The 288,358-nt window shown below is 45.0% G+C and overlaps 2 protein-coding genes and 1 long non-coding RNA gene across 3 annotated transcripts in view; 1 reads left to right on the top strand and 2 right to left on the bottom strand.

The window, feature by feature from the left end:
• The window catches only part of LOC141976721 (uncharacterized), a 119,884-nt gene extending 30,004 nt beyond the window's left edge, over positions 1-89,880 (top strand). Inside the window, exons 6-27 of the mRNA XM_074937849.1 lie at positions 4,903-4,944; positions 7,543-7,623; positions 27,165-27,197; positions 34,752-34,772; positions 44,598-44,618; positions 46,533-46,553; positions 48,104-48,124; positions 54,054-54,074; positions 56,285-56,305; positions 60,945-60,965; positions 61,386-61,406; positions 62,915-62,935; positions 63,801-63,821; positions 64,242-64,262; positions 65,755-65,775; positions 66,641-66,661; positions 67,082-67,102; positions 80,721-80,741; positions 82,495-82,515; positions 83,452-83,472; positions 87,382-87,408; positions 88,510-89,880. Of these exons, the coding sequence (XP_074793950.1) occupies positions 4,903-4,944; positions 7,543-7,623; positions 27,165-27,197; positions 34,752-34,772; positions 44,598-44,618; positions 46,533-46,553; positions 48,104-48,124; positions 54,054-54,074; positions 56,285-56,305; positions 60,945-60,965; positions 61,386-61,406; positions 62,915-62,935; positions 63,801-63,821; positions 64,242-64,262; positions 65,755-65,775; positions 66,641-66,661; positions 67,082-67,102; positions 80,721-80,741; positions 82,495-82,515; positions 83,452-83,472; positions 87,382-87,408; positions 88,510-89,039 (1,070 nt within the window). The 3' untranslated portion in view covers positions 89,040-89,880. The remainder of the gene's footprint in view (positions 1-4,902; positions 4,945-7,542; positions 7,624-27,164; positions 27,198-34,751; positions 34,773-44,597; positions 44,619-46,532; positions 46,554-48,103; positions 48,125-54,053; positions 54,075-56,284; positions 56,306-60,944; positions 60,966-61,385; positions 61,407-62,914; positions 62,936-63,800; positions 63,822-64,241; positions 64,263-65,754; positions 65,776-66,640; positions 66,662-67,081; positions 67,103-80,720; positions 80,742-82,494; positions 82,516-83,451; positions 83,473-87,381; positions 87,409-88,509) is intronic.
• Positions 89,881-126,580: 36,700 nt separating this feature from the next.
• On the bottom strand, positions 126,581-244,500 carry LOC141976806 (uncharacterized). Its single transcript, XM_074937970.1, has 17 exons — positions 244,389-244,500; positions 240,404-240,439; positions 231,846-231,887; positions 230,033-230,068; positions 218,166-218,279; positions 202,024-202,137; positions 189,564-189,662; positions 186,132-186,155; positions 170,694-170,792; positions 165,286-165,387; positions 155,940-155,960; positions 151,795-151,815; positions 150,244-150,267; positions 149,597-149,623; positions 133,353-133,379; positions 128,109-128,132; positions 126,581-126,699 (listed from the first exon to the last, which is right to left on the bottom strand). Exons 2-17 carry the CDS (start codon positions 240,414-240,416, stop codon positions 126,581-126,583), a joined length of 906 nt encoding a protein of 301 aa, XP_074794071.1. The 5' UTR covers positions 240,417-240,439; positions 244,389-244,500.
• Positions 244,501-267,793: 23,293 nt separating this feature from the next.
• Positions 267,794-273,281, bottom strand: LOC141976537 (uncharacterized). Its single transcript, XR_012636121.1, has 3 exons — positions 273,260-273,281; positions 270,554-270,580; positions 267,794-268,007 (listed from the first exon to the last, which is right to left on the bottom strand). It is a non-coding gene; the product is annotated as an uncharacterized LOC141976537 (long non-coding RNA).
• Between the last annotated feature and the right edge of the window lie 15,077 nt (positions 273,282-288,358).

The following is a 288,358-nucleotide window of genomic DNA, read 5'->3' as shown; positions in this document are numbered from 1 at the left end:
ACTTAACATAACAAAACACTCCTAATGGGGCCTGTTTAGCTTTATCTTTGAACAGTGGGGAAGGAACAGGTTAAACTAGACTGGGGACCCTTAGGCAAAGTCCACATCTCCTGGCTGAGGTACCTGTCCCCACCCCTCTTACTTTCACAGGGCTCTGGCATTTGAGCCCTTGGTTTAATGAGTCCCTTTCCACTGATTGAGGGGCTCACCCTCAGGACAGGCTAAGCACAGTTCGGCTGCCCTTTACTCATACAATAAACATAACAACATTGATAACAGCATTTCACTACCCCTGCATTCAGTACTAAGTGATTTGTAACCCAACACCAATCAAAGCTGATCACTTTAAGCTACATAACTCCTGTCTGCTGGATACCTATGCAGAGTAGGTGTGTTCACGTAAATACAGTTTGCTCCTGAAGTCTCTCCCCATCCCAAACTAGCTGTCAGGGGAGAGTTCATTCAGACCCTGCTTACAATAGTGTAAATGCAACATAATTAATGTATCTGCATTCTAACAAACAAAAAAACCCTCCAGTCTAATCAACATCATATGCATAGCTGGAGAATTTCAAAGACACAAAAGACAGTTAAAGCACCCAATTCTCATTGACTTTCAGTGGGAGTTGGGAGCCTAAAGTCCTTTGGTGCTTTTGAAAATCTCCTCCAAAATGAACAAGAGTGTTAATCAAAGTACTGGTGGTGGGAGGAAGAGGTCAGAGACCACAAGCACAGTTATGAACCTGTGCAGAAGATAAGAGGACAGTCCTAACATTTGCACACTCAGCATAACATTGTCCCCCCAGCAATGTTTTCACCAAGATGCTTGGGATCATAGGCGCCGACTTCCCCTTTGCCCTGTGGGTGCTTGACCCCCCCACTGGCTCCGCCCCTGCCTCACCCTCACCCCACCTCAATTTCACCCCCTTCCCCCAAGGCCCCACCCCTGCCCTGCCTCTTTACTGCCTCCTCCCCGGAGTGCGCCACATCCCCACTCCTTCCCCTCCCTCTGGGAAAGTCCTAAGTGCTGCCAAACAGCTGTTAGGCAGCAGGCGGGAAGTGCTGGGAGGGGGAGGAGCAGGGACGCGGAGCGCTTGAGGAGACAAGGAGGGGGTGGGGGTGGGGGTAGCTTGGCTGCCAGTGGGTGCAGAGCACCAGCTAATTTTTCCCCGTGGGTGCTCCAGCCCCACAGCACCCATGGAGTCGGCGCCTACGCTTGGGATTAAATGGAAGAATAGAGGATGGGGGAAGAACATAATGACAGTCCTTTCACTCTTATTATTATTCCTTTTAATTTTTCTTTAACTAGCTTTCTCCTTCTTGACTAGTTCTCCTTCTTGAAGTTAAATGCTACTGGGGTGGGCTTCTTTGGTATTTTCCTCTCCACAAGGATATTAAATGTAGTTACATTATGGCCGCTATTACTAAGCAGTACAGCTATATTCACCTTTTGGACCGAATCCTGTGCTCCACTTAGTACTAAATCAAGAATTCTCTCTCCCCTTGTGGGTTCTAGGACTAGCTGCTCCAAAACCCAATCATTTATGGTGTCTAGAGATTTTATTCCTGCATCCTGTCCTGAGGTGACCTGTACACAGGCCGTATGGAGATAGTTGAAATCCCCCATTATTATTGGGTTTTCTGTTTTTTTTTGTAGCCTCTCTAATCTCCTGGAACATTTCACAATCACTACCTTGGTCAGGTGGTAGGTAATAAAATCCTACAGCTATGCTCTTTTTATTGAAGCATGGAATTACTATCCATAGAGAAATTTGATTTCTCTGTTGGATTCATTTAAGATATTTACTGTTTGATTCATTTAAAGTATTTACTGTACTTTATGCTTTTCTGCACATATAGTGCCACTCGCCCACCAGTGCAACCTATTCTATCATTCCTGTATATTTTGTATCCTGGTATTAATACTGGGCACTCAAGTTCACTCACTTTAATATTTAGATTTTCAGCATTTGTATACAAACACTTATCAAATCTGTCAATGTTTACTTGTCTGCCTACATAAGAGCATAAGAACGGCCACACTGGGTCAGACCAAAGGTCCATCTAGCCCAATATCCTATCTTGTGACAGTGGCAAATGCCAGGTGCCCCAGAGGGAATAAACAGAACAGGTCATAATCAAGTCATCCATCCCCTGTCACCCATTTCCAGCTTCTGGCAAACAGAGGCGAGGGGCAGGCACCATCCCTGCCCATCCTGGCTAATAGCCATTGATGGACCTATCTTCCATGAACTTATCTAGTTCTTTCTCTTTTCATGTCATGAAATTCAGTGGGACTCTTTTTTGTTTGACTGCCAGATGTGGCATTGGTGACAAAGTAGGAGCTGCATCACCCACTGATATTTCCGCAGTGTGGTGCTCCAGGACGCTGTGTGTATGAAGCAGGGTGTGTGGGGAATAAGAGTTGTTTTCCCACCTGCCTCAGCAGTGATCCCACTGTTCAAAGGAGGCACAATGGGGTGCCATATGGCGTCAGAGCCCACCTGTCAGATTTGGTGTGACATGGAGCCTGCAATTGCTCACTGGACTAGTAACCTAGGATCCTTTTTGTAAGAGTCGGTCTCTTAACCGCATCATTCCATGTGATTTTAGACTTTTTAACCCTTGAACCTCTAACAAGGCAACCGCGGACAAGATGCCAAGTTGAGCTCTTGGGTAATTTTTTCTTTTCACATCCTATGTGGCACTTAGTATGCCACTCAGAGGCACTACATTCTTCGGCATTGGTAGCAATTGGATGCACAGGAATCTCTCTGAGTATTTAACGAGTGGGATGTTTGTGTCTTTCCCCATTAAAGAAGTGGCTCCAATTCGACTGGTGAATGGCTCAAGTCACTGCGCTGGGAGAATCGAGATGCTTCATAACCAGCAGTGGGGAACTGTGTGTGATGGCAGCTGGGACTTACATGATCCTGAAGTCATTTGCAGGCAGCTGGGCTGTGGGACGGTGCTATCAGCCCCAGGCAGAGCTCGATTTGGGCAAGGATCTGATCCCATCTGGCTGGATGAGGTCAACTGCACAGGAATGGAACTTTCCCTTTCTGAATGCAGGGCTAGACCTTGGGGAGACTATAACTGTAACCATGGGAAAGGTGCTGGTGTTGTGTGCTCAGGTAACCTTCATCCATGTCAACTCCTACATAGCACCACAGGGCGGTGTGCTGCAGGGAGCGGTGTTGGTGTTGTCACAGGTCAGGGCAGTTGCACCTGTATTCACCCTGTGTGGTCCAGAAAGGGCCCCCACTCTCAGGTTTCTGACTCCACTGCCGTCACCGGTCTTGGGCACAGAGCCACCTTTCTCTCCCTTCTCACTGAGGTGTTTCAAGGCTGCATAATCTCTCTTCATACCATGATTTTCCCCAGCAAGACAGACTGGCTAAACAGAGCTGCTTGTTTTCTCTTCAGAGACTAATAGTAGCATCACTACCCATAGTTAAGTTATCCCACAGCTCTTTCTGACCAAGCACATTTATTCTTAAGGTGAGAACATTACAGATAAAACATATTAAAAACAACAAAAGAACCTACAAGTGTGCTAATCAGCCTATTGGACATCACCCTGTCTGCAACATGGGCTGTGGCAGGAGTTCTCCTTCACCACACCCAGGGGTTTTCCAGTGGTTTCAAGTTGTCGCACTCTGCCCCGAACAAGAATTCAGTCCTATGGGACCACAGGAGGCCAAGCACTTCCAAGCCTTCCCTAAGCATTGGGGCCCTCCATGCACTTGAAGTCCTGTGCATTTGGTGGGTTGGGAAGAAGGTCCTGAGTCAGTTTCAACACAGGTTATTTATCCCCAAATCCTTTCTTGTCTGCTGGTCTCAAGAGAATCCAGTTTCACCCTTTTAAAAGACTATGGATGGGTGATCAGCCACCCAGTGTGTTCCCTCCCCATGGCCAAGCTTCAATGGGCCTAGAACCAGAGGGATCAAATTAGCTTCCCCCCTCCCGCTAGAGAAGTTACAAACAATCTCACAATCCTTGAGGAGAGGGAGAGTAAGATGACCCAACAGGAGAATGACTTAACTTCTCATGAGCAGGCCTTCTTCAGCTGCATGAAGGGAGTTAAGGGTGCCCCTTCCCTTCCTGAACCTGTTCTTTTGAAAATAATAATAATAATAAACAGCTAAGTTAAGAGGGTTCCTTGGGGCAGTGTGCCAGGGGAGGGATTTGTCCAACCCTGTGTCTCCCTACCCATGTTTTGTCCATGGGTAGTTGGGGAGCCTGAGAGCACTGCATTTATGTGAGCTCTAAAACAATACACACAACATCTCTTTCCCCAGCCCTCTCCTCTTTGGGCCACTGTTGGGGGGCCTTCTCCAAGCCCAGGCTCTGTTGGTGGCCCTTCCTGTGGCTACTACTTCCTCCACCTCATTGGCCTCCTCCATTTCTTTTTTTTTTCTTAGGGTCACACAGTACCAAAGGCAAGTAAAATCCAAAATAAAGTAAAGACGCTAAGCATGGAACAGACAGTTCTAAAGCACAGGTGTAGTCAAAGTGGCATGACAGATCTAGGCCTGGATCTCACTTCTGCTTTGTGGTCCAGAGATGGGCCAGAGACTATCCCGGTTTGCATTAAAACAGTGTATTACTGATGGCCTGGCAGCAGCCCTGGAAAGGAGACAACCCTCCTTTAGATACGTTGTAAATTCTGTGCAATTGTGGTGTCTATCCGTGTAAATGCTAAATATTGAAGTTTAATTTCTATGGTAAACCCATATTCACAGTATAAAATACAAATATGGTCTGCTATAAATGATCAATTGTAATATCACTCACCCATCAAAGCGACAGGAGAATCCATCAACAACTGTAAAAGATTAGTGTAAAACAATACACATCATTTACATTTTGCTCAACTTCTTAATCCATTTGTTTTCCAGATCCTCTTCCCCATCCTACAAATGCAAATTGCAATGCTAATGGTAAGTGAAACTACAATCTGTGAAAAATATCATGGTTTGTGCCACAAGTATCAGAACTTGGAGGGTTTGAATAGAGATATAATTAATACATTTCCTATTACAACAGGCAAATTCACACATTGTATTCATACTGCATAACAATCACTAAAATCTTTGGCAAAATTAAAAATCTTTATTTTTTTCGTACCAGTCTACTTTCTCATTTTTCATCCCCTCCCCTCACGGCTAAAACTACTTTAAAATCAGAAAGTTCCACTCTGGAATGGAAGAAGAAACCGAGAATATGATATTTTAAAAAATCTGATAGTGGGATAATTTGGAGTGGAAGAGAGGTGGAGTACTGAGGCAGAGAGATGAGAGATAGTGTATCTGGAAGGGATTGGGAGGAAATACAAAGATATTTGGAGGATGATGAAGAGGGGTGAGGGAAGAAGAAGGACGAAAAGGGGATGTTACTGCATTGCACATCTCCAATTCTTGGAGGTGGCAGGTGCAATTGTTTCCTTATATGGCACCTTTTCCATATGGAGGTCTGCAGAGTTTATTATGATGGATTATATGCAACATGCAGCTACCACATGATATACTAACACCCTGAGCACCGTGCCTGAGTTGGGGATAAAGGCCAATTTCTGCTGGAGGAGGAACAATGTCAGGCACTGCACTGGAGTGGAGATGGCAAATACCAACAGCTCCCCCAGGAGAAGCAGAGGCAGGAGTGGGTGTGCTTAGCAGAGACCCCTTCTCTTTTAATGGGAACATGTATTCTCTACCATGCAGCACCAGAGGGTCCATGCCTCAGTCCATAGCTGTGTGATGAGGGGGAGAGGAATGCCCTCTAGGGGGAAAGGAGAGCCCTAGAGAAGGGAGTGGCTGTCCTTGAGGGTAGAGAGAAGTTTTTTGTTACTGTCCTCAGACTGATGAGATCTGTAGCTCCGTATGTTCCAAATCTGACCTTGTCACATGTGGGATAGTTTGTCATTTTAGTGTCTGAGAAAAAGGACTGTCTGTCAAACGTGATCTGGAAGGGGACACAGCTAAGCTTATTTCCTTTTCAGCTTTTTCATAATGGAGAAAGTAGGTTTGAAATGGTTTGTTTTCTTCTTCTTTTCTTTTTTTGCTTATACTCTTACATTAAATCCTCTTCCAGCCATGGCAGGACACTCTGTGTTGTATCGGGAACAGGTGAAATAACTACATCAAAAAAGCTAAGAAAGCAAACACTGAGTTGTTGAAAAGGAAAATAGATTTTTTTATTTTGAATGTTTAAAACTTATTTGTTTTTTTAAACAGCTCTTTAAGTTAAATGACTAGGCAAACTTTGGGAGAAAGAAAATCTTAGTAAAAGGGTTTAGAAGCTCATTAAATGCATCCTATGAGATCACGGGTAAATACATTAGCAAACACAAGGGAGGCCAGAGATGACTTGATGATTTATTATTATTTCATATTACTCATGTTTAGTGTGGTCATGCCTAATGGCCAGCCAAGAATGAGGCCTCATTGTTCTCCACAATGGACAAACACAGAGCAGCAGATGTTACTTGCCCCAAGGAACCGACAATCTAACTAGTCCAGACAAACACATGGACGGGAAAGGGCTATTACAAACAACAGTGTGATGGCAACAAATGGCATGTTAGCTTTCCTTTGTTTTCCTTTTCTTTTTCTCTTTTTAGGACGCGATTAGCTAAAAGTAAAGGGATGGGGGAATGTTAAAAGAAGGGGATTGAGGGAGACAAGGCAGGAGAGTAGAAGAGGATAAAGGTGGACACAAGGTCAGTGAGTCTGAAGGGCAGAAGATGTGAGGGAGGGGACAGAAGGGGGTTGAAATGAACAGCCAGTCAGCACAAGACACATCGTCGTCTTCCTCCTCCTCCTCTCCCTTCTGGTGTAGAATTAGGCAGCCTTTGAGAACACCTTCACATTGGACCCACAGAACATTAGGCAGAGCAATATCTTGTCCATGGCTTGCTTTGGGGTTTAGGAAGGAGGAAGGCATCTGGGAACATCAAGTGAGGCAGCCATGCACACATCCAGAGGCAGAAACAAAAACGTCTGGGGAACTTTTGCAGCAATAATATGAGTATTGGGTGAATTTAGACACCTACAGGGTTCAGCAGCAGCCAAACAGTAAGTTCATGGATCGCAGTGTCCCCTGAGAGCAGACTTAGGCACCTCTAGGTGCCTACGTCCAGTACTGGCAAAACATGTTCGTTAGTACATTAGCTAGCATATTTTAAGAAACACTTTTAAATCTGGTGAACACACATTTTTAGGCAAATATGAAAATATCAACTGTCATTCTAAAGCTCCTGGTCCTGCGAGCAGATGATTAACTTTATTACCCTGTGTGCTCCCATTGAAGTTAAGCATACGCATAAGTGTTTGCAGGATTGAGACCTTACACAGATAAAATAGGGGTTGTTTTTTTATGTTTGTGTTGCTCCATAAAGTGATATTACAGCTTCTTGTCTGATATAAATCTAATGTGAGCTGCTTGAGCAATGTTTTTTATCTGAAATGGTATTATATTTCTTACAATATTGAATAATCACCGATGTTTGTAATATTTCTTGGATGATTCTTCTACCACAGACTGGATTCAGATATTTATTCTGATAGTAGTTGTCCTGATCTTCTTCATCTCTGCCATCAACCTGTTCATCAGTTATAAACGTGAGTATTGTGATAAGAATTTGCACCTTAAACTATTGATTGGTATAATATATTTTGAATATATTTAGGAAACAATCGAAAATTTTATCTTAAAATTGTTACTGTTGCTGGGATCACACATTCCTATAATGACAAATGGATTTTGATTGGTATTTAGTAATGACATGGCTTTGACAGTCATTCTTCTTCAAGTGGCCTCTACATATTCCCACTCATACGATCAAGGCACCTGTGCCGGGAGCTACCGTAATGTTCCAGAAGGCAGAATCTGTTGGGGTTACTCACACTTCTCTCCCCTTACCTTTCAGTGGTGTAAAAGGGGATCAGCCCCAACCACCCTTCAGCTCCTTCCTACCATGTAAAGTGCAGCAACCTCCGATCAATCACACACAGGATCTTCCATGCTGCTCTCGTCGAGTTTCTTTCTTTCTGCCCTTCGGAGGCAAATGTCATTTACAGTAGATCAATTGTCACTTGGTCTGATTTCCTGTAGAAAAAGAAGAGAAAAGCAGATGTCCATCCAGGATGGGTTTTGTCTGGATCCTTGGAAGTGGGAGGGCTACCTTGCACACCCCTCAGGTCCAGTCCATTGAAGTCTGGTCATCTGTAAATCCAGCATCCATATAAGGATCCACTCACCAGCAAGGTCCCTGGGTTGCTCCAGCTTGACCCAGCAGGCCTGGCTGTGAGGCAAACTCTCAGCCGATCTAGGGCTGCTCACTCAGCTGTTGTTCTGACTCTGCAATCAGCAGGGCTGGCAGTGAATCACCCCTCAGGTATGCGGCAGCAACCTATCACAAAGCAAAGACTGGGTCAGATGACCCCAGGCTCAATTATTTCCACAATGCCAGCAAAGCTGCAGATGAGTCTGAGCATCAGCACTACCCAGCCAGGGACCCTCCTGCTGCCTCGCAGTGCAACAGACTACAGCAACTCCCAACCCTTGCGCCTGCCCCTGCCCCTGCTCCTGCCACAGAGTTGCTTCAGCCCTGGCCTTGCCCTGGACTAGCCTTATTCCAGTCTCACCACTGACCTGCTCCAGCCTGGCCTCTGTCTTCTTATCCCCTCTAAACCCTGACATCTGGCTCTGGTCCTGACACTCATTTGGCTGCAGACTCTGATCTCGGTTTTGACCCTTGTCCTACCCTATATCATGATTCCAGTACAACCCCTAGCCCTGGCCTAACATTAAACCGAGCTGTGACTCATGATCCAACCACTAGGTAAGATTGCTGGAGGCAAGGCCTGATATACCAGTCTAGCGTCTCATTTTTCATTCCCTCCCCTTGCAGCTAAAACTGAATTTTCCTCTTTAAAATCAGAAAACTCCATTCTGGAATGGAAGCAGAAACAGAGAATATGATATTTAAAATTTTGGATAGTGGGAGAATTTGGAGTGGAGGAGAGGTGGAGTACAGAGGCAAGGAGAGGAGAGATGGTGTCTCTGGAAGGGATAGGAAGAAAATACACTGATATTTGGAGGACGATGAAGAGGGGATGAGAGAAGAAGGAGGAGGAGGCAAAAGAGATAAATTGGAATTATCTGGATTTATCACCTGTCAATTCATGGAGGTGGCAGGTGCAAATATTTTTATCAGGCCCCTTTTCCATATGTAGGTGTGCTGAGGTTTCATGATGGATTATATGCCACATGCAGCTACCACATAATATAGTAACACCCTGAGCACCCCTGTGTGGGGAGAGAGGCAATCATCTGCTGAAGGAGGAACAATGGTAGGTATTGGACTGGGGTGGAGATGGCAAATACTAACAGCTCTCCCAGCAGAAGCAGAGGATGGAGTGGGTGTGCCTTCTCTTTGATTGGGAGCACGTATTCTATAGTATGCAGTACTGCAGGGTCCATGCCTCAGCCCATGTCTTTGTGATGAGGGGGAGAGGGATGCCCTCTAAGGGCACAGGATGGCTTTGGAAGAAGGAGACGGTGTCCTTATGGATAGAGAAGGTTTTTTTTATTTCCTGTTCTAAGGCTGCTGAGAGCTGTCGCTCCATCTCTTTCAAATCTGACCTTGTCACATATAGAATCATAGAAGGTTAGGGTTGGAAGAGACCTCAGGAGGTCATCTAGTCCAACCCCCTGCTCAAAGCAGGACCAGCACCAACTAAATCATGAGATACTTTGTCATTTTAGTATCTGAAAAAAAGGACTGCCTGTTAAAAGTGACATACAAAGAGATATATCATAGAATTATAGAGTCAAAGGATTGGAAGGGACCTCGAGAGGTCATTCAGTTCCCAGCCCTAATGGCTGGACTAAGCAGTAATTAGACCATCCCTGACAGGTGTTTGTCTAACCAGCTCTGACAAATCTCAAATGATGGAGATCCCACAACCTCTATGAACAATTTATTCCAATGCTAAACTACCCTGACAATTAGGAAGATTTTCCTAATGTCCAACCTAAACTGCTCTATCAAGGTTCCTTCCCTACTATGAACTATAGGGTACAGATGTGGGGACCTGCATGAAAACCTCCTAAACTTACTTTTTCCAGCTTAGGTTAAAACATCCCGAAGGTACAAACTATTTTACCCTTTGCCCTTGGACTTCCACTGCCACCACCAAACTTTATCTGCGTTCCTGAAAAAACGGAGTTTGGAAACATCTTTCCCCCCAAAATCCTCCCAACCCTTGTGTCAAGGTTCCTCCCCCACTCTGAACTCTAGGGTACAGATGTGGGGACCTGCATGAAAAACCTCCTAAGCTTATCTTTACCAGCTTAGGTCAAAACTTCCCCAAGGTACAAAATATTCCACCCTTTGTCCTTGGATTGGCCGCTACCACCACCAAAGAAATACTGGTTACTGGGGAAGAGCTGTTTGGACACGTCTTTCCCTCCAAAATACTTCCCAAAACCTTGCACCCCACTTTCTGGACAAGGTTTGGTAAAAAGCCTCACCAATTTGCCTAGGTGACTACAGACCCAGACCCTTGGATCCTAAGAACAATGAACAATCCTCCCAACCCTTGCACCCCCCCTTTTCAGAGAAATGTTGGATAAAAAGCCTCACCAATTTGCATAGGTGACCACAGACCCAAACCCTTAGATCTGAGAACAATAAAAAAAAACATTCAGTTTTCTTACAAGAAGACTTTTAATAGAAATAGAAGTAAATAGAAATAAAAAAAAAATCCCCCCTGTAAAATCAGGATGGTAGATACCTTACAGGGTACTTAGATTCAAAACATAGAGAACCCCTCTAGGCAAAACCTTAAGTTACAAAAAAGATACACAGACAGAAATAGTTATTCTATTCAGCACAATTCTTTTCTCAATCATTTAAAGAAATCATAATCTAACACGTACCTAGCTAGATTACTTACTAAAAGTTCTAAGACTCCATTCCTGGTCTATCCCCGGCAAAGACAGAATATAGACAGACACACAGACCCTTTGTTTCCCTCCCTCCTCCCAGCTTTTGAAAGTATCTTGTCTCCTCATTGGTCATTTTGGTCAGGTGCCAGCGAGGTTACCTTTAGCTTCTTAACCCTTTAGAGGTGAGAGGATTTTTCCTCTGGCCAGGAGGGATTTTAAAGGGGTTTACCCTTCCCTTTATATTTATGACACATCCCAAAAATCTCAGCTAGGGTGAAACGCTGGCTGGGATTTCTTCCTGGAGCTCTAGGAAAAACAGAGTTAATAAGACACATGCACCTCTAAATATACTACCAAGTACATGAAGACTAACAATATTTTCCAAATCTCAAGGATGATTTTAACCAGCTGATTCTGGGAAACTTTCACGGGAGAGTGCATCAGCCACTTTGTTAGAAGCTCCTGAGATGTGTTGGATGTCGAAATCAAAATCTTGGAGAGCTAAACTCCACCAAATAAGTTTTTTGTTATTTCCCATGGCAGTATGAAGCCACTGTAGCGCAGCATGGTCGGTTTGTAGGTGGAAATGCCGTCCCCAAACATATGGGCATAGCTTTTCCAGGGTGTAGGCAATGGCGTAACATACTTTTTCACTGACTGACCAGTTGCTTTCCCTCTCAGACAGTTGTTTTTTGCTGAGAAACGCTACAGGGTGGAATTCTTGATCAGGTCCTTTCTGCATTAAAACTGCTCTGACACCATGCTTGGACGCATCTGTGGTTACACGGAATGGTTTGTCAAAGTCTGGGGCCCTTAGTACAGGGTCAGACATGAGTGTCGCTTTAAGCTGGTTAAAGGCCTTCTGACACTTTTCGGTCCACTGAACGGCATTTGGCTGTTTCTTTTTGGTTAGGTCTGTCAGTGGGGCGGCAATTTGGCTGTATTGCGGTACAAATCGTCTGTAATAACTGGCCAAGCCTAAGAAGGATTGAACCTGTTTCTTTGACTTTGGGACAGGCCACTTTTGGATGGCCTCCACTTTGGCCTGTAGGGGGCTGATAGTTCCTTGACCCTCCTGGTGTCCAAGGTAAGTCACTCTGTTTAGGCCGATTTGACACTTCTTAGCCTTAACAGTTAGTCCTGCCTCCCTTATGCGCTCAAAGACTTTTTGTAGATGTTCCATGTGTTCTGCCCAGGAATCCGAAAATATGGCCACATCGTCCAGATAGGCAACTGCATATTCTCCTAATCCCGCTAGGAGACCATCTACAAGTCTTTGGAAGGTGGCGGGTGCATTTCGCAGCCCGAAAGGGAGTACATTAAATTCATACAGCTCGACATGTGTGGTGAAGGCTGACCTTTCCTTCTTGTGGGGACCTGCATGAAAACCTCCTAAGCTTACTTTTCCATAATTAATGGCTCCTAGGCACTCCTGGACCGTGAATGGCCCTTCCCATGATGCTTCCATTTTATGGGCCTGGAGCGCCTTTAAGACCATGACCTGGTCCCCTATTTTGAAGGAACGCTCTCTCCTATGTTTATCATACCAGGCTTTTTGCTCTTTTTGAGCATCCTGTAAATTTTCTTTAGCAAGGGCTAAAGAGGTTCGGAGGGTGTTTTCTAGGTTGGTTACAAAGTCCAGAAAGTCCAGGAGTGGCATGTGGAGGAGGAGAAGGAAAAAGAGAGGAAACGTGGAGGAGGAGAAGAAAAAAGAGAGGAAGCATGAACTGGAGATGGAGAAGGTAAAGGCTCAGCAGAATATACCAACAAACCCTAGCAATCCTTCTCCAGGTACCACTTCCCATCCCAGAAAGTTCCCCACCTACAAGGCAAGCGATGATACGGAGGCCTTCTTAGAAAACTTCAAAAGGGCCTGCCTTGGGTACAGCATCTCTACCAACCAATTCATGGTAGAGCTGAGGCCGCAGCTCAGAGGACCTTTAGCTGAGGTGGCGGCTGAAATGCCTAAAGAACACATGAACAAATATGAACTGTTTAAATTGAAGGCGAGAGTCAGAATGGGGATAACACCCGAACATTCTCGTTGGAGGTTCAGAGCCCTAAGGTGGAAACCAGACGTGTCATTTACCCGACATGCCTATCACATTGTGAAACATTGGGATGCCTGGATATCAGGAGCAAGTGTTGAATCTCCAGTAAATTTGCCCTTCCTAATGCAAATGGAACAATTCTTAGAGGGTGTTCCTGAGGAAATAGAAAGATACGTCGTAGATGGGAAGCCCAAAACTGTAATCGAGGCAGGAGAGATTGGAGCCAGATGGGTAGAGGTGGCAGAGAAGACGAAAACTGGTCACAGTTGAGGCGGAGACCAGAAGGGACAGCCCCAGACCACACCCTATTACCGGGGGCCGCCCAAGGCCCCACCTACCTCCCAAAGAACCCTCCAGACACTTTATCGTCCCACCACCCCGTTCTCCAGCAACCCGCCTCGCCCCAGTGACCCGTCAGCTAAACGATGTTTTAAATGTAACGAGCTGGGGCATATAAAGGCCAACTGCCCCAAGAACCTCAACAGATTACACTTCATTGCACCGGAATCACACCAAAGATCCGCAGGCCCAGATAGCTCCCAGATACCCTTGGAGCAGAGGGAAACTGTGAGTGTGGGCGGGAAGAAGGTCACCGCGTGGAGGGACACCGGAGCACAAGTGTCAGCTATCCATGCTTCCTTAGTGGACCCCAATTTAATCAACCCGGAGAGCCAAGTGACGATTCAACCCTTCAAGTCCAACTCTTTCAATTTGCCTACAGCCAAGTTGCCTGTCCAGTACCAGGGCTGGTCACGAACATGGGCTTTTGCAGTCTATGATGATTATCTCATCCCCATGCTGTTGGGGGAAGACTTGGACAATCATGTGAAGCGGGCCAAGAGGGTTGGAATGGTCACCCGCAGCCAGGCTAAACAAGCTGTGAGGCCTAGCTCTGTTCCGGAAACTTCTATCAGGACCCGGTCAGAGGTGATGGACCCGGACCCCAGGCCAATGTCTGCAACAGCAGTAGTGGATCCAGTCCCAGAGACCCAGGTGGAACCAGTCCCAGAAACGGAACCAGAGGAAAAACCAGCACCAGACCCATTGCCAGCACTGAATCCAGTACTTGCAACCTCAAAACCAGAGGGCCCCACTGAACCTGAACCGGCAGCAGCCCATAACCCTACACAAGAGGCTCAGCCGGAGCCTGAACCCCAACATAGTTTCCCAGCGGAGAGCGGTTCACAGTCAACGGAAACAGCCCCATCCCCTACATCGCTTCCAGAGGGACCAAGCATAGGTCCACAATCCAATGAGGAACTGATCTCTCCAGCATCAAGAGAACAGTTCCAGATAGAACAGGAAGCAGATGAAAGCCTCCAGAGAGCTTGGACGGTGGCACGGAGCAACCCGCCGCCCCTCTGCTCTTCTAATCGATCCAAGTTTGTTGTAGAAAAAGGACTTTTATACAAGGAAACTCTTTCTGGTGCACACCAGGAAGACTGGTTTCAGAGTAACAGCCGTGTTAGTCTGTATTCGCAAAAAGAAAAGGAGTACTTGTGGCACCTTAGAGACTAACCAATTTATTTGAGCATAAGCTTTCGTGAGCTACAGCTCACTTCATCAGACGCATAGTGTGGAAAGTACAAAAGATCTTTTTATACACACAAACCATGAAAAAATGGGTGTTTACCACTACAAAAGATTTTCTCTCCCCCCACCCCACTCTCCTGCTGGTAATAGCTTATCAAAAGTGATCACTCTCCTTACAATGTGTATGATAATCAAGTTGGGCCATTTCCAGCACAAATCCAGGATTTAACAAGAACATCTGAGGGCGGGGGGTAGGAAAAAACAAGGGGAAATAGGTTACCTTGCATAATGACTTAGCCACTCCCAGTCTCTATTCAAGCCTAAGTTAATTGTATCCAATTTGCAAATGAATTCCAATTCAACATTCTCTCGCTGGAGTCTGGTTTTGAAGTTTTTCTGTTGTAATATCACAACTTTCATGTCTGTAATCGCGTGACCAGAGAGATTGAAGTGTTCTCTGACTGGTTTATGAATGTTATAATTCTTAACATCTGATTTGTGTCCATTTATTCTTTTACGTAGAGACTGTCCAGTTTGACCAATGTGCATGGCAGAAGGGCATTGCTGGCACATGATGGCATATATCACATTGGTGGATGTGCAGGTGAACGAGCCTCTGATAGTGTGGCTGATGTGATTAGGCCCTGTGATGGTGTCCCCTGAATAGATATGTGGGCACAGTTGGCAACAGGCTTTGTTGCAAGGATAGGTTCCTGGGTTAGTGGTTCTGTTGTGTGGTATGTGGTTGTTGGTGAGTATTTGCTTCAGGTTGGGGGGCTGTCTGTAGGCAAGGACTGGCCTGTCTCCCAAGATTTGTGAGAGTGTTGGGTCATCCCTCAGGATAGGTTGTAGATCCTTAATAATGTGTTGGAGGGGTTTTAGTTGGGGGCTGAAGGTGACAGCTAGTGGCGTTCTGTTATTTTCTTTGTTAGGCCTGTCCTGTAGTAGGTGACTTCTGGGAACTCTTCTGGCTCTATCAATCTGTTTCTTCACTTCCGCAGGTGGGTAGTGTAGTTGTAAGAATGCTTGATAGAGATCTTGTAGGTGTTTGTCTCTGTCTGAGGGGTTGGAGCAAATGCGGTTGTATCGTAGAGCTTGGCTGTAGACAATGGATCGTGTGGTGTGGTCAGGGTGAAAGCTGGAGGCATGTAGGTAGGAATAGCGGTCAGTAGGTTTCCGGTATAGGGTGGTGTTTATGTGACCATTGTCACATAAACTAGGGGGGGCGCTTTTCTTGACCTGCTGCTCACAAACCGGGTAGAATTAGTGGGGGAAGCAAAAGTGGATGGGAATCTGGGAGGCAGTGACCATGAGTTGGTCGAGTTCAGGATCCTGACACAGGGAAGAAAGGTAAGCAGCAGGATACGGACCCTGGACTTCAGGAAAGCAGACTTCGACTCCCTCAGGGAACGGATGGGTAGGATCCCCTGGGGGACTATCATGAAGGGGAAGGGAGTCCAGGAGAGCTGGCTGTATTTCAAGGAATCCCTGTTGAGGTTACAGGGACAAACCATCCCGATGAGTCGAAAGAATAGTAAACATGGCAAGCGACCAGCTTGGCTTAATGGTGAAATCCTAGCGGATCTTAAACATAAAAAAGAAGCTTACAAGAAGTGGAAGGTTGGACATATGACCAGGGAAGAGTATAAAAATATTGCTCGGGCATGTAGGAAAGATATCAGGAGGGCCAAATCGCACCTGGAGCTGCAGCTAGCAAGAGATGTCAAGAGTAACAAGAAGGGTTTCTTCAGGTATGTTGGCAACAAGAAGAAAGCCAAGGAAAGTGTGGGCCCCTTACTGAATGAGGGAGGCAACTTAGTGACAGAGGATGTGGAAAAAGCTAATGTACTCAATGCTTTTTTTGCCTCTGTTTTCACTAACAAGGTCAGCTCCCAGACTGCTGCGCTGGGCAGCACAGAATGGGGAAGAGATGGCCAGCCCCCTGTGGAGATAGAGGTGGTTAGGGACTATTTAGAAAAGCTGGACGTGCACAAGTCCATGGGGCCGGACGAGTTACATCCGAGAGTGCTGAAGGAATTGGCGGCTGTGATTGCAGAGCCCTTGGCCATTATCTTTGAAAACTCGTGGCGAACGGGGGAAGTCCCAAATGACTGGAAAAAGGCTAATGTAGTGCCAATCTTTAAAAAAGGGAAGAAGGAGGATCCTGGGAACTACAGGCCAGTCAGCCTCACCTCAGTCCCTGGAAAAATCATGGAGCAGGTCCTCAAAGAATCAATCCTGAAGCACTTACATGAGAGGAAAGTGATCAGGAACAGTCAGCATGGATTCACCAAGGGAAGGTCATGCCTGACTAATCTAATCGCCTTCTATGATGAGATTACTGGTTCTGTGGATGAAGGGAAAGCAGTGGATGTATTGTTTCTTGACTTTAGCAAAGCTTTTGACACGGTCTCCCACAGTATTCTTGTCAGCAAGTTAAGGAAGTATGGGCTAGATGCATGCACTATAAGGTGGGTAGAAAGCTGGCTAGATTGTCGGGCTCAACGGGTAGTGATAAATGGCTCCATGTCTAGTTGGCAGCCGGTGTCAAGTGGAGTGCCCCAGGGGTCGGTCCTGGGGCCGGTTTTGTTCAATATCTTCATAAATGATCTGGAGGATGGTGTGGATTGCACTCTCAGCAAATTTGCAGATGATACTAAACTGGGAGGAGTGGTAGATACGCTGGAGGGGAGGGATAGGATAGGATACAGAAGGACCTAGACAAATTGGAGGATTGGGCCAAAAGAAATCTGATGAGGTTCAATAAGGATAAGTGCAGGGTCCTGCACTTAGGATGGAAGAACCCAATGCACAGCTACAGACTAGGGACCGAATGGCTAGGCAGCAGTTCTGCGGAAAAGGACCTAGGGGTGACAGTGGACGAGAAGCTGGATATGAGTCAACAGTGTGCCCTTGTTGCCAAGAAGGCCAATGGCATTTTGGGATGTATAAGTAGGGGCATAGCGAGCAGATCGAGGGACGTGATGGTTCCCCTCTATTCGACACTGGTGAGGCCTCATCTGGAGTACTGTGTCCAGTTTTGGGCCCCACACTACAAGAAGGATGTGGATAAATTGGAGAGAGTCCAGGGAAGGGCAACAAAAATGATTAGGGGTCTAGAGCACATGACTTATGAGGAGAGGCTGAGGGAGCTGGGATTGTTTAGTCTGCAGAAGAGAAGAATGATGGGGGATTTGATAGCTGCTTTCAACTACCTGAAAGGGGGTTCCAAAGAGGATGGCTCTAGACTGTTCTCAATGGTAGCAGATGACAGAACGAGGAGTAATGGTCTCAAGTTGCAGTGGGGGAGGTTTAGATTGGATATTAGGAAAAACTTTTTCACTAAGAGGGTGGTGAAACACTGGAATGCGTTACCTAGGGAGGTGGTAGAATCTCCTTCCTTAGAGGTTTTTAAGGTCAGGCTTGAAAAAGCCCTGGCTGGGATGATTTAACTGGGAATTGGTCCTGCTTCAAGCAGGGGGTTGGACTAGATGACCTTCTGGGGTCCCTTCCAACCCTGATATTCTATGATTCTATGATTCTATTAGCACTGTAGTGTCCAGGAAGTGGATCTCTTGTGTGGACTGGACCAGGCTGAGGTTGATGGTGGGATGGAAATTGTTGAAATCATGGTGGAATGCCTCAAGGGCTTCTTTTCCATGGCTCCAGATGATGAAGACGTCATCAATATAGCGCAAGTAGAGTTGGGGTGTTTGGGGACGAGAGCTGAGGAAGTGTTGTTCTAAGTCAGCCATAAAAATGTTGGCATACTGTGGGGCCATGCGGTTACCCATAGCAGTGCCGCTGATTTGAAGGTATACATTGTCCCCAAATGTAAAATAGTTATGGGTAAGGACAAAGTCACAAAGTTCAGCCACCAGGTTAGCCGTGACATTATCAGGGATAGTGTTCTTGATGGCTTGTAGTCCATCTTTGTGTGGAATGTTGGTGTAGAGGGCTTCTACATCCATAGTGGCCAGGATGGTGTTATCAGGAAGATCACTGATGGATTGTAGTTTCCTCAGGAAGTCAGTGGTGTCTCGAAGGTAGCTGGAAGTGCTGGTAGCATAGGGCCTGAGGAGGGAGTCTACATAGCCAGACAATCCTGCTGTCAGGGTGCCAATGCCTGAGATGATGGGGCGCCCAGGATTTCCAGGTTTATGGATCTTGGGTAATAGATAGAATACCCCAGGTCGGGGTTCCAGGAGTGTGTCTGTGCGGATTTGATCTTTTGCTTTTTCAGGGAGTCTTTTGAGCAAATGCTGTAGTTTCTTTTGGTAACTCTCAGTGGGATCAGAGGGTAGAGGCTTGTAGAAAGTGGTGTTGGAGAGCTGCCGAGCAGCCTCTTGTTCATATTCTGACCTATTCATGATGACAACAGCACCTCCTTTGTCAGCCTTTTTGATTATGATGTCAGAGTTGTTTCTGAGGCTATGGATGGCATTGTGTTCTGCACGGCTGAGGTTGTGGGGCAAGTGATGCTGCTTTTCCACAATTTTAGCCCGTGCATGTCGGCGGAAGCACTCTATGTAGAAGTCCAGTCTGCTGTCTCGACCTTCAGAAGGAGTCCACCTAGAATCCTTCTTTTTGTAGTGTAGGTAGGGAGGTCTCTGTGGATTAGTATGTTGTTCAGAGGTTTGTTGGAAATATTCCTTTAGTCGGAGACGTCGAAAATAGGATTCTAGGTCACCACAGAACTGTATCATATTCATGGGGTGGAGGGGCAGAAGGAGAGGCCTCGAGATAGCCCAGCAGAAGCAGCTGTCCTAAGAGTATAGTTGGATAGGTTAACAATATTGCTGGGTGGGTTGAGGGAACCATTGCTGTGGCCCCTTGTGGCGTGTAGTAGTTTAGAAAGTTTAGTGTCCTTTTTCTTTTGTAGAGAAGCAAAGTGTGTTTTGTAAATGGCTTGTCTAGTTTTAGTAGAGTCCAGCCACGAGGAAGTTTGTGTGGAAGGTTGGTTTTTTATGAGAGTATCCATTTTTGAGAGCTCATTCTTTATCTTTCCCTGTTTGCTATAGAGGATGTTGATCAGGTGGTTCCGCAGTTTCCTTGAGAGCGTGTGGCACAAGCTGTCAGCATAGTCTGTGTGGTATGTAGATTGTAATGGATTTTTTACCTTCAGTCCTTTTGGTACGATGCCCATCTGTTTGCATTTGGAAAGGAAGATGATGTCTGTCTGTATCTGTACAAGTTTTTACATGCAGTTGATAGATTTCCACTCCATACGGCTAAATGCAGTGCCTTGCATAATGACAGGTTTCAGAGTAGCAGCCGTGTTCGTCTGTATTCGCAAAAAGAAAAGGAGTACTTGTGGCACCTTAGAGACTAACCAATTTATCTGAGCATAACCTTTCGTGAGCTACAGCTCACTTCATCGGATGCATACTTTCCACAGTATGCACCAGGAAGACTGGCATCCTCAGAGGCAGTTGGTAGTTCCAACTAAATACCGGGCCAAGCTCTTCAGCTTAGGCCACGATCATCCTAGTGGCCATGCTGGGGTGAACAGGACCAAAGACCATTTGGGGGGGTCATTCCACTGGGAGGGAATGGGCAAGGATGTTTCTACCTATGTCCGGTCTTGTGAAGTATGCCAAAGAGTGGGAAAACCCCAAGACCAGGTCAGAGCCCCTCTCCAGCCACTCCCCATCATTGAAGTTCCATTTCAGCGAGTAGCTGTGGATATTCTGGATCCTTTTCCAAAAAAGACACCCAGAGGAAAGCAGTACATACTGACTTTCATGGATTTTGCCACCCGATGGCTGGAAGCAGTAGCTCTAAGCAACACCAAGGCTAAAAGTGTGTGTCAGGCACTAGCAGACATTTTTGGCAGGGTAGGTTGGCCCTCCGACATCCTCACAGATGCAGGGACTAATTTCCTGGCAGGAACTATGGAAAACCTTTGGGAAGCTCATGGGGTAAATCACTTGGTTGCCACTCCTTACCACCATCAAACAAATGGCATGGTGGAGAAGTTTAATGGGACTTTGGGGGCCATGATACATAAATTTGTAAATGAGCACTCCAATGATTGGGACCTAGTGTTGCAGCAGTTGCTCTTTGCCTACAGAGCTGTACCACATCCCAGTTTAGGGTTTTCACCATTTGAACTTGTATATGGCCGTGAGTTTAAGGGGCCATTACAGTTGGTGAAGCAGGAATGGGAGGGAGTTACACCTTCTCCAGGAACTAACATTCTGGACTTTGTAACCAACCTAGAAAACACCCTCCGAACCTCTGTAGCCCTTGCTAAAGAAAACTTACAGGATGCTCAAAAAGAGCAAAAGGCCTGGTATGATAAACATGCCAGAGAGCGTTCCTTCAAAGTAGGGGACCAGGTCATGGTCTTAAAGGCGCTCCAGGCCCATAAAATGGAAGCATCGTGGGAAGGGCCATTCACGGTCCAGGAGCGCCGTGTTAATTATCTCATAGCATTCCCCACCTCCAACCGAAAGCCAAGGTGTACCATATTAATTCTCTAAAGCCCTTTTATTCCAGAGAATTAAAGGTTTGTCAGTTTACAGCCCAGGGAGGAGACGACGCTGAGTGGCCTGAAGGTGTCTACTATGAAGGGGAAAGTGCTGGTGGTGTGGAAGAGGTGAATCTCTCCATGACCCTTGGGCGTATGCAGCGACAGCAGATCAAGGAGCTGTGCACTAGCTATGCGCCAACGTTCTCAGCCACCCCAGGACTGACTGAACGGGCACACCACTCTATTGACACAGGTAATGGTCACCCAATTAAAGTCCAACCTTACCGGGTGTCTCCTCAAGCTAAAACTGCTAAGGACCAGGAGATCCAGGATATGTTACAGATGGGTGTAATCTGCCCCTTTGGAAGTGCATGGGCATCTCCAGTGGTTCTAGTTCCCAAATCAGATGGGGAGATACATTTTTGTATGGACTACCGTGAGCTAAATGCTGTAACTCGCCCAGACAACTATCCAATGCCACGCACAGATGAACTCTTGGAGAAACTGGGAAGGGCCCAGTTCATCTCTACCTTGGACTTAACCAACGGGTAATGGCATGTACCGCTAGATGAATCCACCAAGGAAAGGGGAGCCTTCGTCACATGTGTCGGGCTGTATGAATTTAACGTGCTCCCTTTCGGGCTGCGGAATGCACCTGCCACCTTCCAAAAACTTGTAGATGGTCTCCTAGAGGGATTGGGAGAATATGCAGTTGCCTACCTTTACAATTTGGCCATATTATCCGATTTCTGGGCAGAACACATGGAACATCTACAAAAAGTCTTTGAGCGCATAAGGGAGGCAGGACTAACTGTTAAGGCTAAGAAGTGTCAAATTGGCCTAAACAGAGTGACTTACCTTGGACACCAGGTGGGTCAAGGAACTATCAGCCCCCTACAGGCCAAAGTGGATGCTATCCAAAAGTGGCCTGTCCCAAAGTCAAAGAAACAGGTTCAATCCTTCTTAGGCTTGGCCAGTTATTACAGACGATTTGTACCGCAATACAGCCAAATTGCCGCCCCACTGACAGACCTAACCAAAAAGAAACAGCCAAATGCAGTTCAGTGGACCGAAAAGTGTCAGAAGGCCTTTAACCAGCTTAAAGCGACACTCATGTCTGACCCTGTACTAAGGGCCCCAGACTTTGACAAACCGTTCCTAGTAACCATAGATGCGTCCGAGCGTGGTGTGGGAGCAGTTTTAATGCAGAAAGGACCTGATCAAGAATTCCACCCTGTAGTGTTTCTCAGCAAAAAACTGTCTGAGAGGGAAAGCAACTGGTCAGTCACTGAAAAAGAATGTTATGCCATTGCCTATGCCCTGGAAAAGCTACACCCATATGTTTGGGGACGGCATTTCCACCTACAAACCGACCATGCTGCGCTACAGTGGCTTCATACTGCCATGGGAAATAACAAAAAACTTATTTGGTGGAGTTTAGCTCTCCAAGATTTTGATTTCGACATCCAACACATCTCAGGAGCTTCTAACAAAGTGGCTGATGCACTCTCCCGTGAAAGTTTCCCATAATCAACTGGTTAAAATCATCCTTGAGATGTGGAAAATATTGTTAGTCTTTATATACTTGGTAGTATATTTAGAGGTGCATGTGTCTTATTAACTCTGTTTTTCCTAGAGCTCCAGGAAGAAATCCCAGCCAGCATTTCACCCTAGCTGAGATTTGGGGGGCGTGTCATAAATATAAAGGGAAGGGTAAACCCCTTTAAAATCCCTCCTGGCCAGAGGAAAAATCCTCTCACCTCTAAAGGGTTAAGAAGCTAAAGGTAACCTCGCTGGCACCTGACCAAAATGACCAATGAGGAGACAAGATACTTTCAAAAGCTGGGAGGAGGGAGAAAAACAAAGGTCTGGTCTGTCTGTATGCTGCTTTTGCCGGGGACAGAACAGGAATGGAGTCTTAGAACTTTTAGTAAGTAATCTAGCTAGGTATGTGTTAGATTATGATTTCTTTACATGGCTGAGAAAAGAACTGTGCTGAATAGAATGACTATTCCTGTCTATGTGTCTTTTTTGTAACTTAAGGTTTTGCCTAGAGGGATTCTCCATGTTTTGAATCTAATTACTCTGTAAGGTATCTACCATCCTGATTTTACAGAGGTGATTCCTTTACTTCTATTAAAAGTCTTCTTGTAAGAAAACTGAATGCTTTTTCATTGTTCTAAGATCCAAGGGTTGGGTCTGTTGTCACCTATGCAAATTGGTGAGGATTTTTACCAAACCTTCCCAAGAAGTGGGGTGCAAGGGTTGGGAGGACTTTGGGGGGAAAGACGTGTCCAAACTACATTTCCCAGTAAACCCAGATAAAGTTTGGTGGTGGCAGTGGAAATCCAAGGGCAAAGGGTAAACTTAATTTGTACCTTGGGGAAGTTTTAACCTAAGCTGGTAAAAGTAAGCTTAGGAGGTTTTCATGCAGGTCCCCACATCTGTACCCTAGAGTTCAGAGTGGGGAAGGAACCTTGACACGCTCTCTGTCTGGGAGGGAGGCCACGCACTTGCTAGAAGTCCTCTGGAAGGGGACAGTTCAGGGGGGAATTAGCACTGGGACTCCTGCCATTCGTCAAGATAGCACAATACTGTGTCTAGGGGCCCTGGTCCTCCAACCAGGCGGGGCACCAAACAGTTAGAGGGTTCTAGCCTGCAATCAGGGTAGAGCAGCACTGTCTATAAGACCCAGCCCTCAGGAAGGGTCAGGCTGCAAACAGTTAGAAGGCTCTGGCTGGTATTCAGAACAGAACAGTAACATGTCTATTAGCCCAGGCCCTCAAACAGTGTGGGGCAGCAAAGTCTAGGAGGCCAGTCCCTTGACAGGGCAGGGCAGAGAAGTCAGGATTCTCTGGCCTGTAGTCAGGACAGGGCAGTAGTGAGTCTATACACCAGGCCCTCAAACAGGGCAGGGCAGCAAACAATTGGGGGTCCTGGCTATGGCAGACCACCGACAAACACAGGTCTCTTGGCCTCTGGTAAAGAGGCAACCACTCCGAGGCCCCTGGTCTGGGACGTGGTGGAGTTGGGTGGGCCCATGTCCTCTTACCTCTGCCACTCCACCACGTCCCAGCCCAAGGCCCTAACAGTGGTGGAGTGGTCCGCTACTGGGTCAGCGGGGAAATCCAGCCACAACACGCTGGCCAGCGGTCAGTCAGCAATACAACCAAACTATATTAGGCTCCCCTAAGCTACTTCCTATGCCGTGGACTACTTCCTACACTCCTGTTCGAGAGGGGTACCTGGAGTCATCGTCCATCTTGCTGAGATAAACAGCTAATGGCAGCCACAGCAAATCCTACATGTCTCTGGCGATAAGCAAATCTAGCAGTCCCTCCAAATCTTGGGTGCTGCAGCAGTTGCTGTAAGGTTCAAGCTCCAGCGGTGGGGAAGAGACATCCTTCTCCTCCAGTGGCTCCTCTCCGACTGAGCTGGAGGGCCTTCCCTTTATACTTCTTGTTCCTATCCCACCCCTCTGCTTCCGGTGGGGAAGGCACTGGTGTCCCAGCTCTGCCCACCGGGGGTGGTTGCCCCTGTCCTTTGGTCCATCTGGGAAGGAGGCAATGCCCGCTCGCTCCTGTTGTGCTCCAAGATGAGCCTCTGCATATTCACACTCTCCTACCACCTTCCCAAATTCTTTGGAGTCTCTGTTTAGGAATTCTCAAGTTAGAGGAAGGCACTGAAGGGAAGTTGGGGCTATTTCCCCTTTGACACCATCAGAACCCTCCAGAATGGGAGGAAGAGATGAGGGCGAGTAACCCCAATGGATGCCACTCTCCAGAATATCCTGGTGGCTCATGATGTACATGTCTTGATGAGTGTAAATATGCAGAGGCTCACTGCAAAGTACTCCAGTTATAAGTAAGTAACCCTAGTTCCTGAAATGCCATATTTTAATGCTTAAATTTAAAAATTTGAGTGATGATAAAACAGTGCAACTTCTCAGTGTCCCATGCTACATTACCCAATGGAGTGCTTGGGATGCAGGACGAATGCAACACCAGTCCATGAGGTTCGGTACACTCCTCCACTGCATCAGTCCCACTCACAGGCTGGTGAGGGGTGAGGTAGGAGGGGGGAGATGGCCCAAAGCCTGAAGTTGTGTCTGGTCCTTATAATATGGTGCAAGGGAGATGATTTCATAGAATATCAGGGTTGGAAGGGACCTCAGGAGGTCATCTAGTCCAACCCCCTGCTCAAAGCAGGACCAATCCCCAACTAAATCATCCCACCCAGGGCTTTGTCAAGCCTGACCTTACAAACCTCTAAGGAAGGAGATTCCACCAACTCCCTAGGTAACCCATTCCAGTGCTTCACCACCTTCCTAGTGAAAAAGTTTTTCCTAATATCCAACCTAAACCTCCCCCACTGCAACTTTAGACCATTACTTCTTGTTCTGTCATCTGCTACCACTGAGAACAGTCTAGATCCATCCTCTTTGAAACCCCTTTTCAGGTAGTCGAAAGCAGCTATCAAATCCCCCATCATTCTTCTCTTCTGCAGACTAAATAATCCCAGTTCCCTCAGCCTCTCCTCATAAATCATGTGCTCCAGCCCCCTAATCATGCTCCAGATGAGGCCTCACCAATGTCGAATAGAGGGGAACGATCACGTCCCTCGATCTGCTGGCAATGCTCCTACTTATACACCCCAAAATGCCATTGGCCTTCTTGGCAACAAGAGCACACTATTGACTCATATCCAGCTTCTTGTCCACTATAACCCCTAGGTCCTTTTCTTCAGAACTGCTGCCTTGCCACTCGGTCCCTAGTCTGTAGCAGTGCATGGGATTCTTCCATCCTAAGTGCAGGACTCTGCACTTGTCCTTGTTGAACCTCATCAGATTTCTTTTGGCCCAGTCCTCTAATTTGTCTAGGTCCCTCTGTATCCTATCCCTACCCGCCAGCTTATCTACCACTCCTCCCAGTGTAGTGTCATCTTCAAACTTGCTGAGGGTGCAATCCATGCCATCCTCCAGAGCATTAATGAAGATATTGAACAAAACTGGCCCCAGGATCGACCCTTGGGGCACTCCGCTTGATACTGGCTGCCAGCTAGACATGGAGCCATTGATCACTACCCGATGATCTAGCCAACTTTCTATCCACCTTATAATCCATTCATCCAGCCCATACTTCTTAAACTTTCTGGAAAGAATACTGTGGGAGACCGTATCAAAAGCTTTGCTAAAGTCAAGGAATAACACGTCCACTGCTTTCCCCTCATCCACAGAGCCATTTATCTCATCATAGAAGGAAGTTAGGTTAGTCAGGAATGACTTGCCCTTGGCGAATCCATGCTGGACTGTTCCTGATCACTTTCCTCTCCTCTAAGTGCTTCAAAATGGATTTGTTGAACCATTTATGCCCACATAGGGGTGAGGCACAATGTGGCCTTTATTTTGTTTTGTAGAGTGGGTGGTTGGGTGTGTGCCCAGGGGGCAGGGCTGGAGATTAAAGGAAGAGGGAGGAAGAGACATCTTGCCAGACATTGTCAGTTTCAGCTGGGAAAAGTTGGCAAGATGCTAAGCAAAGCAGATTCTGAATTCAGTAAAGACAAGTGCAAAGTACTAGACTTAGGAAGGAAAAATCAAATGTGCAACTACAAAATGGGGAATAACTGGCCAGGTGGTAGTGCTGCTGAAAAGGATCTGAGGGTTATAATGGATGACAGATTGAATATGAGTCAATAATGTGGTGATGCTATGAGGCTAATATCAATTTGGAGTGCATTAGCAGCAGTGTTATATGTAAGACATGGGAAGTGATTGTTCCACTCTACTCGGCACACAGTGCTTTACTTAAGCAAGATAATAGTGCCCAGTGTCTTGAAAGATTGAGTTCTTAGTGACTTGCATGACATTCCAAAGAACACTGAAACTATCACTTTGGGGGTGACAAACTGGATCTTTAAGAGGAGTATGACACTGCCATGAAATGTGGTGTGTTCTTGTTATGGACTGTAGAAGTTATTTTAGGTTGAAGAAAAAGGGAAACCTTTACTGAATGGAAGATTACGCTCTTTTTCTGAATCTTGTGTTTGGTAACTTGGATAAGAAGATCCTATATGGTACATGTGCTGAACAGTAACTGGAAAATTATCTGCATGCCTAGATTAAATACCTTATATCTTTTTTCTATTTCAGTAAATCACAGGGAACAGCATGATCCTGAAGGAGGTAAAAACATTGTAGGCTAATCTAAAATATTAGCAAGTGTTAACTGCCATGCCATGCATAATATTTTTGTTTGATGATACAGTGTGTATTGTCAAGAAAGGGTAAGTCTAATGACACAGGTCTGCCCAGACTGACGCCCCCTGCAATATAATTGGCCACTGTCAGCAGACAGGATACTGGGATAGATGTGGACAAATTGGAGAAAGTCCACAGAAGAGCAACAAAAATGATTCAGGGTCTAGAAAACATGACCTATGAGAGAAGACTGAAAAAAATTGGGTTTGTTTAGTCTGGAGAAGAGAAGACTGAGAGGGTACATGATGACAATTTTCAAGTATATAAAAGGTTGTTAAAAGGAGGGAGAAAATTTGTTCTCCTTAACCCCTGAGGACAGGACAAGAAGCAATGGGCTTAAATTGCAGCAAGGACGGTTTAGGTTGGACATTAGGAAAAAAATTCCTAACTGTCAGCGTGGTTAAACACTGGAATAAATTGCCTAGAGAGGTTGTGGAATCTCCATCATTGGAGATTTTTAAGAGCATGTTAGACAGACACCTGTCGTGGTGGTCTAGATAATACTTAGTCCTGCCTTGAGTGTAGGGGACTGGGACGAAATGACCTCTCGAGGTCCCTTCCAGTCCTATGATTCTATTCTATTAGATGGACCATTGATCTGATCCAGTGGCCATTTTTATGTTCTTAACTGGAGTTATATATATTGAGGTCAACTGGATTGCACAGGGAGTAAGTCAGGGGAGAATTTATACATAAACATTGAAATCAATGGGATTATTCATGTTCTTAAAGTTTAGCCTGTGCTTAAATACCTTGCTGAAATTGGGGTCCTAAGTCTAAACACCCTTGAACTTTGGTTGGACAGAGAGTGCAAAGTATTAAATGTATTTAAACAATACTGGAAAGTACATATAAAAAGCTATGTTAAAAGGAAGTTATTTAGGTTGCAAAGTCAAACAGTTGAAAGTTAGACAATGCTAGATATACAATTGCCAGAGCAACCTTAATTCTGTCCACACATGCATCCATCCTGTGCACTGAATGACACAGGTGATCATATAATTAAAGACTATATCATAATACGTGAAAGTGACAGACTCAAAAAACTCAATCTATTTAGCTTTACGAAGGGAAAGTTAAGAGGTAACTTGATCAGAATCTATACGTATCAATATGGGGAACAAATACTTAAGAATGGGTTCTTCAGTGCAGCAAAGAAACTATAACACAATCCAATTGCTGAAAGTTGAGGCTAGACAAATGGAGAGTGGAAATAAGGTGTAATTTTTTACCGGTGAGGGTAATTAACCAATAATAAAATATAATAAAAATTGTAATTAACCATTGGAACAATTTACTAGATTCATGGTGGAATCTCCACCACTGACAATTTTTAAATAAAGGTTGATTTTTTTTCAAACAGATCTGCTCTAGGAACTATTTTGGGGCAGTTCTCCAGCGTGCGGTACACAGGAGGTCAGACTAGATGATCACAATGGTCCCTTTTGGCCTTGAAATTGATGCATCTGTGTCTGCACAGGCAACTGCAAATCTGGTATTTCCTAACTTTCAACTGCTTGATTTTGGCACTTAAATAACATTAATTTAATGTAGAGTTTTTGTGTATATAATTTCCTAAGCTTGTTTTAAAGAAAACAAGTTCCAGCAATTTCAGTGATGTGGTAGTGTAACAACTCCTCCACGATCAGCAACGTTTGAATCCTGAATCTTCAGCACCACAGCAGACTAACTCTGTTAGTTGGCAGTGGGAGAAGGATGTTATTTCAGAGGGCGGAGTGTAGGGGGGGGATCAATGGTGGGTCTGGGGTGTCAATGGAGTGTAAGGCCAGCCCTGCAGCATCCCACTCATTCACAAGCTGGAACATGTGGTAGTTCCTGCCTCATATGCTGCTCCCAGATGGAATCTGGGCCACTAGGGACACATCCTGGGTCAGGGTGGGGACAGGCCTGCCCAGGTCACTCTGACCATAGCTAGATCTGCTCTGACAGCTCCCAGCTATACCCAGTGTTGGGTGTGGTGCTGCCGATTTGGCAGCAGCATGATTTTGGCCTTAAAATGTATCTTGTTAGTAATTATTTTGGGGTCTGGCAATATTTTCCTGAAGAACAAATGTGAAAGAAAAGTAAATGGGGATTTTTGACAGTTTTGTTGCATGTTTAATTTTTTAATAATAATAATGAGATGTCAAATATTAGGGTCACATGGAATTTGTTTAGTCAAATAATCCAACTGTGCACTTGCAGAGTTCCACCAAGACTGTGGGCGCTGAGTTAGATCCAAAAGGGGACTTAGACTCAGCAGTGCAATGCCTCATTTTAAGCACCCTGTTGCTTAGTGCAATTCACAGTCACAATGTAGGTGCTCAGGCTCCTTGTACAATGCACAGGAAGAGGTGGGTGCCTAAAAAGGGATTCACAGAAGTCAACATGCCGTGCTGCCTAAAGCAACCAGTAGGAATTGCTGATGAAACATGCATGGCCTAAGCTTAACCCTCAAAGAGAACTGGCTACTTAAGTCAGGTCAACTGCAGAAAAGGTTCCTTTTTAGTCTATATATCAGTAGTTATATACAGTATTTAGTCTATATATCAGTAGTAGAGCATTCACCCAGGATGTGAGAGACGTGGCTTCAAATCCCAACTCCACCTGACATGGAGCAGTGATTTGACTCCATGTTTCCTTCCTCCCCTGAGAACTGTTATGAGGGGCCTCTTAGTGTCTACTATTAAAAGTATTCCACTATGTATGAAGTACTTAGTCATTGGATCAGGGACTGGAAATTGGGCCACCCACTTCCCAGGTCAGTGCCCCAACCACCGGGCTCTAGAGTCTCACTCACTCCTTGCTGCAGTGACTATTCAAGTATTTCATATAAAGTCAAACAGGTTGAAGAGGACAGATTGAGAGAAGAACCGCCAACATAATACCCTATAGCCCAGTGGTTCAGGCATTTACCTGGGAGGTGAAAGACCTATGATCAAATCCCTGCTCCAAATGGGGTACTGTGGCATTTAAACCCAGATGTCCCACATCTTGGGTGAGTGCGCTAACTACTCCTGAGGGGCCTAATCTGGTAAGCCTGCTCTTGGACAGCCTCTGAGATGGCCTACCTGTTCTGGCCCCACAGGAAAGATAGTGGGGGATCCCCTAGCTTGAGCATCCTGCTAGGGCTTTGCTTTGAACTAGGCAACAGGTCTTAAGCTGCTTTGCACAGGCCCAGCAGCCAAATTTTAGGCACCTACAGGTTTAGGCACAGGGTGTAAAATTGTGTGTGTGTGTGTGTGCGCGCGCACGGGGTGGGGGGGGGAAGGAGGCGTGTGGGGGCGTTGTGCCAGCATACAGAACATTGTATGTGATTATATTATATCCTGGAAAATCTAGGGAGGGTAAAAAGTGAAAGACAGACTGGGGCATAAGGACCTGCAGCACCTGGGCAGGGACAAGCCAAAGTCTTGGGGAGCACAATTGCCCCTTTATGCCATAGCAAATGAGGCCCCGGGTTAGACAGCAGCTAAGTAAAGGTTTTGAGGATCCAAATCTTGGAGTGAGGTATCAAAATGGGCAGTTAGGCACCTAAATCCCTTTGTGGACCTAGCCTCTGGACTTGTTTTTCAACCTCTTTGGGGACAACCTGACAGCAAAGAACCACAGGTGTAGGCAAAGAGAATTTCTTAACCACGGTTGACTTTACTCTTAAAGGCAGCCTTAGAGTTACAGATTTTTTAAAAATAACAAACACCTGAAATTCAATCCTCAGAACAGTCCTCACTACCCTGGGTGTCCTGGGGTTTGGGAAGTGTCCCTAGGGGAGTCCACTTATTTCCTACCTCCACTCTCTTCAGCTAGGTGTTCTGTTCCTGGCTACAAAAAAGCCCCTGAGCTTAGAGACCATTCAGCTTTTAAAACAGCTTCTGACACCTTTTTCCACTTCTACCAGGGAATTTCCAGGCTCCACCCTTTATAAGCAGAGTAATTTAAAGTCACTGGGCTTGCTTCCAGCAGAACCATTGTCCCACTGGGATAAAGCCCTTCAACACTGATGACTACTGCTTGCTCTGTCACAGCTTCCAGATATAGTGCTTCCACTATGTGTTAAATCTCTGATACATAAGGGCTACTCTAATCCAAAATTAATATAATCATAAATGGTCTTCACAAAACAAAATGGAGTTCATCAGTTGACAAAGACATTCAAAGTAGAGCTGGCTGGGAATTTTGTACAAATCATTTTTTTTTCATAGAAAGATGCCAATTTGTTGAAACTGAAACGTTTATGAAACAGGTTTGTATTCAATGACGCTCCAGGTTTGAAAAAAAGTTTCAAAGTTGTCACAACATTCTGACATTTTCAAAACAAAATATCCCAATACAAATGATTTTTATTCAAAATATAATCTAAATATACTAAAAAGGGGGCTAAAAAAAAGAAAACGTCAACATTGAAATGCAACATTTCAATATTATTGAAACAAAATATTTCAGTTGGCCTGACCTGAATTTTTGTTTAGATTTTGACTTTTTGGTTTGTGAATATTTGAGATTTTGACTTTGTCCCCATTTAAGGTGGGAAAAAGACAAAGTCTTGAAAGTATTCCAGGGATGGAAAATCTATTTTCCACCCAACTCTCATTCAAAGCCCTGGATTGATACATGAAGCTAATTCTTTGAACATTCTAGCCACATCTTAAACCCTTACATAATAACAGCCTCTGATCCACACATAACTCTTGAGTAGGTTCCCTATATAAAGACTGTCTAGTTAGTGACCGAATTTCCGCAGATCATATCATGAGTGTGAAGAGCCAGCACAAGAAGCATTTTGCCACTGTCCCTCCTCAGCACTGGAAGCCTCCACTCTTGGGCGACATTCAATACAAAATGTCATAGTTGCAGTGCAGCCAACCAGTACAATGAACTGTAAAAGGAATATGTGGTGTAGGGGCCTCTGCAACAGATACAATCTGGTGTAGCTGGCTCTAAGCCCTCTTCAGAAGTCCCTAGCACAGGGGTTATGCTGCTGCAGGGCAGCTGGGGCCATACTGGGGCATTTCTATGAGCTGGCTAGTGTCAGATAGTGCAACCATACATAGGGTCTGTTACAGTTCAGGGTGCAAGTTAGAGCAGCTCTCAAGCCTGCTCTAACCTGCATCAAGGAGTGAACCAGCAGCCCTGCAATAGGTGAGGACACGGTCAAGTTTCAACCCCACTGTTCCTGTGCCTGTCTCCACATTGCTCCAGGCTGAAATAATAAAGTTCTCACTTTTCAGGGTAATTCAAAGTATTACATAAACTGAAGAGGCTGAATTATGTTGTGAGTGAAGCAGTATTAAAACCTGATTTTGTTTGTGTACAGACAAACATAACGTTACATAGGGTGATAGTTTAAAATGATCAAGGAGGAGTTAGGCACCCAACTTCCAATGACTTTTAGTGAGAGTTGGGCACCTACCTTCCCTCTGTGCCTTTGAAAATGTCCCTAGATTTTTATTGTATTTAATCGCCTTTAGCTAATTCGGTCAATTTCATGCTCTTCAGGGCAATTCAAAGTACTACATTCACTTAAGAGCCTGAATCATGCTTGTGAGTGAGGGACAGATTTAAATCCTCATTTTTTTGGTGCACAAACTAAAACATAATATGGCATAGTAGAGGTGATATTTTAAAAGGCACAAATAGGAGTTAGGCACCCAACTTCCAATGGGAGTTGGGCACCCACCTGCCCTTTTTACCTTTAAACATCTCCCCCTAATTTTAATTTTATGTAATTGCCCTCAAGTAATTTGATCAATTGCAGGTTGTTAGAGACCTGATTTTGTATATCCATTCATGCTTTTGTATCAGAATTTTGTAACATCATCTCCAGATGATTTAAATTGATTAAAGGTTTTCTGATTTTTGTAGTACTACTCATGGAGGAACATAGTAAGTGTGTTTGCTTCTGAAAATCTGAGAACAGCTCTACAATCAGGGGGATTTTGGGAAATGTTTTTCATTCTTTATCTTTCATTACAATGTGTCTGACCAATTCACAAACCTCTGCACAGGGTAGGAAGATACATTTTAAGGCTCCATCTCCTGAGATGTGTGTCTCCTCAGTTCCCACTGATTTCAGCGAGAGATGTGGGTATCCCACACATCACAGTATTAATGCTTTGAGCCCAGTTTGCTCTCCTTAATCACATGAGTACTCTTTAGAGTGGGTTGAAAAGTCAAGGTTCCCCCCCACCCCTCAAAAAAAATATTCCAGCTGAAATGAGTTTTCATTTCAAAATGTAAGATAAATATACTAAAAATGGGCTAAAAAGGAAGAAAAGGTCAAAATTGAAATGAAACATTTCAAAATTATTGAAACAAAGTGTTTTAGTTGACCCGAGCTGAATATTTTGGTTTGTTTTTGTTTTTTTGTTATGTAAATATTTTCAAGATTTTGTCCCCATTGCGGTGGGAAAAAAATCAAACTCTTGAAAATATTCCAGGATTGTGAAAAATATGTTCCACCCAACTCTAATTCAAAACCTTGCACTGATATGTGAAGAGTAACTCTTTGAACTCTCAAGACACATCCTAAACCCCTACATAATAACAGCCTCTGATCCACACATAATCCTTGAGAAGGATTGTATAAAACCTGCCTACTTAGGGGCATAATTTCTCCAGACCCTATCTTGAGTGTGGAGGGATGGCACAAGAGGCCTTTTACCACTGTCCCTTCTCAGCACCAAAAGCCTCAACTCTTGGGCTAGATTCAGAAACTGTCCCTGGGAAATGTCATAGTTGCAGTGCAGCCATCTGGTACAAAGAACTGTAAAGGAATACATTGATTTTAGGGGGACTCTGTGACATACAATGTGGGGTAACTGGCTCTAAGCCCCCTTCAGCAGTAACTCAGAGGTTACATTGCTTCTGGAGAGATGGGGCCATATCTGGGGCGTTCCTATGATCTGGCTATTCTCATAAAGTGCAACCATACATAGGGGCTGTTATAGTCAAAGTGCAAGTTAGAGCAGCCCTCAAGGCTGCTCTAACCTTCATCATTGACTGAACCAGCGGCCCTGGAATAGGTGGGGGTGTGGGCGAGTTTACACTTTTTTAATCTTGTGCCCATCTCAGTATTGCTGCAGGCTGAAGTAATAAATTTCACACTCATCAGGGTTATTCAAATTACTACACAAATGTAAGGGGCTGAGTTATTTTTGTGAGTGAGAAACAAATTTAAATCTTGATTTTGTTTGTGTATAAACTTAAATATAACATGAAATAGTAGAGGTGATATTTTAAAAGGCACAAGTAGGAGATAGGCACCCAACTTCCAATGTCTTTCAATGGGACTGAGGCACTGAACTTTGTGCCTTTGAAAATCTCCCTCTAATTTTTATTATATTTAATGGTCCTCAACTAATTTGGTCAATTCCAGATAGTTAGAGACCTGATTTTGTATTTTCATTTCATCCATTATCAGAGAATTTTGTAACATCTCTAAATTATTTAGTCTGATTAAAGATTTGCTGATTTTTGCAGGACCACTCCTGGAGGACCATGGTAAGAGTCTATTGCTTCTGAAAATCTGAGAAGAGCTCTACAATCAGAGGCATATTGATGTTGCTGTTTCTGGAGAAATGTTTTCAGTCTTTATCTTTAGTTACAATGTGTCTGACAAAGTCAGGAACAACTACACAGGGAAGATACATTTTAAGGCTCCATCTCCTGAGATGCTGGGTGTCCTCAGATCCCATTGATCTCAGTGAGAGACATGGGTATCCCACACATCACAGTACTGAGTACTTTGTTCCATTTTTACTTACCTTATTCACATGAGTACTCTTTAGAGCTGGTTGAAAAGTCAAGGACTTTTCCCCATCCAAAAAAAATTCAAATCAAAATAAAACATTCAATTCCAATCTCAATGAACATCTTAATTTTGGTTTAAAATTTCTTGACAAAACAACAAAAAAAAAACCCCAAAATTTGTAATTTTCCTAAAAAAAATATTTTCAGTGAAAAAGTAGGAGAAATATAGTTGAAAACTTTTTTTAAGCAGTTCTAACATGAGTAAAAAGAACAGGATTTCACCCTTAATTTAGTTTTCCAGAATAAAAATGTGTGTATGTTTCAGTATTTTCTTTCCTTTTCTTAGATTCTCAGGGAGGGCAGCAGTGAGTCTGTGCTGATTTTTCATCAGTTTCACTCACACTTAAATTGTCAAAAATAGAAATTTCCATACTGAACTCTTCCCCCTCCTCTCATTACAGTGGGTGCATTTAAAAATTCATTCTCATTTTAGCAATATCCCCTATACTTGTAGAAGTTAGGGAAGCTAAAACCAATAGAGTTTCTGAAAGACCATAAGGTGTCAAACACTGGGCAAAGGAGGGAAGCAGTGTCGTGTGTGTGTGTGTGTGTGTTTGTTTTTGATAACACATAATAACATAAGAACAGCCATACTGGGTTAGACCAATGGTCCATCTAGCCCAGTATCCTGTATCTGACAGTGGCTAGTGCCAGGTGCTTCAGAAGGAATGAACAGAACAGACAATCAAGTGATCCATCGCCCATCATCCACTCCCTGCTTCTGTCAGTCAGAGGCTACGGACACTCAGAGTATGGTGTTGCATCCCTGATGATCTTGGCTTATAGCCTTTGTTGGACCTATCCTCCATGAATTTAGCTGAAGTTCTTTTTTGAACTCAGTTATAGTTTTGGCCTTCACAACATCATCTGGCAAAGAATTCCACAGGTTGACTGTATGTTGTGTGGAGAAGAACTTCCTTTTGTTTGTTTTAAACCTGCTGCCTATTCATTTCACTAGGTGACCCCTGACTCTTGTGTTATGTGAAGGGGTAAATAAAAACTTCCTTATTCACTTTCTCCAAACCATTCATGTTTTTATACACCTCTATCATATAACCTCTTAGTCATCGCTTTTCCAAGCTGGAAAGTCTGTCTTTTTAATTTCTCCTTATATGGAAGTTGTTCCTTACCCCTAATCATTTTTGTTGCACTTCTCTGTACTTTTCCAATTCTCATATCTTTTTTGAGATGGGATGATTAGAACTGAACACAGTAGACACGGGCGTACAAAGGATTTTTATAGTGGCATTGTGATATTTTCTGTCTTATCTATCCTTTCCTCATGATTCCTAACATTCTGTTAGGTTTTTTGACTGCCACTGCATACTGAGATGTTTTCAGAGAATTATCCAAAATGACTCTAAGATCTTTTTTCTTGAGTGGTAACAGCTAATTTAGATCCCATCATTTTGTATGCATCATTGGAATTATGTTTTCCAATGTGCATTACTTGACATTTATCAACACTGAATTTTATCTGCCGTTTTGTCGCCCAGTCACCCAGGTTTGTGAGATCCCTTGTTAACTCTTCACAGTCTGTTTTTGGATTTTTTGGAATAATTTTGTATTGTCTGCAGATTTTGCACATCCCTGTTTACCCCATTTTCTAGATCATTTATGAATATGTTGAACAACACTGGTCCCTGTACAGATCCCTGGGGGACACTACTATTTACCTCTCTCCATTCTGAAAAATGACCATTTATAACTAACTTTTGTTTTCCATCTTTTAACTATTCACTGATATATGAGAAGACCTTCCCCCTTATCTAGTGACCACTTAGTTTGCTTAACAGCCTTTGGTATTGTCAAAAGCTTTCTGAAAGTCCAAGTGTAACCCACACACCTCCTGGGTGTGGTGTTCTGTCCCATCTAGTGGCACCGAGACCACTTAAAGAGAAAGATAAAATGATTCTGCTCTACAGCCTTAGCTAACAGCCAGTTGGCGTTTAGCTCATGCACTAAGCTCCAGAGGTCCCCGGTTTGATCCTACTGGCCGATGACTGGGGTCTGTCAGCGTTATACAAGTTTACTATAGCCATATGTTTGTTGACCCACTCTAGGTTTGTGGTGAGGCATGATTTCCCATTAAATAAACCCATGTTAACTCTTCCCCAAGAAATCATGTTCATCTAGGTCTCTGATAATTCTTTTATTAACTTGAGTTTCAACCAATGTGCCTGATAATGAAGTTAGGCTTATTGGCCTGTAATTGCCAGGATCTCCTCTGGGGCTTTTTTAAAAAAATTGGTGTGACATTAGCTATCCTGCAGTCATCTGGTATAGAAGCTAATTTAAATGATAGGTTTCATACCACAGTTAGTAGTTCTGCCATTTCATAGTTGAGTTCCTTCAGATCTCTTGCTCAAATACTATCTGGTCCTGGTGACTGATTGTTTAATTTGTCAGGTTGTTTCAAAACCACCTCTATTGATACCTCAATCTGGGACAGTTGCTCAGATTTGCCACCTAAAAAGAATGGAGCAGGTGTGGGAATCTCCCTCACATCCTCTGCAGTGAAAATCAATGCAAAGAAAGCATTTAGCTTCTCTGCAATGGTCTTATCTTTCATGAGTGTTTGTTTGGCACCTTGATCATCCACTGACACCATTGATTGTTTGGCAGGCTTCCCACTTCTGATGTACTTAAAAAAATTGCTGTTAGTTTTTGAGTCTTTGGCTAGTTCCTCTTCAAATTCTTTTTTGACTTGCCTAATGATACTTTTACACTTGACTTGCCAGAGCTTATGCTCCTTTCTATTTCTCTCAGTATCATTTAATGTCTGATTTGTAAAGGTTACCTTTTTGCCTTTAACCACATCCTTTACTTTGTTGTTTAGCCATGGTGCCTCTTTTTGGGTCCTCTTACATTTTTTTTTAATTTGGGGTATAGATTTAATTTGAGCCCGTTATGGTATTTTTAAAAGCTTCCATGCAGGTTGAAGGCATTTCACTTTTGTGACCCTACCTTTTAATTTCCATTTAACTAGCTTCCTCATTTTTGTGTAGTTCCCCTTTGTGAGCTTCAATGCTACTGTGGTGTATCCCCCCCAGAAGGATGTTAAATTTAATTATAATATGGTCCCTATTACAAAGCAGTTCAGCTATATGCACCGCTTGGACCATATCCTGTGCTCCACTTAGGACTAAATCAGGAATTGCCTCTCTCATTGTGGGTTCCAGGACTAGCTGCTCCAAGAAGCAGTCATTGAAGGTGTCAAAAAAAAAAAAAACCCTTTATCTCTGTGTCCTGTCCTGAGGTGACATGTACCCAGCCAATGGCTCGGCAATCACATAAGCCAACTCCCTCAGCAACCTCGAGCTGACCTTGTCAGTGAAGACCGAGGCAAAAAAAAGCATTGAGTACTTCAGCTTTTCCTACATCTGTCACTAGGTTGCCTCCCACATTCAGCAAGGGTCCCACACTTACCTTCTTCTTGTTGGTAACATACCTGTAGAAATCCTCCTTATTCCTGTTACTAGCTTTGCCCATTACTTTGGGGTATGCACATTTATTAGGATTATTGTTCTGGGGTGGGGTGAGGATTCTGTACTTCTATCACTGTACTGCTTGAGTCACGTGAGCTCTCATAAGGAGCTTTATTTCCCCCTGCCGAAAGTTCCCTCCCACTGGAGCTATCCTGGAGAACCTAGGTTCCCCAGGGCTGGGTTCTTCCAGCCCCAGAATCAGACAAACACACACACTGTAACAGAGCACATCTGAGAGGACCGGGTTAATCAGCACTCCCTCATATGCCCCTGGACTCAGTAGACTGGGTTGAGCAGCATTTCCAAGCTGCCACCCTCATGTACCAGGTTCAGCACGTGTCTATCCCCACTTTCAGATTACAATTGTTCTGGTAGTAACTGACTTGATGAGCAAACCCCAAAGGATTTTTGGGCACTTCAGGGATCTTTTAGCTTAGGTACGAGGAGCATTGCTATAGAGCAAATGAGGAAACCAAAAAACACCTACGGGGGGGGCGGCGGGGGGAGAGAAGCAACCAGCTTAATCATGAAAGTTATTTATTGCCAGGTAATAACCATAGAGGAGCCAAACAAACAAAACACTTATAATTAATCTAACAAACTTGATTATAAAAGTCAGGTTTAGAAAACTAACTGATCACACAAATCAGGGTCAGAAGGCTATACTTAGAGTGAGAGAGATGGGTTCTCACCACTCCATGAAGTTTGAATCGATTGGGGTCCTAGGTGGTGGTGGTAGCTAAGGGTCCGGAGTGCTGGAGACAGACAGAGCCCCCAGCATGATCAGTCAGGAGAAGATGAAGTCCCAGTGAAACTGATGCAGATTTTGGATCCAGGCATCAGAATACTTGAGCATGGGTAGGGGTTTTTGTAGAGAAACAACAATGGCTCAAGAGAGAACACTAGATTTGCTTATGTGTAAACAAGGGAGTATACCAGGCTAGACCATGGGAGCTGATCATTCCTGGCTTTGGGCGGTGTTCCTTGGAGGGAGCTCACAATTCAATTAGGGAGCTTCACTATTTTGGATACCAATAAAGGACTGATTACTAGAATTGGTCTGATAACTACTGAGCTGGGTGTGTGCAGGCGTGGGTTCATTAATATCTGGAGCAGAGATCCCCCATCATGCAGTGCTTCCCTGTTTTTCTGGTCCCAGCGTTCAGTGCAGTTCTTGCCTTGGAATCTCTGTTCTCCATTCTGTATGCTAATGGAGATGCCTCCTTGACCCATCTTCAATGCAGATGAGGCTAGGGGAGTTTCCTTAATCCTGTCATCCTTATCCCAGGGTTTTAGGTGTGCCTCCCACTGCCTTTTCATTGCTTTTTGTAAGTCTTTCTTCTGATCAGTTTTGGTTCAAGCAGAGGGTGGGGGGGGCGGGGGAGAGAAGCTCTTTCATGAATCGGACAGGCTGGGTACTGTGCCCTGGTTCCCCAAGAACACAGAGCTGCTAGGTAACATTACCCTTCACATTCCTTGCTAGCTGCAACTCCAACTGTGCTTTGGCCTTCCTGATTACACCCTTGCATGCTCAAGCAATGTTTTATGCTCCTCCCTAGTCATCTGTCCAAGCTTCCACTTCTTGTAAGCTTCCTTTCTCTGTTTAATTTCACCGAAGCTTTCTCTGTTAAGCCAAGCTGGTCAATTACCATATTTGCGATTCTTTCTGCACATCGGGATGGTTTGTTCCTGCGCCCTCAGTAAGGCTTCTTTAAAATACAGCCAGTTCTCCTGGACTCCTTTCCCCCTCATATTAGCCTCCCAGGAGATCCTGCCCATCAGTTCCCTGAGGGAGTCAACATCTGCTTTTCTGAAGTCCAGGGTCCATATTCTGCTGCTCTCCTTTCTTTCTTTCGTCAGGATCCTGAACTTGACCATCTCATGTTCACTCCTGCCCAGGTTGTCACCCACTTCAACTTCTCCTACCAATTCTTTCCTCTTTGTGAACAGCAGGTCAAGAGGAGCATGGCCCCTAGTTGGTTCCTCCAGCACTTGCACCAGGAAGTTGTCCTCAGCACTCTCCAAAAACTTCCTGGATTGACTATGCACTGCTGTATTGCTCTCCCAGCAGATGTCAGGGTGATTGAAGTCCCCCATGAAAACCAGGGTCTGATCTGGAAACTGTCAGTTGTCTAAAGAAAGCCTCATCCTCCTGGTCTGGTGGTCTATAGCAGACACCCACCACGACATCACCCTTGTTGCTCTCACCTGTAAACTTAACCCAAAGACTCTCAACAGGCTTTTCTCCAGTTTCACACTGGAGCTCTGAGCAATCATACTGCTCTCTTACATACAGTGCAACTCCTCCACCTGTCCTCCCCTGCCTGTCCTTCCTGAACAGTTTATACCCATCCATGACAAGTGCTCCAGTCATGTGAGTTATCCCACCAAGTCTCTATTATTCCAATCACATCATAGTTCCTTGACTGTGCCAGGACTTCCAGTTCTTCCTGCTTGTTTCCCAGGCTTCTTGCATTTGTGTACAGGCACCTAAGATAACTAGCCGATTGCCCTACTTTCTCAATATAAATCATGAGGCCTCCCCTGTTGCACCCTCCTCCTTGTGCTTCCTCCTCTTATCCCACTTCCCCCAGAGATTAGGTCTCCATCCCCTGGTGAACATAGTTTAAAGTCCTCCTCAGCAGGTTAGCAAGCCTGCCTGAAAAGATGCTCTTCCCTCTCCATTAGGTGGATCCCATCTCTTCCTAGCAATCCTTCTTCATGGAAGAACATCCCATGGTCGAATAATCCACAGCCCTCTCTCCAACACCACCTGCGCAACCACGCATTTACTTCCACAATTCGATGGTCCCTACCTGGGCCTTTTCCTTCAACAGGGAGGATGGACAAGAACACGACTTGTGCCTCAAACTTTTTATTCTTCCCAGAGCCACAGTCTGCAGTGACCTGCTCAAGGTCATTCTTGGCAGTATCATTGATGCCCACATGGAGAAGTAGCTCCAAGACTCCCTCCCAGGCCCTGGCGATACTATGGTTCAGACACCTTCTCTAGTGGTGGTCACAATATCAGGCAATTGGTGGCAGGACCATTCTCCCCAGTATCAGCCCCGCTGTTGGGCTCACATTCCCCCCCTCTGAATCCAGCCTGAAAGACCTTGTCTCTGGCAATGTCTCCCTGCACCCTCCCCAGCTGCTTACTAAGCTTAGCTGTAGTAGTCAGCCCGCCCTGTCAGTCAGGCTGACCTGAAGCACTGGACTCTCCCCATTGGCCCTGGAGACTGTCATTCTCAGAATCCTGATTTCTCTTCAGCCCTTCCCCTTTCTTTTTGATATCAGGAGAGTGCCAACCAAACAAACCCACTAAGTTTCAGGGATGGGCAACAGCCCTCTTACATATCAAATGCTGATGACAGATTTTTAAAATGCAACAATGATATTTTATTCATTGCTAGATGAAGGTCATCAATCATACACAAAAGCACTGTCTGTCTGCTCTTCCACTGCCTGAAGTTACGCAGGTTGAGTGAACCCATGATATTAAGGTGCTATGGAAGTATCACACACCACTTTTTCTCATCCTTCTATTAAAACAGTAGGTTACAAACTGTGTGATAAATGGTGAGTTAATTTCATTTTCAGAAGTGGTTGTACAGCCACTGCTTCAGAACCATCTGTTTAAGGGTGTTTAAGGGTCACAGGTGGTTGGCCATAGCTCCCTCCAGTGTACCTCAGTTAATGACACTGGACTGAGCTGCACCAGAGACAGCCGTAAGGTTTGAAACATGAAACTGGCTCTAAATTTCTTTGCCATCCCCTTTCTCTATAATTTCCCACACTAAAACCCTCAAATCTGAGCCTCCTTCCTTCTCCTACCTGAAGTGTTGGGGCTTTGAGATTGGGATCCATTTTTGTGATTGAGACCCATTGCTATCTGAAATAGATCAGCAAAGGAAAACATCACTGGCATGCCTGGTGCAAGCAGTTAGCTGTTATCACCATGCCAGGCTGGCTGTCATCAAAGCTAGGGCTGTGCATGCAGAACAGAAGATTCTCTGTCCTGCATGAAGCAGGGGTCCCTAAGAATATATCTAGGGAGGGGATTACATAAAATGATTTATCTCCGTTTTGTATTTTCTTCTACAAATAAGCTCAGCTTCTTTTTTAGGGAGAAAGGGAAGGGTGAGAGGATAGATGGAAAAGACACAGATATTAAATGCTAAGGGATTTTCTGTCCAGTCTGCAATCTCATAAATTAGAAAGGTAAGAAGGGAAGACAAGTAAACCTTTCCTTCTGGAGTTCTCTAGGACCTAGGACACTGAAATATATTAGTTCCTCTGGTTTTGAAAAGTAAATACTGGTTATGCTAAAATAGTTAGGATTTTCTCTTCCCTGGTGTCACAGTCTGCAGCATAAAGAAACACACACACACAAGTGTAAAGAAATGAAACTCTTCAGTGTATCTGAAGAGTGATATTTTATTCAATGCCTTCTGGAGTGTTGAAACAACCTATAAGAAATGTTCACAACACTGAGTGTCCTATACTTTTTTCTCTTGATTTTCATAGTTAATGCTAAGATTTCAACTATATCATATTGGGAAATGTAGGCATAAAACACAAAGGGCCACATTTTTTTAAGTAATGATGTATTGCAAATCCTTCATCTCTCCTGAGGAATCCATGCTGGAGCAGCGTTTTTGCCACCCATGCAGGGAGTTCAGGTACTTCTCAAATTCCTGCCCACCTGGCTCCATTGGTTGGCATGGAGAAATACTTGGGATCACCCCATCCCACTCACTTCTGAATACCCACAGGGTAACTCACGAAAGCTTATGCTCTAATAAATTTGTTAGTCTCTAAGGTGCCACAAGTACTCCTTTTCTTTTTACGGATACAGACTAACACGGCTGCTACTCTGAAAAGGGGTACCAGGCAGGAACATGGACTAAAATCCTCATTGAGAGTCTGGCCCTGGTTATAGATGGATTTTTGGTGTCTTCAGGAGGATCCTTAGCTGAGAACAGCACCTACACACTGTGTCCATTTTTGAAGAAAAGAACAATTCTATTTCAAATACCCCTGCTTTTATCTCCACTAATTTCCATAGGAGCCATTTGTGCTTATCCGAGGGAGAGTTTGGCTCCCATGGGGATGTTTAAATATTCATCTTCTTTCTCAGACAACTGTCAGGGGAAAAAATGCCTAGTATTGATGGGATTGTATGGTGGTTTCACACGAATAAATAAAATGAAATAATTAAAATTAAAACATAAGAGAACCTCTAATGGAAACATATTTCTTGAACTTTGTCTTCTTCTTTCCTCCTCCCTTAGCTCAGAAATTTTTTACTTACCAAGGATCATGTTTGTTTTTATACTTACCATTGATTTTGAGTCTGCAATTTCACAGAGCCTGGGCCTGATTTACAAAGCTGCTGAGAACCCACAACTCCAAATTATAGGATCTCTGGACATAGGAGGTCTCATTACACATGGAAAATTAGTGGCTACTATTGAAATTTTAAGACCTAGATGTACAACTAAAGGGAGGTAACCTGAAATTCTGAACTAACCTTTTCGTTGCTCTTGGTTTTACTATTTTTTCTACAAAACATTTTTTACTTTGTTCTCACATTCCAATGTTTTCTTCTTTTCTCCTTTAATCTTTCTACCTATGTGCCATGATATCTCTCCCCCATCTCTGTTTTAGTCCTCTCCTTTCTCATCCAAGAGATAATATAACAATTAATGAAGTATAAAAATCTAGATTGAGTCTGTTTTCTATTATATCTTTCCATTATTAAGATAGATATAATATCTCCTCACTTAGGTGAGATTATTGGTATACTTTGTCCTGTGTCATGCCTCAAACACTTGCCTTAAGGTTGGATTCCATAGTGCTGCAGGGTAAATTACATCAAGTTATGTTTAGGCTTTGAAGTTCTCACAGCTCATTTTTAACTGCTTGGTAACCATATTCACACTCCACAGAAAAGTGGTGTTAGTAACCTTCAGTTGAATTTTGAAATATGGCTGCTTTGAGTCTAACATTTGTTCTTCTCCCACAGGTAATGTCCAGGAGACAATGAGTAAGTTAATATTGGTTTGTGAATGTAACGGTGTGAGACTCACCCCCGCGACACTTCCTGCTAGTCATTCTGGGAATTAGCTCAGCCCTCCTCCAGTGGTGTCTCGCTGCTGTCAATTCTGCTCCAGACCCATGTCGCCTCAAGGATCGTGGCATCCTCTTCAGGACACAGCCCTCCAACCGACCCAGGGACATCTAGGCAGCAGCCACATGCTGCTTGTCCCTTCTACCCCCACCATCCGTTTCCCTGGGCCACTTCCCCGTAGCCCAAGCACCTTATGTACCCCTGTATCGGGGCTTCAGTCTGGAGCTCCCTCTTGCTTCCCTGCCCAGCACTGCTCTATCTGAGGTGCTCCTCCCAGCCACCAGTCCTTCTCCCTTACACTCCAAGGAGAGACTGCCCTCTGCTCTGCTGAGCAGCCCTTTTTATATGGCCCTCACTGGCCCAGATTGGCTGCTCCAACAAGCTTCCTCCTTATTGGCTGTCTCAGTAAGCCCGCTTCCCATTGGTTGGGGTTCTGTGCAGCCTCTCTGAGGGCTGCTTTAATCCCCCTGTTTCCCGTGTGGGGCAGCTGCCCCACCACAGTGAACAATTTGACTTCCAGAGAAGCAGGCTGTGTACTGAAACTAAGAACGGTGGATGTATTTGTCACAGAGCCACAGTCTCGGTGCTCTGAAGCCGCTCTGAATGAAGTCAGTCAGGACTCTAGGGCCGTGCCCCCCTCCCGCCTTTCCAGGGCACACTCTCACGAGGGCAAGAAGCCTCCTTGGCTTCAGCACTCCCTGGGCCTGACCTCGGAGCATTCAGCACCCCTGTTCACACCGTAAGCTTCCCGCAGTGAGCCCACCCTGGATGGGACTCCCAAAGGGCCATGCATCCCAGCTTCGCACTCAGAAGTAACTCTCAGCCAGCGAAGTAATACAGGTTTATTAGTCAATGGGAACACAGCGTAGAACAGATCCTACTAGCACAGAAAGTAGGAAGTCACAGCAAAGTCCATCTTGGGGTGGGGGGGGAGTACCAGAGCCCTGGCTCTCCTTCCCCTCCACCCCCTCACCCCACTCCACTCCACCCCACCCCAAGTCCCAAAACCAGGAAACTGAACAGTTTCCACAATTCCAGCCTCAGTCACACTCAGCTACCTTGCCTATGGGCTTTGTCTCTTTCCTGTGCAAACAGGTCACCTGGTCTCTTTGTTCTCCTACACCTTTGGCTGGCTCCTTGCAGAGGATGTGGCCTGGCCGTCAGTTGCCAGGTTACAGAGTGTCGGCCATTCTCTGTGCCCAGGCAGTCAGTCGGCAGTCACTCCTGCCCCCTAGGGTGTCTGCAACAATCACACACCCTTATGCCACCACCTAGAAACTTGGTAACACATAGGGGAAACTGAGGCACACACAGTATTCAGATAAAACATTAGGAACATTCCTACTTCATCACAGTATTCTTCTCATTGTCCTTTAAAAAATTACCCTTTATTTGGATGACTCACTCTTTGGTTTCATGGAAGATAATCCCCTGCAAACCAGGAATGGAATTCATGTATCTAGTTATTTTTCTTTCTCAAGCTTGTGTGCTAAAATTCACAGCGTGGACACAGTAGCAAAGGCGGCAGCTCAGTCTAGCCACCAAAGTACCCTTGGGGGTATGTACTCAGGCAGATAGCCTAAGAGACCTCCTGGGCCTCTGTGGCCACACTGCTGTTTTTAGGCATTAGCACAAAGAGAGATGTCATGTGTATGCCTATACAGTCTGGGATTCATACCTCTCCCAACTGCGGTGTACACATACCCTGAGTGTCACAAAGGGAGTATAGCAGCATAGACAATCTGTCCATTACTTTAAATTGAGGTGCTACAGTGCGTATTGCATATCACAAGACTTGTATTATATTTTATTTCTGTGGTTTTTTTTCAGTCGAACTTCAGATACACAACGGTAGGTTTACTTTGGTATTTGAGTTTATTGTTAATCGGACTGAGCACAAATTACTTATAGATTGAGGGTATCACTATAGTTCCTTGGACACACTGAGCGCTCAAGCCATTGTCAATAAGGTATCAGTAGTAATGGGAGGCTGGGGGAAGGGCATTTGTAAACAGGAGTCAGTGGCTTATGGGCTGGGTCTCCAGTTTTGTGTGAGCCCAGGGCCTTGATTTTATCTAGCTATAGATTGTGAGCTGTTACTAGATCTGGGTGATGGATCTGGTGTGGTGTGTAGGCAAGTTGATGAATATGAAAACGGTCAGCTGATCACTGGGGAGGTCTGCAGGGACAGCTCCTTCAGTAAGGTAATACCTGTTTACCTAATTTCAAACTGAAATCACACTGTTCTTTGCAGGCTAACTCACAAATAACAAGAGTAACTTCTCTTTGATTTCTCACATGCCACTATCCTTCAGAAGAGTGTCCTTAACCAAAAACAAATATTTCTTCATTTCATTTCTTTCCTCAATCATAGGAGATTCATTACCCATCAGATTTCTTTTAAATCACATAACTGAACTGTTGAGGACTTTCTCTCCCACCAAGTTGGTTTGTTACCATAGAATATTTGTACTTATTTTCTCTTACTTTAAAAATCAATCCTTCAATTTGAGGCATCACTTTACAGTATACAGAGTCAATAATGGCGTACCACATCTTCAATTAATTTTCTCTTTGAGTGTATGCAGGAGGCTAACATAAGATAACCTAACATAAAATGCTTTGTTTCATATTCTCGGCCACACTGTTGCTACTTCATGCTGCTCTCACTACACAAATCCCCCCCCCCCCCCCGCCCCGCCAGATCTCAGAACTAGGGGATTTCTCTTCTACTGGGAAATGTTTCTGTGGTGTACAGCCAGTATATATGCCTCCATTTTCCCCTCCTTCTTGCCCCGTGTAAGGGATGTGGCCAGGAAGAAGGGGGCACGGCTTGCCATTCATACTATCTGCCTTCTAAAACACCCACAGGAACTGTTGATAACGAGAACAATGTAATGAATCCTTCAAGCTGCTCTATCCTGTAAGGTGGGAATATCTGATTGAAGAGCCAGCTCAAAATTGGAGGGAATGATGAAAGCAGAACCTTTCATCACTCCTCCTCCCAAACCCTATCCCGAGCGTCCTTGAGCGTTCTTTAGCCAGTAGTTCAGATCTCTTTAATAATCTTGATCCCACTGATTAGTGCATTCTGATAAGAGGTGGGAAATCCAAGTTCAAACCCCTGATCGACCTCTGGCATGGAGTGCAAACTGGTTCTCCTACATCCTGGGTAAGTTCCATAACAACAGGCACTGGTTAGAGATGGGTTATGTATGTATGTAGGAGGATCTTGAGCTGAGAATGGTCACTGCTTCCTCTGTCCATTTCTGAAGGAAAAAAAATTACGTTCCAACTGACCTTGTGTGCATTTCCATGGATTTTCCTATGAGCTATTTATACATGTCCAAGGCAGGATGGAGTCAGTTTGTGAATGCTTAAATATTGATTTTCTTTCTCAGGAAAACTGCAAGAAAATAATCGTAAGTATTGATTGGATTGTCTGGTGGCTTCCCCTCCCACCCCACAACCACCCAATGAAATGAAATAAATCAGTGGTTAAATAGATAAGGAAAAAAACTAAGCAAAAACCTCTATAATGGAAGAAAATTATGATTTCTTTCTCTAACTCTGTATTTTCTTAGCTCAGAAATGGCTATTACTACCTAGGGAATCATGTGTTTTTGTTATACTTGCCCTTGATTTTACATCTCTACCTTCAAAGAACATGGGCCTGATTTTCAGAGGTTTTGAGCACTCCCAATTAAGTCAACAGGAGATACAGATTCTCTGGACACAAGGGGTCTCAAAAGTAGGCTCTGCAGATCAGTGGCCACTCTTAAATATTTAACTTCAAGATGTGCAACAGAAAAAAGGGAATTCAGCTAAGACTCTGAACAGACCTTTTCATTTAGCTTTAATATGTCTATTATTTTTTTCTACAAAACATGTTTCACCTTTGTCTCACATTCCAATGTTTTCTGCCTCTTTCCTCTTTAATATTGCTACCTATGTGCCATGTTCTCCTTCTCACTGTTTGAGTCCTCTCATTTCTCATTCTACAAGTTAATACAGTGATGAATGTAATCTAAAAATCCAGATGGAATCTATTATCAAGGCTATCTTTTCACTATTAACTTTCTGTATTTAAAAGTATATATCACCCTCCCATACCATGTGAAAACATTTGTGTCCTCTGTTTTGTCTCATAGCTCAAACACTTGCCTTAAGGTTGGATTTCATAGTGCTGCAGTGCTAGTTGCATCAGGTTAGATTTGGGCTTTGGTCCTCTGACACCTCACTATTAATTTCTCTGTAACAGTATTCACACTCGACAAAAAAGTGTTTTAGCTGAATTTTGTATCATGGCTGATCTGATTCCAACGTTTGTGATCTCCTGGAAAAAAAAATGGGAAAGTTAGGATTAATTCTGAACAATGTCACTCACACAGAAGTAGGGTCTGTGTATAACAAAGAGCCATGGATGTACTCTCTCACTGTCCTTCAAGAAATCAGCCTTTATTCAGATGGCCCACAAAAGCCAGGAAGGGAGTTCAGGTTATTTCTCCTGCTCGAGGTAATGCACTAAAAGGAGCAGGGTAGACAAGGTGGCAGAGGCGGAGACTCGGGCTAGTCACCAAAGTACAATGCCATAAAACCCTCTGGGTAGGTGTCAAGGTTCCCTCCCCACTCTGAACTCTGGGAAACAGATGTGGGGACGCAACATGAAAGACCCCCTAAGCTTATTTTTACCACCTTAGCTTAAAAGCTTCCCCAAGGCACAAATCCTTTCCTTGTCCTTGGATGGTATTGCTGCCACCACCAAGTGATTTAGACAAAAATTCAGGAAAAGGGTCACTTGGAATCCCTTGTTCTCCAAAATATTCCCACAAACCCCTTCACGCCCTTTCCTGGGGAGGCTTGAGAATAATGTGAGGACTGACCAGACCCTTTGTCTCTAGGACACTGAAAAATCAATCAGGTTCTTAGAGGAAGAACTTTATTTAAAGAAAAAGTAAAAGAATCACACCCGCAAAAATCAGGATGGAAGGTAACTTTACAGGGTAATAAAAAGATTTAAAACACAGAGGATTCCCCTCTAGGCTCAACTTCAAAGTTACAAAAAACAGGAATAAAACTCCCTCTTAGCATAGGGAAAATTCACAAGCTAAAACAAAAGATAATCCAACGCATTTCCTTGCCCGTACTTACAATTTTTGGAATCTTAGATGCTCATTTCAGGTATGTTTTCAGGAGATGTTTTTCCTGCATGGTCTCTCTCTCCGTCCAGAGAGGGAACAACAAAGAGCACAAACAAAACCTGCCCGCACCCCCCAGATTTGAAAGTATCTTCTTTCCTTATTGGTCCTTTTGGTCAGGTGCCAACCAGGTTATTTGAGCTTCTTAACCCCTTACAGATAAGGATTCAGTACAGCTGCTCAGGAGGGATTTTATGATACACTTAGCTGTATGTTTATGACAGTAGGTACCTGGGCAGATAGCCCAAGCCCCTGCCACTGACCAGTGCCACCACACTGCTGTTTTGTACCACATTTTCGAGGAGTGCTGTTGTGTGTAAATCCACCCAAACTGGGATTCACACTTCCCAGCTGCTGTGTAGACGTACCCGCAGTGTCACAAAGGTAGTGGAGCTGGGCAGGGAATCGCTCCATTACATTATGTTTGGATACTGGATTGCATATTGAAAGACTTGTATTATTATACGGTCTCCCACAGTATTCTTGCCAGCAAGGCAAAAAAGTAGGGATTGGATGAATAGACTATAAGGTGGATAGAAAGCTGGCTAGATTGTCAGGCTCAATGGGTAGTGATCAACTGCTTGACTTCTAGTTGGCAGCCGGTATCAAGTGGAGTGCCCCAGGGGTTGGTCCTGGGGCCAGTTTTATTCAAAATCTTTATCAATGATCTGGATGATGGGATTAATCGCACCCTCAGCAAGTTCGCAGATGACACTAACCTGGGGGGAGAGGTAGATACACTGGAAGGTAGGGATAGGGTCCAGAGTAACCTAGACAAATTGGAGGACTGGGCCAAAAGAAATCTGATGAGGTCAACAAGGACAAGTGCAGAGTCCTGCACTTAGGATGGAAGAATCACATGCACCTCTACAGGCTGGGGACCGACTGGCTAAGCAGCAGTTCTGCAGAAAAGGATTACAGTGGACGAGAAGCTGGACATGAGTAAACAATGTGCCCTTGTTGCCAAGAAGGGTAAATGCATATTGGGCTGCATTAGTAGGAGCATTGCCAGCAGATCGAGGGACGTGATTATTCCCCTGTATTCGGCACTGGTGAGGCCACATCTGGAGTACTGTGTCCAGTTTTGGGCCCCCCACTACAGAAAGGATGTGGACAAATTGGAAAGAGTCCAGCAGAGGGCAACAAAAATGATCAGGTGACTGGGGCACATGACTTACGAGGAGAGGCTGAGGGAACTAGGCTTGTTTAGTCTGCAGAAGAGAAGAGTGAGGGGGATTTGATGGCAGCCTTCAGCTACCTGAAGGGGGGTTCCAACGAGTATGGAGCTCAGCTGTTTTCAGTGGTGGCAGATGACAGAACAAGGACCAATGGTCTCAAGTTGCAGTGAGGGAGGTCTGGGTTGGATATTAGGAAACACTATTTCACTGGGAGGGTGTGAAGCACTGGAATGGGTTGCCTAGGTAGGTGGTGGAATCTCCATGCTTAGAGGTTTTTAAGGTCCGGCTTGACAAAGCCCTGGCTGGGATGATTTAGTTGGTGTTAGTCCTGCTTTGAGCAGGGGGTTGGACTAGATGACCACCTGAGGTCTCTTCCAACCCTAATCTTCTATGATTTTGAAATAATTTTTATTTTTAAATTTTACAGAGGAGCTTGAGATACAGAACTGTAGATTTACTTAAATTTGGGGGTTTAATGTTAATCAGATTGAGCACACATTTCTTTTAAACCCTATAACAGAACTGTTGATGACTCTCTTTCACAGCAAGTTGGTTTGCTATCTTAGAAGATTTGTATTTAATTATTCTCTGGTCTAAAATTGAAGAACTGATTTTAAATATCAGCTTACAGTATAGACATTCAATAATGCCATGCCTTCTCTTCCATTAATTTTCTCTTTGAGTGTATGCAGGAGGCTAGCATAAGATATTTATGGTGTTTATTTTTTCATGATAAAATTTCTTTTCATGAGATGGTGTGGGTTATTAATTTGGAAATCGTTTTGAAAAGATAAAAAATCAATCTATTTTAAATGTTGTGCACTACTCTGAATTTCTCTATGAATTGCAACAAATGTTTTATTTCATATTCTCAGCCACACTGCAGCTTTTTCATGCTGCTCTCACTACACAAATTACTCCCCCGCCCCTCAGAATATGAATCTGAGCACTAGGGGATTGCCCTTTTACGGTGGAATCTGTATGGTGCACAGCCGCTATACATGCTCCTATATGGCCCTCCTTCTGGTCCAGTGCAAGGGAGTGGCAGTAAGGAAGCATGCCTTGGCATCCATACTACCTGCCGTCTGCAGTATCCATGGGATCTGTTGTTAACCCAGAACAGTTTAGAGCATCCTTCAGACTGCTGCATTCTACAGAGTGGGAATATCCCACTGGTGAGCCAGCTTGGAATTGTAGCGTATGATGGAAACAGAATCTTATACTACTCCACCTCCCTATCCCGACCCCTAGCTTCGTTGAGTGTTCTTTAGCCACAGCTCTGGACCTGCCTTATAACCTTCAGCCCAGTGGTTAGGGCACTGAGGTGGGAAAACCAAGTTCAAATCCATGTTCAACTTTAGGCAGAGAGTGAGAACTGGGTCTCCCACATTCTGGTGAGTGCCATAACCACTGACCTTGCTTAGAGATGGCTTCTGTGTATATGAAGCAGGATCTTTGGCTGAGAACAGCAGTTGCATACTTTGTCCATTTTTGAAGTAAGGAACAATTCTGTTCTGACTGACCCTGCATGCATCTTCACTGATTTTCATAGGAGCCATTTGTGCTTCTCCAAGGGAGAGTTGAGCCTGTTTTGTGAATGCTGAAATATTGGGGGTTGTTTTTTTTTGTTTTTGTTTTTTTTTCAGAAAAACTGCAAGAATTTTCTAAGTATTTATGAGATTGTCTAGGAGTTTCAAAGAAATAAAATAAAATAAATAAAAAATATAAACAAATAAATAAAAAAATACCTCTATAATGGAAAAATATTATTTCTTGAACTTTGTCTTCTCCCTGCCTCCCCCTCCTCTCAGCTCAGAAATGTCTCGTACTGCCCAGGGATCACATTCTTTGTTATATTTTGCATCTCCAACTTCAGAGACCATGGGCCTGATTTTCAAAGCTGCTGAGCACCCACAACTCCAAATAGAGTCGACAGGAGACTCAGGTTCTATGGAGACAATAGGCCTCTATGTACACAGTGAAAATCGGTGGCCTCTATTGAAAATTTAAGTCCCAGTTGTGCAACAGGAAAAGGGAGCTCAGCTTAAACTTTGAATAGATCTTTCCATTTTACTTAGTTTTTATAATTCTGTCATTTTTTTCCTAAACAAAACCATTATTTCTCTTTTCTCACATTCGAATGTTTTTGTCATCTTTCTATCTTCCCTCTATATACCAAGTTCTCTCTCTCCCTGTCTCTTTTCTAGTCCTTTCATTACTCATCAAATGAGAGCATATAATGATGAATGCAGTGCAATAGAATCGGTTTTCAGTGTATACTTTTCATTATTAAGATATTATATGTATCTATATCTCCCTGCCATCCCAGGTAGAATCCTTGATGCACTTTGTTCGGTGTCATGCTTCAAACACTTAACTTAGGGTATGTCTACACTTAAAAGGCTACACTGGCACAGCTGTGCCACTGCAGAGGCCGCATTGTACCCCATCAGTGTGTACACCACCTATGCCAATGGCAGGGATTCTTCCATTGGCATAGGTCATCCATCTCTCTAAGAGGCACTTGTTGAGGGCTTGTCTACACTTACAGTGCAGCACTTAGTGAAGACACTACTATGCCAACAGGAGAGCCTCTTCCTTCAGTGTAGGTTCTCCATGCCCACAAGAGGCAGTAGCTATGTCAATGGCAGAAGCCCTCCCATCGACATAGAACTGACTACACCAGGGGTTAGGTTGGTATAATGGCTTCACTTAGGGGGTGTGAATTTTTCACACCTCTAAGTGAAGTAGTTATGCAGAACTAATTTTCTAGTCTATACCAGGCCTTAATGTGAGATTTCACTGCTACAGAGTAAGTTACATCATGATAAATTTGGGCTTTGAGCTTCTCAAACTTCATTTTTAGCTTCTCAGTAACCATATTCATGCTCCACAGAAAAGTTGTGTTAGTCACTTTCAGTTGAATTTTGAACAATGATTGCTTTGATGCTGACATTTTTTTTCTTGTCCCCTAGGTGATCTTCAGGAGAAACTGAGTAAGTTGGACTTACTTTGTGAACAATTTCACTCACACAGATGCAAGTTTTGTGCTGAAACCATTGCTGTATTCATCTCACTGTCCTTAAAAAAGTTGACCTTTATTTGGATGGCTCACTCTTTCTTTGGTTGTGAGTTTTTCTCTCACAAATTTAATGCAGGGGATTTATGCATCTAATTAATATTTCGTCACAAGTTAGTGTGCTAAAAATAGCAGTGTGGACAGAGTGACAGAAGCAGCAGGTTGGGCTAGCCATCTAAGCACAATGCCGCCTGACTCCCATGAAGAGATAGCTTTAAATTAGGTTTCAGAGTAGCCGCCGTGTTAGTCTGTATTTGCAAAAAGAAAAGGAGTACTTGTGGCACCTTAGAGACTAACCAATTTATTAAACTTTCGTGAGCTACAGCTCACTTCATCGGATGCATTTAGTGGAAAACACAGTGAGGACATATATATACACACAGAACGTGAGAAAAAAACAAAACCAAAAAACCAAACCTGTAAGGAGAGTGATCAATTAAGATGAGCTATTACCAGCAGGAGAGCGGGGTGGGGGTGGGGGTGGGAACTTTTTGTAGTGATAATCAAGGTGAGCCATTTCCAGCAGTTAACAAGAACGACTGAGGAACGGGGGGGAAATAAACATGGAAAAATAGTTTACTTTGTGTAATGACCCATCCATTCCAAGTCTCTATTCAAGCCTAAGTTAATTGTATCCAGTTTGGAAATTAATTCCAATTCAGCAGTTTCTCGTTGGCGTCTGTTTTTGAAGCTTTTCTGTTGTAATATCGCAACTTTCATGTCTGTAATCACGTGACCAGAGAGATTGAAGTGTTCTCCGACTGGTTTATGAATGTTATAATTCTTGACATCTGATTTGTGTCCATTTATTCTTTTACATAGAGACTGTCCAGTTTGACCAATGTACATGGCAGAGGGGCATTGCTGGCACATGATGGCATATATCACATTGGTAGATGTGCAGGTGAACGAGCCTCTGATAGTGTGGCTGATGTGATTAGGCCCTATGATGGTATCCCCTGAATAGATATGTGGACATAGTTGGCAACGGGCTTTGTTGCAAGGTTAAGTTCCTGGGTTAGTGGTTCTGTTGTGTGGTGTGTGGCTGTTGGTGAGTATTTGCCTCAGGTTGCGGGGCTGTCTGTAGGCAAGGACTGGCCTGTCTCCCAAGATCTGTGAGGGTGATGGGTCATCCTTCAGGATAGGTTGTAGATCCTTGATGATGTGTTGGAGAGGTTTTAGTTGGGGGCTGAAGGTGATGGCTAGTGGCGTTCTGTTATTTTCTTTGTAGGGCCTGTCCTGTAGTAGGTGACTTCTGGGTACTCTTCTGGCTCTGTCAATTTGTTTCTTCACTTCAGCAGGTGGGTATTGTAGTTGTAAGAATGCTTGATAGAGCACTGTTCCTCAGTCGTTCTTGTTAACTGCTGGAAATGGCTCACCTTGATTATCACTACAAAAAGTTTCCCATCCCTCTCTCCTGCTGGTAATAGCTCATCTTAATTGATCACTCTCCTTACAAGTTTGGTTTTTTGGTTTTGTTTTTTTCTCATGTTCTGTGTGTATATATATGTCCTCACTGTGTTTTCCACTAAATGCATCCGATGAAGTGAGCTGTAGCTCACGAAAGCTTAATAAATTGGTTAGTCTCTAAGGTGCCACAAGTACTCCTTTTCTTTAAATTAGGATGTTATAGCATATATTGAAAGACTTTGTATTCTTTTAAACCAAATTTTATTGTTATGTTTTTAGGCAAGCTTGAAAAACAGGACATTAGGTTTACTTTGAATTTTTAGTTTAGTTTTAACCATCGTGAGTACAAATTACCTACTGACTACTGATGTTACAATAGATCCTTTGACAGACTGAGGGTTCAAGCCATTGTCAATAAGGTGTCTGTGATAATGGGTGGCTGGGAGGAGGGCATTTGTAAACAAGAATCAATAGGTTGTGGGCTGGGTCTCCAATTTTATGAGTAAACAGTGCCTTTGTTTAGTCATGGAATGCAAGATTCTGAGCTGTTACTGAGTTTGAGTGATGTGTCAGGAGTGGTGTGTAAAAAAAAAAAAGGGGGGGGGGGGATGAATGACAAAAGTGGCAGCTGATGACTGTAGAAGACAGCTCCTTCAGTGAGGTAAGGTAATACCAGTACATCCAATTTCTAATTGAAATCACACTGTTCTTTTTCAGACCAACTCCAGAATGAACTTGGTAAGTTCTTTGATTTCTCAACTGCTACTATCCTTCAGAAGAATGTTTTTAAATGAAAACAGATATTTCTTCATTTCATTAACTTTGCTCAAACCAAGGAGAGCAAATTACTCTGCAGATTTCTTTTTATCCCCCTAACAGAACTGTGATAACTTTCTCTCCCACCAAGTTGATTCATCATCCTAGAATATTTGTATTTATTTTCTCTCTAGTCTAAAATTGAAGGTGTGATTTTCAGAATCACTATATAGAATGCACATTCAATACTTCCATGCCTCCTGTTCAGTTCATTTTACCTTTGAGTGTATGTAGAAGTCTAGCATAAAATTTCTATTGTGTTAATTTTTTCATGGTATAGTGTGTTAGTAATTGGGAAAATCATTTTGAGTAGATAAAATTATTCCTATTTTAAATGTGCACACTGCTGTGGAACATTAGCTCTTTGAATGAAAAAAATGTCTTCTCAGCACTGGGAAAGTCCCTCTGCCTCTCCTCTTGGTCATCTCCCGTTCATGCTGCTGCTGCTCTTCCTCGTGCTTTCGCTGTTTCTCCCAGTCCTCTTGTTCCTTCTCATGGTCCTCCAGCTCTTTCAGTCTCAGCTCCAATTCCATCTGTCTCAAATCCACCAACGGGGAACCCCATGAAGATCCCCTGATGGCTGGGGATGTGGGTCTTAGTGACACCCAGCTGTCTCTCTGACTGCTCCCAGACCATCTTGCAGCCCCATTTCAGTCAGGAACCTGCTCCTCAGAGTGATCATCATCCTCCAGCTGTGCAGTCAGCTGCACTTTGGTGAACTTTCCAATGTATAACCCTCTCCCTCTGCTCCAGTCTACAATGTCCTTCTTAAGGAGACAGTTATACACCATTTTTCCACTGTTCTCTCTAATTCCTCTATGCCTTACTGCTCCCAGTCATTTACTGCAGGATGCTTTGGTGCCCTCAGCAGCTAACCGTCCACCGGGTGCTCATCCCAATGCTAACACCAGCTGTCAAAGTCACAATCAGTGCTATGAAACTGCTCTGAATGAAGTCAGTCAAGACTCCAGTGCAGTGTCTCCCCCCTCAGGGCACACTAGATTTTACCCCTCTAAAGAACTCATCACCACGTGTTCTTTGACAGGTTTCCATGCCTCATTTAGGGTTTATGTCCTGCCCTCCATTTCCATTTTCGGTCATATACAGGTTTGGCACCATTGGGCATTCTGGAAAAAAAAATTTAAATTTTTGGATGGGGGAATGTTGTGTGCTTGAGTTTTGACACATTTGTCTGGGTTTTGTGACAGAACTTAAAGAAAAGGAGTTTTAAAAAAGGAAAGATTTTTGGTTAGGTTTAGTAAGGAGAGAGGATTTTAGAGAAAAAGTTTACAAGAGTAAAAAGGGTTATTAAATAAAAGAGGAGCATTTAAAAGAGTTATTTTGAAATAAAAGAAAAAAATATAAAGGTAAAAAAGGAATGTTAGGTTAAGAGAATGCACATGGCAGAAGAAAGGAGATTTTAAAAATTAGCTAGAGAATCAGTGTTCAGTGACACATGGCTGTGTGAAGGAGGTAAAGCATAGAAAACAGCATCGATAGAGAAAGATCCTTTTTTGTTAGTGAGAGAGGTGAGGTACAGAAAGGAGCAGCAAGAGAGAGAAAGATCCTTTTCTTTTAGTGGACAGAACACATGGCTAGTGAGAAAGATTAAAGTATAGAAAGCAGCAACAAGAGCCAAGCAGCAAGCTTACCCAGTGGCTGTCCCTAGGGAAATGATAACTCTACTGGGGGCTGCGAGCCTCAGGAGCAAACCCTGTGGGACCAATCAGAAGCTGTTCTACAGCTCACCGGCCTCCTCCTCCCTCCCCTCCCCAACCCTCCATTTAACTGACTCATTCTTCTCTAAAAAGCAGCCCCCAGCACCCTTTTCTGACAATTCTGTTCCAACTGACTCTGTACCCCTCTCCACTGATTTCCATAGGAGACATTTTTGCTTATATAATGGAGAGTTTCGCCCCTGTGGTGAATGCTTAGATATTGCTTTTCTTTTTCAGAAAAATTGCAGAAAAAATGGGATTGTCTCGTGGTTTCACACAAACAAATTAAAATGAAATAAATAAAGTTAAACATAAATAAAATGAAAAAAATATTAGATAAAACTTCTATAATGGAAAACATACTATTTTTGACCTTCGTGTTCTCCCTCCCTCCTCTCTCAGCTGACAAATGTCTCTTATTGCCTGGGGATCCCACTTTTTGTTATACTTCCCATTGATTTTGCACCTCGACCTTCGAAGAACGTGGGCCTGATTTTCAGAGTTGTTGAGCACACCCAGCTCCCAATTAAGTCAACAGGAGACACAGGTTCACTGCATAGGCGCCTGGTAACTGCTGATAGTGCAGGGAGAGGGGAGAACAATGGTAACTCCCTTCCTCGCCACCACGGCCACTGTAAACTTCCCGGTGACTGCCAAGGCACCTCCAGCAACACCCTCTTCACCCATGTTGCCCACCCTTAAGGCTGGCCCTGCCAGGGTCAGACATAGGGAAAACGGCAACCTGGGCAAATTGTATTTTGGTGCTCTGGCCGCTGCTGCCTCTCCTGGTCCCCCCATTGCTCCTGCCCCCCACTGCCTCCCCTAGCCATCCCCCTTCCCCGCTGGCACACAATCTATCCCACAGCCCCCACCCATCACCCCAGCAGCCCTGGCCCCCAACTGCCTCCCCAGGCTCCCCACCCACTCCCTCTGTCACCCCTGAAAATAAGGCAATGTCTACACTACCAGACTGCAAGTTCAAGTCATTGTCAATAAAGTGCCTGTGATACTGGGTGGCTGGGAGGTGGGTATTTATAAACAGGAGTCAGTGGGATGTGGGGTGGTTCTTCAGTTTTATGTGAGCCCAGGGCCTCTCCTTTGTTTAGTTCTGGAATATAAGATGCTGAGCTGTTACTAGATCTGGCTGATGGATCAGGTGTGCTGTGTAGGAAAGTGGATGAATGAGAAAACTGCAGCCGATAATTGTTAAGGTCTGCAAGGGCAGCTCCTTGAGTAAGCTGATGTACCGTAATGTGTGTTCACCCAGTTGGTAACTGAAATCACAATGTCCTTTCCCCAGCCAACTAAAGAATGGAAAGAGTAAGTTCTCCTTGATTTCGCAACTGGATTTTCCTTCAGCAGAATGTTCTTAAATAAGAAAAGATATTCTCCATTTCATTGTCTATCCTGGGAGAGTTCTTTAACTATCAGGTTTTTTTAAACCCCGTAACAGAACTGTTGAGGACTTCCTTTCATAGAAGAGTACTTAATTAGCCTGGAATTTTTTTCTCTGGTCTAAACTTTAAAAACTGATTTTAAATACCTTGCACGAGGATGCCTATCTGCGATGTACAGCCAGTATAAATGCCTATATTTCCTCCTCCTTCTGGCCCTAAGTACGGGTGTGGCCAGGTAAAAGGGGGCAGGGCACAATTCCTGCTACCTGCCATCTGAAGTACCCATGGGATCTGTTGGCAATGAGAACAGTTAAGCATCATTCAAGCTGCTGTTTCCTGTAAGGTGGAAACATCTCAATAAAGAGCTGGCTCAAAATAGGAGGGAAAGATGAAAGCACAATTTTTCCTCCCTCCGCCTTCACACCCTTCCATGAGCATCCTTGAATGTTCTTTAGCCACAAAACATTTCAACACTTTATCTCACATTGTAATGTTATCAGCATCTTTTCCCTTTAATCTTGCCATCTATCTCCCTGTCTCTGTTTTAGACCTCTCATCTTATGAGATAATATAAAGAATGCAGTGTAACAATCGAGATACAATCACGTTTAAGGCTTTTTTTCATTATGAAGATTCTATCTCTCTATCTTTCTCACCCTCACATACAATTTCAGAATATTAGTACACTTTGTCCTGTCTCATACCTCAAAAACTTGTCTTAATGTTGGCTTTCATAGTGCTGAAGGACGATTTACATCAAGTTACATTTGGGTTTTGATCTTCTGACACCTCACTTTTAACTGCTCAGTGACCACATTTATTCTCCACAAAAAAGTGTCCTTATTCACTTTCAGCTAAATTTTGTAACATGACTAATTTAACTGTAATGTTTGTGATCTCCAGGAGAATATGAGAATGCTGGGATAGGCTTGTGAACAGTGCCATTGACACAGAAGCAAGCTCTGTTTGAAACGAAGAGCCATCACTGTGTTCATCTCACTGTCCTTCAAAAAAATCAGTTTTTATGCAAATGGTCAACATACCCAGCAAGGGGGTTCACGTATATAGTTGTTGTTTTTCTTGCTCAAAATAGTGCACTAGGAATTGGAGTGTTGACCCAGTGGCAGAGTCAGAGGCTTGGGCTGCTCACTCAACTCCAACACTTTCCAAACACCTGGGTACCTACTTGGTCAAATAGCCCAATCCTCTGTCAATAACTGCTGCCACCATACTGCTATTTTTAAGCAGAAGCTCGAGAAGCGCTGTTGTGTATACGTACACCCAAGCTGAGAATCACATCTCCCAGCTGACGTGTAGACATGCCCTTGATGTCACAAAGAAAGTTTAGCACTGCAAAGACTCTGTCCATTGGTGTAAATTAGGATGCTACAGTGCATATTACATACTGCAAAACTTGTGTTTTGAATTTGTTTGTTCATTTTTCAGAGAAGCTACAGGACGAGAATGGTAGGTTTCCTTTGATTTTTTGTAGTTTAGTGTTAATCAGACTGAACGCTAGTTGCTTGTATTTTGTTGGCATCACCATAGTTAGTTCCTTCGAGAGACTCTGTGTTCAAGCCCTTGTCGATATGGTGCCTGCGGTACCGGGTGACTGGGACGTGGGCATTTATAAAAGGAGTCGGTCGAGTGTTGTCTGGGTCTCCAGTTTTGTGCGAGCAGAGGGCCTTTCCTTTATTTAGTTCTGAACACAGGATTCTGAACTAACACTAGATTTTGCTGACGTATTAGGTGTGCCCTGTAGGAAAGGGGATGGATGAGAAAACTGGCAGCTGATTATTGGGGAGGTCTGTAAGGACAGCTCCTTGAGGGAGGTGAGGTAATATGTGTTCACCGAATGGTAATTGAAATCGCAATGTTCTTTTGCAGGCCAACTCAAGAGTGAAAAGGGTTAGTTCTCTTTGATTTCTCAACTGGATTTTCCTTCTGAAGAACGTACTTAAATTAAAACAGATATTTCTTCATTTTATTTCAGAGTAACAGCCATGTTAGTCTGTATTCGCAAAAAGAAAAGGAGTACTTGTGGCACCTTAGAGACTAACCAATTTATTTGAGCATGAGCTTTCGTGAGCTACAGCATCCGATGAAGTGAGCTGTAGCTCACGAAAGCTCATGCTCAAATAAATTGGTTAGTCTCTAAGGTGCCACAAGTACTCCTTTTCTTTTTGCTTCATTTTATTGTCTTTCCTCAATCCAAGGAGACGTCATTACCCGTCAGATTGCTTTTCAGCCTCATAACAGAACTGTTGAGGACTTTCTCTCACAGGAAGTTACTTAATTAGCTTAAAGAAAAGGAGTACTTGTGGCACCTTAGCGACTAACCAACTAGCTTAGAATATTTGTACTTGTTTTCTCTCTGGTCTAAAATTGAAGGTCTGAATTTAAATATCACTTTACAGCATAGAAATGTGGTAATATCATGCCTGCTCTTCCATGCATTTCCGTATGAGTATGTGCAGGAAGCTAGCATAAGATAGTGATTTTTTAATTTTTTTTTTCAGGATGTACTGTTTTTTTCACGTTATGGTGTGTTTTAGTAGGTCGGGAGAATGTTTTGAGGAGAGATAATTTTATCTATTTTACATGTTGCACAGAGCTGTGTAATTGTAACTCTATGAATTGATCTAAATGCTTTGTTTCCTATTCTTGGCCATGCTGCAGCTTCTTCATGCTGCCCTCTCTACACAAATTCCCACCAACAAGAAAGAAAGAAAGAAAGAAAGAAAGAAAGAAAGAAAGAAAGAAAGAAAGAAAGAAAGAAAGAAAGAAAGAAAGAAAGAAAGAAAGAAAGAAAGAAAGAAAGAAGAGCCCTTGCACTGGGACACCTTTCTGTGGTGTACAGCCAGTATACATGCATACATTTCCCGCTCCTTCTGGTCCTGTGTAATTGGTGTGGCCAAAAAAATAAGGGGGGCATGGCTCAGCATTCATACTGCCTGCCTTCTGCAATACCTATAAGGTGATAACGAGAACTGTTTAGCGCATCCTTCAAGCTGCTGTATCCTGCAAGGTGGGAGCATCTCAATGAAGAGCCAGCTCAAAATTGGAGGGAACAAAGGAAGCAGGACCTTTCCTCACTCCTCCTCCACACCCCTACCCTGTGTGTCCTTGAGTGTTTTAAGCCACGACTGGGGGCCTCTCTAATAGCCGTCAGCCCAGTGATTAGGGTATTCAAGTGAGGGATGGGCGGGTGATAGAGATGGCTTGCATGTGTAGGTAGGAGGATCTTGAACTGGGAATGGCAGTTACATCCTTTGTCCTTTTTTCAAGAAAAGAGCAAATCTGTTTGCAAGCTGCCTTGTGTTCATTTGGATGGATTTTCATATGAACTATTTGTACTTATCCAGGGCAGGATGGAGCCTTTTTGTGAGTTTTTAAATATTGATTTTCTTTTTCAGGAAAACTGCAGGGAAGTATTCGTAAGTATTGATGAGATTCTTTGGTGACTTCACCCTACCCTCCAAAGTAGAATGAAATAAATCACTGTAAAAATAAATAAGAAGAAAAAAATTAGAAAAAAAACCCTTTATAAATGAAGAAAAATATTATTCCTCTCTTACATTTTGTCTTCTCCATCTCTCTTCTCTGCGCTCAGAAATATCTTTTTCTGCCTAGAGATCACATTTTTTGTTATATTTGCCATTGATTTGGCATCTTCGCCTTCGGAGAGCCTGGGCCTGATTTTCAGTGTTGTTGTCCTTTGTCACTTTCAGATGAATTTTGTAACAGGACGAATTTGATCCTAAATTTGTCATCTCCAAGAGAAAATGTGAATGCTAGGTTGATTTGTGAACAATACACGGTCTGTGTGTAACAAAGAGCCATCGCTTTGTTCATCTAACTGTCCTTCAAAAAATCAGCCTTTATTCAGATGGCCATCAAATCCAGCAATGGGATATACATATCTAGTTATTTTTCTTGCTCGAAGTAGTGCACTAAGAATAGCAGTGTTGACCCAGTGGCAGAGTCAGAGGCTTGGGCTGCTCACTCAACTCCAACACTTTCCAAACACCTGGGTACCTACTTGGTCAAATAGCCCAATCCTCTGCCAATAACTGCTGCCACCATACTGCTATTTTTAAGCAGAAGCTCGAGAAGCGCTGTTGTGTATACGTACACCCAAGCTGAGAATCACATCTCCCAGCTGACGTGTAGACATGCCCTTGATGTCACAAAGAAAGTTTAGCACTGCAAAGACTCTGTCCATTGGTGTAAATTAGGATGCTACAGTGCATATTACATACTGCAAAACTTGTGTTTTGAATTTGTTTGTTCATTTTTCAGAGAAGCTACAGGACGAGAATGGTAGGTTTCCTTTGATTTTTTGTAGTTTAGTGTTAATCAGACTGAACGCTAGTTGCTTGTATTTTGTTGGCATCACCATAGTTAGTTCCTTCGAGAGACTCTGTGTTCAAGCCCTTGTCGATATGGTGCCTGCGGTACCGGGTGACTGGGACGTGGGCATTTATAAAAGGAGTCGGTCGAGTGTTGTCTGGGTCTCCAGTTTTGTGCGAGCAGAGGGCCTTTCCTTTATTTAGTTCTGAACACAGGATTCTGAACTAACACTAGATTTTGCTGACGTATTAGGTGTGCCCTGTAGGAAAGGGGATGGATGAGAAAACTGGCAGCTGATTATTGGGGAGGTCTGTAAGGACAGCTCCTTGAGGGAGGTGAGGTAATATGTGTTCACCGAATGGTAATTGAAATCGCAATGTTCTTTTGCAGGCCAACTCAAGAGTGAAAAGGGTTAGTTCTCTTTGATTTCTCAACTGGATTTTCCTTCTGAAGAACGTACTTAAATTAAAACAGATATTTCTTCATTTTATTTCAGAGTAACAGCCATGTTAGTCTGTATTCGCAAAAAGAAAAGGAGTACTTGTGGCACCTTAGAGACTAACCAATTTATTTGAGCATGAGCTTTCGTGAGCTACAGCATCCGATGAAGTGAGCTGTAGCTCACGAAAGCTCATGCTCAAATAAATTGGTTAGTCTCTAAGGTGCCACAAGTACTCCTTTTCTTTTTGCTTCATTTTATTGTCTTTCCTCAATCCAAGGAGACGTCATTACCCGTCAGATTGCTTTTCAGCCTCATAACAGAACTGTTGAGGACTTTCTCTCACAGGAAGTTACTTAATTAGCTTAAAGAAAAGGAGTACTTGTGGCACCTTAGCGACTAACCAACTAGCTTAGAATATTTGTACTTGTTTTCTCTCTGGTCTAAAATTGAAGGTCTGAATTTAAATATCACTTTACAGCATAGAAATGTGGTAATATCATGCCTGCTCTTCCATGCATTTCCGTATGAGTATGTGCAGGAAGCTAGCATAAGATAGTGATTTTTTAATTTTTTTTTTCAGGATGTACTGTTTTTTTCACGTTATGGTGTGTTTTAGTAGGTCGGGAGAATGTTTTGAGGAGAGATAATTTTATCTATTTTACATGTTGCACAGAGCTGTGTAATTGTAACTCTATGAATTGATCTAAATGCTTTGTTTCCTATTCTTGGCCATGCTGCAGCTTCTTCATGCTGCCCTCTCTACACAAATTCCCACCAACAAGAAAGAAAGAAAGAAAGAAAGAAAGAAAGAAAGAAAGAAAGAAAGAAAGAAAGAAAGAAAGAAAGAAAGAAAGAAAGAAAGAAAGAAGAGCCCTTGCACTGGGACACCTTTCTGTGGTGTACAGCCAGTATACATGCATACATTTCCCGCTCCTTCTGGTCCTGTGTAATTGGTGTGGCCAAAAAAATAAGGGGGGCATGGCTCAGCATTCATACTGCCTGCCTTCTGCAATACCTATAAGGTGATAACGAGAACTGTTTAGCGCATCCTTCAAGCTGCTGTATCCTGCAAGGTGGGAGCATCTCAATGAAGAGCCAGCTCAAAATTGGAGGGAACAAAGGAAGCAGGACCTTTCCTCACTCCTCCTCCACACCCCTACCCTGTGTGTCCTTGAGTGTTTTAAGCCACGACTGGGGGCCTCTCTAATAGCCGTCAGCCCAGTGATTAGGGTATTCAAGTGAGGGATGGGCGGGTGATAGAGATGGCTTGCATGTGTAGGTAGGAGGATCTTGAACTGGGAATGGCAGTTACATCCTTTGTCCTTTTTTCAAGAAAAGAGCAAATCTGTTTGCAAGCTGCCTTGTGTTCATTTGGATGGATTTTCATATGAACTATTTGTACTTATCCAGGGCAGGATGGAGCCTTTTTGTGAGTTTTTAAATATTGATTTTCTTTTTCAGGAAAACTGCAGGGAAGTATTCGTAAGTATTGATGAGATTCTTTGGTGACTTCACCCTACCCTCCAAAGTAGAATGAAATAAATCACTGTAAAAATAAATAAGAAGAAAAAAATTAGAAAAAAAACCCTTTATAAATGAAGAAAAATATTATTCCTCTCTTACATTTTGTCTTCTCCATCTCTCTTCTCTGCGCTCAGAAATATCTTTTTCTGCCTAGAGATCACATTTTTTGTTATATTTGCCATTGATTTGGCATCTTCGCCTTCGGAGAGCCTGGGCCTGATTTTCAGTGTTGTTGTCCTTTGTCACTTTCAGATGAATTTTGTAACAGGACGAATTTGATCCTAAATTTGTCATCTCCAAGAGAAAATGTGAATGCTAGGTTGATTTGTGAACAATACACGGTCTGTGTGTAACAAAGAGCCATCGCTTTGTTCATCTAACTGTCCTTCAAAAAATCAGCCTTTATTCAGATGGCCATCAAATCCAGCAATGGGATATACATATCTAGTTATTTTTCTTGCTCGAAGTAGTGCACTAAGAATAGCAGTGTTGACCCAGTGGCAGAGTCAGAGGCTTGGGCTGCTCACTCAACTCCAACACTTTCCAAACACCTGGGTACCTACTTGGTCAAATAGCCCAATCCTCTGCCAATAACTGCTGCCACCATACTGCTATTTTTAAGCAGAAGCTCGAGAAGCGCTGTTGTGTATACGTACACCCAAGCTGAGAATCACATCTCCCAGCTGACGTGTAGACATGCCCTTGATGTCACAAAGAAAGTTTAGCACTGCAAAGACTCTGTCCATTGGTGTAAATTAGGATGCTACAGTGCATATTACATACTGCAAAACTTGTGTTTTGAATTTGTTTGTTCATTTTTCAGAGAAGCTACAGGACGAGAATGGTAGGTTTCCTTTGATTTTTTGTAGTTTAGTGTTAATCAGACTGAACGCTAGTTGCTTGTATTTTGTTGGCATCACCATAGTTAGTTCCTTCGAGAGACTCTGTGTTCAAGCCCTTGTCGATATGGTGCCTGCGGTACCGGGTGACTGGGACGTGGGCATTTATAAAAGGAGTCGGTCGAGTGTTGTCTGGGTCTCCAGTTTTGTGCGAGCAGAGGGCCTTTCCTTTATTTAGTTCTGAACACAGGATTCTGAACTAACACTAGATTTTGCTGACGTATTAGGTGTGCCCTGTAGGAAAGGGGATGGATGAGAAAACTGGCAGCTGATTATTGGGGAGGTCTGTAAGGACAGCTCCTTGAGGGAGGTGAGGTAATATGTGTTCACCGAATGGTAATTGAAATCGCAATGTTCTTTTGCAGGCCAACTCAAGAGTGAAAAGGGTTAGTTCTCTTTGATTTCTCAACTGGATTTTCCTTCTGAAGAACGTACTTAAATTAAAACAGATATTTCTTCATTTTATTTCAGAGTAACAGCCATGTTAGTCTGTATTCGCAAAAAGAAAAGGAGTACTTGTGGCACCTTAGAGACTAACCAATTTATTTGAGCATGAGCTTTCGTGAGCTACAGCATCCGATGAAGTGAGCTGTAGCTCACGAAAGCTCATGCTCAAATAAATTGGTTAGTCTCTAAGGTGCCACAAGTACTCCTTTTCTTTTTGCTTCATTTTATTGTCTTTCCTCAATCCAAGGAGACGTCATTACCCGTCAGATTGCTTTTCAGCCTCATAACAGAACTGTTGAGGACTTTCTCTCACAGGAAGTTACTTAATTAGCTTAAAGAAAAGGAGTGCTGTTGTGTATACATACACCGACTCTGGGAATCACTTCTCCCAGCTGCTGTGTAGACATGCCCTGGGTGTCACAAAGAAAGTTTATCAATGCAGGTAGTTTGCCCATTAGTTTAAATTGGGATGCTACAATGCGTATTACATATTGAAAGACTTGTATTATATTATTTTCATTATGAAAATATCTATCTGTCTAGCCAAGTATCTTGCACCCCCGTACCATGGCAGGACATTAGTGTCTTATGCCTCAACTGTTTGCCTTTATATTGGATTTCATAGTGCTGCAGGCAAGTTAACTCAAGTTAAATTTGGGCTTTGATATCCTAATTCCTCATTTTTAACTGCTTAGTAACTCGACAGAAAAATGCTTTTAGTCACTTTCATCTGCATTTTGTAACATAGAATCATAGGACTGGAAAGGAACTTGTGTGGTCTTCTAGTCAGTGCTCTGCGCTCAAGGCAGGACAAAGTATTATCTCAACTATCCCTGGCAGGTGTTTGTCTAACTTCCTCTTAAAAATCTCCAATGATGGAAATTCCACAACCTCCCTAGGCAATTTGTCCCAGTGCTTAATTACCCTAACAGTTTGGAAGTTTTTCATAGTGGCCAACCTAAACCATCCTTGCTGCAACTTAAGCCCATTGTTTCTTACCCTATCTTCAGAGGGTCAGGAGAGCAATTTTTTCCCTCCTCCATATAACAACCTGTCATAAATATAAAGGGAAGGGTAACCACCTTTAAATCCCTCCTGGCCAGAAGCAAAGCCCTTTCACCTGTAAAGGGTTAAGAAGCTCAGATAACCCGGCTGACACCTGACCCAAATGACCAATGACACTTTCAACGCTGGAGGGGTGGGGGCGGAACAAAGGGTCTGTCTGTCTGCGTGATGCTTTTGCCGGGAACAGATCAGGAATGCAGCTCAGAACTCCTGTAAGAAGTTAGTAAGTAATCTAGCTAGAAATGCGTTAGATTTCTTTTGTTTAATGGCTGGTAAAATAGTTGTGCTGAATGGAATGTATATTCCTGTTTTTGGGTCTTTTTGTAACTTAAGGTTTTGCCTCGAGGGATTCTCTATGTTTTGAATCTGATTACCCTGTAAGGTATTTACCATCCTGTAAATGGTACTGAAGAGGGCAGATTTCATTAGAAGTCTCATGATACAAATGCTAGTCAAATCTTGAGGTCTCACACATGAGGTCTCCTTTTTCATATGGAACTCCTACTGGGGTTACTTCTGTGAGTCTGGATAGCTGGATCAGGATGTATGAGTCTTAAGATGTGGTTTTGGAGAAAACATGCTGCTTTGAGAGCACCAGAATCTTTTACGGGTTAGTATCATTCGAGTTAGTATCTGTCATTTCATGTGATTGGAAGAGTTTTAGGGACAGTTTCTCTACTGTAGTCTTGATCTACTAAGAAAAACACAGCTGATGGGAATGTAAAAAAGACAATTAGTTGTGGGGAAGCTGCTTTAAAATATACCAATTGGCAATAGTGAAGCAAGGGTTATCTATCAGCAGGGGTAGCTAGAGAGCCATGCATTCAGACTGCAAGTTTTCACCATGTGTCCTTGTATCTGTGAGTATATGGGTTTGTGAAACATTCTAAACCAGAAAAATGTGGGTGGTGTCTTCTGCCATTGTGCATAAAGGAAGTGGAGCAGGACAGGGAATCAGTCCATTACTTTAAACTGGAATGTTAGCGTGTATTGAATTAGGAGTATAATTTTGAAATTAATTTTATTTCTTATGTTTTTTGGATAAACTTGAAATACACAACAGCTAGTTTACTTTGATTTTTGAGTTCAGCATTAATCAGATTGAGTACAAATTATATATATACTGAGGGGATCACCATTGTTCCTTTGAGAGACTGAGGGTTCAAACTGTTATCAGAAATATAGTGTTCAAGAACTGGCAGTGTTTTTGGTAGTTTTACAACATCATGCAGATGACCCATGGTCAGATTTCCATACAAACCTTTTGTGGGAAGACCCTACTAATCTGTAAATTGTAAGTAGTAGAACAGATATCTCTGGATTTTAATAAGGCTTTTGACAATGTCCCACATCATATGGAATTTTTCTACGGTGTACAGATGCTATACATGCCCCTATATCTCAGTGCCAGGGGTGTGGACAGAAAAAAGCTTGGCATCCATACTACCTACTTTTTGAAATATGCAAAGACAGCAAGCAAGGAAGAAAGATATCAACACATGCCACGATAATGGGGAAAATATATATATTCTTCTGCCTCCTTCCTCCCTCAGCTCAGAAATTACGTTTACTGCCTAGGGATCATATATCGATGTATTTTTTAAATTGCCATTGATTTTGCATCTCCAGCTTTAGACTTTGAAAGTGGCTGAGCACCCACAACTCCAAGTGAAGTGCAGAGGACATACCGGTTCTCTAGACTCAAGAGGGCTCAAATTACATACTGAAACTCAGTAGCTGCTATTGAAAATTTAAGACCCAGATGTGCAACAGCAAAAGGGCAGTTACCTTTGAGTCTGAATAGACCTTTCCATTTCCTTTGTTTTCATAATTCTCTTATTTGTTCTACAAACCCTGTTTTTACTTTTTCCACACATTCCAGTGTTTTCTTCATTATTCCCCTTTAAACTCTCCACATGCCATGTTCTCTGTCTGTCGCTGTTTTAGTCCTCTCACTTCTCATCCTTGGAGATAATACAACAATTAATACAAGATAAAAATCTAGACAGAATCTGTTTACAAGGCTTATCTTTTCTGCTGCGAACCAAGCAGCAGAATTGGGGCCGCAGGTGGGGCCTGGGGGATCAGGGCCCCTCTGTGAGGGAGCTAGAGACAGGCACAGAGAGGGGAGTGAGTGGGGCAGCCAGGAGAGGCTGAGCTGTGGGACCCCAGTAACCCCTCCCATATTGCCCTCAGATCTGCCAGACAGGGAGCCATGACTAGCCCCGACTGGGAGGTTCCCAGCAGCCCTTGAGCCAGGGAGAGGCTTGTCCAGTCTGGTCCTGAGGCAAGGCCCTATGTGAGTTGTGCACAGTCCGGAAAAAGGCAGCCCCACCTCGCAGCAGGCCAGAGCATCTGAGGCTCAGAGGAGGAGGGGGTTATTTTTTCTCAGTTTCTCTCCTTTTCAGTCAACTCTTCGCTATGGAGGGGCATGAGCAGACATGGCTGCAGTAATCTGTGTGATGCCATAGCCCCCCGCCCCCCTTCCTTTCTGAGGCTCTCAAACCAAGGAGCTAATTTCACCACCCCCAGGAGAGACTGTTAATATTGTGTTTGTTTGTATATGCCAGGGGTCGGAAACCTTTGGCTCCTGGCCCATCAGGGTAAGCTGCTGATGGGCTGGGATGGTTTGTTTACCTGGAGCGACCACAGGCATGGCTGCTCGCAGCTCCCACTGTCCACAGTTCGCACCCATTGGCCAGGAATGGCGAACCACAGCCAGTGGGAGTTGCGAGCAGCCCTGACTGTGGACAATCCAGGTAAACGTACTGTCCCAGCCTTCCAGTGGCTTACCCTGATGGTCCAGGAGCCAAAGGTTGCCAACCCCTGGTATATGCACATACACAGCAAATAGTTCAGTTTGCTTCCCATCCAGATGTAGGCAATAGTGTAACGAGCGCTTCAGTATATTTTAAGATCTTTCAACTGCTTAATATATTTTGAAATCTGCTAACAAGTTTTCTCCCAATTTCAGGCTGACTGTGAGATTTGATTCTGTGTTTTGTGTGTGTGCCCCCTTTTTAACAGTATAGTTAAGGACAAAGCTGCTACCCCAGTCAGGGTTATAATATGCATTGGGAATATATTTAGTAGCCATGCAGGAGCACTCCAGCTCACAGATAGATCTGGTGAGGGTGCTAGCAGCAACTGAAGGGGAGGTACTGTGATAGAATCATAGAATATCAGAGTTGGAAGGGACCTCAGGAGGTCATCTAGTCCAACCCCCTGCTCAAAGCAGGACCAATCCCCAATTAAATCATCCCAGCCAGGGCTTTGTCAAGCCTGACCTTAAAAACTTCTAAGGAAGGAGATTCTACCACCTCCCTAGGTAACGCATTCCAGTGTTTCACCACCCTCCTAGTGAAAAAGTTTTTCCTAATATCCAACCTAAACCTCCCCCACTGCAACTTGAGACCATTACTCCTTGTCCTGTCATCTTCTACCACTGAGAATAGTCTAGAACCATCCTCTTTGGAACCACCTCTCAGGTAGTTGAAAGCAGCTATCAAATCCCCCCTCATTCTTCTCTTCTGCAGACTAAACAATCCCAGTTCCCTCAGCCTCTCCTCATAAGTCATGTGTTCCAGACCCCTAATCATTTTTGTTGCCCTTCGCTGGACTCTCTCCAATTTATCCACATCCTTCTTGTAGTGTGGGGCCCAAAACTGGACACAGTACTCCAGATGAGGCCTCACCAATGTCGAATAGAGGGGAACGATCACGTCCCTCGATCTGCTGGCAATGCCCCTACTTATACATCCCAAAATGCCATTGGCCTTCTTGGCAACAAGGGCACACTGATGACTCATATCCAGCTTCTCGTCCACTGTAACCCCTAGGTCCTTTTCCGCAGAACTGCTGCCTAGCCATTCGGTCCCTAGTCTGTAGCTGTGCATTGGGTTCTTCCGTCCTAAGTGCAGGACCCTGCATTTATCCTTATTGAACCTCATCAGGTTTCTTTTGGCCCAATCCTCCAATTTGTCCAGGTCCCTCTGTATCCTATCTCTGCCCTCCAATGTATCTACCACTCCTCCCAGTTTAGTATCATCCGCAAATTTGCTAAGAGTGCAATCCACCCATCCTCCAGAACATTTATGAAGATATTGAACAAAACCGGCCCCAGGACCGACCCCTGGGGCACTCCACTTGACACCGGCTGCCAGCTAGACATGGAGCCATTGATCACTACCCGTTGAGCCCGACAATCTAGCCAACTTTCTACCCACCTTATAGTACATTCATCCAGCCCATACTTCTTTAACTTGCTGACAAGAATACTGTGGGAGACAGTGTTAAAAGCTTGGCTAAAGTCAAGAAACAATACATCCACTGCTTTCCCTTCATCCACAGAATCAGTAATCTCATCATAGAAGGCGATTAGATTAGTCAGGCATGACCTTCCCTTGGTGAATCCATGCTGACTGTTCCTGATCACTTTACTCTCGTGTAAGTGCTTCAGGATTGATTCCTTGAGGACCTGCTCCATGATTTTTCCGGGGACTGAGGTGAGGCTGACCGGCCTGTAGTTCCCAGGATCCTCCTTCTTCCCTTTTTTAAAGATTGGCACTACATTAGCCTTTTTCCAGTCATCTGGGACTTCCCCCGTTCGCCACGAGTTTTCAAAGATAATGGCCAATGGCTCTGCAATGACCTCCGCCAATTCCTTTAGCACTCTCGGATGCAACTCGTCCGGCCCCATGGACTTGTGCACGTCCAGCTTTTCTAAATAGTCCCTAACCACCTCTTTCTCCACAGAGGGCTGGCCATCTTCTCCCCATGTTGCGATGCCCAGCGCAGCAGTCTGGGAGCTGTCCTTGTTAGTGAAGACAGAGGCAAAAAAAGCATTGAGCACATTAGCTTTTTCCACATCCTCTGTCACTAGGTTGCCTCCCTCATTCAGTAAGGGGCCCACACTTTCCTTGGCTTTCTTCTTGTTGCCAACATACCTGAAGAAACCCTTCTTGTTACTCTTGACATCTCTTGCTAGCTGCAGCTCCAGGTGCGATTTGGCCCTCCTGATTTCATTCCTACATGCCCGAGCAATATTTTTATACTCTTCCCTGGTCATATGTCCAACCTTCCACTTCTTGTAAGCTTCTTTTTTATGTTTAAGATCCTCTAGGATTTCACCATTAAGCCAAGCCGGTCGCCTGCCATATTTACTATTCTTTCGACTCATCGGGATGGTTTGTCCCTGTAAACTCAACAGGGATTCCTTGAAATACAGCCAGCTCTCCTGGACTCCTTTCCCCTTCATGTTAGTCCCCCAGGGGATCTTACCCATCTGCTCCCTGAGGGAGTCAAAGTCTGCTTTCCTGAAGTCCAGGGTCCGTATCCTGCTGTTTACCTTTCTTCCCTGTGCCAGGATCCTGAACTCGACCATCTCATGGTCACTGCCTCCCAGATTCCCATCCACTTTTGCTTCCCCCACTAATTCTTCCCTGTTTGTGAGCAGGAGGTCAAGAAAAGCTCCCCCCTAGTTGGCTCGTCTAGCACTTGCACCAGGAAATTGTCCCCTACGCTTTCCAAAAACTTCCTGGATTGTCTATGCACCACTGTATTGCTCTCCCAGCAAATATCAGGAAAATTAAAGTCGCCCATGAGAACCAGGGCGTGCGATCTAGTAGCTTCTGCGAGTTGCCGGAAGAAAGCCTCATCCACCTCATCCCCCTGATCCGGTGGTCTATAGCAGACTCCCACCACTACATCACTCTTGTTGCTCACACTTCTAAACTTAATCCAGAGACACTCAGGTTTTTCTGCAGTTTCGTACCGGAGCTCTGAGCAGTCATACTGCTCCCTTACATACAGTGCTACTCCCCCACCTTTTCTGCCCTGCCTGTCCTTCCTGAACAGTTTATAACCATCCATGACAGTACTCCAGTCATGTGAGTTATCCCACCAAGTCTCTGTTATTCCAATCACGTCATAATTCCCTGACATCACCAGGACCTCCAGTTCTCCCTGCTTGTTTCCAAGGCTTTGTGCATTCGTATATAAGCACTTGAGAGAACCTGCTGATCGCCCCTCATTCTCAGTATGAGGCAGGAGCCCTCCCCTCACAGACGTTCCTGCCTGTCCTTCCTCCCGGTATCCCATTTTCCCACTTACCTCAGGGCTTTGGTCTCCTTCCCCCGGTGAACCTAGTTTAAAGCCCTCCTTACTAGGTTAGCCAGCCTGCTCGCAAAGATGCTCTTCCCTCTCTTCGTAAGATGGAGCCCGTCTCTGCCCAGCACTCCTCCTTCATGGAACACCATCCCATGGTCAAAGAATCCAAAGCCTTCTCTCCGACACCACCTGCGTAGCCATTCGTTGACTTCCACGATTCGACGGTCCCTGCCCTGGCCTTTTCCTTCCACGGGGAGGATGGACGAGAACACCACTTGTGCCTCAAACTCCTTTATCCTTCTTCCCAGAGCCACGTAGTCCGCAGTGATCCGCTCAAGGTCATTCTTGGCAGTATCATTGGTGCCCACGTGGAGAAGCAGGAAGGGGTAGCGATCCGAGGGCTTGATGAGTCTGGGCAGTCTCTCCGTCACATCGCGAATCTTAGCCCCTGGCAAGCAGCAGACTTCTTGGTTTTCCCGGTCAGTGCGGCAGATAGATGACTCAGCCCCCCGGAGGAGAGAGTCCCCGACCACCACCACCCACCTCCTTCTCTTGGGAGTGGTGGTCGTGGAACCCCCAACCTCAGGACATCGCATCTCATGCCTTCCAACCAGTGGAGTCTCCTTCTGCTTTCTCCCCCCAGACGTATCGTCTGGTCCACTCTCCGCAATGGTACCTGTGGAGAGAACATGAAAGCGGTTAGTTACCTGTGTCTGCGTTGCTGGAACCCGGACATTCCCCCTTCTTCTTCTGGAGGTCACATGTTGCCAAGCTTCTTCACTGGCCTCTTGGCTCCGCTGTGCAACCTGTTCTAAATCTTTAGAGCTTTGCGCTTGTAGAAGCATATCCTGACGTTTGTCCAGGAAATCCTCAGATTCTCGTATGCAACTCAAGGTTGTTATCTGTTGCTCCAGACCTTCAATCTTCTCTTCCAATATGGAGACCAGCTTGCACTTTGTACAGACAAAGTCGCTTCTGTCCTGTGGAAGAAAGACAAACATGGCACATCCAGTGCAGGTCACAACAGCTGAACCCCCCCCTTCCATATCACCTTCCTACTATGAGCTTCCTCAGAGAAGTTGACAAGATGTAAACCTCACTGGGCTCACTCCAGGCGAACTCCCAGGCAAACTCCTGCTGTGTGCTGCTCTGCTGTCCCCCGCTGCTCTGCTGGTTCGCCGCCGCTCAGCTGGTTCTCGAAGCTCTGGCTATTTTTAAACAGCCAGGCTTCCCTGAAACAAACAAGCAGACAGCCCCAAGGCCCGCCCCCTGCAGGCTACCAGCCAATCAGACACTCGCTCAGGCTCTCACACTGCCCTCCCAGCAAACACACACATGCTCGGATACTTCCTCAGCAAACAAGCACTCGGATACTCACCAATCCCAGGCAAACTCCTGCTGTGTGCTGCTCTGCTGTCCCCCGCTGCTCAGCTGGTTTGCCGCCGCTCAGCTGGTTCGCGAAGCTCTGGCTATTTTTAAACAGCCAGGCTTCCCTGAAACAAACCTAAAAGAGCTTCCAAATCACCTCACCTTGTCATCACAGTACCTCCAGAGTTCAGCCTCAGTCCCAGGGTCTCTGAAGCAGCTGTAAGGTCCCTCAAGAGGGACGGTAATTGGGTTGCAGCCTTAAACCCAATCCCAGAGTGTCCTGGGGACCCAGCAGACGACGCCCTGCTGGTGTAACCTTTCTAGGTAGATCAGAGGTAAGGAAGTTCCCTGGAGTTACGAGTGTCCCACCCCTTTCCACAGAGTTTAAGCATAGAAGTTTCTGGTTATCAGGGAATAAGTTACAGATTATCAAGGGGTGCGAAATACGGTTTAGGAATGGGTGGCGTAAGGAATACATAATCTGCAATCTCCCCGATTGGGGGTAAAAGGTTAACGGGTCAAAGTACAGACATTGAGATATGGGGGTATGTTGTTCATATAATGGCTATGTTCAGGTGTGGAGTGTAATGAGTGGATACGATGAGGAGGATGGATTTACCCTCATTTGGTGGGATTTAACATTCAGTGAGTTTATGGTTCCTAACACAGGAACCAATCCCTGCAACAAACCCCGTTGCCAACTCTGTCCCCATATCTACTCTAGTGACACCATCAGAGGACCCAACCACATCAGCCACACCATCAGGGGCTCATTCACCTGCACATCTACTAAGATGATATATTCCATCATGTGCCAGCAATACCCCTCTGCCATGTACATTGGCCAAACCAGACAGTCTCTACATAAAAGAATAAATCAGACATCAGGAATGGTAACATACAAAAGCCAGTAGGAGAACACTTCAATTTCCCTGGACACTCAATAACAGATTTAAAAGTAGCCATCCTACAACAAAAAAAACTTCAAAAACAGACTTTAAAGAGAAACTGCAGAGATACAATTCATTTGCAAACTTAATACCATTAATTTGGGCTTCAACAGGGACTGGGAGTCGCTGGCTCACTACAAAAGCAATTTTCCCTCTCTGGGTATTGACACCTCCTCATCAATTATTGGGAGTGGACCAAATCCACCCTAACTTAATTGGCCTTGTCAGCACTGGTTCTCCACTTGTAAGGTAACTCCTTTCTCTTCATGTGCCAGTATATTTATGCCTGTATCTATAATTTTCACTCCATGCATCTAAAGAAGTGGGTTTTTTACCCACGAAAGCTTATGCGCAAATAAATCTATTAGTCTTTAACGTGCCACTGGACTCCTCATTGTTTTAATAAAGATATGGAAGCTGCAGGATGTACATTACACTGGAGCAGGTATCTCAAAAGAGCTTTGTTTGTATGAAGTGCCACCTGATAGAGCTGATGGAAGAAAAGATCCGAGGCTTGGCGATGGAGGTGGAAACTATGGCTGAGTTTCAAAGGGGATTCGAGCAGATGATGGAGCAAAGGCAAGAGGAAGCTGAAGGGAAAAGTCAAGACTTGCATAGGGAAGCTGGACTGAAGATCTCTTGAGGGGAGATTGCTGAGTGAGCAAAGTGGCGAGTGAAAGCATGTGACTACGAGAACCAGGCAGAGGAAGAGACCAGCTAGTGAAGGAGAAATAGAGCTCAGGACTAGGTTTGCTGAGTTAGGAAATGAAGAAGGAGTGCAGCAGGCCATAACTTAAGGTGGAAGGGCAGGGAAGAAGAGAAGATGGGCCAGTCCTATAAAAAGAGGGGAAGAGCCAATGAAGATACAAAGAGTTTGAAGCCCCAGGAGGATACAGGATAACTTGCAGAAGATTGCATGGGAGAATCAAAGACAAGAGGATATGCGGCCAGAAAGGACATGAGGAGAATCGCACTATCACCAGGAAAAGGAGGGTCTAAATGATTGGTGACTCCCAACTTAAGAAGGACAGGCCTGTCACCAGAGCTGATCCGGAGAACAGAAGGGTGTGCTATCTATTAGGAGCTAAGATATGGGATGTGGACCTGAGGCTGAACAGGAGCCTAACAGGACCAGGAATGAATCCACTTATTGTCCTTCACATGGGAAAAAATGATACTGATAGATGCTTAAATTCATCAAGGGAGACTATTGAAGACTGGGGAAGACACTTAAAGAAAGGGAGGCTCAGGTCATCTTCAGTGGGCTACTACTTGTCCCTAGAGGAGGAGAGCAAAGGCAAGACAAGATTGTGTCACGCAGTGGTGCTATAAGGAAGGTTTGGTATGTTTGACCACTGGGAGGCATTCAGGGACAGAGGACTGTTCTCATGTGATGGACTCCACCGGAGTAGGGAGGTAATTAGACTTCTTGGCACAACTGATTGATTAAAAGAGCTCTAAATTAGGAATTCGGGGGAGACAGTTGGGAGATGCTCATGTAATCTCCAGGCCTGATTATAACATTGAGTGAGAGGGAAGTCAAGTAAAAAAGGATACAGCAATGGAGAAGGAAACATAAATGGGTTGGGGAAGGTACATTAAGAATAAGGATAGTGCTGATACCTGTCAGATAGGTGATACTGGCAGTAGAATGACTATACCCAATAGGCTGAGGAAGGTGGGCAAAGCCAAGCAGCAACAAATAAGATGTTTTTACACCAGAGCAAGGAGCCTGGGTAGCAAAATTGAAGACTGTAAAGAAATTAGAAGTGCTGGAATGGATAAGACAGAGTCTGCTGGGGAAGAAAGATACTAGAGGTTCCCCTTATATAGTGTTTAGGGTGTGGTACAGACTGCTAGGTTCTGATCTGGATATGAATAGAGACCTCTATAATGATTTTAATTAAATAAATACGACTGGGAATTTTGTGATTCTGGGAGACTTTAAGTTCCCATATATAGATTGGAGGACAAGTACTACTAATAATAGTAGGAGCCAGATTTTCCTGGATGTGATAGGTGATTAATTTCTTCAACAAATAGCTGCTAAACTAAAAAGAGGTGATGACATTTTATACTTGGTATTTGTGAGTATCAAGGACCTCATAGAAGAAGTGGTTGTAGAGGACAGCAGCCTTCATTTGAGTAATCATAGAATCATAGAATATCAGGGTTGGAAGGGACCTCAGGAGGTCATCTAGTCCAACCCCCTGCTCGAAACAGGACCAAACCCAACTACATCATCCCAGCCAGGGCTTTGTGAAGCTGGACCTTAAAAACCTCTAAGGATGGAGATTCCACCACCTCCCGAGGTAACCCATTCCAGTGCTTCACCACCCTCCTAGTGAAATAAATAGTTTTTCCTAATATCCAACCTAGATCTCCTCTGCTGCAACTTGAGACCATTGCTCCTTGTTCTGTCATCGGCCTGCATCCTGAGCCAAGGGAAAAAATTCATAGGGAAGGGTTGCAGATCAAGCTGGATGAGAAAGCAACTCAAACAGGGGATTAAGAGAAAGCAGAAAGCCTACAAGGAATAGAAGATGGGATGGATCAGCAGGGATACCTTGGAGGTCAGAAAGTGTAGAGGTAAAGGGAGAACTGCCAAAAGCCAAGCAGAGTTGGTCTTGCAAAAGGAATTAAAACTAACTGTAAAATACTATAAAGCCATATAAATAAGAAAAAAGCAAGGAAAGAAGTGGAACTACTAAACACTGAGAATGGGGTACAGAATAAAGATAATCTAAACATGGTCCAACACCTAAACAAATACTTAGCTCAGTTTTTAATTAGGCAAATGGAGAATTTAGGAGCAGTGGCAAGATAGGTAATGGGAAGAAGGATATGGAGGTAGAAATTATTCACATTTGAGTTGGAAGTCAAACTCAAGCAGGACTAAATTGGGGGACGCAAATCAACTAGTGTGTATATGTAGGAGAATCTTGAGCTGAGAACGGCAGCTGCATCCTTTGTCCATTTCTGAAGAAATGAACAACACTATTGTGACTGACCTTTTCTGCATTTCTTCGCATTTTCATGTAAGCACTTTGCACATCTCCAAGGTGGGATGGAGCCCCTTTGTGAATGCTGAAATATTGATTTTCTTTCTCAGGACAACTAGAAGAAAAGAATAGTTAGTTCTGATGGGATTGTCCAGTCGCTTCTCCGGTCCCCAACAAATGATATGAAATACATCCACGTATAAATAAATAACAAGAACAAAACTAAGAAAAAACCCTCTATAATGGAAGAAAATTATGATTTCTTTGTCAAACTTTGTCCTTTCTGAGCTCAAACATGAATTTTTACTGCCTAGGGATCACATTTTTTTTATACCTTCCCTTGATTTTGCAGCCCCACCCCCAGAGAGTGTGGGTCTGATTTTCAGAGTTGTTGAGCACTCCTAACTCCCAATTCACTCAACAGGAGAGACAGGATATCTGGACATATAAGGTCACAAAAATACACTCTTAAAATCAGGGGCCTCTCTTACAAATTCAGCTTCAAGATGTGCAACAGCAAAAGGGAACTCCGCTTCGACTCTGAACAGACCTTTCCCTTTTCCATCATTTTCCTTTTTCTATTATTTATTCTGGAAAAAAAACATGTTTCAGTTTTCTCTCACATTCTTACGTGTTCTGCATCTTTCCCCTTTGATCTTCTTACCAATGCGCCATGGTCTCATTCTTCCCGTTGCTGTTTGAGTCCTCCCATTTCTCTTCAATCGAGCCAATATAGAGATGAATACAGTGTAAAATTTGTGGTAGAATCAGTTTTCAAGACTACCTTTTCATTATTAAAATATTGTAGATATATCGCCCTCTCACGTCATGTCAGAACATTTGTCTATACTTTCCTGTCTCATACATCCAATAGATCCCTTGATGCTGGATTTCATAGTGCTGAATCACACCTCCCAGGTGCTTTGTAGACATACCGTGTGTTTCACAAAGGAAGTGAAGGAGGGCAGGGACTCTGTTCCTTACTTTTAATTTGGCTGCGGGTTTGCATATTGAAAGACTTGCATTATTTTGAAATAATGTTTTCGTTTTTTTTACTTTTTCAGAGGCGCTTGAGATGCAGAATGGTAGGTTTGCTTTGATTTTTGAGTTTAGTGTTAATCAGACTGATCGCAAATTATTTGTTGGTTGCTGGTATCACAATCATTCCGTCAAGAGACTCAGGGTTCAAGCCAGTGTAGATGAGCTGTCTGTTGCAGTGGGTGGCTGGGAGATTGGCATTTGTAACCACGAATTAGTGGAGAGTGAGCTGGGTCTCCAGTTTTGTGCAAGCCCAGGGCCCTTGCTTTGTTTAATTCTGGAAAGCAAGATTCTGAGCTGTTACTAGATCTGGCTGATGGGTCAGGTGTGGTGTGTAGGAAAGGGGATGAATGAGAAAACTGGCATCTGTCACTGGTAAGTTCTTCAAGGAGATCTCCTTGAGCGAGGGAAGGTAAAAAGTGTACATCCAATTTCTAACTGAAATCACACTCTTCTTTTGCAGGTGAACTCTGTAGGTTAAATGGTCAGTTCTGTAACATTTCTCAACTGTTTTTTTTTTTTTCCCTATAGAAGACTGTTGTTAAATAAAAGCACCTAATTCTTCATTTCATTGATTCCCCTCAATCCACAGCGAGATTGTTACCCATCAGATTGCTTTTCAACCCCAAAATGGAACCACCTGAGAGCTCCTGCTCACAGAAAGTTATTTAACTAGCCTAGAATATTTGTACATATTTTCTCTCTGGCCTCAAATTGAAGGACATATTTTAAGTATCCTTTTCGACATACACAATAATAAAGCCGTGCCTCCTCGTCCATTAACTTTCACTTTCAGGGTGTTCAGAAGGGGAGCATAAGATAGTTATGGTGCTTATTTTTTGAGGATTAAACCTGTTTCTTTATCGGGTGTATGTTATTAATTATGGAAATCATTTGAAGAAGATACATACATTATCTCTTTTATATGCTGTGCACCTCTATGGAACAGTAACTCTATGAATTTCAACAAATACTTTGTTTCGTATTCTCAGCCACACTGTAGCTTCTTCATACTGCTCTTGCTACACAAATTCCCTCCCATGGGAAATAAGTAAATAAATAAATAAATACATACATACATACATAAATAAATAAAGGATGGGAGTTCTAGGGGAATGCCCTTGCAGTGGGGAAACATTCTGTGTGTTGAGCCAGTCTATATGTCTCCATTTGCCCCTTCCTCTTCCCCAGTGTGAGGGGTTTGGCAAGGAAAAAGGGGCATGGCTCGGGATTCATATAACCTGCCTTCTGGAATACCAATGGGATCTGTTGGTATCGAGAATTGGTTTATCGCATCCTTCAAGATGCTGTAGCCCCAAAAAAGGTGGGGAAACCTGTCTGAAGAGCCGGCTCAAAATTGGAGGGAAAGATGAAAGCAGAAACTTTCATCACTCCTCCTCCCCACTCCTATCCTGAGCGTCCTTGGGCATTTTTTAGCCACTACTCCGGATCTCTCTAATAACGTTCAGGCCTGTGATTAGGGCACTCTGGTGAGTGGTGGGAAATCCAAATTGAAATCCGTGATCCACCTCAGGCAGAGGAGAACTAACTGGGTCTCCCACCTCCTCGGTGAGTGGCGTAACAAGAGGCCCTGGTTTAGAGACGGCTTGTGTGTATATGTAGGAGGATCTTGAGCTGAGAACAGCAGCTGCATCCATTGTCCATTTCTGAAGAAATGAGCAACAGTGTTGCGACTGACCTTTTCTGCATTTCCTTGCATTTCCATGTAAGCTCTTTGCACGTCTCCAAAGTGAGATGGAGCCCGTTTGTGAATGTTGATATTTTGATTTTCTTTCTCAGGACAACTGGAAGAAAAGAAAAGTAAGTATTGATGGGATTGTCCAGTGGCTTCACCGGCCCCCAACACATGATATGAAATACATCCACGTATAAATAAATAACAAGAACAAAACTAAGAAAAAACCCTCTATAATGGAAGAAAATTATGATTTGTTTGTCAAACTTTGTCCTTTCTGAGCTCAAACCTGAATTTTTACTGGCTGGGGAATCACATTTTTTGTTATACTTTCCCTTGATTTTGCAGCCCCACCTTCAGAGAGTGTGGGTCTGATTTTCAGAGTTGTTGAGCACTCCTAACTCCCAATTCACTCAACAGGAGAGACAGGATATCTGGACATATAAGGTCACAAAAATACACTCTTAAAATCAGGGGCCTCTCTTACAAATTCAGCTTCAAGATGTGCAACAGCAAAAGGGAAATCCGCTTCGACTCTGAACAGACCTTTCCCTTTTCCATCGTTTTCCTTTTTCTATTATTTATTCTGGAAAAAAAAACATGTTTCAGTTTTCTCTCACATTCTTACGTGTTCTGCATCTTTCCCCTTTGATCTTCTTACCAATGCGCCATGGTCTCATTCTTCCCGTTGCTGTTTGAGTCCTCCCATTTCTCTTCAATCGAGCCAATATAGAGATGAATACAGTGTAAAATTTGTGGTAGAATCAGTTTTCAAGACTACCTTTTCATTATTAAAATATTGTAGATATATCGCCCTCTCACGTCATGTCAGAACATTTGTCTATACTTTCCTGTCTCATACATCCAATAGATCCCTTGATGCTGGATTTCATGGTGCTGAATCACACCTCCCAGGTGCTTTGTAGACATTCCGTGTGTTTCACAAAGGAAGTGAAGGAGGGCAGGGACTCTCTTCCTTACTTTTAATTTGGCTGCGGGTTTGCATATTGAAAGACTTGCATTATTTTGAAATAATGTTTTGGTTTTTTTTACTTTTTCAGAGGCGCTTGAGACGCAGAATGGTAGGTTTGCTTTGATTTTTGAGTTTAGTGTTAATCAGACTGATCGCAAATTATTTGTTGGTTGCTGGTATCACAATCATTCCGTCAAGAGACTCAGGGTTCAAGCCAGTGTAGATGAGCTGTCTGTTGCAATGGGTGGCTGGGAGATGGGCATTTGTATCCACGAGTTAGTGGAGAGTGAGCTGGGTCTCCAGTTTTGTGCGAGCCCAGGGCCTTTGCTTTGTTTAATTCTGGAAAGCAAGATTCTGAGCTGTTACTAGATCTGGCTGATGGGTCAGGTGTGGTGTGTAGGAAAGGGGACGAAGGAGAAAACTGGCATCTGTCACTGGCCAGTTCTGCAAGCAAATCTCCTTGAGTGAGGGAACGTTAGAAGTGTTCATCCAATTTCTAATTGAAATCACACTTTTCTCTTGCAGGCCAATTCCAAAAGGAAATTCATAAGTTCTCTTTGATAGTGCTGATACTTTTCAGATAGTTGATATTGGCAGTAGAATGACTGTATCCAATAGGGCAAGAAAGGTGGGCGAAGCCAAGCAGCAACAATTAAGATGTTTGTATACCAAAGCAAGAAGCCTTGGTAACAAAATTGAGGAACTAGACCTACTGTGCAGGAAGTGAAACAAAATATTATGGGCATAAAAGAAACATGGTGAAATAGTATTCATGGCTGGAATACAGGTATTGTAGGGTATGTGCTGCTCAAGAAAGACAGAAATAATGGCAAATCTGATGGAGTTGCACTGTATATTAATGATGAGGTAGACTGTAAAGAAATTAGAAGTGATGGAATGGATAAGACAGAGCCTGTTTGGGCCAAAATCAATTTGTGGACGGAAGATACCAGAGGTACCCCTCGTATAGTGCTTAGGGTGTGCTACAGACCACTAAGATTTGATCTAGTTATGGATAGAGACCTCTTTAATGGTTTAATGAAATAAACACTACTGGGAATTGTGTGATTATGGGAGACTTGAACTTCCCATGTATAGATTGGAGGACATGTGCTACTAATAATAATAGGAGCCAGATTTTCCTGGATGTGATTGGTGACAAATTTATTCACGAAATAGTTGCTAAACTAACAAGAGGTGATGTCATTTTAGATTTGGTATTGGTGAGTAGTGAGGCCCACATAGAAGAAATGGTTGTAGAGGACAGCAGCCTTGATTTGAGTGAACATGAGCTAATTCAGTTTAAATGGAAGGATAAACAAAAATAGATCTGTAAGTAGGGTCCTTAATTTCAAAAGGGATAACTTAAAAAAAATAAGGGAATTAATTAGGGAAGTTGGGGTTGGCCCTACTTTGAGCCAGGGTTTGGACTAGATGACCTCCTGAGGTCTCTTCCAATGCTGATCTTCTTCTGTGATTCTAAGTGGACTGGACTGAAGAACTCAAGGATCTGAATGTTCAGGAGGCTTTAAGTTATAGTTGCAGAAACTATCTGAAGGCTGCATCCGAAGCAAGGGGAAAAAATTCATAGGAAAGGGCTGTAGATCAAGCTGAATGAGAAACCATCTCAAACAGGGGATTAAGAGACAGCAGAAAGCCTACAAGGAGTGGAAGATGGGATGGATCAGCAAGGAAAGCTACATCTTGGAGGTCAGAAAGTGTAGGGATAAAGTGAGAACTGCTAAAAGCCAAGCAGAGTTGGACCTTGCAAAGGGAATTAAAACTAACAGTAAAATGCTCTAAAGCCATATAAAGAAAGAAAAAAAGCAAGGAAAGAATAACTGGGACTGCTAAACACTGAGAATGGGGTGGAGATATACTCCTTCCAAGAATATTAAAGGAACTAGTGCATGAAATTGCAAGACCAATAGCAAGGAGTTTTAATGAATCTGTAAACTCAGGGGGGTCATACCCTATGACTGGAGAATTGCAAATATATACCCTATTTAGGAACGGGGGGTGGGGAGAGAAGTGATCTGGGGAAATTACAAGCCGGTTAGTTTGACCTCAATTCTATGCAAGGTCTTGAACAAATTTTGAAAGAGATGTATTAAGGACATAGAGGAAAACAGTAATTGGGATAAAATACAACATATTTTTACAAAAGGTTGACCATGCCAGGCGAACCTGACCTTCCTCTTTGAGAAGATAACTGACTTTTTAGACAAAGAAAATGCAGTAGATCTTATCTACCTGTATTTCAGTAAAGCATCTGATATAGTTCCACATGGGAAATTATTAGTTAATTTGGAGATGATGGGGATTAATATGACAATTGAAAGGTGGATAAGTATCTGGTTAAAGGGGAGACTACAATGGGTCATACTGAAAAGTGAACTGTCAGGCTGGAGGGAGGTTACTAGTGGAGTTCCTCAGGGATCAGTCCTGGAACCAATCTTATTTAAGATTTTTATTACTGACTTTGGCACAAAAAGTGGGAGTATGCTAATAAAATTGGGTGAATGACACAAAGTTGGGAAGTATTGCCAATACAATGGACAACCAGAATATCATACACGAAGATCTGGATGATGTGTAAACTGGAGTAATAGAAATGGGGTGAAACTTAATAATGCAAAGTGAAAGGTCATGCTTTTAGGTACTAAGAAAAAGAATTTTGGCCGTAAGATGGGGAAGTGACAGAGGAGGAGAAAGATCTGGGTGTACTGGTTGATCACAGGATGACTATGAGCCATCAATGTGATACAGCCGTGAAAAAGGCTAATGCATTTCTAGTACCATTACACAAGGCACTGGTGAGACATCATCTGTAATAGTGTGTTCAATTCTGGTTTAAGAAAAATGAATGTAAACAGAAACAGATGCAGAGAAGGGCTAGTAGGATGATCCAGGGAATGGAAAACCTACCTTATGAGAGGAGTCTGAAAGAGCTTGGCTTGTTTAGCCTAACCAAAAGAAGTCTGAGGGGAGATATGATTGCTCTCTATAAATATATCAGAGGGATAAATACCAGGAAGGGAGAAGAGTTTTTTTTAAATTTAAGCACCCACATGGACACAAGAAAACAATGGATATAAACTGGCAATCAACAAGTTTAGATGTGTAATTAGATGAAGGTTTCAAACCATCAGAGGTGTGAAGCTCTGGAGCAGCCTTCCAAGGGGAGCAGTGGGTGTAAAAAACTTAACTGACTTCAATACTGAGCTTGATAAGCTTTGGAGGGGATGGTATGATGAGACTATCTTCAATGACATGCAGCCAGTCTCTACCTGGTAATGGCAAATATCTCCAACAGTCAGTTATCACTAGATGGGGAGGGCTGAGTTACTACAGAGAATTCTTTCCCAGGTGTCTGGCTGATGGGTTTTGCCCCCATGCTCTGGATCTAACTGATTGCCATATTTGGGATTGGGAAGCAATTTACCCCCGGGTCAGATTGGCAGAGACCATCTTTTTTGTTTTCTTGTGTCCCCCTCACCCCCCGCCCTTCCTATGCAGTATGGGGCCTGGGCATGGGTCACTTGCAGGTTTAAACTAATATAAATGGTGGATTATCTGTAACTTGAAGAATTTAAACTGATTTGAGGATTTCAGTAATTCAGCCAGATGTTAGGGGTCTATTACAAGAGTAGGTGGCTGAGGTTCTGTGGCCTGCAATGTGCAGGACGTCAGACTAGATGATCATGATGATCCCTTCTGACCTTAAAGTCTATGAGTCACACCCAAAAAAAGAGTGGGTTACATGATGAGATGAAGCATTATCTTGAGGTGCAAGACAGACAAAGCAGTTCTTAGGCAGACCAAGACCCCTGTTCAGGTTTCTAATCACAGGAGTTCAGCAAAGCCCACATGTACGTATGGTGAACCACATCTGTCTGTGTGTGCATTCTAGGGAGATTTTTTGTGTGCATTTTACTGTCATATTTCCAGATTCAGGAAAATGTTTAGTATGGGTTTCTTTTAATTCAATGTCTGTTTTCTCTCACTTTTATTCCAGAATGGAGAAAGGCTCGCAATGAAACAGGTAACAAACTCCACATTTCTTGCAGGATTAAGAAATCATTTTGTTAACACACAACTAAACTAGAAGCATATCATAGAACGCTGTTATCCTGAGAACAAATCCTGAGAGCCATGCTCAGTTTTTACACCATCTTTTCTTTTTATATATATACATATATATTTACACTGGTGTGAAATTGGTAGGTGGTCAGCATTAGTTCCTGATATATCAGGAACTAATGCTGACCACCTACCACTTTCACACCAGTGTAATTTCATAGAACTATGTAGAGTCTCTCCTAATTTACACAGATGTGAGATCAGAGTCAGCGCTCATTTAGAGTTAGATCTGGGTAAGGACTGAGGAAATGCCAAGTCAGGGTCTCAGGATTTGGATCAGTGTAAAAGCACTGAACAAGCTCATTCACTGAGTCCGTGTCAAAGAGGGGAATAGTCCCTAGGCAAAACATTATTTTCATTAGTAAAATAGTCCATTATAACATTTATAGTACAGTAATGAAGACAATAGGGAAGTACAGTGATCCAACATAACAGGTACAATAATTTTCTTCTCTACAGTCTGATTGTCTGTATGGAGATTAATGTCTTTTCCAAGGCCCCAGGCCTGCAGGGCATTTAAGCAAGGGCTAAATATAAAGCATATTTAAGAGTGCCATCTCCTCATCTGAGCAAATCTACTGGATCAGGCCACAGAGGCAGGGGAGCACCTTGTTTGTGAATCCGGCTGGGGCTTGAGCATGAGTTAGGTACCAAACTGCTAGGCAATGCCTAGATTCCTAGGTAATTTAGATACATGCAGAGTTAGGCAGCATTCTGTGAATTTTAATGTCACCTAAATGTTGAACTTATTTGCTTATATCTCCCCTTGTGAATGCCACCCAAATAATTCAGAATCACTTTCAGTTTTGTGTGAACCTCACACAACTCTCTCATATATCTGAAATATTTCCATAGAACAAAAACATTGTCAAGCAGGCTTTAATCAGGCAAAACTCTCACCTTGAAGGGAGTGCAGGATGGAGCCCACCCTGTAAACATCCTCTTATCCCCACTCAGACTGACATTAGACCAGTGCTTTTGAAAACCCAGTCTCTCTTTTCAGATGACATCACTCTTGATGCAGGAACAGCCCACCCCAACCTCTCCATTGCTGGGGATAAGAAGAGTTTGAAACATGAAGCCCAACCTCAACAAGTTTCATATAACCCAGAGAGGTTCGATTCGACTGTCTGTGTGTTGGGCTCTGAAGGATTCTCCTCTGGAAAGCACTACTGGGAGGTGGATGTCAGGAGCAGCACTGACTGGGACCTGGGCGTGGCCAGAAAATCCATACAGAGACAAGGAAAACTTTCCCTGTCCCCTAAAGAGGGATTCTGGGTTCTGAGTTTGAGTGGGAAAGATTATTGGGCAAAAACAGATCCATGGACAAGGGTAGTGGCACAGAAAAAGCTCCAGAAAATTGGAGTTTACCTTAGTTACAAAGAAGGGCAGGTGACATTTTTCAATGTAACTGACATGTCTCTGTTGTTCAGATTTAACGATTGTTCATTCTCAGGTGCTGTTTATCCATTCTTTAAAAATTCCCACAAAGAAACAGCAATGAAAATTTGTTCAATTAAAGAAGAAGAATAAATTTATAATGGCAGTGAGGCTCAGTTTTGTTGACCAGTCTAATTTAAAGCCCCCTGACACATTATAGCACGGTTGACCAAACTGAACCAAAGCAATAGAATGTTTTGCAGCCAGAAGAAAGACAAAGTGGAAAAACATTGCCTGTGAAATGTTAGTTACATACATTGCTAATGCTGCAGGGGTGGCTCCCCGTGTAACAGATGGAACTGTACTGGAATCTACAACTGAGCTCTCACAAACTGAGCTATAAACTAGGATTTTTTTTTTTTGTATTACTAACTACGAGTTTATCTGGATAAGGTATATTAGCAGCTAAGAGTAAGTGAATAATATATTATGCTAATGGATCTGTGCTAAATTGTACAACCAATCTTCGAGTCAGGTATAAATATAGGTGGGGAATGCACACAAACTTGAGAAAATTTCACCAGCTTCACTGCTGTCTTCAGGATGGGTTGGTAACAAATTGACTTTTCCTTTCTTGATTATGCTGTGTTAATCTTTGATTAATAATTTTTTGTTAATAAAATTTGATTGAGCCTAGTTATTTGGCATGTCATAATATTAATTTATATTGATCCGTACCAATTTATACTGTTGCATCTTTAGGGAAGGAAAAAAAGATGAGCTGTTGACTGTTTGTGGTGCCATCTTATCTGTATGTTTTCCATCAAATAAGTGTTTGGCCTCTTGGCAAATACTGATATCTGCATAGCCATTAAAGAAGATGAAGTTTCTGACATAGATATTGAGGATTTTACTGAGGAAAGCCCAACACTGTCTCATACCATCATTGGTTAGTATTGTCCTTGGAAACAAAATAACATCAAGTTTATTACTAATTTAATTTCAACATATTTAATTTCTGTACAATAAATGGACCAGTTTAAAGTCTGATTAATAACTATAATCTGGGTCTATATTCAACTGAATGAATCTCTCCGTGTACACCTCACCCCCTGCCAGCAGGGATAACAGGAGCTCAGCTACCGCCAGCAGCAGTCAGGAGCCTTTGAAAGCAATTTCACCCTTCACAGGTAAATGCCGCACAGAGGAGGTGGGGTAGCTGTCCTGTTCCCCTTCTGATATAGAGGATGTTTGAACTATGGATGTGTCTACACTGCCCCCTTCTTTTGCACTGTGGTTTGTTCACGCACACCTAGTCCTCCTAGGACAGGTATAAATAGCAGTGTAGCTAAAGAGGCATGGCTTAGGCACATGGAGTAAAGTCACACCTGAAGGGTGAGGGTATATATCCAAGTACATACCCTACACAGCTCTCTACTTGCCCAAGCCAGGCCACCTTGTCCAGACTGCTATTTTTAGCAGGGAAGGGCTCTGCCAGCTCCCTGCTGCTGGAGCACTTCTTCACCACAAGGAAAGAATCCAAGTTTGGCAGCAGGGTGAGGCTCTGGCAATCAGAAGGCAGTGGGGAAAGGTGTCTCCCACCCCTTCCCCTGAGCCTTTTCTTGTGGCAATGAAAGTGCCTCTGAAGCCTTTTCCCACTGCCAGAGCCTTTCCCTGACGTGTGGAGCTACACAGCGCATTCTGGATGCAGTGTGCATGTCACTGTGGCATGTAGCTACATGCGCACTACGCACCTCCACCAGTGGTGGGGGATGGCAACATAGCTGAAGAGACAAACATGACTGCATCCATATGATCTGCAGGATGAAGGTTTAAAGTCCTGTAGTGCTGTACAGCCCTCCAAATGGAAACACTGTCGACCCAGGAGGAACTCACAGAGCTGCCACCCAGCACAGCAGTGACATCCCCCAAATTCCTTGTCCTCGGGGACAGCTAGCTTCACTTACACAATACAAGTTGCACCATGATATGTGATCTCCTGGGTCACATGGAACTCTCCCAGACAGTCTCTGGACCTACACATGCCTCCATACATATGCTGAATCCTAGCTTCAGCCTAGGGCTGGAAATTTGAGTTGTCCCCAATGTACCACTCTCGTGACCTGATCACCTCCTCATCCAGGCAGAGGTCAGAGCCTTCCCTCCATCCCACCTGGGTAGCAAACAGTCAAAGCTGGTCACCCCTAAAGATTCCTGAACTCTCTAGTTTTGCAACTCACCCTCAGAGAACAAGCACCACAATTACAAGGCCAAGGTGCTGATGACTTAATACAGTCGCCTGATGTCTACTACCAGATGCCTAGGTCTCAAGCTCTCCCCCTCCCCCTATGTTAACTAGTAAGCCCACCGTCTTTCACAGGTGAATTGCAGCAGATGAAGTGCACCTTCTGGCTGTGGTGTTCTGTCCTATCTAGTGGCATCAAGACCACTGAGAGAGAGAGAGAGAGAGAGAGAGAGAGAGAGAGAGAGGGAGTCTTCTCTACAGCCTTAGCTAACAGCCAGTTGGCTTTTAGCTCATGCAGTAGAGGCTCATGCACTAAGCTCCAGAGGTCCCCGCTTTGATCCTGCCTGCCAATGACCGGGGTCTGTCGACGTTACACACAGGCAGACAATTAAAATGCCATTGGTGCAAAAATATTCAGAATCCCTCTGCCAGCAGCATAAACAACACTTAAAGGACTAGGCCTCTGCAGCAAAGGAGGTGAAATGACCCTTTTACTCCCCTGCAGTGAAGGCATCAGGGGTACATCTGGCAGACCTATTCTGCCAGCCACTTGGCTAATCAATCCAGAATGCATAGCCAAGACACCAGACCTAAACATCAACCATCATGAAGAGCTGTCAGCTTATTTTGCTGATAAGATCAAACAAATCTCTGAAATGCTTCCATGTGCAGGGCCAGTTAGACAGGCAGCACTGCAGAGTCTCAATGTGTGGATGAGACTATGGTGTTAGGATAAAGGATTTAGGTTTATTAGGAATTGGGAAACCTTTTGGAAAAGGAGGAGCCTATACAGGAAGGACAGGCTTGACCTAAACCTAAAATGGAACCAGAATGCTGGCGCATAACATTAAAGAGGTGGTTTGAAAGAGTTTTTAAACTAAGGTTGGGGAAAAGCCTACAGGTGTGGAGGAACACATGGTTCAGACAGAAATATCCCTTAGGGGAAGCTTTATTAAAGGTGATAGTCTATATCCCAGACAAGATGAGAGAATAGATGTTGATAAAGTAGACGTAGGAACTGAAGGGGAAACAGACTAATGAAAAAGAGTATCATCCAATTGCATTACGTGAAGGCAGATAAATAACTACTAAGATGAGTGACTTGAGTGCCAGGTATTAAATTATGCTATTGATATAATAGAGAATCACAGAAATGTGGTTGAATGATTCTAATCAATGGGACACAGAAATACCAGGGTACCAAATACATAGGAATCAAAGAATAGGTTGTGTTGATGTGAGTATTGGACTGTATGTGAAAGAAAGCATAACCATATACAGTACAAATCTTAAGTTAATCAAAATGTAGCATAGAATCTCTGTGAAGAGAAATGCCATGCTTGAATAATTACTATAGTAGTAGGAATATACTATTGACCACTTGACCAGAGTGGTGATAGTGATGGTGAACTGCTCAAGGAGATTATAGAGGTTACAAAAACAGAAAAATCAATAATAATGGTGGATTCAACTATCCCCACATTGACTGTGAACATGTCACCAAAGGAAGGGATGCAGAGATAAAATTTGTGACTGCTTTAATGACAGTCCTGGAACCCACAAAGGGAGAGGCAATTCTTCACTTAGTCCTCAATATCTGGTCCAAGAGCTGACTATAGGTGAACCACTATGTTACAGCGACCATTCTGTAATAAAATTTAACATCCTTTCAGGGGGTGAAATACCAAAGAAACCTACCATGGTAGAATTAAACTTCAAGAATGGGAACAAAATAAAAATAAGGACACTCCCTAACTAAATGGAAATTAAAGGAAGAGTCACAAGAGTGTAATGCTTGCCTGCTGTACGGAAAACACTATAATACAGCCTCAAACTAAATTATTACCCCAAATAATAAAAGAGTAAGAGGACCAAAAAAGAAATACCACAATGGCTAAATAAAGTAAAAGAGGCGATTTAAGACAAAAAAGAGGCATGCTTTAAGAACTGGAAGTCAAATCCTACTGAGGAAAATACAAAGGCACATAATCTCTGGCAAGTGTAAAACCATCATTAGGTAGGCCAGAAAAGAATTTGAAGAACAATTAGCAAAAGACAGAAAAACTAAGAGCACATTAAAAGTTTTAAGTACATCTGAATCAGGAAGCCTTCCAAACAAAAAGTGAGGCCACTGGGTGAGCCAGGTGTTAAAAGGGAACTCAAAGAGGTTGCAGAGAAGCTAAACACATTCTTTTTATCAGTCTTCACAGCAGAAGATGTGAGGGAGATTCGCACACCTAAGGCATTATTTTTAGGCGACAAATCTGAGGAAGTGCTACAGACTGAGGTGTCAATATCAGAGATTTTGGAATAAATTGATAAATTAAACAGTAATAAGTCATCGGGACCAGATTATATTCACCCAAAATTCTGAAGGAACTTAAATATGAAGCTGCAGAGCTGCTAACCTGAATTACCTCTATTATATCAGAGCTGCTAGTATGAAAACCTACTGCTTAAATCATCCTCTGTACCAAAAGACTGGCTTGTAAGCCTAACTTCAGTACCAGGTGAATAGGTTGAAACTATAGTAGAGAAATCAATTTTCAGACGCATAGATGATCATGATATGTTGGGGGAAGCATCGATATTGTTTTTGTAAAGTGAAATCATGGCTCAGCAATCTGTTAGAATTCTTTGACGGAGTCAGCAAGCATATGACTAAGGGTGATCCAGTTGATGCTGTGTACTGAGACTTTCAGAAAGCCTTTGACAAAGTCCCACAGCAAAGGCTTTTAAGTAAAATAAGTGATCATGAGATAAGAGGGAAGGTCCTCTCATGCATCAGTAACTGGTTAAAAGCTAGAAAACAAAGGTTAGAAATAAATGGCCACAATGGAGAGTTCAATATTGGGGAGCCCCCAAGGATCTGTATTGTGACCTGTGTAGTTCTACATCTTCATAAAAATATATGAAAAGGGGGGTGAACAGTGTGGTTGCAAGTATCAGAGGGGTATTCATGTTAGTCCGTATCCACAAAAACAACGAGGTGTCCGGTGGCACCTTAAAGACTAACAGATTTATTTGGGCCTAAACTTTCATGGGTAAAAAACCCACTTCTTCAGATGCATAGAGTGAAAATTACAGATACAGGCATAAATATATTTTGGCACATGAAGAGAAGGGAGTTACCTTACAAGGGAGAACCAATGTTGAAGGCCAGTTTAGTGAGGGTAGATGTTGTCCACTCCCAATAATTGATGAGGAGGTGTCAATACCAAGAGAGGGAAAATTGCTTTTGTAGTGAGCCAGCCACTCCCAGTCCCTATTCAAGCCCAAATTGACGGTGTTAAGTTTGCAAGGAATTGTAGCTCAGCAGTTTCTATTTGAAGTCTGTTTTTGAAGTTTTTTTTGTTGAAGGATGGCTACTTATAAATCTGTTATTGAGTGTCCAGGAAGATCGAAGTGTTCTCCTACTGGCTTTTTTATGTTACCATTCCTGATGTCTGATTTGTGTCCATTTATCCTTTTACGTAGAGACTGTCCGGTTTGGCCACTGTACATGGCAGTGGGCATTGCTGGCACATGATGGCATATATCACATTAGTAGATGTGCAGGTGAATGAGCCCCGATGGTGTGGCTGGTGTGGGTGGGTCCTATGATGATGTTGCTTGAGTAGATATGGGGACAGAGTAGGCAACGGGGTTTGTTACAGGGATTGGTTTGTGGGTTAATGTTTCTGTGGTGTGATGTGTAGTTGCTGGTGAGTATTTGCTTCAGGTTGGGGGGCTGTCTGTAAGCGAGGATTGGCCTGCCTCCCAAGGTCTGTGAGAGTGGGGGATCATTTACCAGGGTAGGTTGTAGAGCGTTGATTATGTACTGGAGAGGTTTTAGCTGGGGGCAAAATTTGTGTGGTTGCAAAATTTTCAGATTACACAAAATTACTTAAAATATTTAAGTCTAAAGCTGACTGCAAAGAGATATAAAGGAATCTTATTACACTAAGCTATTAAAAATGATAGATGAAATTCAGTGTTAATAAGAGCAAAGTAATGAACATTGCAAAACATAACCCCAAAAAACAAAATTGTGGGGTCTAAATTAGCAGTTACCACTCAAAAAGGGGGAGGGGTATCTTGGAGTCACTGTCAATAGTTCTCTGAAAACGAAGAAAGCATAGTCATATACAGTACAAATCTTAAATTAATCAAAATAAGCTTAGGTCTGTTTTTGAAGTTTTTTGTTGAAGAATTGCCACTTTTAAGTCTGTTATTGAGTGACCAGGGAGATTGAAGTGTTCTCCGACTGGTTTTTGAATGTTATAATTCTTGACGTCTGATTTGTGTCCATTTACTCTTTTGCCTAGAGACTGTCCGGTTTGGCCAATGTACATGGCAGAGGGGCATTGCTGGCATCCGATGGCATTTTTTTTCATTGGTAGATGTGCAGATGAACAAGCCCCTGATGGTGTGGCTGATGTGATTAGGTCCTATGATGGTATCACTTGAATAGATATGGGGACAGAGTTGGAAACAGGGTTTGTTGCAGGGATAGGTTCCTGGGTTAGTGTTTTTGTTGTGTGGTGTGTAGTTGCTTCAGGTTGGGGGGCTGTCTGTAAGCGAGGACTGGCCTGTCTCCGAAGGTCTGTGAGAGTGAGGGATTGTCCTTGAGGATAGGTTGTAGATCCTTGATGATGCACTGGAGAGGTTTTAGTTGGGGGCTGAAGGTGACAGCTAGTGGCATTCTGTTAGTTTCTTTGTTGGGCCTGTCCTGTAGTAGGTGACTTCTGGGTACCCTTCTGGCTCTGTCAATCTGTTTCTTCACTTCACCAGGTGGGTACTGTAGTTTTAAGAATGCTTGATAGAGATCCTGTAGGTGTTTGTCTCTGTCTGAGGGATTGGAGCAAATGTGGTTGTATTTTAGAGCTTGGCTGGAGACAATGGACTGTGTGACGTGGTCTGGATGAAAGCTGGAGGCATGTAGGTAAGTATAACAGTCAGTAGGTTTCTGGTATAGGGTGGTGTTTATGTGACCATCGCTTATTTGCACTGTAGTGTCCAGGAAGTGGATCTCTTGTGTTGACTGGTCCAGGCTGAGGTTGATGGTGGGGTGAAAATTGTTGAAATCCTGGAGGAATTCCTCAAGGACCTCTTTCCCATTGGTCCAGATTATGATGATGATGATGTCCTCACCCACAACTATTTCAGATTCGGGGACAATGTATACCTTTAAGTCAGCAGCACTGCTATGACCTGCATGACCCCACAGTATGCCAACATTTTTATGACTGACTTAGAACAACACTTCCTCAGCTCTCGTCCCCTAATGCCCCTACTCTACTTGCGCTACACTGATGACATCTTAATCATCTATTGTTACTCACACCTTCTTGTCAACTGTTTGAAATGGACCACCCTGATTACCGCTACAAAAGGGATTTTTCCTCCTATTGATAATAGCCCATTTCCACTTTAATTGAATTGTCTCGTTAGAAATGACCCCCCACACACTTGGTAAGGCAACTCCCATATTTTCATGTACTGTGTATATATATCTGCCTACTGTATTTTCCACTCCATGCATCTGATGAAGGGGGTTCTAGCCCACGAAAGCTTATGCCCAAATAAAGTTGTTAGTCTCTAAGGTGCCACAAGTACTCTTCGTTGTTTTTGTATTTTTATAGTATGACAACAGAATCATAGAATCATAGAATATCAGGGTTGGAAGGGACCTCAGGAGGTCATCTAGTCCAACCCCCTGCTCAAAGCAGGACCGATCCCCGACTAAATCATCCCAGCCAGGGCTTTGTCAAGCCTGACCTTAAAAACTTCTAGGGAAGGAGATTCCACCACCTCCCTAGGTAACGCATTCCAGTGTTTCACCACCCTCATAGTGAAAAAGTTTTTCCTAATATCCAACCTAAATCTCCCCCACTGCAACTTGAGACCATTACTCTTTGTTCTGTCATCTGCTACCACTGAGAACAGTCTAGAGCCATCCTCTTTGGAACCCCCTTTCAGGTAGTTGAAAGCAGCTATCAAATCCCCCCTCATTCTCCTCTTCTGAAAGCTAAACATCCCCAGTTCCCTCAGCCTCTCCTCATAAGTCATGTGTTCCAGTCCCCTAATCATTTTTGTTGCCCTCCGCTGGACTCTTTCCAATTTTGCCACATCCTTCTTGTAGTGTGGGGCCCAAAACTGGACACAGTACTCCAGATGAGGCCTCACCAATGTCGAATAGAGGGGAACAATCACGTCCCTCGATCTGCTGGCAATGCCCCTACTTATACATCCCAAAATGCCATTGGCCTTCTTGGCAACCAGGGCACACTGTTGACTCATATCCAACTTCTGGTCCACTGTAACCCCTAGGTCCTTTTCTGCAGAACTGCTGCCGAGCCATTCGGTCCCTAGTCTGTAGTGGTGCATTGGATTCTTCCGTCCTAAGTGCAAGACTCTGCACTTGTCCTTGTTGAACCTCATCAGATGTCTTTTGGCCCAATCCTCCAATTTGTCTAGGGCCCTCTGTATCCTATCCCTCCCCTCCAGCATATCTACCACTCCTCCCAGTTTAGTGTCATCTGCAAACTTGCTGAGGGTGCAATCCACACCATCCTCCAGATCATTTATGAAGATATTGAACAAAACCGGCCCCAGGACCGACCCCTGGGGCACTCCACTTGATACCGGCTGCCAACTAGACATGGAGCCATTGATCACTACCCATTGAGCCCGACAGTCTAGCCAGCTTTCTATCCACCTTATAGTCCATTCATCCAGCCCATACTTCTTTAACTTGCTGGCAAGAATACTGTGGGAGACCGTGTCAAAAGCTTTGCTAAAGTCAAGGAACAACACGTCCGCCGCTTTCCCTTCATCCACAGAGCCAGTTATCTCGTCATAGAAGGCAATTAGATTAGTCAGGCATGACTTGCCCTTGGTGAATCCATGCTGACTGTCCCTGATCACTTTCCTCTCCTCTGGGACCTGCTCCATGATTTTTCCAGGGACTGAGGTGAGGCTGACTGGCCTGTAGTTCCCCGGATCCTCCTTCTTCCCTTTTGTAAAGATGGGCACTACATTAGCCTTTTGCCAGTCATCTGGGACCTCCTCCGATCGCCACGAGTTTTCAAAGATAATGGCCAATTGCTCTGCAATCCAATCCGCCAACTCCTTTAGCACTCTCGGACGCAATGCATCCGGCCCCATGGACTTGTGCTCGTCCAGCTTTTCTAAATAGTCCCAAACCACTTCTTTCTCCACAGAGGGCTGGTCACCTCCTCCCCATGCTATGCTGCCCAGTGCAGTAGTCTGGGAGCTGACCTTGTTCGTGAAGACAGAGGCAAAAAAAGCATTGAGTACATTAGCTTTTTCCACATCCTCTGTCACTAGGTTGCCTCCCTCATTCAGTAAGGGGCCCACACTTTCCTTGACTTTCTTCTTGTTGCTAACATACCTGAAGAAACCCTTCTTGTTACTCTTAACGTCTCTTGCTATCTGCAACTCCAGGTGTGATTTGGCCTTCCTGATTTCTCTCCTGCAAGCCCGAGCAATATTTTTATACTCATCCCTGGTCATTTGTCCAATCTTCCACTTCTTGTAAGCTTCTTTTTTGTATTTAAGAGCAGCAAGGATTTCACTGTTAAGCCAAGCTGGTCGCCTGCCATATTTACTATTCTTTCTACACATCTACACATTAGAAAAATCCTAACAATTCATTGTTTCATAGCTAAAATTAAATTGGAATAAACATTTGTAAATATATTGTCTGGATAAACTTCGTGTTTCTCTAACAAAATTAATCAAACTTTTTTTCCATTTATTCATATGAAAAGATGGATAATTATCCTTATTCTGGTGTAAAAAAATTAATGCTACTGGATAGTGCTAGGGGAAAGAATAAAGTAATGTGACTTAAAGGAAAAGAGATATATAAAATATCTTAATAATCAAATTGATTATTAGATATATATTGTCCAGTGGCCAGGGTGCTTTTAGAAATATGTGCGCCGTTTAGACGGAAATGGGTTGGGACCTTGCCCCAGCCTGTGTTACTCATGACAGTTTGGACCCCTTTTCCATTAAGAAAGGAGATAAATACCCAGAGAACTGAACAGCTGAAAAGTGAAAGTGGGATACCGAGAAATAGGTTAAGAAGCCAAAGCATGGATAGAGGAGGAAAAAATGGGACAGACTAGACAGAAGACTAGTCAAGAACCCAAAGGCCTGGGAGAAGATCCCAAGGCAAAGGAAAATGCAAAGGAGGCAAAAGAGGAACAAGGTTTGGTAGAGAAGGAAGGGGAAAGTGTATGTGAAACGGTCAAAAGACAGAGTGATCCAGAATTAGGACAAGAGTGTACTGAAATCCAAGGTTACCTGGGTGAGATACTAAAAGGGGATTGTGGGGAGAGAAAGTCCAATGTGGTAAAAGGATGCCTCTAGTGTGAAGAATGGTGGATCGTAACAGAGATATGGGGGTTACCCATTCCATAAGAGTGCACTTTTTGCAGGTGGAAGATGGAGAAGGCTCTGCACTGTGACAAAGTCTTATTGCTGGGAGTGGGAGAGCAGTAGAAGATAAGAGGGAAGAAATTTGCACTTCCTCGATCTAACTGTTCACTTGTTATACAACTGTGCATTCTAAAAGACTATGAATTACAATGAATAGTCACTGGACCAAGGGGAAAAAAGGGACAATGATGTGTTTGCACATGGGCCAGGATCCCATAAAGTCTTATGCAGTTATGCTAACTGGTTGTTGTCACATAGGCCTGGAGTTCCCAGCATCTCTTCCAGTTATGTCAAGAAACCAAAAAGTGAACATGACTTTGAGTATATGAAGCATATGCCGCTTCGTGAATGGAAATGTATGATCTATTTTCAGAACCAATTCTCATAACTGTATACAGTGTTTTTAACACCATATGTGTTTGTTTATCTGAATAACAAGTTACAATATTATAATGGAAACCACAACAATGAAATATAATGGAATATTTCTGACAAATGAACTTTTTACTTTAGAACTAGATAATGCACAGGATGTTCTAACTGCAAAGGGCAAAGTGAAATGATTGATTAAGAAGGGTTATGCAGCCAAGTACATAATCTAGTATTATCTTTGTTATTAATCAGGCCAAATATTATAACCTTTGATTTGTATGTCATTTTGGAAACTTGGAACCAATACTGTCTAGACCTTGGATCACAAGTGTCACATGTGAGGTTGATTGAACAATGATTGCACATAAATTGCAAAAATAACTAATCTGTAAAAATCTGTGGAATTGTAAACCAGTTCAGATCAGCGTGAGTTCCAGATGCTGGACCAGGGACTGGCAAGTGATTGCCTTTCTGTTTGTACTGATTAATCCTGGGTGTCTAATCTTTAATTAATAAACCAAATAAGTTTGACTATTTGACTTCTCATTAATCAATAATCTAAATAGAACCTGTAATTCCAATTACAGACTTTAGAGCCTGGTGATTACAACAATCACATAAGATGTAGAAGAACCAAGTTCAAGTACCCCTGCCCGAATGATTATTTAAGTATTTTATACTTAGGCGAAGAGATGCAGCAGGAGAGGGTGAGAACAGATTGTCCCATAGCGCGGTGGCTAGGGAATTGAACGCCAAAATAGAAGAATTAAGTGCAGATCCTTCCTCCACATCAGGCAGAGGGGGGGCAGAGTTTGAAGCAGGGACATCTGCATCCTAGTGAGTGCTCTAACCACTGGGATTAAGGTTACATGGGAACTCCTCATCCTTGGTCATCTTGTGATCGTAGTCCTTCTTTGCCTTTGTCAAAAAGCCAAAAATCAAAATGGAAATAGTTTGGGTTGGGTTGAAACAAAATGTTTTGTTTTGACATTTCCAAAAAGTTTCAGTTTTTTTGGTTTGTTCAAAACTATTGGTGAACTCAATGTGAAGTAACAAATAGTTTCAGGTCAACCAAAACTGAATTTTTCAGCTAACAAACTATTCACACACCCCCTCCCCCCAAATGGACCGGCTCTATTAGCAGTAACTTGTGGTCCATAGTGTCAAAGGCTGCAGAGAGGTTCAGTTTGATTATAACTGTATCCACTGGCATCAGGAAGTTACCATTTTGTGTCACTAGCTAGAGCCATCTCTGTGCTGTGCCCTGCTCTGAACCCTAATTGTGAGACATCAAGGATGTCGGCTTATGTCACTTCATGTGTGAGTTTGGTGGTTACTGCTTTCTCAAATATTTGTTTCAGGAATGGGAGTCTGGAGATGGGACGGTAAATAAAGAGGTCTTTTGCATCAAGGGTTGGCTTCTTGAGGGTTGGATGAATTATCATGCTTTTTAGGGAGCTTGGTAGCTGTGCTTCTCTGAAGGAGGCATTCACTATTTCCATTAACAATGGGCACCATTGTTCTGCACTGGCATTTACCAGCCAGGAGGGACATAATCCTTCTTCAGTGCAAGTAACTGGACTAAATGGTGTGTTGACATCCTTTCCAGTCTTACATTTCTATGATACTTTGTGAAATGGATGTAAGCATTATCTAGAGGATCCCTGACAGGTATTTTTCTAACCTGTTCTTAAAATCCTCTAATGACAGAGATTCCATAACCTCACTAGTTAATTTGTTTCTGTCCTTAACTACTCTTAGAGTTCGAAAGTTTTTCCTAATGTCTACCCTAAATTTCCCTTGCTGGAGCTGAAGCCCATTCTTTCATGGTCTCAGTAGTTAAGGAGAACAGCTTACTACCGTCCCTTTTATAACAACCTTTTACAGACTTGAAGACTGTTATCAAGTGCCCACTCAGTCTTCTTTTCTCCAGGCTAAACAAACCTGGGTGGGGGCATAGCGGGCTCCGGGAGCCACACTTTAACTGCAAAAGAGCCTCATGTGGCTCGCAAGCCGCAGTTTGGCCACTGTCTGTAACTCCATGGTAAGACTGGGATAGTGATCCAGGAGTTCACATTTGTTACAGGCTCGTGTTGACAGCAGGGGGCACTACTACCCCTGAAATGGATCTTCCCTGGCTCCCGGTGGAGCAGATTACTGTCATACCAGTGAACAAGGTCCACAGTAATTACTGTCAGTGCACAGCAGTTTATTGAGAAGGCATTAAACAAGCAGTGAAGGGTTATATCAAGCACATAACTCCTATGTTAGACATTAAGAGCTATACATTCCATACATGAAGGAGTCTCTCTTTCACAAACATACACAAACAGGCCCTGCACTAGCCTCATGCAGTTCCTGCTTGGCAAACAGAGAAGGTGGTTACCAATTTTAATGCTGGTTTCTTCTCTCCAGGTCTGTTCTTCTTAGCCCTCTGGTCTGTCACAGGTTCCCTCGAGGCAAGGCCTTGGCTGTTTTGAGACCCCTCTGGCTCACAGTCACGCTCGAGCCCATGGAGCAGAGTTTTGGCTACTCTGTCTAGCAGTGTTGCTTCTTCAAGCGTCAGTTAAGGAATCCCCAACAGTAATTTAATTTGCTTGATTTTTATACTCTTTTTTCCTCAAAGGAGTCACATGTCTTAAAAGCATGCCCAGTGGGGGTGTGGTTACTAATTTTTACCAAATTAGTATATTTAAGAAGGGGCTTGGGATGGTGGTACCGAACAAAGATTACCCCATGTTTACTCACTCAATCAATCATTTACTCTGGCTCTCTCCGTGACATTCCTGCTGTAAGGTCATTATAACCCAGTCGACCTGTACTCAATGCTGCAAGTTTATACATGTGATATTTACTTTTGCATGGGCCCATATTGGCTGACCAATAGGTTCAATATTGTTCGTACATGCTGACTTTGCCACTCCTTTACAAAATTTGCTTCTGCTTAAAGGGACCCTGCCCCCAGGATCCTCTGCAGCCATTCAGCCATATTCAAGTCATGTCAAGTTATGCTCTCACCATTCATTCAGTATGGCCACACCAATTTGGCACCATCCCAACAGTTTGGTGAAATCTAATTATAGAATATACCACATGGGATGTCTGCACTTGTTTTCTGACAGTCTGCCCTGAGATAGGCACTCACAGTCATGAACCACTCCAAGTAACATGATTCACATGCCACAGGTCAATTAGGCTTAAAGATCAAAACAATATTGTTAAAAGTTTAAATTTGATATGTAGAGTTTTAAGGGTTAAAGATTAGTTACAATGAGTGAATCACGGTCATATGAGAGTCCTGACACAATATACCTAAAAAAAACCATATGTGAAAATATGTGAATATCCCATAAAAAGAAAGCCTGAGATCTAGAACTGAGAGCTTTGCTCATAGACTTTGACCAAAGAGCAGAATCTGAGCACTCTGATGCCCCAGAGTTCCTTGCAGGTCCTCGCTATTGACCTCTCTCCATTGTGAAAACTGACCATTATTCCTAACATTTATTTCTTATCTTTTAACTAGTTTCTGGTCCATGAGAGGACCTTCCCTTTTATCCAATGAATGCTTAGTTTCCGTAAAAACCTTTGATATGGGACCTTGGCAAAGACTTTCTCAAAGTCTCAGTACATGACAACAACTGGATCACCCTTATCCACATGCTTGCTGACTCATTCACAAAATTCTAATAGATTGGTAAGGAATAGATCCTCGGGCTCAATGGGTAGTGATCAATGGCTCCATGTCTAGTTGGCAGCTGGTATCAAGTGGAGTGCCCCAAGGGTCGGTCCTGTTGCTAGTTTTGTTCAATATCTTCATTAATGATCTGGAGGATGGCGTGGACTGCACCCTCAGCAAGTTTGCAGATTACACTAAACTGGGAGGAGTGGTAGATACGCTGGAGGGTAGGGATAGGATGCAGAGGGACCTAGACAAATTAGAGGATTGGGCCAAAGAAATCTGATAAGGTTCAACAAGGACAAGTGCAGAGTCCTGCACTTAGGACAGAAGAATCCCATGCACCCCTACAGACTAGGGACCGAATGGCTAGTCAGCAGTTCTTCAGAAAAGAACCTAGGGGTTACAGTGGACGAGAAGCTGGATATGAGTCAACAGTGTGCCCTTGTTGCTAAGAAGGCTAACGGCATTTTGGGATTTATATGTAGGGGCACTGCCAGCAGATCGAGGGACGTGATCGTTCCCCTCTATTTGACACTAGTGAGGCCTCATCTGGAGGGAAGTCTGCTGCTTGCCAGGAGCTAAGATTCACGATGTGACGGAGAGACTGCCGAGACTCATCAAGCCCTCGGATCGCTACCCCTTCCTGCTTCTCCACGTGGGCACCAATGATACTGCCAAGAATGACCTTGAGCGGATCACTACAGACTACGTGGCTCTGGGAAGAAGGATAAAGGAGTTTGAGGTGCAAGTGGTGTTCTTGTCCATCCTCCCTGTGGAAGGAAAAGGCCTGGGTAGAAACTGTCGAGTCGTGGAAGTCAACGAATGGCTACGCAGGTGGTGTCGGAGAGAAGGCTTTGGATTCTTTGACCATGGGATGGTGTTCCAAGAACGAGGAGTGTTAGGCAGAGACGGGCTCCACCTAATGAAGAGAGGGAAGAGCATCTTCGCAAGCAGTCTGGCTAACCTAGTGAGGAGGGCTTTAAACTAGGTTCACCGGGGGAAGGAGACCAAAGCCCTGAGGTAAGTGGGGAAGTGGGATACCGGGAGGAAGCACGAGCAGGAGCGTGTGAGAGGGGAGGGCTCCTGCCTCATACTGAGAAAGAGGGGTGATCAGTGAGTTATCTCAAGTGCCTATACACAAATGCAAGAAGCCTGGGAAACAAGCAGGGAGAACTGGAAGTCCTGGCAAAGTCAAGGAATTATGATGTGATTGTAATAACAGAGACTTGGTGGGACAACTCACATGACTGGAGTACTGTCATGGATGGATATAAGCTGTTCAGGAAGGACAGGCAGGGCAGAAAAGGTGGGGGAGTTGCACTGTATGTAAGAGAGCAGTATGACTGCTCAGAGCTCAAGTATGAAACTGCAGAAAAACATGAGAGTCTCTGGATTAAGTTTAGAAGCGTGAGCAACAAGGGTGATGTTGTGGTGGGAGTCTGCTATAGACCACCGGACCAGGGGGATGAGGTGGACGAGGCTTTCTTCTGGCAACTCACAGAAGTTACTAGATCGCATGCCCTGGTTCTCATGGGAGACTTCAATCATCCTGATATCTGCTGGGAGAGCAATACAGTGGTGCACAGACAATCCAGGAAGTTTTTGGAAAATGTAGGGGACAATTTCCTGGTGCAAGTGCTGGAGGAACCAACTAGGGGCAGAGCTCTTCTTGACCTGCTGCTCACAAACCAGGAAGAATTAGTAGGGGAAGCAAAAGTGGATGGGAACCTGGGAGGCAGTGACCATGAGTGGGTCGAGTTCAGGATCCTGACACAAGGAAGAAAGGAAAGCAGCAGAATACAGACCCTGGACTTCAGAAAAGCAGACTTTGACTCCCTCAGGGAACTGATAGGCAGGATTCCTTGGGAGAATAACATGACAAAGGAAGGAGTCCAGGACAGCAGGCTGTATTTTAAAGAATCCTTACTGAGGTTACAGGGACAAACCATCCCGATGTGTAGAAAGAATAGTAAATATGGCAGGAGACCAGCTTGGCTTAACAGTGAAATCCTTGCTGATCTTAAGCACAAAAAAGAAGCTTACAAGAAGTGGAAGATTGGACAAATGACCAGGGAAGATTATAAAAGTATTGCTCGGGCATGTAGGAGTGAAATCAGGAAGGCGAAATCACACCTGGAATTGCAGCTAGCAAGAGATGTTAAGAGTAACAAGAAAGGTTTCTTCAGGTATGTTAGCAACAAGAAGAAAGTCAAGGAAAGTGTGGGCCCCTTACTGAATGAGGGAGGCAATCTCGTGTCAGAGGATGTGGAAAAAGTTAATGTACTCAATGCTTTTTTTGCCTCTGTCTTCACGAACAAGGTCAGCTCCCAGACTACTGCACTGGGCAGCACAGCATGGGGAGGAGGTGACCAGCCCTCTGTGGAGAAAGAAGTGCTTCGGGACTATTTAGAAAAGCTGGACGTGCACAAGTCCATGGGGCCAGATGCATTGCATCCGAGAGTGCTAAAGGAGTTGGCGGAAGTGATTGCAGAGCCATTGACCATTATCTTTGAAAACTCATGGCGATCGGGGGAAGTCCCAGATGACTGGAAAAAGGCTAATGTAGTGCCCATCTTTAAAAAAGAGAAGAAGGAGGATCCTGGGAACTACAGGCCAGTCAGCCTCACCTCAGTCCCTGGAAAAATCATGGAGCAGGTCCTCAAGGAATCAATTCTGAAGCACTTAGAGGAGAGGAAAGTGATCAGCAACAGTCAGCATGGATTCACCAAGCGCAAGTCACGCCTGACTAATCTAATTGCCTTCTATGATGAGATAACTGGTTCTGTGGATGAAGGGAAAGCAGTGGACATGTTGTTCCTTGACTTTAACAAAGCTTTTGACACTGTCTCCCACAGTATTCTTGCCAGCAAGTTAAAGAAGTATGGGCTGGATGAATGGACTATAAGATGGGTAGAAATTTGGCTAGATTGTCGGGCTCAATGGGTAGTGATCAATGGCTCCAAGTCTAGTTGGCAGCCGGTATCAAGTGGAGTGCCCCAAGGGTCGGTCCTGGGGCCGGTTTTGTTCAATATCTTCATAAATGATCTGGAGGTTGGTGTGGATTGCACCCTCAGCAAGTTTGCAGATGACACTAAACTGGGAGGAGAGGTAGATACGCTGGAGGGTAGGGATAGGATACAGAGGGCCCTAGAGAAATTGGAGGATTGGGCCAAAAGAAATCTGATGAGGTTCAACAAGGAGAAGTGCAGAGTCCTACAATTAGGACGGAAGAATCCCATGCACCGCTACAGACTAGGGACCGAATGGCTAGGCAGCAGTTCTGCGGAAAAGGACCTAGGGGTTACAGTGGATGAGAAGCTGGATATGAGTCAACAGTGTGCCCTTGTTGCCAAGAAGGCCAATGGCATTTTGGGATGTATAAGTAAGGGCATTGCCAGCAGATCGAGGGAAGTGATTGTTCCCCTCTATTTGACATTGGTGAGGCCTCATCTGGAGTACTATGTCCAGTTTTGGGCCCCACACTACAAGAAGGATGTGGCAAAATTGGAAAGAGTCCAGCGGAGGGCAACAAAAATGATTAGGGGACTGGAACACATGACTTATGAGGAGAGGCTGAGGGGACTGGGATTGTTTAGTCTATGGAAGAGAAGAATGAGGGGGGATTTGATAGCTGCTTTCAACTACCTGAAAGGGGGTTCCAAGGAGGATGGACCTAGACTGTTCTCAGTGGTAGCAGGTGACAGAACAAGGAGTAATGGTCTCAAGTTGCAGTGGGGGAGGTTTAGGTTGGGTATTAGGAAAAACTGTTTCAGTATGTGGGTGGTGAAACACTGGAATGCGTTTCCTAGGAAGGTGGTGGAATCTCCTTCCTTAGAAGTTTTTAAGGTCAGGCTTGACAAAGCCCTGGCTGGGATGATTTGATTGGGGATTGTTCCTGCTTTGAGCAGGGGGTTGGACTAGATGACCTCCTGAGGTCCCTTCCAACCCTGATATTCTATGATTCTATGATACTGTTCTCAGCTAAATGCCCTCCTACATAGACACAGAAGCAGGGTTAGATTAAGGCAGAGGCTTTAGGGGGCTGCAGCCCAGAGCCGCAGCTCAAGGGGGCCCCGCAAAAATAAACCACAGGCAGCGATCTCTGGGCCGTTAAAAGGGGTTGGCTGCTGGCATGTCTCTGTGGCTCCTGGTGGTGGGGGTAGAGGCAGCTCCGCATGCTGCCCCTGCCACCAGCACTGTCCCTGCAGCTGCCATTGGCCAGTTCCTGGCTAATGGGAGCTACAGTTGTGGTGCTTGCAGGCGTGGGCAGTGCACGGAGACATGCTGTCCCCTTCTCCCCAGAGGCCACAGAGCCGTGCTAGCAGCTAGCCGCTTCTGGGAGCGGTGTTGGGCCATGGCATGCAGGCAGTCTGCCAGAGCCCTGCTGCATCGCTGGCCAGGAGCCGCCTGTGGTAAGCACCTCCCCGCCGGAGCCTACACCTTGCACCGCCTCTTCCACCCAATCCCCTGCCCCAGAACAGAATCCCCCTCCTGCAGCCAAAGTCTCTGCAGACCCCGCACCACCTCCTGCACCCCAATCCCCTGTCTCAGCGCCCTCCTGCACCAAAATCCCTCCCAGAAAAAATACTTGTATACAGGGGCCCCCACAAAATCTAATAGCCCTGGGCCAACAGCAGAGTTAATCTGGCCCTGCACAGTAGGCATCTCTAAACAGGACTATCTACACTCTCAAAGGAGAGCATAGTCCCTGCTCCTGTCTAGCATCCCTGTAGTTGTTCAAAAGTGAATGCAGTAGAGTGGGCCAAAGACTTCTCCACAACAGTCAATGAAGTTGGGAAGGGCAGGAATTTGAGAACTCCCTAAACTGCCTGCATGAGTGTAAACATGCTACTGCAGCATGGATCCCTCAGGACAAATGGTGGATTTGCAACACCTCATTACTTTTAAAAATACATCCCTTTGTGTTTTATGCCTACATTTTTCAATATGGTACATGGTTGAAAGCTTAGTGTCAATTATGAAGCTCAGGAAACAAAACATACAGGAAAATTGGTGTTGTGAACATTCCATATAGGTTGTGTCAATATTCCAGAAGCCACTTAACAAAATAACACACTTCAGCTACACTAAAGAGTTTTATTCTTTTACACTCAAAATTATTTTTTCCTGGAATCACAGTCTGCAGTATAAAGAAACGATCAGAATGGTTTTAGCATACCCATTATTTATTTTTCAAAACCAGAAGAACTAATAATATATTTCACTATTCTAGGTCCTAGAGAACTCCAAGAAGGCAGGGTTTACTTGTTTTCTCTCCTTATCTTTGCAATTTGTAAGATGGCAGATCGGACAGAAATTACCTTAGCAATTAATATATGTTTCCTTTCTATCTATTCTTTTTCTCACTTTTCCTTTTCTCTCTCAATAGGAAGCTGAGTTTGCAGAAGTCAACACAAAATGGAGATAAATCATTTTATGCAATCCTCTCCCTAGGTGGGATACATTAATTAGGGATGTGTCTTGTGTCTTCCATATACAACTCTGGCTCTGATGACAGCCAGCCTGAATTAAGTTTGGAAAAGATGGTGATAACAACTAACAGTTTGCTCCAGGCTTACCACTGATGTCTTTCTTTATAGATATATTCCATATCGCAGTGGGTCCCAGTCACATAATATAGATCATAATTTCAAAGCCCCAGAAATTCAGGTAGGGGTAGGAAGGAGGAGGTCAAGATCTGAGGTTTTAGTGTGGGCAATTATAGAGAAAGGGGACAACAAGGAAATTCAGATCCAGCTTCATGTTTTAAACCTTACAGTTGTCTGTCCAGTGTCATTAACTGAGATACACTGAAGGGAACCGTGGCCAACTATCTGTGAGTTAGACCCTCAAACAGATGGTTGTGAGGCCACTCCTTCAGAACTATTTCTTGAAACTAAATAAACTTGCCATTTATCACAGAGTCTGTAACCTAGTACTTCAACGGAAGGTTGAGAAGAAATGGTGTGTGAGATATTTCAATAATACCTTGATACCACGGGTTCACTCAACTTGTATAACTTCAGATAGTGGAATAGCAGAGAGACAGTGCTTTTACCTCTATTTTATGACCTTCATCTAGCCATGGATTAAGTATCCTGGTTGCATTCTTAAAATTCTATCATCAGCATTTGATAGGAAGACAGGGATTGACAGACTGGATCAGAGCAGGAGGTCTATTCTGTGACCTGCACCAGATGATTAAGGTTTAAGAAAGAAACCCTGTAGGAAGCAGCTATGGAATAAACATGTCCATAACAACATTTTCTTTGCAATTTTATCATTTAGCAGTTGGCTTTTACCCTGAAGCAAAAAGGTTTATAACGTGTGTACACTTTTATCTTATCTAATGTAACAGAGGACATACTTATTGATCAGTGGTTCGAAAACTTTTTCATAGTGCAGATATTCTCCCATGGACACCTCTCCATCGAATAGCAATCAAATAACATCAATGCGACAATAACAGTAATTGCTTACATGGAAAACCAATTTTAGGGATGTAATTTAATATATATTTTAGCTGTCTTCAATGGAATTGAGCATCTGGAAACAAAGAGGAGGCTCAACACCATGTGGTCAGTCCAACAGCAACTGCTCCAGGAATCACTGTTTGAGAAATATTTTTATTCAGGTAAGGATATAATCCTTTCCTAGAAACCAACTAAGCTTTTTTCCTCAATTGTATTTTTTGGCAGTGAGTTCTGGGCTGTGGTAGTGGTATGTTGCATACCTCACATGAACTCAGTTTAGCCATAGTATCTATGCAGTTTGTAGACAGACTGACCAGCTCCCAATCCAAACTGCCCATTCCTCATTCTTGTGGAGAGAACTGCAACACAAAAGTGCTCTACAAAAGGCAGGGTTGTGGAGTCCCCTGTACAGGATCTCTGCTGCTTGTCTCCTCATGCGGGAGAAGCAGCAGTTCAACATTTTGGGCCTGTTGTTCCTGCACAGGCTACGTGGCAGCAGAGAGGTCTGATTCACCATATTCTGAGTTTGTGCATAGGGAATTTTCAATTTTCCAATCCTGAGGTTACTTAGTTGCAGCAAGATCCAATGTCAGGGTGCAGTTTCTATTGTTTGAGTAGTCCTAGTAGTAGTACAACAGCTTAGTCACATAAGTAAAGAAAATAAACCTCTGGGTAAAACGTTGTTTTTAGTCTCTGTTATGCAGGTGTACATTTAAAGAAATGAATGTACATGGCTGTTCCCACTATGGTGGGGCATTGCAAACGCTTTAATTAGCTTTGTTTGTATCTTTCTTTGATTAATTGGGATGATAATACTTGCCTGCCTATATCACAGGAGAACTGAGAAAATTAATTAGTTAATGTCTGTACAGCGCTTTGATCACAAAATGTCCCACAAAAATGTCAAATAGTTTTAGAGAGCCTATTGTGACAGGATCAGGCCAGATGGCTACAGGAGAGTAATAGAAGGCAGATATATTAGCCCCAGGTTAAGTAGGTCCCTTTTCCCTGGGAAAGGTAACAGGGAAGGTTTTTTGAAACAGAAAAGAATTTTATTGTGACAGTTACAAGAATTACCAAAGAAACAAATCAAAGTATGCAACAAAACAACGCAAACAGAAGGTATAACACAGCAGCTTTCAGGAGGGTGAAGTGTTCAGGCTAGCCTGGGCCCAGAGCGGGGGGGCTTCCTCGACACTCGTGGTCTTCCACCCTCCTGAGTTACCTGGTGGCCTAGAGCGGGGGGGCTTCCTCGACACTCGTGGTCTTCCACCCCCTCGAGTTACCTAGTGCCACGCCCAGTGTCACCGATTATCCCTCTCCTGAGAGTGCCCGGCAAGATGGGCATGGCTGCGGGGTGGGCGGTTTGGGGGTGGGAGGGTAGACACCCACCTATTATAGGACTCCTCCTAGATGACAGTAACGATGGTATCCACAGTGGCAACGGCTGGGGCTGGTGTCTCTCGCTCTTCCCTCAATCAAAGGGTCAGATGGAGGGAACCGGACGGGGTCACTGAGCAGAGAACCCGGACAGTGCCCACCGCTCTTCGAAGGTGTCAAGGGAGTCGGTGGTCGCCGCCCAGAGGAACTCCGCCCGGATACGTGAATGTACTGAGGATAGGAAAAAGGCTCTACAATCGCAGGACGTTTCATGGGCCAACCTCCTCTCTCTGGTTTTATAAATGGCTGTTTTTGCCAAAGCTAGGAGGAGGTTAACCAGGAGATCCCGCGACTTTGTGGGGCCGTGGATGGGGAGTGTATAGATAAAGAGGTGGGGAGAAAAATGAAGCCAAAAGCGCAACAGAATATTTGTGAGGAGCCGAAAAAGGGGCTGTAATCTGGTACACTCTAAATAGACGTGTGCCAGGGTTTCCCTCACATTACAAAAAGGGCAAGTATCCGGGATGGAAGTAAACCGTGTCAAAAACACGCCCGTGCTCACAGCTCCGTGAAGGAGCCGCCAACTGATGTCTCCGACGGGCCTCGGGACCAAGGTGGAATACAAGCTGGCCCATCGAGGTTGCTCACCCGCCAAAGGTGGCAGGAGGTCCCGCCACTTTGTGTCGGGGCGGGACACCAGGGTGTGGGTGTGAAGGGTGTGAAGCGTGAGTGTATACAAATATTTCCGTGATGCAAGTTGAAAACTGACCGGTTGCAGTTCATGCAGCCGGCTCGCAGTGAAAGGGTGAGGGGTTTGTCGGGATCGGCAGGGTAGGGGCCCAATGGAAAGGTCCGGCGGGCCCGGGGTAGAGGATGGGCGTGGTGCGCCCTCGCGCAAAGCTCGGTTGACATAAGCCCGAGCTGCAGGGGTCAAGGTGGCCTTCACCTCCTGAAGTACGCGCCGGGGAGTACGGGGGCTGGAGAGCCCCATGCGCCGAGCGAGCGTCAGGGGATCCAGCCAGTCTCTCCGGTCTTAGTCCAGGAGGTCTCCGACCTTCGTGACTTCCGCCAAGACCAACCTCTGGCGCACCGAGCGGGACTCCACCACCTGCACACGGAGTTGGGGGTTGTGTAGCAGGGGCTCCGTGAGGAGATCTGCTTCCGCGGTGGCCGCCACGGACCTGGTCGTTAGAAACAGTTTCCAGGTCCGGAGGAGGTCCTGGTAGAAGACCGGCAGCCCGGAGAGGTCTCGCGGAAAACCTCTCGAACAAAGGTAAAAGAGCTGCCGGTCGTATCGGAGCCCCTGGAAGCGGCGCAGGAAGGCGTGCGCCAGTATGCTCCACGTCGAACTACCTGCACTGTAAAGGAGCCTCTGCAGGGCCTGGAGGCGGAAAACGCAGACCTGAGTGTACAGACACTTCAGGCCCTGTCCTCCTTCCTTCAGGGGTAAATGAAGAACTCCAACAGGGGCCCAGTGCATTCCCGACCAAAAGAACTCTAGAATCAATCTCCGGAGGTGGGTCAGGAAACCCGGGGCCGGGGCCAGGGTGTTGAGCCGGTACCAGAGCGTGGACAGGACTAGTTGGTTAAGCACCAGTGCTCTCCCTCGGAGGGAGAGACATCGGAGTAGCCCTGTCCATTTCCGGATCCGCTCTATCACCCCGCCCTCCACATTTTGCCAGTTCTCCGGCGGGGAAGGGTGCGTGGCGGAAAGGTAAACGCCGAGATAGAGCAGAGGACCCGCGCTCCACCGGATGGTCTGAAGTGCGGGTGGGAGGGAGCTTACCCGCCGCCAGTCCCCCACCGCCAAGCCAGAGCTCTTGACCCAGTTGACTCGGGCGGAGGAGGCTGCCGAATAGATGGCTTGGCATGCCTCCACTCGCGCCAGGTCGCCCGGGTCCTGGACCACGAGAAGTACGTCATCGGCGTACGCCGACAGGACCAGCCGCAGCTCCGGCTCCCGCAGCACCAACCCTGTCAACCTCCTGCGGAGGAGACAGAGGAAAGGCTCGATCGCAAGAGCGTACAGCTGGCCCGAGAGGGGGCACCCTTGTCGCACTCCTCGCCCGAAGCTGACCGGTTCGGTCAGGGTCCAGTTGAGCCTAACCAAACACTCCGCAGAGGCATACAGCACCCGGAGAAAACTCACAAACTGAGGTCCGAATCCAAACGCCTGCAGAGTGCTCAGGAGGTACCCATGGTCTACTCTGTCGAACGCCTTCTCCTGATCAAGGGACAGGAGGGCGAACGACAGACCATCTCTCCGCCCGAGTTCCAAAAGGTCTCGGACTAGAAATAGGTTGTCAAAAATGCTGCGACCTGGGACAGTATAGGTCTGGTCTGGGTGGATCACATCCGCCATCACGGACCCTAGCCGCAGCGAAATTGCTTTCGCTACGATTTTGTAATCCGTGCTAAGGAGTGAGACGGGACGCCAGTTTCGTAAATCGCGGAGGTCCCCCTTCTTCGGCAGCAAGGCGAGCACCGCTCGCCTGCACGACAGAGGGAGGATCCCGCCCTGCAAGGACTCAGCCCAGACAGTAACTAGGTCTGGGCCGAGGATGTCCCAGAACGCGCGGTAAAACTCCACGGTTAGCCCGTCCATGCCCGGAGATTTATTGGTGGGCATGCGGCGGAGGGCTTCCGAGAACTCGGCCAGGGTGAGAGGCAGCTCTAGCTGCTCTCGGTCGCCCACGCTGACCGTGGGGAGGTCCTCCCAGAGCACCCCGCAGGCGCCAGGATCGGTCGGATCCGGGGAGAAAAGGCTTGTGTAGAAGTCGCGGGCTCTCCCACACATCTCCTCCGGATCCGTGAGGGGGGTGCCGTCTTCTGCTAGAAGGCAGGTGACGTGCTTCTTGGCCCCCCTCGTTTTTTCCAGGGCATAGAAGAAGCGGGAGCCGCGGTCCATCTCCCGAAGGAGGCGGATGCGGGACCGGACGAAGGCACCTCGGGCCCGGTGGTCCTCGAGGGCCCGAAGCTCCTCCCGCTTCTCCCGGCACGCTCCGCAGAGGGACGGGTCCTCGGGGTCGGCGGCCAGGCGCCTCTCCAGCTCCAAGACCTCCCGTTCCAACTGCTCTATCGCCACATTTCTCCGTCGGCTGGTGCCCCGAGTGTAGTCACGGCAAAAGAGCTTGGCGCGGACCTTCCCTAAATCCCACCATCGCCGCACCGAGGGAAAGGCACGCCATTGCTCTCGCCAGGCGAGCCAAAACTCCCGGAAGGACGTCACGAAGCTCTCGTCCTCCAACAGGCTATTATTAAAGTGCCAATAGGCCGGCCCCGGTCTCTCTGCACGGAGGGAGACCGTTATAGTAACTAAATGATGGTCGGAAAAAGGGGCCGGCCGAATGGTAGAGGAGTGGGCCTGTGAAAGATGGAAACGGGATAAATAAATACGGTCCAACCGAGAGTGGTGTGACCGATTGGCCTCCACCCGGACAAAAGTGAACGTGGAGGTGTCATCTGGGTGATGGTCACGCCAGACGTCCACTAGGGAGTGATATTCAACTATTCCCCGAAGAATATTCGCGGCAGCCGGGCTCAGCTCGGCGCCTGAGCGGTCCTGTTCCTCGAGGGTGGTGTTAAAGTCTCCTCCCAGGACCAGGCACTCGTGCGAATCTAGGGTGCCGAGAAAGTCGGACACCCGCTGGTAAAATTGTGGCCGCTTTGGGCTCATTTGTGGGGCATAAATATTAACAAGATTTACCACGAGCCCCTCCATACGGACTCGAAGGTGCAGCAGGTGGTCTGGCACGACCTCAGTGACCCCTAGCACCTCGGGCCGTAGGGTGGGGGAGAACAGGGTCGCCACTCCAGCTTGCCAAGTCGTGAAGTGGCTAAAGTAGACCCCGTCCCCCCACTCCAGCCGCCACCTGTCCTCAAAGGTCGGGTCCGTATGGGTCTCCTGCAGGAAAACTACAGAGTACCCTCCTTCCCGAAGGTAACAGAGCACCTGGGACCTGCAGAGAGCCATCCTACAGCCCCTGGTATTCAAGGTTGCAATAAGAGTAGGCATCATGCGGAGGGCTGGTGGGGTGGAGGTTTCCCGGTGGCGGGGGTGTTTCTGGCCCCCGGCGGGTTGCGCACCAACCCGTGACCCATCTCATAGATGAGTAGATCGTTTTGGAAGTTGCGGGCCTGCTCGTAGGCCGCAGCACCGCGCCTGCCTTGCCCTTTGCCCTCCTTTATAAGGGCCCTTGTGGTCCGAAGAAGTTGCTCAAAGTCCCCCCAGAGCTGAAGAGCTAGCTGTACCTTATTGCGGGCACCACGGGTGTGTTCTAAGAACTTACGTAGTGCATGCCGCAGCTCATGGGGGGATGGGATTACGGTTCCCGGGGTATTCCCCGGTGGGACTCTTAATACAGCCTCGAGGTCCGCTAAGGCGGGTAGGCAGGGTGCGGACCACCGACGGGGGGTCTGACAGGCTGGGGTTATGAAATCCATTTCATGCCTTGAGGTGGAAGGCAATGGCGGGGAAAAAATTGCAACTCCTAATGGGTCGCGACTAGAAAGTGCAAAAACTGCTCCTTGGGGGGAATCTGCAGAAGGCGGAAAAGAAACGACCCCAGGGGCAGCAGGAGCATCGCAGGAGGGGATAAACTGGGTGGGGCTAGGGGAGGGGGCAGGGGCAAAGGTAAGGCTCTGAGATTCAGGAGGCAAGCAACTGAAGAAAGGTGCCTCCTGAGCAGAGTCGAGGGTTAAGGGGTAAGGGAGGGGGCTCCCAGTAATGCTAGGCGCTGGCCCCGCGTTGGTCTTGGCGGCCGTGGCATCTGGTGGTGGACCACCTTCTGCAGGGTGCTCGCCCGGGAAGGCAATCAGGGGGAGGGAGTATGGGGAAAAAGGGGCTGGGGTGAGGTTGCCCAGTCTGAGGCCAGCCGGGAGTAGATCATCCTCTCCCTGGGTGACCGGGGTCAAATCTAGGGCCTCAATCTCCGCGTACACGGAGGAGAGGCCAGCGCCTGCTACCCCGGGGGCCTCTCCTCTAGGGCCCGCCTCAGCGGTCGCCTCGGGGTTCGCGGGGGGTTCGGATGGTATCCGAGCAGAAAGGGTGTCCTCAGGGGTCTCGGAGGGGAGGGTCTCCCGTGGAGGGGGAGTTCTGCCCTCCAAAGCCAGTCTGTCTTCTCCTCCCGACACCAGCGGATGGACCTCACTCGTGGTCGTAGCGGAGGGCTCGATGTCAGTGCGTCCCTTCCTGGTCTTCCGGGGGGCTTCCGCGTCGGATGGATGCAGCGGAGCTCGAGCCTTCCGCTTGCTCCGTTTCCCCTGGACTAAGTTCCAGTCCTCCATAGCGTCGTCCGGGGGCTGGTTAGCAGGGGTCGTATCAGGGGGCGGAGGTGATGGTTCAGGGGTTCGGGGGGGCAGCGGTGAGGCAGCATGAGGAGGGGGGGGTTCTCCTTGGGGTGGGCCCTCTCCTATGCTCGATAATATCTTTGTCGCGCCCTCCTCCATAGGCTCTACTGAGGTGGTAGTAGCAAGGGTGGGACTCCCTTGCTCGCCCGGGCGTAGTAGGGAAGGAGTCTCCTGGGCCCGGGCGGGAGCAGCAGTGGATTGAGTAGGAGGAGGGTTGGTTTCAGGTGCTGGGCAGCCAGGGGCGTCGGCAACAACGGGGACGATATCCTGCCGGGTCTCGGGGGTCTCAGGTGCCCCTCCCCTCCGGGCCAAAGGGCAGTCTCTGCGGACATGCCTGGCCGAGCGGCAGAGGTAGCACCGGGCCTCTCCGGTGGAGTAGAAGACCCGATAGCAGGCTCCCTGGTAGGGGACTAAGAAGGACCCCTCGAGCGCCTCCCCATCACGCACCCCCGCCGGCGGTAAAATCTGCACTTGCCGGCGGAAAGAAAGGACGTGACGGAGGGTGGGGTCCCTGCAGCCCAACGGGAGAGGGCTGATGACAGAGGTAAGCTTCCCCAGGGCGGAGAGAGCGGGTAACAGGGCAGCATTGGGTAAAAAGGGGGGAACGGAGGTAAGGACAAGGCGAACACCCAGGTCTTCTAGCGGCTCTAGGGGGACAAACAACCCCCCTACCACCAGGCCCCTCTCCACCGCCTCTTGGGCGGCAGCCTCCGTAGCTAAGAAAAAAACGACCTTCCCATACATCTTGGAGGCCGCCACAATAGCCGTGGGTCCTACCACCTTCGCTAACGCCTGCACGTATGTCTCCACGTGGGGCGAGGCGGGCACCAGGAGGCAACGGACACCGTGCTTCCTGGTCAGGGCGGAAAAAGGGCCCCGACTGCTGGTGATTGTAGCGGAGGCAGTGGGTGGGCGAGATGACGAGGCGGCAGGCAGGGGGGAGCCTGCCACCGCCCGCGCATACGTCCTGGGGGCCGGGGGGGGGACATATGTAGCGCTGGTGGAGGGAATTGCAGGGAGGGGCGCCGCGGTCGATGACGAGGCCACGGCTGTGGGGGCCGCCCCTGCCATGGAGGGCCCAGATGTTTTGGCGGGGCCCTTTCTTTTCTGCCCGTCCTGGCTTTTGCGGCCAGCTGGCAGAGAGTTCCTAGAACCTGAGGTGAGAGGGGGCATAGCAGCAGCAGTAATCACTCCGGTGCCTCCTGCTGCCGGTGCCCCAGCAGGGGCGGTGGCAGGTATTTTGGCAATCGTGGTGGGGGGGGCAAGATTGGGGGTTGGGCGGGGGGGGTGGGGGAGAAACAGCTAAATTTTTTAAAGGGGCCTCGCCTTCCTCATTCCCCGCCATTATAAGCAGGGAGGGACGGAGAGACACCGGAAGGAAAGGGGGAGGGGGGAAACAAAATAACCACTCCTCCCTACTAAGCTACAGGAGGGGAGAAAAATACCAAATGGGGTAAACAAAGGGGGGGGGAATCCAATAATAGGGGCAAGCTATAAGCTAAGCAATCCGGGGGGGGGGGGTGTAAACCCACGCACATTTGTCCAAAGAGTCTCGTTTGGTCAGCTGTTATGTCCGGTCCGAAAGGCAAAGTTCAAAGCAAACAGCTGGATCCGAAGGCGGATGGCAAATTGCCAGCAGGGACGAAGCGGCGGGGGGGTCGTGACAGTTGTAGTAATGGTGGGGGGGGTGGAGCGGGCACCGATGGATCAGGGGGGCAGCTTATTGCCACACCCCCTGTGCCGCCACAAATGCAATTAAAACACAGTCAAACTCCCCCCCACGAGAGTAGAATTCGAAAAAAAAAACAACCTCAGTCTTACGACCCCTTCACGATGATTCGTAGCTGTTTAAATTATGTCTCCTGTCTTCTGAAATCCTTCTTCTCCGGCCGTGTTGGCTGTGTTCCAAGGCTTCCGGCATGCTAAGAATGTTGTAAAGATAGTCCGAGCTGCCAGCAAAGCGGCTGGGTCTGGGGGCTTTCACTCCCCCTCCAAACAGCAAAATCGGCAATCTTCCCCCCCCTCCTCCGGGGGTTCAGCTGAGACAAATAGCTGCGCCCAAAAGCAGGCGAGGGGGGTTAGTGTTGACTGCAAGATGGCGACTGTCAGCAATCCAAGGAAAAAGCAAGAAAACGGCGGAGAATCAAACTAAATCAGCAAAGCGTCCAGCCCGGTCCGGGGGGGGACTAAGGCAGGGTCCAAAAGTAAGAAAAATCCAGGCCAGGGGGCTTTAGGAAAGAAAAGAAAGCAGATAGCTGGGGAGCAAGCTAGGGACGGTCCGTCCTCCAACAGGGAAGGTTTTTTGTTTTTTTGTTTTTTTTTTTTGAAACAGAAAAGAAGTTTATTTGTAACAGTTACAGAAATTACAAAAAGATAAAGAAAAACTTGGCAACAAAACAACGCAATCAAAAGGTATAACACAACAGCTTTCAGGAGGGAGAGGTGTTCAGGCTAGCCCAGGCCCAGAGCGGGGGGGCTTCCTCGACACTCGTGGTCTTCCACCCTCCTGAGTTACCTGGTGGCCTAGAGCGGGGGGGCTTCCTCGACACTCGTGGTCTTCCACCCCCTCGAGTTACCTAGTGCCGCGCCCAGGGTCACCGACCCTCCCTCTCCTGAGAGTGCCCGACAAGATGGGCACGGCTGCGGGGTGGGTGGTTGGGAGGGAGGGGGGCACATCCATGTATTATAAGACCCCTCCTAAATAACAATAATGATGGTATTCACAGCAGCTAACGGCTGTGGCTGGCGACTCTCGCTCTGTCCCTCAATCAGAGGGTCAGACAGAGGGAACCGGACGGGGTCACCGAGCAGAGAACCCCGGACAGCGCCCACCGTTCCTCGAAGGTGTCAAGGGAGTCGGTGGACGCCGCCCAGAGGAACTCCGCCCGGATGCGTGAATGTACTGAGGATCGGAAAACGGCCCTACAATCGCAGGACGCCTCATGAGCCAACCTCCGCTCTCTGGTCTTATAAATGGCTGTCTTAGCCAAGGCTAGGAGGAGGCTAACCAGGAGATCCCGCGACTTGGTGGGGCCACGGATGGGGAGTGTATAGATAAAGAGGTGAGGGGAGAAATGAAGCCAAAAGCGCAAAAGAATATTTGTGAGGAGCCGAAAAAGAGGCTGCAATCTGGCACACTCTAAATAGACGTGCGCCAGGGTTTCCCTCACATTACAGAAGGGGCAAGTCTCTGGAACGGAGGTGAAACGTGTCAAAAACACGCCCGTGCTCACGGCCCCGTGAAGGAGCCGCCAACTGATGTCCCCGACGGGCCTCGGGACCAAGGTGGAGTACAGGCTGGCCCACCGAGGTTGCTCCCCCTCCAAGGGTGGTAGGAGGTCTCGCCACTTTGTGTCGGGGCGGGACACCAGGGTGCGGGCGTGAAGGGTATGGAGCGTGAGTGTATATAAATATTGCCGTGATGCAACTTGAAAACCGACCGGTTGCAATTCATGCAGCCGGCTTGCAGTGAAAGGATGAGGGGTGTGTTGGGATCGGCAGGGTAGGGGCCCGATGGAAAGGTCCGGTGGGCCTGGGGTAAAGGATGGGCGGGGTGCGCCCTCGCGCAAGGCTCGGCTGACATAAGCCCGAGCAGCGGGGGTCAAAGCGGCCTCCACCTCCTGAAGCACGCGCCGGGGGGTGCGAAGGCTGGAGAGCCCCATGCGTCGAGCGAGCGTCAGGGGATCCAGCCAGTCCCCCCGGTCGTAGTCCAGGAGGTCCCCGACCCTCGTAACTCCCGCCAGGACCAACCTCTGGCGCACCGTGCGGGACTCCGCCGCCTGCACACGAAGTTGGGGGTTGTGTAGCAGGGGCTCCGCGAGGAGATCTGCCCCCACGATGGCCGCCACAGACCTGGTGGTTGAAAACAGTTTCCAGGTCCGGAGGAGGTCCTGGTAGAAATCCGGCAGCCCGGAGAGGTCTCGCGGAAAACCTCTCGGACAAAGATAAAAGAGCTGCCGGTCATATCGGAGCCCATGGAAGCGGCGTAGGAAGGCGTGCGCCAATATGCTCCACGTCGAACTACCTGCACCATAAAGGAGCCTCTGCAGGGCCTGGAGGCGGAAAACGCGGACCTGAGTGTACAGACACTTCAGGCCCTGCCCTCCTTCCTTCAGGGGCAAATGAAGAACTCCAACAGGGGCCCAGTGCAATCCTGACCAAAAGAACTCCAGAATCAATCTCCGGAGGTGGGACAGGAAACCCGGGGCCGGGGCTAGGGTGTTGAGCCGGTACCAGAGCGTGGACAGGACTAGTTGGTTAAGCACCAGTGCTCTCCCCCGAAGGGAGAGACATCGGAGTAGCCTCGTCCATTTCCTGATCCGCTCAATCACGCCGCCTTCCAAATTTTGCCAGTTCTCCGGCGGAGAAGGGTGCGTGGCAGAAAGGTAAACGCCGAGATAGAGCAGAGGGCCGGCACTCCACCGGATGGTCTGAAGCGCGGGTGGGAGGGAGCTTACCTGCCGCCAGCCCCCCACCGCCAAGCCAGAGCTCTTGACCCAGTTGACTCGGGCGGAGGAGGCTGCTGAATAAATGGCTTGGCATGCCTCCACTCGCGCCAAGTCGCCCGGGTCCTGGACCACGAGGAGGACGTCATCGGCGTACGCCGACAGGACCAGCCGCAGCTCCGGCTCCCGCAGCACCAACCCCGTCAACCTCCTGCGGAGGAGACAGAGGAAAGGCTCGATCGCCAGAGCGTACAGCTGGCCTGAGAGGGGGCACCCCTGCCGCACCCCTCGCCCGAAGCTGACCGGTTCGGTCAGGGTCCAGTTGAGCCTAACCAAACACTCCGCGGAGGCGTACAGCACCCGGAGAAAACTCACAAACTGAGGTCCGAATCCAAACGCCCGCAGGGTGCTCAGGAGGTACCCATGATCCACTCTATCGAACGCCTTCTCCTGATCGAGAGACAGGAGGGCGAACGACAGACCGTCTCTCCGCCCGAGTTCCAAAAGGTCTCGGACTAGAAAGAGGTTGTCAAAAATGCTGCGACCCGGGACAGTATAGGTCTGGTCTGGGTGGATCACGTCCGCCATCACGGACCCTAGCCGCAGCGAAATTGCTTTCGCTACGATTTTGTAATCCGTGCTAAGGAGTGAGAGGGGACGCCAGTTTCGTAAGTCGCGGAGGTCCCCCTTCTTCGGCAGCAAGGCAAGCACCGCTCGCCTGCACGACAGAGGGAGGACCCCGCCCTGCAAAGACTCAGCCCAGACAGTGACTAGGTCTGGGCCGAGGATGTCCCAGAACGCGCGGTAAAACTCCACGGTCAGCCCGTCCATGCCCGGAGATTTATTGGTGGGCATGCGGCGGAGGGCTTCCGAGAACTCGGCCAGGGTGAGAGGCAGCTCTAGCCGGTCTCGGTCGCCCACGCTGACCGCGGGGAGTTCCTCCCAGAGCACCCCGCGAGCGCCAGGGTCGGTCGGATCCGGGGAGAAAAGGCTTGCGTAGAAGTCACGGGCCCTCCCACACATCTCCTCCGGATCCGTGAGGGGGGTGCCGTCTTCCGCTAGAAGGCAGGTGACGTGTTTTTTGGCCCCCCTCGTTTTCTCCAGGGCATAGAAGAAGCGGGAGCCGCGATCCATCTCCCGAAGGAGGCGGATGCGGGACCGGACAAAGGCACCTCGGGCCCGGTGGTCCTCGAGGGCTCGAAGTTCCTCCCGCTTCTCCCGGCACGCTCCGCAGAGGGACGGGTCCCCGGGGCTGGCGGCCAGGCGCCTCTCCAGCTCTAAGACCTCCCGTTCCAACTGCTCTATTGTTGCATTTCTCCGTCGGCTGGCGCCCCGAGTGTAGTTGCGGCAGAAGAGCTTGGCGCGCACCTTCCCTAGATCCCACCAGCGCCGCACCGAGGGAAAGGCACGCCATTGCTCCCGCCAGGCCAGCCAAAACTCCCGGAAGGACATCACAAAGCTCTCGTCCTCCAGCAGGCTGTTATTAAAGTGCCAGTAGGCCGGCCCCGGTCCCTCCGCACGGAGGGAGACCGTGACGGTAACTAAATGATGGTCGGAAAAAGGGGCCGGCCGCACGGTGGAGGAGTGGGCCTGTGAAAGATGGAAACGGGATAGGTAAATACGGTCTAACCGAGAGCGGTGTGACCGATGGGCCTCCACCCGGACAAAGGTAAACGTGGAAGTGTCATCTGGGTGATGGTCACGCCAGACGTCCACTAGGGAGTGATAATCGACTATGTCTCGGAGAATGGTCGCGGCGGCCGGGCTCGGCTCGGCCCCCGAGCGGTCCCGCTCCTCGAGGGTAGTGTTAAAGTCCCCTCCCAGGATCAGGCACTCGTGCGAGTCTAGGGTGCCGAGAAAATCGGACACCTGCTGGTAGAATTGTGGCCGCTGTGAACTCACTTGCGGGGCATAGATATTAACAAAATTGACCACGAGCCCCTCCAGACGAACTCGGAGGTGCAACAAGTGGCCCGGTACGACCTCAGTGACCCCTAGCACCTCGGGCCGCAGGGCGGGGGAGAACAGGGTCGCCACTCCAGCTTGCCAGGTCGTGCAATGGCTGAAGTATACCCCGTCCCCCCACTCCAGCCGCCACCTATCCTCGGCGGTTGGGTCCGTGTGGGTCTCCTGCAGGAAAACCACAGAGTACCCCCCCTCCCGAAGGTAGGAGAGCACCTGGGACCTGCGGAGAGCCATCCTACAGCCCCTGGTATTCAGGGTTACAATAATGAGAGGTGTCATGCGGAGGGCCGGGGGGGTGGGGAGTTCTCATTGGTGGGGGTGCTCATGGCCCCCGGCGGGTCGCGTAGCAACCCGTGTCCCATCCCATAAGTAAGTAGCTCCTTCCGGAAGCCGCGGGCCCGCTCGTAGGCCGCAGCACCGCGCCTCCCTTGCCCTCTGCCCTCCTTCATAAGGGCCCTTGCGGCCTGAACAAGTTGATCGAAGTCCCCCCATCGCTGGAGAGCCAGCTGTGCCCTATTGCGGGCACCACGGGTGTGCTCTAAGAACTGCCGTAGTGCATGCCGCAGCTCATGGGGGGATGGGGTTACGGTTTCCGGGGTACTCCCCGATGGGGTTCTTAATACAGCCTCGAGGTCCGCTAAGGCGGGTAGGCAGGGTGCGGACCGCCGACGGGGCGTCTGACAGGCTGGGGTTATTAAATCCATCTCGTGCCTCGGAGTGGAAGGGGATGGCAGGGGGAAAAGCGCAACTCCTAATGAGTCGCAACTAGAAAACGTAAAGACTGCTCCCTGGGGGGGGTCTGCAAAAGGCGGAAAAGAAATAACCCCAGGGGCGGCAGTGGCCTTGCAGGAGGAGGGAAATTGAACCGGGACAGGGGTGGGGACAGGGGCAGAGGTAAGGCCCTGGGCTTCAGGAGGCGAGCAGCAAAAAGAAGATGCCTCCTGAGCAGGGTCGGGGGTTGAGGGGCAAGGGAGGGGGCTCCGAGCAATGCTAGATGCTGGCTTCGGGGTGGTCGTGGCAGCCATGGCATCAGGTGATAAAGCACTTTCCGTGGGGTGCTCACCCGGAAAGGCAGTCAGGGGGAGAGAACATGGGGAAAGGGGGCCTGGGGTGAGATTGCCTAAAACGAGGCTGGCCGGCAGTAAATCATCCCCTCCCTGGGTGACCGGGGTCAAATCTAGGGCCTCAATCTCTGCATACACAGAGGAGAGGCCGACTCCTACTACCCTGGGGGCCTCTCCGCTAGGGCCCGCCTCAACGGTCACGTCGGGGTTCGTAGGGAGTTCAGGTGGTATCCGGTTAGAAGGGGCTTCCTCCGGGGCTTCGGAGGGGAGGGTCCCTCGCGGAGGGGGGATTCCTCCCTCCAATGCCAGTCTATCTTCACCTCCCAACACCAGCGAATGGATCTCACTCATGGCCGAGGCGGGAGGCTCAAGGTCAGTACCTCCCTTCCTGGTCTTCCGGGGGGCTTCCGCGTCAGATGGATGCAGCGGGGCTCGAGCCCTCCGCTTGCCTCGCTTCCCCTGGACTACAGTCCAGCCCTCCATAGCATCATCTGGGGGTTGAGTAGCAGGGGGCGGAGCGGGGCGCGGAGGCAAAGGTTCAGGGGTTCGGGAGGATAGCGGTGAGGCAGCAGGAGGGGCGGGGGGTTCTCCTTGGGGCGAGCCCTCTCCTGCACCTGGTAATAGCTGTGCCACACTCTCCTCCAGAGGCTCTGCCGAGGTGGTTACAGCAAGAGCGGGACTCCCGTGGTCGCCCGGGCGTTGTTGGAAAGATACCTCTTGGGCCCGGACGGGGGCAGCGTTGGATCGGGTGGGAGGAGGGGTGGTTTCAGGTGCCGGGTGGCCAGGGGTGTCGGCAACGACAGGGCCGATATCCTGCCGGGTCTCGGGGGTCTCAGGTGCCCCTCTCCCCCGGGCCAAAGGGCAGTCCCTACGGACATGCCCCGCCGAGCGGCAGAGGTAGCACCGGGCCTCTCCGGTGGAATAAAAGACCCTATAGCGGGCTCCCTGGTAGGGAACTAGGAAGGACCCCTCAAGCGCCTCTCCGTCACGCACCCCCGCCGGCAGTGAAATCTGCACTTGCCGGCGGAACGAGAGGACGTGACGGAGGGCGGGGTCCTTGCAGCCTAACGGGAGAGGGCTAATAGCAGAAACAAGTTTTCCCAGGGCAGAAAGAGCGGGTAACAGGGCAACATTAGGTAAAAAGGGAGGAACGGAGGTGAGGACGAGGCGAACGCCCAGATCTTCTAGCGGTTCTAGGGGGATAAACACCCCTCCTACCACTAGGCCCTTCTCCACCGCCTCCTGGGCGGCAGTCTCCGAAGCCAGAAAGAAAACGACCTTCCCATACATCTTGGAGGCCGCCACAATGGCCATGGGTCCTACCACCTTCGCCAACGCCTGCACGTATGCTTCCACGTGGGGCGAGGCGGGCACCAGGAGGCAACGGACACCGTGCTTCCTGGTCAGGGCGGGAAGAGGGCCCCGGGCGCTAGTGATGGTAGCGGAGGTAGTGGGTGGGCGAAATGAGGAGGCGGCAGGCGAGGGGGAGCCTGCCGCCGCCCGGGCATACGTCCTGGGGGCCGGGGGAGGGACGGTCGCAGAGCTGGTGGAGGGAACAGCTGGGAGGGGTGCCACGATCGATGATGAGGCCACAGTGGTGGGGGCGGCCTCTGCCATGGAGGGCCCAGCGGCTTTAGCGGGGCCCTTTCCTTTCGGCCCGCCCCGACCCTTCCGTCGAACTGGGGGGGGGTTCCTAGAATCTAATGGGGCAAAAACCAAAGCAGCAGTAGTAATTGCCCCGGTGCCTCCCACTGCCGAGGCCCCAGCGGGGGCGGGGGCAGGGGTTCTAACAATGGAGGCGGTGGGAAAATCTTGAGGGGTGGGCAGGGGGGTAGATGGGGAAGGGACAACCAATTTCGTTGGAGGGGCCTTGCGTCTCTCCATCTCTGCCATTGTAAGCAGGGAGAGACAGGGAGACACCGGAAGAAGGGGGGGGGGCAAAAATCGGGGTCCGGTAGTAGGGGTAAACTATGGGATAAACAATCCGGGGGGTGGGGGTTGGAGGGAGGACGACCCACCACAATTGTCCAAAGAGTCTCGTTTGGTTGGTTGTTATGTCCGGTCCGAAAGGCAAAGTCCAAAGCAAACAGCTGGATCCGAAGGCAGATGGCAGATCGCCAGCAGGGACGAGGCAGCGGGGGCCGTGATAGTCGTAGTAGTGGTGGGGGGGTTGGGGGCACCGGTGGATCTGGGGGTAGCTCCCTGCTACACCCCTGTGCCGCCACAGACGCAGCTGGAACGCAGTCAACTCCCCCCCCCCGAGGGTATAATTCAAAGGAAATCCCTCAGTCTTACGGCTTCTCTCCACGATGATTTATAACTGCTCGGGCGAGTTCTCCGGCCTCTGGCATCTGTTGCAGCTGTTGGCTCTGTCCCAAGGCTCTCGGCAGCTAGGAATGTTGTAGTGATAAGAAAAAAGTCCAGGCAAAAAACAAAACGGCTGGGTCTGGGGGCGTCCACTCCCCTCTCTGGACAGCGGGTCGGCAGTCCTCCCCCCCTCCTCCGGGGGTTTCAATTAAGCAAAAAGCAAAATCCAAAAGCAGGCATCCGGGGGGGGTGCTGGCGACCGGCCAGCACACTGACGCAGCTCAGAAAAGCGGGAGAAAACGAAACCAAAAAAACAAAGCGTCCGGCCCAAACGCGGGGGGGGGAAACTAAGCGAAAGAAAAAGTGTGAAAAATCTGGGCCAGGGGGCTTCAGGAAAGAAAGGAAAGCAGATAGCTCAGGAGCGAACGAAGAAACGATTCCGTCTCCTAACAGGGAAGGTTCCAGAACAATCAGGAAACTTCTGGAGACAATTAAGACAGGCTGATTAGAACACCTGCAGCCAATCAAGAAGCTGCTAGAATCAATTAAGGCAGGCTAATCAGGGCACCTGGGTTTTAAAAAGGAGCTCACTTCAGTTTGTGGTGTGCGTGTGAGGAGCTGGGAGCAAGAGGCACTAGGACCTGAGAGTGAGAACGCATACTGTTGGAGGACTGAGGAGTACAAGCATCATCAGACACCAGGAGGAAGGTCCTATGGTGAGGATAAAGAAGGTGTTGGGAGGAGGCCATGGGGAAGTAGCCCAGGGAGTTGTAGCTGTCGCACAGCTATTCCAGGAGGCACTCTAGACAGCTGAATTCCACAGGGCCCTGGGCTGGAACCTGGAGTAGAGGGAGGTTTGGGGGGAACCCGGGCCTGCCCAACTCCTGGTCAGACACAGGAGGAGTTGATCTGGACTGTGGGTTCATGAATACGCCCCATCTGAGGGCCGCTGTGAAGCTCCAAGGCGAGTAAATCCGCCAATAAGCGCAAGACCCACCAAGGTAGAGGAGGAACTTTGTCACACTATGTATATGAACTTGCTGAAAACCAATGCTGTAACTGTCACACAGATGTAATTCAATGACTGAGAACTTAAAAACTGGATAGAAACAGATCATGATCCCAGTGATGATTGAACCTCGTGATATTCTGAACAAAAAAGAGCTCTCTTAACCATACATGTAGCTGTTTCTGTCACATCACACTGACTCAACAGATATTCTAGGCTTCAAAGTGATACACAGGCAGAGCAACAATTATGGAATCTTATATAGGTAAAAAAAAATAGACAGTATTCTTCTAAAAACAAAACAAACAAACAAACAACAAAACCTCAAGACATTCCTTCCCTTGCCCAGTGTTTGACCCCTTATGGTCTTTCAGAAACCCTACTGGTTTTAGCTTCCCTAACTTCTAGAGTATTTAGCTTTCCTAAGCAAGTAATAAAACAAACCCACTCTTGTGGTACATGTAGGAATCAATAGAAACATACCCTTGGCTGGATCAGCTGTCTCTGCTAAGACAAAAAACAATATTATATATATTTTTAAATCCACATTGTTTTTCTCCAAAAGGTAATTGCACTTTCCTGTCACTTACATTTTCATTTAATTGACTCTTAAACATCATAGTAAAACTTTATAGAAAACTTTTGAATTATGTAATTATATTACTAATTATTCAAATCTTTGAGAGAAATAGTTATGGTAGGAGAGTGAGGATTCCGTTATAATTAGTATTAGAGTTGTGACAGAACCCAAACAGGTGGTGTTTGAAATCTGAACCCTGAGATGGATCCATATATTGAAAATGGTCTCGTCATGATAATAAGATGGACAAAGATTGTGGATCCAAGCTCAAACAAACTACAGCATATACATTCTTTTAAAAAAAATGCCTTTCAACCAGAAATTTGAGATACTTAGAAGCCTCAGAAATACTTGACATGTTTTCTAAGCTCCATGAACCAGATACTTTTGGTGGAAGAAGATTACAAACTCTGCAGACCTAGCAAATGTAGTCTTTAAGCATTTTAAACTAAAGAGGTAAAGACAGTCACTGAGTATTATTATTGTTTATTTGTATAACACTAACATCTAGAACAATGCAATCAATGCCCTGCTGTGCAAGACACTCTCCATACACATAGTAAGAGGAGCTGCCCCTAGAGCTCCCAATCTCCATAAACAAGGTAGACACAGGGTGGGAAAATGAAAGGACTATTACTCTCATTTCATAGGGAACTCAACTTCTCACAGGGTTGTGAATAATTTGAACAACTGTATTGTCAAGCTTGAACTGAACAAAAGTATTGTCAACGTTAGGCCTCAAACTTCCGGAAACTCTAAAAAGCAAGCTTTGCAAAAGGAAGCTAAGATTTGTGGTCAAAACGTGCTGACTCCTATGTGGTAAAATAATCTATGAAACAATTGGCTACAATGAGATAAGTAACCATAAATTATACAGTCAAATCAACAACACTAACTACACTGAAAATTTGGCCTACCCTAATTGGTTGGTCTGTTTTAAAACATGGCCAACAGATCAGATAAAAAGTACAAGGCACGGGACTGTGTGTGTGTTTCGGTCATAAGGGAAACCTCACCCACACCTCCTGAACCGAAAGGACGTGCACTTCTCGACTGTCTGTACCTGACCAGTGCAGAAAACGGCCGACTGAAGGGTAACGTATTTTCGGACAAATGCAGGGTAAGTTTATGGAGTAAAGAAGTCTGGTTGCATGCAGTATAAGTTTATGGAGTAAAGAAGTCTGGTTGCTTGAGCTGAATTGATCTCAAGTCTGTATTGATTCTATAGTGTTAAGAATAGTAGTAAGTAGCTGATGAATAATAACTTTACATGTACTTGTGCTTGTCTTCAGTATAACTTGCCATTTATATTAATCCTTATTCAGTGTTGGTCTTTATTCTTGCTTTTCTTATTTTGTCTGTGTTGCCTTTATAGTCAAAAGTCATTAAAAACTTTTTTTGAGGAATAATCAGTAGTTTTAATTTTTCTTATACGGGCACTACTCTACCTCATTACATCTGTGTTGGGTGGTGGGAAGTAGCAATCACCCAGGGCCCAATTAGGGTCCTGACGCATGCCTCCTTCTTTCTTTATCTCCGCAAGGGTCCGGCCCAAAAAATGACTCCTCTCTTTTCAAAGAAAGAATTTGGTAAGATATCATATACATGGTAACAAAGTGCTGTAAGAAATGGTTTTCTGCTTTTCCTTAATTGTTGTTCTTTGGGATGTGTTGCACATGTCATAGAATCATAGAACCAGAGGGGTAAAAAGGACTGCAAGGGTCATCTACTCTAACCCCCTGCAAAGATGCAGAATGTGTTGTGTCTAAACCATCCGAGACAGATGGCTACCCAGCTTCTTTTTGAAAACCTCCAATGAAGGAGCTTCCACAACCTCTCTAGGCAGCCTGTTCCATTGTCCTACTGTTCTTATAACAAGCCATCACATTTAAGAGCAAAGACTCAAAAAGAGTAGACCTGTTCGATCATAAATTTTATTCCTTATGGGGCCTGCAACTCAGGATTGCAATCCAGTAGGCACTCCTGAGTCAATATGGCTACACAAGCTGGGGAACATTGCTAAATTCTAGGACAAATTATTCAAGGATTGCAAACAATCGCTTCTTTATGCCTTCCCTACAATTCCTTTGCTCCCCAGAGTCTTATCCAAAATAAAAAAGGACCATGCTTGTCTCATCCTTATAGCACTGGCGTGGTCCCTTCAGTACTGGTACTCAACTCTGCTGATTCTGTTGACAGAGCATTCTCTATCCCTCCCATTGAATTCAAATCCGATACTGAAACAAAATAAATTGTCCCAAAGGACAAAAAAAGAAAAAAAAAAGAAAAACAGAAATCTAACACTAAGTTACATAAGAAACTATCTAACAACAAACAATAATTAACCACAATTATTTACAATGAATTATTTACAATAAACAAGTTTGAAATCGCTCCATGAACCATCACTGGCAATAAGGAACTGAGGGGGTCCAGGGTGGCTCTGGCTTCTTATACCCGCACACAGTAGCACATATTGATAGAGGGTGCTCAAGCCACCCTGACAGGTACCACTGAGGGAAAAAATCTCCAACATCTGTGCACGAGGCACGCACATACCTACAGTAGAATCAACATGGGAAATCACTCAAAGAAGAATCCACCTTTTTTAAATTAATAGATTTATAGACTCTAAAGCTAGAAGAGACCTGTATAACAACAAAGGCCATATAACTTCCCAGAAATAATTCCTAGAGGAGATAATTTAGGAAAAAAAACCATCCAATCTTCATTTAAAAATTGTCAGTGATGGAGAATCTCTCATGACCCTTGCTAAATTGTTGCAATGGTCCATTAGCCTCACTGTAAAAATGTCTTATTTCCAGCCTGAATTTGCCTATCTTCAACTTCCAGCCATTGGATCATGTTACACTTTTCTCTGCTAGATTGAAGATCCCATTATTAAAAATTTATTTTCCATGTAGCTACTTATAGAAAATCAAGTCACCCCTTAATCTTTCCTTTGTTAAGCCAAATAGACTGATCTCCTTGTGTCTATCACTATTTCATTTTTTTGTGGTTCTTGCTAAGTCCCTAGTCCTGTAAATAAATGCACATGTGCAGATGTTTGACTGACTGGATCCTCACTGATGTCAGTGAGGATTTGTGTAGACAAAAGTGTCCACCTTCACAGACCCACTTGCAAGATTGGGGTATACGATTGTAGAAGTGTAAGATCATACTGAATGTATTAGAATAAGTTTTAGGCATTTTTTTGTACTCCTGTAATGTCAGCCACTACCCCAAAATAAGGAGAATTAAGCCCTTCCAATTAAATAGTTTAGTCATAATTTACTCATCTAGAGTTTAAATTAATCAATATTATTATTATTATTGATATTAATATTACAATTTAGCTATCTAAATAACAGCAATTAGGTCTAATTCTTCTCTCATTTACTCCTGTTTTATATTGATGTAACTAGTGAATTCTAAGCAGCCGTACTCTGTGACAGATATCAGGAACACAACTGTAAATTGCGTGCAGGCATGATTTACGGCCTGTATAGATTTCAAGTTGACACCATTTCCTCAGCTGACTTCTGGACAAGTTGGGCCTCTTGATCCCCACACCTGCACACCTTTCCTATGGGCTGCAGGCATTTTAATGGGTGAAACAGTCAAAGTAAGATGATGATTTTTACTAGAACCTAAATTTCCATGCCTTGTAATGGAATTTTCAACTATATTCTACTATTCAGCCACTAATTGGCATGGTGTGCAAAATACCTTATTTAAACTAACCTGAGCCATAGTTGGCAGAGCATGAAAGGATCTTCTGATGAAAACATGTGGTGTGTACCTGTGTCAGAAGGAAGACATGTGGCCAGTCCAAATCTGGCACTGGACATGACATCTGTTAGAAGTTAATTAGTGGCAGAGGAGAACACAACCAGGGGAAAACAGAAAGTTGCAAACAGAAGGAACAAGAAGTAAGGTTGCAGGATCTCATCAACATGCCACTCTACAATGCAACAGAAAACTGAAGTTTTGACAAACCTTCACGATGGACAGACTGGAACAAATATTTACAACATTTTGAATTATAAAACAAGCTTATTAAAGGAACTGAAGAAAAAGAATTCAGCAACCAGATAATATGTGATAGAGACCAACAGTGGAGAGTTCAAAAGAAGCCATCAACATCTACAGTTTGTTCCTTAGAAAGAAAAAATCAACACAGGCATGGTGAAGGTAGAATCTGAAGATGACCCCACAGGAACTCTTTGACACTAATGGACAGCCAGATGACCAAGCTGTTATGCATTCTGCACATATAGTTAGAAAACCAGTATGATTCAGAGACAGTTAACAGACTGATACATAGTGAACTTCAAAAATAGCGAGAAAGAATAAATTCTGTAAATGACAGGAATGTCGAACTTCAAGGGGGAGATGTAATGAAAAGTAACTATATCATACTTTTCAGTGACTAGGTGGAATTGTAAGTAAGTTAACTTATTCAAGCTAACCTCCCCAATACCTGGCAGAGCATTAAAGGATCTTATGATGACCACATCTGGTGTGTACCTTGCTAAAAGGGAAGACCTGAAGGCAGACCATATCTAGTACAGTAGCATGACAGGCCTGTCTGGAACAGTTTTAGTGACTGGGAAGATGATGCAAGACTATGATAGTTGCATGTGCATGATTCCAATACTGAACTGAAATGTTTAGCTGAATAACTTACTCCACAAACTCGGTATATGATTTTCAGAAGCTCATAACTAGCAATAGTCCAAATCAACCTCCTCTTCCAGAGCAAAATTGAACAAAACTGATCAGTGAGGCGCAGCTGCTATACAAAATTGAAAACCTTAGAAAAGTTGACCTGAGGGCAATTAAGAACATTTAGAAAAAAGTACGTACACAGGTGAATTGTCAAAGTCTTCTCAGTCAAAAGAATGAGAGAGAAAAGGAAAAAAAAAATAGCAAATGAACCTGCTTTGGTCAGAGAAAAAGGCTGAGCATTTGGAGCCCCAAAGGTGGCTCTTTCTATGATTCTATGTTTCACAAAGTTATCAGCATTTGAAAATAGAACCATTTCCCATCGTTCTGTATATTGGACTCTCCTGTGCTGGCTGTGATCTGAAATAGGAGTACTATGTAGTGATCTACTTCATTAACTGAAAAGTCATTCTTCTTACCTATTTGAGTTCTCAGTTCACCAGGTTCTGAAAGACAGACATGAAAATGGTTAGAAAAGATTAATTCAAGGGCAAGTTTTCTGGTTCCTCAAGGACCTTCCTGCTCGGGCCTTTCTAAGAGCTCAATCCAATTCCCAATGAAGTCAATGGAAGCAGTAGCAGCCATTACCCAATAACCTCAATTTTTCAAAAGTCACTGCAGTATCATAGAACACATAGAGAGCTACCTCCCACTCTGGAGATTCCCAACATAAACTGGAATTTTCCCAGCTCCTTTAGTATTACTGACATGTGGATGTTGTTCTGTACTAGACCATGTTAATCCCATGTATTAGTGATGCTGACAAATCTGTTTTGAGTGTGTGTGTATCTGTGTGTGTTTGTGTCTGTGAATACTAAGCCCTTTTCTACAATTACCAGCAAAATAACATAAGATGCTTTGAAAACTAGTAAGTCAGAAACATTTCTAATTCAACTGGGATTGACATTAAAAAAAAACATACACAAAAAACCACATGTATTTAAAGTTTCCTCTTCAGTCACAGCTCTCTACAATTAGGGCCTGAAATAACCAAGTACTCTTTCCTCTCTTTTCTGTCAATATTGTTGAGTGAGAGTGAACAGTAAAGAGAAAACATTTGTCAATCATTAACGGAATGTGGATTTTTTTCAGTGTTACACAAGGGCATATATGTGTATGTGCAGACACCCTCCCACACCCACCCATATTGTTAAATCATGTTCCCATGGTTTTACATGGCAACTTCTTCTTAACTTCAGTGGAAGCAGGATGATAGCCAATCTCTACTAATTGAAAGAATCTCCATAATTCTCATTCTTCAGCTGAAAAATATAAACCTGTTCCTCTGATTTAGCTTTCCTGCTATAACAGAACAGCAAAACCAAATCAAACATTAAGAGTAAGAATGTTCCAACATTGGTGTTAGAAAAAAGAGGGAGAAAAAGGAGATTTTATTGTGGTGACTTTTTAAAACTGTAAGATAACCAGAACCCCAGTGGTGAGCACTGCGTAAGTGTCAAGAGGGAGAGAGCGACTAGATTAAACAAATAAAGAAATTAGCTGCTAATTAATAGTAAAAGTACACAATTATAAGAGCCTGCTTGATTTATGAGGTATCATTCAGCAATCACAAGGACTTTACTGGGAGTTCTGAGCATGCAGTGATTCCAGACTCTGAGTCATAAACTGCTCAGTAACTTCCTGGTTAGATGAAGGAAATAGGTGAGGTGAAATCCTGGTTCCACTGAAATAAATGGCAACACTCACAATATTACCCTAGATTTGAGGGATGTGTGTACCCTAGAATGTGATCGAGCCAATTGCAAACATATTATGTGCATTCAGCCACCATGTATTAATAAAATAGAACCCCACATAGGTAAGGGATAATTGGAAAACAGGCTTTCAGAAGCAAGGTCAAAACTAGTTGGCAGTTTTTGCTAATAAGAATGGGAGGAGGGGGAGAAAAGGAAACAAGTGAGACTGAAAACCTTGGTGGTTGGAAGCCCTTGAGTCTGGGCTCCTCTGATAGTAGAAGTTTATTGGAAGTTAGGAAAAGTGATGATCCAGTAGGGGTCATTATGATCTATGTATTTTGTAGAAATTAGCTATAAATTATCTAGATAATAGAGTGTAGTTTGGAGCAGTCCTCTGAAGCCATCTTAAGAGAGATTTTTTCTGACACCTTTTCTCCGCACACAAATGTCTGAAACAGACACACCAGCATTTGAGAGGAGTGTGTGAGAGGGGAGGGCTCCTGCCTCATACTGAGAACAAGGGGCGATCAGAGGGTTATCTCAATTGCCTATATACAAATGCACAAAGCCTGGGAAACAAGCAGGGAGAACTGGAGGTCCTGGCAAAGTCAGGGAATTATGATGTGACTGGAAAAACAGAGACTTGGTGAGATAACTCACATGACTGGAGTACTGTCATGGATGGGTATAAACTGTTCAGGAAGGACAGGGAGGCCAGAAAAGGTGGGGGAGTTGCACTGTATGTAAGGGAGCAGTATGACTGCTCAGAGCTCAAGTATGAAACTGCAGAAAAACCTGAGAGTCTCTGGATTAAGTTTAGAAGCCTGAGCAACAAGGGTGATGTCGTGGTGGGAGTCTGCTATAGACCACCGGACCAGGGGGATGAGGTGGATGAGGCTTTCTTCCGGCAAGTTGCAGAACTACTAGATCGCACGCCCTGGTTCTCATGGGAGACTTCAATCATCCTGATATCTGCTGGGAGAGCAATACAGCGGTGCACAGGCAATCCAGGAAATTTTTGGAAACTATAGGGGACAATTTCCTGGTGCAAGTGCTGGAGGAACCAACTAGGGGCAGAGCTCTTCTTGACCTGCTGCTCACAAACCGGGAAGAATTAGTAGGGGAAGCAAAAGTGGATGGGAACCTGGGAGGCAGTGACCAGATGGTTGAGTTCAGGATCCTGACACAAGGAAGAAAGGAAAGGAGCAGAATACGGACCCTGGACTTCAGAAAAGCAGACTTTGACTCCCTCAGGGAACTGATGGGCAAGATCCCCTGGGAGAATAACATGAGGGGGAAAGGAGTCCGGGAGAGCTGGCTGTATTTTAAAGAATCCTTATTGAGGTTACAGGGACAAACCATACTGATGTGTAGAAAGAATAGTAAATATGGCAGGCGACCACCTTGGCTTAACAGTGAAATCCTTGCTGATCTTAAACACAAAAAAGAGGCTTACAAGAAGTGGAAGATTGGACAAATGACCAGGGATGAGTATATAAATATTGCTTGGGCATGTAGGAATGGAATCAGGAAGGCTAAATCACACCTGGAGTTGCAGCTAGCGAGGGATGTTAAAAGTAACAAGAAAGGTTTCTTCAAGTATGTTGGCAATAAGAAGAAAACCAAGGAAAGTGTTGGCCCCTTACTGAATGAGGGAGGCAACCTAGTGACAGAGGATGTGGAAAAAGCTAACGTACTCAATCCTTGTTTTGCCTCTGTCTTCACGAACAAGGTCAGCTCCCAGACTACTGCACTGGGCAGCACAGCATGGGGAGGAGGTGGCCAGCCCTCGGTGAAGGAAGAAGTGGTTCGGGACTATTTAGAAAAACTGAACGAGCACAAGTCCATGGGGCCGGATGCATTGCATCCGAGAGTGCTAAAGGAGTTGGCGGATGTGATTGCAGAGCCATTGGCCATTATCTTTGAAAACTCATGGCGATCGGGGGAAGTCCCGGAAGATTGGAAAAAGGCTAATGTAGTGCCCATCTTTAAAAAAGGGAAGAAGGATGATCCTGGGAACTACAGGCCAGTCAGCCTCACCTCAGTCCCCGGAAAAATCACGGAGCAGGTCCTCAAGGAATCAATTCTGAAGCACTTAGAGGAGAGGAAAGTGATCAGGAACAGTCAGCATGGATTCACCAAGGGCAAGTCATGCCTGACTAATCTAATTGCCTTCTATGATGAGATAACTGGTTCCGTGGATGAACAGAAAGCAGTGGACGTGTTATTCCTCAACTTTAGCAAAGCTTTTGACACGGTCTCCAACAGTATTCTTGTCAGCAAGTTAAGAAGTATGGGCTGGATGGATGCACCACAAGGTGGGTAGAAAGTTGGCTAGATTGTCGGGCTCAACGGGTAGTGATCAATGGCTCCATGTCTAGTTGGCAGCTGGTATCTAGCGGAGTGCCCCAAGGGTTGGTCCTGGGGCCGGTTTTGTTCAATATCTTCATTAATGATCTGGAGGATGGTGTGGATTGCACCCTCAGCAAGTTTGCGGATGACACTAAACTGGGAGGAGTGGTAGATACACTGGAGGGTAGGGATAGGATACAGAGGGACCTAGACAAATTAGAGGATTGGGCCAAAAGAAATCTGATGAGGTTCAACAAGGACAAGTGCAGAGTCCTGCACTTAGGACGGAAGAATCCCATGCACCGCTACAGACTAGGGACCGAATGGCTAGGCAGCAGTTCTGCAGAGAAGGACCTAGGGGTGACAGTGGACAAGAAGCTGGATATGAATCAACAGTGTGCCCTTGTTGCCAAGAAGGCCAATGACATTTTGGGGTGTATAAGTAGGGGCATTGTCAGCAGATCGAGGGACGAGATCGTTCCCTTCTATTCGACATTGGTGAGGCCTCATCTGGAGTACTGTGTCCAGTTTTGGTCCCCACACTACAAGAAGGATGTGGATAAATTGGAGAGAGTCCAGCGAAGGGCAGCAAAAATGATTAGGGGACTGGATAGCTGCTTTTAACTACCTGAAAGGTGGATCCAAAGAGGATGGATCTAGACTATTCTTAGTGATAGCAGATGACAGGACAAGGAGTAATGGTCTCAAGTTGCAATGGGGGAGGTTTAGGTTGGATATTAGGAAAAACTTTTTCACTAGGAGGGTGGTGAAACACTTGAATGCGTTACCTAGGGAGGTGGTGGAATCCCCTTCCTTAGAAGTTTTTAAGGTCAGGCTTGACAAAGCCCTGGCTGGGATGATTTAGTTGGGATTGGTCCTGCTCTGGGCAGGGGGTTGGACTAGATGGACTCCAGAGGTCCCTTCCAACTCTGTTATTCTATGATTCTATGATTTTATGTTTCAAAGTTATTTTCTCATCTAAGCAGCAATGGCTTGCTTGTTTTACTCCATGCTTATTTTCACAATCAGAATGAAAATAATAGCCAGAATTAAAGTCTCCAAGCTTTCTGGTATGCAGCGTTTACAGTTAAAATGAGTCTCATTCTGGTAAAGATCAAAATTCAGGTGAAAACATAAGAGTGCATACCAATTTCTTTCTAGAGTTGCTTGGCAAGAGAAGAACAAAATTTACAGTTCCTACCACTGTTAACATTGTAACAAATGTGGTAATTTCCTCCCTTCTCTTTAGGAAATCTGAAAGTACTATGTTTATGAATCCTGGCAGGGTTTTTATGATCCTGGCAGGCCAGGGTTCTTATGTAATTCCACAAGGAAGGGTAACCACAGCTCTCCAGGAACTAAGAACAGTGGGGGCTCATTAGAGAAATTAACAGTGCAGAGAGGTCCCACCTCCAGGGGAGGCTCCCCATCCTAGTTTGAACTGGATTCTCCAGAGGACAAAGGACAAAGAAAGGATAAGTAGCCTGAGTTATAACTGACTGAGAGCCTTCTCTCTGATCCAGCAAATTGACAGAAGGGCCCAAATCTTTATGGATGGGTTGGAAGCACTGACACCAACCAGAGCCCATGTTTAGTGTTTTAAAACATGTTCATTAAAATGGGCTAGCAAATACATTTCAGAAGACAGCTTTGTATTGAGCATAGACAAGATTTTACACCTTGAAAAATCCATTAGCATTGACCACAACCAGCTACAAAATTTTATCACTCAACCTGTCTGCTGAGTCTTGACATGCAGATTAGAAATCTGATTCCTGGGAGAAGGAGGAAAGGAAAGTTCATACACAGCCCAGAATCTCCCGTAACGTTACAATTTCCAACAGCATGAGAGATACCCCTGGTTCTATCTGTATTCCCTCTTGTATATAAAGGGGATTTCAAACAAATAGGAAATTTCCAAAGGGAAGAAGCAATGATACTGTAACTGCTATAGCTAATGGGCAGGACAATGAGGAGACCTGAGTTCCTACCTCTGCCAAAAATTCCTGAATCTAGAGGGGAGAGTGACCAAAGCTCCCTGTACTTCACTTTCCCCATCTGTACAAGGAGACAATACTGCTCATTGCCTCACAAGGTGGTAGGTTGTTTTATTCATTAATGTTGAGAGAATGCTTTGAGCTCCTCCAGTGGAGGCTGGTTGTGATAGGAGGAAATCCCTCCATGAGAACAGGAAAGAGAATCAGTTCCTGCCCAGAGAAACTGCCAGAGCCTAAAGAGAGGGGTGCCTTGATGGGGCTTCTTAGGAAGCAGAGACAGATTTTTAAGGCATTTAGGAACCTCAAAATGCAGATAGGTGTTTAACTGGATATATTAAAGTGCCTAGGCACCTCACTCCCATTGTAACATCACTGGCAAATTCATTTTCAGATCTTTCTCCATTTCCACTGTAACAATTTGGGTATTAAAAATGAGTCCCTTTTTGCCGCTCCTCATTATCTGCAAAAGAATAACAGCAGTCTAAGATTATGCACATTTGCTTCATATTTCAAAGACAGGGAATCATTATTGGTGTAGTATGAGAAGGGTATCTGAGAAGTTAACAAGATATAAGTAGATCCATGTTTAAAGAAATACAGCATGGGCTAACATCCTGCTATACTGTATGAAAACGGAAAGCACTCTGAAAAGTGTTTTTCAGGCATAGCACTAGTCAAGGTCCCTTGTGCTCTCAACCATTCCAGGATATGCCATATTTTCTACTGGCCTAATCCTATAGCCTCTGCTAACCTCTGCTCAAAAGTGCCCCACCCCTCCAGCTTCTGTCTTGTCCCCCTCTGCTTTAATTCAGCCCTCCACCCCCTGTTTGATCACCACCACCTGGGTCCTGCCTTGTACATCTCTGCTCTCCCCCCATTGCAAATTGGGGGTGGAGCGACAGGCATGACTCACAGGCCTGTCTGCATAAGGTTTTCAAAAGGTTTTTATCTCAAAACAATTGAATTATCCTTTTAAACCTCTGTGCTGGGTGAATGTAAGTACTCAGAATTCAATGGTAAAAAATAGTTACTCACCTTCTCCTAACTGTTGTTCTTCGAGATGTGTTGTTCATGTGCAATGCCAATCAGGTGCGTGCGCTGGAAGATTTTTCCCTTAGGAGCATCCGTCGGGTCGGTCTGGGGGCCCCCTGGAGGCGTGCCTTCACGGTGCTCAATATAGAGCCCTGCCGACCTGCCAACCCCTCAGTTCCTTCTTGCCGGCTACTCCAACAGAGGGGTAGGAGGGTGGGTATTGGAATGGACATGAACAACATATCTCAAAGAACAAGAGTTACAAGAAGGTGAGTAACTGTTTTTTTTTCCTTCGAGTGCTTGTTCATGTCCATTCCAATCAGGTGACTCATAAGCCCAAGTTCAGGAGGTGGGGTCAGAGTTGTCCACTGATTGGAGTACTGCTCATCTGAAGGACGCATAGTCTCTGGCCTGCTGGGTAATCACATAGTGCCCGGTGAAAGTGTGTATGGAGGACCACGTTGCCACTCTGCAGATTTCCTGAGTGGGAACCTGAGCCAGGAATTCTATAGATGAAGCATGCGCCCTGGTGGAGTGTGCAGTGATCGGAGGTGCAGGAACACCTGCCATGTTGTAGTGTCCTGTATTCGTGAGTGCTATCCATGACGAGATGCATTGGGATGACACAGGCTGACCTTTCATCCTGTGCACCACTGCCACAAATAACTGGACCAATTTTGTAAATGGTTTTGTTCTCTTGATGTAGAAGACCAGCGCCCTACGGACATTCAGAGAGTGGAGTCTCTGCTCTCTGCCGCTGGAATGCAGCTTAGGGTAGAATACCAGGAGAAAGATGTCCTGGTTCATGTGAAACTGAGATGCAACCTTTGGGAGGAAAGAAGGATGAGGTCTGAGCTGAATCTTGTCCTTATAGAACATGGTGTAGGGAGGGTCTGATATTAGGTTCCTGAGCTCAGACACCCTCCTCGCCGACGTTATCACTACCAGGAACGCCACCTTGTAAGAGAGGTAGAGCAGGGAGCATGTTGCTTATGTATCAGAGGGGGGCCCCAGGACCCTAGAAAGGACCAAGTTGAGGTCACAAGAAGGGACAGGCTGATGGACCTCTGATGGTTCCAGGCTGATGGACAGGCTGATGTTAGGGTATAGCCTGTCAAGCCCTTTTAGGAATTGACTGACCATGGGGCTAGCAAACACAGAGCAGCCCTGCGTGCCCGGGTGGAAGGCTGAGATGGTGGCTAAGTGCACCCTTATAGAAGACAACGAGAGACCCTCCTGTTTCAGATGGAGGAGGTAGTCCAGAATAAGCGGCATTGAAGCTAGTGTTGGGGGCGAATGGTGCTGCGCCGACCAGATTGAAATTCTCTTCCACTTTGCAAGGTATGTGGCTCTCATAAAGAGTTTTCTACTTCCAAGGAGGACCTGTTTAACCTGGTCTGAACAGGAAAGCTCCAACAGTTTTAACCATGGAGCTTCCATGCCATGAGACGAAGAGACTGGAGGTTTGGGTGCTGGAGATGTCCGTGATCTTGTGTAAGAAGGTCTGGGGAGAGTTGCAAGGCAATTGGGGCTCCCACGGACATGAGTAGGAGGGATGTGTACCACTGCTGACAGGGCCAGGCTGGTGCTATCAGTATGACCTGAGCTCGATCTCTGTGGATCTTGAGGAGCACCTTGTGAACGACCGGTATGAGTGGAAAGGCATATAGGAGAGAACCTCCCCAATGGAGGAGGAATGCATCCATGCTGGAGCCTGGGCTGTGATTCTGGAAGGAGCAGAACTGCTGGCATTTCCTGTTGCATCGCATGGCAAAGAGGTCTATCAGGGGAAAACCCCACCTCTGGAAGATTGAAATTGTGACCTCTGGGTGAAAGGGCCACTCATGGCTGTGGAACGACCTGCTGAGGCGGTCCACCAGCTCGTTCTGTACCTCAGGGAGGTACAACTCCTGCAGGTGTATTGAATGTTCTACACAGAAGTCCCACAGCATCAGGGCTTCCTGGCACAGGGAAGAGGAATGTGCACCCCCGTTTGTTGATATAGAACACTGCTGTTGTATTGTCCATCATGATTGATACACATTGTCCAGTTAGATAAGGACAGAATGTCTGACATGCCAGGCACACCGCTCTCAGCTCTCTGACATTGATGTGGAGACCCAGATCTGCTTGAAACCAGAGGTCTTGAGTCCTGCAGTGTCCCAGATGAGCTCCCCAGCCCAAGTCTGACATGTCCATCACCAGTGACAGAGACCGCTGTGGGGCGGCAAAGGGAATCCCTGAGCACACCTCCTGAACGTTGATCTGCCACAGGAGGGAGTCGAGGACTGGGTGAGGCAGGGTCACGATCCTGTCCAAGCTGTCCTGGGCTGGGCGATACACTGACACAAGCCATGACTGAAGCGGTCGAAGCCCGAGTCTGGCATGCTGCACCACGTAGGTACAGGCAGCCATGTGTCCATGAGAAGTTTCAGGCAGTTCCTCACTGTAGTGGTGGGAAACTGTCTGAGGCCTCGAATTATATCGTTCAGGGCCTGAAACCTTGCCTCCGGCAGGTATGGCCTAGCTTGGATCGAGTCCAGTACTGCCCCTAGGAACTCTATCCTTTGGACAGAAGACAGAGTCGATTTTGCTTCAATTAGAAGTAGACCGATGCTGCTGAAGGTGGCTCTGATGAATCTGACCTGAGCTTCCCCTTGGGTCCTGGAGTGGCTTTTGAGGTCGAGGTATGAAAATACCTGTACCAGGTGCCTTTGCAAGAACGCAGCGACAACTGCCATGCACTTGGTGAAGACTCGAGGTGCTGCGGACAGGCCGAATGGGAGGATGGTAAATTGGTAGTGGGTACTGTTGACCACAAACCTGAGGTACTTTCTGTGGGGCTGAATGATTGCGATATGAAAATATGTGTCCTTCAAGTCGAGGGTGGCATACCAGTCTGCTGGATCTAGTGAGGGGATGACGGATGCCTAGGAGACCATGCAGAACCTGAGTTTATTCATGAACTTGTTGAGTTCTCTCAGATCCAGGATAGGCCTGAGGCCACCTTTGGCTTTCAGTATTAGGAAATACCAGGAATAAAAGCCCTCACCCCTGTGTTCCTGAGGAACCTTCTCCACTGCCCCTAGTGATAGGAACAACTGCACCTCCTGGATAAGGAGCTGCTTGTGAGAAGGGTCCCTGAAGAGGGATGGGGAAGAAGGGTGGAAGGGCGGGAGGGCACAGAATTGGATGGAGTATCCCCTCTCTACCGTGCAGAGCACCCAACAGTCTGAAGTGATACGGGACCATGCACGGTAGAAAGGGGAAAGACAGGAGAAAAGGGTAAGGTGGGGTAGATCCAGATTTTGATCTGGTGTGCCGTCCTCAACTACACCTTCAAAAGGCCAGCTTAGGGCCAGAAAGCGGTTTGGGTTGGCCAGAGCCCTGGCCTGAAGATGGGTGTTGTCTGCTCCTGCCACTCCTGTTCCTTCTCCAAGAACCGTCCTGTTGGTTGTCTTGATGGAATCTCAGAGGAGGCTGCGCTCTGAAGTGTCTCCGCAGTGTGGAGAGAGTGTGCAGGCCCAACGACTTGAGGGTGGCTCGTGAGTTTTTCAGGCGGTGTAGCCTCTTGTCTGTCTTTTCAGAAAAAAGAGTTACACCCTCAAATGGGAGGTCCTGAATAGTCTGCTGGGCTTCATAAGGGAGCCCCAAGACTTGGAGGCAGGAGACCCTTCTCATGGCCACCCCAGTAGCCGTGACCCTAGTGGTGGCATTTGCACCGTCCAACACGGCCTGGAGGGAAGCCAGGGAGACTAGCTTCCCCTCCTCTACCAAGGCCAAGAACTCAGCTTGGGAGTCTGAAGGGAGGAGCTCCATAAATTGGGCCATCACCGCTCAGGTGTTTTAAGAGTACCTGCTGATGATAGCCTGCTGGTTCGAGATACGAAGCTGCAGGCACCCTGTAAAATAGACCTTTCTCCCAACAAGGGCTAGTCACTTAGCCTCCCTGTTTTTTGGGGAGGGCCCTTGGAAACCCTGTCTCTCACGCTGGTTAGCAGCATCCACAACAAGAGAGTCAGGTGGTGGGTGGGAATACAAATGTTCATACCCTTTGGAGGGCATGAAATAACACCTCTCATTGCACTTGGCAGTGGGCAGCAATGAATCTGGGGTCTGCCACAGGGTCTTGGTGGTGTCCACAATGGTTTTAATAAGTAGAAAGGCAATACGGGAAGGTCCGGAGGGTGCGAAGATGTCCACCATGGGATCAGCCTCCTCGACTACCTCCTCGAGCTTAATGCCCAGACCCTGAGCAACCCTTCGCAGCAACTGCTGCAGCACCCTGTTGTTCTCAAGTGCTGGGACTATGGCTGTGCCCGCCAATGCCTCTTCTGGCGACGATGAGCAGGAAGCACCTATAAGAAGCGTATGCTCCCTGCCATCCACTCCCAAGTGGTCCCGCATCTGTCAGAGCAGTGTTGGTGCCGACAGAGCACTCGCCGGCCCTGGGGCTGTTGACGCCGAACCCAGAGTTGGCACAGCCATTGGCAACACCGATGGAACCATCAATGGAGTCTGTGCCAACCCCCTTGCCTGTGCCGATAAAGGTGGTGGGCACAGCACTGAAAACATCGCCGGGGTCGTCAGTGCCCGTGCCGTAGTCAGTGTCGAGCTCGGTGCTGGCGCCGAAGTCAGACGAGTCTTCAGTGCCGAGGCTGGTGCTGGCAACGGCGCCTCAGCTGGAGGCATTGGCATGTGAGCAGGCACCAAGGCAAACTGCGCAGTTGATGGCAGGACAAAGGTGGCTGAGGACTCAGAAGACGCAGCAGAGTGGTGCCCTTGAATTCTTCCCTGGCTTTGGTGAAAGACCCAGGGAGTCCAGAATGGCCACTGTGGTGGATTCTGCCACTGTGGTGGTCACGCTTTGGGCTCTCTCCTATCTCTCCCTGACCTTGATCTTCAGCTTCTACTCCTCCTAGATCAGTAGGAGTCAGACCCTGACTCCGAGGTCTCGGAGACTGAAGACTATGGAGGAGCCGAGCTTTGGTGCTTTGAGCATCGAGAGCTTGGGGACTGAGTAGGTTCTCTGTCCAAGTGGGAGAGTGCCGAAGGACATGGAGAGGGGGACTGCTTGGACATCATTGCCAGCTTCCCTCTTGACTGCACCTGGGGGCGAGGTGGGACTGCCAGTGCTGCAAGTTCCTCCCTCCTCAGGGGTGAGAACAGCTCTGTAACATGCAGCAGGTCCCGAGCAGCTTTGAAAGGTTCCAGCATCGAAGGGAGCTGTAGCTGCTGACCCGTACGGACCAGTGACCATGGGAGGCCTGGACTCAATTGTCTCGCCTGGGCAGGAGTCAATGCAACCCCAGTAGGGGATCCGGAGGTGCGGCCCTCCTGGGGTCTTACTTCTCTGGATTTAGCCAGAGGTGACCGACTGTCTGGCTTCTTTTTCTTCTGAGGCAGCAGCGAGTGGGATCAATGCCTGCTCTCAGCTGGGCCTCGTGAGGTACCGTGTGGGTGCCGAGCACCCCGGGATGAGTCTTTTCTCGGTGCCAAGCTTAACGATGGGATCGGGGCACTCCACATCGAGGAGGCTGTGTTAGGAACTGGCTCCCCTGAGCCCGGTGGAGAGCTGCCTCCATGAGGATCAGTTAGCCACTGTTTCCTTTCTTTAAGAGTTCTAGGGCGGAACTCATGGCAGATCTTACAGTGATCTTTTTGGTGACCCTCCACTAGGCACCATAAGCACGAGGAGTGTGGATCGCTCATCAGCATGCGCTTCACACAGGCCACACAGGTTTTAAACCCTGAGGACCGCAGCATACCACGGTTCCAGGGAGTCAAAATGGGAGGGACCCCCAACAACTCTAATTACTAATTACACTAATTACTAATGACTAAGGTAAACTATATACAAAGAACTGTAGAATATGCTCTCTAAGCAAGGGCTATGGGAAGTTCCAGCCAACTGTCACTGGCAGTAAGAAGGAACTGAAGGAGTGGTGGGTCAGCAGGCAGGACTCCAGCATGACGGATGCTGCTAGGGGAAAAATCTTCTGGCCACCGTGCACGTGCGCACACACACACCTGATTGGAATGGACATGAACAAGCACTCGAAGAAGAACTTACTGTTTCCATCAAGGTTTCAGACTCCAAAAGAACACTACATTTTTACATATTCCTTTTTTTTTAATTCTTTTAATTGGGAAAATTAACAGTAAAGGTTGTTTTGCTAAATATATTACTAAAGTATTCCACACACAATCAGAATAAAAGCACTCCAAATATAAAACCTTGGGGACAATTCTGCTCTCAGTTATATAAGTTTAAGTACAGTAAATCCTCTCACTCTCACAAAGTTATATCCACAGGAGGTTTTTTTTTTCTGAAATAAACACTGAAAAATAGGACCCTATATTTTGTCTAACTGGGTCATGTTTTTTCATAGTTGGGGGCAAAGGGACAAAATCTGCTCTTAGTTGCAGTTGTGTGATTCCGGAAAAAAGTCTTGATGTCAGTGGAAAAACTCTGTATTTGAACTTGCGTAACTAAGCTCAGATAGATAGATAGATAGATAGATAGATAATCAACGAAAGTTTTCCTTGAGTGAGGATAGCACGGATAGCCTCTTACTGCAGAAATAAATATTACTTCTATTCCATTATTGAGATTTTAGTGACAAATATTTGGGAACATTTCAGAGCAGTGGTTCTCACAATAATTATACCTCTGTGCCTTGCACCTATTTACTAGAAAACATTATTGTAGAGGGAGCTGGTATGGATCCCTATATTTAGGTTGCCTAATTCTAATATAAAATACTTTGTGTGATCTGAGAAACTCTGACACCTTCATTTTTTTGGATTAGCCCTGAAAATTCAACGGGGGGAAAATCCTTGGACTAGGTATGCACCTTTTCTTTCCCCCATGAAATTATTTCAGGTTTTGTTGAGATATACACTGTGATTAGATATTAAACCCTACAATTATTTTATACAGATAGAAACCAAAATCCTTTTTGTGTATAAACCGAAGTGTTTGTTATCTCCAAATTTAGGGCTTTGTATCTGTGATATTAAAATGTTCTCTATAATTAGATTAAATCTTAGTGGTTTACCAAAAGTTGGAATATATGAAATCAGTAAAGGAGTTTGTGTAATCCCTGGCTCTGACCCTTCACAGAGCGGGGCTAGTAGTAATGGACAAGTAATTTTTGCTATGTGTTTTGTGACAGGTGCCATAATAAAGCTGAACTTGATGTTTAGGTCAATAAGACTCATTTGTTGTCACAGACAGCTCACTTGCAGATGTCTTTAGCTTACTGATAAGTAAGATGAGATATCTGGGCTAGAACTCAGATCAATTGTGGGAAAGGAATTTTTTGTCCTGAACAGTATATACAAAAAGGGGGTTTTGAAGTTAGGAGTGCATCGAGGTACAGTCACTTCCCCAGTCTTCAGATATGTAGAGTAATGTATAAAAACTTATTTTCTGTATTCTGTGGGAAGCGGCACAGGCCAAGGGACGTGCTGGCTGCCCTTCCTACAGCCCCCATTGGCCTGGAGCGGTGTACCGCGGCCAGTGGGAGCCGCAATCGGCCGAACCTGTGGACGCGGCAGGTAAACAAACCAGTGTGGCGTGCCAGGGGCTTTCCCTGAAGAAGCGGCGGACCAGCTTTGAGAACCACTGTACTAGATGACCTCCTGAGGTCCCTTCCAACCCTGATAGTCTATGATTCTAAGATCTGGAGACAATCCCCTCATGTAGTGGTCTATGACCAAAGTTTCCAACATTTCCTCTGGGTTGCATGCCTCAGGTCGTAACCATTTTCGTGCGAGGTGCATGAAGTCGAACAATTGGGACCTCGGAGGCTTGCCCTCCTGGTACCTCTACTCATGATATCTCTGGGCCTGTACTGCAGTCGTTACGCCCGATCGCGCCAGGATCTCTGCTTTCAGCTAGGGTAGTCAACGGCAGCTTCAGCGGGCATGTCATGATAGGATTTGTGAGTTTCTCCACATACGAAGGGAGCAAAGATGCTGGCCCACTGGTCCTGGGGCCATGCCTCTTGCAAGGCAGTCCTCTCAATGGAGAGGAGATATGCCTCTATGTCGTCATCGGCTGTCATCTTCGATATACAACCGGCAGCCCTCCATACTCACAACCCTTTAGACCCTTGTTTTTTGGCGGTGAGGGCTTTCAACTGGTCTACCACCTCCTACAAGAGGGCTCGATCCTGCGTGGCCTGCCCTATCAATAATATGTTAATCTTCTGTTGTAGCCGCATGGATTCTTGTTGCGCCATCACCTGGATTGGGTGGCTTCCTGCTGCGCTGCAGTGGCTTGTATCATTGCTTTTATTATATCTTCCATCATGGTGAGGACACCCAAACCCAGTGCACATTTTTTTAAAAAAACTCTCCCCTTCTTCCATGGCGCGGTGAATGATAAATCAACTAATCCCACTGCTAACACCAGTTGTGACAAAGTTCTGAGCCTGTATTGGTGGGTCCTGCACTTCTGGGCGGATTCAGTGGCCTCAGAAACTCGATAAGGCCCCAATGTGACCTCCCTTTTCTCAGTGCAGTGGCAAGAATCACAGCCTGTTGAGTTACTGTCATCACTGGCCAGTATGACAGATGGGAAAGGGGAATACCCCACAGTCTCTGGTGCTCCATAGAGCTCAGTGAGCACAGTCTGGCCTCCTGCCTGGACCGAGTCTTGCTTCCCCTCTCAAGAGGCTCTCTGTAGAGTATGGGGGTGGTGGGGTGAACCCGGGCCCGCCCTCTACTTCGGGTTCCAGCCCAGGGACCCTAATGGTAGCAGCTGTTGGCGGCTTTCTCTTCACCACTGATGCTGCTTTGATTCCCCGTGGTCCCCTTCTCCTAGCTTCACCCTTACCCCAGGATTCAGCAATGCTTCCTCTCCTCCAGCTCCTTTCACCTGGGCTCTCTCGAGAGAACTGGAAAGGAGAGGTTTTAAGTAGTATGAGTGGGATCTTAATTGGTTCCAGCTGTCTCCCTTAGCCTAACGGCCTTAACTGACCCTTAGCCAGTTAATTGGTGTTAGGTGCCAGCAATAGCCTAATGACCGTAACTGGCTAATTGGCATCAGGTGTCTTGATTGGCCTGGAGTAGCCTTTGTTTGGCTATCCAGGAAAAAGGGACCTGCTCATTCTGAGGCTGATACACCTGCCTTCTACTACTCTCTTATCTCCTTCTGGTCTGAGTTGTCACACTAGCAATAGTCCAAACCAACCTCCTTTTCCACCGCAAAGATGAGCAAAACTCATCAGCCAGAACAGTTGCTGTACACAATTTGAAAACTCACAAAAGTTGACCTCAGGGCTGCTAAGAACATTTAGAAAATAATGGAGATACACAGGTGAATTGTCACAGTCTTCTCAGTCAAAAGAAACAGTGATAAAAGAAAAAGAAATATTAAAAAATCTGCTTTGTTCACAGAAAAACAAGGTGGCATTTTCCACCCAAAAGGTGGCTGTTTCACAAAGTCATCAGCATTTGAAAATAGGACCCATTTTCTACCATACTGTATATTGGTCTCTCCTGTGCTGGCTGTGATCTGAAATAGGAGTACTATGTTGTGGTCTACTTCATTAACTAAGAAGACGTTCTTCTTACCTATTTGAGTTCTCAGATCACCATGTTCTGAAAGAGAGACATGAAAATGGTCAGGAAAGGCTAATTCATGCATGAGTTTTCTGGTTCCTCAAAGACCTTCTTGCCCGGGCCTTTCTAAGGGTTCCATCCAATTGCCAGTGAAGTAAATAGGAGCCATTACCCAATCACCTCAATCTTTCCAAAGACTCTGCAGTATCACAGAACACATAGAGAACCACCCCTCCCACACACACACACACTGAAGATTCCCAACATAAACTGGAATTCCCCCAGCTCCTTTAATATTATTGAAATGGGGATGTTGTTCTATAGTAGCCATATTAATCCCATGTTTTAGTGATGCTGACAAATCTGTTTTGAGTGTGTGTGTTTGTCTGTGTGAATACTAAGCCCCTTTCTACAATTACCAGCAAAATAACATAAAATGCTTTGAAAACTAGCAACTCAGATTAACATTTTTTAATTCATTTGGGACTGACCTTGTTAAAAAAAAACCCCACACATATTTACATTTCCTCTTTTTCTGTCACAATTCTCTTTAACTGGGGCCTGAAATAACCAAGTACTATTTCATCTCTTTTCTATCAATGTTGCTGAGTGAGAGTGAACCCTATATGATGTGGGAGATGGCATGTAGAAAATCTTACCTGCTTCTGAAGGTTTTGCTTTTTCTAAAAATGGAAAGTAAACAGAAAACATTTCTCAATCATTAACTTGATTTTCCTTCTTTTGCCAGAGCTGCACAATGGCATGCTTGTGAAAACACACACACACACAGAGCCAAATCACAGTCCCATTGATTTCCATGCCAAGCTCTTCTTGACTTCAGTAATAGCAGGGTCTGGTCCATACTCTACTGATTGAAAGAATCCCCACAAATCTCATTCTTCAGCTGAAAATATAAACTCGTTTCTCTGATTTAGCCTTCCTGCTCTCACAGAACAGTGACACCAAATCAAACACTAACAGTAAGCACATTCTAACTTTGGGGTTGGAGGAAAGAGAGAGAGAAAGAGAATTTATTGTGGTGAATTTTAGAAATTGTAAAGTACCCAGAAACCCTAGTGGTGAGAACAGACTAAACATTGAGATAGAGAGAGAGAGAGAAACTAGATTAAGCAAATATAGATATTAGCATTTTATTAATAGTAAAAGTATGCAACTATAACATCCTGCTTGATTTATGAGGTATGTCTCTGTGATCCTTGAACATTCAACAATCACAAGGACTTTATGGGGAGCATGAGTTTGCAGTAATTCCAGACTCTGATGAAAAAACTTCTCAGTAACATCCTGCTTAGTTGAGGAAATAGGTGAGGTGAAGCCCTGGTTCCATTGAAATCAATGGAAACACTCACAATGGGACCAGAATTTCATATATAGTGTACTAAATTAATTAAAATAGGTTAGCTAACATGTTTTAAAACACAGCAGTTTATCTAGCATAGACAAAATTTATCACCTTTAAAAATACCTTAGCGTTGACCACGACCAGCTACTAAATTTTATCACTCAATCTATTTTCTGAGTCTAAACATGAACATTTGAAATGTGATTCCTGAGAGAAGGAGGAAAAGAAAGTTCATACACAAGACCTTAACCTTAACGTTACAATTAGTAGCTCATAGCCAAAAAGTAGGATTTTCTAAAACACCCAAATCATTGAAAAGCACAGACTTTCAAGAGGACTTATGCTGCTAAATCACTCAGACTGTGTCAAAATCCCACCATCACTGAATAAGAAGATGGGGGCAAAGCGACTTGTTCTCTCTGCTCATTATCACAACCATAACTTTAATGGCAATATATGCACAAATGTTTGAGAAAGAAGTACCTGTATTTTATGTTTCAAAGTTATTTTCCATATAAGGCAGCCATAGCTTGTTCTACCCCATGCTTATTTTCACAGTTAGAATGAAGATAATACCAGAATCAAAGTCTCCACACTTTAGGTATTTGATCTGATTGCACTTTAGGTAATTGATCTGATTGCATTCCTAAGAAAAATTGAAATAGTTAGCTTTTTTTTTTTTTTTAAACTGGGGGAATTAATTGTACACAGTCCTCATGGTCATTGATTGATGCAGTTAGGAAAAAGGTGGAGGTGGGGTGCGGGGGAGCTCCAAGTATTCATTTCATTCTCAGAGTCCCATTCCGGTAAAGTACAAAAATCAGGAGACAAAAATTAGAGTGCATACCAATTTTTTTCTGGAGTTGCTCTGCAAGAAAAGAACAATTTTTTCAGTTACTAACTGTGGTAACATTGTGAGAGATATGGCAATTTTCTCCCTTATACTTAGGAGATTTTAATGTATTAAATTTATTAATCCTGTTGGGCAAGGGGTTTTATGTAATTCCATGAGAGAGGGTAACCACAACCAGGGGCAGCGAGTTACATAGGCCCGTGGTGCCAAGACTCCAGCAATATTCAGGGCCAGGGGCCCAGCTCCACCAATATTTGGAGCCGGGTCTCTCCCCTGGACCTGCCTGGAGCGTCCCCCCGCCTCCGTGTGCCGCCCCCCCGCATGTCTCCCCCGGGCCCTGGAGTGTCCCTGCCTGATTAAAAGCAGACGGCTGCCCTGCCTCTCCATGCTGCTGTCCTTTGCCTGCGCTGCTGCCTAAGGCTACCTACAGCAAAAGAGCAGGCTGAGGCAGCTGGCTGCTGCTGCACCGGAGGAGGTGCACAATGATTGACAGCCCTCCCAGCACCCACCAGGAAGAGAGGCTGGAAGAGGCCTCTGGACCTTACTCACCTGAGCAGCTGCTGGGGCTTGAGTGTCTGACCCTGTGATCCTGCCCCTCCCAACCCGCAGCACCCCCACGCCCCCAGTGAGGCTATGGTGTGGGGCAGCAGGCTGCAGCAGGGAGGAAGCCACATGTGATGGCAGCCCCCTCCGCCTCCAGCACCCACCCACCACAGGGGAGGTGAGGGGGCTTCCTGGACCTGAGCAGCTGAGGCTTGGGTGAGTGTTGTGACACCCTGCACCCCTCACCCCGCCCACAGTCACTGCTTCTGCCCCATGCTGGGCAAGGGGCAGCCCCATCCCCGACCCCCAATGAGGCTACGGTGAGGGGCAGCAGCAGTGGGGGAGAGGGTTGGGGGGAGTCCTCCTCTCTGGCCCTAGCCCCGGGGCAGAATGTCTGCACCCCAAGCTCCTCATCCCTGGCCCTGCCCCACCCCAGAGCCTGTGCCTCCAAGCCAGAGCCCTCACCCCCTGCACCCCAACCCTGAGCCCCAGCCCTGAGCCCCCTCCTGCACCCCTGCCCCAGCCCAGACCCCTCACCCAAACTCCCTCCCAGAACCTACCCCCTGCACCCAAACGCCTTCCCAGAGTCCCCCCTGTGCCCCAGCCTGGAGTCCGCACCCCACACCCAAATGCCATCCCAGAGTCCGACACCTCCCCGCTCCCAAACCCAGACTTCCTCCCAGACTCTTAGGTAGGCGTTGACTGACAATTTGGACCCGTTCTGGGCACCACCAAAAATTATACAAACCTGCTGCCCCTGACTACAACCCGGCAGGAACTAAGAACAGTGTGTGTGTGTGTGTGTGTGTGTGTGTGTGTGGGCGGGGGGGGGGGGTGTTATTAAGCAAATTCACACCCCGAGAGAGGCCTCACATCCAGGGGAGGCTCCCATATGCTAGTTTAAACTGGATTCTACAGAGGCCAACAGACATAGAAAGGACCTTTTTAATAATAGCTGGAGTTTAAACTGACTCAGGACCTTTTCTTTGATCCAGCAAATGGACAGGACTTTCTGTCAAGGGGAGAGTTGGAAGCACCGACACCAACCAGAGTTGGGGTTATAGTGTTTTAAAACATGTTCATTAAAATGGGTTAGCTAACACATTTTAAAACACAGCTTTTTATCTAGCACAGACAGGATTTTACACCTTGAAAAATCCATTAGCATTGGCCAGGACGAGCTACTAAATTTTATTATCCAAGTGACATGCATATTAGAAATCTGATTCCTGAGAGAAGGAGGAAAGGAAACTTCATACACAGCCCAGTATCTCCCTTAAGGTTACAATTTCCACGGGCTTGAGAGACAGCCCTGGTTCAGTCTGTATTCCCTCTTGTACATAAAAGGGATTTCAAAAGAATTGGAACTTTCCAAATGGAAGAAGCAATGTTAGTGTGACTGCTATAGCCAATGGGCAAGACAATGATTGAGGAGACCTGGGTTCCCACATCTGGCAAAAATTCCCATATCTCCTTGGGACAGCAACCAAAGCTTCCTGTTCTTCACTTTCCCCACGTGTAGAAGTGAGACAGTAATACTCAGGGCCTCACAATTTGGTAGGTTGTTTCATTCATTAATATTGAGAGAATGTTTTGAGCTCCTCCGGTGGAGGCTGGTTGTGATTGGAGGAAATCCCTCCTTGGGAACAGGTAAGAGAATCAGTCCCTGCCCAGAGAAACTGCCAGAGCCTAAAGGGAGGGCAGCCTTGATGGGGCTTCTTAGGAAGCAGAAGCAGATTATTGAAGGCATGTAGACACCTCAAAGTGCAGATAAGCAGCTAGCTGGATGTTTTAAAGTGTCTTGGCACCTCACTCCGACTGAAATCCAGAAGAAATGACCGATGTCACTTATCCCATCTCGTCCCCATTTGGACAGTCTAAAACTAATGTATACACAAGTCTGGTACGTAGCACTGCCATAGGCTGGGGCCAATAGTATCCCAGAGGCAAGGAGGAGGATTTTCAAAAACACTCACTTGAGTGAGAAACAGAGACTTTCCAGGGGGACTTGTGGTCCTACATCACTCAGGCTGTTGAAAACTCCCACCGATATTGAATAAAACGGTTTAAGGCAGAGCGCCTTGTGAGCCTCTCTCCTCATTATGACCCACATGATTGTAATAAGAATATATGCACAAATACAGATGTACCTGTATTTTATGTTTCAAGGTAATTTTCCATATAAGGCAACTATGGCTTGTTTTACCCTATGATTATTTTTACAATTAGAATGAAGATAATGGCGGGAATCAGAGTCTCCAGCTCTCTGGTATCCAGCATTACAGCTCAAATCAGTCAGGGAACTGATCTTTGTGCATTTCTAAGATACACTGAAATTGTCATCAGCTGGTCTGCTTGGGGAAAGAATTAAACTCAATCCTCATGGCCATTGGTGCGGTTAGGAAAGAGATGGAGGTGAGGAGAGGGAGTCATCCAGGCACGTATTCAGGTGCACTATAAGGTGGGTAGAAAGCTGGCTAGATTGTCGGGCTCAACGGGTAGTGATCAATGGCTCCATGTCTAGTTGGCAGCCGGTGTCAAGTGGAGTGCCCCAGGGGTCAGTCCTGGGGCCGGTTTTGTTCAATATCTTCATAAATGATCTGGAGGATGGTGTGGATTGCACTCTCAGCAAATTTGCGGATGATACTAAACTGGGAGGAGTGGTAGATACCCTGGAGGGGAGGGATAGGATACAGAAGGACCTAGACAAATTGGAGGATTGGGCCAAAAGAAATCTGATGAGGTTCAATAAGGATAAGTGCAGGGTCCTACACTTAGGACAGAAGAATCCAATGCACCGCTACAGACTAGGGACCGAATGGCTAGGCAGCAGTTCTGCGGAAAAGGACCTAGGGGTGACAGTGGACGAGAAGCTGGATATGAGTCAGCAGTGTGCCCTTGTTGCCAAGAAGGCCAATGGCATTTTGGGATGTATAAGTAGGGTCATAGCGAGCAGATCGATGGACGTGATCGTTCCCCTCTATTCGACACTGGTGAGGCCTCATCTGGAGTACTGTGTCCAGTTTTGGGCCCCACACTACAAGAAGGATGTGGATAAATTGGAGAGAGTCCAGCGAAGGGCAACAAAAATGATTAGGGGTCTAGAGCACATGACTTATGAGGAGAGGCTGAGGGAGCTGGGATTGTTTAGTCTGCAGAAGAGAAGAATGAGGGGGGATTTGATAGCTGCTTTCAACTAGCTGAAAGGGGGTTCCAAAGAGGATGGCTCTAGACTGTTCTCAGTGGTAGCAGATGACAGAACAAGGAGTAATGGTCTCAAGTTGCAGTGGGGGAGGTTTAGATTGGATATTAGGAAAAACTTTTTCACTAAGAGGGTGGTGAAACACTGGAATGCGTTACCTAGGGAGGTGGTAGAATCTCCTTCCTTAGAGGTTTTTAAGGTCAGGCTTGACAAAGCCCTGGCTGGGATGATTTAACTGGGAATTGGTCCTGCTTCGAGCAGGGGGTTGGACTAGATGACCTTCTGGGGTCCCTTCCAACCCTGATATTCTATGATTCTATGATTCTATGATTCAGAGCATTCTTATGGTAAGGAACAACATTCATATGACAAATTAAAAAAAGGAAGCACATACCAATTGCTTTCTCCAGTTGCTCTACAAGAGAAGAACAAAATTTCAATTACTATGGTAACATTTATCACCTTGAAGTCAAGCAGCAGCTTCTTCTGGAGCCCAAACCCAGAATCTTTGGCCAGATCCTCCTTATTGTATCATTGTTGGCAGATTAATTTTCAGAACTTTCTCCTTTTCTATTGTGACAATTTGGGTATTAAAATTACTTTCTTTCCCCCTCCTCATCATTACCCGAACGAGAATAACAGCAGTCTAAGATTACATACTGTGACAAAGTTCCAAGCCTGTATTGGTGGGTCCCACGCTTCTGGGTGGAATAATTGGCCTCAGAAACTCGATAAGGCCCCAATGTAACTTCCCTTTCTCAATGTAGTGGCAAGAGTCACAGCCTATTGAGTTACTTTCATCACCAGCCAGTATGGAAGATGGGAAGGTGGAATACCCCATGTTAGGATATAGATATTCAGGCCTGTCTGTAAAGGCCTATACTCTAAGAATTTAGGTGTGTTCTTATCACTTAGCTAGTTCTAGAGGTATAAAAGAAAGAATCAAAATCACTGTCTGCCAGTGTAAGGTCCTTCTCTTACTGTGACAGTCTGAGGCCCGGTGCTTAGGCTAAGATCTTTGGCTAAGCAGCAGAGGCAGCCATAAGCTGGGAAGCGACCGGTCACATTCTCACATTCCAAACCAGTCACATTGAAATCAGGTGCTATTGGGCTGTTAGGAATACAATCCTGTCCTGATAATGCCTATCGCTTCCAGAGAAAGGGAAGTGCCTAGAAGATGTAAAAGGAAACTTAGTTTGATAGCATCCTGTCTGGCAAGAACTCACTTATCAATAGCTGGGATGTGAAATCCTCATTTCTGTGTTTGTTCTATCACTGTAGCCCCATTTCCCTGTTGTTTGTCTGTATAATCTCTGTCTGGTTCTGTGATTGTTTCTGTCTGCTGTATAATTAATTTTGCTGGGTGTAAACTACTTAAGGTGGTGGGATATAATTGGTTACATAATCATGTTACAATATGTTAGAATTGGTTAGTTAAATTTCAGGAAAATGATTGGTTAAGGTATAGCTAAGCAGAACTCAAGTTTTACTATATAGTCTGCAGTCAATCAGGAAGTGAGGGGGTGGGTGTGGGAGATGGGAACAGGGAATGGGGGTGGGGAAATTGGAATCATGTTTTGCTAAGGGCAGGAGTGGGAACAGGGACACAGGTGTAAGGCTCTGTGGTGTTAGAGCTGGGAAGGGGGACACTAAGGAAGGAAACTGGAATCATGCTTGCTGGAAGTTCACCCCAATAAATATTGAATTGTTTGCACCTTTGGACTTCAGGTATTGTTGCTCTCTGTTCATGCGAGAAGGACCAGGGAAGTAAGTGGGTGAATTAATAAGCCCCCTAACACCCCACAGTCTCTGTTGCTCTGTCGAGCTCAGTGGGTGCAGTTCGGCCTCCTGCTGATATACCTGCCTTCCACTCTGGCTTATGGCTGTCCTGCTGGCTGGTTGCCCTGCTGGCTGCTGCTGCTGTGGGGAAGACCCTGCTAGTGTGACCCTCAGAAGGGAGTGCGAGGCCCCACTTTTCCCATCATTTTTGGGGCCTCCCCTGACTGGATTGCTGCTGCCCTTCCTGCTGCTGCTGGAGAGCCTGTTACTGCTGCTGGAGCTGAGGAGGGAGTGGAGGAGGCCTTGCTTTATGGAGGGGGTTTGTAACATCCTTGCTTCTGTGGTGGTAGGTGCCGAGTGGCGTGAAGCACTTCCCCTGGTCTGTCTGCTCCCCCACTGCCACCACCACCCCCTCCACCTTCCCAATTACCATCTGGCTCTGTTCTCCACTCCCCAGCCTAGCAGTTTGCTCTGTCCTTTTTCACATCTTGGGACAGTAGCAGCAGCGAGCAGGCACTTGTTTTTTGGGCACCCCTGGGTGCACGTTTCCTCTTTACTCCCTTGGAATTGCCCTCCCTCCCCTGCTGCATTTGGCTGGTGGGCTCCCTTTTCCCCTGCTTCGCCCTCTGACCTGTCCTTGCAGCTCTTTGCCCCCTTTCCCTTGGCTGCCTGCCCCCCAACCGCCCCGTTCTAGCCACCCTGTTTGCTCCATTTTGCCCTGCCCTGTTTTTTGAGGGGCTTCTTTCTTTGTTGGCCTGAGGTTAGTTTGTTTGCCCCGCTCTTGTCCCATGGTGCAGGCATTGATGCCAGCCCCATTTCCCTTTTTTCGGTTTGGTTGCTCTTGAGCACACCCTGTTTTTTGCTCCTTGCCTGTGGCATACTTGTCCTCCCCACCCTTCATTCCAGTCCCTTGCTGTCCCACGCCCCCCCCCACCCCCGGTTTGCCCTCTTTGTCTGTGTGCCCACATTCCATTTTCGGCACTTGAGATTCCCTTCCCCTCTTTGGTTCTTCCCTTCACTGGTGCACACTCCTCCATGATGTTTTAGTTTTCCCTTCCTTTCCTTAGTGCAGCCAGGGGAGCCAGTTTTTTCATCCTGTGCCAGAAGTTGTGTTCTTTGTTTTCCTATGTCCCTTTCTGTTGGCGCCCTCCTGCCCTGCTTTCAGCCTAGCAGAGGGGTGTGGTAGCCTTTTCCCCCTTCCCCCCGTTCCCTTTGTTTCCAGCTCTAAGTGGCTGTCCCTCACCCTCCCTTCCTGTGGTGGGTGATTCGGAGGGTGGGACTTCCCTGGATGCCCCTGCAGTTTCCCTTTAGTCTCCCTTCCACCCTTCCCTTGTGATGGCTACCTTGACCGCCGCTGCCGGATTGACTGCCATCGCTGCCACTGAGGCACTGGTGGCAGCGGGCACGGATAGGGACTCCCGAGACTCTGCTGCTGCTGCTGCTGCAACCTCTGCCACCCCCGCTTCTGAGACTGCTCCCTTGGCCGGTGGGAAGGGCCGGGGGATGAAAAAAGGCAAAGGCCCCTCCCGGAAGGCGAAAACTCCCGTGGTGGCGGTTCCTTCTCCTGCTGCGGCCTCGCTGACAGCCGTGGCTCCCTCTCTTCCCCGACTCATTCTTCCCTCCACCAGCCCTGGAGGTGCTGCTCCTTCGGCCCCCAGGGCGTATGCCCAGGTAGCTGCGACCTCTCCGCTTGCTGTCTTGCAGTCTGCTCTGGCCGCCTCCCGGAATACCATTCCCGGTGGCCAGGGCCCCTTTCCCATCCTCACCAGGGAGCACGGGGTGCGTTGCCTCCTGGTATCAGCCTCTCCCCATGTGGAAACCAGTGTGCAGGCGATAGTGCGGGTGGTGGGGTCCACAGCCATCGTGGCAGCCTCTAAGAAGTTTGGGAAGGTTGTGTTCTTCCTGGCATCGGAGGCCGCTGCCCAGGAGGTGGTGGAGAGGGGCTTGGTGGTGGGGGGCGTTCATGTCCCCCTTGAGCCTTTGGAGGATCTGGGCGTATGGGTGGTGTTCTCCTCTGTTCCTCCCTTCCTCCCCAATGCTGCCCTTTTGCCATTCCTCTCCACCCTGGGGAAGCCCCTGTCCGTCCTCAGCCCCCTTCCATTGGGCTGCAAGGATCCCACTCTCCGCCATGTTTTATCGTTCTGCCGGCAGGTGCAGATTCAAGTACCGCCAGCGGCACGTGACGGGGAGATTCTGGAGGGCTCTTTTCTGGTGCCCCATCAAGGGGCCCAATACCGGGTTTACTATTCTTCGGGGAAGGCCCAGTGCTTTCTCTGCCGGGTGGCTGGGCACGTCCAGAGGGACTGCCCCCTGGCCCAGCTTGGAGGAGAATCTGGGACCCCCATTACCTGGAAGGGCATTGACCCTTTCATCACCAGCGACCCTGATTGCCCAGTCCTTGGGGTCGCCCCTCCTCCATCTGTGACCGTTGTCAACTCCTCTCAGGTCCCAGGGGAGGCCCCCCGGTGTGCCCAGATGAGCAAGCGGGCACCGCTGTTGTGATGGGTAGTAGACCAGGGCCTGCGGAGGAGAGGGTGGCAGGGCCGGTGGTGGGAACTGAGTGGAGCTTGCCCCGGGGGGAGTCTGTCCCTTTCCCTGCTGCCCTGACCATGTCTTCCCTTACCCTCCTGTCATCACCCTCACTCCCTGGCTCTGACCCGGCTGGCCAGCCCCGCTCTACGGGGAGCTGGGAGCTCGTGCGAGGGAGGCACCATAAGCAGGGGGCACGGGCCCAGCACCCCCTCCTCATTAGTGAGGGGGAAGGGACCCCCTGTAAAACTATGAAGGGGGTTGCTGGTGCTGGGTTTTCCATTGTCTCCCTTGCTGATGTTCACCACTTGGAGTCGGCCGAGGTCGTTGCAGCCACGGCGGTGGGTAGTACCACCTCTCTCATGGAGTTCCTTCCTGAAGGGGTCTTGCAAGGTGTCCCCCCTGCCCTTTTGCCATCTGTGCCCCCTGTAGGCACCAAGGTGGCTACTGCCCCTGCTGCTGTTGAAGGGGACCCCTTGGAGGCGGGTGGGGACTTTGCCTCAATTTTTGATGAGATCGAGGCCCCAGGCCGGGGTGGCTACCCTGTTCTCCCCTGACCTACAGCCTGATGTGCTGGGGACAGCCAAGGTCATGCCAGGTCACCTGCTGTACCTCCGGGCCTGGGTGGAGGGGCTGACATTGAATTTAGTCAACGTCTATGCCCCAACATCGGGCCTGGAGCGGGTGCGTCTGCCTTCCTCGTCTCTCTAGATCCTCACGAGTGTCTAGTCCTGGGAGGGGATTTTAACGCTACCCTTGAGGCACGACCACAACCCGGATGATGACTCCACCTTTACGTATGTCCGGGTGGAGGTAGATTGGTCGTGCCACTCCTGGTTGGATCGCATTTACTTATCTCGTCACCATCTTTCACAGGTCCACTCCTCCAGTGTCCGGCCAGCCCTGTTCTCAGACCACCATCTGGTGGTCATGAAGGCCTCTCTTACTCCAGAGGGTCAGGCCTATTGGCACTTTAATAATAGCTTGCTGGAGGATGTGGGCTTCGTGGCATCCTTCTGGGAGTTCTGGCTGGCCTGGCGCAGGCAGAGGCAGGCCTTTCCCTCGGTGCAATGGTGGTAGGGATGTGGGGAAGGTTCAAGCCTGGCTCTTCTGTCATAGCTACACCTGGGGCGCCAGCCAGCTGAGGGATGTGGTGATAGAGCAGTTGGAATGGGAGGTCTTAGAGTTGGAGAGGCATCTGGCCGCCAGCCCCAGGGATCCATCCCTCTGCAGAGCGTGCTGGGAGAAGCGGGAGGAGCTCTGGGCCTTTGATGATCTCCGGGCCTGGGGTGCCTTTGTTTGATTTCGCATGCATCTTCTGTGGGATATGGCTCACAGCTCTCGCTTCTTCTACACCCTGGAGAAAAAGAGGGGTGCAAAAAAGCACATCCTCTTCCTTTTGGCAGAGGACGGCACCCCCCTCACGGATCTGGTGGAGTTGCGTGAGAGGGCCAGGGCCTTCTACGCTGGCCTTTTCTTCCCGGATCCGACCAAAGCTGATGCCGGTGGGGTGCTTTGGGACGAACCCTCGGTGGTCAGCGCGGGCAACTGGTACCGGCTAGAGCTGCCTCTCACTCTGGCCGAGTTCTCGGAAGCCCTCTCATGCCCACTAATAAGTCGCCAGGCGTGGACGGGCTGACCGTGGAGTTCTACCGTGTGTTCTGGGACTTCCTCAGTCTGGACCTTGGCATCATCTGCGCTGAGTCCTTGGGGAGCGGGGTCCTCCCTCTGTCATGCAGGCGAGCAGTGCTCACCTTGCTTCCGAAGAAGGGGGACCTCTGTGACCTTAGGAATTGGTGTCCCTTCTCGCTCCTCAGCTCGGGCTATAAGGTCGTGGCGAAGGCCATCTCGCTACAACTGGGGTCCGTGCTGGCAGACGTGGTCCATCATGACCAAACCTACACCATCCTGGGCCATATCATCTTCGCCAATCTTTATTTGGTCCAGGATCTCCTTGAGCTTGGGTGTAGGGATGGTCTGTTGTTCGCCCTCCTTTTCCTGAATCAGGAGAAGGCGTTCTACCGGATGGACCACAGGTATCTCCTGGGCACTCTGCAGGCATTCGGCTTTGGGACCTGTTTTGTGGGTTTTCTCCAGGTGCTGTACGCTTCCACAGAGTGCTTGGTGAGGCTCGACTGGACCCTGACTGCACCTGTCAGCTTTGGGCAAGGAGTGTGTCAAGGCTGTCCGCTGTCAGGCCACTTGTATACTCTGGCCATTGAGCCCTTCCTCCGTCTCCTCCGGAAGAGGTTGACGGGGATGGTGCTCCATGAGCTGGGGATGCAGATGGTCCTGTCAGCGTACACCGATGACTTGCTCCTCATGGTCCAGGACCCAGGCGACCTGGTGTGGGTGGAGGCCTGCCAAGCTGTGTACTCGGTGGCCTCCTCCACCCAGGTTAACTGGGTCAAGAGCTCTGGCCTGATGGTCAGGGCTGGGTGGCAAGCAAGCTCCATCCCACCTGCGCTTCTGGCCATTCGGTGGGGTGCGGGTCCACTGTTCAATCTTGGTGTTTATCTTTCTGCCAGCATCCTTCTCCACCGGAGAACTGGCACCATTTGGAGGGGAGGGTGGTTGAGTTGGACAGGACTGCTCCAGTGCCTCTCCTTTCGGGGGAGGGCACTGGTGCTTAATCAGCTAGTCCTGTCCATGCTCTGGCACCGGCTCAACACCCTGTGCCCGGCCCAGGGGTTCCTGGCCCAGCTCCAGAAGTTAGTTCTGGAGTTCTTTTGGCCAGGATTGCACTGGGTCTCTGCGAAGGTTTTGCATCTTCCTCTAGAGGAGGGAGGACAGGGCCTGACATGCTTGCGCATGCAGGTCCATGTCTTTTGCCTCCTGGGCCTGCAGAGACTCCTTTATGGTGCAGGTACTCGGTGTGGAGTACATTGGCTCATGCCTTTCTCTGCCGCTTCCAAGGGCTCTGATATGACTGGCAACTCTTTTATCTCTTCCTGAGAGGTCTTCCGCAAGACCTCTCCAAGCTGCCGGTCTTCTACCAGGACCGCCTCTGGACCTGGAAGATGGTTTCGGCAACCAGGTCTGTGGCGGCCACCGGGGGGGCAGATCTCCTCACGGAGCCCCTTTTGCACAATTCCCATCTTCGTGTGCAGGTGGCGGATTCCCCCTTGGTGCGCCAGAGGTTGGTCCTGGCAGAAGCTACCAGGATCAGAGACCTCCTGGAATATGGCCGGGGGGATAGGGTGGATCCCTCTGTGCTCGGCAGGCTCATGGGACTCTCCGCCCTTGGCATCCCCTGGCGCGTTCTTCGGGAGGTGGAGGCAGCCTTATTGCCCACTTCTTGGCTTTTTCTCGAGCGGGTCCTGCAAGAGGGTATTCCCCGCCTGCCCCTTACCCTGGGCCCTCCAGATCTCTTCATCGGGCCCCTGCCCCGTGAGCCTTCAAGACCCCCACCCCTTTATATCCTGAGCTGGCTGCGTGATTTGCAGCCGGTTCGTTTCCGAACCGCGCCATGGGACCATCTCTACACGTTTGTGCTCCACACTCTTTATTTCCCCACCCTCACGTCCCACCCCGATACTAAGTGGCAGCTGCAGAGGGTGGAGGACCCCAGTGGGCCAGCCTGTATTCCACCCTAGTTCCACGGCCCACCGGGGACATTAGTTGGTGTCTCCTTCATGGAGCCATGAGCACAGGCGTGTACCTCTTCCCGACGCTTGCCCTTTTTGCGGTGTGAGGGAGACCCTGGTGCATGTCTATCTGCACTGCGCCAGGTTGCAGCCCCTCTTCCGGCTCCTCCAGAACCTCTTGTTGAGGTTCTGGCTGCACTTTTCCCCACACCTTTTTCTATATGCTCACCCCATATGTGGCCCCACGAAGTCGCGGGACCACCTCGTCAACCTCCTCCTAGCCATGGCCAAAGTGGCCATTTTTATAACACCAGGGAGAGGAAGTTGGCTTGGGCGGGGCTGTGACTGTGGGGCCTGTTTTCGTTCTTTCATCTGTTCATGCATCCAGGCAGAGTTCCTTTGGGTGTCATCCGCTGGCTCCTTGGATGCTTTTGAGGAGCAGTGAGGGCTGTACGAGGTTCTCTGCTCAGTGTCCCCTTCTGGTTCCCTAGTTATGGCCCTTTGACCCCCCCACACCTCTCCGTTTTTTCCCCTTCGTTGTCCTACAACTTTAGTTGAGGTCTGGGATCAGTAGCTCCTCCCCAGGCTGGGGGAGGGGCCTTTAGCTGTGGGCAGGCTTCTGCCCACCCACTTCCCAGTAACCAATATGACCACTCTCTTATATCCTTCTCGTCTGACTCCGTCACAGTACATTGGCTTCATATTTCAAAGACGGAATCATTATCTGTGGCATGAGTAGGGTTTCTAAGCAGCTAACAAGATATAAGTAGTTCGGTGCCTAAAGAAATACAGTATGGGCTAACACCCTGCTAAACTTTATAAAAAAAACAAAGGCATTCTGGAAAGTGTTTTTCAGGCATAGCACCAGTCAAGGTCCCTTGTGCTCTCAACAATTGCAGGATATGCCATATTTTTTACTGGCCAGAGTCTGTGGCCTCTGCCTACCTCTGCTCATAACTGCCCCATCCTCATCTCCTGTCTAGTACCCTTTGTTTCAATCCAGACACCCAACCTAGTTTCTGCTCCCTTCCCTCTCTGCTTGTTCAGCACCACCTAGGTCTGCTGTTCCTCTATTGTCCAGCTCCTGCAAACCCTCTCCACACCACTCCTCCCACTATATGCATTTGAGTAATAGGGTTATTCTACACAAAACAAAACAAGCATCCAGTTGTGTTTCATGACTCCGTGCAGTATGGACACTAAGTAATCCCTTTGTAAGAGGTTCCTTTTAGATGAGTCCAACCTTTGATTCCAGTCTGATCTGGTAGCTATGCACACACATTTTGCACTTATCTATATGACAGGAGAAGGTGTCAGGCAGTAGATAATCAGCTACACAATGATAACATTCCTCCATGACTCTCCCAGCCTTTCTGCCACACCCATCACTAGCAGCATGCCTGGCTGACATGTCCAACTGATATTACCTGCTCTCACATACTGTGCCTGCCCACCCTCTCTACTGGTCTTTGGAAGTCTTGGAGGAAACATTAATGTAATACATGTCTTCACCAAATTACATAGCAAGGTACTTAATAAGTTACAGCCATTGTTCTTGTGAAGATTCCTTACTCTGCCCCCTTCACTAGATGGCCATGGGCCCCAGATTGCAGAGAGCTGAGAGTGTGTGTTTTTTTTTTTCTGTAGTGGAGAGATGCTACAATATACACTCCCACCCCAGCTGTTGTTCATTACTATTATTTTGGACTATTTCTATGTCTTTGTTCCATTCTCTGACTTGCAGTGGGACAGAGCATAAGGCTGCAGTTCATTATTTATTCAAATTGCACATTAAATTAGTGAATGGATCCCTAATGAAATATTGTTTCACTTTGAAATTCTTACCTTTTGCATTACAAAGAATGAAGAGAGTAGTGCCAGTGTTGTTGATGATGATGATGATATCCATCCAGTGATGGAACATTGTCGAGCTAGAGATACTAGCACCTGTAAATATTTGAAATTGTAAGTTATTTTTACACTTCCTCAAGAAAATTCTTTCCATTTCAAACAAATAAAATAAGTCTAGCTGCTTCTGCTTTACAATACAATTATTTATGCTTTCTAGATATCAAGGAACAAACACGGGGAGAGAACATTGCAATAGGTGGAGATATAGAACTCTATTTTAGGTTCATGTAGGGAGCTGGCCAGAATGTAGAAAATATTGAGTACCCAACGACTACACTTGTTCTCAAAGGGCAAGGGAAGTTACTTCCCTGTTCAGTAACTGGAGTTCTTTGAGATGTGGGGTCTCAATAAATTTCACTTCTGGTGCGGATGCACTTCATGCTCAGGAGACTGGATCACTTAACTTAGCAGTGGTTGTTGGTCACACTTGCTCCTAGAATAGCCTCAAACCCTTCTCCCCTTACCAGTATAAAAGGGGGCTGAGTGACCAATTGACCTTCAATTCCTTTTCAAATGTCCAGTTTCAAGTATTAGATTCAGCAGTAGCAGTGAAAGGACAGTGGGTCATTGAACACATATAGATAACACATCTCAAAGACTCCAGTTATAGAACTAGTAAGTACGTTCTCTTGCTTTTTTGAGTGCTTTTTTGTGTGCATTCAATGTCTGGTGACTCCCCAGCAGTATTCCATAAAGGCAGAGAGTACCTCAAGTCTAATTAAATAGAGATTTTAATACAGCCCTGCCAAACTGAGCATCTGCACGTCATGTTGCCACAATATTGTTGTGTATGATGCTGCCACTGCAGCACTCCAGTTAGCAGCCCAACAAATATTAACGATAGGAACACCACTAAATGAGGCTGCAGAGGCTTCCTCTGCCCTGATTGAATATGCCCTAATGTTCCGAGGGAGCTGTAAATCGGTCATTTCATAACATAACTTTATACACCTCACACTTTCTTCATCTTCCCCATGGCAGCCTTTCAAGTATTTGAAAACCGCCATCATGCCTCCCTTAATCTCCTCTTTTCCAGTTCCTTCAGCCTTTGCTGATATAGCTTGCATCTATCCCTTTGTTCATCTTTGTCACTCACCTCTGGATCCTTTCCAGTTTCTCTACATCCTTTCTATACATTGGTGACCAAAATTGGACACAGTACTCCAGATGTATTAATGATCTGGATGATGGGATGGATTGCACCCTCAGCAAGTTTGCAGATGACACTAAGCTGGGGGGAGAAGTAGATATGTTGGAGGGTACGGATATGGTCCAGAGTGACCTAGATAAATTGGAGGATTGGGCCAAAAGAAATCTGATAAGGTTCAACAAGGACAAGTGCAGAGTCCTGCACTTAGGATGGAAGAATCCCATGCACTGCTACAGGCTGGGGACCGACTGGCTAAGCAGCAGTTCTGCAGAAAAGGACCCGGGGATTACAGTGGATGAGAAGCTGGATATGAGTCAACAGTGTGCCCTTGTTGCCAAGAAGGCTAAAGGCATATTGGGCTGCATTAGTAGGAGTATTGCCAGCAGATTGAGAGAAGTGATTATTCTCCTCTATCAACACTGGTGAGGCCACATCTGGAGTATTGCATCCAGTTTTGGTCCCCCCACTACAGAAAGGATGTGGACAAATTGGAGAGAGTCCAGAGGCGGGCAACAGCATTGATTAGGGGGCTGAGGTAGATGATTTATGAGGAGAAGCTGAGGGAATTGGGCTTATTTAGTCTGCAGAAAAGAAGAGTGAGGGGGATTTTGATAGCAGCCTTCAACTACCTCATGTAGCTAGGCTGTTCTCAGTGTTGGCAGATGACAGAACAAGGAGCAATGGTCTCAAATTGCAGTGGGGAAGGTCTAGGTTGGATATTAGGAAAAACTATTTCACTAGGAGGGAGTGAAGCACTGGAATGGGTTACTTCAGGAGGTGATGGAATCTCTACCCTTAGAGATTTTTAAGGCTGGCTTGACAAAGCCCTGGCTGGGATGATTTAGTTGGGGTTGGTACTGCTTTGAGCAGGGGGTAGGGCTAGATGACCTCTTGAGGTCTTTTCCTAATCTTCTATGAGTCTATGATTCTACAGCATCACAGAGACTGTGGGCTTACTGTAAGAAAAACAGCAACAAAGAATTAGGTCTACCTCTCAGAAAATTCCAGCAGAGTGGTTTCTAAGATGTCAGTTACATACTATATTTGATTTATTTTTACCAGACTTACCAAAAGCACTGAAGGAAAGACAGCAAACAGTGAAAAGCACACAACATAAACCTCCCAGGTATTTCTGCCTAGAGAAGACAGCGCTGGTAAGAAATTTCTGGGGAGGTACTGAATGAGAAAAAGATGTAGGAAAGCAGGTATTGGGACCAGTTACATATCTGGTAGAGACACAGTCTGGGCAGGGGGTAATGAAAAGACTCATTAATTAGCTGTTACCAGATAAAGTTCAGCCTGGTTATAGTATGCAGCCCCTGAAGCTACTAAAAATGATAGTAGGGTTCATTTGCCAGAGGGGGAGGAGATGATGTCAGGGAATGGTGGACAAGAGAGGGAGAGCAGAGTGCTCCTGTTGGGGGTGATCCCATCTGTATTCCCAAGGAACACCACAGAGGTCAGATGTGACTTTCTTACCCTGGCAGGCACCACCTGCCACAGTGAAACTGCAGATGCTTCGTAAGGCTAAACTTGTGAGGTTTTTTTTATTGTGTTTGTTAATTAAGGGAGTTAAAGGGGAGGAATTTGGTATACTGAAAATTGTAAAAATTACAAGCTGTTATCCTGGTACTGCTTGCAGGGTAAAGGGAAGAAAGGAAAGCAGGATGAAACCCATCTGAAATCCACCTTGGGATAGATATTCCCATTGTTTTCAACCATGGTCTAAGCTTATAAAAGAAGCTACACCTCTCATATGGCCAATCAACAAAAGATTATGAAGCTATCTTCATACAAGGGAAAGTAGCAGTAATGGGTGCACAGCAAGCACTGTTTATTTCCATTTCATCATTAATGGTTCACTCTTGAGACTTCTCTATAGAAGTCTGGGGAAAGGAGATATGTGTTAGTTATTGTGTGTGGATGCCATTGTTATCCTCCCTCCCAGGAACCGTATCTCACTGGCAGGGCCACATAGAGATTACTGGGGGCTGGGGAAAATCTGAAACTGAGGCCTTCCATCCTTCCACGATACCACTGAGGGGACGCTCCAGGAGTTGGGAGCAGGCTGGAGAGCGAGCCTGCCCTGCACTCATCGCTCAGTGGCAGCTCCTGCCTTAGGGGTCTCAGCCTGGGTCTCCCCTCTGGATGTTGCATTTTGCAAGACTGGGCCACTTAGGTTTGGTCATGGTTAGGGATGGCTCTGCCACACTTGAGTGGGACTGTGTCCCCATGTACCAGGTCATAATGCCACTCATTCAGATTTGGCTTGGTTGATGGAGAGCCAGCAGGGCAAACATGAGTGGTGGTTCGACTCTATGTGCCAGGTTGCAATGCCACTCAGTTTGGGGGAGGGGGACTCTCAAATGGGGAGCCAGGGGCAAATGCCCCATTAGCCCCTCCCCTCAGATGGTCCTTCTTGCTGGCCTCCTAATACAGCACCATAGCTGGGGAAGCATTATACTATTTGTGTGAGGAAGAGATTCAATGCAGTGACACTCAGAATGCAGCTGTGTTTCAAGCCTGCATGTGATTTGGACACTGTGCAATCTGTGTCTGAACGTTTCCTTTTAGATGAGTCAAGTCTCTGATTCCACTCTGATCTGGTAGCTATTCACACGCACTTTGCACAAGTGTATATGACAACACAAGGTGCCAAGCCGTGGAGAATCGGCTCCACAATGAGGACATCCCACAGTGACCCTCACAGACTCTCTGCCACACCTATCGCTAGCAGCACGGCTGGCTGATATGTCCAACTGGTATTAACTGCTCTCACCTACTGTGCTTACCCACCCACTCTGCTAGTCTTTGAAAGCCTTGAGGGAACATAAATGCAATAAATGTACACACTGAATTACACAGCAAGCTACTTAATAAGTCTCAGCCATTGTTTTTCTGAAGTTGACTGACTCTGTCCCCTGTACTAGATGGCCAAGGGCCCCAGATTACAGAATGGAGGTATATATATTTTAAGGAGTGATGTCATAAATCTAAAGGGAAGGGTAAACACCTTTAAAATCCCTCCTGGCCAGAGGAAAAATCCTTTCACCTGTAAAGGGTTAAGAAGCTAGGATAACCTCGCTGGCACCTGACCAAAATGACCAATGAGGAGACAAGATACTTTCAAAAGCTGGGAGGAGGAGAACTTCAAAGGGTCTGTGTCTGTCTGTGTGATGCTTTTGCCGGGGACAGAACAGGAATGGAGTCTTAGAATTTAGTAAGTAATCTAGCTAGCTATGCGTTAGATTATGATTTCTTTAAATGGCTGAGAAAATAAGTTGTGCTGAATAGAATGAATATTCCTGTCTGTGTGTCTTTTTGTAACCTAAGGTTTTGCCTAGAGGGATTCTCTATGTTTTGAATCTATTTACCCTTTAAGGTATTTACCATCCTGATCTTACAGAGGTGATCCTTTTCTTTTTACTGTTTCTTCTGTTCAAATGTTTCTTTTCAAGAACTGAATGCTTTTTTTTCATTGTTCTAAGATCCAAGGGCTTGGGTCTGTGGTCACCTATGCAAATTGGTGAGGATTTTTACCAAACCTTCCCCAAGAAGTACGGTGCAAGGGTTGGGAGGATTCTTTGGGGGAAAGACGTTTCCAAACAACGCTTTCTCAGGAACCCAGAGAAACATTTGGTGGTGGCAGTGGAAAACCAAGGGCAAAGGGTAAAATAGGTTGTACCTTGGGGAAGTTTTAACCTAAGTTGGTAAAAGTAAGCTTAGGAGGCTTTCATGCAGGTCCCCACATTTGTACCCTAGAGTTCAAAGTGGGACGGAACCTTGACAACACCAAGAAGAGGGAGGAACTGAACTTGACATGAATTTAAAAATATTTTTGGATTTTCCAAAACTGCAGTTTTCGGGTAATAAAACTTGTTCATCTGAAAAATGTCATCCACCTCTACTCATTTAATCTAAATTCAATTCTGGTAAAAGATAGCTGTAGGGTCTTTCTACCCTAGAGTTCAAAGTGGGGAAGGAACCTTGACAAGTGAGTAGATGCTACAATATACACTCCTATCCCTGGTTTTGTTCCCTGTTGGATTTTGTCTTATTTCTATGCCTTTGCTCCATTCTCTGACATACAGTGAGACAGAGCACAAGGACCCAGTTCGTTACTTATTTGAATTTCACATTAAATCAGTGAAATCATCACTAATGAAATACTGTTGAACTTTGAAATTCTTACCTTTTGCATTCCAAAGAATGAAGAGAATAGTGCCACTGTTGATGATTATAATTTTATCCATCCAGTGATGCAATATTATCGAGCGAGAGATACTAGCACCTGTAAATGTTTGAAATTTTAAGTTATTTTCACACTTCCGTTAGAAAGTTATTTCCATTTTAAACAAAGAAATAAGTCTAGCTGCTTCTACTTAAAAATACAATTGATTATTCTTTCTAGATATTGAGGGACAAAAAAGGGGAGAGAACGTTACAATAGATGGAGATATAGAACTCTATTTTAGGTTCATCTAGGGAGCTGGCCAGAATATAAAAAATATTGAGTACCCAATGACTACTCTGGTTCTCAAAGGGCAAGGGAAGTTACTTCCCTGTTCAGTAACTGGAATTCTTTGAGATGTGGGGTCTTAATGAGTTTCACATCTGGTGTGCATGCACTTCATGCTCAGGAGACTGGATCACTTAACTTAGTAGAGTTTGTTGGTCACACTTGCTCCTAGCATAGACTCAAACCATTCTCCCTTCACCAGTATAAAAGCAGGGAGAGTGACCAATTGACCCTCAGTTTCATCACCAACACCCAGTTCCAAGTATTAGACACAGCACTGGCAGAGAAAGAAGAGAAGGTCATGGAACCGATATAGATAACACATCTCAAAGATCTCCTGGTGCCGGTGGGTGCTCGACCCCTGCCCCCAGCCCTGCCCCCATTCCAACCCCTTCCCCATAGTCCCCACCCCAACTCCACCCCCTCTCTGTCCCTGTTGGGCTCCTTCCCCAAATCCCCACCCTGTCCCCGCCTCTTCCCCGCCTCCTCCCCTGGGCGCACCCTGTTCCCGCTCCTCCCCCCTCCCTCCCACAGCTTGTTACGCTGCAAAACAGCTGTTTTGCAGTGGCAAGTGCTGGGAGAAGCGGGGATGCAGCGCACTCAGGGGAGGAGGCAGAGGTGAGGTTAGCTCGGGTGGGGGGTGGGGAGGGGAGCTTGGCTGCCGGTGGGTGCAGAGCACCCACCAATTTTTCCCCATGGGTGCTCCAGCCCCGGAGCACCCACGGAGTCGGTGCCTATGGGCCCTTCCTTCTTTGAGTGATTGTGTGCATTCAGTGTCCGGTGACTCCCCAGCAGTATACCATAAAGGAAGAAGGTACTGAAAATATAATTAAATAGAGATTTTAATACAGCCCTGCCAAACTGAGCATTTGCACGTGATGCCTCCACAATAGAATCATGTTCCATGAATGCATGTTAGCAGCCCTACAAAAAAAGTTAATCATAGGAACATCACTAAACGAGGCTGTAGGCTCCCAGAGACCAGCTGAATGTGACCTAATGGTCCTAGGGAGCTATAAATTGGCCATTTCATAGCATAACTTTATACAGCCTGACTCCCATATAGAAGTTCATTGGCTAGAAATTGCCTGATCCATAAGGTATGTCTACACAGCAGCTGGGAATATGCTTCCCAGCATGGATAAAGAGACATACTTTAGTTCTGCTCGAACTAGCATGCTAAAAATAGCAGCATGATTGCATAGCTCAGTCTACCTGCCCGAGTACAAACCCACCTGACCCACTGGGTACATACTTAAATGACTGACCTGAGCTGCTGCCCATGCTGCCATGTCCATGCCGTTATTTCTAGCACACTAGCTCAAGCAGATGGATCATGTGTCTATCTGTTCTGGGAACGATGCTCCAAGCTGCAATGTAGATGTACCCTTAGGTCTTTCAGCAATAGAAACAAACAACCTAGCCCTAGGTAATGACCTAAATATATTTGTCATATTTAAAACAAAGGACAAGGACTGTAGGACATCTAATGTGTGCAGTGCTGCTTCATGCTTCATTGAGTGTGGTTTCAGGAAGAACAGCAGTAAATGAATAGACTGAATATAATGAAAATCAGACAGCACATTAAGAAGAATGTATGATGTGGTCTCAGAGTAACCTTGTCTGTGGAATATCATATACAGGAACTCTGCCATAAGTGCATGCAATTCATTCACCCTACACATCAATGAAATGAGCATGAGGAATGCTGCTTAAGAAAAAAATGGAAGGAACCCAATTGTTCAAAGGAAAGACCCATAAGTCTTTAAGTACAACACTGAGATCCCACAAAGGGGTAGGCTGCTGCACATAGGAAAAATTCTAGCAAGTCCTTTAAAGAAAGAATGAGAAGGATGAGGACAAAAATGTATAGACCTGAACTGCTATCTGAAATAGCAACCAAAGTTACACACAGAAAACTAACCTAAAGACTGGTAGCAAAGATAAAAGGTCATCAAGACTATCAGGAATCATCATTTCTATTGGAGAAATTTTGCTTCATGTTGACCAAATAGAAAAAACTTTTCCATGTTCTTTGTAAGTACTCCTGGCAGGAAGCCTCCTACTTTCAATCAATATCTACTGAACATGAACAGAACAACAGTTTTCTCCAGATCTGTCAGTCATATAGTTTCCATGCTATGAGATGATGGGAAATGGCTCCATTGTTCTGGCTGAAGAGGTCTGCACACAGTGGAAGAGGTATCGGAGTAAGCACCAACACTGTACTGAGCTCCTGGAGCCCGTACTGCCTGGACCAAATTGTACATAGCAGAAAAAACAAGGCTCTGTCTTGTTTGATTTTCCTCAGCACTAAGCCCTGGTCTACACTAGGACTTTAGGTCGAATTTAGCAGCATTAAATCGATGTAAACCTGCACCCGTCCACACGATGAAGCCCTTTATTTCGACTTAAAGGGCTCTTAAAATCGATTTCCTTACTCCACCCCTGACAAGTGGATTAGCGCTTAAATCGGCCTTGCTGGGTCGAATTTGGGGTACTGTGGACACAATTCGACGGTATTGGCCTCCGGGAGCTATCCCAGAGTGCTCCATTTTGACCGCTCTGGACAGCACTCTCAACTCAGATGCACTGGCCAGGTAGACAGGAAAAGAACCACGAACTTTTGAATCTCATTTCCTGTTTGGCCAGTGTGGCAAGCTGCAGGTGACCATGCAGAGCTCATCAGCAGAGGTGACCATGATGGAGTCTCAGAATCGCAAAAGAGCTCCAGCATGGACCGAACGGGAGGTACGGGATCTGATCGCTGTATGGGGAGAGGAATCCGTGCTATCAGAACTCCGTTCCAGTTTTCAAAATGCCAAAACCTTTGTCAAAATCTCCCAGGGCATGAAGGACAGAGGCCATAACAGGGACCCGAAGCAGTGCCGCGTGAAACTGAAGGAGCTGAGGCAAGCCTACCAGAAAACCAGAGAGGCGAACGGCCACTCCGGGTCAGAGCCCCAAACATGCCGCTTCTATGATGAGCTGCATGCCATTTTAGGGGGTTCAGCCACCACTACCCCAGCCGTGTTGTTTGACTCCTTCAATGGAGATGGAGGCAATACGGAAGCAGGTTTTGGGGACGAAGAAGATGATGATAGCTCACAGCAAGCAAGCGGAGAAACCGGTTTTCCCGACAGCCAGGAACTGTTTCTCACCCTGGACCTGGAGCCAGTCCCCCCTGAACCCACCCAAGGCTGCCTCCTGGACCCAGCAGGCGGAGAAGGGACCTCCGGTGAGTGTACCTTTTAAAATACTATACATGGTTTAAAAGCAAGCATGTGAAAGGATTACTTTGCCCTGGCATTCGCGGCTCTCCTGGATATACTCCCAAAGCCTTTGCAAAAGGTTTCTGGGGAGGGCAGACTTATTGTGTCCTTCATGGTAGGACACTTTACCACTCCAGGCCAGTAACACGTACTCGGGAATCATTGTACAACAAAGCATTGCAGTGTATGTTTGCTGGCGTTCAAGCAACATCCGTTCTTTATCTCTCTGTGGTATCCTCAGGAGAGTGAGATATAATCCATGGTCACCTGGTTGAAATAGGGTGCTTTTCTTCAGGGGACACTCAGAGGAGCCCATTCCTGCTGGGCTGTTTGCCTGCGGCTGAACAGAAATGTTCCCCGCTGTTAGCCACAGGGAGGGGGGAGGGTTGAGGGGGTAGCCACGCGGTGGGGGGAGGCAAAATGCGACCTTGTAACGAAAGCACATGTGCTATGTATGTAATGTTAACAGCAAGGTTTACCCTGAAAGAGTGTAGCCAGTGTTTTATAAAATGTGTCTTTTTAAATACCGCTGTCCCTTTTTTTTTCTCCACCAGCTGCATGTGTTTCAATGATCACAGGATCTTCTCCTTCCCAGAGGCTAGTGAAGATTAGAAAGAAAAAAAAATGCACTTGAGATGAAATGTTCTCCGAGCTCATGCTGTCCTCCCTCACTGACAGAGCACAGACGAATGCGTGGAGGCAAATAATGTCAGACTGCAGGAAAGCACAAAATGACCAGGAGGAGAGGTGGCAGGCTGAAGAGAGTAAGTGGCAGGCTGAAGAGAGGGCTGAAGCTCGAATGTGGCGGCAGCATGATGAGAGGAGGCAGGATTCAATGCTGAGGCTGCTGGAGGACCAAACCAGTATGCTCCAGTGTATGGTTGAGCTGCAGCAAAGGCAGCTGGAGCACAGACTGCCACTACAGCCCCTGTGTAACCAACCACCCTCCTCCCCAAGTTCCATAGCCTCCACACCCAGACGCCCAAGAACGCGGTGGGGGGGCCTCCGGCCAACCAGCCACTCCACCACAGAGGAACTTTCACACCGTAGCCTGGCCAGTCATGAACTGGTTTTCAAAGCCTCTCTGATGCGTACCGCGCCCTCCTGTGCTCTTCTAACCACCCTGGTGTCTGGCTGCGCGTAACCAGCAGCCAGGCGATTTGCCTCAACCTCCCACCCCGCCATAAACGTCTCCCCCTTACTCTCACAGATATTGTGGAGCACACAGCAAGCAGTAATAACAGTGGGAATATTGGTTTCGCTGAGGTCTAAGCGAGTAAGTAAACTGCACCAGCGCGCCTTTAAACGTCCAAATGCACATTCTACCACCATTCTGCACTTGCTCAGCCTGTAGTTGAACAGCTCCTGACTACTGTCCAGGCTGCCTGTGTACGGCTTCATGAGCCATGGCATTAAGGGGTAGGCTGGGTCCCCAAGGATACATATAGGCATTTCAACATCACCAACAGTTATTTTCTGGTCTGGGAATAAAGTCCCTTCTTGAAGCTTTTGAAACAGACCAGAGTTCCTGAAGATGTGAGCGTCATGTACCTTTCCCGGCCATCCCACGTTGATGTTGGTGAAACGTCCCTTGTGATCCACCAGAGCTTGCAGCACTATTGAAAAGTACCCCTTGCGGTTTATGTACTCGCCGGCTTGGTGCTCCGGTGCCAAGATAGGGATATGGGTTCCGTCTATGGCCCCACCACAGTTAGGGAATCCCATTGCAGCAAAGCCATCCACTATGACCTGCACATTTCCCAGGGTCACTACCCTTGATATCAGCAGATCTTTGATTGCGTGGGCTACTTGCATCACAGCAGCCCCAACAGTAGATTTGCCCACTCCAAATTGATTCCCAACTGACCGGTAGCTGTCTGGCGTTGCAAGCTTCCACAGGGCTATCGCCACTCACTTCTCAACTGTGAGGGCTGCTCTCATCTTGGTATTCATGCGCTTCAGGGCAGGGGAAAGCAAGTCACAAAGTTCCATGAAAGTGCCCTTACGCATGCGAAAGTTTCGCAGCCACTGGGAATCGTCCCAGACCTGCAACACTATGCGGTCCCACCAGTCTGTGCTTGTTTCCCGAGCCCAGAATCGGCGTTCCACAGCATGAACCTGCCCCATTAGCACCACGATGCATGCATTGGCAGGGCCCATGCTTTCAGAGAAATATGTGTCCATGTCCTGATCACTCACGTGACCGCGCTGACGTCGCCTCCTCGCCCGGTAGCGCTTTGCCAGGTTCTGGTGCTGCATATACTGCTGGATAATGCGTGTGGTGTTTAATGTGCTCCTAATTGCCAAAGTGAGCTGAGCGGACTCCATGCTTGCCTTGGTATGGCGTCCGCACAGAAAAAAGGCGCGGAATGATTGTCTGCCGTTGCTCTGACGGAGGGAGGGGCGACTGACGACACGGCTTACAGGGTTGGCTTCAGGGGGCTAAAATCCACAAAGGGGGTGGCTTTACATCAAGGAGTAGTTCAGGCAGGACTTCACGGAGGGTTCCAATAAGAAATGGTGCACCTAAGTTATTGTTCTTATTGGAACAAGGAGGTTAGCCTGGCCTCTGATTGATACATGGCTAGATTTACCTCGCTGCACCTTCTCTGTGAGTGACTGCAGTGTGACCTAGAGGAATGAGTCCCCTAGACAGGGGAGGAGGCAAATGAGTACAAAACAAATCTGGTCTATTTCTTGTTTTGATCCACTCCATCTACATTTTACATCTTTGGCTGCAGCAGATGGTGCAGAAGGACATATTGCCTACCTGCTCACCATAAGACAGTTCAATAGGACTGACTGCCGGACTTAAGAGAATGACCTGGTCAAGTCACTAAAAATTTAGTCCCTGCGCCCATGTCTGCCCAGGCGCTCCTGATCGACCTCACACAGGCGACCAGGAGTACCTCGGACATGACGAGGATGGCTACCAGTCGTATTGTACCGTCTGCTGCCACAAGGCAATGGGTTGCTGCTACTGTGTAGCAATGCCGTACCGCGTCTGCCAGCACCCAGGAGACATACGGTGACGGTTACTTGAGCAGGCTCCATGCTTGCGGTGGTATGGCGTCCGCACAGGTAACTCAGGAAAAAAGGCGCAAAACGATTGTCTGCCCTTGCTTTCACGGAGGGAGGGAGGGAGGGAAGGGGGGACTGACGATATGAACCCAGAACCACCCGAGACAATGTTTCAGCCCCATCAGGCATTGGGATCTCAACCCAGAATTCCAATGGGCAGCGGAGACTGTGGGAACTGTGGGATAGCTACCCACAGTGCAACGCTCCGGAAGTCGACTCTAGCCTCGGTACTGTGGAAGCACTCCGCCGAGTTAATGCACTTAATGCACTTCTGTGGGGACACACACACTCGAATATATAAAACCGATTTCTAAAAAACCGACTTCTATAAATTCGACCTTATTCCGTAGTGTAGACATACCCTAAGAGACTTAAGGGAACCAGAGGGTAAACATAAAACAGACCTTGAATCCATGTAATTAAATGTATCTCCTTGACAATCTGGACTCTATCCCCCTTTTGAGCAGAAAGTCATGTAGTTCTTGTTGCGCTTAGTGACATACCATGTGGGTACTCCCCATTGAACAAATACAGATTTGATTACTGAGTCCTTCATAGTCAATTTGTGGTTCATCTTCAGAAATGCCTGCTTTGGTAGTCTGCCAGCAAATTGTGAAGGTCTAGCAGATGAAATGCAGATATTGTTATGCTGTGCCAGATACACCAGTTCCATTGAAATAGTGTTTCCCTATTTAAGAGAGTGGACCTGCTTGTTCACATGAAAGATTGCAACAGTATTTTTTCGTCATAATTTAAATATAGTGTCCTGCAAAGTGAGAGAGAAAGGATCTCAGACAGTTTGAACAGGGATTTCTGAATCTCTGCCATTCACCAAAGCAACTTCTGGTACAATTTAACACCATCAGAAGACTAAGTCTGAGGAGGTACAGGAGCCTATCATCAGATGATGAAGGGAATGTCTGTGTCAGGATAATATCAACACCCTGATGCTTGGTAACAGCCTTGTCAGAGGTGTGGGTTGGGGGAGGAAGCAGTGTCCCGATCTGCTGATGTAATTGCTGATGCTGAAGCACAGATGGATACAGAGGTGAAGGTGACCTGTCTCTGGAAGCACATGCTGAAGAGTGTCTGGTGGTGAGTTGATAGGGCCACGTGGACCAATAAAACAAAGAGCGCTTATCATACAAGGCATAAATGAGACTTCATCTGGAATACTGTGTGCATTTCTGGCCTCACATGTTTAAAAAAGTAGAATTCAAACTGTAACAGGTGCAGAGAAAGGCTATTGGGATGATCACAGGAACGGAAAATATACCTTACAAGAGGAGACTCAAGAATTTTGGCTTATTTAGCCTAACCAAATGAAAGCTGGGGGGAGATATGATTGCTCTCTATAAATACATCAGAGGGATAAATACCAGGGAGGGAGAGGAGTTATTTAAGTTAAGCACCAGTGCTGATATAAGAATAAATGGATATAAACTGGACATCAACATGTTTAGGCTTGAAATTAGACAAAAGTTTCTAACCTCCTGGACTAACCTCCTGGACTAGATGACCTCCTGAGGTCCCTTCCAACCCTGGTATTCTATGATTCTATGACCCATCAGAGGAGTGAAGTTATGGAACAGCCTTCCAAGGGAAGTGGGAATGTGGGAGGTGGACAAAAAACCTAACTGGCTTCAAGACTGAGTTTGATAAATGTATGGAGCGTACGGTATGATGTGATTGTCTACAATGGCATGTGGCCCATTTGCAATTGCTAGTAGCAAATATCCCCATTGGCCAGAGATAGGACACTACATGAGGAAGACTGAGTTATTTTAGAGAATTCTTTCCCAGATGTCTGGCTGTTGGGTCTTGCCAACATGCTCAGGGTCCAACTGATTACCATATTTGGGGTCAGGAAGAAATTTTCACCCTGTCACCCCACAGAGGAAAGCACCTCAAGGGCTTGCTTCTTTGCATTCTCCAGGTGCATCCATGCTATTCCTGTTGAGAAATGATGGGGCTTGTGGGACCTGGGCAAGATATTGTGGGGTGTGGCTGGGGTTGCATGGGACCAGGGACTGGTGAACCAGCCAGTTGTTGCAGCAGTTAGAATGGGTGTGTCGGGGACCTCAGGGCATCCCCAGAACCTCAGGGTGCTGCCTCCTCAGGTGGAACCAGAGAGCACTGTTCCCATACTCCCTTTCCCCATGAGCATGTAGGGAACATGTGAGCTCAGGCAGCCACATTTGGGTGCCCAGCCAGCATTGAATAGTTCTTCCAATTGCTGAAGCAGCAACTGCACCTGGAGTGGTAAGGAGCTTCTTTCCCCAGCTTTTCCTTACGAACTCCTACCTGACTCTCCTCTATCTGGTCACTCATCCTAGGCAGGTTTTTGGCTTTTTTTTCTGGAAAGTCTGTCAGTGTTCTACACCCACTAACTTTCCAACCCCCCTCTCCCTTTTCCCTGTGCTGACTAAAAGATGCACTGAAAATTGCACACCAATTTATAAAATTGACAATATCCTTGAGTAAGTGAAATTGGCATGAGTCTTCCAGGTGACGGCCACCTAAACTGAAAAACTGGTTATCCCGAAAACAGATTTTTTCAGAATTTATGGTCCTCAAAATTTCATTAGGTTTTCAACTTTTTTTCCTGAAATCAGGACAATTTTTTCTGAAACCTCAAAAGTTTCCTCAGGGTGGAAATTTCATTTTCCAGCCAGCTGTGATGATAATCTCATCCGATCTGCTGCAAAACAAAAAAAACCTCACCCAGTATGTGACATCACTGTGACCCTATGCCTCATATGCTTCATGGAGATATTGTTATGATATGAATAGGGCATAACTAAGATGTGTTCTATGCAAGATGGGCCATATGAGGTATCATTGGAAAGGTTATGATTTAATGATTATGATTATTCTATTTGTATGCACGTGTCATTTCTGTACGTGAGGTAGAAATATGGACTATGTAACAATTACAAAAGTGTTTGCACCTGCGGAATGAAACATGCAAATCAGTGGGACATTAGGGAGGACAATAGGACTTTGAAGATGCTAATCTCCCATCTTCCTGAGAAGCTTCCTGGGATACTGCTTTGACACTGCAAGGTAATCTGATCATGTCACCTGGTATTGGACCCCATCTTGTCCTGCTGGTATTTTTCCACAAAAGGGATGGAGACCAAACTGGGAAACAAAGGATTCCAGCCATATGTAAATCCTATTTAAGGCAGGGAAGTGAGTTTATCAGGCCTCCTTCTTCACTGAATCCCTGCCCAGGATGACTGCTGAGAAGATCTAAGAAACAAGGACTGAGTGAGGGAGAAGAGCTGAGCCCAGACCGGAAAAGTGTCTAGCCTGTGAAAGTATCAGAGGGGTAGCCATGTTAGTTTGTATCCACAAAAACAACGGGGAGTCTGGTGGCACCTTAAAGAGTAACAGATTTATTTGGGCATAAGCTTTCATGGGTAAAAAACCCACTTCTTCAGATGCATGGAGTGAATATTAGAGATACAGGCATTAAGATAACTCCCTTCTCTTCATGTGTCAATATATATTTAAGTGTAGAACCAATGTTGAAGGCCAATTTAGTCAGGGTGTATGTGGTCCACTCCCAATAACTGATGAGGAGGTGTCAATACCAAGAGAGGGAAAATTGCTTTTGTAGTGAGCCAGCCACTCCCAGTCCCTATTCAAGCCCACATTGATGGTGTTAAGTTTGCAATTGAATTGTAGTTCAGACTTTGAAGTCTGTTTTTTGAAGTTTTTTTTCTTGAAGAATGGCTACTTTTAAATCTGTTATTGAGTGTCCAGGAAGATTGAAGTGCTTTCCTACTGGCTTTCATATATTACCATTCCTGATGTCTGCTTTGTGTCCATTTATCCTTTTTTGTAGAGACTGTCCGTTCTGGCCAATGTACATGGCAGAGGCGCATTGTTGGCATATATCACAATTGTAGATGTCCAGGTGAATGAGCCTCTGATGGTGTGGCTGGTGTGGTTGGGTCCTATGATGGTGTCACTAGAGGAGATATGGGGACAGAGAAGGCAACGGGGTTTGTTACAGGGATTGGTTCCTGGGTTAGTGTTTCTGTTGTGTGGTGTGTAGTTGCTGGTGAGTATTTGTTTCAGGTTGGGGGCTGTCTGTAAGCGAGGATTGGCCTGCCTCCCAAGGCCTGAGAGAGTGGGGGATTGTTTTCCAGGATGGGTTGTAGATTGTTGATGCGCTGGAGAGGTTTTAGTTGGGGGCTGTACGTGATGGCCAGTGGTGTTCTGTTTTTCTTGTTGGGCCTGTCCTGTAGTAGGTGACTTCTGGGTACCCATCTCGCTCTGTCAATCTGTTTCCTCATTTCCCCAGGTGGGTACTGTAGTTTTAAGAATGCTTGATAAAAGCAATTTTCATCAATTATTGGGAGTGGACTACATACACCCTGACTAAATGGCCTTCAGCATTGGTTCTCCACTTGTAAGGTAACTCCCTTCTCTTCATATGCCAATATATATTTATGCCTGTATCTCTAATTTTCACGCCATGCATCTGAAGAAGTGGGTTTTTTTACCAATGAAAGCTTATGCCCAAATAAATCTGTTAGTCTCTAAGGTGCTACAAGTACTCCTTTTCTTTTTATTTATAATCAGTTTCTTTAGTGTATTGAGCTTAGTTTGCGTATTTGTTTGTTTGCTCAGTAATCTGCTTTGATCTGTTTGCTAACCTTTATAATCACTTTAAATCTATCCTTTGTAGTTAAACTTGTTTTGTCTATTCCAAAACCCAGTTTGTGCAATTCATAACTGTGAGGAGGGGGGCAAAAAGCTGTACATATCTTCCTCCACATTGAGGGAGGAGGCAATTTTCATAAGCTTACGCTGTACAGATTTCTATGCAGCGCAAGACAATACAGTTTTGGATGTGCACTCCAGATGGAGTGTACACTTGAGTGCTGGGCAATTCCCAAGCTGAGCTGATTTCAGTGTCTGTGTCTTTCTGTAGTGGGGTGTGTCACTACCTGTGTGTGTGTGCTGGAGGTGTGTGTGTGCTGGAGGAGGCTTGAGGGTCTGGCACAGCAGGACAGGGAGAGGGAGCCCAGGCTGGTGGAATGGGTGGTCTTAATGGTACCCCACTATATCAGGTGGCAGCCCAGAAAGTGGGGGCAACCTGTCACAATCACACCTTCAGTTAAATGATCAATCAGAATAGGGCATTCCCATTTTGAAGTCACTGGCATCACTGAAGTGAGCTGTAGCTCATGAAAGCTTATGCTCTAATAAATTTGTTAGTCTCTAAGGTGCCACAAGTACTCCTTTTCTTTTTATGTTTGCTAGGGTAACCTTTATGAAAAAAAAGTCCAGCAACAGAGTGGGGACTATCCAGTTTATTGCACTCAATCCAGCACGTACAATTACCTGCCTTGTAGGAAGATGGCATATGTGGGCATTTGGATCAAGGAGCTCCTGGCACTCAGAGATCAAGTACGTCTCTGGAGACTGGACTATCTGAACTGGAGGAGCTAAAGGAGACAGAGATGCACATAGAGTACAATGTATGCTTTGTGAGGTATCATTTGCAAGCTCATAATCCACTGAATATTATTATTCTGTTGAAATGTGTATAACGTCACTGCGTGTAAAATTATGAGATTTTGCTATATGATTGTTACTGTAATATGTTGTAGTTCTGGGTAATGTCACACAACGACACACTAGCACCAAAGCAAGGTGCTAAAGGCCCAACCTACTTAACTGGCCATCTACCCAGCAGGGAAAAGGTATAAACAGGAAATTTACATTTCAGCCCAGAGGACGGTTCCAATTGCACATACACAGGGGACTGTTGGTCTACACCCAGGTGGGGGGTAATTCTTAAAGAGAGGAGGAGGATATAAAAATAAGAGACAGTGATCTTCACTTGTCCCCTCTCCTCTCATCTCTCTGCTTACAGCATCAACAAATATCTGAAGACATTGAACTAGGGGTGGAGGCTGGCTGAAAGTAAATCCAGCCTGTGAACTGTTGCAGTTTATGGTGAGAGAGACATTTTGCTTTTAAGTTCCTTTAGGTATTAGCTTACAGTTTTATCTTTTTATTTCTTTTGTAACCAATTCTGACTTTTTGCCTTATCACTTGTAATCATTTAAAAGCTATATTTCTGTAGTTAATCATCTTATTTTATTGTTTAATCTAACCAGTGTCTTTGGATTGAAGTGTTTGGGAAACTCCACTTGAGACAACAAGGCTGGTGTGTAATCATTTTCCTTTGTTAAAATGATGAACTTATTATGAGCTTGCATTGTTCATAGTGTGTTGGATAGTACAAGATGCAGATTTCTGGGGTATAAGGCTGGGATTGAGAATTTGTTACTGTTATCCTGTGTGTAATTCATGAGTGACTGGGAGAGCCTTCAAGTATTCAGCTGGGAGTAATTTTGCATGCTAGTGGCTGTGTGTGAGCAGAATCTGGAGAGCTGGCTCTTCATCAGCAAAGCAGTGTAAAAGACTATAAAGCTGAAGGGCATAGTAGTTCAGCAGTACCGATTGTACCCAGAGAACATCACAACAGGTAATAGTAATAGGGGATTCAATCATTAGAAATAAATACAGATGGGTTTGTGATGACCAGGTGAACTGTATAGTAAATTGTCTGGCAGGTCCAAAGGTTGTGGCTCTCTCAAGATATCTAGCCAGACTCATGTACAGTGTTTGGCAGGAGCCAGTGATCATGGTGCATGTAGGTACCAACGACATATGGAAATGTAGGAGAGAGGTCCTGGAGTACAAATTTAGGCTGTTTGGTAAGAGACTGTAGTCCAAAACCTCCATTGGAGCATTCCCGGAAATGCTTCCGCTTCCACTTTCACTTGCAGGGACAGTTAGATGGGCAGAACTTCAGGGCTTCAATGAGTGCGTGAGATGATAGTATAGGGAGGAAGGGTTTAGATTTATTAGGAACTGGATAATCTTTGTGGGAAAGGAGTAGCCTGTACAGGAAGGATGGGCTCCACCTAAACCAAAACAGAACCAGATTTCTGGCATGTAAAATTAAAAAGGTTGTAGATGAGTTTTTAAATTAAGGGCAGGTGAAGAGGAGCTTATGGTTCAGAGACATCCCTTAGAGGAGGATCTATTAATGGGCATATTCTATATTCTAGTAAGGAGGAGAGGATATGAAAGTTGACAAAGTACAGGTAGGAATTGATGAGAAACAGTCAAATGAAAAAGATTCCCATTCATTTATATCCCATAAAGGCAGACAACTAAAAAGTGATACATTTTATAAATGCTTATATACAAATGCTAGGAGTATATATGTGAAGATGATGAAGTTGAGTGCCTGGCATTAAATGAGGCTATTGATATAAAAATGGGGTGGAATGATGTTAATCAGTGGGACACTGTAATACCAGAGAACAAAATATATTGGAATGACAGAACAGGTCGTGCTGGTGGGGGAGTGGCACTATATGTGAAAAAGCATAGAGTCATATATAGTCAAAATCTTTAATAAATCAAACTGTTCCATAGACTCTCTATGGATAAAAAGTATGTGCATGAATAATAAGTATCTGGCAGCAGGGATATACTACTGACCACCTGACCAGGATGGTGATGGTAACAGTGAAATGCTCAGGGAGATTAGAGATGCTGTAAAAATAATAGTAATAGTAATAATAATAATAATAATATAATATAATTAATAATAACATTACTAATAAACTCAGTAATAACAGGGGATTTCAACTATCTCCATATTGGCTGTGTACATATCATCTCAGGACAGGATGCAGAGATAAAGTTTCTTGACAACTTAAATGACTGCTTCTTGGAGCAGCTAGTCTGGGAACCCACAAGAGGAGAGGCAATTCTTGATTTAGTCCGAAATGGAGCGTAGGATCTGGTCCAAGAGGTGAATATAGCTGAACTGCTTGGTAATAATGAACATCTTTGTGGAGGAGGGGAACACCAAAGAAGTCCATCAGAATGGCATTTAACTTCAGAAAGGGGAACAACACAAAAATGAGGAAGCTAGTTAAACGGAAATTAACAGGTACAGTCCCAAAAGTGAAATGCCTGAAAACTGCATGGAAACTTTTTAAAGACACCATAATGGAGACTCAAATTAAATGTATATCCCAAATTAAAAAAAAAAACATAGTAAGAGGACCAAAAAAGTGCCACCATGGCTAAATAGCAAAGTAAACGATGCAGTTAGAGGCAAAAAGACATTCTTCAAACATTGGTAATTAAATCCTACTGAGGAAAATAGAAAGGAGCATAAACTCTGGCAAATTGAGCATAAAGGTATAATTAGGCAGGCCAAAAAAGAATTTGAAGAGCAGCTAGCCAAAGCCTCAAAATCTGTAGGATGTTAGAACATATAAGGAACCATCTCCCACTCTGGAGACTCCCAACACATACTGGAATTTCCCAGCTCATTTAAAATTATTGAAATGTGGATGTTGTTCTGTAGTAGACCACTTTAATACCATGATTTAGCAATGTTGACAAATCTATTTTGTGTGTTGGAGTGTCTGTGCATGTATGTGCATACCAAGCCCTTTTCTACAATTACCAATAAAATAGTGTTAGATTGTTTGAAAACTAACAACCCAGAAACATTTCAAATTTCACTGGGATTGACATTGTTATAAAAACAACCACCCATTTTTAAAGTTTATTCTTCAATGAGAACTCTCTGCAATTGGGGCCTGAAATAACCAAGTACTCTTTCATCTTTCTTCTGTCAATATGGCTGAGTGAGAGTGAACCCTCAATGATGTTTGAGAAGGTATATAGTAAATCTTACCTGCTTCTACAGCTTTTGCTTTTTCTAAATAAGGAAAGTAAAGAGATAACGTTTTTCAATCATTAACTGTATGTTTATTCTTTTGTCAGTGCTACAAAATGTCATGTACGCATACATATATATATACACACACACACACACAGCCAAATCATGTTCCCACTGATGTGTATGTCAAGTTCTTCTTAGCTTCAGTGGAAGCAGGGTCAGATCCATACTCTAATGACTAAAAGAATTCCCACAAATCTTGTTCTTCAGCTCAAAATATAAACCTGGTTCTCTGAATTAGCCCTTCTGCTTTAACAGAACACTGAAACCAAATCAAAAACTAACAGCATGAAAGTTCCAACTTTGGGGTTGGGGGAAAGAAAGAGAAAGAGATGTTATTATGGTGACTTTTAGAAATTGTAAAGTACCCAGAAACCCTAGTGGTGAGCACAGACTAAATGGTGGGGTGGGTGGGGTGGGAGAGAGAGAGACTAGGCTAAACAAAAAAGAAATAAATTAGCATCTTAGTAATAGTACAAGTACCCAATTATAAACTCCTGCTTGATTTATGAGGTATGGCTGTGTGATCCTTGAACATTCCAAAATTACGAGGACTTTACTGGGGGGTACTGAGTGATTCCAGATTCTGACCCATAAACTGCTCAGAAACATCCTGCTTAGTTGAGGAAATAAGTGAGGTGAAGCCCTGGTTCCACTGAAATCAATTGAAACACTCACATCGGCACCAGAATTTCACATATAGTGTACTAATATGTATTAATTAAAATAGGTTAGCTAATGTTTTAAAACAGATGTGTATCTAGCATAGAGATAATTTATCACCTTTAAAAATACATTAGCATTGACCATGACTAGCTAATCCATTTTATCACCCACCCTTTTTTTCTGAGTCTAGACATGAATATTAGAAATGTGATTTCTGAGAGATGAAAGAAAGAAAAGTACATATAGAAGACAGCATCATAGAATCAGAGAATATCAGGGTTGGAAGGGACCTCAGGAGGTCATCTAGTCCAACCCCCTGCTCAAGCAGGACCAATCCCTAACTAAATCATCCAAGCCAGGGCTTTGTCAAGCCTGACTTTAAAAACTTCTAAGGAAGGAGATTCCACCACCTCCCTAGGTAACCCATTCCAGTGTTTCACCACCCTAATAGTGAAAAAGTTTTTCCTAATATTCAACCTAAACCTCCCCCACTGCAACATCCACCTTAATGTTACACTGTCCCCTGTCTTGAGAGGCACCCCTGGTTCTATTTGTATTCCCTCTTCTACATAAAGGGGATTTCAAAACAATGGGATCTTTTGAAAGCGAAGAAGCAATGTTAGTATGACTGCATTAGCTATTGGCCTGGACAATGAGTCAGGACATTTGGGTTCCCACTTCTGCCAAAAATTCCCATATCTCTGTGGGATAGCGACCAGAGCTCCCTGTAACTCACTTTCCCCATCAGTAAAATGGGAACAATAATATGGCCTCACAAGGTGGTAGAAAGTTCCTTTCATTAATGTTGCAAGAGTGCTTTAAGTTTTTTTCCGATGGTGGCTGATTGTGATGGAATGAAATCCTTCCCTGCCCAGAGAAATTGCTGGAGCCTAGAGGGAGGGATGCCCTGATGGGGCTTCTTAGGAAGCAGAAGCAGATTTTTGAAGGCATTTATCATGTCAAAATGCAGATAGACACCTAGCTGGTTATTTTAAAGTGTCTAGGCGCATAACTCCCTCTGAAATCCAAAAGATATGATCAACCTCATTTCTTTCTTCTTGGCTCCATTTGAACAGACTTGCACTGACGTATGAACAAGTCAGGCCCATAGTACTGCTGAAGGCTTAGGCTGTTAGTATCCCATAGTTGAGGAGTAGGATTTTCAAAAACACTCGAGTGAGAAGTAGAGACTTTCAAGGGGACTTGTGCTCCTAAATCACTCATATCTACCACATCCCCACCTCCTGCCTATTCCCTTCTGCTTCAATCCAGACCCCCCCACCTAGCTTTTACTCCCTTCCCTCTCTGCTTGCTCACCACCACTTAAGTCCTTCCTTGTACCCCTCTGTTGTCCCTCCACTGTCCAACTTCTGCACACCCTCTCAACACCTCTCATCATCTCCCCCACTGCACCTTGAGACCATTGCTCCTTTTCTGTCATCTGCCACCACTGAGAACAGCCTAGCTCCATCTTCTTTGGAACCCCCCTTCAGGTAGTTAAAGGCTGCTATCTAATCCCCCCTCACTCTTCTCTTCTGCAGACTAAATAAGCCCAGTTCCCTCAGCCTTTCCTAATAAGTCATGTGCTCCAGACCCCTAATCAATGCTGTTGCCCTCCACTGGACTCTCTCCAATTTGTCCACATCCTTTCTGTAGTGGAGGGCCCAAAACTAGACGCAATAGTCCAGATGTGGCCTCACCAGTACAGAATAGAGGGGAATAATCATTTCCTCAGTCTGCTGGCAATGCTCCTACTAATGCAGCCCAATGTGCCGTTAGCCTTCTTGGCAACAAGGGCACACTGCTGACTCATATCCAGCTTCTCGTCCATTGTAATTCCCAGGTCCTTTTCTGCAGAATTTCTGCTTAGCCAGTCGGTCCCCACCCTGTATCGGTGCATGGGATTCTTCCGTCCTAAGTGCAGGACTCTGCACTTGTCCTTGTTGAACCTCATCAGATTTCTTTTGGCCCAATCCTCCAATTTGTTTAGGTCACTCTGGACCCTATCCCTACCCTCCAGCATATCTACTCTCCCCCCATTTTAGTGTCACCTGTGAACTTGCTGAGAGTGCAATTCATCCCCTCATCCAGATCATTAATGAAGATGTTGAACAAAACTGGCCCCAGGACCAACTCCTGGGGCACTCCACCTGATGGCAGCTGCCAACTAGACGCTGAGCCATTGATCACTACTCGTTGAGCCCGACGATCTAGCCAGCTTTCTATCCACCTTATAGTCCATTCATCCAGCCCATACTTATTTAATTTGCTGGTAAGAATACTGTGGGCTGGTAGGTCCAACTGATATCACTTTTTCTAACTTATTGTGCCTGTCTTCTACCTCTGTTGGTCCTTAGAAGTCTTGGAAGGTACAATAATGTAATAAATATCTGCCCATAATTACATAGCAAGCTGCTTAATAAGTAACGGACATTGTTTTTGTGAAGATGCCTGACTCTGTCCCCTGCAGTAGATGGTCATGGGCCCCTGGTTCAGAGAGTTGAGGGTTTATTTTTTCTGTAGTGGGGAGATACTAAAATATACATTCTTACCCCCACTTTTGTTCACTATTGTCCTTTTCTCCTATTTCTATACCTTTGCACCATTCTCTGACATGCAGTGGGACAGAGCATAAGGCTGCAGTTTATTATTTATCCAAATTTCACATTAAATTAGTAAATGGATCATTAATGAAATATTGTTTAACTTTGAAATTCTTACCTTTTACATTCCAAAGAATGAAGAAAGTAGTGCCAGTGTTGATGATAATGATGATATCCATCCAGTGATGGAACATTGTAGAGCTAGATATACTAGCACCTGTAAATGTTTTAAATTTTAAGTTACTTTTGAACTTCTCTTAGAAAATTATTTCCATTTCAAACAAAGAAAATAAGTCTAGCTGCCTCTGCTTAAAATACAATTATTTATGCTTTCTCGATATTGGGGGACAGAAATTGGGAAAGAACATTAGAATAGGTGGAGATATAGAACTCTATTTTAGGTTCATCTAGGGTGCTGGCTAGAATGTAAAAAATATTGAGTACCCAATAACTACTCTTGTTCTCAAAGGAAAAGGGAAGTTAAATATCTCTTCAGTAACTGGAGCTCTTCAAGATGTGGTGTATGAATGAGTTTCACACCTGTTGTGCATCTGCTCCCTCCTCCGGAGACTAGAGCACTTCACTTAGCAGTGTTCATTGGTTACACCTGTAACTAGCCTAGCCACAAACGCATCTCCCCTCACCAGTATAGAAGGGGGGCAGAGTGACCAATTGAACTTCAGTTCCTTTGCCAACATCCTGTTCAAAGTATTAGACTCAGCAGTAGCAGGGAAAGGAGGGTGGATCGTGGAACACATATAGATAACACACCTCAAAGAATGCTAGTTACTGAACAGGTAAGTATCTTAATAAATTTGTTAGTCTCTAAGGTGCCACAAGTACTCCTTTTCTTTTTACGGATACAGACTAACACGGCTGTTACTCTGAAACCTTCTTTGAGTGTTTGTCTGTATGTGTTCAATGTCTAGTGATTCCCAAGTACTACACCATAAAGGAAGAAGGTACTGCAAGTTCAATTAAATAGAGATTTTAAAACAGTCATAGAATATCAGGGTCATCTAGTCCAACCCCCTGCTCAAAGCAGGACCAATCCCCAATTTTTGCCCCAGATCCCTAAATGGCCCTCTCAAGGATTGAAGTCACAACCCTGGGTTTAGCAAGCCAATGCTCAAACCACTGAGCTATCCCTCCCCACAAACAGCTCTTGCAAATTGAGTGTCTGCACATGATGCCCTCACAACAGAGCTATGTTTCATGAAGGTATGTACATTAACACAGTTAGCAAACCTACACATATTAACTATAGGAACACTGAGAAACGAGGCTGTAGGGGCTGCCTACACCCGGGCTGAATGTAGCCTAATGTTGCTGGGGAGCTATAAATTTTATACAACCTGGCACCAACCTAGAAATTCACTGGTTTGAAATTGCCTGATCCATAAGGTATGTCTAGACTGTAGCTGGGGGCATGATCCCCAGAACAGATAGAGAGGCAGGCATTAGTTCTATGCAACCTGGCATGATAAAAATAGCTGTGTGGCTGCTGCAGCACAGGCTAGCTGCTTGAAAATGAACCTGTCTGACCCCCTAGATACATACTTATGCGGCTAGCCTGAGCTGCCACACGAGCTGCCATGGCCACACTGCTATTTTTATTATGCTAGCTCAAGGGGCGCAATCACATGTCTTTCTCTATGTGCTGGGAAGGATGCTTCCAGCTGCAGCGTAGACATACCCTTAGGTCTTTCAGCAATAGAAACAAACAGCCTAGGGAATGACATACATGGATTTGTCCTATATTTATAAAATGACAAGGGCTCTAGGACACCTAATGTGTGCAGTGCTGCTTCACCCTGATTGAACGTGGTTTCATGAAGAACAGAAATAAAGGTATGGATTTAATTATGTGAAAATCAGACAGCACGTTAGCAATACATTTAGGATGTGATCCAAGAGTAACCTTGTCTGTGGAAAACCAAATACAGCAACTCTGCCATAAGTGTTTGCAATTCATTCACCCTACACACCAATGTAAAGGCCATGAGGAATACTGCCTTATGGACAAATGCAACAAGGAAGAGGAACCCAGTAGTTCAAAGGAAAGACCCATTAGTCTGTATGTACAACACTGAGATCCCACAAAGGGGTAAGATGCTGCACAGGGGGAAAATTTTAGCAAGTCCCTTAAAAAAAGAATTGATCGAAGGATAAGAAAAAAATGCAATGTCTGAATTGACAGATGATGAGCCATGATTATAACTGAATGTAAACACAGAGAACTAATCAAAAGACTAGAGGTTTTCAAAGATAAAAGGTAATCAGTACTATCAGGATGGAATCATCATGTCTATTAGAGAAAGTTTGCATGTTGACCAAACAGAAAACCTTTTTATTTTTCCTTGTAAGTACTCCTAGTAGGAGGCTTCCTATGTTCAATCTATATCCACCAAACATCAAACAGAAAAAAAGGTTAAAAGTGGCCCCATTGTTCTGACTGAACAAATCTACATGCAGTGAAAGAGGTATCGGAGTAAGAACCAACAGTGTACTGAGATCCTGGACCGAGTAATGTCTGGAAGAAACTGGAGATATCAGGGGGAAAAAAAGGCTCAGTCTTGTTTGATTTTCCTCAAAACTGATGGAATTCAGGAATCAGAGAGTGAGCATAGAACAAACCCTGAGTCCTTGGAATAAAAGGTATCCCCTTGACAATGCAGGCTCTGCCTCCATTTTGAGCAGAAACTCACATAGTTCTTGCTAAGCTTGGTGATGTATCATGTCGGTACACCCCATTGATCAAATACAGAGTTGATTGTGTCCTTTATAGTCCATTTGGGGTAAATCTTGAGGAATGACTGCTTAGACAGTCTGCCAACAAATTGTGAAGGTCTGGCAGTTGAACAACAGACATTGATATTCTATGCCAAATAGTCCAGTTCCCCAAAAAGAGCACTTCCCTATATAAGAGAGTGGATTTGCTTGTTCATATGAAAAACTGACACAGTTTTGTTGGTCATAATCAATATATTGTCCTTCAATATGAGAGACAAAGGACCTTGGACAGTCTGAATAAGGGTTTCTGAATCTCTGCCATTCACCAAAGAAACTGTTGGTACAATTTATAATCACCAGGAGGCTAAATCTGAGGTGAAACAGTAATTTCATCCAATGATGAAGGGGAAGTCTGTGTCAGGATAACATCAACACCCTGATGCTGGGTAACGTCCTCAGAGGATGCAGTGCCCTGGCCTGCTGAGGTAATTGCTGATGCTCAAGTACATTATAAGAAAAAGTGGAAAATTCAAAACTGATAAAAGGAAATATTTGTTCATAAAATGTGTGATTATACTGTAGAACTTATGGCTACATGCTGTTGTTGAGGCCAAGAACTTAACAATATTAAAAATGATTAAATATTTATACGGTTAACAAAACATATCAGAGTTATCATACAATCAGATAAATGCATGGCTGAAAGGTACATTGAGAAGCCATCAAATCCAGCCCCCCGTGCTGAGTCAGGACCAAGTAAATCTATACCCTCCCTGACAGGTGTTTGTCCAACCTGTTCTTAAAAACCTCCAGTGATGGAAATTCCACAACCTCCCTTGGAATCCTACTCCAGAGCTTAACTACCCTTTATGATTAAAAATGTTTCCTAATATGTAACCTAAATCTCCCTTGGTGTAGATTAAGCCCATTACATCTTGCCCTACCTTCAGTGGACATAGAGAACAATTTATCATTATTCTCTTTATAGCAACCCTTAACATATCTGAAAAGTATTATCAGTTCCCCCTCTATTCATTTTTTCTCAAGACTAATGTACTACAACTAATTGTGGAGTTCAGTGATTACTCAGTGCTTAAAGTGCTTGCAAGAGTTTTGCTTTATCATCTGTCTGGATCCAACTGACTGTGCTAAATGGCAAGATCTTCACAGCTCCTTCCCCAGACAGTCTGGGACTCTCAGCCTTTAAAGGGACAGTCTCCCTATACCACAACATTCCTTCCAAACAAAAGTTCATAACAATAACCCAACATAAATATAATTACTCATAATTAAATATTGAAACCCCCAATATTAACATGGCACACAATTACTAACAATGTCCAATTTGTCTGTGAGGTGCCCTGTGCTCTTGTTTGGCCCTGTGGGTCTTTCCTGGAACATCAGAATGACTACTGCCTAGAGGCAGAAAGTCTACTTGTTCTGGTAGGTCCTTGTCCTGGGATTCCACTGTCTCATCCTACTGTGGTTGTTTCCTGACTGAGACCATCTTGGGCAAAATAGTGGACTGCTTAGCTCCATCCCTTCTGAGATTTGGAGTCTGTCACCTAATTCTCTGGAATATTTGTCCTTCTGGAGTGACAGCCTTGTACAAACACAGAAGTACCTCCTGTGACACCTCTGCTGTTTGCTACCATTGCTTCTCATCACAGATATGCAAAGCATCATTTTCATGTGGCAACTACCAGGGACATCAAATCATATTGTTGTTGTTTTGTTTTGTTTTGCCTTACCTGTCTCTTTATGCATGTGCAAATCCCTAGTGACACTGAGAAAAGTTTCTAATAGCAAAGGCAATCTTGTTTTCAGTTTTCTGTTGTGAATGGCAGCAGGAATCAACCAAGGATTCACTGATGCTATTGTGTAATTTAACAGTGTTAAATACAAATCAAAGTCTTAGACTATGTCCACACTGCACTTTCATCGGTAAAACTTTTGTCGGTCGGGGGTGTGAAAAACACACCCTGACCGACAAAAGTTTTACTGAAAAAAGCGCCGGTGTAGACAGGGCTTAGTCAGCTACTGCCCCTTGTTGGGTGTAGTTTTATTTTTGTCTGCAGCAGAGCTCTCTCCTGCTGTCAAAGAGCAGCTACACTGCGTACCTTACAGCAGCCTGACTGTAGCGGCACAGCTGTGCCGCTGTGAGTTACGCAGTGTAGATATAGCCTTACTCTTCAGCCTTTTCCAGTAAGTGCTTTACTATTCTGACAACATTTTCCGTCAACCCAATAATTCAGATTAGCTTTGACATTTCTATCTTCTATTTTAAGAGACACAACAGAATAAAATGCACAATTCATCCGATCTGATGTGGGAGACATGATATATACACTATTAGCCCAGTCTTGTTCTCTTTGTGGTCAATGGTAAGCACGGATCTTAGGGTGAGCTGAGAAAGACCCTACAGCTATCTTTTACCAGAATTGAATTTAGATTAAATGAGTAGAGGTGGATGACATTTTTCAGATGAACAAGTTTTATTACCTGAAAACTGCAGTTTTGGAAAATCCAAAAATATTTGTAAATTCATGTCAAGTTCAGTTCCTCCCTCTTCTTGGTGTTGTCAAAGTTCCTTCCCCACTTTGAACTCTTGGGTACAAATGTGGGGACCTGCATGAAAGCCTCCTAAGCTTACTTTTACCAGCTTAGGTTAAAACTTCCCCAAGGTACAACCTATTTTACCCTTTGCCCTTGGTTTTCCACTGCCACCACCAAATGTTTCTCTGGGTTCCTGAGAAAGCGTTGTTTGGAAACGTCTTTCCCCCAAAGAATCCTCCCAACCCTTGCACCGTACTTCTTGGGGAAGGTTTGGTAAAAATCCTCACCAGTTTGCATAGGTGACCACAGACCCAAGCCCTTGGATCATAGAACAATGAAAAAAAGCATTCAGTTCTTGAAAAGAAACATTTTAATAGAAGAAACAGTAAAAAGAAAAGGATCACCTCTGTAAGATCAGGATGGTAAATACCTTACAGGGTAATTAGATTCAAAACATAGAGAATCCCTCTAGGCAAAACTTTAGGTTACAAAAAGACACAGAGATAGGAATATTCATTCTATTCAGCACAACTTATTTTCTCAGTCATTTAAAGAAATCATAATCTAACGCATAGCTAGCTAGATTACTTACTAAATTCTAAGACTCCATTCCTGTTCTGTCCCTGGAAAAAGCCTCACTCAGACAGACACAGACCCTTTGATGTTCTCCCTCTTCCCAGCTTTTGAAAGTATCTTGTCTCCTCATTGGTCATTTTGGTCAGGTGCCAGCGAGGTTATCCTAGTTTCTTAACCCTTTACAGGTGAAAGGGTTTTTTCCTCTGGCCAGGAGGGATTTAAAGGTGGTTAGCCTTCCCGTTATATTTATGACACGCCCCCCAAATCACAGCTAGGGTGAAACGCTGGCTGGGATTTTTTTCTGGAGCTCTAGGAAAAACAGAATTAATAAGACACATGCACCTCTAAATATACTACCAAGTATATAAAGACTAACAATATTTTCCACATCTCAAGGATGATTTTAACCAGTTGATTCTGGGAAACTTTCACAGGAGAGTGCATCAGCCACTTTGTTAGAAGCTCCCGAGATGTGTTGGATGTCGAAAGCAAAATCTTGGAAAGCTAAACTCCACCAAATAAGTTTTTTGTTATTTCCCGTGGTGGTATGAAGCCACCATAGCGCAGCATGGTCGGTTTGCAGGTGGAAACGCCGTCCCCAAACATATGGGCGTAGCTTTTCCAGAGCTTAGAAAATGGAGTAACATTCTTTTTCACTGACTGACCAGTTGCTTTCCCTCTCAGACAGTTTTTTTGCTGAGAAACACTACAGGGTGGAATTCTTGATCCAGTCCTTTCTGCATTAAAACTGCTCCCACACCACGCTCGGACGCATCTGTGGTTACTAGGAACGGTTTGTCAAAGTCTGGGGCCCTTAGTACAGGGTCAGACGTGAGTGTCGCTTTAAGCTGGTTAAAGGCCTTCTGACACTCTTCGGTCCACTGAATGGCATTTGGTTGTTTCTTTTTGGTTAGGTCTGTCAGTGGGGCGGCGATTTGGCTGTATTGTGGTACAAATCGCCTGTAATATCCGGCCAAGCCTAAGAAGGATTGGACCTGTTTCTTTGACTTTGGGACAGGCCACTTTTGGATAGCATCCACTTTGGCCTGTAAGGGGTTGATAGTTCCTTGACCCACCTGGTGTCCAAGGTAAGTCACTCTGTTTAGGCCTATTTGACACTTCTTAGCCTTAACAGTTAGTCCTGCCTCCCTTATGCGCTCGAAGACTTTTTGTAGATGTTCCAGGTGTTCTGCCCAGGAATCCGAAAAGATGGCTACATCGTCAAGGTAGGCGACTGCATATTCTCCTAATCCTGCTAGGAGACCATCTACAAGTCTTTGGAAGGTGGCGGGTGCATTCCGCAGCCCGAAAGGGAGTACATTAAATTCATACAGCCCGACATGTGTGGTGAAGGCTGACCTTTCCTTGATGGATTCATCTAGCGGTACCTGCCAGTACCCCTTGGTTAAGTCCAAGGTAGAGATGAACTGGGCCCATCCCAGTTTCTCTAATAGTTCATCTGTGCGTGGCATTGGGTAGTTGTCTGGGCGAGTTACAGCATTTAGCTTACGGTAGTCCACGAAAAAACGTATCTCCCCATCTGGTTTGGGAACTAGAACCACTGGAGATGCCCATGCACTGCCAGAGGGGCGGATTACACCCATCTGTAACATATCCTGGATCTCCTGTTCTATAGCAGTTTTAGCTTGAGGAGACACCCGGAAAGGTTGGGCTTTAATTGGGTGAGCATTACCTGTGTCAATGGAGTGGTATGCCCGTTCAGTCAGTCCTGGGGTGGCTGAGAACGTTGGCGCGTAGCTAGCGCACAGCTCCTGTATCTGCTGTCACTGCATATGCCCAAGGGTCATGGAGATGTTCACCTCTTCCACACCACCAGCACTTTTCCCTTCATAGTAGACACCGTCAGGCCACTCAGCGTCATCTCCTCCCTGGGCTGTAAACTGACAAACTTTTAATTCTCCATCTCCAGTTCATGCTTCATTTCTTTGTCCCTTGCCTCCATTTCGCTCCTGTGGGCAGCCTCCATTTCTTTTTCCCTGGCTGCATGTACATCCATCTCCATCTGCATGAGTTCTATCTGTCTTTCATATTCCTTTTGTTTTTCCTTAGCTTCAAATCTGTCTAATTCCAGCTTTTGTTGAACCGTGGAGTCTGTCATCCTAACCTCTCTGTTTTTCTAACTTTACACCCGAGAGTTAGACAGAAAACCAAACCAAAACAAAAGACTTGGCTTGTAAAATTTTGCTGTGCTGAATATGATACCTATATTCTCTGATAGTGATTGTCAGCCTACAGAAAAATCAAAAAAACCCTTAACACCTTTGTCACCAGGCAAATAGGCAGAAAACCCCCCTATTTACTTTTACGGGGAAAAAAACCTCAGGTTTGTGAAGATTTGTGAATTTCCCTGCAGGAGGTTAACTATTCTGCCTTCAGGCAGAGAAAACCTGCAATTCACAAAAGATAATCCCCTTTTGTCTCTGCTCTGGCCCCAAAGCAAAGCAAAATGCCTCCAGCTATTCCCAGTTGGAAATCTGCTTTCTAGCAGCCCAAAGGAAAAAAAAATATTTCCTTTTAAAATCTGTGTTTCTGGTTCAAAAAATCTCAAATTGATCTCAAAATGATTTCAGGTTAATCCCACTACTCTGCCACCATGTCAAGGTTCCTTCCCCACTTTGAACTCTTGGGTACAAATGTGGGGACCTGCATGAAAACCTCCTAAGCTTACTTTTACCAGCTTAGGTTAAAACTTCCCCAAGGTACAAACTATTTTACCCTTTGCCCTTGGTTTTCCACTGCCACCACCAAACGTTTCTCTGGGTTCCTGAGAAAGCGTTGTTTGGAAACGTCTTTCCCCCAAAGAATCCTCCCAACCCTTGCACCGTACTTCTTGGGGAAGGTTTGGTAAAAATCCACACCAATTTGCATAGGTGACCACAGACCCAAGCCCTTGGGTCTTAGAACAATGAAAAAAGCATTCAGTTCTTGAAAAGAAACATTTTAATAGAAGAAACGGTAAAAATAAAAGGATCACCTCTGTAAGATCAGGATGGTAAATACCTTACAGGGTAATTAGATTCAAAACATAGAGAATCCCTCTAGGCAAAACCTTAGGTTACAAAAAGACACACAGACAGGAATATTCATTCTATTCAGCACAACTTATTTTCTCAGCCATTTAAAGAAATCATAATCTAACGCATAGCTAGCTAGATTACTTACTAAGTTCTAAGACTCCATTCCTGTTCTGTCCCTGGCAAAAGCCTCACCCAGACAGACACAGACCCTTTGATGTTCTCCCTCTTCCCAGCTTTTGAAAGTATCTTGTCTCCTCATTGGTCATTTTGGTCAGGTGCCAGCGAGGTTATCCTAGCTTCTTAACCCTTTACAGGTGAAAGGGTTTTTTCCTCTGGCCAGAAGGGATTTAAAGGTGGTTAGCCTTCCCTTTATATTTATGACAGGTGTGGAGAAAGAATATGAAATTAGGTCTCTCATGTTAGAGTCAAGTGCCCAAAACTCTGAGCTAGAAGTATTTTGCTGTGTGTGTTTCTCTCAGTTTTTCCTGTTGAAGCTCCTCCATATTGTATAAAAAAATTAAATATTGCTTGGAGCAAGGACCTGAACATAAATAACCCATATCCTAATCAAGTGCCGTAGATATCAGGCTCCAGGGTCATTCTTTTGCCTCTGCTCTCTCTCACTCCTTTTTTCTCTGGTCCTATGGCTACTGAAGTAGTGTATACAAAGTGGAATAGCTTCATTCAAAAGGAGATATTGAGAAAGATTCCTCCCTGACTACTCCATAGCCCAGTAGATCAGCCACTCACCTGCAATGTTAGAGATCCCTGTTCCAAAGGCTAGTCAATTGTTTATATTACATGGAGAAGCTTGAACAGGAGATAGGGAGACCAGTTCATGTCAGGATATCCTATTGCTTTAGATGCTCTTTTACAATGCAGGAGCCATATCAGAAAGGAAATTTGTTCCATTTTATGATTTAAGATTCTAAAATAAGATATTCTGAGACTAATATGTGAGATTAGTAGGAGAGAGAGCAGTCAGGTTTGGAGGTATAGATATATTATCTTTTCACCTATCACCTGGTGGACTTTATGGTGTTTCTGCCTCTTCTCAATTTTTAAGGTAAAACGTCTGGATGGAGTATTTTATTATTAATTTATATTTTTTGGATATTTGTTGGATTTGTTTTAGTCATTCGCACTTTGGGGGTGAGAGAAATACAGTTCTCAGAGACAGTGAGCAGAGGAGAGGCTAGGAATTTCAATTGCCTAACAAGTCTGAGCTTGAGACCCACCCCAGCTTGGGGACAAGGACAGAGAAGAAAAGAAGAGGGGTTACTTGACCAGAAGTCTAACTGGCATGCCAGGGCCCATCAGCTTGCACATGGCTGGAACTGCCCAGACATGAAGTGAACATGGCAGATAGGAATAGGTCACATTCTCCCTGTCACTGTAATTTTTACATGTACCTGTTCACCACTGGAGTTAATTAAAAGGGCAGGAAATGGCACCCCACTGATCGGTAGGAACAGGCTAAACAAGCTTAAATTGGTTGGGACGGTAATACAGCATCACAGAGAAACAAAGAACTAGGTCTACCTCTCAGAAAATTCCAGCGAAGTGGTTTTTAAGATCTAAGTTAAATACTAGATTTGATTTATTTAGACCAGACTTTCCAGAAACACTCAAGGAAAGACAACAAACAGTGAAAAATACACAACATAAACCTCCCAGGTATTTCTGTCTAGGGCAGAGAGTGCTGGTAAGAAACTGTGGGGGAGGAATGGAGTGGGGAAAAGGTGTAGGAAAGCAGGTATTGGGATAAGTTACATATCTGGTAGAGGTACAATGGGGGCAGAAGGTAATGAAAAGGCCCATCAATTGGATGTAACCAAATAAAAGTTCATCCTGGTTATAGGACGCATCCACTGAAGCTACTAAAGATGATTGTAGGGTTCATTGGCCAGAAGAGGAGGAGATGGTGCCAGAAAATGGTGTCCCACAGAGGCAGAACAAGAGTGCTGCTGCTGCGGGTGATCCCATCGGTATACCCAAGTAACACAACAAAGCTCAGGTGTTACTTTCTCCCCCTCTCACGCACCACTGCCACAGTGGAATTGCAGACCCTTCATAAGGCTCAACTGGTGAGGTTTTTTGATTGTTTGTTAATTAAGGAATTACAAGGGGAGGAATGCTATCACCCTGGTCCTTCTTGCAGGGTAAAGGGCAGAAAGGAAAGGAGAATAAAGCCCCTCTGAAATCTGCCTTGAGATAGATATTTCCATTGTTGTTAACTATGATCTAAGGTATAAAAGGAGCAACATCCCTCAAAGAGCCATTCAAGAAAAGAAATATGAAGTCATCTTCATACAAGGGAAAGAAGCAGAAATGGGTGCACAGAAAGCACTGTTTCTTTGCATCTCATTGTTAATGGTTCACTGTTGAGGCTGCTTTATAGAAGTTTGGGGGAAGCAATATGTTTTAGGTATTGAGTGCAGATGCCATTGTTAACCTTCCTTCCAGGAACCATATCTTGCTGGTAGGGTCACACAGAGGTTTTGGGGGGCCTGGGTCAAAATCTGAAACTGACACCCTATACCCTTCCATGAAATCACTGAGGGAAGGCTCCAGGAGTTGGGAGCAGGCTGTAGAGTGAGCCTGCACTCACCCCACAGTAGCAGCTCCTTCCCTGTGGGGTTGGGCTCAGCCTTCCCCTCTGGGTGTTGTAATTTGGCACACCGGATCACAGTGCCACTCAGGTTTGGTTCTGATGGAGGGATGGCTGAGCCAGATCTGAATGGGACTGTTACCCTGTGTCCCCGTTCACAATGTAATTCATTCAGATTTGACCTGACTGATGGTAAGGCAGCTGGGCCAAACCTGAGTGGCGCTGTTAATCCATGTGCCAGGTTGCAATACCACTCAATTTGAGGGGAGTCTCTCAAATGGGGAGCCTATTTTGCCCCTTCCTCCAGGTGGTCCTGCTTTCTGGGCTCCTAATGTGGCATCATAGCTGGGGAAGCATTATACGATCTGTGTGAGGAACAGATTTAACACTCAAACACTCAGCTGTGTTTCAGGTCTGCACGTGATATGGACACTGTTTAATTTATTTCTGAAAGGTTCCTTGTAGATTAGTAAAATCCTTTATTCCAGTCTGATTTGGTAGCTATGCACACATACTTTGCACAAGTCTATATGATAACACAAGGTGCCAGGCAGTGGAGAATCAGCTCCACAATGCTGACATCCCACAATCACCCTCCTAGCCTCTTTTGCCAGTTCCATCACTAACAGCATGGCTGGCTGATATGACCAACTAATATCACCTGCTCTCACCTACTGTGCATGCTCACCCCCTCTGCTGGTCTATGAAAGCCTCGGAGGGAACAGTAAGGTGATAACTGTCTTCCCAGCAAGCTACTTAATAAGTCTCAGGCATTGTTCTTGTAAAGAAGCCTGACTGTGTCCCCTGCACTAGATGGCCATTGTCCCCAGATTGCAGAGAGCTGAGGGTTTGCTTTTTTCTGTAGTGGGTAGATGCTCCATTATACATTCTCACCCCCACTTTTATTCACTAATGTTCTTTTGTCCTATTTCTATGCCTTTGCTCTATTCTCTGCCCTACAGCGGGACAGAGCAAATGGCCCCCTATTCATTATTGGTGCAAAATCCACATTAAATCAGTGAATGGATCACTAATGGAATACTGGTGAATTTTGTAATTCTTACCTTTTGATTTCCAAATACGATACAGAAGGTAGACAACGGTGCCAGTGCCAGTTCCAACGATGGTGATTGTGCTTATCCAGGGGTGCGATTCTACCAAGCTAAGGATGTTAGAACCTAAAAATGTTTGCAATTTTCAGTTATATTTAATCTTCCTTTAAAAAATTATTTTCATTTTAAACAAAGAAAATAAGTCTAGCTCCTTGTTCTACTTTAAAAATAAGATTGTTTATGCTTTCTAGGTATCAAGGGATAGAAATGGGAGAGAACATTAGAATAGGTGTAGATCTATAACTCTGTTATAAGCTCATCTAGTGAGCTGGCCAGAATGAAAATATATTCAGTACCCAACATCTACTCTTATTCTCAAAGAAAAAGGGATGTTACTGGCCTGTTTGAGGCAGGACTGTCCTTCAAGTGAACGCTTGCATATTAAACTCCTACTCTACCCAGCAACACTTTAGTTCTGTCTCTTATCTTTTTTCATACTAACAAACTCATCTGGCTGAGCAGAAGCAACACACAGTGTCTTTGTTCTTTGTTCACACATATTAGTAAGGACATAAGATTATCAAAAATCAAACCCAAAATTCTGTCTCAAGCTAACAACAGGCTTATATACTATCAAGCTACTACAGCAATTACAAAACATTCAATTTGTAAATACCTGTAGGATGAAGGGGTAATCATTAGCAGTTACTCAGAACAAATTATGCCAAACCAGGTTGATTTCCTTCTTTGACTGCGTAACTGGTTTGGTGGATAGGGAGAATGTGGTGGACATAATATATCCAGAGTGCAGCAAGGCTTTTGACACAGTCCCACATAGAATTATAGAATATCAGGGTTGGAAGAGACCTCAGGAGGTCATCTAGTCCAATCCCCTGCTCAAAGCAGGACCAACACCAACTAAATCATCCCAGCCAAGGCTTTGTCAAGCCAGGCCTTAAAAACCTCTAAGGATGGAGATTCTACCACCTCCCTAGGTAATCCATTCCAGTGCTTCACCACCCTCCTAGTGAAATAGTGTTTCCTAATATCCAACCTAGACCTCCCCACTGCAACTTGAGACCATTGATTCTTGTTCCCCCACATGACATTCTGATAGGTAAGCAGGAGAAATGCAGGCTTGGCAGAATTGCCATTAAGTTGATACAAAATTGATTAAACAACCATGAACAAAGAGTAACTATTAATGGAATGTTTCAGAGTAGCAGCCGTGTTAGTCTGTATCCGCAAAAAGAAAAGGAGGGCTTGTGGCACCTTAGAGACTAACCAATTTATTTGAGCATAAGCTTTCGTGAGCTACAGCTCACTTCATCGGATGCATTCAGTGGAAAATACAGTGGGGAGATTTATATACACAGAGAACATGAAACAATGGGTGTTACCATACACACTGTAACAAGAGTGATCAGGTAAGGTGAGCTATTACCAGCAGGACAGCGGGGGTGGGGGGAAAAACCTTTTGTAGTGATAATCAAGGTGGGCCATTTCCAGCAGTTGACAAGAACGTCTGAGGAACAGCGGGGGGGGGGGGAGAATAAACATGGGGAAATAGTTTTACTTTGTGTAATGACCCATCCACTCCCAGTCTTTATTCAAGCCTAAGTTAATTGTATCCAGTTTGCAAATTAATTCCAATTCAGCAGTCTCTCGTTGGAGTCTGTTTTTGAAGTTTTTTTTTGTTGAAGAGTTGCCACTTTTAGGTCTGTAATTGAGTGACCAAAGAGATTGAAGTGTTCTCCGACTGGTTTTTGAATGTTATAATTCTTGATGTCTGATTTGTGTCCATTTATTCTTTTACGTAGGGACTGTCCAGTTTGACCAATGTACATGGCAGAGGGGCATTGCTGGCACATGATGGCATATATCACATTGGTGGATGTGCAGGTGAACGAGCCTCTGATAGTGTGGCTGATGTGATTAGGCCCTATGATGGTGTCACCTGAATAGATATGTGGACACAGTTGGCAACGGGCTTTGTTGCAAGGATAGGTTCCTGGGTTAGTGGTTCTGTTGTGTGGTGTGTGGTTGCTGGTGAATATTTGCTTCAGGTTTTGGGGGCTGTCTGTAAGCAAGGACTGGCCTGTCTCCCAAGATCTGTGAGAGTGATGGGTCGTCCTTCAGGATAGGTTGTAGATCCTTGATGATGAATTGGGGAGGTTTTAGTTCGGGACTGAAGGTGATGTCTAGTGGCGTTCTGTTATTTTCTTTGTTGGGCCTGTCCTGTAGTAGGTAACTTCTGGGTACTCTTCTGGCTCTGTCAATCTGTTTCTTCACTTCAGCAGGTGGTACTGTAGTTGTAAGAATGCTTGATAGAGATCTTGTAGGTGTTTGTCTCTGTCTGAGGGGTTGGAGCAAATGCGGTTGTATTGTAGAGCTTGGCTGTAGACAATGGATCGTGTGGTGTGGTCTGGATGAAAGCTGGAGACATGTAGGTAGGAATAGCGGTCCGTAGGTTTCCGGTATAGGGTGGTGTTTATGTGACCATTGCTTATTAGCACTGTAGAGTCCAGGAAGTGGATCTCTTGTGTGGACTGGACCAGGCTGAGGTTGATGGTGGGATGGAAATTGTTGAAATCATGGTGGAATTCCTCAAGGGCTTCTTTTCCATGGGTCCAGATGATGAAGATGTCATCAATGTAGCGCAAGTAGAGTAGGGGCGTTAGGGGATGAGAGCTGAGGAAGCGTTGTTCTAAATCAGCCATAAAAATGTTGGCATACTGTGGGGCCATGTGGGAGGTCTCTGTGGATTAGTATGTTGTTCAGAGGTGTATTGGAAATATTCCTTGAGTCGAAGACGTCGAAAATAGGATTCTAGGTCACCACAGAACTGCATCATGTCCGTGGGGGTGGAGGGGCAGAAGGAGAGGCCCCGAGATAGGACAGATTCTTCTGCTGGGCTAAGAGTATAGTTGGATAGATTAACAATATTGCTGGGTGGATTAAGGGAACCACTGTTGTGGCCCCTTGTGGCAGGTAGTAGTTTAGATAGTTTAGTGTCCTTTTTCTTTTGTAGAGAAGCAAAGTGTGTGTTGTAAATGGCTTGTCTAGTTTTTGTAAAGTCCAGCCACAAGGAATTTTGTGTGGGAGGTTTGGTTTTTTATGAGAGTATCAAGTTTTGAGAGCTCATTCTTAATCTTTCCCTGTTTGCTGTAGAGGATGTTGATCAGGTGGTTCCGCAGTTTCTTTGAGAGCGTGTGGCACAAGCTCTCAGCATAGTCTGTGTGGTATGTAGATTGTAATGGATTTTTTACCTTCAGTCCTTTTGGTATGATGTCCATCTGTTTGCATTTGGAAAGGAAGATGATGTCTGTCCGTATCTGTACGAGTTTTTTTCATGAAGTTGATACTCCATACGGCTAAATTCAGTGCCTTGCATAATGACAGGTTTCAGAGTAGCAACCGTGTTAGTCTGTATCCGCAAAAAGAAAAGGAGTACTTGTGGCACCGTAGAAACTAACAAATTTATTTGAGCATAAGCTTTCGTGAGCTACAGCTCACTTCATCGGATGTATTCAGTGGAAAAGGCAGTGGGGAGATTTATATACACAGAGAACATGAAACAATGGGTGTTACCATACACACTATAAAGAGAGTGATCAGGTAAGGTGAGCTATTACCAGCAGGAGAGCGGGGCGGGGGCGGGGGCCTTTTGTAGTGATAATCAAGGTGGGCCATTTCCAGCAGTTGACAAGAACATCTGAGCCTCTGATAGTGTGGCTGATGTGATTAGGCCCTATGATGGTGTCTCCTGAATAGATATGTGGACACAGTTGGCAACGGGCTTTGTTGCCTAATCACATCAGCCACACTATCAGAGGCTCGTTCACCTGCACATCTACCAACGTGATATATTCCATCATGTGCCAGCAATGCCCCTCTGCCATGTACATTGGTCAAACTGTACAGTCTCTACGTAAAAGAATAAATGGACACAAATCAGACGTCAAGAATTATAACATTCAAAAACCAGTCGGAGAACACTTCAATCTCTTTGGTCACTCGATTACAGACCTAAAAGTGGCAATTCTTCAACAAAAAAAAACTTCAAAAACAGACTCCAACGAGAGACTGCTGAATTGGAATTAATTTGCAAACTGGATACAATTAACTTAGGCTTGAATAAAGACTGGGAGTGGAGGGATCATTACACAAAGTAAAACTATTTCCCCATGTTTATTCTCCCCCCCCCCCCCCGCTATTCCTCAGACGTTCTTGTCAACTGCTGGAAATGGCCCACCTTGATTATCACTACAAAAGGTTTTTCCCCCCACCCCCGCTGTCCTGCTGGTAATAGCTCACCTTACCTGATCACTCTTGTTACAGTGTGTATGGTAACACCCATTGTTTCATGTTCTCTGTGTATATAAATCTCCCCACTGTATTTTCCACTGAATGCATCCGATGAAGTGAGCTGTAGCTCACGAAAGCTTATGCTCAAATAAATTGGTTAGTCTCTAAGGTGCCACAAGTACTCCTTTTCTTTTTATTAATGGAATGACATCAGATTAGAGGGAGGTCTCAAGTGGGGTTCCACAGGGATCTGTTCTGGGTCCCATGTTGTATAAGATCTTTATTAATGACCTGTATGTAGGAAAGCTAAAGGGTTTGCTAACACTTTGGGGGATAGTGCTACAATTTAGATGCATCTTGAGAAATTGGAGAACTGGGCTATAGACAACAAAATTAAATTCAACAAAAACAAATATAAGGTGCTACACTTAGGGAAGAAAAACCAAATGCACAAATACAGAATGGGAGATAACTGGCTTTGTAGCACTGCTGGGAAGGATCTGGGAGTTGTGGTGGATCACAAACTCAACATGAGACAGCAATGTGAAGGTGTTTCAAAAAAAGCAAATGCAATTTCAGGTTGTATTAACACAGGCATAACATGCAAGTCACAGGAGGTGATAATACTGCTCTACTCAGCACTGGTTAGGGCTCAGCTGGAGTACTGTGTCCAATTTTGATCACCAATGTATAGAAAGGTTGTAGAGAAACTTGAAAGGATCCAGAGGCAAGTGACAAAGATGATATAAGGGATGGAATGCAAGTCATAAGAGCAAAGGCTGAAGGAGCTTTGTTTAGTTTGGAGAAGAGAGTTCTAATTTGCTCATTTTGTGCTTAGAGATCCGAATGTTAGAATCAAAGTACCCATGTTACAAAATTCAGCTGAAAATGTTCTAACACCAGTTTTCTCTGGAGTGTGAATATGGTTACTGAGCAGTTGAAAATGAAGGGTGAGAAGATCAAAGCTCCAATTTAGTTGCTCTGTAACACTGAAATTCAGCATTAAGTTCTGGTCTACATAGAAGCTGTGATTCCCAGTTAGGGTAAATGTACACACAATAGCTTTGCTTGAGCTTTTGCCTAAAAATAGAAGTGCATCTGCAGTGGTCTAGGAGGTGGTTTGGGCTATCTAGCCAATTACATACTCAGGGGTTTGGGTGGCATTGTACTTTGGTGGCTAGCTGAGGCTGTCACCTCTGCCACCATGTCCACGCTGCTATCTTTGGCATGCTAACTACAGCAGAGCTATCACATGTATTTCTACCCACCTCCCAACTGCTGTGTAGATATACCCACAGTTGGTATAATGGGAGCAGTCACCAGCCATATCTTCCTCTCTTGGGATCTTTTTACCATCCTCACAATCTCACAACCAAAGAGAGATGTGGTGAGGAGTTGCAGCTTGAACACGCTGCACTCCAGTTATCTCAGCTAACAGATGGTCCCTACTGCACTCTACAATTGGTGAAGTCAGACCATTTTCTCCACAAGTATCTGATGTTTTTTCTGTTTCCAACCCACTCTGTTATGCTGATTATATCCGAGCCACAGTAAAGAAAGTGGCACTATTTTTTTGTATTTATATCAAGTACACAGAAACAAAGACCAAAGAACTGTATCAAAGCAGCCATGTTTCAAAATTCTAGTAAAGAGGACTAAACACTTTTCTGTGAATATGGTTACAGAGCAGTTAAAAATGAGGTGTGAGGAGATCAGAGCCCAAAGAAATTTAACTTGCTCTGAAGTACTATGGAATCCAGCATTAAGGGAAATATTTGAGGCATGACACAGAAGAAGGTAAATCACTGATCTGAGATGAAATAAAAAAGACACATTTGCCCTCAGCCTTCTCCCTTGCCTTTGATAATAATGTTTGGAGTGGAGGGAAGGTTGCCATTAAGTTTAAAGGAAGCAGAGTCAGACTCTGCTGTCCTATATTTGAACTGAAATGAACTTAAATTAAGGGAAAGGACCACGTTCTCAGCTGTGCCAAAAGAAATCTAGGTGCACCTCATTCTCACACCCTAGCTTGCTTAGCAGTGATCCTAAAAGATGCTCTAAACCATACTAGCTTACAATCCATACTCCAGAAGTTGGAATTGCCTGGTCATAGAGATGAAGAACGATGCCTGCTTGTCCCTGCACTGGGTATTGTGTGGAAGGATGTCATAGGTGATTCTATGGTAGTTCTACACCACTCTGTGATTCCTCGGGGCCATGGAATCCCACAGTGGTCAGATCCATTGATTTTAGGGGACGCTTTGTACAATTTTAGGGGATTTTAAAGCAGGCTTTGTCTGTTTGTTTGTTTGTTTGGCTTGCTTATAGTTTACAGTGTAATCTGTTGGGGATTGTGTGCTTGTGGATTGTGTGGGAGTCGGGGCCAGAGGTCTACTAGCTGTTAGCTGAGTAGGCACTAGCAAGGCTCTAAGCTCCTGCCCTTTGATTCTTCACCCTATCTGAAGTGAAATATCTTTGGATACAGGCTGGCTAACCTAGTGAGACAGGCTAGGCTTGATGGGGGCAGTAGTAAAAAGCCCACAGGTATGCCCAAAATATGGAGACCTTGGTGAAAGGTTGGAATTTGGTGGGAACGTGGGCAATCATAGCAGGGACAAATGTGAGGCAAGAGGGAATATAGAGGGGAAATCTAAGGAACATCTTCGATGTCTGTATACTATTGATAGAAATATGGTGAATACACAGGAACAACTGGAAATACTAGTGAATAATCACAATTACAACATAACTGGTAACACAGAGATTTGGTAAGATAACTCATATGGCTGGAATATTGATTCAGAAGGGTACAACTTGTTCAAGAAGGACAAGCACGGGGAAAAAGGGGAGGTGTTGCCTTGTTTATCAAAAATGTATAAACTTGCATTGACATCAAGATAGAAGTGGGAGGCAAAAGTGTTGAATGACTGTGGGTAGGGATAAAAGGAGTAAAAAAACAAGGGTGATGTCATGGTAGGGTCTACAATAGGCCACCTAGCTAGGAAGAAGAGTTGGATGAGGTTTGGGGTTTTTTTTAAACAATTATAATAATCATCTGGAGCACAGGACTTGGTGGTGATGGGAGACTTCAGCTATCCAGACATCTGTTGGAAAAATAATACAGCAGAGCACAGATTATCCAACAAATTATTGGAATGCATTGGAGACAACTTTTTTATGACTGAAGGTGGAGAAAGTGACTAGGGGAGAGACTGTTCTACATTTGATTCTGATAAAGAGGAAGGAACTGGTTGAGAATTTGAAGGAGCAAGACAGCTTATGTGAAAAGATCATGAAATGATAGAGTTCATTATTCTAAGAAATTCTAAGAAATGGCAGGAGGGAAAACAGCAGAATAAAGACAATGGATTTCAAGAAGGCAGACCTCAGCAAGAGAAATCATAGGTAAGATCCCATGGGAAGCAAGTCTAAGGGAAAAAAGAGCTGGCAGTTTTTTAGAGAGACATTATTAAGGGCAAAAAAAGCAAACTATCCCACTGAGCAGAAAAGATAGGAAGTCTGGGAACATACCACCCTGGCTTAGTCAACAGGTTTTGGGGAAAGCTAACTGTGCTTTCTCTCCTCGTTATCATACACATGGATTTAATGACAATTTATGCACAACTGTCTGAGACATTTGGGTTGTAACAAACTGGATATTAAAAAAAACAACCCTTGATCTTTGCCTTCTCAACATTACCTGAAAGAGAATGCCAGCACTCTCAGATTATGCATATTGGCTTTGTATTTCATTATCTGTGTGGTGTGAGCAGGGTTTCTGAGCAGTTAACAAGAGGTAAGTCGATCAATGTCTAAGGAAATATAGCATGGGTTAACATCCTACTATACTTTATGAAAACCAACAATATTCTAAAGCACACAGACAAGTGTTTTTCATGTATAGCATCTGTCAAGGTCCCATGGGCCCTCAAGAATTGCAGTATATGTGATATTTACTATAGGCCTGACACTGTGCCCTCTTTTTACTTCTGACCATAAATGCCCCACCCTACTAGCTCCTGTCTCATCATCTCTCCTCTGATTCAGAACCCTAACCTGGCTTCTGCTCCTCTTCTTGCTCGCCACCACCTGGATTCTGCCTTGTACTGCTCTGATGTCCATGCATTTTCCAGCTCCTACAACTTCTCTCTGTACTCCTCGTCCCTCTGTATGCTTTTGAGTCTGGCTATGTCAATGACTCATAGACTCTAAGGTCAGAAGGGACCATTGTGATCATCTAGTCTGACCTTCTGAACAGTTTAGGCCACAGAACCTCACCCACCCACTCCTGTACTAGACCCCTAACTCTGGCTGAGTTACTGAAGTCCTCCAATAGTGATCTAAAGGCTTCAAGTTGCATGTATACTAGTTTAAATCTACAAATGACCCATGCCCCATGCTGCAGAGGAAGTCAAACACCCCCAGGGTCTCTGCCAATCTGACTCGAGGGTGGGGAGGAATTCCTTCCAGAACCCAAATATGGTAATCAGTTGGACCCTGAACATGTGGGCAATACACACCAGCCAGACACCTAGGAAAGAATTCTCTGTAGTAACTGAGAGCCCTCACTATCTAGTGTCCCCCTCTGTGGCTGTTGGAGATAGTTACTGCTAGCAGTTACAGATTGACTGCATGCCACTGTAGGCAGTCAGATCATACCATCCCCTCCATAAACGTATCAAGCTCCATCTTGAAGCCAGTTCGATTTTTTGTCCCTAATATGTACCTTAGAAGGTAGTTCCAGGGATAGCTCAGTGGTTTGAGCATTAGCCTGCTAATCCCAGGGTTGTGAGTTCAGTCCTTGAGGGGGGCCATTTAGGTATCTGGGGCAAAAATAAGGACAGTACTTGGTCTTGCTGTAAAGGCAGGGGAAAATGATTTAGCTGGGGATTGGTCCTGCTTTGAGCAGGGGGTTGGACTAGATGACCTCCTGAGGTCCCTTCCAACCCTGATATTCTATGATGGTTAGAATGCTTCCTCTAATTTCAAGCCTAAACCCTTGGAGTAGGGATAGGCTGAAGGGTAGTACTTTGTATTGAAAGTGTTGTTTCCCTAGGGTGAATCTCAGGAATCTTCTGTGTGATAGGTATGGTAAATTGGAAATATGCATCCTGCAGGTTGAGGGCTGAGAGCCCTTCTCTAATGCTGGAATTATTGTAGTTAGAATAACCATTTTGAACCATTGTGTTCTTACGGATTTGTTGAGTTTGCATAGATCCAGGATGGGCCTCTACCTGCCCTTCTTTTTCTGTGTTAGAAAATAATGTGAATAGAAACCTCTCCCCCTGTGTTGCATTGATATGGGTTCCATGGCACATAGTTCATAGAATCATAGAATATTATGGTTGTAAGAGACCTCAGGAGGTCATCTAGTCTAATCCCCTGCTCAAAGCAGGACCAACACCAACTAAATCATCCCAGCCAGGGCTTTGTCAAGCCAGGCCTTAAAAATCTCTAAGGATGGAGATTGCACCACCTCCCTAGGTAACCTATTCCAGTGCTTCACCACCCTCCTAGTGAAATAGTGTTTCCTAATATCCAACCTAGACCTCCCCCATTGCAACTTGAGACCATTGCTTCTTGTTCTGTCGTCTGCCACCACTGAGAACAGCTGAGCTCCATGCTCTTTGGAACCCCCCTTCAGGTTATTGAAGGCTGCTATCAAATCCCCCCTCACTCTTCTCTTCCGCAGACTAAATAACCCCAGTTCCCTCAGCCTCTCCTCATAAGTCATGTGTTCCAGTCCCCTAATCATTTTTGTTGCCCTCTGCTGGACTCTCTCCAGTTTGTCCTTCCGTAGTGGGGGGACCAAGACTGGACGCAATACTGCAGGTGTGGCCTCACCAGTGAGGAATAGAGGGGAATAATCACTTCCCTCAATCTGCTGGCAATGCTCCTACTTATACAGCCCAATATGCCATTGGCCTTCTTGGCAACAAGGGCACACTGCTGACTTATATGCGGCTTTTCATCCACTGTAATCCCCAGGTCCTTTTCTGCAAAACTGCTTCTTATCCAGTCGGTCCCCAGCATGTAGCAGTGCATGGGATTCTTCCTTCCTAAGTGCAGAACTCTGCACTTGCCCTTGTTGAACCTCATCAGATTTCTTTTGGCCTCATCCTCCAATTTGTCTAGGTCACTCTGGACCCTATCCCTACCCTCCAGCATATCTACCTCTCCCCCAAGCTTAGTGTCATCTGCGAACTTGCAGAGGATGCAATTCATCCCATCATCCAGATCATTAATAAAGATGTTGAACAAAACCGGCCCCAGGACTGACCACTGGGGCACTCTGCTTGATACCAGCTGCCAACTAGACATTGAGCCATTGATCACTACCAGTTGAGCCCGACAATCTAGCCAGCTTTCTATCCACCTTAGAGTTCATTCATCCAATCCATACTTTTTTAACTTGCTGGCAAGAATACTGTGGGAGACTGTATCAAATGCGTTGCTAAAGTCAAGATATATCACATCCACTGCTTTCCCCATATCCACAGAGCCAGTTATCTCATCACAGAAAGCAATCAGGTTGGTGAGGCATGACTTGCCCATGGTTAATCCATGTTGACTGTTCCTGATCACTTTCCTCTCCTCCAATTGCTTCAAAATGGATTCCTTGAGGACCTGCTCCATGATTTTGCTGGGGACTGAAGTGAGGCTGACTTGTTTGTAGTTCCTCGGGTTCTCTTTTTCCCCTTTTTTTAAATATGGACACTATATCTGCCTTTTTCCAATCGTCTGGGACTTTCCCCAATCGCCATGAATTTTCAAAGATAATGGCTCATGGCTCTGCAATCACATCAGCCAACTCCCTCAGCACCCTTGGATGCATTAGATGTGGACCCAAGTTGTACAAAGTGATTTATTTCCTGTTGCAGCAGGTGCTTATGAGAGCGGTGGGATAGATATAAAGGGGATGGAGTAACCCTTTTGGATAATCTCTAAAGCCCATTTGTCTGTCGTGATGGTGTTCCAGACTAAGTAAAATGCTGACAGGCGGTCTCTGAATGGACGGGAGATTCTTTCTATTTCTGGAGTTAAAGAGTGTGGTGGTCTCATGCCCTTGCCCACACCTTCAAAATAGTTGTCTGGAGATGGATTGCTGAGAAATCAAAGGTTGCTCTTGGTTCTGCCAACGTCTGTTTTGTCTTTGTTTACACCATTGGTCGTACTGCCTATGGGGTTGTGAGTATGGCGTTGATCGAAATCTCTGTTTGTAAAACCTGCCTTGTTTCTTTTTGTTTGCAGGTACATAAATGCCCAGGGTTTTTAAAGTTGCCCTTGAGTCTTTTACCTTGTGTAGTGACTGATAGGTTTTATCTGCAAATAGATTTGAGCCTTCAAAGGGTAAATCTTCTACCATTGTCTGGACCTCCTTGGGGAACCCACAGAGGTGGAGCCATGATTCATCGTGCATAACCACGGATGTCGCGATGGGGTATGCTGCTGTGTCTGCGGAGTCAAGGGAGGTCTGCATGGCTGTCCTGGAGATAAAATGCACTTTAGAAATGTTCATGTTGAATTGTTCTTTTTTGTTGTCAGGCAGATTTTCAATAAATTCTGACATTTTTGAGAAAACATTGTGTGTGTATTTTGCCAAAAGAGCCATGTAATTGGCTATGTGGAACTGAAGTGTAGCAGATGAATAGGCCCCTTGAAGTGAGCCGTTGTGGCTCCCTGCTGCCCCGGAGAGAGACAAGCCCTTTCAGACACCAGAGTGGGTGGAGCTAGGGAGCTCTGAGCCCACCCCTCAGAGGGTCAGGCAGCGCCCCCGAAGTATAAAGGCTCGACCTCAGAACTCACTAGGGAGACAGCTGCTGGAGAGGCCAGATAACTCTGACTTGTTACCTGGAGGAGTCACCGAGTCTGCCTCTCACCACCTACCCCAAGGAACCCATGGTGCTGGACCCCTCGGAGGACACCTCTGTGACCCAGGTACCACCCTAGGGGGAGTCTGGAAGTAGCCCTGGGGCAGCCGACCCTAGTCTGGTTGCAGCACTGCCAGAGCCCATGTCAGTGTATTGCGGCCAGGATCCCCACTGACACAGCAGCGGGTCTTCTGCCACTGCTAGGGCCCCGGGCTGGGACGCAGTGGAGTGGGAGGGCCTGCATCCCCCATGCCACCCAACTCGTGGGTGGCAGTCTCCCCCTCTCCCAGGTCCTTTGGAGGCCTGGGCTTATTACTACTGTTTGTACTGTTACTGCTCAGCCCCTGCCTGAGGGTCTGAGCGCCTGACTCATTGTTGCCCTGACCTGAGCTAGGGCCCGGGTTCACTGTGCTTATTTCAGTTGCCACAAGGGCCACCGAGAGAGACTCCCATGGCAGAACTAATTCCCCACAAACATCAACAATGTGCCATGAGCCGGTGTGGCTCCCCGCCATCCCAGAGAGGGACGAGCTCTGGCTAGCCCCTTTACACCCCTCCTAAAGATAAGGTCAGGATGACAGTGTGATGGATAGAGATGTACAAGGTGATGGGTGGTAACCGGCTATGTCAGAGGGTGTCAACGAATTACATCAGAGGGGCAATATGAAACTTGTTTGTCCTGATGTATAAAATGGAGTCTCAGAGGGAGTGTCTTTGGCTAGCCTAGGGGGCAGTGGAAAGTCCCACCACTGACTGAACTGGTCCACTGTAACAGGCATACATGTGTTAGTGGTCCTGTAGAGTCTGCAGGACACTAGGACCATGCCTTGTTGATAATAAACCTGGCCGATGCCTTTGCTAATACCTGAGTCTGTGAATTTATTGGGCAGTTCAACTGAAGTCTGCTATCTCAGCTGTCTGTGCAGAGCTGGGGCAGCATACAGAGAGCACACACACACATAGCCAAACATCTATCAACAATCACCACCCTCGACCTCACAAAGGGCTACTAGCCAATCCCCCCCTTGGCCAAAGCTTGAGAAAGAAGATCGTTTTTGCCTAGCCAAGTGGGCTCTACCAGTTTACCTGGATGCCCTTCAGTCTCCATGTGGACCCTGCGACATTCCAGAGGCTGATGGATTGTATCCTGCATCCCCACAGTTCCTATGCTGCAGCTTACCTTGATGATGTGCTGATATACAGCCAACACTGGGAAGATCATCTCAACCAGTTGATGGCTGTTCTACGGGTCTTGCAAACCGCAGGCCTAACCGCCAACTCAAAGAAGTGTTGGATCAAGTGACAGGAAATTACATATGTTGGCTACACCCTGGGCCAACGACAGGTATGGCACCTCATTGGAAAGGTTCAGGCCTTGCAGAGCTGCCCACCATGAAGCAACAGTTCCTGGGGCTAGCCGGCTACTACCATCATTTCATCCCCCAGTTTGCTTCCATTTCAGCCCACTGATCAAACTCATAACCAAAGACAGCCTGCGCTGCATATGCTAGACGCCTGAATGCAAGGAGGCCGTCCAGACCTTCAAGGCCTGCCTGTGTCAGGAGCCAGTGCTGTACAGCACAGACTTCACCCGCAGATTCCTTGTCCAGACAGACACCTCAAAGGTGGGACTTGAGGCTCTCCTCTTCCAAGAGATCAGGCTTGAGACTGACTGTGGTTGTTGCTTGCCCCAGCCAGGCATCTGAGCTAAAGACTGGCAATAGATTGGTCCCGAGGGGCCAGAGCCGTAGACTCTTTATTGATTTACTGTGCTAATCCCTGTTGATAGGCTCTCAGCCTCAAGTTGGCTCAGCGAGGCATAGTGGTATCCCTCTGACACTGATAGGGAGGAACCACTCCAAGCCACTACACTCTGTGTGTATGTTGTAAACATAACAGATGAATACTTACAAATGAAAAATGGTAAAGGGAGGGAAAGGAAAGGTGGAAGAAACCCCTCTGAAATTTGCCATGGGGTAGATATCTGCATTGTTTTTAACCATGATCTAAGGTTAAAAACAAAGTAATACCTGTCAAAGGGCTATTCAGTAAAAAATTATGAAGTCATCTTCATTCAGGAGAAAGAAGCAATAATGGGTGCACAGCAAGCACTGTTTCTTTGCATTTCATCTTTATTGATTCACTGTTGAGACTGCTCTATAGAAGTTTCTGGGAAGGGGATATGTGTTGATTACTGTGGGCAGATGTCATCGTTATCCTTCCTCCAAAGAACCATATTTTGATCCCAGGGTCACACAGAGGTTTTTTGGGAGACCAGGGCAAAATCTGAAATTGAGGCCCTCCATCCTTCCACTAAAACACTGAGGGGAGGCTCCAGAGATGTGGGGTGGGTTGGAGAGCGAGCCTGCCCAGTACTCACTCTGCAGTGGCAGCCCTGTGGTGCTGGGCCCAGCCCTCCACACAGGGTCACAGATGCCACTGCGACTCCAGATACCAGGTTGCAATGCCACTTGATTTGAGAGGGACTCTTAAATGGGGAGCCAGGGGAAAATACCCCTTCTGACCCTCCTCCCCAGATGGCCCTACTTGCTGGCCCCCCAATGTAGCACCATACCTGGAGAAGCATTATACTATCTGTGTGAGGAAGAGATTTAATACAGTGACACTAAGATGTGTTTCAGGCCTGCATGTGATATGGATGCTGTGCAATCTGTGTCTGAAAGGTTCCTTTTGTATGAGTCAAATCTCTGATTCGAATCTGATTTGGTAGCTATTATTAGGAGTGTCAGTGATGGTAATGTAGTATTCAGGCCTGTATATGCACTTGAGATAGAATTTTGGGTCTTGTTTGCCCGTTTGATTTTTGATACTCTTATATCTTTACTGAACAAAGACACTGTGTGTTGCTTCTGCTGAGCCAGATGGGTTTGTTAGTATAATGAGAAAAAGATAAGAAACAGAGCTAAAATGTTACTGGGTAAGGTGGGAGTATAATATAGTAGCATCGACTTGAAGACTGCCTTGACTCCTATCTCAAGGCAAGGTCAAGCAACCAGTCAGGAAGGGCAAAGAGGAATGGGGGAGAAGGTATAAGAAACATTAAAAGTCCAAAGAAATGCCTGTCCTTGACCGAAGCACAACCTCACTCCTTACGCCTCCCATGGGATATAAAAGAGGTGGTACGAAGCCCCCAGACTCACAACCCCCCAAAACGGATCATGTCCACAAATTGTAAGGGGTGGGACCAAGGGTGTGCACTACAGGTATAATTATGCCTGCTAAGAAGTGGGGAATGGGAACACTGGGAAAAGGCTCTGCGGCGTCAGAGCTATGGATATGCTTGCTTAAAACTAACCCCCCAAAACATTGCATTGCCTGCACTTCAGACTTCTGGTCTTCTGCTTTCTGTCTGTGTGACAAGAACCAGGGTGGGGTGAAGGGAAAGCCCCCTAATAGGTATGCATATGCACTTTGCAAAAGTCTATATGATAACACAAGGTGCCAGGCAGTGGAGAATCAGCTCCACAATACTGACATCCCACAGCCACCCTCCCAGCCTGTTTTGCCACTTTCATCACTAGCGGCATGGCTGGCTGATATGACCAACTGATATCACCTGCTCTCACCTACTGTGCATGCTCACCCCCTCTGATGGTCTTTGGAAACCTTGAAGGGAACAGTAGGATGATAACTGTCTACACAGCAAGCTACTTAATAAGTCTCAACTATTGTTCTTGTAAAGAAGCCTGACTGTGTCCCCTGCACTAGATGGCCATGGGCCCCAGATTGCAGAGCTGAGGGTTTGTTTTTTCTGTAGTGGGTAGATGCTGCATTATACACTCCCACCTCCCTTTTGTTCACTAATGTCCTTTTGTCCTATTTCTATGCCTTTGCTCCATTCTCCTCCCTACAGTGGGACAGAGACAAGGCTCCCAATTCATTATTTATTCAAAATCCACATAAAATTAGTGAATGGATTACTAATAAAATACCGATGAACTTTGAAATTCTTACCTTTTGATTTCCAAATACGATACAGAAGGTAGACAACGGTGCCAGTGCCAGTTCCGATGATGGTGATTGTACTTACCCGGGGGTGTGATTTTACCAAGCTAAGGACTCTAGAACCTAAAAATGTTTGAAGTTTTCAATTATATTTAATCTTCCTTTCGAAAATTATTTTCATTTTAAACAAAGAAAATAAGTCTTACTTCTTCTTCTGCTTTAAAAATAAGATTTTATATGCTTCCTAGGTATTGAGGGACAGAAATGTGGAGAGAACATTACAATAGCTGTAGATATAGAACTCTTTTATAGGTTCCTTTGGGGAACTCACCAGAATGTAAAAATATTCAGTACCCAACATCTACTCTTGTTCTGAAAAGGGAAAGAGAATTTACTTACCTGTTCAGTAACTGGAGTGCTTCAAGATGTGTTGCCTATATGAGTTTCACTGTTGCGCATGGGCTCCATGCTCTGGAGATTGCAATGCTTCACCTAGTAGTGTCTGTTCATTGCACCTGCTCCTTTCAAAGCCTCAAACCATTCTCCCCTCACCAGTATAAAAGGGGGCAGAGTGACCAATTGACCTTCAATTCCTTTGCAAACATCCAGTTCCAAGTATTAGACTCAGCAGTAGCAGTGAAAGCACAGTGGGTCATTGAACACATATAGATAACATATCTCAAAGAACTCCAGTTATAGAACTGGTAAGTATGTTCTCTTCCTTTTTTTGAGTGCTTTTCTATGTGCATTCAATGTCTGGTGACTCCCCAGCAGTATACCATAAAGGCAGAGGGTACTGCAAATCTAATTAAATAGAGATTTTAATACAGCCCTGCCAAACTGAGCATCTGCATGTGATACCTGCACAACAGTCATGTACATCATTCCAGTTAGCAGCCCTAAAAATGTTAACTATAAGAACACCTCTAAACAAAACTATGGGGGCTGCCTATGCCCTGGTTGATTGTAGCCCAATGTTCTCAAGGAGCTGTAAATTGACCATTTCATAACATAACTTTATACAACCTGACACACATCTAGAAGTTCATTGGCTGGAAATTCCCTGATCTTTAAGGTATGTTTACACTGTAGCTGGGAGGATGCTTCCCAGAATGAATAGAGGGACATGCATTAGATTTGCTTAAGCTATCATGCTAAAAATCTCAGTGGATCTGCAGTGGCACAGGGTAACTGCCTGAGTAGAAACCCGCCTGAGCGCCTGGGTACGTAGGTGGCTGGCCTGAGCTCTTGTCCATGCAACCATGGCCACAATGGTATTTTTAGTATTCTAGCTCAATCAGAGCTATCACGTGTCTGGCTATCAGAGCTGGGAAGGTGGCTCCCAGGTGCATTGTAGATGTACCTTTAGATCTTTCACCAATAGACACATCCCCTAGGGGGTGACTTAAATGGTTTTGTTGTATTTAAATCAAAGAACATAGACTGTAGGACATGTAATGTGTGCAGTGCTACTTGATTGAAATTGGTTTCAGAAAAAACACCACTAGATGTATAGATTGAATTACATGAAAATCAGACAGCACATTAGGAAGAATTTCAGGTGGTCTGAGTAACCTTGTCTGTGTAAAATCATACATGGCAACTCTGCCATAAGTGCTTGCAACTCATTTACCACACACACCAATGTAATGGCCATGAGGAATACTGCCATATGGAGAAATGTATCAAGGTACAGGCATCAATGGTTCTAAAAGAAGACCCACAAATCTGTAAGAACAACGTTGAGATTCCAGAAAGAGGTAGGCTGCCAGACAGAGCGGGGGGCTGGGGGTGGGGGAAATCTAACAAGTCCTTTAAAAAAGAATTCACCAAAGGATGAGAAAAAAAATAGTCCACTACTGGCAGATGATGAGCCGGAATAGCATCCTTATGTATACACAGAGAACTATTGGAAAGACTGGAGGTTTCCAAAAATGAAAGGTAATCAAGAAATTCAGGAATCACCATTTGTATTGGAGAATGTTAGCATTGTGTTGACCAAATAGAAACACATTTCCATTTTCCTTGTAAATGCTCCTAGTACAAGGTTTCCTGCATTCAATCCACATCTACTGAACATCAACAGAACAACAGTTTTCTCCATATCCGTCAGCCAGATCATTTTCATGCCATGAAATGATGGAATATAGAGATGGATGAAGAGTGGTTCCATTGTTCTGGCTGAAAAAGTCTGCATACAGGGGAAGAGGCATCGGAGTAAGCACCAACACTGTATTGAGCTCCTGGAATCCATTCTATCTGGGCCAGATTGGACATAGAAGAAAAAACAAGGCTCTGTCTTGTTAGATTTTCCTCAATGCTCATAAAATTAAGGTAATCAGAGAGTAAGAATAAAACAGACTCTGGGTTAATTGGATCAAATGTATCCCCTTGACAATCCAGACTCTATCCCCATTTTGAGCAGAAAGCCATATACTTCTTGTTGTTCTTGGTGATATACCATGATATATCATGTGGCACACCTCATTGATCGAATACAGATTTGATGACCAAGTCCTTTGTACTACGTTTGTGTTCATCTAGAGAAATATCTACTTAGATAGTCTGCTAGCAAATAGTGACGACCTGGCAGATGAACAACAGATATTGTTATGCTGTGCCAGATACACCAGTTCCATGGAAAGAGTGCTTCCCTATATAAGAAAGTGTACCTGCTTGTTCACATGAAGCATTGACACAGTATTGTTGATCATAATTTAAATATGTTGTCCTACAATGTGAGAGAGAAAGGATGTTGGATAGCTTGAACTGGGATTTGTGAGTCTCTGCCATTCACCAAACTAACTCCTGGTACAATTTGTAATAATCAGGAGGCTAAGTCTGAGGCAATACAGCAACTTTCTCCAATGCTGAAGGGGATGTCTGTGTCAGGATAATATCAACACCCTGATGCAGGGCAACATCCTCAACGAGATGTGTGGGTCAGGGGAGGATGCAGTGCCATACTCTGCTGATATAATTGCAGATGGGTCCTGAGGTATAGGTGACCTGTCTCAGGAAGTAGATGGGATAAATACCAGGAAGGGAGAAGAGTTATTTAAGTTAAGCACCAATTTTGACACAAGAATAAATGGATACAAACTGGCCATCAACAAGTTTAGGCTTGAAATTAGACAAAGGTTTCAAGCCAGCATAGGAGTGAAGTTCTGGAACAGCGTTCCAAGGGGAGCTGGGGGGAAAAAACTAATTGGCTTGAAGACTGAGCTTGATAAATTTATGGAGGTGTTTTTATAATGAGATTGTCTACAATGGCCCATGGCCCATCTGTGACTACTAGTAGTAAATACCTCCAACAACTGGAGGTGGGAGGCTGGTTCAGCCTCAGCTGGAATACTATGTCCAGTTTTGGTCACCAAGGTATAGAAAAGGTGTAGAGAAACTGGAAAGGATCCAGAGGTGAGTGACAAAGATGATCAAAGAGATGAAATGCAAGTGCTATGAGCAAAGGACAAAAGAACTGAGTATGTTTAGTCTGGAAAAGAAGAGATTAAGGGGGACATGATAGCAGTCTTAAAATATTTGAAAGGCTGATATATAAAGCTGGAGAAAAAATGTTCTCTTTTGCCACAGAGGACAGGAGAAGAAGCAATGGGTTCAAACTACAGCATAGCAGATTTAGATTAAATCTCAGGAAAAATTTCCTAACTGTAAGAACAGTAGGAAAATGGAACAAACTGTCTAGGGAAGTTGTGGAAGCTTCTTCACTGGAGGTTTTCAAAGAGACTGGATAGCCATCTGTCTTGGATTGTTTAGACTCAACAAAACCTGAATCTTGGCAGAGGGTTAGACTAGATGACCCTTCTTATCCTTTCTAATCCTATGGTTCTATGATTCTATGTTCTTATGGTCTTATGTAGATCAATAATAAGAAAGAAAATATCATAATGCCACTTACATAAATTCATGGTATGCCCACACCTTGAATACTGTGTGCAGTTCTGGTCATCTCATCTCACAAAAAGATGTATTAGAACTTGAAAAGGGCAACAAAAATAGTAAGTGTATGGAACAGCTTCCATATGAGAAGAGATTAAAAAGAGTATTCTTCTTTTTATTTCATCTCAAGCATCTAGCACTGGCCACTGTCAGAAGACAGGATACTGGGCTAGATGGACCATTGGTCTGATCCAGTATGGCCATTCTTATGTAGCCAGAGGATATGAGTCCATTACTCTCGTGGGCAAGGGTCCCTGGCTGCACTGTCCAGGAGGTCAGACTCACTAGACGATCATGATGGTTCCTTCTGGCTTTAAGGTCTATGTGTCTGTGTTGAGGTGTATAAACCTCTTACTGGACAGGAGGGGGTTAAGGAGCAACTCTGGGATAAGGAGGCCCCATCCCTCTGCCCATGCTGAGCCTGCTCTAGTTGAAGGTAGGATTTAAAAAGCAGCCAGACAGCTCAGTCAGGGGCTGGCAGGGCAGGGAGGAGGATGTGTTCTGGGAGCTTCAGAGCAGGGCAGGACATGAACCCTCACAAAACCGGGGAACAGATGAGCCACAGCTATGGGAGACTGGGACCAGAGCTGGGAGCCCAGATGGCAGGTGGCTGGGATGAAGAGGGAGGTAGAAAGAGATCTAGGGAAGCTGACTTAAGGCTGATGCAAGGCACCATAGGTTAAGCGAATCCAAATCAGCGTCCTAGACTCTAGGTCACAACCCGGTGGAGTGAGTTGGCCCAAGTTCCTCTGCATCATCCCCTGAACTGTGCCCACTAGGTGGAGTTGCTTCCCCGGGTGCTACCACAAGCCTGCCTCCCGATCACAGTGTCTATAAGTCATATGGGTGAAAAGAAAATGGCCAGCAGGATGGATACCACTTAGCAAGTATTGGCTTAACCTGCTTTCATTTGCCTTTAACCATAGTCTGCCCTCCAACATAGATGAATAATAGCATGACAACCTTGGAGAATATGCATATGACACATCTTCACTATCAGAAGAGAAGAACAGTACTACTTCATCTTCCTATGTAGGGGCTGATCCTAGAATCATAGAATCATAGAATATCAGGGTTGGAAGGGACCCCAGATATTCTTGGCAACAAGGGCACACTGTTGACTCATATCCAGCTTCTCGTCCACTGTCACCCCTAGGTCCTTTTCCGCAGAACTGCTGCCTAGCCATTCGGTCCCTAGTCTGTAGCGGTGCATTGGATTCTTCCATCCTAAGTGCAGGACCCTGCACTTATCCTTATTGAACCTCATCAGATTTCTTTTGGCCCAATCCTCCAATTTGTCTAGGTCCTTCTGTATCCTATCCCTCCCCTCCAGCGTATCTACCACTCCTCCCAGTTTAGTATCATCTGCAAATTTGCTGAGAGTGCAATCCACACCATCCTCCAGATCATTTATGAAGATATTGAACAAAACCGGCCCCAGGACCGACCCCTGGGGCACTCCACTTGACACCGGCTGCCAACTAGACATGGAGCCATTTATCACTACCCGTTGAGCCCGACAATCTAGCCAGCTTTCTACCCACCTTATAGTGCATTCATCTAGCCCATACTTCCTTAACTTGCTGACAAGAATACTGTGGGAGACCGTGTCAAAAGCTTTGCTAAAGTCAAGAAACAATACATCCACTGCTTTCCCTTCATCCACAGAACCAGTAATCTCATCATAAAAGGCGATTAGATTAGTCAGGCATGACCTTCCCTTGGTGAATCCATGCTGACTGTTCCTGATCACTTTCCTCTCATGTAAGTGCTTCAGGATTGATTCTTTGAGGACCTGCTCCATGATTTTTCCAGGGACTGAGGTGAGGCTGACTGGCCTGTAGTTCCCAGGATCCTCCTTCTTCCCTTTTTTAAAGATTGGCACTACATTAGCCTTTTTCCAGTCATCCGGGACTTCCCCCGTTCGCCACGAGTTTTCAAAGATAATGGCCAAGGGCTCTGCAATCACAGCCGCCAATTCCTTCAGCACTCTCGGATGTAACTCGTCCGGCCCCATGGACTTGTGCACGTCCAGCTTTTCTAAATAGTCCCTAACCACCTCTATCTCCACAGAGGGCTGGCCATCTCTTCCCCATTCTGTGATGCCCAGCGCAGCAGTCTGGGAGCTGACCTTGTTAGTGAAAACAGAGGCAAAAAAAGCATTGAGTACATTAGCTTTTTCCACATCCTCTGTCACTAGGTTGCCTCCCTCATTCAGTAAGGGGCCCACACTTTCCTTGGCTTTCTTCTTGTTGCCAACATACCTGAAGAAACCCTTCTTGTTACTCTTGACATCTCTTGCTAGCTGCAGCTCCAGGTGCGATTTGGCCCTCCTTATATCTTTCCTACATGCCCGAGCAATATTTTTATACTCTTCCCTGGTCATATGTCCAACCTTCCACTTCTTGTAAGCTTCTTTTTTATGTTTAAGATCCTATAGAAGTCCTCAGTGACAGTAAGTCCTGACAATACTAAGTGGATACAAATGGAGACTCAGGGAAGGCAGACGTAGTCAGATCCTTGATGCTTGTGCTCAGGGCAAACCCAGTACCAAGGAATCATAGAATCATAGAATATCAGGGTTGGAAGGGACCTCAGGAGGTCATCTAGTCCAACCCCCTGCTCGAAGCAGGACCAATTCCCAGTTAAATCATCCCAGCCAGGGCTTTGTCAAGCCTGACCTTAAAAACCTCTAAGGAAGGAGATTCTACCACCTCCCTAGGTAACGCATTCCAGTGTTTCACCACCCTCTTAGTGAAAAAGTTTTTCCTAATATCCAATCTAAACCTCCCCCATTGCAACTTGAGACCATTACTCCTCGTTCTGTCATCTGCTACCTTTCAGGTAGTTGAAAGCAGCTATCAAATCCCCCCTCATTCTTCTCTTCCGCAGACTAAACAATCCCAGCTCCCTCAGCCTCTCCTCATAAGTCATGTGCTCTAGACCCCTAATCATTTTTGTTGCCCTTCGCTGGACTCTCTCCAATTTATCCACATCCTTCTTGTAGTGTGGGGCCCAAAACTGGACCCAGTACTCCAGATGAGGCCTCACCAGTGTCGAATAGAGGGGAACGATCACATCCCTCGATCTGCTCGCTATGCCCCTACTTATACATCCCAAATGCCATTGGCCTTCTTGGCAACAAGGGCACACTGTTGACTCATATCCAGCTTCTTGTCCACTGTAACCCCTAGGTCCTTTTCTGCAGAAATGCTGACTAGCCATTCGGTCCCTAGTCTGTAGCGGTGCATGGGATTCTTCCGTCCTAAGTGCAGGACTCTGCACTTGTCCTTGTTGAACCTCATCAGATTTCTTTTGGCCCAATCCTCCAATTTGTCTAGGTCCCTCTGTATCCACTTGATACCGGCTGCCAACTAGACATGGAGCCATTGATCACTACCCGCTGAGCCCAACAATCTAGCCAACTTTCTACCCACCTTATAGTCCATTCATCCAGCCCATACTTCTTTAACTTGCTGGCAAGAATACTGTGGGAGACAGTGTCAAAAGCTTTGCTAAAGTCAAGGAACAACACGTCCACTGCTTTCCCTTCATCCACAGAACCAGTTATCTCATCATAGAACATAGGCACTACATTAGCCTTTTTTCCAGTCGTCCGGGACTTCCCCCGATCGCCATGAGTTTTCAAAGACAATGGCCAATGGCTCTGCAATCACATCTGCCAACTCCTTTAGCACTCTCGGATGAAACGCATCTGGCCCCGTGGACTTGTGCACGTCCAGCTTTTCTAAATAGTCCCGAACCACTTCTTTCTCCACAGAGGGCTCGTCACCTCCTCCCCATACTGTGCTGCCCAGTGCAGTAGTCTGGGAGCTGACCTTGTTCGTGAAGACAGAGGCAAAAAAAGCATTGAGTACATTAGCTTTTTCCACATCCTCTGTCACTAGGTTGCCTCCCTCATTCAGTAAGGGGCCCACACTTTCCTTGACTTTCTTCTTGTTGCTAACATACCTGAAGAAACCCTTCTTGTTACTCTTAAGATCCCTTGCTAGCTGCAACTCCAGGTGTGATTTGCCTTCCTGATTTCACTCCTACATGCCCGAGCAATATTTTTATACTCTTCCCTGGTCATTCGTCCAATCTTCCACTTCTTGTAAGCTTCTTTTTTGTGCTTAAGATCAGCAAGGATTTCACTGTTAAGCCAAGCTGGTCGCCTGCCATATTTACTATTCTCTCTACACATTGGGATGGTTTGTCCCTGTAACCTCAGTAAGGAGTCTTTAAAATACAGCCAGCTCTCCTGGACTCCTTTCCCCCTCATGTTATTCTCCCAGGGGATCCTGCCCATCAGTTCCCTGAGGTTGTCAAAGTCTGCTTTTCTCAAGTCCAGGGTCTGTATTCTGCTGCTTTCCTTTCTTCCTTGTGTCAGGATCCTGAACTCGACCATCTCATGGTCACTGCCTCCCAGGTTCCCATCCACTTTTGCTTCCCCTACTAATTCTTCCTGGTTTGTGAGCAGCAGGTCAAGAAGAGCTCTGCCCCTAGTTGGTTCCTCCAGCACTTGGATAAGTACTAGATATGAGACCAAGATATAGCGATTGCCAAGGCTAACGGCTTCTGAAACACCAGCTCCAAAACTGTTGGCATCAGGGACACCAGGGTGTGTAATGTTGTTGCCTTAAAGCTTTGACCCTGGAACTAACAGCTCTTACTGCATTGAATCTGGAGGACATGGAGCTGAGGAGAATGCTGTTTCCACTGAAGGAATCTCTCTGCTTGGTGTCTGAGAATTGGACACCAGCAGCCCCAAGTTCTTAAGGGATCTCTCTTTGTGATACCTGGAGAGATCTATGGTCATCTGAGGAGAAGATGTTTTTGAAGAGCATAAAAGGGGCGATGTGTCAATCTTCCTTTCTGAAGCTGTTTTAGTAGGGGACCAATCCCTATGCTCCTTTTGGGAACTGTGTTTACTACCGTCTGTCCCAGTAGAGGCTGAGGTAACAGGGACTGCTGAGACTAAGGACACAGAAGGGGTGCTTTTGGCTGACAATTTTCCTGGGTGAGAGGGAATCCTGCCTTCTTCCCAGGTCTGAAGCAGTCCTCATTGATTTCTCTAACAGAAAATGTTTTAGCTGTTTTCCCCTGAATCTAGTAGCCATTCTGGTAAGTGATTTACCATCCTTACCTCTTTCCCTAACATGTCCCTCACCCAGGCAATAAAGATATATATAGTGAGTGTCATTAAGGGGCATAGCAGCCACACATGACAAAAAACATGTAAAACCTGGGGAGTTTGGAGCATGAGGAAATGTCCCTATCCTGGGGAAAAAAACAACCCACTATTAAACTGAAAATATATTAGATAAATTACAATATATGCTAACTACCACTAACTAAACTATTTACAGATAAACTAAGATATGAATGGATAAGACGAGCACTGCCAGCTATCTCTGCCTCACAGCCAAGAGTGGTGAAAGGAACTGAGGGTCAGTTGGTCACTCCACCCCCTTTTATATGGTCAAGGGGGGGGAGGGATGGAGCCTATACAGGGGGCTATGCAGTACCCTGGCCAAAGTCTCTAGCTCCTTCCTCTGCCACCCCACAGGAGAGAACCCCTCAGGGGTTTTCTCCTTTGCATCCTCCAGGTGTAGCCATGCTAGTCCCACTGAACAGTGATGGTGGAACCTGGGGTTGCACGGGAGCAGGTACTGGAGAACCAGCTTGTTGTTGCAGTGTGCAGCAACAGGCAGAATGGAACCACTGGCTGTGGCAGTGACCCTGGAGTATCTACAGAACCTCTGGATGCTGCCTTCTCAGGTGGGACCAGAGGGCACTGTTCCCAGATTCCCCTTTCATATGATCGTGTAGGGAACTCCCTTCACAGTGGAGGCTATAAATCACATTTGGGTGCCCAGCCACCACTGTATAGTGCTCTCAGATACTGAAGCAGCAACAACACCTAGAGTGGCTGGCAAGGAGCTACTTTATCCAGCTTCGCTTTGCTAACTTCTACCTGATTCGCCTCCCTCTGGTCACTAGGCAGGTTTTTGGATTTTTCTGGAAAGTCCGGCAGAGTGTCCTACACCCACAAATTCTCCAGCCCTCCTCTTCCCTTTCCCTGCCCTGACTAAAGGGTGTACTGAAAATTGAAGACCAATTTGTAAAATTGACAAGGCTCTTGAAAAAGTGAAATTGGCACGAGCCTTCTAGCTGGCAGCCACCTCCCTGAAAAATTAGTTATTCTGAAAACAGATTTTTTTCCCAATTTCTGTTCTACAAAATTTCATTTGGTTTTTAAATTTTTGTCCTTAATTCAGGACAATTTTTTTCTGAAACCTCAAAATTTTCCTCAGGGTGGAAATTCCATTTTCCAGCCAGCTGTGATGATCATCTCATCTGACCTCCTGCAAAACAGAGGCCAGAAAATCCAACCAAAAAACCTCACTGAATGTGTGACCTCACACCTTCAGTTCAATGGTGATTCAGAATCAGATCTTCTGAAGTCACTGACATTACTCAAAGATGCTTGTTTAGGTAACCTTTATGAAAATAGAAACCCTTTCATTCCAATATTTTCTGGGTTGAAAGTCCATGGATTTATAAGTATAACTGTATAGTCAATCAGCAATGTGACACAGTGGGATATGTCTGTATCAGGTTGTGAACTCCACTTTCTATTATAGGGTGAACACATGTCTCACAAGTTGAACTGAGGGCAGCTTACTGCATTACATTCTAGAGAGGGCCTATGAAGAAAACACACCTACTGAAGGACTGAAGGACTGTCATAGAGAGCCACAGGATACCTATCTAGGCTGATGAACTTTGACATCTCTCAACTGCTGGCCCAGCCATATTGAACAATGTTTCTTCTGCATGACGTTTCTGCATAGTACAAGTCTGACTGGGAGAGAGACATGAAGGCTTCCATCTGAGCACATGGCTGAAGGTACAGAGACTGTGTGTAAGAAGGGGTGCTGCTCCAAGCAGGGGAGTTAAGCATGAAAGGTGGACTTGCAGGAAAGAGAGAAGGCAGGAAAGCATCTGCACAGCCTGAAAACACTAGCGAATATCAGACTCACAGAAGAGATGAGATGACACCACAGGAGGGTGAGCCTCGGGACTTCTGCTATTTTTCAAACGTCTTGTTGGCTTTTCATAGCAAGGCAACTGTGGTTAAGAAATTCTCTACCTAAGCCTGTGTTCTTGCTTTCCCGCCACACTGTCCCTGAAAAGGTTAATTAAAAAATCCAGTGTGCCCACAGTATCAGTGGAACTCTGGAGGAGCGGATATAAGTGACTGGGGAGCTTGACTGGTCTGAGACACTAATTTTAGGGTCTAGAACTTCTGGACTGCAAAGTCCCAAATCCCTAGGAAGCAATCAGGAGGGTGCCCACAAAGCCCAGAACAAGAAGTAGTGTCTCTGCCCACACCCAGTTGGCTTGGGTGCACATGAGACCCGGCAATTGGGTTCACTCACAACAGAGTGGTGACTGTATAGAGAGATACTGAGTCAGGTTGTAACAAGCCTGTCTGAATATTTTGAGATATTTGAGGTCCTGGGTCAGTCCACAAACATTATCTCAACCATCCTATAAAAGTCCTGTCTAAAAAATAATTTGAAAAAAAATGCAAAACTAGCAAAAACTTGGAACTGAAATAATAAGAAAACACTAATCATGTATTCACTCAGACATGTACACAAAGGGAAGTTCCTCTTTCTTTCGACAGATAATTAAAACTTCCCTTTTATATTTTGGTATTCAGTATCTCAACTTTGAAGAGTATTTTTGACACGCAAAATGTAGGTGAAAGGTTAGATGTTAATTCTGTCATAATAAACACTCTCTTCCTCCCACAAATCATAATTTTGAGGTTCAATTTTTAACTCCAACAGATCTATGTCTGCCATCCCAACACCAGTGTATACAATAAAATGAGTGGTTAGACTTACATAGGGATTTCATCCACTCCTTTGATAAATCACAGACTGAAACACAAAATGGATAAAAAGATTAGAAAAACATATTTTTATTTTTCAAAATCATATATGTGGACATTATACATTCCATTTTGACATTCCAGATCTCCGTAGATGCATATATTTGGAGGACTGAATTGTTATAGTTGATTAAAAATAAAGAGGGACCTGATCTGTAAAATTCAGATCTGAACTTTGAACTCTCTAAAAGTTGGGAGTTTGTACCCAGAGTTTTAGCTTTTCCCGTTACAGAAAAAGGAATGAAACCATAGACTCCTAGAAATGTCAGGCTAGAAAGGACCTTGAGAAGTAATCAAGTCCATCCACCTGCACTGAGGTAGGACCAAGTAAACCTAGACCATACCTGAAATGGGTTTGTCCAATGTCTTCTTAAAAACCTCCAGTGATGGGAATCCCAAAACCTTCCTTGGGAAGACTATTCCAGGGTTTAACTACCTTTCTAGTTAGAAAGTTTTTACTAATATCTAACCTAAATCTTCCTTGCTTCAGATTAAACCCATTTCTTCTTCTCCTAACTTCAGAGGACATGGAGAACAATTGATCATAGACCCAGGACTGACCCCTGTGGGACCCCATTAGATATGACCTCCCAGTTTGGCAGCAAACAGTTGATAACTACTCTTTGACTACAGCCAGTTGTACCCTCATCTTATATTAATTTCATCTAGCCCACATTACCCTAGTTTCATTATGAGAATGTCATTTTGCACTTTGTCAAAAGCCTTCCTAAAATCAAGATATATCACCTCTAGTGCTTTCCCTGTCCACTAGGCCAGTAACCCTGTCAAAGGAGGAAAGGCAACATGTAGATCTGAATCTGAGTTCAGATTTTCACAAGTTTAGGTGAAAAATGGTAAGAATTGGTCTACAACATTCTTTGTAAAGAATTTCTGCCATTGTCCAACCTGCCCTAATTTTTAAGTATAAAGCCCACATCTTACCAAGATCTACATACTTGCTTAATTATGCCATGTACGTAATCTCATTGACTTCACTGGAACTACATTCATTTTAATTAAAACACCTATTTTTACTTTAGTTTAATTCACTTCTGTGGGACTACTTGTGTGTAAAATTGATGGGTAGATGGAGTATGGATTTTTTTTTATACTATCTTGTTTATTTATAATTGGGAATCTACAAATTCCTGCTTCTCTGAACACAGGAGTAATCAAAAACAGTCTAAAACCTCTCTAGTCAGCACCAGACCCAGAAGCCCCATCTACCTTCTTCCAGAGTCATACTAAATGCTCAACCAGGCTGTCTCTTTTGTCTGTCACAGGCTGTCTAGCTTCTGCTTGTCCTGAGACTCCCTCTGAGGCACACACACGCAATTTAAGAACAGAAGCGCTGATCAGTTGTAACAGTTTAGCAGTCTTGGCAGCATTGCTGCAGCAACAACATTCTTTAGCACTTAACTACACCCCCAATCAAAGCCCTACCCCCTACATTTGAAAGGCTGTCTGTGTGTGTGTGTTGGGGTGCTACTGCCATCATTTCAGCCATCTGATTAAAATATTGTCTTTATATTTATTCGGAACAGAAAGCAACAGCCAAGCATGTCCCATAACAAGGTTTAGCCCAACCTGTAAGAGTATGTATATTTTACAATAAAACTACAAAGTAGTTACAGTGCAATCATAGTATTTTTAATACATCTGAATTCCAAAAAGAAATGTATTAACTCCTAACCCACTTTATCTTGCATTTCCTGGCATTTGTGACTGAAACTATGATATGCTTCAGAAATTAAAATATGACTTACCAGAATGTATGGACTTCTTCATAACAGAATGTGGATGAGGATCTGAAAACAGAATGGATGAGAAAGTAGGCAACACATATATTGATCTCTGTATTTTTTCACTAATATTTTAGAACTCATAAGAAATTATACCCGAGCAGAAGATAAGGATACACAGAGAAAAACAAAAACAAACAAAATGGTTACTTACCTGTACAATAACTGTTGTTCTTGGATATGTGTTATGCACATATATATTCCACTTCAGATATGTGTGCACTCCATGCACCTGAGTCAGAGACTTGTAGGCAGCAGTACCCATTGGGCAATGCATGCCCTCTGTGTGTCCTCATGCCTTTAACTGACAGCATATAGAGTGGTTAAACTCAAACCAGTGGGAGAGGTAGGTGGATTGTGGAACAAAGAAGAACAGTTACTGTACAGGTAAGTAATGATATGTTTCTCCTTTTGATACATTCCACTTCAGGTGATTCCTAAGCAGTACTCATTTAGGTGGTAGCGATTCAGAGTCTATCTGAACAAAGACTGAAGAACAGCTATGCCAAAGTCTGCAAAAGCTTTAGAAACTACTTGGATGGCATAATGTCTTGTGAAAGTGTGAATCAAAGACCATGTGGCTGTTCTGCAGATGTCTATGATCGGGATGTTACTTAACATTTTTGGAGAAGTAGCTTAAGGTCAAGTGGAATGAACTGGAATTCTTTCTGGAGTTGCAACATTTGCCAGTTTGTAACAAGTCCTGATGCAGGAAGAGTCCCAGTTCAAAATTCTCTTCACAATAACTGCTGGACCCTTCTCATTCCTTCTGCATACATTACAAATAGTCTCAGAGAGAATCTAAATTGTTCTGTCCTATTGATCTAGAAAGAAAGATCCTTGCACATGTTTAGTGTGCACAGTCTCTCTTTGTCCTCATGATTTTGTGACATTGGAAAGAATTTGAATTGTTGGATTCAGGTGGAAGTCTGGTAATCTTTTGTTAGAAATAAAGCAGAGCGGGGGTGGAGAGTTGTCAAAGTTCCTTCCCCACTCTGAACTCTAGGGTACAGATGTGGGGACCTACATGAAAGACCCCCTATGCTTATTCTTACCAGCTTAGGTTAAAAACTTCCCCAAGGTACAAACTTTGCCTTGTCCTTGAACAGTATGCTGCCACCACCCAGCGTTTTAAACAAAGAACAGGGAAAGAGACCACTTGGAGACGTTTTCCCCAAAAATATCCCCCCAAGCCCTACACCCCCTTTCTTGGGGAAGGCTTGATAATAATATCCTCACCAATTGGTACAGGTGAACACAGACCCAAATCCTCGGATCTTAAGAACAATGAAAAACCAATCAGGTTCTTAAAAGAAAAATTTTATTTAAAGAAAAGGTAAAAGAATCACCTCTGTAAAATCAGGATGGTAAATACTTTACAGGGTAATCAGATTCAAAACATAGAGAATCCCTCTAGGCAAAGCCTTAAGTTACAAAAAGACACAAAAACAGGAATACACATTCCCTCCAGCACAGCTTATTTTACAAGCCATTAAACAAAAGAAAATCTAATGCATTTTCTAGCTAGATTACTTACTAACTCTTTACAGGAGTTCTGAGCTCTATTCCTGATCTGTTCCCGGCAAAAGCATTACACAGACAGACAAAGGCCTCTTTTCCCCCCTCCAGATTTGAAAGTATCTTGCCCCCTCATTGGTCATTTTGGTCAGGTGTCAGCGAGGTTACCTGAGCTTTTTAACCCTTTACAGGTGAAAGGATTTTGCCTCTGGCCAGGAGGGATTTTATAGCCTGTATACAGAAAGGTGGGTACCCTTCCCTTTATATTTATGACAAGAGTAGAGAATGAGGTAAGGTGCCAAGGATGGACATGTTTTCTAATAGGAGAGAGAAATCCTCATTAAACCTTTCAGATATTAACAAGACATGGGATGAAAGAAAAATGGGAGGATGGATTGCTGAAATGGCTGAAAACTGAACTTTTATTCAGCTCATCCAGAGGACTCACTCTTTCAATTGCATTAGATATTCCAGGATATGCTGAATATGCATTCTGGAAGGGGAGAGATGGTGCTGTCAAGGTTCCTTCCCCACTCTGAACTCTAGGGTACAGATGTGGAGACCTGCATGAAAACCTCCTAAGCTTATTTTTACCAGCTTAGGTTAAAACTTCCCCAAGGTACAAACTATTTTCCTTTTTCCTTTGGACTTTATTGCTGCCACCATCAAGCGTCTAACAGATATAGAACCGGGAAAGAGCCCGCTTGGAAACATCTTTCCCCCCAAAATCCTCCCCAAGCCCTACACCCCCTTTCCTGGGGAAGGTATGATTAAAAATCTTCACCAATTTGCATAGGTGAACACAGACCCAAACCCTTGGATCTTAAGAACAATGAAAAAACAATCAGGTTCTTAAAAGAAGAATTTTAATAGAAGAAAAAGTAAAAGAATCTCCTCTGTAAAATCAGGATGATAAATACCTTACAGGGTAATTAGATTCAAAACATAGAGAATCCCTCTAGGCAAAACCTTAGGTTACAAAAAGACACAAAAAACAGGAATATACATTCCATTCAGCACAGCTATTTTATCAGCCATTTAAACAAAACAGAATCTAACGCATATCTAGCTAGATTACTTACTAAGTTCTAAGACTCCATTCCTGTTCTGTTCCCGGCAAAAGCATCACACAGACAGACAGAGCCTTTGTTTCTCCCCCCACTCCAGCTTTGAAAGTATTTTGTCTCCTCATTGGTCATTTTGGTCAGGTGCCAGCAAGGTTATCCTAGCTTCTTAACCCTTTACAGGTGAAAGGGTTTTTCCTCTGGCCAGGAGGGATTTTAAAGGTGTTTACCCTTCCCTTTATATTTATGACAGGTGCCTAATGGCCCCAATGGAAAAAAATCCATTTTGCAAGGTATGTATCTCTAGTGGAAATCTTTCTGCCACAGGTGAGAATGTTTCGAATCTCTTGAGAGAAGAATTTCTCAGATGTGTTCAGACGCTCAGCATCTATTCTGTGAGGTGGATATTGTGAAAGCTGGGGTGGACAACTTGGCCCATGGGTCTCTAATATTAAGCCCTGGACAAAAAGTAGTGCCATAGGAGACTGGAGCAGAAATGGTGACATTTTCTGTCTTTTTTTGTTGCAAAAAGGTTGACACTCAGGGATCCCCAGTTGTGAAATACTCTCCTCCCTATGTTGTTTCTTTGAATGAGAGACTTTTCACAACTTTCCAAATAACCAGTTTATCTATAAATATATAAACTGGTTATTTGGAAAGTTGTGAAAAGTCAACAAGGCCAGATGGCTATAGAAAAGTAGTGGGAGATAGATATATTAGCTCCAGGCTAAACAAATCCCTGGTACCAGGATAAGTGAAATGGCAGCTGCTCCAGGTCAATTAAGACACCTGGGGCCAATTAAGAACTTTCCAGAAGGCAGGGAGAAGGCTAGGTTGATTGGGACACCTGAAGCCAATCAGGGGCTGGCTGAAACTAGTTAAAAGCCTCCCAGTTAGTCAGGTGGTTGTGCATGTCAGGAGCTGAGGGAGGAAGTTGCACTGTTGGAGAGACTGAGTAGTACACACCATATTAGGCACAAGGAAGGAGGCCCTGAGGTAAGGGTGAAGTGGAGCTTGAGGAAATGAGGGCTGCTGTGGGGGAAGTAGCCCAGGGAATTGTACATGTCATGTTTCTAAAAGGTCAGCTACCATAGCTGATACTATTAGGGTCCCTGGGCTAGAGCCCTGAGTAGAGGGTGGGCCCGGGCTCCCCCTGTCCTTTTGCCTGATTAATCACTGAGACTGGGAGACAACAGAGACTGTGCAATGAAGGATAACTTCTCCTCACCTCCCTCGCTGGCTTATGATGAAAATGGCTCAGTAGACTGTGACCCTTGTCTCTAGAGAGAGAAGGGTTATGTGGAGGGTCACAGTGAGCCTCTGAGGCTAGTGAAAATCCTCCAGGAAATGCGGGACCCACGGAGGCAAGGACAGAGCTTTGTCACTATATATATGTATATATATTTGTTGGTTCAGCCCAAAATGATTTTTTAATTTTTTTTTCTGAATTGTTATTTGCCCAGCTCTAGTCTTGATTCTGTCTTTCTTTCCCAAGATGGAGAAGACTTGGCTGTCTTGAAGATGGCACTAGGGAAGGAAATTGATCCCTCTTCTCTCTGTGTGTCTTCAAGTATTATTCCCCCCCCCCCCTTGAGCAAGTCCAAGGAGGCAAAAAGAGGAGCCATAGTACTTTTGGAGGAGGAGTACTCAACCCATTCAGCTCCAGACTAGCTGAAATATGAGGCCAGATGCATGGATTTCTCAATTCTCCCTTAGGTATGCCCCACAAATTTCTGCTCCCTGATGATGAAGGACTTACAGATGCTGCACTTCTTAGGCTAACTACCTGTCCATGTAAAAAAAAGTTACAGTCATGAAAACAACCCAGGTACAGGAGTCTGTCTCAATTAGCCATGGTATGAAGGTGGTGGTCCAAACTTGTGAGGGAGTTCATCGCTTGAAACAAGAGATCCTAACAGCTAGGACCAAAACTAAAATTGGATGCAGTAATGTGAGAAACATGTAGGATAGTGGGAAACTGAAATAGTTATAGAAATACTTGCTTCACTATTTGTATTCTCTGATTGAGTGAAATGAGATGGACTGGATGTAGAAAACTTCATTAAGATAGAGTATGGCAAGCTGATATCTTACTGATACAGTAAGTTTATGCTTTTAACATTGTGGTTATGGGTGATATGAATGTCCAAGTTGGTAGTGACAATCTTGGATATGAACAGTTCTTGGGTAAACATAGAACTGAGGAGTGGACGGACAACTTTCAGTACCCAGAAAAGTGTTCTGCCACACATAATTGAATAGAATCCAACCAGTCACAATTGAAATACTGTGTAATGAGTGAACAGGCTTTAGTTCAAATAAAACATGTAGATCACTTTGTTACCTTGAGATGATTGAGTGAGAAAGGGGTTGCCTATCAGAGAAGATTAGTCGTGCACTTCATAGATTTCACCAAAACTTTTGATTGCATTCATAGAGAATCTCTATGGAACAATATGGGATTCTTAAAAAGATAGTGTCACTGGTAAAGATGCTGAATGAAGGTCCAAAATGCAGACCAATTGGTTCGATGTCCTCACTGGAGTAAAGGAGGGTTGCATTTATCACCTCATCTTTTCTGCATTGTGACAGATTATCTGATATGAAGAGCAATACCAAAAGGAGATGTAGGATCTATGTGGAATAGAGGGAAATTTCAAGATCTTGACTTTGCAGACGACATTGTTCTGTTGGACTCAAATGGCAGTTCCATGAAAAAAACCCCACTATCAGTGTCAATCATAAGGCTGCCACCTTAGGATTAAGAATCAGCCAAAAGAAAATGAAAATCATAATCATTGAATGATGAGTCAGCAATGATACTTCATATGTGAATGATAGTGAAGAATACAATACGGCTAACGTGTTTGTGTATCTTGCAAGCAAAATCAGTGCTGATTGTTCACTGCAGAAGGAGGTGGAAGCATAAACTGGGAAGGCAAGTGAAGCTTTTTCTAGGCTGGAAAATATTTGGAAAAATAAGGAGATTCATGCAAGAACCAAGATAAAGCTATATTTGTCATTGTGATACCCACATTGTTATATGTTTCTGAAACTTGGCAAATGCTTGAATCCTACAACAGGAAACTTAACACATTCCATCAGAGATGCTTGCAAGAGAATACTTGATGTACACAGTTGGAATAAAGTAACTAATGCTGATGTGTTACAGAGGACTGGCCAACAGACTGTAGAGACAATGCTTCAAGAAAGAAGGCTGAAGTGGTTTGGACATCTTGTACGGATGTTGAAACAAATGTATTCCTAGACAAACCCTTCACTGGATACCGTTTGGTAGAAGACAGAAAAGTGGAGGACAAGAGATGACCTATAAAAGAAAACATTTAGAAAGATGTAGCTGTCATGGAAAAAGATTATAATAGAGCAAGAAATGTGGCACTAGACAGCTGGAGGTGGAAATACTGGGTTCCCTCATGTGTCACAAGCCCATTAGAGCATCTAAACCCTTACATGCTGTTAAGCTAAATAAAGCAGGAAATGGATACATTCATCATTAATGGACATAACACCCTGAAATGAAGGGCAATATTTAAAACCTGGGGATTTCTGCACAAGAAGGAGGTACCAGAGTACCTTCTCAGGAACAAAAGAAAAGTTTCCCCATCGGGGGGGCAACAAAAAAAAACACCCAGCAAATGAAAAACAAAAAACTTAACACTATCTATTTACATTAAATCCTAAACTTATTTAAGAACTATTTCCTTACTCATAATGCCATAGATTCTAAGGCCAAAAGGGACAATTGTGTTAATCTAGTCTGAGCTCCGGTGTAACACAGGCAAGGGAACTGCCCTGAAATAATTCCTGTATGAATTTGAGCATATGAAAATGTGATCTCAGGGCATTATGGAGAGCTCCAACTTGTAACCACACATTGTCAGATGGAACTGACAGAGGATTGGGGTGGCCCCATCCTTTATACCATGAGCTGGAAGTATAAAAACACTCAGGGGGCCCAGGCACTGCCTCAACTGGAATTACTAGCTAAAAGTCTCTGGCTCAAGTGCATTGGGCACTCATACACCTGAAGTAGAATATACATGTGCAGAATCTCTCAAAAGAGATTAAGGATTTACAAATCCTCCTGTATTATATTAATGCCCCAAATTCCAACCCAGAAATGCCTTGCAGAAAATTTCTGGTCCAAACCACTGAAGTTAATAGAAGGACCCAGAGGACTTTGAGCAATGGGAAGCAAAATGATCATCCATCCATAAATTCTTAAATTACATGGTTCTGTAAATCTTGCACTTCCAGGAACTTTGCATGTGCAGAGGCTTATGACCAACACAAGCCCCACTTAAGTCCTTAAAATAAGAGTTCAAAAGGACTTACACATATTTGCAAACCCCAAGCTATTGAAAATTCATGTCAGATCCTAAAAAAAATACGCAGTTAAAAAAGATAGCTTTTCCAGAAACAGGTTCAAGACAAAATTCATGAGAACACTAAAAATATTGCTATATTTGAGATAAAATTTTGAAAGTTGGTAATAGTGCTAAAGTATTGCATAGGCTTTCAACTGGTCCTCTAATCAGGGGTGCAGTTCACACTTTAAGCAAAGATGTATATATATAGGGACAAATCCTGTTCAGACTAATAAACTGTTTAACCCATTAAATGCTATGGAGTTCCACAGGTGCAAATCAATGCAGAAATAATGAATACATTATTTGATATGAAACAGAGCTAGTTAGGGGGTTTTTTTCCAACAAAAAGATTTACATTAAAACATAGAGTTTTGTAAAAAACAACAACCAATCTTTGATGAAAAAATAACTTGCAATTTTTTGTGAGGTTTTATTTTTACTTTTAAGAGGAAAAATCAACATGGTTTGGTATTTTGGAAATGTTCATTTTTAAATTGTGGGGAAATGATCACCCTCTCTCAATTTTTATTTTTCCCCCTAGAAAAGTATGTGTGTGTGGGAGGGGAGTAAGAATAATTAAAATTGAAAGAAAATAACAGTTTCATATTTAAAAAGCATTACTTTAAAAAAAGTAATTTTTGCTTTTTTTAAAAAGGAGAGGACAGTTATTTTCAGAGAGAAATGTATTTTTTAAAAATAAGGGATAGACCTCAACTGGAGTATTGTGTTAGGCCTCAACTGGAGTACTGTATCCAGTTCTGGGTGCCACATTTCAGGAAAGATGTGGTCAAATTGGAGAGAGTCAGGAGAAGAGCAACAAAAATGATTAAAGGTTTAGAAAACATGACCTGTGAGGGAAGATTGAAAGAACTGGGTTTCTTTAGTCTGGAAAAGAGAAGATTGAGAGGGGACATGATAACTGTTTTCAAGTACCTAAAAGGTTGTTACAAGGAGGAGAGAGAAAAATTATTTTCCTTAACCTCTGATGATAGGACAAGAAGCAATGGACTTAAATTGCAGCAACGAAGGTTTAGGTTGGACATTAGGAAAAACTTCCTAACCGTCAGGGTGGTTAGGCACTGGAATAAATTGCCTTGGGAGGTGGTGGAATCTCCATCACTGGAGATTTTTAAGAGTAGTTTAAACAAACACCTGTCAGGGATGGTCTAGATGGTGCTGGTTCTGCCATGAGTGCAGGGGACTGGACTCTCGAGGTCCCTTCCAGTTCTACCATTCTATGATTCTATGATTTACAACAGAAATGTGACGGTGTTAGATTTACAAGAGGTTTGAACAGATTAGTGTTTTATTTTTATGTATGTAATGACTCCAGAGACCATGCTAATTGGAGTATTATGAATAAGCAGATAAAAAAATAAGTCTTAACTGGAGTACTGGTGCCCTGCTGTGCTCCGGTATAGCACTTATCTCTTGATGGGCAAAAATACTGGTAGTTTTGAATTTTTCCAGACCAAATGCATCTGTTTCTGACAATCAAATGCAGACAAACTCATATGCAATACATATTGAACGCTTTACGAGAACTTACCTAGTGAATTCATGATTTTGTATTATGCAGTCTGAGCTGAAAAACATGGGATAAAACAATGGTCAAAATACATATTATGTATAAGTTAGTAACTCTTCCAGTTCCCAGTTGAATGAAGATCTGTTACTGGAGTATTAAAGGTTTCAGAGTAGCAGCCGTGTTAGTCTGTATCCGCAAAAAGAACAGGAGTACTTGTGGCACTAACAAATAATAGGATGGAACCAAAGCCAAAAGATACAGAGTCGAGGTTACTACAGCATTTTAATGTGGTGCCTTTGCTCTGTGTTGAGTTATTTCATAGACAGTTCACTCAACCTGGACAAAAGAATATGTAATGCTGTATATGTGAATCTTAAGTTATAGTAAAAGGTGAACTTTTAAATAAATGAAGGGCATGGAAAAGTCTAGCTATAACATAGGTCGCAGTGGGGACTAAGAACTCAGACCTGCAACTGACTCTGTGAGGATGGACCTCTGTGTCAGTGGGGGTCCTGTGAATAAGGCGCAGCAAGGGCACAGAGCTCTGTCCGCACTGAGTCAGTTTCATGATCAGAATTTGAAAATTTTCCCTAGCCTCTTGCAACGCCTGAAAAGGTGTGGGGAGGGGCCAAGATTGTCAGTTCCACTGAATAATGGGACTACGTCTCAGGAGACACATGTTGCCTAACGGGGAATAAGGAAGGCCACAAAGCAGTCAGAGCCCTGGCATCAATGGGGAGGAGTATGCTGCAACATTAAATCTGAACTTGCACCATGCACCGGTGAGTTCTGTCTGGGAGTGTTGTGCTGTACTGCCCCTTACCATATGTACCCTATATGCTACCTGCCCTATGTGTTGTAATTGAAAGTCTGGAGAGAAACTATTATTTACAAGCTGTATCCCCTGTTACACAACACAAAGAGATTCTTGTTGATTTGGACTAAGGTTAACAGTCCACCTCATCTCCTGCTTGACTCAGAGAATGGTCTTCTCTGGCAGAATGGCTGCATTGGTATGTTTACTGCTTAGTAATGTTAACATTACTGCTTAGTATCTTTCATCAAAGTTTTGTGCCATATTCAGACTTTGTGTCTGCAGCTGGAGTTATTATCAGTGGCCTTACGTAACTACTCATTTGGTTTCACTCATTTTCCATATGAACTTTTTCACTTGGGAAGATTTGAATCCAGGCTCCCTATACAATGCATGGGGAGAATTAGACACCTAAAAATGGGATCCACAGAAGCCAGCACGCTGAGTGAGCAAATGCCTAAATCAGCCAGGGGTGTGACCTAATCCCCATGCCTAAAAGGGAATTAGAAGCCTAAGTCTGGCCTAGAGGGCTATTCAGGTATAGCCCTGCGTGGAGTGTATTGCACAATTGAGTCTGTGGATAAAAAGGGGTAGGAAGACAGATAGGAAAAGTCAGAAGTTCCTCGCAAGTCCTAGATGAAAATGAGTACTCTTAGCAACTGGGGACTCCAGCAGCAGGGAAAGTTTCTGGCAGGGAGGAGGCAGCAGGCAGACAGTCCAGCACCTCCCTGTTGAAAACCTTTCCCCACTTCCTCCCACTTGCCAGAGCCTTTCACTGACACGTGTAGCTACATGCTACAGTGTGGATTCAGCCTGCCTTTCACTGTGATGTGCAGCTACACTTACCCTACATGCCGCTGCAAAGGATTGCAGTATAGATGTAGCCTCAGGTCGACACTGGCAAGCTGAGAATTCCCACACCACCCAGACTGGATGAAAGGGAGATGTTTAACCAGCATATTGGTGGCAGTACAGCCAAAACTTTCTTGCTGTAGGCCTGACCCAGCTCCCACTGACAGCATGAGCAATGTCAAAGGGAATGGGACACCCAATTGACTTTTGTACTTTTGAAAATCTCCCTCATATTGAATCAATGATAATTTACAAAATCAGATTTGTATGAAGATGAAACTAGGAAAGCTGCTGTATTCTTGTTCCATATAAACCAATTAAAATTGAATGGTTTTTTAGAATAAATAAATATATAGCATTTAAATATTATAAATAATGTGGAAAAAACTATATCAAGGAGTGAAATAAAATGTAAATGATTAAATGCAAAATAAATGTCTTCCTTAATTAATGTGCAAATGAAATGCATCTGATGGAAAGTGTTAAGTTTCACATATCAAAAACTTTTTAAAAAGATTATTAAAAATAAAGCTGTATTTAGGGAAGCAGGATCCTAGGAAGTTCCACACAACTTCAGCAGTTTTAGGCCTCAGTTTTGCAAGTTCTTTAACAAAGGACTAACTTCAAACATGTGAGTAGTCCGATTAGTCCCCATTATTCAAAAATTTACACCCAGTGGCTTAAGTCACAGTGTGCAAGTGTCAGCATGTACATAAATCTTGGCAGGGTTAGGGTTTAATGCTGCAGCCATAAAGGCCTGATCCAATCAGTGGAAACTCTCTCACTGGCTTTTATTAGGGCATAAAAGTGTATAAGGAAATGGCCATCTCTTTGGCAGCAGGTGCTCTGGAAAGAGAAAGTGGTGCTAGTCTTCAAAATGGTTGTCTCCGAGACCTTTTGCCATGCTAGAAAAGTAAATTAACTGGACTCTTGAATTTGTTTTGTTTTCACCAAAGTATTGAGAGAACATTCAGAGAAGCTAGAGAGGATAAGGATGCAAAGTATCAGACACAAAAGCTGCAGAGAAGTTACTACTTCATCTTTAACATGAGACGTGAGGTTTTTTTTCACACTTGTGAAGCTATGCTAGCTTAAGTTTTAAGTGCAGACTAAACCTTCATCAACAGTCCCTTAAACCAAAGCATAAATGGGCTATTCCCATCCAGCCATTTGCAGATCTGTTTGCTTTGCACACATATTTAACAGGACTGCTATATATCAACAATATATATTACTGAATAGTTTCAAGAATTCAAGTTTAAGAACTATTGTTCACTTTGTAGGACTAAAATCACTCAGCTTCTTGCCATGTACCTTACTTAACACACAAGCACTCCCTATCCTGAGTTTAATCATTATTAGAAATTCAGTTTCTCCTGTTTTCTTGTTTAATTAAAAGGCCCGTTGGGTTTTATTGCTTTAATCTCCAAGACCTTCGGACTAGCAGACAAGTTAAGAGCCTGAACACATATATTCTTATACACACTCTTAAAGAAAATGCAATGTGTTTTTTATTGCTCCCTGTAAATGTTTTTAATACATATTCTTCCCCCCTTTCTCCCTAGCATGCCCCTTCATTAATTTTCTTCACAAAGAACAAAATGATGGAGACATTTTAATAAAGAGCTAGGGAGTATTTAAAAATGTATTTGCAAAATACATTTCACTGGAACAAAATAGTGATTGCCACAGAACCTGTATTTTAAATTCTAGTTGCTGGATATATGAGAGTTTTGCCATGTCTGCATGTTACAAACTAAGTTAAGTGAGTAGTGACTTTTGGTGCTTCAGTTTTTGGGCACTCAATCTGTAGACTCTTTAAAAGGGCATGACTTTGAGAAAGTGTTAAGCACTCCGCAGCTGAAAATCAAGCACCTCTACAGTGTCTCATATTAGGCACTAAAAATCACAAATAACTTTTAGAAATGTAGGCTTTTATCTTTATATCAATTAAGATATTAGGTATTCCCTAAACTGAATCTGTTATTATGGTCAAAGAAAAAGTCTTTGAGGTTGAATGACTCAGTTGCCTTTTCAGAAGGAAAAAAATAATAATAATCATGTGTAAATTAATGACAGCTTATTATAATAACAAGTACTGTAAGAAACTTGGATATTCATATATCAAGGCTCTTTAAAAATGACCTTCTTTCTACATAATTCTGAAGTACCAAGGAGAGGGGAGCATATGTTAGGCTGAATGTACCACAGAAAGAAAACGGTCAGACCACAGAGCAGAAATAAAAGGAACCCCCCTGAAAATAGTTTTTTTGCAATTCTCAGGTAGAAAATACATAGAAATACATACGTATGAAACACAAAATTTTTGTTCAGACTTACATTTGCAGTTAGGATGTTTTAAGATCTCCTGTTGTGTTTTGAAATCAAACAACCTTCTCTACCCTGACTTTCTCTCCTTCCTAGAAAATTGTTTTCATGTCCTATAGTAGCTAGTGAATAATTAACTAAGGGCTAGATTATGGAGACAAGGTAGGTGAGGTAATATCTTTCATTAGATGAACTTCTGTTGGTGGGAGAGACAAGCTTTCAGTTTACACAGAGCACTTTTTCAGGTCTGGGAAATGTAGTCAGAATGTCACAGCTAAACACAAGATGGAACAGATTGTTTACCATAAGTAATTAACATATATTTCAAGGGACCATTCAAGGTGAAATGACCCATTAACACCCCTCATGTCATAGTGGGGAAAGGAAGGGACGGGTGGGAAAGGCAGCTTGGGCATGTGTGTTTGTTAGTGGGTTATAAATTGTTGTAATAAGCCCTAGTATAGTTATGAATTTAAGCTCCCAGAATTGAAAGTGTTGTGCAGGTTTCCTTTGAGAATGAGGTCTGATAGGTCAGATACAGGGTGTTTTTGTCCTTTATCATTTTCCTGTGTGAGTTCATTCAAGAGTGTAGTGATTGTCTTGTTTCACCCACATGTACTGAGGCATTTAGTGCACGTAAATTTTCTAGACACTAAAAACCATGGACTGAACAGAGGCACTTTCACGCAAGTTTGTACTGGGCATGGCTGAACCATGCCTCCACTGCTGCTACCTGTGCAGCTACACTGCTATTTTTGCTTGTGCTGACTTGATAGTTAAAGAAAAGTGAGATACACTGATGACAAATTGACAAATGGTTATTTTTGAACTCTTTATTATTCTCTCTGCATCAATTCATTTTTCATCAAACCACCACAAAAATGCAAATAGCTCTGCTCAAAGTTTAAATTTGGTTTTGTTTTTTTGCCATTTCTATGAGAGTTTTAAAAAACAGAGGTTTAAAACTCCTGTTAAACTGAAAATGTCTGTCTCAGACTTAACTCTGGAATTGTGATCAGCCTGCCGTCGACTCCGCCTGTGCCTCTCGCCACGGTGGAGTACATGAGTCGACGGGAGAGCACTTGGGGGTCGATTTCTAGACGCGATAAATCGACCCCCGCTTGATCGATCACTGCCCGCCGATCCGGTGGGTAGTGTAGACATACCCTTAGAATAGCTCTTCCCCTCCTCCTTCTGGATATCTCCTCCAAACAGGAAGGAGAAGTGGTATCCATCTCTCTCCTGTGTCTCTGCAGTTGCTATCTCTTTACCTTGGGGACTATCTTTCTACCCCTTTTCCCTGATTCAGGGGTCCCTCTTCCCCACTGTGGGGTGTGGTGAATTTCTCTCCACTGTCTCAATACTATGGTCACCCTCTCCTTCTATTTCCCTAAGAGTGTCTGTAATTCCTCACCTGAAATCTCATTTCCCGCCCTGCCTTGGAGTCCATTGTTTCTCCTATTAGGAATCTCTTCATCCATTCCCAAGCAGTGGGTGGGTGGGATTTCTATTTTTTACCCTTTCCCCTCAGGACTCTTTAGTTTCCCCTTCAATAGGACTCTGACTTCACTTATGTTCCCATCAGAAACCTCCAGCTCCACCTCTATTCCTTGTCCCCACTGACTGGGAGGGGGTCTCCTCCATCCCAGTCTCACTGTTGCTGAGACAAAAAAGGAGTCATGCTGGGTGGTGCTGGCTGTATCTCTGCTCTGCCCTTCAGTGAGTCACTCAGAGCAGAGGAGACAAGCAGCAGCAAAGTCAGGGGGAGCAGCCGCATAGCCTGCCCTTCCAGCTGGAGTGTCAGAGGGGTCCCTGCTGGTTGCTAGGATTAGGCCCAGGCGGCTAGGAAGGCGGTGCCACTACAGCCTCCCAATAGTAAGAGGGCGGACTCCCTCCGGGTCTTATCTCTCCAGTGTGGGCCATCTCTTTGGGGCTCCGGCAGTTGATCTGAGCCCCTCCCCAACATTGCCCCCAACTGCCACTGCCTCAGATCCTACCCCTCTGCCCCCTCCCACACCCCACCCAGCTCCTGGATCAGGCTCTGATCACTTTATGTCTCTGAATTTTTACTCCCTATTTCCCCTTATCGTGTATGTGGGGATTCACTCCTTCACCCAATTCCCTGTCACCTGCAGCATCGCTCCTGGTGCCCCCCTCTCCCATCTCACTCTTGCTGAGCACGGGGCTGCCACTGTCCAGGTTTCCCAGCATCGTCCCTTTGCTGAGATGGCTGCCCTGGCAAACATCAGGGTACTAGGCACACACGGCCAGCTATCCAGTGTTAGAGGCTCAGGATCTTTCCCAGATGGGCACTGCTGGCTCCCCCAGGAGCCTGCACCCAGCCTGGCCCTCAACACCTCCTGCTTTTTTAAGTTCTCACTTTTGCTCCTTGTTCTCTCCCTACCCCCATTTCTGTCTTCCTGGAGTGTGTATATGGGGTTCTAATTCTACGCTATTTCTCTGCTGTAGATCACCACAGGGTCTTTCTTCTTTTAAGGTCTCACCACAAGGTGCTCTCATTCAATTGGATCCCATCCCTCTCACTCTGCTGGGGTATCTCTCTCCCTCTGATCACTGATCAACTGCTTGGGAATCTCTCCTTCCCATTTGGTCTCTCCTATAGTTACTCTCCTCTTCCTGGTGGGTCTCTCCATTTCAGACTCCCACCATGTGGTCTCTCTCACCTATTTCTCTTTGGGCAGCACTTTGCAGTTCTTGTTTTCCTTCTGGAAGTATCTTTCCCTGTCCATCCCCCCACCACCTGGGGAATCTCTCTTCACTGCCTCCACACCCAAGTGTCCCTGTGTTTCCCGGTGGGGTCTCCTCCCTCCATTACAATCAGGGCCTGCCTTAGGCACAGGCGAACGGGGCGAAAGCCCAGGGCACTGTTACAAATGGGGCGCCTCTGGAGCAGGGGTGCCCCCCCGCTGACATCTGCAGCCCCACGGCTCCTGCCTCCTGTCTTGGAGCCCCCATGGCCAGCTGCTCTTGGAAGCTTCCTGTCTTCTGTAAGGAGTGGGAGAGGAGAGGTTCTGATGTCAAGCTGTCCCGTGCCCCCTGCCTATGTATCCCATCTCTGCAGAGCGGGGTGAGTGAGGACAGGGCTCACAAAGAGAGGGATGGAGCTTCTGGTGGCTGCTGCTGTGTCTGAAGGAGCTTTCCTTCAGAGTGCTGAGTGCCGCTCCCTTAAAGGGGCAGTGCATGGTCTCTCACACACTCCCCCAGCTCAGACACACTGTCTCTTTCACACTCATCACCCCCCAACACATACTTATATTGTTGTTGTTACTTGTAGGTACTTCCTGCAATGCATATATGTTCTCTGTGATTTTATTCTTTCAAAGTGCTGTTATTTTAGTTTTTTGACTGGTCTATGCATTTCATAAATTTATTTCCCTCTTATGCTTACACTGAGTAGTGAGTTCTAAAATGCCTAACGTGTCCTGGCTGGAGTAATTATCATTATTACTGTTATTATCATATTGTGCTTTGTCATTAATTATTTAAAATGGTAAATCAAATAATAGTATCCTCCTAGAATGTAACTTTAGCTTGTACTCACTTTAGTAATGCCACTTTAAAAACATTAGCTAAACACATAACTATAGACTCTGTGCAGATGAAGGTTGCTTATTTTCAAATTGTATTTTTTGTTATATCTGTAAAATAACTCAAAATTTGCATGAAAATAAATGCAGTTCCAACTACGAAACCAATAGCAATGATGGAGTCAAATGTTAGAGAGTCACATACATGATTGTGATCGGTAAACATAAATGCCAAAATAATTAGAAAAATTAATTCCCTTTCTTAATAAAAGAGAAAAAAACCTTAATCACATATGTTAAAATTATGTTAAGTGAAAAACAATTGACTAAAATAGAGGAGATAACGGCAATAACACAGTGTGTCTGTTAGAGAAAGTAAGCAGATTTTATTTATTTTTATTTATCTCTACTAAAGATAGTGTACAAAGTATCAAACATGTGTTTCTGATAACTGCATTAAAGCTCCAGAATTGATACCTCAAGGCTTGGGATTGGGAATATTTTGCTGTATTATCTCCTGATTGTTCTAAAATTTACATATAAACTTTAAACGTGGCTTTAATTGTCATTTGTATATATTGTTTCTTTCTTTATATAACAATTAGATACAGTGCTCCTGTCAGCTAATTCCTAAATTATTATCTGCAAAAACCCTAGAGTTTTCAGGTGCCTAAGTAGTCCCTGAAATCATGGTTAAAGTTTACTCCCACCCCCTCAAAATCTGAAATGGTGCCCCGGGTGAGCCAGGAATGGCCAGAGGGCTGCAGGAGGGCCATGGGCTCTGGCAAGATGCAGCCCACATGTGACTGCATGAAGCCTGCCTTGAGCCACATGCCGAGCATCAGGCACCACAAGCCACAGCAGCAGCGCAGAAGGGTGGCAATACACCATATGCCTGGCCACCCTTACTTTTACACTGCTGCTGGCGGTGGCGTTGCCTTCAGAGCTGGATGCCCAGCCAGCACCCGCCAGTATCAGGCCGTGCTGCCAGTGCTTAATTTGAGCCAGGGCTGAGCTCTGGCATCTCTTTCAATACAAATTAAACACTGTGGGAGGCAACAGAGCCAAGAGGTGATGAGGTGGGGGAAGCCCAGAAAGCTCATGGGGACCAGGAGTGATGGGGGGAGCACCAAAGAACAAGTTCGCCCAGGGTGCCATTTTCCCTAAGGCTGGCCCTGATCTAACATGCCACACCCCCATCCCCCACACCCCATTCTGTCTTGCTGAGGGAAGCAGGGCCCTAGGTCTCCCTACCCTTGCACTGAGGGGAAGGCTCTGTCTCTCCCACCCCAAACTTCCTCTTTCTGGGGCTGACTGCCTCTGACTAGCCATGACCCTGGGGGGGGGGGGGGGGGCGTGCGCGTGGGTGCAGGCTGGCTGCAGGATCAGTCCTGGGGGAGGGATAGCTCAGTGGTTTGAGCATTGGCCTGCTAAACCCAGGGTTGTGAGTTCAATCCTTGAGGGGGCCATTTAGGGATCTGGGGCAAAAATTGGGGATTGGTCCTGCTTTGAGCAGGGGGTTGGACCAGATGACCTACTGAGGTCCCTTCCAACCCTGATATTCTATGATTCTATGAGCCACTCAGAGCAGGAAGGAGCAGCCCCACGGCCTGCCCTGCCAGCAGGGATGTCAGAGGGGCCCCTGTTCAGTGCAGGGAGCAGGGCCAGGCATAAATGAGGGGACGGTGTCCCCTGCAGCCAGATCCCCCCATCCCGGGTCTCATCTCCCCAGTGGGAGCCAGGCTGGGCTCCCCCAGCTCAGGGTCACCATCTCTCTGAGGTGCCAGCAGTTGGGCTGAGCCCCTTCCCGACGCTGCTCCCTGTCATGGGTGAACAGGCTTGGTGCTCTGGAACTGCTCTGAATGAAGTTCAGACTGGACCCTCTTGTAGTGTGACAACCTCTCAGGGCACACTCTCACTAGCACAAGCCTCCTTGGCTTCAGTGCCTCCTGGGTCTTACCTCTGAATATTCATCACCCCTCTTCACACTGTGAGCTCCCCGCTGTGAGTCCCCTGAATAGGACACCTGTGGAAGCCTTACACACCACCCCGCAAAGGGGCAGTTACCTCCAACTTCTGCAGTCATCAGTGACTCTCAGCCAATGTTGTAAAACAGAAGGGTTTATTAGTCATCTGGAACACAGCTTAGAACAGTTATTTGTTAGCCCAGAAAGCAGGAAGATTCAGTAAAGTCCATCTTGGGGAGATCCATAGCCTGAGCCCTGGTTTCCCCCCCAAGTCCCAAACCATGAGACTGACCAGCTACCAGTAGCCCACCCTCAGTTGCGCCCAGTTGCCCCTCCTCCAGCCTTTGTCTCTTTCGCAGTCAAACAGGCTATCTGTCCTCCACCTCTGTCTTTGTTCTTCAACGTGTCACAGCCGACTGGCTCCTTGCAGAGGATGGGCCCCAGCCATCAGTTGCCAGAATACAGAATGTCCAGCAGTTGTCTGGGCCCAGGCAGCAAGACAAGAGTCACACCTGCCCTCTAGGGGTCTCTGCAATGTCACACAACCTTGTCACATCACCTAGATACTTGTGCAACACATAAGGGAAACTGAGGCACACACATAGTATTCATACAAAACGTTAATAAAATTCCTACTTTATCACTTCCACAAACTGTGGCTGTCTCCGCTCCCCCTGGGACCTTCCCTACCAGGCCCTGCCAGCTCCCCCAGGAGCCCTCACCCAGCCCACAGTGGCTCCTGCTCCTTTAGGTCTCTTTCACTCAGACAGCGCCGTATATCCTCACTTGTCCTCTCTCGCCTCAGCCAGCCCTTGTCATACATCTCAGTGCTGTCATAACTGGGGCCGAGGAGACCTACCCCAATTGTGAGTTTAGTGTTGGAAAATGGATGAAATTTCATAAAATGATATGATAATATATAAACAATGAATATTGATAGAAAGGGTATGAAAAAGATACAGAGAGGCTCGATTGGTATAACCACAAAAGGGCTACTGATAGGGCCCAAGGGTTATGCTGGTTTCACAACTTGTAAACCAGAGGAGATTGGAACTGGAAAATAATGGACCAAAATTTCTCTGTCAGAAATTAGTCTTTAGTATATTGTAAATTACACTTTTAGTATATTGATTCCTTGAGGACCTACTCCATGATTTTTTCAGGGACTGAGGTGAGGCTGACTGGCCTGTAGTTCCCCAGATCCTCCTTCTTCCCTTTTTTAAAGATGGGCACTACATTAGCCTTTTTCCAGTCGTCCGGGACCTCCCCCGATCACCATGAGTTTTCAAAGATAATGGCCAATGGCTCTGCAATCACATCCGCCAACTCCTTTAGCACTCTCGGATGCAACGCATCCGGCCCCATGGACTTGTGCTCGTCCAGCTTTTCTAAATAGTCCCAAACCACTTCTTTCTCCACAGAGGGCTGGTCACCTCCTCTCCATGCTGTGCTGCCCAGTGCAGTAGTCTGGAAGCTGACCTTGTTCGTGAAGACAGAGGCAAAAAAAGCACGGAGTACTTTAGCTTTTTCCACATCCTCTGTCACTAGGTTGCCTCCCTCATTCAGTAAGGGGCGCACACTTTCCTTTACTTTCCTCCTGTTGCTAACATACCCGAAGAAACCCTTTTGTTACTCTTAACATCTCTTGCTAGCTGCAACTCCAGGTGTGATTTGGCCTTCCTGATTTCACTCCTGCATGCCCGAGCAATATTTTTATACTCATCCTTGGTCATTTATCCAATCTTCCACTTCTTGTAAGCTTCTTTTTTGTGTTTAAGATCAGCAACGATTTCACTGTTAAGCCAAGCTGGTCGCCTGCCATATTTACTATTCTTTCTACACATCGGGATGGTTTGTCCCTGTAACCTCAATAAGGATTCTTTAAAATACAGCCAGCTCTCCTGGGCTCCTTTCCCCCTCATGTTATTCTCCCAGGGGATCCTGACCATCAGTTCCCTGAGGGAGTCAAAGTCTGCTTTTCTGAAGTCCAGGGTCCGTATTCTGCTGCACTCCTTTCTTCCTTATGTCAGGATCCTGAACTCGACCAGCTCATGGTCACTGCCTCCCAGGTACCCATCCACTTTTGCTTCCCCTACTAAATCTTCCCGGTTTGTGAGCAGCAGGTCAAGAAGAGTTCTGCCCCTAGTTGGTGCCTCCAGCACTTGCACCAGGAAATTGTCCCCTACAGTTTCCAAAAACTTCCTGGATTGTCTGTGCACCGCTGTATTGGTCTCCCAGCAGATATCAGGGTGATTGAAGTCTCCCATGAGAACCAGGGCCTGCGATCTAGTAACTTCCGTTAGTTGCCGGAAGAAAGCCTCATCCACCTCATCCCCCTGGTCCGGTGGTCTATAACAGACTGCCACCACGACATCACCCTTGTTGCTCACATTTCTAAACTTAGTCCAGAGACTCTCAGGTTTTTCTGCAGTTTCATACTGGAGCTCTGATCAGTCATACTGCTCCTTTACATACAGTACAACTCCCCCACCTTTTCTGCCCTGCCTGTCCTTCCTGAACAGTTTATATCCATCCATGACAGTACTCCAGTCATGTGAAGTATCCCACCAAGTCTCTGTTATTCCAATCACATCATAATTCCTTGACTGTGCCAGGACTTCCAGTTCTCCCTGCTTGTTTCCCAGGCTTCTTGCATTTGTGTATAGGCACTTGAGATAACTTGCTGTTTGTCCTGCTTTTTTAGTATGAGGCAGGAATCCTACCCACTTGCACTCTCCTGCTCGTGCTTCCTCCCACTTCCCCACTTACCTCAGGGCTTTGTTCTCCTTCCCCCGGTGAACCTAGTTTAAAGCCCTCCTCACTAGGTTAGCTAGACTGCTTGCGAAGATGCTCTTCCCTCTCTTCATTAGGTGGAGCCCGTCTCTGCCTAGCACTCCTCCTTCTTGGAACACCATCCCATGGTCAAAGAATCCAAAGCCTTCTCTCCGACACCACCTGCATAGCCATTCGTTGACTTCCACGATTCAAAGGTCTCTACCCAGGCCTTTTCCTTCAACGAGGAGGATGGACAAGAACACCACTTGCGCCTCAAACTCCTTTATCCTTCTTCCCAGAGCCACATAGTCTTCAGTGATCTGCTCAAGGTCATTCTTGACAGTATCATTGGTGCCCACGTGGAGAAGCAGGAAGGGGTAGCGATCCGAGGGCTTGATGAGTCTCGGCAGTCTCTCCGTCACATCGTGAATCCTAGCTCCTGGCAAGCAGCAGACTTCTCGGTTTTCCCGGTCGGGGTGGCAGATAGATGACTCAGTCCCCCTGAGGAGAGAGTCCCCGACCACCACCACCCGCCTCCTTCTCTTGGGAGCGGTGGTCGTGGAACCCCCAACCCTAGGACAGTGCATCTCATGCCTTCCAGTTGGTGGAGTCTCCTTTTGCTCCCTTCCCTCAGATTTATCATCTAGTCCACTCTCTGCATTAGTACCTGTGGAGAGAACATGAAAATGGTTGCTTACCTGTATCTGCGCTGCTGGTACATGGACGCTCCCCTTTCTTCTTCTGGAGGTCACATGCTGCCAAATTTCTTCACCGTCCTCCTGTCCCCGCTGCGCAGCCTGCTCTGAATCTTCAGAACATTTTGTCCGTAGAAGCATATCCTGAAGTCTGTCCAGAAAATCTTCAGTTTCCCTTATGCAACGCAGGGTCAATACTTGTTTCTCCAGACCTTGAACCATCTCTTCTGAAGGGTCATGCTCTTGGCAACATTCAGGGCACACCCGGCTCCTCCCAAGCGCATGAACCTTGGAAACTCGCCCAGAGGACATGAACCGTGGGAAGCCTCCCAGGACTGGGCTCAAGGCCCGAGAGCAAGGAATGCGGTAGATAGAAATTGGTAAATAAGAATAGTAAACAAAGCCAGTGTATTCCTTTTATCTGTTGGAGTATGTAATGCGCAGGAGGAGGGGAAATAAAAGAGAGTGTGGAAAGCTGACAGGCAGACCAGCCCGTCGGCAGACCAGCCTGCTTGCTTGCTTGCTTAAAGCCTTGCCCTGTCTTGTATTTGGACCACAACACTCTTCCAATATGGAGACCAGCTTGCACTTGGTACAGACAAAATCACTTCTGTCCTGTGGAAGAAAGACAAACATGGCACATCCAGTGCATTTCACAACAGCTGAACACTCCCCATCCATATTACCTTCCTTCTACGAGCTTCCTCAGGAGTTGTAGTGACTACTCAGAGAAGCCAGAAAGATGTAAGCCTCAGTGTGCTCTCCCCAGGCAAACTCCCTCTGTTAGCCTCTCTGCTATTCGCTGCTCAGCTGGTTCGCAGCTGACTGGCTTTTTATAGTAGTCAGGCCCACTCAAGGCTCACCTGGAACAAAGCACTCCCAATTCACACTTTTCAAACAACCAGTCAAGCACAGGGTCAAACTGTCCCCACAACAGACACTCAGATACTCACCAACACAGCCTCCCTAATGCAGCCCTTAATGCAGTCCCCAGACTCCCTTTTGTATCATGGCTTCCATTTTGAATAAGCAAGAGTCACTCCACCATTAGATAAAAGCTGGAGATCACATAGCACTATAAATAGAATTGGTGGGGAAAAGGTGGTAGACAACAATGACTGACAGTTAATAGTTGCAGCTTCAAAATAGAGCTGACAGTTAGCAAATGGAATGTATGGAATGTAGGCAGGTGTCTGAGAAAGATCTGACAGAAAGATACTAGTACAAGCAAGCAGAGCAAGTGTCAATCAAGCCTGTCAGCAGAGTATATATGAATGATGGTTTCTGTGGTGCAGTGGTGACAGACTCTAGGCAGAGAAAAAAAATTCATCTGACCGCAGCTGGTACACCTTGCTGGACTACCCAGCAGGGGTTGAGATTTTACTTACTTGCTGTAATTGTATCCTAGGCTAATATATTTAGCTCCTACAGTAGTTTTAATAAATTGTTCAAACCACTGAGTCTCTTTAGAACTTGATTTATTTGCTCTGGGGGAACACAATGTTTGTAACACAATGCAATAGAATCTAATGAATATCCTATCTCTGAAAAGAACTTTGATAAATTTTGATTAGGATAGTTTTGCATCATCACTCCATTTCAGTTTCAGTTTTTGTTCTTTTACTTCCATTTACCCTAATCAATAAATTTTCAAATTTTGGGGTCATTCAAAAGAATTTAATACAACAAAAATGTCCCTCCTTTTGAGAGATTTCATTCCTTTTAATCCTAATGTTTCCCTTAGCCCTCACATATATAGTGTTTGTTTCTCACCCCCACTTTTTTTATTGCAAATTATTTATGTTAGGAATTCATGTAACTGAGACTATAGCATTATTTACAGTAAGGGAATGGATCCCACAGACATTTTCTTTTCCTACATGACTAATTGTTTTCTGTCTTTATTTTGGGTCTCTGTCACACATTGTCCCACATCCAGGCATTGACAGAGGGAGAGAATGTCCCTTTGGTACATATTTTCCCGGTGATTCGCTCAGACCTGTTGTGTTGTTTCTGTAACGTTGGCTGAGAGTTATAACTTGGTTTTATTTCAAGTTTCAGGTGGCTGCCTTTGTGCCTTACTGTTCCCTGAAGTGGTTGCTGGAAGAGACCCAACCAGATGGCTCTGTCCCATGGAATGGGGTGAATGCAAATTCCTTAGCATAATCTACCCACTTCTCTGAGAAACACTTCCATGTACTAAAGAGAGAGGGCTCTGTGGATTGGGATGGGGCAGGATGGTTTGGGATTAGGGAGCTTCCATGCTCTGTGGAGATATATATATAATATCAGAAAATACCCTTACTGAAGGAGGGGAGGAAGTTCAGGTACAGGGTCAAGCAAAGATCCATACATGCATGGCTCTATGATATGGTTGCTATGGCTGCCGTGGAGGTGGGAGTCAAGAGCAGGAAGATATGTGGGTGTACTTGTTCTTCCATAATCAGTGAGTTAATTGGGTGCAACCTCCTGCCTGTTTTGATGAAAGTGAGGGGAGCAAAAAAATCACCAGAAATTTGTGGCTTTTCTTTTCCCCACATGTGAAAAACTCATGGTGTAATATATGACCCCTAGCTATTAGAGCTTTATTTTTCCCCCATAGCCCATCCCTCACAAATGCCCTTGATTTGTCTACATTATTCCTTACCAAATTAATTATTTTAGGAAACTATTTCAATCAGAGTTGGGCCCAGGGCTGCCATCCTCACTTAGACCAAACTCCAAGTGACTATGTGAATGATGGTTTCTGTGGTGCAGTGGTGACAGACTCTAGGCAGAGAAAAAAAAATCATCTGACCGCAGCTGGTACACCTTGCTGGACTACCCAGCAGGGGTTGAGATTTTACTTACTTGCTGTAATTGTATCCTAGGCTAATATATTTAGCTCCTACACTAGTTTTAATAAATTGTTAAAACCACTGAGTCTCTTTAGAACTTGATTTATTTGCTCTGGGGGAATTTAGTGATAATTTTGTCAGTATCTCTCTTTATGGACTTCATCCAGCTCCCTCTGAGGTCAATGGGACTTTTACCACTAATACAAATGGGAATTGATTCAGGCACTATTTGAGCAAGGCCTGAAGGATCAGGACTTTCATATGAATTCTACTTGGGTGCCATCAAATACTTAATTCAAACAATTCCTTAGTGTTTCAGTTCCCTCACTGTCAGAAACATGAAGGATGAGGCTACGTATATCTAATATGGCAATGAAAATTCTTGAATCAGGTCTTTTAAACTTTGTTTAATCTATTCATAATTTCAGTGTATTTAAAGAGGATAGAAAACTTGCTATTCAATTCTGACTATCCTTATTTATGCTGTTGGGCCAATAGAGTTCAATGGGCACATTCTCAAAATAAAATAAAATAAAATAAAATAAAATAGTGTCAAATTTGTTTGGCAAGACCTATATTCCATTAAATAATGTTGGCTGGCATTAATTATGCTACTCTGCTTTCATTCTTTTTTGACAGAATCCAGCATCCTGCCCTCTGGAACATCACAAGTATTCCAAGAATTATTAAAAGTCATCATCAATGGTTTGAGAGCATCTTAGATAAATCTTTTAAGTTTCTGGGGTACTAGTTATCCAAGACCAGATTATTAAAAATATTTAGGTGCCTAAAAATGCAGATAAGCACCTGATGGGAATTTCAAAAACGCCAGGGTGCCTTATTTCCATTGTGGGATTTAGAAATCTAAGTGCTTTTGAAATTCCCTCTAGGCACCTCTTGGAATGTTTAGGCACCTAAATACATCTGAAAATCTGGCCTCTTGTCCTTCAGATTTAATATTAGCCTACTAATTTATCTGATGAATTTCACAATTGTTTTCCTAATAAAATATTAAATCAATATTTGTTTTACACTGTTCATCCAATTTAAGATTCTATCCAGCTGTGATTAAATGCCAATGAAAGTTGGAAACAGCCTAAAACTACTAAATTTTCCAAATAAAATATTTTGGAACAATTTTTTAAAATTATTCACTGAGCTCTAGTTATAAAGGTAGGAGTGAGCAAATGTATGTATTGTAATTTATTTTACTAATTAAAATAACATTACCTGTAAACTTTTTCAAGTCTGAATGGGACTTTAAAACATGCTTAAGTTAAAGTTAAGCATCTAGTTAAATGTCTTGTTGTATTAGGGGTTCATTCACTAACTGAGGAATTCAATTTTCTCAATATTTCAATATTTTATTGTAAGAATATGAAAGAAAATCTATGCACTTCCAAGTCACCTGAATGGACCTAACTATCAGGAGACTAACATCTTCCTGATTAGAAACCAAGAGTTAGATCCACAAAGTGACTTAGGTGTAGCAAGGTGCAGCATTGCAAGGCCTAACTTTAGGTGTTCTGCCACCAGTGAAATCCACAGCCCTGAGTTCCCACACCCAGGCTCCCTATACAATGCATGGGGAGAGTTAAGGCTTGTCCTCACAAGGGGCTCAGTCCACAGTTTTTTTATGTGCATCATGCAATGTGCAATAGGCAAACCGCACTAAGAGTGTGCATACAGAATGACAGTGACCTCTTTCAACTCACATCATGGTGTACACATAGTGGTGGCTTGCTGAGTATTAAGCATGTGACATTCTTGGAAGAGCAGTATGCATTCTGATGAGCAGTATGCACTCTGGGATTTTTCTTGCTGTGCATTGTAGGATGTTTAGTGGAAGCCAGGAGGACTCAAATTTGAAAAAATCTCATGATTCCACTGTTTCCGTCCCAAGTTTCCTGTCTGGGTGGGCTAGCACAATTTTTGAATTGCTGTTGGCCAGCCTAGATCCAACAAAGCTCCCTGGTGCAATGCTAGAAACTGCAAATATGCAGAGGCTGCTTGGGTTGTATTTCAGCACTTGAAGCTGAGTCGCTTCAGGTTTGATTTCATCCATTTCACCACAGAGCCAATGATGTGGCAGCTGCAGAAGCACTTCCAGCAGGTGGAAGAGGAAGTGGGATGAGAATGAAGAAGAAGAGGACAACACCAAACAACTTTTACAATAAGAGCTGTTCTTGGAGCAGCTTCACACCATGAATCACCTTTTCTGGCTCAGGAAACCAGGGTCGATTGGTGGGAAAACATTGATCTGCAGATTTGGGATATCCAGCAGTGGTGAGGGAACTTCAGGTTTGTGAAGACAACTTTTCTTTTAAATCAATGCTGAACTAGCCCTGGAGCTGCAGTAGTGGCGTACCAACACGTGTTGTCTCATGCCCATGGAGACATAGGTCACCACTGCTATCTGGAAGCTGGCCACCCCGGAATTCTGATGGTCAGTAGCCAACAAATTTGGCTCAGGGAGATCGACTGTTGGGGCCATTGTCCTGCAGGTGTGTAATGCCATGTGTAAGGTAATGTTCCACAGTATTATACAGCTTGGTAATGCCCAGGAGATTACTGATGCCTTTGCACACATGAGATTTCCAAACTGTAATGAGGCAGAAGGTCGGACTAGATGATCATAATGGTCCCTTCTGACCTTAAGTATCTATCTATGAATCTATGTGACCCATGTGCCTATTATTTTCCCTCCTGTCTCCCTGTTTTTCTCTACAGTGTCTTTTGTCATGGCAATGCTGTCCCTGGCCACTGCTGCACTGTCTCTGGCTACTCCAACAATCTCTCTGGAGAGCTCCATTTCTTTTTCCCCGCCAACCTCAGATACAACCTCCACCTAGCCATTGTTTTCAGGGTGGTTTGTTTATTTGTTTGTTTTTGAGTCTGCAATAAGGTCTGAAAACATTTCATCCTTAGATTCCTCTTTGTGCCTGTAACAGTATTGGCACCCACCTCTCATTGGTGCCCCCTTTCTGGTCAGGTGTGAGCCTGCTTTTCTTTCAGTTCTTACAATGGGGTGGCACACACCCATGGTTCATCAGTGGGCCTTCAGTGAGTCAGTCCTCCCGATGAGTCGCACACACTGTCCCCCCTTCCAGGACATACATTCTGTAGTTCTTTCTCATGGCCCTGGTATGGGGCCATAGTACCAAGGCTTCCTTCCCAGAGACACTCCAACATGGGCCCATCATGGTATCCTCTGTCAGTGTGTCCTTTTTGGTAGCCCTCCCTGGGCTTAGTCTTTAACCACACCAGCAGGGCCCATCACAGTATCCTCACCTACTCTGGCTAGGTTCTGGGCTTAGTCTCCTGGGCTCAGCCTGCCCTCACTGACCTGTCCCTAATCCTGCTGCTCTTCCATCCAGGCACCAGGTTCTGCCTCTTCAAGCTCCAGGCAGAAACTGACTGCTCTTCCTCTGATGCTCCCTTATATATTGCCCTTCTGGCCCCTGATTGGTTGCTCCAGAAACCCTTCTGACTGGCTGCTTCTATGCAGCCACTTTAGGCCACATGAAGTACTTCTCCTCTGCTCTGCATGAGAGATGGCTTTGGGGAGACTCGGGACTGGAGGGGCTGTTGGTGTCACCCTGCAAGGAGTAAGCAGGCTCGTTGAAACCAGAGTGAGGTTATTGTGCTGGGAGCAGACTGCTGGTGTCAGGGCTCTGACCCAAAGCTGCACATCACAGGGCACCCAGATTTGCAGGATGGGAGGTTACAGAACCCCTTACTTGTCTGGGTTGAATTCAAAGCATTTCACCATGGTATCATTTTTATACACATTTCTGACTTTCCCTTTCTGAGATTCCTCAGTCTAGGGGGGAACGTCAGAGATGTGCATGAAGAGGGCTCTACAGGAATTTTGGACTGTTCAGTATATGCTGTTTGGGTTTGCCATTCTGCCTTAGTAAACCGGGAACACAGTTTCCAAGCCCCTCTGCCTCCAGTTTCCTTTGCAGTTTTCCTGTGCCTTGGAGTTGCTTATATGGTGTCAGAGGCATCTTGGGGCAAGCTGGATATGAATTCCCTCTATGTCTGCTTTAGGCTGGCCTGACTCTGGAAGATATTACACTGACACAGTGAAAAAAACGAGTACTTGTGGCACCTTAGAGACTAACAAATTTATTTGGGCATAAGCTTCTGTGGGCTAAAACCCACTTCATCAGATGCATGCAGTGGAAAAAAAACAGTAGGAAGATATATATAAACAGAGAACATGAAAAAATGGGTGTTGCCATACCAAATGTAAAGAAACTAATCAATTAAGGTGGGCTATTATCAGCAGGAGAAAAAAAAAACTTCTGTAGTGATAATCATAGAATATCAGGGTTGGAAGGGACCTCAGGAGGTCATCTAGTCCAACCCCCTGCTCAAAGCAGGACCAATCCCCAAATTTGCCCCTGATCCCTAAACGGCCCCCTCAAGGATTGAACTCACAACCCTGAGTTTAGCAGGCTAACACTCAAACCACTGAGCTATCCCTCCCCTCCATAATAAGAATGGCCCATTTCAAACAGTTGACAAGAAGGTGTGAGTAACAGTAGGGGGAAAATTAGCATGGGGAAATAGCTTTTATTTTGTGTAATGACCCATCCACTCCCAGTCTTTATTCAAGCCTAATTTAATGGTGTCCAGTTTGCAAATTAATTCCAGTTCTACAGTTTGTCATTGGAGTCTGTTTTTGAAGTTTTTTGGTTGGAGAATTGCAACTTTTAGGTCTGAAACTGAGTGACCAGGGAGGTTGAAGTGTTCTCCGACTGGTTTTTGAATGTTATCATTCTTGACGTCTGATTTGTGTCCATTTATTCTTTTGCATAGAGATTGTCCGGTTTGGCCAATGTACATGACAGAGGGGCATTGCTGGCACATGATGGCATATATCACATTGGTAGATGTGCAGGTGAACGAGCCTCTGATAGTGTGGCTGATGTGATTAGGCCCTATGATGGTGTCCCTTGAATAGATATGTGGCCAGAGTTGGCAACAGGTTTTGTTGCAAGGATAGGTTCCTGGGTTAATGATTTTATTGTGTGGTGTGTGGTTGCTGGTGAGTATTTACTTTAGGTTGGGGGGCTGTCTGTAAGCGAGGACTGGCCTGTCTCTCAAGATCTGTGAGAGTGAGGGATCATCCTTCAGGATAGGTTGTAGATCCTTGATGATGCGCTGGAGAGGTTTTAGTTGGGGACAGAAGGTGACAGCTAGTGGTGTTCTGTTATTTTCTTTGTTGGGCCTGTCCTGGAGTAGATGACTTCTGGGTATTCTTCTGGCTCTGTCAATCTGTTTCTTCACTTCAGCAGGTGGGTATTGTAGTTGTAAGAATGCTTGATAGAGATCTTGCAGGTGTTTGTCTCTGTCTAAGGGGTTGGAGCAAATGCGGTTGTATCGTAGAGCTTGGCTGTAGACAATGGATCGTGTGGTGTGGTCTGGGTGAAAGCTGGAGGCATGTAGGTAGAAATAGTGGTCATTAGGTAGTAGGTTTCCGGTATAGGGTGGTGTTTATGTGACCATCGCTTATTAGCACCATAGTGTCCAGAAAGTGGATCTCTTATGTGGACTGGTCCAGGCTGAGGTTGATGGTGGGATGGAAATTGTTGAAATCATCATGGAATTCCTCAAGGGATTCTTTTCCATGAGTCCAGATGATGAAGATGTCATCAATGTAGTGTAAGTAGAGTAGGGGCGTTAGGGGACGAGAGCTGAGGAAGTGTTGTTCTAAGTCAGCCATAAAAATGTTGGCATACTGTGGGGCCATGTGCGTACCCATAGCAGTGCCGCTGACTTGAAGGTATAAATTGTCCCCAAATGTGAAATAGTTGTGGATGAGGACAAAGTCACAAAGTTCAGCCACCAGGTTTGCCGTAACTTTATCAGGGATACTGTTCCTGACGGCTTGTAGTCCATCTTTGAGTGGAATGTTGGTGTAGAGGGCTTCTACATCCATAGTGGCCAGGGTGGTGTTTTCTGGAAGATCACTGGAAGATCACTGGGGGAGGGATAGATCAGTGGTTTGAGCATTGGCCTGCTAAACCCAGGGTTGTGAGTTCAATCCTTGAGGGGGCCATTTGGGGATCTAGGGCAAAAATTGGGGATTGGTCCTGCTTTGAGCAGGGGGTTGCATTAGATGCCCTCCTGAGGTCCCTTCCAACCCTGATATTCTATGATTCTAAGTCAGTGGTGTCTCAAATATAGCTAGGAGCGCTGATAGTGTAGGGCCTGAGGAGAGAGTCTACGTAGCCAGGCAATCCTGCTGTCAGGGTGCCAATGCCTGAGATGATAGGCATCCAGGATTTCCAGGTTTATGGATCTTGGCCCACCTTAATTGATTAGTCTCATTACCGTTGGTATGGCAACACCCATTTTTTCATGTTCTCTGTGTATATATATCTTCCTATTGTATTTTCTACTTCATGCATCCGATGAACTGGGTTTTAACCCACGAAAGCTTACGCCCAAATAAATTTGTTAGTCTCTAAGGTGCCACAAGTACTCCTCCTTTTTTTTTTCTGATACAGACTAACACGGCTACCACTCTGATACACTGACACAGGTGACTAGGAGGCAGAAAAAGGCCTTATTCAAAAAGGCAAAGGACAGACAAGTGAGAGGATCCCCCCAAAAGTGCTGCAGGGGTGGAAGGGAGTTTGAGCTATCCTGGGGGGAATGACCATGAGTAGGGCTACAATTTTGTCATGGAGGTCACGGAACTCATGGAATCCATGACTTCTACAGATCTCCTTGACTTGAGCCCCCGGTGCCTGGGAGATGCAGGGTCCCCTGCCACTCCTGATGGCTGGAAACTGTGGGGGGTCGAGCTCCCAGCCACAGAGGGCAGCAGGGGTGCCCCGCAGCTCCCTGAGGGAGCAGAGGGCAGGGGTGCTCCAGAACTCCCAGTTGGTGGGGAGACCGTGAGCTCCTGGCTGCCACGGGCGGCGGGGCCCATTGGAGCTCCCAGCCACCACGGACAGCGGCGGTGCTCTGCAGCTTCTGGCCACTGCAGGCAGCGGGGCCCCCTTGAGCTCCCAGCCGTCCCTGCAGCTCCTGGTCCCTGCAGGCAGCCAGAGGTCCCCTGCAGCTCCTAGCTTCTGTGGGTGCCCCGGAGCATGGACCTGCCATGGGCGGCTGGGTGCCCCTCAGTGCCAAGCCACCGCAGGCAGTGGGGGTGTTCTGGAGCTCTGAGCCACTGCAGGTGGCAGGTTAGCTCTGAGCTTGGAGCCACCGGTGGTGGGGGGACCCTGAAGTTCTGAGCCAGGCTCCCCTGGGTGGTGTGGGAAGCCTGCAGATCCCCATTTTGTCATGCATATTTTTAGTAAAAGTCACGGAGATTTCTGTGAATTTTTCTTTATTGCCCGTGACCTCTCCGTGATTTTTACTAAAAATATGCATCAAAAAATCTTAGCCTTCACCATGAGGCTATCGCTCATCATGTGTGGATCAAAACTGAGCAATTTCTCAGCCTTAGATTCTGCTTTATCTCCTCTGCAAACATGGTGAAAGTGCAGAGAAAAATAGACTGGGTTCTGAACTGATTGAAGCCTTAACTGTCTTTCTCTATGTAAGCCTGTGAAAAGACACTAAAAGTTTTGTTATCCCTAAAGTAAAGCTCTTTTCCTGTAAGAATGTGAATTTCAGTGCATTAATACCTCAGCAGGGATCTGTAGTCTTTATACCTCTACAGGCATGTAATGTCCATGTCTACCTCACAGAATCTAAGAATACTAACCCAACTTCTTTTCCTGTAGCCACAGTCTCAATAAACTGTTTAATTTTCCATAGTTGAATGTTTTCATTATTCTGCTCTGCCACGGGAGGGGAGGTGGGGTACAGATTGCGGCTTCACGATCCCACTGGCCACCATTTTGAGCTGGCAAATGGGGTTTAGTGGGGGAGCATTCACCAGGCAAACAGTTGCAGGGAGAGGAAAGGTAAATGGGTAGATGGGCATGTGCCCTCCGCGGCGTGGACTTCAATGTGGTCAGTAGTTGGGCCTTTAGCAAGCTGATTGCCTGGCTGAAGCAGCTGCCATTTTGAAAACCTGTACAAAGGGCCAAATGGACAGTGTTTGTCAAAAGAGGGAGGAAAGTGAGGGACGGAGACTCAGAAAGGCTCCTAGCTCACATCCGCTAAAAATGGCTACAGCCATGGAGCACCCAGTACAGAAGCTAGAATTACAGTGTAACAATAATAATAATTAATAATAAATAATAAATGTTAAATACAATTACATGATAAGATTTCCTCAGTAGGATCTTCCTACTCAGTCCCGGCTTGTGTTTCTGGCTGGGAATTGGGCTCAGTTCCTACATCGCAGGAGTCAGGCTCACTTCCTACCTGGCCAGCATCAGGGTCCTGAGTCCCAAACAGATCCTGGCTTTATCAGGACAGCTGTTCACTGGCCTCCCTCATGTTCTTTCTCCAAAGACTCTTGTGGCTTGTCCTGGAGGGTGGGGAAAAGCAGAGGGGGCAACAAGGTCCCCAATGTCCTTTAGTTCAGTAATAGTGTAACTGATCAAAATCCTGTCTGGCTCTTCAAAAAATGAGCAGGATACATTTCCACTGCTGGACCTTTTCCTGGTATCCTTGGTTTTAATGTGAGGCCTCCTGAGCTGTTTGCTGTTTACCCGGTGCTGGTAGGAATCCCACTTGTGACCCTTCATTGACAGCTGCTTAGCAATGTCAACAAAAAGATCTTTGTTCCAGTGGTTGGCCAAAAGAGCTAGCTGCGCCAGCTCTTCCCCCCAGATGGCAATGATATTGAGGGTCTCGGCATGGCTCCAAGCAGCTGCTCTAGGTATATTGTAAGGCTTGTGGAGTAACATCATAACAATGCTGATATACTCAAATCCAGGAGCAAATGGGCGATTTTGGCCCAGTGACAGTTTTTAAATGGAGGAGGGGACATCCAGTCAACTTGACAGCACAGCAGCGGCGGGCAAGTAGGTAAACAGACAGTTTACTAACAGTTATCCGCAAAGCAGTGTCGGGTAGCAGCTGGAGGACTGCCAAAGCATTGTGCAGCCGCATAGGGTGCACATGAACAATAGACCAAACTAACTCAATTTGCATCAAAATTAGCTCACTTTGAAAGAGGACTCCAGAGTTCGCAATATATATGGAATGAATCTACGGCTTGTTTAGGATGTTTGTTCATTCAGCTGGTTCCCCTTTTCCCACCCTGGTCTCTCTCCCTTCTCAGCCAGTCCCTTTCATGCCTCTCACATACCCCGAATTTTGCAGGATTTCCCTTCGTTTTGTAAGCTGTAGAGAGCATGGGAGTGTCAGACCACAGGCTGGGCTTGCAAGCAAACAGGTGAAGAAGCAGCCCAGAGCAGTTTCACAAGCTGGTTACCCAGAAATCCAGATGGACAGTGTTGGATTGAGGTTCACTAACTCAGCAGACAGGTCTGACAAATATTTATTAAGTCAAAATGCTCATCAACTACTCACAAGTGGGAAGGTCATCAGGACGATCTCATCACAGTCGCCCCCAGCACCGGACAATACAGCTTCAGCTGCCCTTGGTTACAAAAAATTACTTGTAACGTTGTTATCTTTTGTTATACATGTGTACTAGTCTCTCATTTCCATGTTAACTCTCCTTCCCTGTCAGTATAGGTGTAGCATTCGTTCAAACCAGTCTTTTCTAGCTTTTTAGTTATTTTATCTTTTCCTCACATACATGATTGCTTTGCAATTTCTTACACATACACAGTTCTACTTATGCTTATACTGTTAATTATGAGAACAGACTCTTAAAATGCATAGCAGTCTTCTCTCAGGCCTACATATGCCTTCACTCCCAAAGGACAGAAACTGCAGAGGGGAAGAATCTTTCTGCCAACATCTAATCGTGAACAGGGGAAAATACTGCTAGATAGTGGTTCATTTACAGAAGCTTCCTACTCAGAAATCCTCTATCACTGGCCCTGCTGTCTAGTTTATTTTGGCAGACCCCCTGAAACCTGGACCTCTAGCTGAGTACCACTGCTGTAGAGAGCTGTGCAGGGTATGTACTCAGGTATACACCAGCACCCTTCAGGTGTGTCTTTACTCCACGTACCTAAGCCATGCTTCACTATCAATGTTATTATTTATAGCCATCCTAGGGGGACTACATGATATGTGTACACTACATGCTGTGGAAATAAGGGTGCAGTGTAGATGCATCCATAAGTGGAACATCATCTGTATCAGAAGGGGAACAGGATGGCTACCCACCTTCTCTGAACTGCATTTACCTGTGAAGGGTGAAATTGCTTTTAAAGGCTCCTTGCTGGTGCTGATGGTAGCTGAGCTTCTGTGATCCCTGATGGCAGGGGGAGGGGCATATGCAGAGAGAGTCATTCAGTTGAATATAGACCCAGATTATAATTATTAGTCAGACATGAATCTGGTCCATTTATTGTACAGAAATATGCTGACATTAAATCAGCAATAATATTGGTGTTATTTTGTTTCCAAGGCCGATGCCAAGCAATGATGTTATGAAACAGTGCTGCATCTTCCTCAGTAAAATTCTCACATTTCTGTGTCAGAAACTTCATGTTCTTAAAAGGCTATGCAGATATCAGTAATTGCTAAGAGGGTGAACACTTATTTTATGGAAATCATACAGATAAGATTTCATCACAAAGGTAAACAGCTCTTCTTCCTTTTTGTTCCACAAAGATCCATCAGTATAAACTGTTATGGGTTTGATATAAATTAATATTATGAGATATCAAATAAGTAGGCTCAATCAACTGTTATTAATAAAATTATCAATCAAAGATTAACACAACATAATACAGAAAGGAAAAGTTAATTTGTTACCAACCCATCGTGAAGACAGCTGTGCAGCTGGTCAAAATTTGATTGTGTGCATAACCCACCTGTATTTATACCTGACTCAAAGATTGGTTATACAATTTAGCACAGATACATTAGTATAATGTGGGATATTATTTGCTTAGTCTTAGCTGCTAATATACCTTATCCAGATAAGCTAGTAGTTAGCAATGAAAATAAATTACATTTCTAGTTAATTGTTCTGTTTGTGAGAGCTCAGTTTTATGAATTCCAGTACAGTTCCATTCTTTATATGGGAAGCAATCCCTTCACCATTAGCAATGTATGTAACTATGATTTCATAGGCAATGATTTTTCAGATCACCTTTCTTCTGGCTTCAAAGCATTCTGTTACTTTGGTTCAGATTGATCAACAGTGCCATGACACATCAGGGGGCTTTGGCTTAGTTTGATCAACAAAACAGAGACTCAAGGCTATTTAAAATTTATTCCTCTTCTTTAATTGAAGAAATTCTCATTGTTGTTTCTTTGTGGGAATTTTTAAAGAATGGATAAACAGCACCTGAGAATGAACAATCGTTAAATCTGAACAACAGAGACATGTCAGTTACACTGAAAAAGGTCACCTGCCCCTCTTGGTAACTAAAGTAAACTCCAATTTTCTGGAGCTTTTTCTGTGCCACTACCCTTGTCCATGGATCTGTTTTTGCCCAATAATCTTTCCCACTCAAACTCAGAACCCAGAATCCCTCTTTAGGGGACAGGGAAAGTTTTCCTTTTCTCTCTGTTGATTTTCTGGCAACTCCCAGGCCCCAGTCACTGCTGCTCCCGACATCAACCTCCCAATAGTGCTTTCCAGAGGAGAATCCTTCAGAGCCCAACACACAGACAGTCGAATCAAACCTCTCTGGGTTTGGTGAAACTTTCTGAGGTTGGGCTTCATGTTTCAAGCTCTTCTTATCCCCAGAAATGGAGAGGTTTGGGTGGGCTGTTTCTGCAGCAAGAGTGATGTCATCTGCAAAGAGATATTGGGTTTTCAAAAGCATGGGTCTAATGTTTTTCTGAGTGGTGTTAAGAGAAGTTTACAGAGTAAACACCATCCTGCACTCCTTTCTCAGCTGGCAATTTTGCCTGATTGAAGCCTACTTGACAATGTTTTTTGTTGTATTGAAATATTTCAGATACGTGACAGTTGTTTGAGGTTCACACGAAACTGGAAGTGATTTTGAATTATTTTGGTGGCATTCACAAGGGGGATATAGCCATCTACATCCAGCTTTTAGGTGATACTGGCATTCACAAAACCCTTGCCCAGCTGCTTCCTAACTCTGCAGGCACATCAATTCCTTAAGCATCTAGATTTCCACCACTAAAGTTTCCAAAGTCCATAAACTATGGTAACTGGGCATGCACTCAGCCACCTGAGTCCTGACATTGCCTACCAGCTTGGCACATAACTCATGCCCAAGCCCTATCACAATTGACAAAGTAGGTGGTCGCCTGCCTTTGGGGCCTGATCTAATAGATGTGAGAGAGACAAGGTGTATAAGGCAATAATTTTTATTGGACCAAATTCTGTTGGTGAGAGAGACAAGCTTTCGAGCCACGCAGAGCTCTTCTTATCACCAACAGAAGTTCATCCAATAAAAGATTTGTCTCCCTAATATCCTGGGACTGACATGGCTATATATCAGTAGATGTGCTCAGATAAGGAGGTTCCCCGCTTATATGTGCTTAAAATGTAGTCCTTGCTTGTAGTCCTGGTGAACTGGGGCCTCAGGGGAAAAAAAAATAATCTCCAAACAGCCAATCAGATTGTAGAAAAAATATTGCACCTATTATATTGGATCACTGTACTTCTCTATTGTCTATTATTTTACCATCAAAGTTATAATGGACTATCTTAGTAATTAAAATAATGTTTTGTCTAGAACCTAGAGGTGGGGATTGAGCATCAACACTCCTGAGTTCTATTCCTCTCTTTGACACTGACTCATTGAGTGAGCTGGTTCAAATATCTTAAGTAGTCTCTATAGATTGTGTGTAATACCAGCTTCACTGGGGGATAGATCCAGCTGGACTAATATTTGCAAAGAGCTTTAAGATGATCAGAAGAAAACTGCAATAAAATGCAAATTACTGTAACCACTGACATATCCTTATCTGGTATAAATCACCATGATTACAGTTGTCTTTCATGATCCCCTTAATGATCATCACTCAGTATCATATTCATTTTTCCACCATCACCATAATCAGCATGAATTTCAAATCAGCATGTCCAAGCCCCAGCAGGGTTCAGAAACTAGGTACTCTCCTGTCTAGCTGCCTTTGGGGTCTGATCCAGTAGATGTGAGAGAGACATCGTGGGTGAGGTAATATCTTTGATTGGACCAACTTCTCTTGTTGAGAGAGACAAGCTTTCGAGCTACACAGAGCAATTCTGCTCACTAACAGACGTTGGTCCAATCAAAGATATTACTTTGCCCACCTTCTCCCACTAATATCCTGGGAACACCACAGCTAGAACGCTACTGTATACACCACTAGATGTGCTCAGATGAGGAGGTGCCATCATTATATGTGCTTAAAGTTTATCCCTTGCTTAAGTACCCTGCTGAACTGGGGCCAAGGAAAAAATGTTTATATTCAAACAGCCAATCAGGTGGTAGAGAAGAAAATTATTGCACCTATTATGTTGGATCACTGTATTTCCATATTGTGTTCATTATTGCACTACAGATGTCATAATGGATTATCTTAGTAATAAAAATAATGTTTTGTCTAGAAGCGCGCATTGAGAATCAGCACTCCCGAGTTCTGTTGACTTCTTGACAATGACTTATTGAGTGAGCTTATTCAAATATTTTAAGCAGTCTCTGTGAACTGTGTATAATGCCTACTTCCCTGAGGGACAGATCCAGCTGGACTAATATTTGCAAAGAGCAATAAGAAAATTGCAATAAAATGTGAATTACTGTCACCACTGTCATATCCATATCAGCCATAAATCACCATGATTACAGCTGTCTTTCATCATCCCCTTAATGAATATCATTCAGTCTGAAATTCAGTTTTTTCCACCATCAATCTCAAATCAACACCACCACAACTGCCAGAGCTAACTTTTCACCACTATCTTCATCAGGACCAAATGACATCACGATCTCACACCTTTTATTCTTGGCCTCAACTGCAGAGCATCATAACCCCTGCCATTATTACTATGTACCCTTATTACTATGATCAAAGGAATCACCATTACTGCCACCTGTGCTTTTACCAGGCTTTTACCAGATTCTGATCTCACATCAGTGTAAATAAGGAGTGACTCCACATGAATCCATGAAATTACACTGGTGTGAAATTGGTATGAGGTCAGAATCAGGTCCTGATATAAATGTGACCCCCTCCCCCGCCTCAAGTAAACACTGTGTGAAAACTGAGCATGACTCTCAGGATTTGTGCTCAGGATAACAGCATTTTATGGTATGTTTCTAGTTTGGTTGCTGTATTAACACAATGATTTCTTCAAACTGGAAGAAATGTGTTTTCTGTTACCTGTTTTATTGCGAGCCCTTCTCCATTCTGAAATCAGAGTGAGAAATAAAAGACATTGAATTAAAAGAGTCCCATATTAAAGATTTTCCTGTCTCAGGCAGTAGGATGCTCCAGACTGAGGAAGCATTAAATGTCTATTTAATGTTCAGCAGAAAGAAGTGTAGATATTTATATGCACAAAAATGTTCCTAGAATGCACACACATGCAGACATAGAACACCATACCTAAATGTGGGCTTTTCTGAACTCCTCTGATTAGAACCTGAGCAGGGTCTTGGTCTGCCTAACAACTGCTTGGTCTGTCTTGCACCTCAAGCCAATGACTCATTTCATCATGTAACCTGTTCATTTTTGGGTGGTATGATTTCAGCTTTTTCTTTCATTGACCAAACTCCCTCACACTTGCCCTTCATCAGACTACCGCAGACTCTATTAACAACAAATAAGATCCCACTACTATTATTTACTTTGGTAGTATGGCAGTATACCCCAAATGATATAGGTACTAGGAATCAAAGCTACAAAGGGACTTGAGTGATGCAATACTCAGCATGTTCACATCTAACGTTTAGGCACATAGCCACCCACTGGGATTCATAAGGCCTGAGTTAGGCATCAAGGCTCCCTATTCACTGCATGGTTTAGCTTGTAATTAATACATTGATCTATTAGAAGAGCTGTATATAAGAGACGAATATCTGGTAGGTTATGGGTAAAAAATAGCTTACGGTTTAAAACTGAAATGCAAGAAATGTGTAAAATACTGAGCTTAGCCAAATTAGGATTTAGGATAAGTTGCCCGTATTATAAAGCTAATTTACCTGTGCTATCTTAATAATAAATCTGCTGAGCTTGTATCTGTTTCTATGCTGATGTTTTGAAAACTAACTGCTGAATTTGAATAATAATGGCTCTAAGAGGTAGAAACTATAAGATGACCATTGATAGCCAGGGTGAAATGTTAGAGACTTCCTTAAGATAATTGCATGTTACTATGGCGATAAGGTGATGTAAATGTTAATAAGTTAAAGAAGAACTATCCAAGTGGCCTATCAGATGAAGAGTCCCCCGTTATTATTGGGGTGCTCCCAAAGATGGTTATGCATATTAATGAGTTTTGGTGAGTACATGCATAACTTATTATAAATGGACCTAACAGATGGCTGGAGGTCATCGCTTCCTGGAGGTCATCATTTCTTGATCCTCAACAAGAGGCCGACACCTCCACTCTCCTTCACAATTCCATGTGGGTATGTGAGTATGAAAGAATTGGAAATGCTGGTGCCAGACACTTAGTTTTTTCTACCCATTGACATTTATGCAACAAGTCATATTTGTTAGGGTCTTATTCCTTCACCCACTTATCTTCTCAGATAGAAAATTGGAGTTTTCTATCTGAGAAGACTTTTAATAAAAGCACAGCTGATTAAATGTGATAATTGTTTCTTGCATGTGCCTCAAGTCTCCAACAACGAAGCTAGCCCACATAGTGGAGAGATAGGTGCTTAACAATGAACTCCACAATGGTCAGCACACTAGTCAGGGGGACACCTAATTTAGCCAATGGGAGATGCTAAGCCCTGCCCCTTCAGGTTGTTCATCACCTCAGTCTGGGCTGGAGGTACGTGCCTATCTCCACTGGGGAGTCTCAGCCATGTCTTAACCATTATCCCAGTTGTTATGGCACTCACCCAGGATGTGGAGATCCAGCTCTCACCCTCTGCCTGAGGTGGAACAAGGATTTGAACTTGGGTTTCACATCTCTCACCTGAGTGCCCTAGTCACTGGGCTGGAGGTTATAAGGGAAGTCCAGAGCTGTGGCTAATGAACACTCAAAGAAGCTTGGTGTGGGGGTAGGGAAAAGGAGCGATGAAAGGTTCTGTTTTTGCATCCTACCCGCCAATTCTGAGCTGGCTCTGCAGTGGGATGTCCACACTGTGCAGAGTACAGCAGTTTAAAGGATGCTCTGAACTGTTCTGGTAACCAACAGATCCCTGGCTATTGCAGGAGGCAGGTAGTGTGGGTGATGAGCCATGCCCCCTTTTTCCTGCCACACCATTTGCACTGGACAAGATGGAGGGTGAAATAGTAGCTGTACATGATACAAAGATTCCCCAGTGCAAGAGGAATCCCCTAGTGCTCTGATCCATTGTTTTTTGGAGAAGTCTGTGTAGTCAAAGCAGCATAAAGATGCTGCAATGTGGCTGAGAATATGAAAGAAAATATATATTTTTTTAAATTAAAAGAGCTACTATTTCCACAGTGCTACACAACAATTAAAATAAATAGAATTTTCATTGTCTCAAAATGATTTTCCCAATTACTAACACACAAAATATCATGAAAAAAATTACATAATGAAAAAACAAACACCATAGAAAACTTATGCTAGCCTCCTGCATAATCTCAAAGATAAATTTAAGAAAAGTGTAGTCAAGGTATTACTGAATGTCTATACTATCAGTGATACTTAAAATCAGTCTTCAATTTTAGATGAAAGAAAAGAAGTACAAATATTCTAGGGTAACCAACTTTCTTCCCGTGGGAGAAAGTCATTACAGTTCTCTTATGGGGTTAAAAAGAAATTGGCTGGCTAATGAACACTCCTTGAATTGCGGAAAGGCAATAAAATGAAGAAATATCTCTTTTCACTTAAAAACAATCTTCTGAAGGTTAGTAGCAGCTGATAAATCAAAAAGAACTTACCAAGTTCATTCCGGAGTTGGTCTGCAAAAGTGTGATTTTAATTAGAATTGCATGAACAGGTATTACCCTACCTCATTGAAGGAGCTGCCCCTGCACACCTCCCCAGTCATCAACTGCCAGTCTTCTCATTCATCGTCTTTCTTACACACCACATTTAACACATCACCCAGATTCAGTCACAGTTCCTAATCTTGCACTCCACAACTAAATAAAATCAAGGCGCTGTGTTCTCAAAAAACTGAAGACCCAGCCCAGCCCACTGACTTCTGTTTACAAATGTCCTTCTCCCACCATAGATTACAACAGCTACCTTACTGACAATTGTTGGAAACCTCAGTCTGTTCAAGGACCTCTAGTCATACCAAGAAAATATGAATAAATTGTGTTTGATCTGATTAACAATAATCTCAAAAATCAAAGCAAACCTACCATTTTCTTTCTGAAGCTTTTCTGAAAAACATAAAATTAAAATTCATTTGAAAAAAATTACAATCCTTTAAATATTCAAGATGTATTGTAATATCCAAATGTAAAGTGATGTACAGCTTCCATGCACTGCTATACTTCCTTTGTGACACTCAGTGTATATCTACATAGACATATGTGCCAAGGGGATCGGTCACGATTGTACTTGGGTGGCTGGCCTGAGTCTATGCCTCTGCCACTGTGTCCACAATGCTATCTGTAGTGCACTAGCAGAAGTACGAAAAATAACTAGATACATGAATCCTCATCCTAGGTTGTGTGAGGTTTCTTCCACAAATTTAGAGAGAGAGAGAAAGGCATCCAAATCAAGGACGATTTTTTTTTTAAGGACAGTGAGATTAATACATCAATGATTCCTAGTTTCACTACAGAACCTGCTTGTCTGTGAGTGAAATTGTTCACAAACCAACATCAATTTACTCATTTTCTCCTGGAGATTACCTACGGGACAAGAACAAATATTAGAATCACAGCAGCTATGTTTCAAAATTCAGCTGAAAGTGACTAGCCCCACTTTTCTGTGGAGTGTGAATATAGTTACTGAGCAGTTAAAAATGAGATGCGAGAAGCTCAAAGTCCAAATTTAACTTGATGTAACTTGATCTGCAGCACAATGAAATCCAACACTAAGACAAGTGTTTGAGGCATAACACAGTAAAAAAAAATACATCAATGATCTGACGTGGTGGGAGGGAGCTAAATAGTGAAATGATAGCCTTGAAAACAGAGTCTGTTTAGATTTTTATACTTCATTTATTGTTATATTATCTCTTACATTGAGAAGTGATAGGACTAAAACAGAGACAGGGATAAAGAGGACATGGCATATAGATAGAAAGATTACTGGGACATGATGAAGAAAACATCAGAATGTGAGAAAACAGTAAAAAGTGGTTTTCTGGAAAACAACAGAAATATTAAAACTAAGTAAAATAAAAAGTTATATTCAAAATCTAAGTTGAGCTCCCTTTTTGTCGCATGTCTAGGACTTATATTTTCAATAGCAGCCACTGATTTTCAGTGTGTAATTTGAGACCTCTTGTGTCAAGACAACTTTTATCATTTATTGATTTAATTTGGAGTTATGGGAGCTCAACCACACTGAAAATCAGGTGCAAGCTGTCTGAAGTGGGATATGCCAGACCAATGCCAAGTATAACAAAACAAACAAACAAACAAAATGTGATCCCTAGGCAGTAAGGCACATTTCTGAACTGAGAAAAGAGGGAGGGAGAAGACAATAAATATATTTTTTTTCATTGTAGAGGTTTTCTCTTATTTTTTTCCTTATATTTATTTATACTTTATTTTCTTGTATTGTTTTTTTTTTTCCTTTGAAACTCCCAGACAATTTCTTACATACTTATAATTTTTTTCTTCAGAATTTTGGAAAAGAAAATCAACATTTAAGCATTCACAAAATTGGCTGAACTCTCCCCTGGATAAGCACAAAAAGCTTAGGGGGTTAAAAAGGAAAGGGCAGGCTAATGAATGTCCTTGCATTGAGGGAAGGCAATGAAATGAAGAAATATCTGTTTTCAGTTAAAAATCATTCTTCTTAAGGACAGTAGCATCTGAGAAATCAAAGAGAAGTGTTGGAGAGATGACACAGGACAAAGTACTTCAAGGACCTGACCTGGGTTGGGAGGGAGCTAGATATAATGTCTTGTCTTGGAAACAGACATTACCTAGATTTTTGTACTGCATTCAGCATTATGTAATCTCATAGGATGAGAAATGAAAGGACTAAAACAGAGACCAGGAGAGAGAGAGAGAGAGAGAGAGAGAGAGAGAGAGAGAGAGAGAGAGAGAGAGAGAGCATGGCACATAGATAAAAAGATTGAAGAGGAATGATGAGGAAAAAATTGAAATGTGAGAAAAAAGTAAAATATGTTCTGTCAGGAAAAAAAAACAGAATTATGACCACTAAGTAAAATGAGAAGGTCTACTGAGAGAGTCTAAGCTGAGCTCCCTTCTGCAACTGCACATCTTGGACTTAAACTTTCAATAGCAGGCACTGATTTTCAGGGTGTAATTAGAGACCTCTTGAGTCCAGGGAAACTGTATGTTCTGTTGATTTAATTTGGAGCTGTATGTGTTCAGCAGCTTTGAAAATCACACCCAAATCCTGTGACATTGGAGATGCAAAATCAATGGCAAGTATAGCAAAAAAAAATATGATCCCTGGGAAGTAAAAGACATTTCTGAGCTGAGGGAGGAGGGAGGCAGAAGACAAAATTCAAGAAATAAAATATATTTTTCCATTATACAGGTTTTTCTTTTTTCCCCCTTCTCTCTTTCTTTCTTTTGGGTATCGCAGAAAGCAGGTAGTAGGGTTGCCATGCCCCCTTTTTCCTGGCCACACCCCTTGCACTGGGCCAGAAGGAGGAGGATATAGGAGCATGTATAGTAGCTGTACACATACACAGATTCTCAATCCAAGGTGAATCCCGTATTGCTCAGATCCATTGTTTTATTATTTATTGTTATTATTATTTGGTTTTCGTTGTTTGTGAAGTTTGTGTACTCAGAGCAGCATGAACAAGCTGCTGTGTGGTTGAGCATCTCAAACAAGCATTTTTTTAATTAAAAGAGTTACTAAAACGGTAGTGTGCAACATTTAAAACAGATATAATTATCTTCTCAAAATGATTTTCCCAATTAATAATACACACCATATCCTGAAAATAAATTACATCATGAAAAAATAAATACTATAGAAAACTTATGCTAGGCTCCTGCACACTCTCAAAGATAAAATGAACAGAAGAGGAAGCAAGGCATTACTGATGAAAGAAAAGAAGTACAAATAGTCTAGGGTAACCAACCAACTTTCTGAGGGAGAAAGTCATTACAGTTCTCTTACGGAGCTAAAAAGAAATCTGCAAGCTAATGAACTCTCCTTGGATTGAGGAAAGGCAATGAAATGAAGAAATATCTCCTTTCATATAAGAAAGTTCTTCTGAAGGACAATAGCAGTTGAGAAATCAAAGTGAACTTACCAAGTTCATTCTGGAGTTTGTCTGCAAAAGAGCAGTGTAATTTCAATTAGAAATTGGGTATACAGGTTTTACCTTACCTCACTGAAGGAACTGTCCCTGCAGACCTCACCAATCATCAGCTGCCAATCTTCTCATTTATCTTCTTTTTTACACACCATACCTGACACATCACTCAGATTCAGTCACAGCTCAGAATCTTGCATTCCATAACTAAATAAAATCAAGGCCCTATGTTCTCACAAAACTGGAGATCCAGCCCTCAACCCACTGACTCCTGTTTACAAATGTCCCTTTCACAGCCACCATTCACCACAGATATCTTATGGGCAATGACTTGAACCCTCAGTCTGTTGAACAACCTATAGTGACAGCCACAATCTACAAGTAATTTGTGCTCAATGTGAGTAAATATAAACTCCAAAATCAGTGTAAACCTACCATTTTCCTTCTCAAGCTTGTCTGAAAAACATAAAAGTAAAATTTACTTCAAAATAATACAAGTATTTCAATATGTACTGTAGTATCCCAATTTAAAGTAATGGATAGATTCCCTACTTGGCTTCACTTCCTTTTTGACATGCAGGGTATTTCTACACAACAGCTGTGAGGTGTGATTCCCAGATTGGGTTCATGTCCATGTATCAGCTTTATTTGAGCTAGTACCTAAAAACAGCAAGGTGGCCGTAGCAGCCCAGGCAGTGGCTTGGACTATATGCCCAGGTAAGTTACCAGAGGGTCAGGTGGTATCGTACTTCAGTGGCTAGCCCAAACTGATGCCTTTGCCACTGTGTCCACCCTGCTATTTTTAGTTTCAGCACAAAGCCTGCTTCTGTGTGAGTGAAGATGTTCACAAACTTTTTTTTTCCCCTGAAGATCACCTATGGGCATGGTGTCTTTTAAGACAAAATAGGAATGCAAGGCCACTTTGCATTTAAACATCATAGTAAGTTATCACCCATGGTACAGAATACAGAGTTCAAAGGCAGAGATGTCACAGGCCTGTTTCTCCAGGTCAGTTTGGGTAGAGACATAAGAGGATGCTGACAATCCCCTTATTCCAAGGGGCACTACACTACCTCCATCTGGTGACATGCAAGCACAGCACATGTGCAAACAGCCACTAGCTGGCTGACCATACACCTGTCTCAGCTTTTCTTTTCTCCTCTTGCCCTATGACCACAAGTTCAGCTCACTGTTGTCTGTGTCTCACCAACTGGTCTTCTTCAGCCCCAGAGAAAGGTTGTTTAGTCCAGCCCCCAGTGCTGAGGCAGGACGAGGTAAACCTAGACCATTCCTGACGGGTGTCTGGACTAGATGATCTCTTGAGATGCCTTCCAGCTCTACATTTCTATGAGTCTATCCTGTGCATCAGCCTCTTCACATATTCTTTGCACACATACCCCGAAGCCTCCTAAATCAAGTGTGTGCCAATAATTCATTTCTTCCCTCCACTTCCACAAATGAATTTGTCAGCCTCTGAACAATTCACTAACCTGATCAGTTTCTCCTCAGGCCTCTGAGTAACTTAACTGCCTCTGCAAACCAGTTGTACAATTCCACAATCTACCTTCTGCCGTCATTCCCATTGCATCCTCAGCCCACCCCCTTCACTGACATCAATCCATCCTAACACATGAATCCCATCAATCCATTCTCTGTCTCTAATCAATTAACATTCCACATCTTCACAGTGTATACATTTTCACCATCACCACCACAAACCTCAATCCTGGCACCTGGCCTCTAAATTTATTTTCACCCTTCCTAACCTCCCTAATGCAGCCCCTCCTGCAATGCCCCTAGGAACCCACAGAAGCACTCCATCCATCCTCTTTCCCAAAGGCATCTGAAATTTGAACTGAAGGAAACATTTTCAATTCAGCTTGTTTCTGTCTGAAAATACCGTTATTCCAAAACTGAAATATTTCACAAATACATATTTTGTCAGAAAGTTTTGTGAGATCTAGAGTGAAATTTCTGGTAAAAACCAGAGTAGGCCCAAACTCAGAATATCTAACAGTGCAGGGGTGTATGGGGTGTGCTCCACTGTGGTGCGGAAAACCCACATTTAAGTCCCTGTTCTGCCTAAGGACTTGAATGTGGGTCACCCATTTACCAGGGAGATCTCCTCATCCCCAGGCTATGAAGTCTATCTCCTCTCTTAGAGCTGCTCCACTTTGTAAAAATAATTAAATATTTCTGTTTGGGGAGGGAGAAAGGTAATAGATTTTGCTTTTCTCCTCTTCCAGGCACAAGAGCGGGAATCCTTGTCACTTCAATTCACCCTTGCTGACTCCTTTTATACCTGCAACATCTCCATCTCCTCCCTGAAAGTAAAAGTTCCCACTCCTCACCAAAAGGATTTTGGGTTTGGATCATATTCTTGTACAGCTGCATGGGCCAACTCCCGAGAGCCAAAATATTTGCAATAATTCCTCTGTGTTCACTGATTTCTGCTTTGTCATTATATGAAAAAAGGATATTTTGAAATTAAATCAATAGACAGACATGTACAGCCTGGAAACTTTTTAGTCAGAAGGGGAATGTCAGGAGACTTTCCATCTAAACATCATTCTAATTTATGAGACACTGTACAATGGAGGAAACTCAGAATTAGAAATATATCAAAAATGTTTCTTTAGATAAGCTTGCTTAGACAGAAACATACTAGTCTAAATTGCCATAGATCAAGATGTACTATCATTCAATAAGCAGGTCCAGCACATGTGCAAGTGGCCACTAGCTGGCTACCCATACACCTCGTTCATTTCTTCTTCTTTTATCTGCTCCTGTGGCCACCTCACTCAGCTCACCAGTTGGTCTCCTCCATCTGCCAGCCCATAGAGGAAGGAAAGAGATCTCCCTTCTCCAGAGAATCCCAGAAATTTGGTTTGACTCCAGAGAACTTTTAAGTGTGCGTGCATTGGGGGAATGAAAGCCTAGAATAGATGGGGATGTGATGAGTGGTTACAGAAATAGGGGTGAATAAGAGTAATGTGGAAGGGGGCATGATGTGGAATTACATGGGGAGGGGGAGAACTATCAGGACTGCATTAAGCGCTAGGCTGCTTTATGTGGTTGAGCTGAACAGCCTCTTGTAATTGGAAAAGCTGCAGGTCTGGTACATGAGCCTAAAGACAGATGAAAGCTCACCCTAACCCTGGTAGAACTGAGCACAGAAGGTCATGTCCCCTTTCACAAGGCTTTGTCCCCAAATTCAGCCAGAATTACTTAGCTAGCTCTGATAGATATAGCACCCGTTAGTGTATGGAGTAAGGCAGAAACACAAACACCTGGAATAATTTTACAGTGTTAGCATAACATGACCCTGACTTGGGTGGGACATGTAGACACAAACACCATAGGTGTATACACAAATAGACTTACATTTCAGACTTCAGGCAGGAGTTAAACAAAATTAATGCTATATAGTGGACTATGTTTGGAGTGAGCAACTCTAAGTTCATGAAGGATATGGTGCCAGTTTTCATAATGGGACTTTCACCATTTGGATATCATAGCAAACTTACCATTCTCCAGCTGGAACTCGTCTAGAAAAGAAAAAGAAATAAAATAATTATTATTATTTTAAAAGTATTTATTTTGTTCTAAATTGTTATGGATTTTAAATCAGAAATTTTAGAGGATAGTCACTAATTTTCTTCTTCAGCCTTTCACAAAGTCCATGACTAGAACATCTTGTGATCAGCCCCTGTAAAGCGACAATCTATCTAGAATGCTGGATATTGGGGTTTGCTAAATTGACAGCTGACAGTCAGCATTGTCAGTTATAGATTTATTGTGTCTGCTGGATTTTTCCAGAATTATTTGCTGAGTTGGGGAAAAAAAACCAATATTCATAAAAGATCATTTAATGGAACCTGATTGGATGAAAGGTGTAACAGTTCCAGGGGGAGTGCCTTATTCAGATTCATGGAAGTACTCCAAAGGTGGAGTTCAGGAGAAGCATGAAGCATGACATGATAACAGTTTTCAAGTATGTAAAAGGTTGTTACAAGGAGGAGGAAGAAAAATAGTTTTTCTTAATCTCTGAGGATAGGACAAGAAGCAATGGGCTTAAATTGCAGCAAGGGAGGTTTAGTTTAGACATTAGGAAAAACTTCCTAACTCTCAGGGTGGTGAAGCACTGGAATAAATTGCCTAGGGAGGTTTAGGAGTCTTCATCATTGGAGATTTTTAAGAGCAGGTTAGACAAACACCTGTCAGGAATGGTCTAGATAATACTTAGTCCTGCCTTGACTGCAGGGGACTGGACTAGGTGACCTCTTGAGGTCCCTTCCAGTTCTATGACCATACATCTTTAGAAGTAGAGGCAGAAGTTGACTTAGTGTCTCTGCCCCCACTGTTGCAGCTCTAAAAGCCATGTGACTTTAAGGAAAGCTAATGCTTCCTGCTCTAGAGACTGGCCATTAACTGGGTGATGGACCCCAACAATGAAGACTTCACATAGGCAAATCTGTTAGTATTCAAGGACCAGATCCACAAATGGAATTAGGTGCCTATGTCCCAGTTTTGGTGCTACTGTAAGACACAAAACTCCAGCTTATCTGCGCCTAAACTCAGTGCCTACATTTTCAGGGTAAAAGACCCCTATGGGCCAATATATCTACCCCTGAGCATGCATACTGTTGCCTCTCTCTAAAAATCTGATTCTTTTCCCATGCAGCCACTTGGCAGTCTGTCTTCCCCAGCCAACAGATGCGCTGTATCCTTGCTTCTCTTACCATCTGGTTGTCTGCTGCACATGACCATGATTTCCTGGCTTCCTGACCCAGCTCAACCGCAAGTCTGCCACTCATCTCCTGACTGTGACTTGGTAACTGACCCGTGCACACAGGCAGCCCATTGACCAGCCATGACAACTGGCCAGATAACAATTCCTCAGTCCCCTTTCCGCCGTCATTCCTAATGCATTCCCCACCCACCATTCACTGACATCCTCACCACTCCAGCTGTGCTTTCTGTTCAGCCACAGCAAACTGATCCTCTCACCATCCCAGTCAGCTGCCTGCCTGCCTTCCCACACCCAACAGATCCTTTGTCTCCTTACTTCTACATGCTGCCTGTCTGCTCCCACTTCCCATGCTAACAGAGATGTTGTTGTTGGAGTTGAGAGTGTACTTTGCTTTTCTCCTCCTCTATGCAGATGGCCAGAAACACTCAACATTGCAGTTTACCCTAACTGACCTTTTCCACACCTGCCACCTCCTTGGTCCTCTCATAAAAACTCCTAACCCTCACCCTGGTTAACTGGGAATCGTATGAACTTCTTGAACAGTTGAAAAGGCTGGCTCCTGAGTTCAGAAATCTTTGCAATAATCCCTGTGGATAGATTGTCTTCTGCCTTCGCAGTACCTGAAAAAGGGATATATGCATAGATGTATATTTAGACATGTATAGCCTGTTGTGTTTTAAGGAACAAAAGGAAAGTAAAGTCATTTTACATGTGTCATAAAAATAAAGGGAAGGGTAAAACCCCTTTAAAATCCCTCCTGGCCAGAGGAAAAATCCTCTCACCTGTAAAGGGTTAAGAAGCGAAAGGTAACCTCACTGGCACCTGACCAAAATGACCAATGAGGAGACAAGATACTTTCAAAAGCTGGGAGGAGGGGGAAGAAACAAAGGGTCTGTATGCTGCTTTTGCCGGGGATGGAACAGGAATGGAGTCTTAGAACTTTTAGTAAGTAATCTAGCTAGGTATGTGTTAGATTACAATTTCTTTAAATGGCTGAGAAAAAAACTGTGCTGAATAGAATGACTATTCCTGTCTGTGTGTCTTTTTTGTAACTTAAGGTTTTGCCTAGAGGGGTTCTCTATGTTTTGAATCTAATTACCCTGTAAGGTGTCTACTATCCTGATTTTACAGAGGTGATTCCTTTACTTCTATTAAAAGTCTTGTAAGAAAATTGAATGGTTTTTCATTGTTCTAAGATCCAAGGGATTGGGTCTGTGGTCACCTATGCAAATTGGTGAGGATTTTTACCAAACCTCCCCAGGAAGTGGGGTGCAAGGGTTGGGAGGATTTGGGGGGGGGGGGGAAGACGTGTCCAAACTATGTTTCCCAGTAAACCCAGTTAAAGTTTGGTGGTGGCAGTGGAAATTCCAAGGGCAAAGGGTAAAATTAATTTGTACCTTGGGGAAGTTTTAACCTAAGCTGGTAAAAGTAAGCTTAGGAGGTTTTCATGCAGGTCCCCACATCTGTACCCTAGAGTTCAGAGTGGGGAAGGAACCTTGACAACATGTAAACCTCAATAATTTCTCAGATGCTGGGCAAGATTCACAAAGGTACTTAGGCACCTAAACCCCAGACTTAGGTGACTATTATTTATCCATAGTAGGACAGCTTCGGTAGGAGACATTGAGGGGTTCCCTACTTCAGAATATCCCATAGCCCACTGGTTACAGCGCTCACCTGAGAAGCAAGAGAGATCTTTTCAAATCCTTTCTCTCCATCAGGCAGAGGAGGAAAATGAATGTGGGTCTCCCACATACCAGGTAAATACTCTAGCCACTGGGCTAAAACTTAGCAAGTGGGGAACACCAGCACCCCCTCTGGCTGTTTTGTGTGGTTAGATGCCTGCCTACATCTCTCTCAGAAGAAAAACATTAGGCACCTAAGATGTCTGACTCCCAGATATGGTTCCTAGCAGTGGATCACCAGCAGAGATAGATACCTCCCTGCAGCCTGGATTTAGGGGCCAAACTCCACGATAGTGGCAGGGATCAGCACACAACCCCCTTGTCAGCATTTCCCATTGGGTAGCTTAGGCAGCTCCTCACCTCATGTGGTGTTGTTTTTTTGTGAACAACACTCTAAATTGATTACAACATTAGGAGCCTGAGAAACAGACAAGATTACTTGGAGTTGTCCCCCAGCTTTGAAAGTATCTTGTCTCCTCATTGGTCATTTTGGTCAGGTGCCAGCAAGGTTATCTTAGCTTCTTAACCCTTTACAGATGAAGGGGTTTTGCCTCTAGCCAGGAGGGATTTTATAGTTCTGTATACAGAAAGGTGGTTACCCGTCCCTTTATATTTATGACGGGCTTTCAGGGATAGGAGCAGTATGCCACAAGGAATTGCCCAGATTAGTTGGAGAGGACTGAAATTCTGCCATAGCCCCTAATGTCCTCAAAATACCCTTGGCCATGCTCCAACAATACCTTAACACCAATGGGTCTGAAGAGGATGGAATAAAATCATTCTACCAAAGCTAGGCCTCTGACAAGTACCCCTATAGCTGGGTTATCACTGGGTGGCCCATTCCTGACTGCTGGAGGACTCTAAAGAGACCAGCAGACACTCAAAATCAGACCCTTTTTCTTCACTCAGCCTCCTTTGTTTCCCTGCCTGTCTCTCTTTTCCCTTACCCTGTTTTCCCAACAGATAACTTTCTTTCAACCCATGCCCCCTTCAAATCTCTCCCTCCATGCTTGTCCATCATAGTTTTCTCTCTCCTACCTACCTTCGCATCATGTTCAACTCTGCCCCCAACTTCCCCATAAGTTCTCAGTCCTCTTCCTCACTCTTTGTTCCTTTCATGTTGTTAGTTATTTTTCCTTGTTCTCTTTCCTGCTTAGTCACCCTTCTTCTAGTCACCCCATAGGCCTCTTTTCTGTCCCACTTCTTCTGTGTCCCCACCCTCACCAACATCTTATGTGTAGTTCTCCATCCCAAAGCTTCCCAAAGATTTATCTATCTTTGGCTATCCTTATCACTCCCTCAGATCTCCTGTCCTCTCCCTCTATTTCTTTTGCAATGTCCCTCAACTACTTAAATTTATCCTCTGTCTTCAACCACCCTTTAATAAAAGTTTAATTGTCACCAGATACTTAATATAATTAATATTAACAATTAGGGAGAAGGAACACGAGCCGGAATAGGGAGAGAACAGGTTAAAGAATATTTAGATCAGTTAGATGTATTCAAGTCAGTAGGGCCTGGTGAAATTCATCTTAGGGTACATAAGGAACTAACTGAAGTAATCTCAGAGTTCATAGTGATTATCTTACAGATCTCCTGGTAGACAGATGAGGAACTAGAGGACTGGAGAAGGGCAAACAGAGAAACTCTCCTTGAAAGGGGGAACAAAGAGAGCCCACAAATTATACACCAATCATCCTAACTTTGAAACTGGAACAAATGATTAAGCAATCAATTAGCTAACACCTAGAGGATTATAAGGAGGTAAGTAACAGCCAACCTGGATTTATTAAGAACACATCATGACAAACCAATCAATTTCCTTCTTTGACAGGGTTTCTGGCCTACTGGATGACAGAAAGCTGTAGATGTGATCTTAATTTTAGTAAGACTTTTCACAGAGTCCTACATAACATTCTCATACCCAAACTAGGAAAATTCTGTCCAGATGAAGTTGCTATAATGTGGGTGCAAAACTGGTTGAAAGACCATATTCAGAAAAGTAGGTATCAATGGTTCACTGTCAGACTAGGAGTTTATATCTAGTGGGGTCCTGCAGGGGTCAGTCCTGGGTCCAATAATATTCAAAAGTTTCATAAATGACTTGGATAATGGAGTGAAGTGTATGTGTATTAAATGTGCAGATGACAACCTGGGAGGGTTTGCAAGCAGTTTGCAGGAGAGAGTTAGATTTCAAAATAACCTTGATAAATTAGACAATTGCTCTGAAATCAACAAGATGAAATCTAATAAAGAAAAGGTGCAAAGCACTTCACTTAGGAAGGAAAAATCAAATGCATAACTATAAAATGGGGAATAACTGGTAGGTGGTGGTAATACAGAAATGGATGTGAGGGTTAGAGTGGAGGACAAATTGAATATGAGTCAACAAGACGATGCGTTTGAGAAAAAAGGCTACTATCATCCGGAGTGTATTAACAGGACTGTTGTATGTTAGATGTGGGAGGCAATTGTCTCACTCTGCTTGGCACTGGTGGTGCCCCAGCTGAATACGGTGTCAAATTCTGGGCACCGCAATCTAAGACAAATCTGGACAAACTGGACTGTATCCCATGGGGAGCGGGGCAACACAAATGGGGTGGGGGGACTGAGTCTGAGAAAAGACTGTAGAAGCTGCTGGGCAGGTTTAGTCTGGAGAAAAGAAGACTGAAGTGGGACCTGACAACAGTCTTGAAATGTTTACAGGGCTGGTATAAAGAGGAGTGTGATGACGTGTTCTCCATGTCCACTGAAAGTAGGACAAGAAGCAATGGGCTTAATCTGCAGGAAGGGAGATTTAGGATAGATATTAGGAAAATCTTTCGAACAGGAAGGGTTGTTAAGCTCCAAAATAAGCTTCCAAGGGAGACTGTGGAATCACCATCACTGGAGGTTTTTAAGAACAGGTTGGACAAACACCTGCTAGGGATTGTCTACGTTTACTTGGTCCTGCCCCAATGCAGGGGGCTGTACTAGACCTCAAGGATCCTTCCAGCCATAAATTTCTATAAGTCGATCCTGTGCCTCTGCCCCATAGGATATTTTCTGCACACATACCCCAAGCCTCCTCAGTCAGGTGTCTGCCAATAATTCATTATTCCCCCCCACTTCCCCAGATGAATTCCTTATCCCGTGGAGAATTCACTAATCTGATCAGCTTCCATTCAGGCCTCTAAGTACTTATCTGCCTCCGCAAACCAGCCATACAATTCCACAGTCTACCTTCTGCTTTCACTCCTATTGCACCCTCAGCCCACCATCTCTCCTGACATCAGTCCAGCCTAACACACATCCCAACAATCCATTGTCTGTCTCTACACAATTAATATTCCACTAGTTCACAGTATATACATTTTCACCATCACAAACCTCAGTCCTGGCACCTGGCCTCTGAACTCATTCTTATCCTCCCTAACACCACTAATGCAACCCCTCCTGCAATGTCCCTAGGAACCCACAGAAGGACACCATCCATCCTCTGTCCCCAAGGCATCTGAAATTAGCGCTGAAGGAAACATTTTTAAGTGACTTCTTTCTAGTTGAAAATACTGTTTTGTCAAAACTGAAATATTTCATAGAAACTTATTTTATCAGGAAGATTTCTGAGGTTTGGGTGAAATTTTTGGTTAAAACCAGAGTAGGCCCAAACCCAGAATATCTAACAGTGCAGTGGTTAGGGTACTCCACCATGGTGTGGAAAACCCAAATTTAAATCCCTCTTTTGCTTAATGCAGAGCAAGGACTTGAATGTGGGCCACTCCACATTCACCAGGGAGATCTCCTCACCCCCAGGCTGTGGGGTCAATCTCCTCTTTTGGAGCTGTTCCACTTTGTCAAAATAATTAAATATTTCTGTTGGGGGGTGGGGGAGGTAACAGATTCTGCTTTTCTCCTCTTCCAGGCACAAGAGAGGGAATCCTTGACACTTCAATTCACCCTTGCTGACTCCTTTCACACAAGAAACATGTCTACTCCCTACCCCCAAGTAAAAGTTACCACTCCTCACCAAAAGGATTTAAGGTTTGGATCATCTTCTTGATGGGCCGAATCGTGAGAGCCAAAACATTTGCAACAATTCCTTTGTGTTCACTAACTTCTGCTTTCTCGTTATCTGAGAAAGGGATATGTTGAGGTTAGATAGACAGACACGTATAGCCTGGAAACTTTTTAGTCAGAAGAGGAATGTCAGGTGACTTTCCATCTAAACATCATTCTCAGTTATGAGACCCTGTATAGTGTATGAAAAAAATAATTCTGTTCCCTTCTCATTAGCTGCCCTTCCACACCCTGGTTCCACTCATATCTTTTCTGCCCAATCCATCAGCCTCAACAATATATAGTTTGGCCACCATCCATCTTCTGCTTTTCCTTCATACCCCATACCTGAACTCAGCCTGTTTATTTATACTCATCCTCCTGCCTTCAGCCCATCCACTACTGCAACGCTCCAGGCACCCACATATTTCATCCTTTTCCCTCCCTGTCTTACCCAATAACTTACCTGATCCTCTGCAGCCCCAGTCCCCAGCAATCCCTGCTCTGCCCCCATACCCTCGCCTATTCAATTGATCTTTTGTACCTATCACCACACTAATTTACTGCTCCTTGCCATCACCACTCAATGTTGTCATCTCTTTTCCTATAACCTGGTTCTCTGGCTTTCTTCCTCTAGTTACAGGCCCGTCCACAGTCGACTGTATGATGGACTTTGCTGATTATCTCCCAGGTATAAGAAAAGAAACGCTTGAGATTCCAAATTACCCTACCTGGCAACATGCACATTTTTTGTGGCAGAAAGCTCAAGAGTGCAAAAATCCTGAAGGGTAGACTTTTTTCTGCGTTAACGCTCTCTGAAAACAAAAATAAAAATTTACAGAAATAAAAATTATATATATTTCGATTGGCACAGCCTTGTTTTATTACAAGTTAAACAGAAGAATGGAAAATCACTTTGCATATAAATAGCTTGATAAATTATCAAAACTGTACATCATAAGAAATCAAAGTCAGAAAAATCACACTTTGTCATTACCATAATTACTGTACACCACAGACCAAGCGTCACAACCTTAGTTCTACCTCCTAGGAATGCCAGGTTTTCAGCCTTTACCCATACTTCCATATAAATCCCTTTCCCAAGCAATGCCCTCCCAACAGAACAAACTACTCA

Source organism: Natator depressus, chromosome 23 (genome assembly GCF_965152275.1).
Source record: "Natator depressus isolate rNatDep1 chromosome 23, rNatDep2.hap1, whole genome shotgun sequence".
In the NCBI taxonomy this organism is placed as follows: Eukaryota; Metazoa; Chordata; order Testudines; family Cheloniidae; genus Natator; species Natator depressus.
The sequence above is the reverse complement of the archived record's forward strand: the minus strand, read 5'-3'. Positions and strand labels throughout refer to the sequence as shown.

Bases quoted from the DNA above. Each gene is read 5' to 3' on its own strand.
- LOC141976806 (XM_074937970.1), bottom strand. The intron at 230,069-231,845 runs GTAAGTCATATT...TTTGTGTTTCAG, and splicing joins GAAGAAGTCCATACATTCTG to TCTGTGATTTATCAAAGGAG. The intron at 165,388-170,693 runs GTAAGAATTTCA...AAATATTTACAG, and splicing joins CATTCTTTGGAATGCAAAAG to GTGCTAGTATCTCTAGCTCG.